A 226,680-nucleotide genomic window follows, 5' to 3' on the forward strand; every position below is an offset into this window, starting at 1 on the left:
AAATGTGTGAATGGGAGTGAGTGAATGAGTGAGAACGGATGAGTGTGAGCGTGTAAATGTGTGAATGGGAGTGAGTGAATGAGTGAGAACGGATGAGTGTGAGCGTGTAAATGTGTGAATGGGAGTGAGTGAATGAGTGAGAACGGAGGAGTTGTGAGCGTGTAAATGTGTGAATGGGAGTGAGTGAATGAGTGAGAACGGATGAGTGTGAGCGTGTAAATGTGTGAATGGGTGTGAGTGAATGAGTGAGAACGGAGGAGTGTGAGCGTGTAAATGTGTGAATGGGAGTGAGTGAATGAGTGAGAACGGATGAGTGTGAGCGTGTAAATGTGTGAATGGGAGTGAGTGAATGAGTGAGAACGGAGGAGTGTGAGCGTGTAAATGTGTGAATGGGTGTGAGTGAATGAGTGAGAACGGAGGAGTGTGAGCGTGTAAATGTGTGAATGGGTGTGAGTGAATGAACGGGAGTGAATGAGTGAGAACGGATGAGTGTGAGCGTGTAAATGTGTGAATGGGTGTGAGTGAATGAGTGAGAACGGATGAGTGTGAGCGTGTAAATGTGTGAATGGGAGTGAGTGAATGAGTGAGAACGGATGAGTGTGAGCGTGTAAATGTGTGAATGGGAGTGAGTGAATGAGTGAGAACGGATGAGTGTGAGCGTGTAAATGTGTGAATGGGAGTGAGTGAATGAGTGAGAACGGATGAGTTGTGAGCGTGTAAATGTGTGAATGGGTGTGAGTGAATGAGTGAGAACGGAGGAGTGTGAGCGTGTAAATGTGTGAATGGGAGTGAGTGAATGAGTGAGAACGGATGAGTGTGAGCGTGTAAATGTGTGAATGGGTGTGAGTGGATGAGTGAGAACGGAGGAGTTGTGAGCGTGTAAATGTGTGAATGGGTGTAAGTGAATGAGTGAGAATGGATGAGTGTGAGCGTGTAAATGTGTGAATGGGAGTGAGTGAATGAGTGAGAACGGATGAGTGTGAGCGTGTAAATGTGTGAATGGGTGTGAGTGGATGAGTGAGAACGGAGGAGTGTGAGCGTGTAAATGTGTGAATGGGAGTGAGCGAGAGTGAATGAGTGAGAACGGATGAGTGTGAGCGTGTAAATGTGTGAATGGGTGTGAGTGGATGAGTGAGAACGGAGGAGTGTGAGCGTGTAAATGTGTGAATGGGAGTGAGCGAGAGTGAATGAGTGAGAACGGATGAGTGTGAGCGTGTAAATGTGTGAATGGGTGTGAGTGAATGAGTGAGAACGGAGGAGTGTGAGCGTGTAAATGTGTGAATGGGTGTGAGTGAATGAACGGGAGTGAATGAGTGAGAACGGATGAGTGTGAGCGTGTAAATGTGTGAATGGGTGTGAGTGAATGAGTGAGAATGGAGGAGTGTGAGCGTGTCAGTTAATGTGAGAGTGAATGGATGTGAGAGTGTGTGAGTGGCTGTGTGTGCATGAATGTGAGTGTGAGCATGTAAGTGAGTGTGCACATGAATGAATGAATGTGAGTGTGAATGAGTGTGTGAGAATGTGAGTGAGCGTGAGTGAATATGTGAATGTGTGTGTGTGCGCACCTTGCAATGTGAGAGTGACTGTGAATGAATGTGTGGAGGACTGTGAGTGATGTGAGTGTGCCCTGGGCTCTGTGTGTGTGTGTGTGTGTGTGCACTGGGGTGTGGCCACCCATGCACTGCAGTTTGTGCCTGTGCCAGTGGTGTCAACCCCTCTGCCACAGACAGGGACAACTTCCACTGTCCCAGGTTCCTCCCAGCCTCGTCCAGCCTGGCCTTGGACACTGCCAGGGATCCAGGGGCAGCCACAGCTTCTCTGGGCACCCTGTGCCAGGACCTCACCACCCTCACAGGGAACAATTCCTTCCCAATATCCCATCTAACCCTGTTCTCTGGCACTGTGAAGCCATTCCCCTTGTCCAGGCACTCCAGGCCCTTGTCCTAAGTCCCTCTCTAGCTCTCTTGGATACCCTTTAGGCACTGGAAGGGGCTCTGAGGTCTCCACAGAGCCTTCTCTTCTCCAGGCTGAACATACCCAGCTCTCTCAGCCTTTCCCCTGTAAAGGCTACTGGGGGGGAAGTACTTCAGCAGAGGAAATAGGAAGCAGTGGCTGGGTGGTGATAGCAGTTTCTGGGAGTTCCATGATCCCCTGTGAACTTTGTGGGCAGATTCTGCTGATAAAGCCAAGGGAACACTGCAGCCTCCATGCCCCTGAGGGTTTTAAGAGGAAGAGGTTTTGGTGAGGGGTCTTCCCAGGCTGCAGAAGGGCTCTGAGCAGCCTGCTGAGCTCTGGGAGGGCTTCCCCTTTGACAGGAGCAATCTGGTCCATGCCTCAAGGGCTAAAGGCTGCAAGATTGCCTCAGCATCTCCACACCAGCAAGAAAAGGCTCCCTACCTAGAATCCTTTAGGTTGCAAAAGACCTCTAAGAACATCAAGACCATCCATTAACCCAGCACTGCCAAGGCCACAACTAAACCATGTCCCCAAATGTCACATCTACGTATCTTATAGACCCGTCCAGGGATTGTGACTCTACCACTTCCCTCAGCAGCCCGTTCCAGGGCTTGACAGCCCTTTTAGTGAAGAAATTTTCACTAATATCCAATCTAAACCTCCACTGGCACAACCCGTGGAGTTGTTTCCCCTTGTGGCCCCGTTTCCCTTTGTCCTATTGCTTGTTATGTGGGCAAAGAGACCGACCCGCACCTGACTACAACCTCCTGTCAGGTATTTGTAGAGAGTGAGAAGTTCCCACCTCAACTTCCTCCTGGTTGTGGTGTAAATCAGCATGCCTGCCCTGAAACCAGCTTGGCTGCAGAAAGCGACAGTGCCCAAATTCCCATTGGCAAGGGAAAATTCACCTCTTCATGCAAAACCACTTGCAAACAGCCATGTATGTTTAAGAGCTCAGGTTTTCTGCTCCCAGCCCATCACAAATGGACATCCATCCCTATGGATTTCATAGGAGTGGATGGATGAGTTGCCTGGCACTGGGCAGAAGAGTGAACATTCATAGCAGGAGCACCAGCATCCCAGGGGCAACACTCCATGGAGTATTCCAGTGTGGAGTGATGCTGCAGCAGCAGCTGGTGGCGGGGCTGTGGGTTTGTGCTGGAGCCCCAAGACTCCTTGTCTTTAAAGATCTGAGTTCTTACACTGCCAGAGCCCAGCTGGGCACCAGCAAGGGGCAGGACCTGCTTTCAGGGTGACACTCTACAATATACCCCTTAGCAGGTGGGAACCTGCTGTACAAACACAGCCACACACCGCAGGCAATGCTATCAGATTCTCGGTGTCACTGATAAAGCAGCGACACTGCACACAGAAGGTATTTAGTGGGTGCCAGAAAAATAGTTACCAGCAAAGCAGAAAAGAGCAAGGTGATCCACCTGTGTGCTCCAGGCTGGGGGTCCTTGGGGGTGCAGGGAGAGAAAGAGCAGGAGCAAACCCCTTGGGTGCCTGTGGGACCAGGGGTTGGGGGAGATGCCATTTCTGCACCAAGATCCTGATACACCTCACCCTCCACACGAGCAAATGCACTTGGATATAACATTTCCCACAGTCCTGGTTCCCAGGAGCTGCCAGCTGGCATCAGCATGAAAAAATGTCAGTCTGAGGCGACCAGTGGGTTTGGGAGCATGAGCCCACAGGAGCAATGCAGCCAAAGGAGTGAGTGGGATGAGTGGTCAGCACAGGGAGCCAGCCCACCCACAACCCCCAGCCCAGCCTCACCTTCCCTGCCCACCTCTCCCACACCCTGCCTGGTGGGTCTCTGGTCTGGACTACCCCACTTCAAGGGGGAGTTTTATTCCCAGCACCACTGCTGTATGGATGAGGACTCCAAGTGCAAAGGGATGACTTTATCTTCAATTCTCTCTGTGCCTCCACACAACCTCATCCTCTCTGACGTTGCTTCAAAGAAACACCCAAGTCTCGGAGAGCAGCAGCTCTGCTGTCGAGCCGGCTCCTGCCTGAGCAGAACACCAACCCCATGTCCTCTGGGCAAGTCCCCCTGGTGCTGCTGGCAGCAGGAACAGCCCGTGGGGCCGGGTGCTTGCTCATCTGCTGCACACAGTGCTGTAGAGCTCTTCACTGGCCCGTGGAGCTGATGGCACATTGGTGTAGATCTGCTCCTGCCGCGGCATGGGCTGCTGCACCCTGGCATATAACGCCTCTCTGTCCTCTTCCAAAGGCTGGGAAATGAGGGACATAAAAAACATCCTTTGTGAGGCAAACACATCCAGATAAACACTGTCTGCTGGAACTTCTCTGGGATGCTTAAGCACCCAGGAGCAGCCACAGGGACTGAAGAGGGAACCCACATTAGCCAGGGTCACTTGCACCCCAGTTTGGCACTTCCCTTTGCAGCCCTCTTCTTCCCCACCCAGCCCATCCTGCTGACTGTTCTGTCACCCACCCAGCCCAGCCTTCCTCCCACCGCCTCCAGCTTGGCAGTGCTTGGCATTCTCCTACCTGAGCACTCTGCCTGACCTCCATGTACTCTGTTGGGGGGGTTTCCAGGCGGCGGAAAGCCTCAGCATTGCTGTACTGGCTCTCAGCTGTGCCCGTGTCGTGGTTGATGTCCGCATAGTTCAAGGTATCTGCTTTCTGATGGAGAAGGATGAGCTCTTACCCTGCTGCCACTCCCTGCCTGCATCCACAGGGGTGGGAGTATCTCCCACCCTGCTGCCTGTCCTGATGGGTGCTGAGACGGCTGCAGGAGCACTGGGTGGAAATAAAAACTGAAGCAAGGGCTGGCTCAGCATTTCCCAGGGAAATTCTAGCGACACCAGCCCCTCCTCAAAAGCCGGCAGAAAATACTAGAAAATATATTCCGAGCAGTAAGCAAGGAGCAGCTACCCTGCAGCCACTTCAGGTGTGCTTTGCTGCAGGTTTCACCCAGAGAAGCAGCTCCCACCCTTGGAAAGGCTTGGAGAGAAACCTCTCAGTTCAATCCTAAATTCCTTTCCAGGGAATACTCAGCAATAGTCAGGATCCCTCCCAGCCTAAAGCGACATGAACCTGGCTGAAAGCAGCAGCTCTGGCAGCTCGGGGTGCAATGTTTCCCCTCTCCATGTGAACTTGGGGCACAGAATCCCAAGAACTTATGAGGTTTTCCTTACTGTAAGCGACAGACTGTGAGTCCTGTCCATCTCTATGGCTGCTCCGGAAAGGGCTGGATGAAGCAGGGATGCGGTTGGACATGAGTGAAAACAGAGGAAAAGAAATGTATTGAGAAACTGCACTGCCACTGCAAATCTTGCCATAAAGCAGGACAAGAACCTGACACTCCATGAGCCGTCTAAACTGGACCACTTCTTCAAATAAAGCCAGCTCCACCCGCCAGCTGGCAGTGTCCCCTCCCGTCCTTCCCCATCCTTCACACTGGCCTTAAACTTCACACCAAGCCTAGTGTAAGCCTGGCCCATGCAAGTGAGCCCATCTGGAGAAGCTGATGGTGCCCAGACAAATTCAAGAAGATTCTGTGCTGGGCAGCAGCCACACCAAAGGCTGTCATTCCCTGCTCCCAGGGAACAACACCCATGGGGTGGTCACACTGTTCCCTCGAGGGAAGGAGACCTCCTTGGTGGAGGTCGCAATGATGGACTGAGGAACTGGATGGATCAGGAAGGGAATGAGGGGAAAAAACGAAATACAGAGGGAAAAATAAGTGAAGCAGAGCAGGCTCTGGTACAGAAACAGGATGTGTGTGGCCATGACAACTTCACTCACCCTTCTTCTTCTTCCTGGAGAGTATTACCAGAACACCAGCAGCCACTGCAAGCAAAAAAAGAACCACGCCGATGGCTGGAGTGAGGATGTGCTCGACCACGTTCAAGCTGCAAGAAAAGAAAGTGTTTATGTTGTCACGCTTCTCAGGAGGAACCAGCCCGGAGGAGGGTTGCAGGAAGTGGCTGTGGGTGACACAGGGAGTAGCTGTGCATGGCAGGGCTTGCCCTGGGAGGGAGAACAGCAGGCATGGGCTGGTCAGGCTGCCAGCTGGGCATGGAGCAGAGCAAACCAAAAACTGCAGAAGCAAAACGACGCTCAGGTCTGAGAGCTGCTGCGTCTTCAGTGATTTAAGGATGGGTTCCTGCGTTTGCTCTGTTTTAACTCCACTCTTTGTTAGCCTTGTTGGTAATGGGTAAGCAGGAAAGGTCAGTGAGCCAGCATGCCCTTGAGTGTGCTGATGGGGAGTCTCAGCTTCATCTGCTGCTGGCATCACCTCCCACAGGCAGGAGAGAAGGGGAGAACATCTAACACTCGGGTTTCACACTTTGTTAACTATCTCTGTAGGGCTGTGTGTAACTACAAAGAAGAACAGGGCACTGGCAGCACTTGGCTTCCCACAAAAAGTCTCACTGAGTTTTGGGGAAGGAAATGGGGTCAGTGCTGCAGGCAGAAACCACTTCTCCCATGGCAATAACTCATGTCTTGCTTAAGCTGCAAGATGGACAGGGGACAAACAGGGCTTTGCCAGAGTCATGTGACTAGAGGCACTGGAATTACTGTCACAGAATTAAAGAATGGTTTGGATCAGAAAGGACCTTAAAGATCATCCAGCTCCAACCCTCTGCCATGGGAAGGGACACCTTCCACTACATTGCTCTGAGCCTCATCCAGCCTGGCCTTGAACATTTCCAGGGATGGGGCATCCACAACTTCTCTGGGCAACCTGTGCCAGGACCTCACCACTCTCACAGGGAAGAATTTTTCCATGTGGAGTGGTCTCTAAAGGCAAAAACAGGAGGTCTGGATCCTTAAGGGAAGTGTGAAGAGCCCGATGGTTGCAGGGCTCCAGCTGCACCAAAGAGCTGATGGAGGAAAGTGGCTGTTGTAGGCAGGAGCTGCTACTCACTGTTGAGGGGTGGAGGGATTTGATGTCGATGGCACACTTTCCTCCTGGGAAACTGTCCGTGTGCAGCCTGTTACAGAGGGAGAGAGATCAGGGGATGTGGTGGTGGTGGTGGAGGTTGATGACGGGAGTGTGGAAGAAGCTGTAACAAAAAGAGGAGAGGCTTGGTTGATCTCTTTGGGGAAAATGCTGTGGGTCTTGCAGTGAGTCAGAAGTGACCCATCTACCTTCACAGCAGGAGAAGCTGGGTCCCCTCTGCCACATCCAGAGGACACATCTTGGGGTCGGAGGGGTGTGAGACCTTTCACTTGCCCACAAGGCTTTTTAGTCTCAGTCCCCCCCAAAACATGCACAAAACAGATTCACGCTGCAGAAAGCGGGTCTGGGCACCCCATGCCCAGTTTAGTACTAACACAACAACCCCACGTATATATTGTGCTGCCATGCTGGCTGATCCCTGGCAAGGCAATGGAGAGGGATGTTCCCTAGGCCCAGGGCCTGGTGCCACAGGCACTGCCTGTCCCAAGAGGAAAATGGGGCAGCACAGTGGGATGAGGAACTCCCCAGTGTTATACAGTAAGGCAAGGAGGGCACAGACAAGGCCAGCAAGAGCTAATGAGGAAGAAAATGGGACACAGAGAGCACAGTGCACCTCAATAATGGAGGTGACTGATCCTGGGGTGCCAAGATGGGGCTCTGGAGAGAATTGGGAAAAGGGAATGAGTGGTGGTGGCACCTACTGCACTCTGGCGACAAATCCCGGGGCTGTCCCACCTGCATGGGCACCCACTAGCTCCAGGTTGCCCCCAGTGCAGCCCCTGCTGCAAGCACCTGGAGGGGGACACATCCATGCTGGACCAGGGGGACCCGCAACTCCCAAGTACTGACCTGAGACCACGATCACGTTCACATCAGCACTGGCATCAAACCGGAATGATCCCAGTCGCACCCCACAGCGGAAGGTGCCCTCGTCCCTCTTGGACAGACCATGCACGGTCACCGTGAATGCCCGGCGTGTGCGGTTGTCCCGGATGGAGAACCGGCCCCGCTGCACCTCGGGCTTCAACTCCGAGGTGATGACGATGTACTCATCACAGGTATAAATTACTCCTGGAGTGCACCAGAATTTCGGCTTCTTCTCCTGGCCCAGCGGGTACGTGCAGGTGACCGAGAGGGAACCGCCCTCGAATCCCTGCACGGTGCCGGGCCCCGTCACTGCCCCGCAGCCTGTGGACACACGCGGAGCCGCGGGAGTGCTGCCGCCGCTCCGACACCTGCCCCCGTCGGGGCCGCCCTCTCGGGGCCGCTGCGGCAGTCGGGAGCTCCGGCGCAGCCTTACCTGGCAGCAGCGCCCAGGCGAGCAGAGGCAGGAGCTGCATGGCCGCTCCGGGACTCAGCCGGGGCTCAGCGGGCTGCTGCCGCTCCCGGTTCCTCTCGGCGGAGCCCGGGCCCCTCCCGCGGCCGCCCCCGCGGCAACGCCCGCCCCGTTGGGGTGGAGCGCGGGGAACCTCGGAGCTTCCTGACCGTGGGGGCCGACCGAGAGAGGGGGGGACGAGGGGCGGTGTCGGGGAGCGTTTGTTGGAGCCGGGGGGGGGGAGAGGCAGGAAGGGCCCGGAGGGGCCCCGCTGCTGTCGCTCCCGCCCGCGCCGTCGGGACCGGGGCAATCCCGGGCTGAGCGGCACCGGCCGCGGCCGTGGGGTCCCGGCGGAAGCTCAGCGGTCCTGCAGGCTGACCCAGAGCACGGCCGCGCTCATGGCCAGCAGCGCCAGCAGCTGCAGCTCGGCCAGCACTGGGAAGTAGCGGAAAGTGCCGCGGGTCCCCTGCGGAGCATCCGACGAGAGCGTCGGGGTTGCAGATGCGGAGGAAGGAAGGATGGATGCAGCGGGTGCCAGACGGGCACCGTGTCTCTGTCACACTCAGGGTGACAACTCCTTCTGCAGTCTGTCCCCAGTCCCGCGACGTGGGGGTCACTCTTGCTGTGGGGGGAACATGCAGAGTCTGACACAAGAACACGATCCCCTTCAAAGCAGCACTCGCATCAAGCAGGTACATTCCCATTCACACCCCTCACCACAAGGTGCCCACATCCTGCTTGCTCAGACCCTCCACAGCCACTATGAACAACAGGGGTGTGTGTGGTTGCTTCGGCTGGAGAGCCGAGGTTGCAGATGGGAAGGACGGATGGATGCAGGGAGTGCCAGACGGGCACCTCGTTCCTCTCCACCCCCCACGCTCAGGGTGACACCTCCTGCCTTAGATTGGCCCCAGCCCCCCAACCCGGTGTCCACAGTTGCCATGGGGGAAACGTGCAGGGACTGACCTGAGAGCACGGTCACGTTCACAACAGCACTGGCATCAAACCGGAATGATCCCAGTCGCACCCCACAGCGGAAGGTGCCCTCGTCCCTCTTGGACAGACCATGCACGGTCACCGTGAATGCCCGGCGTGTGCGGTCGTCCCGGATGGAGAACCGGCCCCGCTGCACCTCAGGCTTCAACTCCGAGGTGATGACGATGTACTCATCACAGGTATAAAGTGTTCCTGGAGTGCACCAGAACTTCGGCTTCTTCTCCTGGCCCGGCTGGTACGTGCAGGTGACCGAGAGGGAACCTCCCTCGAATCCCTGCACGGTGCCGGGCCCCGTCACTGCCCCGCAGCCTGTGGACACACGCGGAGCCGCGGGAGTGCTGCCGCCGCTCCGACACCTGCCCCCGTCGGGGCCGCCCTCTCGGGGCCGCTGCGGCAGTCGGGAGCTCCGGCGCAGCCTTACCTGGCAGCAGCGCCCAGGCGAGCAGAGGCAGGAGCTGCATGGCCGCTCCGGGACTCAGCCGGGGCTCAGCGGGCTGCTGCCGCTCCCGGTTCCTCTCGGCGGAGCCCGGGCCCCTCCCGCGGCCGCCCCCGCGGCAACGCCCGCCCCGTTGGGGTGGAGCGCGGGGAACCCCCGGGGCTGCCGGAGAGTGGGGGCCGACGGAGAGAGGAGGCGGGGATAAAGGGCGGTGTCGGGGAGCGTTTGTTGGAGCCGGGGGGGGCGAGAGGCAGGAAGGGCCCGGAGGGGCCCCGCTGCTGTCGCTCCCGCCCGCGCCGTCGGGACCGGGGCAATCCCGGGCTGAGCGGCACCGGCCGCGGCCGTGGGGTCCCGGCGGAAGCTCAGCGGTCCCGCAGGCTGACCCAGAGCACGGCCGCACTGTTGCTGAGAGGGAGACGTGCAGAGTCTGACATAAGAACACGATCACCTCCAAAGAAATATTCTTATCCAGCAGCTACATTCCCGTTCACACCCTTCACCACAAGGTGCCCACATCCTGCTTGCTCAGACCCTCCACAGCCACTATGAACAACAGGTGTGTGTGCTTGTCTGGGTTGGAGATGATGAGGAGGGACAAATGCAGCGGGTGCCACATGGACACCTTGTCCCCCTCCATCCCCCACACTCAGGGTGACACCTCCTGCCTTAGTTGGGCCCCAGCCCCCCAACCCTGTGGTCATTGTTGCTGTGTGGGGAATGTGCAAGAACTGACCTGGGGATAAAATCACCTCCACATCAGCAATCTCATCAAACTGCAATAATCCCGTTCCCACCCCACAGTGGACGGTGTCTTTGTCCCTCTTGGCCAGACCCTCCGCCGTCACCCTGAATGCCCAGTGTGTGTGGTTGTTCCGAATGGAGAACCGGCCCTGCTGCACCTCAGGCTTCGACTCCGAGCTGATGACAAAGTCCTCAGCACAGGTAAGAGGAATACTTGTAGCAGGTTTGCACCAGAATTTTGACAATGTCTCCCGGCAGGTCTGGTACGTGCAGGTGACCGACAGGGTTTCCCCCTAGAATCCCAGCACCATGCCAGGCCCTGTCACTGCCCCGCAGCCTGGGGAGACACACGGACTCACAGGAGCGCTTCAGAACTGACACGTCCTGCTCCTTCTGGTGGATCCAGTGCAGGGCTCCAGCCCCGGCAGCCCACTCAGCCCTCCCTGGCAGCAGTGCCCAGGCAAACAGCAGCAGGAGCCCCATGGACAGGGTAGCCTGGGCCATGCATCGGGACAGCCCTGCTGCTCCTCTTCGTTTGGTGTCTCTGGGGCTTTGCTTCCTCTTTTGCCTCTGCTATGACCTCCGTTACCGCTGGAGATTCAGCAAGATCGTGGCGCTTCCTGATTCCTACAGTTGCAGCTTCTCCTGCTCACTGAGAGCACTTGCTGTGCACTGTCCCCTGTACCCTCCCTCCCTCAGGGGCTCCTCTTTCTTCCTCCAGCATGGCCCCCATGCCAGAACACAGCCTGCCTCTCACTGCCACACTGCCCAGCCCATCTGGACAGGCAGGGCACTCTGTGGGGGAGGTAGCTCAGTACGGCACAGGGAGCACCTGAACCCCAGACAATCCCTGAGGCTGGGCAGTGCTCCTGCATGGCCACCCTGTCCTTCCCATGGGAATGCAATGGGGAACCCCAGCCTCTTATCCCGCTGCAGCTGGACGTGAGCAGCCACTTCTCTTGCCAGCACATGCCCTCAGGCTGTTCCCAGCACAGCCCCTCTGTGGCTCAGGAGCCCCATGCTCTGATCAGGTCCCTCCAGGCCTCTCCCTGTGTCTGCAATGCCTGCAGCTGCTGCGTGAGGGGCACAGTTGTGGAAGGACACTCTTCCCTGGCTCTTGCTCAGCTGGAGATGGGCATTTGGTGGATCAGGCAGAGGTGGCAGGGCTGAGGCTCCTGGGGCTGAGGGCTCCTCTCCCCGTGACGAAGCTCAGCTGGGCCATGGTGGAGCAGGTGCCTGCTCGGCCCCTGTGACCCCATGCCCCCCCCAGCCACAATGCAGCATGTCCCCGCACAGGTGTGGGCATCAGCATCGGCTGCCACGGGCATCCCGGGCACTGCTGCAGCTGAAAGAAGGAGCAGATGGACAGACAGACAAGCAGACAAGGTCCTGCAGGATACCCAGCCTTCATTGCAAAATTGTCTTCAGCTGGCAGCCGCAGCTCAAGAGACACAGGCTCTCTGCACCCCAAACCCTTCCCTCTCCAGCGCAGGGGCTGCCAGGAGGGGCCGAGGCTTTCCAAGGGCAGGAGCACCCGGAGCCGAGCACCTCCCGGCACGGGCCGGCTGTGACGGGTGGCACGGCCCCAGCAGGGCGGGGCCCGGGGGCGCACGAGGGCATCCCTGGGGCTCCGAGGTGGTTGCGACGGGTGGGCAGCCCCGTGCCCTGGTGCTGCCACACACCTCCAAGAGCTGCGGGTTTTCCTGGCCACGGCTCCCACACCGGCTCCTCATCCAGGCTGCCCCACAAGCTACGGCCAGTGCCGTGGGCACCTTGATGCTGAGGAGCAGCAGCAGCAAGTGGATGACACTGAGCTGGGACCTGTGTAGGAGAAAGGTGGTTATGCTAGAGCTTTAGTAAGGTCTGGGGAATGAGGATGGGGGCAGTTGTATGTCTGCCAGCTGCCTGCCTTGACCCCAGAATGCTCTTTGGGGGCTCCACGCTGGGATATACATGCATGGGAAAAGAATGTTTTGGCCAGGGGATGCTGTTGGGGGCTTGCCCAGATCCCAAGCCCTGACTCACAGCACTGGAAGCTCCCCACAGTCCCTGGGCCACAGAGGGTTGGTTGTCACTGGGCTCGCATTGCTGTCCTCAGTTGTGTTTGAAACAGCTGTAAAGGAAACAGAATCAGAGCAATTTGGAGACCCCCACACCCCCTATTGTGCACCCTGCCCAGGGGTCTCTGCCCTGAGACTTCAACCATGAAGGTGCAGGGGGTGGAGATGGAGCTATCCAGGCAACACCCTGAGCACTGGGGAGGAGGAAGAGGAAAAAGGGGGAAGTTTACAGCCAGCTTTGCTCCCAGCCCTGTGTTACCTGCAGAGACCATCACCTTGGTGCTGTGCCACCGGTTGATCCCCAGTTTCCTCTTCACCCCGCAGGAGTACCGGCCTGCATCCTCCAGTGTGACACTGCTCAGTGTCACCGTGAATGCGTGTGCTGTGTGATTGTCCCTGATGGACACCCTGTCCCCCGTCACTGTCACCTCTGAGCCATCGGTTTGGATGTAGGTCAAACAGAACCGGAGGAAGTTTTTGCGGCACCAGTACTTGGAGTTGAGCTTGTAGCGCGGCTTGTAGCTGCAGGACACTGCCAGTGAGCTGCCCTGCTCAACTGTCACCTGCTTGGGGCCTGTCACTGCCTGGCCACCTGCAGGGGACAGAGAGAGGTGCTGTAAACCCATCCTGGCATTGCCTCAGAGAACCATGAAGGATCCCCCTTGTGTACCCCACAAGGTTTCTTGGGGGTACAGCCCGAGGGAGGCTCTGCCTGTGCACCCACTATGCTGGTGAGCAGTGGTGAGGTGAGATGTCCCCAGTCATTATAGAAGACCCCCCATCACGAGTGTATGTTATTAAGAGAGCGAAAAGCCTTATTCCCAGCGTTCACACGGCAGGGAACAAGCAGATCTCAGAGATCCCGCCCTGAAACTGCCAGAGGAAAAGTTTGGGCTTTTGCCATGACCACAGTGAGCTTCCTGGTCTGCCTCAGCCCCAGCCTCTCCACAGCTCTGCCAGAACCCCTGAGATGGATTTGCCTGACCTGTGCTTGTGGCTCTCACGAGGAAAAGGGTCCAAACCAAGAAAATCCTCATTTTCCAGCTTCTTGCTCCCAAGTTGGAATTTTCCCCGTGGTTTTTCACAAAGAATCCTTCAGGATGCAGCCAGGCCCACACGCGCATGGGCGTCCAAAGAGTTTTCCAAGCTGCTTTCTCCTGTCACTTTGGGCAGTGCTTACCCAGAGACCCTAGATACCCTCTTTTTAAGACAGTCACTTCCTTCCCTTCACCCAGGGATCGTGACTCACCCTGGGGTGTTCCATGACAGAGACTCTGTTTTTTCTCCAAAATAGTCACTGCGTTCCCAGGAAAATACCAAAACACAGCAGGTTCCTCCACTGTGATCCCCATCCCAGCAGGGAGCAAAGACAGAGGCCACAGGATTTTGGGAAGTTTTGAGAGGGGCCAGGCCACAGCAGGGATGCAGGGACTGGGGTGGAGTGAGTGCAGGTCAACCCCTGGGGATGGACTGGTTGGGATGCCAGGATGCTCTCCCAGTTCTGATGGACTGGGAAGATGGACAGCCATCCCACTCCCCTGCACTGCTGCTCCCTGGCTCCCGAGTGGGCTGCCAGCTTCAGCTGGGCTGCTTTTGTCTGTTTTCTCAAGAAGTGTCTTATTTCCTCCCCAAACCACCTTTTCTGGCACAGCTGTGGGGTTTTGAGTGACAATGCTGGTTTTCCCCAGAATTAAATGCTTCCACTAAAAGTTTCAGAAACACAAACACACAAAGCAAAGCCGCTTCCCTGGCAGCTGCCTTGTCAATGGCTTTCTTCCAATATGCCCCTTGGAAAGAGCAGAAAGCACAAACCTCCAGAATCTCCTTCCCTCTCAGTGCCTTGCCATGGCAAGAGGAAGCTCTGAGTTTTCCTTAGGGTCACCAAGTAACCCCTTCCTTCCCAGCTGACCGGTGTGAGCCAAATTGCTGCAAGTAACAGCAAGATCTAAATTCAAAAAGTGGCTGGAGATGGCAAATCTGCTTTGTGCTGAGAAGCTTCCCACTCCAGTCACCTCATCTTCCTCGGGGATGCATCCCTGCCATTGGCTGGAAAATCACAGTGCATCCTTCCCACCCTTCCCTTGGAGTGAGGGGACGATTGGGAGAAGTGGCTTGGAGGTAGAGGCTCTGGATGGAACGTGCACAGGGAAGGTGCCTACAAAGGTATTTGCTGCATGAGGATTTCGAGGGCAGCTCAGCTACCCGAAAGCAGACAGAAGGACATCTTCAAAGAGCCACTTTGGTCGAGTTGCTGGGGAATTTTTCAGGCCAAATCCATGCTGTGTCATTACTATCACATCACCATCACATAACCATCAGATGTGGGGTGTCATTTGCCTATTTCCCAGGTTTGGTTCCCGGGCAGGATGAGCAGCTGCCCAGTCCAGTGCAGGGGCTGGGACTCCCAGCACAGACTGAGGCCACTTCCTCCCCATCATGGCAGTCCCCAGAACCATGTTACACCCCAGAGAGCTCCTGACTCTGTGTGACCGAAGGTACATCTCCTTGCAGCCCCTGAGGATACAGCAGTGATTTGCAGTCACCCAACATCAGCACTGTGACTCCCACGTGGGGTTTTACTCTGATATTTCTCCTCCCACCTGCTGTGTGAAGGGGCCCTGGCTGAGTGGGACACTGACCAGGGGCTGTCAATGAGGGGTTTGCAAAGGGGATGGCTCCAGCTCAGCGCCTCAGCCCCAAAACAACAGCAGCGTGTGAACATCCTCCTGGAGGGGAAGGTCAAGATGAGAGCAGGCAGGAAAGAGGAACCCCAGAGTGCTGACACAGAAGCCTGTCGTGGGAGGAGTTGCGATGTTTATCCCAATTAAAGTGAGCGTCAGTAGGAAAGGCAAACCAGAAAGGGAGTAGAGCAATTCAGGCACAAACCAGTGCAAGAGAGTGTGATGAGGAATCACTCTGTCTAAAGTGGAGAGAGCCCTGCTGAGAGCCTCCCGACACCCTCCAGCCAGGGCACGGGTGCTGGGGTGCTCCAGAAGCCCGGGGGGGATGGATAAACACAGCCCCCTGCACAGGGCAGGGGAAGGTGCTCTGCTCTGCACCAGCATCTCTGAGGGGCTGTGGCAGGGTCCTGCAAGCCAAGACCTCTCTCTTTTGGCAGAAAGAGGCCCGGGAAGTGCAAGGCAAAGCTGCTCTGTGAGAGAAGAAGCGTTGCTGGAACGGTTCTCAGGAATGCCGCGGATGCACCCTGGCAGGAGCACATCAATTCGCCTTTTCATCTGCGCCACACGCGGGGCTGGAGCAAGGACCCGCGCGTGGCTCGGTGGCCACATCAGCGAGCAAAGTGTGTCAGAGCCCCGGCAGCGCCATCGTGATGTGATGTGGGCACGGCACAGGGAATGAGCTGAGACGAGCTGACACCTGTGCCCCTGCAGCCCCTGCCCCCTGCCTGCCCCTGGGCAGCGCTCCCAGTCCCTGCCCAGCAGCGACAGGACACTGCACGACACCATCAGACACTGCTTTTGCTCTGGTTCTGCAAGATTATGAATCTGGGTTTACTCTCTGGTGTTGATCCTAAGAAACAGCCTGAAAGCCTTCCTGAGACAGGCAGTAATTGAGTCAATTGGTGCATGCATTTCCTTGGTTCAAGGCCCATAAAGAACAGATCTTCCCCAGTTCTCATCTCACTGTATTACCCACCACCACAGCTGAGCCTTTCCAGAGTCCTGTCTGCTCTGGACTTCAATGATATTTCCAATCCCCAATTCTGTTATTTAATCTAGGGCCTTTGAAAAACAATCGAGCCCTTTCAGTCTGTTCTTCCTGGGCAGATTTAGCAAGTTTGGTGAAATTGTCCTTAGGAGATAAGGCTGAGTAAATAACGTAGCTCCTTTAGTGCTGGCTGATTGAGCAGGCACTGTCTGATCTCTCCTTTCCGCTGCCATCTCAGATAACCAAGATAAGTCCTGATCATTCCCAGATCTCCCAGTTTAGCAAAGGCAGTAAAAGTGGTAAAAAATACTTGCCGACTTTGTGGTGGTGGAGGATTTACTCTGGGCTCTGCCTGAGGCTGGACTGAGCCAGAAGGGCCTAAGGCAGGGGTTATTCAATGCAAAGAAATTAAGAATCTGTACTCAGTGGATTCAGAGGATGAAATTCTGATTCCTTCCTAGCTCACGGGGAAGGAATGACTCCAGGAAGGCTCCAGTTTCCCCCAAATGTGTTGTACAGTCAATCCAGGGAGATACTACAGCAGTTAATGGGGTTGGGCAGCAGAGAACAAGCAGGAGGACAGTGAAGCAGAAACTCCTGAGCTGGATTTAAATCTTCCACTGTTAGAGCTGTCCTTCTCAAGGCAAATACACAAGTAATTAAGCTACCACATATACAGTCTACCAGCAAACAGACCAAACAATGGATCTAAATTGCAGGTTCATTTGGAATCACTCCTGCTGTTTACAGGTCATTTCCTCTGATTTCATTGCTCTGCATTGATTTCAGCTGGTCAGCACTTGCTTGGGGCTATAAACTGCTCACTGGCTGCCAGAAACCACTGCTGGGTCTGGGGGAGGCTGGCAGACCAAGTGGTTTGCTCTGGATGGTGGGGAAATGCATTCCTTGGTGCGTGAGGGGATGCAGGGATGCAGGTACTGGGCTCTGATAAAGCTGCTGATATCACTTATCTGCGATGGGTTACGTCCTCCAGCATCATAAAGTGGGATAAAGCCCTTGGAGCAGGGCCAGGGTGTGCTGGTGCCGTGTTTTACCAGCAATCTGTGTTGTCTCATTAGACTGCATTACATTTGGAGATATACTGATAGACAGGAAAATTGTCTTCCTCCTGAATGTGGTTAAACCTGCAGGGCCAAGTGTGTCTCTGGTGCAACACTAGTGTCTGCACAGGGAATAGACCACTTGGCTCTGTGAGGCTCTTCCCAGTCAGCAGCAGCCCCTCCCTGCTCTCCTTTATGATTCAGGATAGTTAGCAAGTGTTGCTGGAGCTAAAAAGTCAGAGAATGCTCTCCAAGCCCCAGAGCTTCACCTGCAGCAGGGACCTGCCAGAAGTTCCCATCCAGGGATAAGCACACCTGGAGCCTCAGACTCAGTGGGCTGTGGGGGGCTTACTCTCCTCTTCATTCCCACCTTCCAAGAGAGGTTTGTCTGCGTACCTGGCCAGTTTGGGTGCCCAGGGCAGAGCCGTGCAGTCCCTGCAGCAGGTCTGGGTCTCCGTGGCCCAGCAGGCAGCTCAGGTCAGGCAGTGCCCCAACTCTGGGGAAGGAGAAGGCTGAGCGTGCACTCAGGATAGTGCCATGAAGTCTCCATCCTCAAGGGGCCTTGACAGCACTGGGGTATCCACGGAAAGGATTGTGCTGACATCGATGGGAGTTTGGGGACTTTGACAAGTTATTGGTGTGTTTAGGAGTTGCCCTGGCAAACCCCCTGAGGTTTGCTGCTCTCTTCTTCTTGGGCCTGCCTACTGTGGGATGTGTGCACTACGTTGAACCAGTTGTTAATTTTCTGATCCAGACACCAGGGCTCGTGATATCATTTCTTTTGGTGCTGTTGATTGTCTTCCAGTGCATGAGGCCATGGTCTGGCTGCAGGATGGTCTGGGCTGGGTTGGGCTTTTTGGCCTCAGGCAAGCATGAACCCCACCATCTCTACTGGTTTTTTAAATTTTTTCTGGCTGTTGTTTCTTAGTCCAATTGTCTGACCCAGCAGAACCATCTCTGCAGTCAGAGGAAATAATGGGCAGATATAATTAGTAATGTCAGGCCCAGGCAGTCAAACAGCAATCGGACGGGTGCAGATGGCTCTTGGAAGCATGGTCTGTTCCTCTGGCTTGGGGCCATCTGCTGATCTGGAACGAGGGAACTGGAGACTGAGGGAACTGGAGACTGAATTGAGTCTCTCTTAAATAAACTTCTGAGTAAAGATTAATTTATTTCCAGTGCAATCGAAAACACCTAGATTGCTCTAAAGGGAGTCATAAAGAAAAGGATCTCAATAAATATTGACTGTCACCTTTAGGTTTAGGCACAACTTCCTCCTGTTTCTAAAATTTTTTTTTCTACTCCAAGCAGGGTCCTAACTGGGCTCTGTAAATGCAGTGGGATCCCAAAGGGGACCTGTTGGGGTAAACCAGGCTCAGCACCAGTTTGGTAAAGAAGCTGAAATGGCCTGGCTAGCACGAGCTGCTGCCCCTCCCTGGGGTGACACGCCGGTGACCACGCAGCTCTGTGGGCTGGTGTCTGGAGGGGTGTCAGCCGGAGCAGCCTGAGTGCGGGCATGAGGCTCCTTAAGTGCCAACGAGTCTGCTGTGAATCCGGGCTGGAGCAGCGCAGCGGACCTGGCTCGGTGCTCTCAGCTCGGCACTGATCGCAGCTGGTACCGAAAACCTCTCTGCCCGAGCTGGCCGTGCCCCGTGGGCGGAGGGGAGAAACGAAGCGAGAAACCGGAGAAACCCCCGGGCTCTGCGAAGCCGGGGGCTCTATCACGGTGGACAGAGATGGGGAGGTGAGGAGGGACCAGCGGTTGTGCGGAGAGTCCGGCGGCGCGGGGGATGCTCCCACCGCCTCCCCGCCCCCGGGCGGGACCGGCCTCTCCCCGCTCCCCCCCCCCACCGCCTCCTCCGGGCGGGGGAACCCTGCGAGCGGCGGCGACGAGCACCGGGCACCGCTGTCCTGCGCTGAGCGAGCGGGCCGGGCTGTGCCGGGCCGGGCGGGGCCGAACCGGGCCGGGCCGGGCGGGCGCTGCCCGCGGTGCTGAGCGGGGCGGGCGCTGTCCGCGGTGCTGCAGGGGCGGCCCGGCCCGGGCACCCCAAACCCCCCCGGCCATGGGGGCCCGCGCCGCCGGCCCGGGGGGGGACGGCTACAACGAGGCGCTGCTGCACAAGGTACGGCTGGGGATGGGGATGGGGCACCGGGGAGGGGGCTGCAGAGGGGAGATACGGGACAGGGCTTCTGCTTGAACTTCCCGACAAATTCCGTCCCTCTGCCTTCCTCGTCTCCCGGTGGGGTCCGTCTGTCACCCCCATCCCGGTGCGGCGGCAGCTCTCTCCCCCTCGTGGGGATGGACAGCCCGCAGGGGTTGGCCCCGGTCCCAGCCCCATCCCGGCTAACGGTGGGCAGGGGGTGGCAGGATTCGGCGTGTTTGGGAAGCCAGGACTGCTGGAACGGGGCCAGCCCCGCGGCACAGCCCGCAGCCGCCCTTCAGCCGCTCCCGCTGCCCTGTGCAGGATCAGGGCGGGTCGGGGGCAGCTGGACCCCGGGGCTCTGTTTGCCAAAAGCAGGTTAATGAGCCGGGACTTCCCTGCCATGAAATAGCTGCGTCCCAGAGACGTCCATTCCTGACCTTCTTGCTTTGAAATTCTCTTTTGCGGTGCTCCTGGGGCTGTGGTTTTTTAACTCCTGGGACTGTGTTTTGTAACTCCAATTGCACGGAGGGTGGTTAGGGTTGGTGGTGTCCCTGTAGGACGTGGGGCGCTCAAGCTTTCCTGCGGGGACAGCAGCAGCAGAGCTTTTTGCTCTCTGCAGTCAGGCGCTGCCCTGCAACTCCTGGAGTCACGGAGGAGATGCTGATTTATGACAGATCCACCCATCACGCCTTCCTGCTGTCCTCACACTGCTTTCCTGCAGTCCCCAGTGACTGTGCAGGAACTGGCACCCTCGGGAAAAGCAGCGACGGGACGGGGGAAGGGCTGGGGTTCTGTGGATCCCTCTTCACAAATCCTAGTCTGTTCTGTATCCTGCTGTACTCAGGGTAAGGTGCCCAGCCCTTGATTAGCAGAAAAATATCAAGTACTAGCAGCTCTCATTTCTGTTGTACACGCAATACGTAGGACATGCCACCAGGGATGACTTGAGAAACTCTGATTCTTTGCAAAGCCTTAACTCTCTCTCCTCCAGGAATGAGCTGCTGCAGTTAAGGAATGACATTGGTGGAAATGAGGCTCTGGGCAGAAGACCTGCCCAGGCAAATAACCATCCCAGTCTCATGCTCCCTGCTGTTCCTCTTGGTATTTTTCTGCATCTCCTGGCTGGGCTGCTTGTCTTGCAGAAACAAGGCTGCTCTCACTCCAGGGAAGTGAGGCAGCAAATACCTCACTAGATCTTGTGTCTGAGCAAGCAATCACATTTCAGATGTGCTGAAAAACCCCAAGAGAGCTCTGCAGTCTGGAGACAAGGATTAAATGATTTCTGGTTGGTGGCTAAACCCAGGCCTGGGGAGGAAACTGGCCAGGAGCAAACCAAAGCACGAACAGTAGAGGTTTGTTCTGGGCTATTCCAGAAAAGTTTTGCTTGATACAAAATGATGAATTCTGCTTTCAGGTGGTTTGACCCACTGCCAGATCATTCTTCCTCCCGTGTGATTCCTGGATCCATTTAGCTGGAACAAGACCCAAAGGCAGAGGGATGTGTTCCTTGGCTGTGGTTGATCCAAGGTGTTAGCAGCGGGTTGCAAACAGGGGTCTATCTCCTGCATGATCTGAGCCAGGTTTTGTTTGATGCACAGCCTTAGAGCTCATGTCTGCAGGGCTGAGATACAGCCTCTGCAAGGACAAGGGCCCAGCCAGGCTGGCAGAGGGCTCCAGGCTCTCTCTCAAGCCAGTGTAAGGGTCTTGGCCGTGGTGAAATAGTGCCTGGGCAGGTGGGGACAGCTCTGAACTGTCCCTGTGGCACATAACAGCTTCTAGCAGCATCCAACTCCATCCCTGGAGCACTTCTTGGAGCAGGGGGGAGGCAGCACAATTTTGTATAAAGAACAGGTTAAAAATAAGTCTCAAGGACTGAGACTTGGCCTGAGAGGCCACGAGAGTAGGGTGGTGAGAGGCTGAAAGCAGCCATGTCTTCACCCTCAGACCTCTCCCAGTGCCATGTCCCAGCTGAGCTCTGCAGGCAGCTGTGCTGGGGGGCACATACACGTTTGCCACAATTTGTTGTGATAAATCCTGCTCACCTGGGCACAAACCTGTGGGTTTGGGGTTCCAGCAGCTCCCTGAGAGCAACACCAGAGCCCGTGGAGGGCACTTCTCCCTTCCCTGCATCCCTCTGACTGGGGTTTTACCCTGTCAGGCTTTCACTAGCTATGTTTAGCTCAGGTCCGGGTTCTGCATGTTAAATCTCGGAAATGAACTGGGAAGACAACCTCAACCCACACGCGCTGTCCCAGATCTCCTCCCGCTTTGCTGGCACCGGAATTGCAGCCATCGCCTCCCTGCACTGCCTTGACAGCCGTGCAAAACCTCTTTTCCCTCAGCAGGTTAGACCAAAATATCTCTTTTGGTCGCTGGCTGCCAGCCTGAGTACGGGAAGTTTGAATTGTTTTGCCTTGTCCCTGCAGCCCATGCCAAGCCAGCGATGATTTTGACTGAAAGTGATCCATGTACGTCTGAATTAGCCCCAAAACTTACTCAAGGTGTCGGGAGGGATATTTGCTCTTCCCCTAAGGCAGAACAGGCAGAAAAGCCTTTTTCAGGAGGGTGTAACAAGCTGTACCCACTTTTCTGTGGGGCTGTGGGGTGGTGGAGTAGTCAGGTTACCTCTGCCCACCTAGTGGAAATAATTTCCTTTAGCTGGAAACAAGGATTGCTTTGGCTGTGCTGGGGCTCAGCAGTGGTGATGTGGGACTGTCACCAAGTGAGTCTCCAGGTCTCAGGAAGGTTTCCCTCTGTGCCTTGCCCAGCCCTGGCAAAGCACTGCTCCATCTGCACACCACCAGGCAGAGAAGAACGACAACACCAAAAGGAATCTTGCAAAATTTTACCAAAGTTTCCCATGCAAAAAAAAAAAAAAAACAAACCTGGGAAAACCTGGGGGGATGAGAAGGTGCGGGGGAGGTCAGTCTGTGGCTGAGGATGGGGGAAGAGTCAGGACAGCTACGGAACTTTGTCGCTGGGAGGCTTTTTGCTATCATGACTCAGTCGTGTCCAGCCTGAGGTTTTAAGGGTGAACTAGCCACATCTTCCCCACAGTGGGTTTTTTGTTCTTGTTTTATGTTTATTTGGTAACCAGGAAGGCCACAGTGATTTCCACTCTGCTGTCCCTCCACAGAGCCCATGAGCTTTTCCTAAAGTCACTAGGAATACCTCTTGGCTGATCCAGGCCAACTTTTACTACTAAGTCATGAAGCGATTCATGAGTTGTCTCTATTATGAATCCCATTTAAATTATTAATAGAGGAATCTGCCTTTTATACATGTTCTCTGTAAACCCTGGGCTCTGGAGGCTTTCTGGTGCTCATTCCAACCAGCTCTTCTCCCTCCATAATTAATGATATTCTCTGCATTAACTGCTCCCAAAGACAGCACTGCAGGGTGCACCCTGTCTTGTTGAACATCCCAGAACCAGGATTTTGCCTGGAAATAGTGTGTAACACCAAAATATACAGCACTGAGGTGCAGGAGCCCCATGGTAATGAATTCTTGGATTGTTTTCCTATCCAGCTGCTCCTGGGCCTATCCTTCTCTCTGCACAGGGAAGGGTTCTGGGCCCTAGGGAAAAGCCAAGAGGGGTTTGGGCAGGGAAATTTCCCCCAGGAAAGGGGTGACCCAGATCCTCTGGCCCAGGGATTTCTGCCTCCCAACATCCGTCCAGATCCCGTGCAGGCTCCCAGCTCATGATGCTGCTCTGAATGTACAAGTGACCTACAAAGAGCCCAGTCGGGGAGGAAGGAGAAATCTCTGGCTGTGGATCTGGGCACAGGTTGCTGCCTCTCAGCACACAGGTCTGTGCCGCAGCCTGCATCTGGCAGAGGTGCAGGGCTCCCTCCTGCCAAGAGCTCTGCTCAGCAGGTCAGGCTTTTCCCAGGAGAGGTTCGGTGTTTGGGATGTTTTTTTCCGAGGAAAAGTGCTGATTCACTGAGGCAAGCAGTCACTGAAGTATATTGGCGCGAGCAGGCTCCAGGCAGGTTGTGGGGTGGTGCTTTTTGCAGGGCAGGATGCTGATTTCCTGCCACTCCACATCTCTGCATTGTTTATGGTCCTCAAGCTCCTCGGCTTTTGGTTTCAGCCCACTTCTGTGGGATCTGTGGGATGCAGGAACCACGGTGCCAGGTGCTGTGGATCCCACAGAGCCTCCCAGGTTGTGGAATCAGGCCTTGATCTGCTGGGGCTGTTCAGGCATTTGATTAAACACATTCCTTCACACTCATCCTGTTGTTTCACAAGGGCAAGTGCAGTGCCTGAAGTGGTGCCAGGGTTGGTCACACCCCAGGGCACTTTGGGACAGGAGAGGGATGGGACCGGATGTGCACAGAGGCCCCCCTGGGTATCGGGGAGGTACTGAAGCACCTTCAGGGTGGAGACAAAGGACTGAAGTGTCACAGGATGGAGCAAGGCTGCCGGAGCTGCACAAACACAAAGCAAGCAGGGGGCAAACAGATGCAGCAGAGGTGGATGCAGAGTGGGGAGGTTTAGCCCCAGCACCTCGCTGGCTCATCCCTGCAGCCTCAGGGGGGACAGGGGACCAGGGACAGAGGGGACACTCAGTGTTTGCCGGAACTGCAGCTTCAGAAACGCCCATGTCCCGAAAGACAAAGCCAAAACTACTTCTAAGCAAGAAGCCTGGTAGCAGAGTGTTTATTTTACCTCGTGTCCTGCGAAAGGGTTGAAAGTGCCTGGGTTTCCTGAAAGGATGGGAATGTTTGCACCGGTGGCTCTGCAAACAAAACCCAGATAGCAGCAGAGGGAAGGGAGGGGTCCTGTTTGCACTGCAGGTCTCTCTTAGGTCAGGGATTTTGAGGGATGTGGGCAGGAGCAGAAGGGAAGATGAGCTCCCCAGGGATGCAGTGTGGGTACTAGGGCCGTGGGCTGGCAGGGTGGGAGCTGCCCAAGAGGTGACAGCTCTGACACCTGCACTGCTCCCTTGTCCCTTCTGCTCAGGGATCTGGGGCTCCCCATGGAGGCTGGAGAGGCAGAGGGACTCTGGGACTTCAAACCCATCACTTTGCAGGAGGAGTGCTGTGGGTCCACAGCATTAGGGCAGCACAAAGACAGCTCAGTGACCTGGTGAGGCTGCGTGGCTGTGGCAGCAGCTGTGTGCAGCAGCTGCAGGAGATGCTCTCTTTACTAAACAGTTTTGGACTTAATCCAGTGACTCCAAAGTCCTCCCAAAGAGGTTTTCTAACAGGGCTGTGTGAGCCAAGGCTGCTTCTTCCCAGTAGCTTCCCGAGCTGGGGTAGGAGCGTCTGTCCTGCTCACTCTCCATGACAGGCTGTGCTTTGCTTTCCCTTCCATCTCTCCTCTCTTGGACAGGGCACAGTGGGGCTCAGGCCTGAAAGCTCATCCCAGACCACATTTCATTAATTACAGAGATGGACAAAGGGATGGAAATTCCTCTCTGGGCAAATAGCAGAACCAAAAGTGACAGATCCAGGGGCTGGGTGGGTCCTTCTTGATCCTGCTGCATTTTCTGCTGCATCCCTCCAGCATCCCTACCCAAATGTCTGCCCCCAGCTGCACTCTGTGCCTGCAGCTTCTTCATCACCTGCACTGATGCCTCTTTATCTGGTCCTTGCAGACAATCCTGGTTGGAGACAGCGGCGTGGGGAAGACGTCTCTGCTGGTCCAGTTTGACCAGGGCAAGTTCATTCCTGGCTCCTTCTCTGCCACCGTGGGCATTGGGTTTACGGTAAGAGCCCAGTCCCTTGCCCCTGGGCTGTGCACTCACCCTTAGGGAGCAGCTTTATTTGGGAAATCAGAATCTATGAATCCATGGCAAGCACAAAGAATTGGATGCTTTGCTTTGGTGCTGCTGGATGAGGGGTCTGGTTTGGCTGTGTTCTGCTTGGCATCCTTTGGGCTGCTGGGAGGGATGGAGGATGGGTAAAGCTCCATATTCCGAAACCCTTGGTGGGGCTGTGTCTGAGTGCAGCCTTTAGAGCAGCCCTGCTCTGCCAGGGAGATGCCAGCCTGTGTCCTGCCTGTGTCCAGCCCGGGGCCCTGGTGAAAAGTCAGGCAGATGGTGATGGTGCCTGGGAAAAGCACTCGGCTGCCATCCAGAGCTATTTGCAGAGATGCCGTGGGGTCTGAAGAGGTTCTGATGTGTGTCCCCTCTCCTGGGGGAGCTCGGGACCTTACTCCAGAGAGCCTGTCATCCCTTCAGCATCGTGACAAGGCTGGAACTCAGCAAAGGCTGGTACCCATGGGGATGTGATTACCCACAGGAATTTTCTTTTTAGTCCAGGCCAAGGAAACAGGGAAATGTGGCACCAGTGGGGGCTGTCTAGGGCCAAGCAGCCCAGGGACCAGCAGCCAAGGGTGCCCCTGCTGAGCCCTGGGCAGCCAGAGGAGGCTCAGCCACACCACTGCTCTCTGCCAGCTCCCGGCTGCCTCGTTTTTCCCACAGCAAAAGCCAGCTTGTGGGAGTGATGCTCAGCCAGGCATTTTTCCTGCCCAGGCAACTCCATGAGCTCCAGCACAGTTTGCCATATCCTTCCAACCCCCTCCCCATCTTGCTGCCGGGAAGCTCAGCCACTTCCAGGAGCTCCGAGTGCCTCCAGCCTCCAGCTCTGGGCACTTTCCTGGCCAAAGAGCATATATAAACTATAAATCCTCCGTGTGGGTCTGAATGCAGCTACAGGACTGGAAATACAGGTTCTATTTCCCGGGGGGCAGAGGAAGGCTTGGCTGGTGCAGGAGCTGGCAGCCCCAGGAGGCGCAGAGGTGGATGGTGGATGGTGGATGCCATTCCGGAGGGCATCTCTGCCACCGGACCTCCTGCAGCCACGCATGGCCTTCACCTGGAGGGCAGCAAGGGGCACAGCTCTGCACTGGAGCCCTGCACCCCTGGGTCCCAGTGGTGTGAGCAGGGATGGGGGTCGCCCTGAGATTAACCTTGATGTGGGAGAGATGGGATATTCCAGGGAAAATAGATCAGGGAAGGCTCGAGGCTCCTGTACATGAGGTGATGCCTGTAAGGCTGAAGACCTTGAGCAGCTGTAGTGCATGGACGTGGATGGGGTTTTACAGGGTGGGGTTTTGGGTAACACAACATCCCTCTCCAGGGATTTCTCCCGCATCCCCATGCTCGGGCTTTTCCCAAATGAAGTGCAGTATGAGCTGCGCTCCAATGGCTGGTGCAGGATGCAGGGGGCTGCGAGCAGCCGGGGGAGCGGGAGGCCGGGCAGCCATCCCGGATGAGACGGAGGCGCCGCGGAACCGCCTCGACACACTCGTGGCTTCCGGCTAGCGGCTCCTGCTCCGCTTCCCTCCCGCCTTCCCTGCGCCGCGGGGCTCACCCGGGGCGCAGCTGCAGCTGATGGGGCAAACCCCCCACCCTGGGCCGGGCTGGTGGGGTGGCAGTGGGAGCTGCCGTCCCCACTGTCCCGGCGTGGCAGGGTGGGATTTGGCAGCACCGGGGTCTCCATCCCCACACTCCGTGAGGGAGGGGGTGGCTGTTCATCTGTGGGGCGAGCAGTTCCTCCTCTCCCCACCCATGAGTCCGGAGGGATGTGCGGGGGGCTCTGCGCGCCGTGCCCCTGGCAAACCCAGGGTCCCCGGTGTGGGGGTGCAGTGGGGCAGGTTTCCACTCTTCAGCCTCTTCTTCCTCATCCCGTGCCCGGGCTGGGCAGGGAGGCGGCCGGCGCACGGCCTCGGGGGTGGCATCGGCCGGGGGGGGAGGAGGAGGAAGAGGAGGAGGAAGGCGGGTGGGGCCGCGTCTCCCGCTGGCCCCGCGGCGCCGGGGCTCGGCGGCTCCGCTCGGACGCACCATGGGCGGCCCCGATGGGGCGGCGGGGAGCGAGACCCTCCCGGCGGGGAGCGGGGAATCCCCGAAGGGCGGCAGGGACCCCGCGGCGCTGCCCCGGGACTACGAACTGTCCGGCAAGGTGGGAGGCGGCGCGGGGTGAGCAGGGATGGACCCTCCAAGCTCTACCAGAGGGGAAGGTTTGCGTTCGGCCCCCGGCTCGGGGGAGACAAGGAGGGGTTTAGAAGGGTCCCGGGGGCCGCCCGCTTCCTCCGCTGCTGCGATCGCGCCCAGGAAGCGGCCGCGAGACCGGGAAGGAGAAGGGGAAGGAGGCGGCAGCCCCAGCTGATCCCCCCAGCCCTTCTCTGCCCCGGGAGTTCCCCGGTGCAGCAGGTGCGGGGATTGGGGTCTTCCCTCCCCGGGAAGGGGGGGGGAAGTCTTTGCCCCGGGGGTGTCCCTGCCGGCAGTGGCGATGGGAGGGACCAGCTGCAGGAACAGGGCTTTGGGGGGCTCCCGGGGGAAGGGGGGGCATGGCCGAGCTCTGCCCCCTGAAAGCCCACCAGACCTTTGCCAGGGCAAGGGGCTCCTGCCAGCCCTGCAGCAGTGCCCCCCATGACACAGGGCAGGGGGAGCAGGACCCCATCCAGCCCATCACAGCACCACAAGGGCTCCGAGGAGGGAGCAGCATCTGAGCCCCGGATCCAGCCCGGGGCCCCCCTTCACCCCCACTGCAGCACGCTGCTTGTGAATGTCTCTGCATCCCTGCCAGGCCTCGGGGCAGGGGGGAGCCCTCCTTGCTGAGCGATCCCCTCTTCGCCATCCCAGCCCAGGCAAGGGTTGCCCCAGGAAGGACCTTCCTCAGCAGCTCAGAGGAGGCACAGGACTGATGAAACCTTTACCCCCAATATTTAATATGCAGCCCCAGGCTGAGCCCAGCACTGATGGGTGTCAGCCCCGACACCTCCTGCTGCCTCGCTGAGCCAGTTCCAAAGTGGTCCTGCATGCTTCCACCATCCCTAAACTGCTTTTATTCCTTTGCCTTTATCGTTCCCCCCTCTGACTCCTCTCAGTGGAGAGCAGTTTCTGAGTTTGAGGGAGAAAACCAGGTTTTAGCTTGGTCTAGATTGAGGTGGAGGCAGAACTGAGTGCTCCCAGTGTTCCCAGTGTTCCCAGCTCTCCACAAGTCCTGGGGAAGGATTTGATCAGCCAAGTGGTGGCAGAGCATTTCCAGCCACCAGCTCTGGCATTTGCTGTGCCATCCCTGTGGAACGTGGCCATGGCCCGCTGTGTTTGCCTGCCCCAGAGGATTTGCTTTGCAGGGATTTGCCTGCGGGGATTTGCTTTGCAAACTCCAGCATCCTGGCAAGGTGGGCATGCAGGCATGGAGCTTCCTGCTGAAGTCCTGCTCACTGCTGCTTTTCATCAGGAGCCAGACGCAGTCAGGTTAATGATTGCTGGGCAGGAACAGGTTGCTGCAGGTAGGCAGGAAGAGCACAGCATCAGGAAAGGCTGTGCTTATGGAATCCAGCACTGGTCCTGGCTGCTCCCTGCCTGGGTCTGGCAGTGCCAGAGCGGCCGGAGAGCCTGGGCTGATCCTGTTTGCTTAGCAGGAGGGGAAAGGCACCGTGTTTGCTTTGGTGTCTGCAGCAGGCACCGACAGGGAGAGAGTCCCGGACACGCAGGGTTTGCCCAAGCCATGCATCAGTCCTCGGGCTGGGCACACCCGGGTCAGAGGCAAAGCTTGGGTGGAGGTGGCTCCACGTATTTGGGAGCTGTGGTTGGTTCTCCAGGAGCCTCCTGGGCTGGGAGATGGCCAGGGGCTGGCCAGGAGATATCTTTTCTTGCTGCAGTACCTGCTTTCACATCAGCTCTCCTTCTCTTTCGTGGCTGGGGCCTGCTCTGCTGTTCTGGGGCACCACTTGGCTGCACCCTCGGGGGTCCCATCCCACACCCAGCTCCCACGGGGCTTCCCAGACCCATCAGGACCAGCCCTGGGGAAAGAAAGGAAGGGAGAGAAGGAACTAGGGAGGGCTCAGCACCAATCAGAGGTGCTGCTCCCTCCCCGTCCTGCTGACACCTCTCCCTGCGCCCATCTTGCAGGTGATGTTACTTGGAGACTCGGGCGTGGGGAAAACCTGCTTCCTGCTCCAGTTCAAAGACGGGGCCTTTCTCTCCGGGACGTTCATAGCCACCGTGGGCATAGATTTCCGGGTGAGACCACCACGGCTGCCAGCCCCTCGCCTCCCTCGACCCCCACCTTGGCCAGGATGGGGTGCTGGGGAGCGGGAACGGGGCGTTTCCAGCCTCTGTACCCCCAGTTATCTGCCAACCAGCCGCAGGTGCTTGCTGGAACCCTTCCACCCCTCCCTGGTGTGAAAGACAGAAGGGCCCACTGGTACTGTCACTTCTTGCCTTTAAATCAGCAAACAGCCTGGGTTTAGCCCATCCCAGCTGTGTTCATGGGCTGGGGGTGTGTGGTGGGCAGCCAGCACACTCCACCACGCAGTCCAAAGCCAACAGCTGGGGGGTTACAAACACTGGTTGCTGTAATTCCATGCCTTGAAAGGGCTGAAATGGGCTGCTGAGAAGTTGTTAGGGTTACCAGATCCTGTTTAAACCCCCATGCTGCTCTCTGCTCACCAAATTGCAGCTGCAGGGTGTCCAGGGAGGCACAGCTGTTCGCAACACAAGGCAGAGCAGGCAGGAAGTCACGGGAGTGTCCCCAGGCAGGGCTCTGCCCACAGCCACTGACACGTGTCAAGTGCGGTCAGTGCTTCCTCTGCCCCCACAGCTGCAGCTGCTCCAGTTTTCTGCCACTTTTGCTGCCCTGGCTGCGTTTGGCTTTTGGTGGAACTGGGGGCTTGGTGAGTGGGGGCTGGCGGAGAGAGAGAGAGCTTGGTTTGGTTTGAAGGGGCCCTGAGGCCTGTCCTTATGATAAAGTCATGAAAGAAGGAAAATCTGCTGTGTCCCACTGCTGGGCTCAGTGCCGGTGTCGCCAGAGGTGTTGCCAGCCCGTAGGTACCGGCTCTGCCTCGTGCAAGCATCCCCTGCAGCAGCTCATGGCTCACTGCTCTAGGTAATCTCCAGAGTCTCCTAGGGCACGTTTTTGTTTTATCCAGCCCATTTGCTCAAATGCTGTCATCTCCACATGGGCTGAATTTCCATTTCAAACAATTCCAGGCAACCAAATTATTTATAGGGGTCCTCTCTTTCCAGACTCTGAGTATGATTCTTTAAGAGTCTTAAAATAGCTTTTCTGTACTTTTTGCTTTTCTTTCTTCTGGCCTCTGGAGAGAAGCCCCTGCGCTTCCAAGATGAGAACAGCGATTGCTTAAGCCTCAACAGCTGCCTTCCCAGCTCAGTTGGAAATGCCTCCTTCCTTTCCTGGTTCCAGCCCAGCCTAGCTGCAAACCATCCTGACCCAGGAGATTTCCTCCTGCCATGCTGGATACGGCTGTGTGCTACATGCAACTCCCCCAGCTCAATGTTTACAGCCACCTTTAAGAACCAAACAAGGCTCCACCAGCAAGGAAACCCGAGTGGGACACCCAGCATAACCCAGTGCGTGTTGCCCAGGCAGTTTGTAGCATCCAAAGCCCTTAAAGTACTGCAAACAGGCTAAATTTTAGTGCAGCAGTGGTTCCTCAGCACATGGAGCTGAAGAGTCCCGTCAGAAAGATCAGAGCTTTTTGGAGAGCAAACATAAAAGTACACCAAGCTGTTATTAATATATGCAAATTTATGTGTGGTTCACCCAGACCTCCCTGCTTCCCCAGCTCTGCCAAACTTCCCAGGGGCTGCTGCAATCCCGGAGCTTCCCGGCAGGAGTCAGAGCAGGTCGGTGTTCCCGGGGTTCGCTGGACAGCCAGCATCATTAACTACCTTGTTAGGGGACTCGGGAGCCCCAGGACAGGGACACTGGCTGTAGGAGGTGAACGAGGCACCGGACACAAGGCAGGCTGGGATCTCGTCTCCGCTGATTCTGCTCTTCACCCTGACCCGAGGGCTTGCTGCTCTGGGATGTCCCTGTAGCTGCCAAGCAAGCAGGATCATGGTTTGAAGCAATGAGGCTTCAGTGTCCAGCCCCACGGGCAGCCTGGCTTCATCCCACTGGCCTGGGGAGAGGAGCTGAGGGGCTGTGGAATGCCAGCTCTGTGCCAGGGCTGGCTGGCACATGCACCAAGACATGCTTTGGGCTGATGAATGTGCTCTCCTTGTCTTCTGCAGAACAAAGTGGTGGCTGTGGATGGTGTGAAAGTGAAGTTGCAGGTGAGCTTTGGGAGGGGGGAAGAAACTTCCAGATGGAAACCCACCTCAGGCTGGGCGTGGTGGTCCAGCAGGGCTGGGAGCCACAGGAGCACACCCAGCTTGGGGAGGTTCCTCTCCCTGCTCTCACCAGGTGGTTTCTCGGCAGATCTGGGACACAGCAGGACAGGAACGTTTCCGCAGCGTCACTCACGCCTACTACCGGGATGCCCAAGGTGGGTTTGGGGTCCGGTGGGGATGGGGGGGCCATCCAGAGCACATCCCTGCAGTGTAGAAATGCCTCTGCCTCTTCCCTCTAGCCCTGCTCCTGCTCTACGATATCACCAGCAAGATGTCCTTTGACAACATCCGTGTGAGTCCCACTGTGGGTTGGGAGTGTTTCTCCCCAGGGACTGGGGTCGTGGGTGCCCTACTTGGCTGGCTGGGTGTTTGGGGCAGTTGGGAGCCTGTTTTACCTGTAAGCACTGGCTGTTCTGGCCAGACCCAGCCAGCTGGGAGCTCATCCCAGGGCGCCTGGCTGGGTGCTGCATGGCTGGGTGAGTTTTGTTTAAGAACACAGCGAATGCCTGAGGGAGAAAACGTGGTTTGGGAAGGATGTGAACTACGGCTTGGGCTGTAGCCAGGAGACAGGGCGTTTTTAGGGCTGCTTGTCTGTGATGCTGGAATAATTCCTGTGCCAAAAAAAAGTCATTATCTCTGTCCTCGTGGGGGAGAGATGGGGGGGCTGAGGGGGTGTGAAGGCTTAGAGGGAAGGGAGGGGGGTACTTAGGGGTTGAGGGCTGAGTTGGGAGGGACAGGAGTACCCCTCACCCCGACACTGTCCTGCTGCCCTACAGGCCTGGCTGACAGAGATCCATGAGTACGCCCAGAAGGACGTGGTCATCATGTTGCTGGGCAATAAGGTGCGTGCAGGGTCCCCCTCCACCCTGGGGTTTGCTGTGCTATGCCGTGCCCTTGCCATCCCCATGGCTGTGCAAGGATGGGGCTCTGCCTGCACCCTCGGCCGGGCTCTGCTGCTTTCTGGGCTCAGCCAAGGCCAGAGGTGATCCCAGGGGTTTGGGGGGTCGGGGAGGGCAGTATGCCCGGTAGCCAGCGGGTGGCAGCACGAGGCTGAGGCTTCAGGTCCGGGATGGTCCTCGTATGGGATGCTTCGGTATGGGATGCTACTGGCTCTCGGACGCCCACCCAAGCCTGGATGCACCCCTGGACCTCAGGTAACCCCAAGCCCTAGAGGCCCAACAGGGTCCCAGATTCTCTCCAGGGGTGCTAGATGCTGCTGGGTGCCCAGTGCCCAGCTGGATACTGGATTTTCCCCTGGGACTGGATGTCCCCTGGATCCTGGATGATGCTGCGTACTCGATGCCCAGCAGGGTACCAGAGCCTCCCTGAGTCCTGGATGCCCTCAGGTGCTGCCCCAGGTCCTCAGTGGCCGCAGATGCCCCCTGACATCCTCAATGCCACCAGGTCCCAGCTGCTCCACGCATCCCAGATTCTCTAGGCAGTGGATACCTCTGGATCCATGGTGCCTCTCATTCCTGTCAGCCCCCTGAGAATTCCACACTGCTGGCTTGCCAGATGCCCCCAGGTGCCAGCTGGCCTGGTGTGTGGTGACCTTTTCCTTCCCTTGGCAGGCTGATGTGAGCAGCGAGAGGGCTGTGAGGACGGAGGATGGAGCATCGCTGGCCAGGGTGAGTTGTGCCAGGGTCTAACCTGACTTTGGTATCCCCAGACAATTTCATGTCACTCAGGGTTCCCATGCAGCCGTGCCATCCCCTCTGGGTGCCCAGACCTGCCTGGCTCTTAAAGAGGCAGCATGGCAGTCACTTGCATGCAAAACCTGGGGCAAGGCAAGGAGATGACCCTCAAGCCTTGGCCAGGCTACAGGGATGATTCAGAGGGCCAGGAGGGCATTTTGGGGGTGGCCACTGATGGGGCCGTGCTGTCCTTGCAGGAGTACGGGGTGCCTTTCATGGAGACGAGTGCCAAGACAGGCATGAACGTGGAGCTGGCCTTCCTCGCCATTGCCAAGTGAGTACCTGGGGCCAGGAGACTGAGCAAGGGAGTGTCCCCTGCAGCCCCACCACCTCCCACACACCAGCACAGTGTGACAGGGGGTAACACAGCCCCACCACTCCAGGGAGCTGAAGCAGCGCGCGGTGCAGCCGCTGGATGAGCCCCGCTTCCAGATCCATGATTACATCGAGTCACAGAAGAAGAAATCCAGCTGCTGTGCCTTCTCCTGAGGGTGGCCCAGAGGAGCTGGCAGGCCTGGGGGCCCAGGCAGGAGGCAGAGTGGGGCCCAATCCTGCCCTCAAGCACTGGAGGGAACCAAGCTCTGACAAGCCAAGGTGGACGGGACAGTACAGTGGAGCAGAGTGCATGAGGAGGGCCCTTGTCCTGGTGCCAGGATTCAGATCCTGCTGGCCTGCAGAGCAATGACCTGTGGGAATCACTATGGTGTGGTGACTACCAGCCTGGCCAGCGAGCTGTGGTGATCCATCACTTCCATCACATGAGCAGGGTGCAGGACACAAACACCTCACTGAGGGACCCTTGGAGTGACTGGAGGGGCTGTGCCATGGATGAGCCCCTCTGCAGCCCCCAGTCCTGTCCTCCCCTGCAGCTATCCCTGCTCACAGCACTGCTGTTGTCCAACTGGAAGGGCCTGATCCAGCCCCTGTGTCCCTGGTGCTGCCAGGCTCTGGCTTCCCTCCAAGGAACCTCAGCTCTGCCCCTGGGCTGCCCCACACCCCGATGCCCACGCTCGGCTGTGGCTCCTCATTTCTGCAGTTGCTGCCATTGGCTTTTATCCTCCTGCCACCACGAAGGCAGTGATGTCCCCATTGTATCCCGTCTCTGCTCGAGGGAAGGGCTGGGATGGGGAAGGGTCCAGCCAAACCTGCTCCCTGCCCACACAGCTGGTGTGAGAAGTAAAATTCCTCTGGGAGCATCCGAGTGATGCTTGGGGCACTTCTGGTACACACAGCAATTTGGAAAAACTTTCCTTCCCCCACATTGTAGCCAGAGGAATTAGAGAATTTTTTTTTTTAACAAGAAAAGCCTTTTTCTTTTCAGTCCCTCCAGACTAAACCATCTCCAGGCTCGTGCAGGAGATGTCCATGGTGGCATCACCTGGGGTGATGCTCCAGCCCTGCCACCTCCCAGACCAGGCTGGGTTTGTCTCCTATCACTGCCCATGTAATACAACTCTGCCTTCCTGCTGCTGGCAAATAGCAGCTGGAACCCACTTTCTGGAGAGCAGATAGATGCCTGAGAGCCTTCAGTCAGCAAACACTGCTCCATTGGGCACTGGTGGGGCTCAGGGACATCCCTGGTGGTCAGCCCTGCTCTGTTGCTCCCTCCAGCACACTGTCCACTCCCCTGAGCGCTACCCAGAGCGGTTAGATGGTGAATATTTGGTTGTGTAGCTGAAGCACTGATGCAGAGAGCAGCTGTGGAGGGTATGGCACTGCTGCACGTAGGAGTCAGGGACTGTCCAGCACATCTGTCCCCATCAGCATCTTCCCTGGCCCTGCACCCGACTGCTCATCTCTCACCTGCCCCGGTGCCTCCTTCACCTCTGCTCTACTCCTGGGTCTCTCTTCGCAAGTTTACAGATTAAAGCTGGGTATTTTTGAAGCTTTGCATCTGTCTGATTGTTTATTGCGTGAGAAATCCCTGCCCTGGGTCTGCAACGTGGGAGGCTGCTGCACACAGGCACTGCAGAGCAGCCGGGCCAGGGGGCCCTGGGAGCAGCCGTGAGGAGGGGGAAGCGCCCACGGCCCCTTCCTCCCTGCCGGGGCTTTCGTTGCACATTTCAGACAGACCAAAGGTGAGAGGGGAAGAGTAAACGTGGCCTGTTAAATTAAAACCAACCTCCTCCCCTGCTGTTCTCATGGTGCAGAGTCCAGCATTCCCCAAATAACTCTGTCTTCCCACCAATGGCATTGCTGCTGCCGCTTGGCTGATGTCTGCAAAAAAATGCTGGATGGCTTCAACACAAACAGACGCTGGCTCTTTTCTCTTTTCCCCCTCCTGCCTGAGCTCCTTTAACGTGACTCCAAGATGCAAAGGGCAGGAGGAGGCAGCTGGGGTGTGACGGTCCTGCCTGTGCCCTGGCATCCCGCAGGCACTATTAGACCCAAAAGCAGCTCCAGCTGTTTCCTTTGCTGCTGCCTTTTTTCCTTATCACAGTCCCGTGCTCCAGTCAGCCCTGCTGGAGCTGGGTTTTGTTTCCTGACTTAGGGCAGGGTACCCAAAGCGTGCCCCCCATCTGTCCTTCCAACAAGCTCACTTGTGGGGCTGTGCTCCTCACAACCACCTCGCCAAGGGGACGGCTGTGACACGGGAGATAGATCCCCCCGTCCCGGGGCCGCACCACAGCACGCTTGCCCTGGTTTTCCTCTCCGCAGGCATCTGCCGCCGGCCGCCGTGGGATTCCTCTCCGCCGCTTTTCTCAGGGCCGAGCGGCCGCGGGCGAATGCTCAGCCGAGTGGAGGAAACAAATGAGCCCACCCTCGGCTCCCAGCTGGGTCCCACGGAGCTGGAGCACGGCCATGCCGAGGGTTCCTCGGCCGCTGGGGTCCCCGAGCAGGGTTTTGGGGCAGAGCGCCCTGTGAGCGACATGTCCCATGGCATGCAGCTGTCCTCTCCTTGCTTGCCTGTCCGCAGCAATGTTAAACGTGATCCTGCCTGCCCTGAGGACCTTTGCCCAGGTCCTTTGCCCAGGAACTTCATCCAGGCCCTGCACTGAGAGACACCGATGTTACCTCTGTGCCACCCTCTCTGGGACAATCCCAGGAGGCAGAAGGCAGCTCTGCCTGGCACCAGCAGCCCTACGGCATTGCCGGAGCAGCCCAGGCTTGTTGCTGCTTTGCTTTGCCCTGGCTGAACCCAAACCTCACGCTGCAGCCATTTCTGCTTCTCAGTCTATGGGCAGAGAACATGGAGCCAGGGCAGAGCAAATCCCCTGGGGTTCCCTCCATCTTCCCCCCTTCGGGCCCCCAGCAGCAGGGTGCTGAGCAGGGTTCACAGGCAGCTGGGGGAACAGGGCTCTCCCATTTCCACTGCAAGGCCCGCTCCCTGGCCCGCTGTCCCACGCAGTTTCGATTGGTGGCTTTTATTTTACTGTCGAAGATTCGAGCATCCCTCCAGCCCTCTACCTCGGAGCAGCGCTGGGACCGACTGGAGCCTTCGAGGACTGGGCGAGGGGATGGGATGGATGTTCCCAGAGACGCCAGCCGGGATGTGCCGCGGAGCGGGAACAGCGGGGAGCGTCCCGCCGATCTCCGGCCACGGTCGGGGCTGTCTCTGAGACGATGGAAGAGCCGAACCCCGGTGGGGGAAGTTCAGCGAGGATCGGGATGTGCCGCGGTGGGCTCGTGTGGCTGGCAGGGAGAGGCGGAGGTGGCTGCGGGGGAGTGGCCCGGCCCCACGGGGGAACGGTCGGACCCCGCGGGCCAGCGGTCGGACTCCATCGGGGGAGCGGCCCGGCCCCACGGGGGAGCGGTCGGACTCCATCGGGGGAGCGGCCCGGCCCCACGGGGGAGCGGTCGGACTCTCGAGGGAGCGGTCGGACCCCGCGGGCCAGCGGTCGGACTCCATCGGGGGAGCGGCCGGACCCCAGCGGGCGGCGGTCCAGTCCCGCCGCGGGCACCGGGACCCGGCGGCGGCGCGCCCGGGACGCCCCACCGGGGCGAGAACACGTTTGCATGCCCACCACGCAGATTTGCATAACCACACCCCAATATTTGCATAACCACGCCCCACCACTGTCCTTATTTGGCGAGCATCGTCCCGTGCCGCTCCCCCATTGGCGGCCGCCGGCCCCGCGCCCCGCCCCCCTATATAAGGCGTGCTGCGGGCCCAGCCCCGCGCAGTGCGCTGAGCGCGAGTGGCGGGACGGGCCCGCCGCTGCTCCCGCCGCTCCCCCCGCCATGAGCAGCGGCACGGGCCCCGCCGCCCGGCTCTGCCGCCTGGAGCGCGGCCCGGACGGGTATGGCTTCCACCTGCACGGCGAGAAGGGCAAGCTGGGCCAGTTCATCCGGCTGGTGGAGGCGGGCTCGCCGGCCGAGCGCTCTGGGCTGCGCGCTGGGGACCGGCTGCTGGAGGTGGACGGCGAGAACGTGGAGCGGGAGAGCCATCAGCAGGTGGTGGAGCGGATCCGCGCCGCCGCCGGCGCTGTCAGCCTCCTCGTCGTAGACTCGACGGCCGAGGATCAGCTGCCGAACCGGGGCGCGGCGGGTGCCGAGCCGCCGGTGGTCGGCGGGCAGGCGGCCCCGGTGCCGGCGGAACCCGCGGCGCGGGAGCCCAGCGGCGGCGACCAGCGGGTAAATGAGCGGCCGGGGGGGGACTGGGGCTCCGAAGTTTTCGGGGCAGAGGGTGTTGTCCGAGGAGGAGGGGTCGCGACCGGCCGCGGTCATCGCCTTCCAGGCAAGCGAGCGGGAGCCGCGGCCGCCGCGGCTGTCCCGGGCGTCCTGTGTGGTTTCGGTCTCTAGTCTTTCTTTCTTTCTTTCTTTTTTTGCCTTTGCTTTAAAGGCGGCTTCCCAGAAGCCCCGGGTCCTGCCGCGCCCGGCTGCTTTGCCTTTTTAATTTTATATAATTTTTCTTCCTTTTTTTTTTGCTTTTTTTTTTTGCTTTATGCTCCTGTCTCCCAGCCGTGTCAGCGACGGGCGGGGCAGGCGGGCACACCGGGCTGGTTGGACCCATAACTGGGCCCGTTGAGCCCGGGAGCCCTTCGGCCCATCCTTGTGCTGCAGGGCCGGTAAAACGGGGTGAGAAAAGCAACAGGGCGAGCTTTGACGTGCAGCTGAGCCCAGGGCTGGGCCAAGGGCGGCTGGCACTAACCCACCTCAAGGTACAACAAAAAATCCCTGGCGGAGGGTATTTTTTGGGGCTGAGACTGCAGGTATTGGTGGCAGGGGCACGCTCCTGCTTTGAGTATGTCCAGTCTCTGCTGTGGAGTGGAGATAGCAGAGCCCTTCCCGGGCTGGGGGCTTGATCCTGGCAGTCAGTCCCCACAGACCCTTCCTAACTCAGGAATGTCGGCCTTAGCACGCGTGGGAGTGAGCAGTTGCTCAAACAAAGTGATGTAGAAAGGTGAGGAATTGAGAAACAGCTGACCTTTTGTGTCCCAATTGGTTTCTAAGAGACGCTCTGGGCTCCGGGAGATAATACTGCTTTTTATTTACCCAGCAAAGACTTATTTGTTGTTACAACAGACATGTGGATGGCTTCCTGGGCAGCAGCCTCTTGGTGTCCCCAGTGTGAGGAACCTTCTGGGGAAATTTTATGACCTGTTCCCGGAGAGGTTGGTGCAGTGGAACTTTCCCAGTGTGGATGCTGAGGCCTAGGAAGACCTTGGTGCTCGACTGAGCTGTTGTCACATAGGGTTTTGCTGAGGATTAGGTGGTTTTGAGCTGTGCCTCCTGTTGGACTTTAGCCTTGTGCTTGTTCCCCTGGTTGGGCTGATGCACTGCAGGCACAGCTCTCATCCCTGCCTGACTAAAGCCTCACTCCAGCACCTCCTTGATGGGCTTATTTGGGTGGGAACAGCCAGGCTCTATCCCTCTGCTGTCTCTCTTGCTCACTGTTCCCTGTATTATCCCACATCCCTCGGGTTTGGCTCCATGCCGGGCTCTGGTGCTGCCCCACATAGGGAGAACATGCCTGCTCTCCCGTATGTCATGGTGCCAGCTCTCCCTCTGGGCTAGCGAGACCGTCTGTGCTCTGCTTTCTGCTCCCAGACCTCTCCATCGGCTGGGGAAAATAAAAGGCATGTCGTTAATTCAGCTCACCTGAGTCCCCGGCCAGGCTTGGGGGGTTGAGGACGTGCAGTCCCCAAAGAGGATGGAGCCCTCACATGCTGTGGGACAGCTGCCTGCTCGCTGCGATGGAAAGAGCTTAGGAAGATGAGAAGAGATGCCCTGCAAGATTTTGGGAGACAGCCCCAGATGAAGATACCTCATGGGGTTTGGGGGACAGTCTTAGCTGAAGATTCCCCACAGTCTTGGGGAGCAGGCTCAGGGCACAGTTACTCAGGCACAGTTACTACTGGCGGTTTCTCTCCTCACTAGAGCAGGAAGCAGGTGACATGGGGTGACATCGCCACAAGGCCCCAGACGGTTTCTCAACAGGTAGCAGCAGGAAATCTTGCGGTTAGGGGCAGGGCCCAGTGGAAAAGGCAAGTGGGTTTGGAGACATCGCCCCGGCCAGGCACCCACGAGCAGGGTGGGAAGATGCCGGGCGGGATGCCGAGCCAAGCCGGAGCAGGCAGAAAGGGATTTCTCTTCAGTGAGGCAGGAACATGCTAGTGGCCTGTTCTCTGGCCACTGGCAGGCAGCTGGTGCCGGCTGCCCCATCCCCCTGCAGCCCCATCCCATCACTTGGGATTCCCTGGGATCACAGGGGAAGCGGGAGATTTGTACACGTCAGAGTCCTGTTTGCTTTATTGGGCTGGACTTGCCTTTATTTGTTTAATGAGCCTGGAGATGCTTAAGAGCTGGGAGAGCTGCTTGTGGTGAGCAATGTTTAGCGTGTCCCACCTTCCAGCAGAATCCATTGTCTCTCCAAAGTCTGCTGGGTCCTGCATGATTGGGACTGCCAGGCCCTCGGACACCCCCACAGATCCCTGAGGCAGTTGTGGGAGACTCGTCATGGGCTCCTTTTTCATTCCTATCAAACCTGGAGTGTGAAAATCCCCCTGATGCTGCAGTGGAGGTTTTGAGCCTCCCCTGGGGAGCTGATCCGTGTCTGCGGTGCTGAGCCAGCATGGTGATAGTTTCACATCCCTGAGGTCAGCCCCATTTCCTGGGGCCTGTGCTGTGTCCCCCCACCAAGAGCTGTGATAGTTTGTCTCCTGTTTCCGGAGGCTTCAGCTGCTCGGGAGTGTCTTGAGAAAGTTTCATGCAAACCACACAGTGTTCCCGGGGCAGCACTGGGTGCTGCCAGTGCAGCACTCTGGTACCAGGGCAAGGCATTTGCTACCAGCCCCGGGCTTCCCTCTTGCAAATTTAGTGTTAAATTAGAGCCCTCCCTGCCAGCGAGGCTCATCCCTTCTTGTAAAACCTGGGTGAGCCTCCCAGGGCTGGGTTTCAGAGTGTAACAGGGAGCAGTTCCCCCGGCATTGGGAGCATTGCACAGCTACTGGGGTAGCTGGTGGTTAATTAGGAAATGAATTAAATTTCCTCTCAAGGCAGCTGCATGAAAAGCAGTTCCAGTCAAACAGGACGTGACAGGGATGCTGCAAGGAGGCTGCTTTGCATCCCCTTTGTATGAAGCCCGAATGTGTGCGCCAGATTTTGGGACCCGTGTGAATTTGCTGGCCCAGGCATCCTCAGAGTTGTTGTGTTTCTCTTTGAGTAACCGGGAATGTTGCTGCCGCCAGCGGGCTTGATGCTGCTTGTAGGGCTGCAGGGAATTTCCTGGGACTTGAGGCTTCAAAAGCTGTCCTGAAATTGCTGTTGGGGGGCTGGGAAATGGGGAGTGAGTCCTGACATATTTTGCAGTTGGGGTCCCCACAATCTTTGGATTGCTGGTCCTGCCAGGTGGCTGAAGGTGCTGCGGACGGAGAAACATCTGGATGTGCCCCAAATCCTGTTCCAGGGTAGGAATAGCAGTGTGATGCTGCAGAACTCCTCATCCCAAGTGGGCATCTCTGCAGACAGAGGCGCCTCTGCCTTCCCTGGGTGTAGAGGAGAGGGGTGGCATGGGATGCCTGTGCTGGGGGCTGGTTCCAGTTTCCCCCGCTGCCCTCCCTGACAGAGGCTGTAATTTCTTGTAACGGGGCTCTGCTGGCTAATCCCTGTCCCAGCGTGGTGGGAGAGCTGCCGGCCCTGCAGGAGAGGATGCAGCAGCTTAGAGAAATTAGGGGCATTTCTGTTGCCCAGCTCCGTAGCCATGGGTCTTCTTGCATCCCAGGTGTTGGCCCCAAACCCTCTTGCCTCGTGTTGCTCAGCCCAAAGGGGACTTTGGGGCTGGAAGGGTGCCATGCCATGGGGTGCTCGCCCCATGGATGGGCAAGATAAAGCTGCTGGAGGATCAGATGCATTTGTTTTCGTCTCTGGGAGACAGAATGGTGGCTGCCCGCAGAGTTTCTGCGGTTTGAGGAGGGTGCAGGCAGCCTGGAACACCGGGCTGGTGGGGGGATGCTAGAAGGCTGGGTCATGGCTCAGCCGGGCTGCCTTGGCACTGAGTGCTGCTGCCTTGGCCAGCTGCCTTGGCGGGATCAGTGCCTCCCTCACTGCCATGACCTGTCCCCGTGTCCTGAGACATCTGTCCACCCTGCAGGCCTTCCCATCCCCCTCAAAAATTCATGGCACCAGCATCTCAGGGAGCCCAGGCTGCCAGGGCTTTGTTGGTATGGGTGGGAGCGAAGCCCTCGCTCCTCCTCCTCCTCGCCTGGGAGCACTGCCAGCACCGCTCGCTGGGTGCTCCCTCTGGCTTTGTCCTGAGCTATCGGCATGGAGCAACCCCGCAGTGCTGCCAAGGGCACCGGGAACGTGGGTGCTCCAGAGCCTGAACCCTTTGCTCAGGGTCGAGCCAGGGCAGGGACCCGGGGAGGTGCTGCCTTCCTCCAGGCTCCAGCAGCTCCTGCCTTTTGTCCTTATTTTGGCTATTGTCTGTCCCCACCATTGCTTGGGATTGTTGCCTGGGTGGAAGATGCTGTCACACCCTGTGAACCTGCTGCCGCCTGGGCACAGGGGGAAATGCAGAGTAGATGGGGCGAAGTCGAGGGGGTCACAGTCCTCCACCCAGCCAGGGAATCCACAGCTGGGCTGTTGCACTGGGCATGTGAAGCTGAGACACGTGGGGAACGAGTCCTGCATGCCAGTGCTGAGGCATCTCGGGATCACCTTCACTCCTGGCAGATGTGCTGGGTGCTGCCTGCACCTCCCTTCCTGGGGTGTTGTCAAGTGGTGCTGGGGTGGCAGCCAGTCTTGACCATGAAGGAAGAGTTGTGCAATAGGATGGGGCTTTATCAGGGCTTATCAGGGCTTTATTGCAGCGTTGGGCTCAGCAATTGTAAATGCGTCACCCCGGCCTGTGTGGGACCCTGTGCCACATCAGTGTATCAGATGTGGGGTGTCAGCACCCCAGGACCCAGGTTTTCCTGGCACTGGACAAAGGGGATTTCATGGCAAGAAGCAAGAGTGCTGTGCAGGGGGTAACGAGCAGCCCAGTGCAGGTGTGGGAGGGCAAATTTCTGCAGTGCCTGTCCTCAGTGATGCTGTGGGTACAATCAGAGAAAAAATTATCTCGGATGAAAGACTCAGTACTAACCCCCTTGGTGAGGAATATTCCAGCAGCTTGAGCAAGGCTCAGCTGCTGGGAGAGCCCAACCAAAGCCCAGGTTCTGGTGGTCAAGGTGGGATTAAACCATTTTATATATAAATTGTAGAAGTGGTGTTGGGTGCTAGGGTCAGAGCAGTTCTGACAGTACCACATGCAGGTGTCTGGTTTGTGTCACCTGGTTCCCTCTGATGCCTCCTGGACATCCCACTCCCCACTGGGTGAGCAAAGGCAGTTCCTGTGTGCCAGGCTCCCAGGGATGCTCCTGCTTCTTCCTGCTGCTCACCATATGGGGAGCTTAAAGGGTGCCAGGTGGGCCAAGAGAGTGGCTGTGGCTGCCCCAGTGGGGTTCCCCAGCTCCGGGTACTGGTGGATCCACAGGTCAAGGTGAAACCAGGTGCAGATGAGCTGGGTGTTGCCTCCTGGAGAGGTGAATGTCCCAGTCGTGCCACTGCGGTGGAGCAGGTTTCTGTTTTGCAATCCTGGAAGGTCATGCCGGGGCATTGCAGCTGCTCCATGTGGATTCCAGCTGCCTGCCCGAGCCCTGTGTGCCCCTTCTGTGCTGAGAGTGGCTGTGGGGTGCTCTGGGTGGGGAAGCTCCCTGATCCCGTGGCTGGGTTTGCCAAGGAGAGGGGCTACAGTTGGCAAGGGGGTGGTGGAGGGGACTTGTGCCAGCACCTAAGACCTCTCCAGGAGCCAAAGCTTCCTGAGTGGGATGGGGTGGAGTGGGGGTGCTTCCCAGCAGCCTGGGCTGTGTTTCCTCCTCCACCTTCATGGCAGTTGCAATCCTGATCCCAAAAGGAAGAGCATGGTCTGGGAACACACACATGATAACATGTTTCTTCAATGCTTCACTGCAATTAGTGTGCCCTGCACCTAATTAATTAATTAGAGCCCAGGATCATAGCGTGTTTGGCACCCTGCATCCCATCTTGAGGTGTCAGTGCCCGCAGGTGGCCACCTGAGGATGGTGTCCTTGCCAGTCCAGCAGCTGTCTGGGGTTCCTGGTGCTGTCCCTGGGTGTTGGGGGGTCCGGGAGAAGTTCACCCACAGATTGTTCCCATTGCAGGAGGAGCTGAGACCTCGGCTGTGCCACATGAAGAAGGGCCCCGATGGCTACGGCTTCAACCTGCACAGCGACAAGAGCCGCCCAGGGCAGTACGTGCGCGCCGTCGACCCCGGCTCGCCGGCTGAGGCAGCAGGGCTGGCCCCCCACGACCGCATCATCGAGGTGTGCTGGGGTGGGGGCGGGTCTGAGGCGTCTCTCTGGAAAGCTTGGCACTCCCTCGCATCCTGGTGCCTGGGAGACAGCTGCCCTTGGCTGGGAAGGCGCAGTGTCCCTGCTGCCAGCGGTGACTCACGGCACAGCTGCCCGACCTGCAGCAGCCTGCTGGTCCCCACCCAGGGGTGCAGCACTGTGGAGGGCTGGGCGTTAATTAGCTAGCTGGGGGTTAATTAGCGGTAGCACTGTCCCCTGTCCCCAGGATGCCCCTGGGGTGGGGGAGGCTAGGGACAAGGTTCATGATGGTCACCAGTCTTGCTGTCAGGTGTGACCGGGGTGGGGATGAGCTCAGGTTTGTGCCAGGTGGGATGATGATCCATGAGGGCAAGGACCAAGTGAGCCCCAGCCTTGCTGCTCACCAGGGCGTGGGGCTGCTGCCTCTTCTGGGATGAAGCTTTTGATGTTTCTGGAGACCATGGCATGGCACAAGGGCTTTGTGTCTTGCCCATATCCCGTGCCAGCCCCGGGTCCATGCCCTGCTGGGAGTTCCCTGCCAGCTTTGCCCATTCCATCTCATGCTAATCACTCAGAGGAAAATCTGCTTTTAATGAGGTTTTCCTGGCTTCACTGCTAATCCCTTCAAGGCTGCAAATGCCTGTGGGGGCTGTGAGGTGGCTGTGCTGGGATTGTCACTGGTACCAAGGCTGGTACCTGACCCCTCCATGGTGCTTCTGAGGGATGGATGTCCCCTGGCTCCAGTGGTGATGTGGTGCCTGCAGGTGAACGGTGTGTGCATGGAGGGCAAGCAGCACAGTGACGTGGTGGCAGCCATCAAGGCGAGTGGCAACGAGACCAGGCTGCTGGTGGTGGACGTCCTCGCAGATGAGTTCTTCAAGAAGTGCAAGGTGGTGCCCTCGGAGCAGCACCTGACAGGTGGGCTGGGGGCTGTGCTGCTGGGAGGGGTTTGTGCCACCTCTGCTGGCTCTGTCACCTTCTCACCAAACCTAAGGGTGCTGAGCCCTGGGAGGGGGTCTTACCACCCTAGGGCCAAGCAGAGTCACCTGGCTTTGGCATCTCCCTGCCTGGCTGAGGGCCCCATGCTGGGCTGATGAGGCTGATGTGGGCAGGTTTATGGCCCTGGGTTGCACTTTGGCAGGGTTTATGGCTCGGGGAGCAAACAGGCATCAGCTGCCCTTTGCTCTCCTCTGTGGCCCCCTCCTTGCTGTCATGGTGGTCTCCAGGAGGATGGGGAGAGGGTCTCACTGGGCTCCATATCACATCTGCCATCATGGGGATGTGTCTGGCAGCATCTGCCTGTGCCACGGGGCTGGCTGCACCAGGTGGTTAAAAAATTCAGGACCTGGCCAGGAGCTGGGCAGCGTTGTGTGAGCATTGGCCATGTACAGCCTTGGCTTGCCCTCCGTTGGCAAGGTGACAAAGCAAACACATCCTCATTGGGTGCCTGTGTCCTCATCCCACAGGTCCCTTGCCAGAGCCAGTTGCCAATGGCGATATGGGGAAGGTAAGAGCGTCGTCTTGATTCTAATTCTATCTATGCCCATCTCCAGTCAGGGACCCTCCTGTTCATGTCCCCTCTGCCCATGGGTGGGTGATGCCACCAGACACTACAGTGGTCCTGGGCTGCCACAGAAGAGCTGGTGCCACTGGGAAGGGGACTGGGAACTGGTGCCCCCCAGGAGGGGGGATGCTCGTGGTGCTGAGTGTCACGGAGGTGGCTATGTTGCCTGTTTTCTTCCTCCCTTTTGCCTCCTGCTGCTCCAGGGCCAGGAGCCCTTGTGCTGCTGTAGGGAAGTAGCACCCAGCCCTGCAGCCACCCTCCTCCTCCTGCTCCCGCTAAAGCCAGGGCGGTCAGGCCGGGGTTTAATCCTTCCCTGCCCTGGATGGGCAGCGCTAGAGGTATTTATGTGTCTGGAGCTTGCAGGGGATTACGTGAGGAGGATGGATTTCATGGCCCCCTGGGTGGGACTTGCAACCCTGGAGGCTGTTCTCAAGCCCCAGGGCTGGAGCTCACACTCCCTCCCTGCTCCCCCCAGGAAAACGGTGGAGAGCTGCAGTCCAGCTCGGTGTCCGAGAGCCCGTCCAGCCCTGTGCCGCTGGCCGTGTCCCCCAACTCCAGCGAGACCCACAGCGAGGTAGGGCTGGGAATGCCGGGGGGAGGCAGTGGCTGGAAAGTAGGATCTGGGCTGAGCCCCCACTGTGGGGCTGTCCAAGGGACACACAGTGGGGCTGACACCGCCTCTCACCCCCAACCCCACGCACAGGAGGGTGACAAACGCCATTCAGCATCCGGCTCCCTCCTGGACCTTGACATCCCGCTGGCCGTGGCCAAGGAGCGGGCGCACCAGAAGCGCACCAGCAAGAGGGCACCCCAGATGGACTGGAGCAAGAAAAATGAACTGTTCAGCAACCTGTGAATGCCCTGAGGCGGGGTGAGGGTCTTCTAGCCCCCCCCAGCCTCATACCCGCCTCTCCTGTGCTCCTCTCCTCCCTGCCATGGGCTCCCGGTGGGGATGTGGGGCTGCTCCCCACCACCCTGACCCAAGTGCCGGGGTTTGGTGGCCAGTGAGCATCCCTGCAGAGGGGTCCTGGGCCGGGGGTGCTGGGGGTGCCCCCTCCCAAAAGCTCATCCCCAGGGTGCTTCTCCAGCCCTGTCTTGAAGCCCTGCACACCCTGGTAGGCACAAGCAGGGGTTTGGGAGGGATCAAGGATTTGGGGTGGCCTGATGCCCAACACTCCTGGTCCCCACTGTTCCCTGTTTTTTTCCCCACCACAAACACCATTTTCATTTGAGCCAGTCCCCCCAAATTACCCTTTAACTGCAAAACCTGAGGCTTTTAGTGTCTTCTACCAAACCCCACCTGCCAAGCCACTGGCCACAGCCGGGGTGTTTGACCCTGGCCTGGCAAGCTCCGTCCACGATGACCCTGTCCCTTTGCCTCTTCAGCTGCAAGGAGGGGTATGGGTGCCCAGCATTGGGGAGTGCCCAGCACCCTGCCCTGGGGCAATTTTGGGAGAGGAGAGGGTGTCTGGAGCCAGCACAGCAAGCAATAATAGTCTCCTTTGCTCCTGCACACTCCTGGAGACAGAGCTGATCAGGGTTTGAATCCAACACTGCTTAATTTAAAGGCTTCTCATAGACTTTTTTTTTTTTTTTTCCTGAAATAAGCGTTTTTCCAATCACACCATTTTTTTTAAACTGTATTTTGTGGAAATTCTTCCTGTGGATGTTTTGTTTCCATGTGCTGCAATCAGATGTTGTTGTACTGTTGAGCTCAAGAGAAATTCTGTTTACTGGAATAAACCTTTCTGACTTCACGAGTCTGGTTTAAGGCTAAATCCTTCCAGAGCCTGAGGGGGTGCAGAGGGCTTGCTGTGGCCAGGGGCTAGGGGTAAAGGCAGATAACTGGGTGACACTGGACCTGCTTTTGGTACCTCTCAGCACCTGATGAGGACAGGTTGAGGGGGTTGGGGAGGCACCGGCTGGTCCCAGTGGGGGTTAATGCCTCAGGGTGATTAACAGGCTTTAATCCCCTGGGGAGTGCAGGGGGGGTGAGGGGAGTGATGCAAAGCTCTAATCCGTGTCTGCCAGCCAGGTTGGAGGGCAGCAGCTCTGCTGGGGGCAGCCCAAATGTGCCCCCAGTCCCTCTGAGGGGATGGGGGTTGCACCTGGGTTGAGGGAAGGCAGGGGGGATTGGTGAGGAGGGCGGTGCTTGTCCCTCTAAATGAATGGATCTAGCCCTGGGTGGCTCAGTGGGGCCAGACTGGTGGCACAGTGGGACAGGGCAGGGCTGTGCCTGGCCTCTGTTTGGTACCTTTGCTTCCTCCCCTTCTGCACACTCTGGTTTTGTGCTCCAAATCTGCATAGAAGCTCCTCTACTTGAGCACAGGAATGGTCACAGATCTATGCACCTGCAAAGACACCAAGGTGACACAGTGCCACCAGATTTCTGGGGGATGTGCAGGCTGTCACTTCCCCCAGGAAGCTGGGGGAACCCATTCCAACCTGTCTCATCCTCCAAAGCCGTGTCCTCTGAGGGAAGGTGAGCCCTCATCCCCTGTTCTCCCATCCTCATCCCATTGGGGCAGCAGGACCACCCCTACCTAGGATGGATGCCTCAGGGTGGGGCAGCCCATGCAGGGCAGGAGTGGGGGCACCCACTGGGTCCCAGCAGCATCTTTTGCCTCTTGCCCTGGTCAGAGCAGCTGGGCACTGGTTCCCTGTGGGAACCCCATTTGAGCCCTGCTGGGACTCTCCCCCCAGCCTTTGGGGCAGGCTGAGCTCCGGGACAGACCCAACTTTGTTTTGGGTTGCCAGGGAAAGGCTGTTCCCAGCCGCCCGTGGAGCCGGGGCAGCGCCGGCGTTGCCGGGGACCGGGGATGCCAAGCAGGGCCCTCGCTGGCTCCAGAGCAACCAGCTGGCTGTGGGGAGCTGCGACAGGACATCACCCTGCCCCTTCTCCCTGACAGCAGAGGTTCAAAGAAATTATTTTTCCCACCTTGGTTGGGTTTTAGGGGAGCAAATCCCAGCCCAGCTCCGTCTCTCCTGCCAGTTTGGCCTTGTTTCTCTGGCAGAGGGATGAGGTGCTCCACGGAAGGAGCAACAGAGCCAGCAGTTCACCCAGCAGGTTCTGCAAATCTTGTTGTGGAGGACAGAATCCATTTCTGCCTGCAGAAGGTGATGAGGAGCAGGAGGATTAGTAGCCCTTGCCATGGTAATCCCAGTGGGAGATAGAGCTGCCCTTCACTTTATTACCACACAAAGCTTTTGCTACAACTAAATCCACGCTAAATAGTTGTTTAAAATGCCATGATATGCTGTTCCCACGCTTGGCTTTAATATTAGTCACAGGAATCATGTATTTAAATTAGCTAGAATTGGAAAACTAAAGCCCCCAGGCCCTAAAAATACAGGCACAGCAACACTAAAAATTCCACAAACTGCCAATCTCCAGAACATCCCTGGGCAAATCTGAAAGTTATTACCTGATCCTCCATCACTGACACAGATAATTTGTGATCTAGGATTAGCCACTCCAGCTGCTGTTACAGTAGGAAGACACACAGGAGCATCAGTTATCCTTCTGACCTTCTGTCCTCTCCTGTAGCAGCTTCCCTGCTGTGGACAGCATGTGTAGGGCAGGAGAGGTCAGGCTGAGTAACTGCACAGGGAAGTTTGTCCAGTGGGAGTCTGGCAAGTGCCTCTTTTTCATCCACAGACCTCACAACTACTGTAGCAGAGGCTGGATAACTCCTGCCCTAAACGCATCTGCCCCCCAGTAAGAGATATTTCCCCCCCATTCATCTCAGTGGAGAGCAGCAAATGGAGCCTCCAGGCTCAGCAGAGCAGTCCCGAGCTGCTGGAAGAAGGGAGCTTTCTCCTTTCAGTGTGTTCTCCTCCTTGCTTTCATCAAAGCAGCCAAGGAAAATTAAATGCAACATCACTGCTGGCCTGAGGTTTTCAGCTCTGGAGCACAGCCCTGAAGCTGAAGGGCCTTTGTCTCAGAAGCCTCCTGCAGCTCTCAGCCCCTCATCGTGGTGGGGCTCAGATCTAGTCTTGATCAGCCAATATCAGCAACTTCCATCATATTAATTTGCCCTTTGTTTGTGCTCACTCACACCTGGGCTTCTCCCTACCAGGACCCAGCAGTGCCCCCTGCAACCTAACAGACCCCAGGACATTTGGTTTAAAGAGTCTCTGCTGTCCTTTACAGCTTCTAAACCACTCTTTGAGCTGCCAAAGTGAGCAGCTGAGCCCCACATAGTGCTCAGACACCTCAGATCTTTGTGATTTTTTTTTATTCAAGAGTAAAAATGATTGAGCTGCCAGTATATGAAACTGCCTCGCTGATGACTCCTGATTTAAGAGCAGTGGGAAAAGTTTCTGCTTGTCCAGGAATCAACTGCTGGTGATTTTAGGCTCTGCTGGAACAGCACATCAAAGTCAGAGTCATTCCTAGCCAAACGTGTGAGTTAATGGCTGTTCCCCAGGCCCAAATTTCAGGCAGTAATCCTGGCTGGAGCAGCAAAGTGCAAAGTTGACAAGATGACAAAGCAGCTGAAGGAGACAGATGAAAACAGTTCCAGTGCTAGCTCAGTGGTGTCCTCCACACCCAGACCTTGAAACAACGTCCAACTTCTCCGTGGAAACCCAGCCGGTGTCTGGGTGTGTCTGTCAGGTGTCCAGCACCCCAGCTGCCTGCTTCAGCTCAGCGTAGCTCTTCTCCTCCATGTGGTTTGTCTGCTCCAGGAGCCACCGTCTCTCCTGGTCACTGACATCCAGCCTCAGCGTCACCTCCTGGAAAACGCTGTTCACAGCAACCTGCAGCACACAGAGGAAAGCAGCTCAATCCCAGCCACAGGGCAAATGCTGCTCGCATTCTCTGTGGAGAAGATGGGCGTTACTGCACCTCCTTAAAGTGAAGCTTTTTGAACATGCAGATACTGGCTTCATTTTCCTGACCAATCTTAGCCTCAAACTTGGTGATGCCCAGGTTTCTCACTCCTGCAGAAGAAGTCAGAGAGAGGTACTTCTATTACTTGCTACATCTGCAAAAGCACAGGACTCCACTTGTGAGGCAGATGCATCCCTTACCACCCTGCCTGTATCACTGGGAATTATGTGCTCCCAGATCCCAGCCCCACCACACTCCTGTTCCCTCACCATAGGCCATCATCAGCAGAGTTGCCTCCTTGCCAAACCCTCTGCCACGGTAGCTGGGCTCTGAAAGAGACAGCACAGAGTCAGCATCCAGTTAGGGGACACAAACCAGCCACACCAGACACTTCTCAGAAGAGGCTGTGACCTGGACACGCCGTGGACTGATCAGTGCTGAACAGCCATGGTAAAGCATGAAACTAAAAAGCTGATGCAGGAACATCAACAACTGCCTGCAGCATGCAGCCACAGTGACAGAGCCCCAAGCTATGAAGGAGAACTTGACCTGCAATCATGATTTCAATCTCGCCCAGAGTCGGGTCCTCGGTGTTGGTGAGGAAGAGATTCACATCCCCCACCATGGAGTTCTCCTCTGCCTGCCCAGGCCAGCACCCCGCATCCAGCACAATGAAGGTGCACTCTGGGGAAAACAAGAACGTGGCAGCACCTTCAGAGTGTGCTGATAATGATTCATAAATTACCAAAGAACGAAATTAAAGGTATATAATGGACAGAGGAACAACAGTTTCCACGTGTTAACAGCAAGGAAGAGTTAATAATTAGGCTTCCCACACCAGCTGTGCCTGTTCCCACCCGCAGAAATGTAAGAAATACTTTGAAAAACCCACTGTGAGGATGGCACAAACACCAAGACTAGAAACAGCCTGTGGAAGAAGTGTGAGAACTTCCTTCCCATGTCTGAGGTCTCCCTGCCTTGTCTTACTCAGCAGCAAGTTGGGGCAAAGAATTGTTTGGTGCACAAGAGACTGAGACTGAGTGATTCACCCGGTCCATGTTATTGCTGCTCTGAGTAAGGTTTTTAATGCCACCTAAGGCAAATGCTCCAGAATGAAGCCTTTGCCAGCTTCAGTATCTTCCAGCTGACTAAACTTCTACCAGGCTTTTATGGGCAGTGATTCATTACCTGTAGGAGAGTCAGGGAAGCAATTTAATCAACACACCTCAACCAGGCGATCATAAAATCATTCAATTTATCAAGGAGAAATACAACCTTCTATCCACCTTTATTGCAATGATCAGACCTGGGGAGTGTTGGCTGTGCGGGAGTGATGCTGAAAGATTTTTAGCTCAGCACAAAATGCTGTGGGAAATGAAGCACTACAGTCTCTGGAAAACTGCATAAAAAGGACACAAACAGCTCGAGGAAGTGGATATTCTCCACTTCCTTCAGTATATACCAGCTATAATGAGAAAACCAGTTCAAGCTGCTGTTGTAGAAAGTCTCACATCCCCTCTGATTTAGGGGAACCCACTCACAGGGTACTCCCAGATCACTGTGGGTCCTTCTCAGAATGGAAAGGACCTGCTCACCACTCCCACCCTCAATCAGAAAGCGTTCCAGATGCTCACTGTCAGTGTCATCCTGCCAGCTGCGCTGCATTTCGTACTCCTGCTCCAGGCTCAGGGGCTCCGAGGCCGTCAGGCGCTGCAGCTCCTCCGACTGCATCCACTCGTGGTACCTGGCAATGGATCCGGGCCCTCATCACTGCCCCAGCTGCAGCACTGCAGGAGGAGCCCCAACAGTGCTCTAGGGGTCAGGCCATCACAAAGCAGCTCTGGCAACACCAGCCTGGCTTTCATGGCAACTTAAAATGTATCTGCAAGCCTCTGTTCCTTAGCTAACACAGTGCTCTCTGTGGAAATTTAGGAAGCTTGCCGTCCTGGGGCTTTGTCTGGAGTGCCCAATGCAAACCTGGTGTTTTTAGAGTTCTGCTGCATTTCATCCCGAGTGACACTGACACAGCACCTCCTGGACACTGACAAAACACTAACGCTGGTACCTTTGTGCTGATTTACTTTACAAACTGCTGGCATGCCTAATTTGTCAAACATCCACCTGGCTTTACACGCTGAAGCTTTGCTCTTCCACTGTCACCAGGGAAAGGCCTCCATGAACAGAAGAACTGCTGCGTTCACCCACAGCCAGGTATTTCCCTTTCCCAGGGGCACAGGTGAAGTTCTCTCTGCCAGCAGGGCTGGCACAGACCACAGCCCTGGCAGGGACGGTGCTGCCGGGCACGGAGAGCATCTCACTGAGTTCCTAGGAGTCCTCTGACTGATTCCCAGGGGGGAGCGGGCCCTGCAGCTGCCACTCTGCCCTGACCTTCCTGACCCTAACATCGTCTTCAAAGGGAGAATGGAATCAGACCATGCAGGAGCGTCCGAGGAGGGCACGGGGCACGTACCGGAGCACGTGTGCAGCGGTGTAGGGCACCAGCATCACCTTCTTTCCTCGCAGCACCGTGTCCTGGTTAATCTTCATGGCCTCTGAACTGAGGGAGAGACCCAACGCCCCACTCCGTGTCTCCGCCAAGGCCAAGGGATGGGGCAGCGTTGGCCCGGGGCCTTTCGGGAGCGCCCGGCGGCTCTCAGTGTCCGGATCTCCCAGGTCGCACCAATACCCCTGCATTAAAACGCCCGAATCCCTGTTCCAACATCGCGGCGGGACCCCCGGGGCTGGGGGCGATCCGGGGGAACCGGGGGGACTCGGCACGGGCGGTCACGGGCGCCCGCCGTGCCCCCTTCCGCGCATGCGCGCAGACCCCCGCACCTCCCCGCCACGGGATGTGTGGCGTCATCGCCCCGCCCCGTCTGCCCCGCCCCTTATTGCCCCGCCCCTTATTGCCCCGCCCCCGGGCCCGCGAGGCCCCGCCTCTGCCTCCGCCCCGCGCCTGCCGTGACCCAATCGCGCTCGGCGTCCTCACCCTGTCCCCGCCCCTGCTCCGTCCCCGCCCCGCTCCTGCCCCCCGGCCCCGCCCCTTTCCTGCACGGCCCCGCCCCTCTCTGGCCACGCCCCTTTCCCGGGCCTCGCCCATTCGTGCCCCGCCCCCTGCAGGCCCCACCCCGTCCCCGGGCCCCGCCCCCTGCCCTCACCCAATCGCGCTCGGCCCCTTCGCCTCGCCCCGCCCCGCCCCGCCAGCCGGTCACGTGTGCGGAAGGCCCCGCTCGAGGGCAGCGCGTGCGCCGTGAGTGCCCCCGCGTGGCCGGGGGCGGGGCCGCGGGCGCGAGCTGCTGCCGCCGCCGCCGGTGAGGGGCCGGGGGTGCCGAGGGGTCCCGGGCGGGACGCGGCCCCTCAGAGGAGGTTCGGGGGCGGCCCTGTGTGGGGACAGCGTGGGATGAGGGCTGGGGAGGGGCTCGACGGGCGGAGAGAGGCCTGGGGAGGGTCCCGGTGTGGGGCGGTGGTTGCACCGGAGCGGCGGGACACGGGCGGGGGGAGAAGGCCGTGGGGTAGGGGAGGCGGCTGCCGGGGCTGTAGGCGCTCTGTGGGGCGGGGGGAGTTCCCCGGGGAGGGCAGCGGGGGCGAGCAGCGTTCCGTCTGTGGGACAGGCCCGGGGGGAGCCAGGCCGGGGTAGGGCCGGGGGGCTCTGGTGCCCTCGGTGGGCCCCGGGCCCTGGGGTCGGTTCCCCCGGCTCGGGTGGGGGCCCTGCACGGGGACACGCTGTCCCCGGCCGCGTCCCGCGGTGTTCGTTGTCTTGCTGCTTGCTCTGGCTTTGCCAAGCTTGGCTTCGGTGTTCTGAGCCGAGGTTTGTTCTAAAAGGTGGTGTTATGACCTGTTCTTCTGAGGCTGGTCCAGTTGTGACCTCAGTGAGCTGTGCTCCCTGATTCTTTTCTGTCATGCAGCGTAGGTGTACAAGCTTAGAACTGTTTGGGTTTTTTAGTGGAGCTCAGCTTGTGCTGATGGCTTGTCCCAGCTAGTGTGGCTGAGTAGGAGCACATGTAGAAGTGTGAGGCCCTTAAACAATTCAGTTATGGCTAATCATTGACACTGAAACCTTCCAGAAGGCTTCAGTTCCCCCCTACACCTCTAGTTTTGTTTTTAACAATGTAAAGCTTCTCCAGTGCTTCTGCTTTGGAAATGTTGGTGTGTGAAAAGCATCTTGGTGTGTTTAATTGGTCCAACATTTTCATTTGTCTACTTATTTCTGAATTTAGGAGGAGAGACTTTAGGCTGGTTTTTGCTGTTTGGTTTGCAGGAGGCATGTGTTTGTAAGGAGTAGTAGCTGCATGAGAAGCAGCAGTTTGAGATCATCCTCAAGGCAGTCATTTTTCCTGTTGAGGTTTTAGTTGTCTGAAACAGCCCCTCTGGCTGTTTGGAGAAGATGAAATTTGGTCATCACATGCTGTGAAAGGGCAGGGTCTTTTGGTTGCTTTTAAACCAGTTTAACAGGTATGAAAACTTCTCACAGAGCATTGAACCGAGTGGTGTTGGTGAGTGGGGTCTGTCTGAAGGACAAGGTCCTGCTGGAATGTGTTCAAGTACCAGAAAACTGGTGTGCAAAAGCTAACTTGTGAGTTCTTCCTTTTTCCAGCAAAGATAACACAGTGTTATGATGCTTCCCTAGGTTAAAGGCAACAGAAGTTGAAAACACCCTCCCAAAAATATCCTTCTGGCTTTGCTCTGGGGTTCCCCTCCACCTTCAGGATGGCAGGTGGCATCACTGACACCGGAGAGCTTTACTCTCCCTATGTAAGTTCCACTGCTTGTGGGTTTGGTCACAAGTTTTTTTTCAAAATCCTCTTGCCTCAGCGTTGTGTTTGCAAATCCTACTTCCTCATGGACACAACCTCAGCATTTCGGGAGATGATGGAGGTCAAAGGTGGTTAAAAATGCTTGATGTTTGTAGTTATTGGGGGTTTTTTTACATCACAGATCACTTTTCATAAAGTAAAGGGATGATGTCTGCTTAAAGTATAGATCTAAAAGTGCTAAAAAGAGTTTAATGTCCCATACCAGCTCTTCATCCTACTGGCCACTTTCTCACATTTTGTTAATGTTTTCATCTACCCAAATTGTCATTGGCATAAATGGGGGGACTGGGACATTGAAACTATCCCACTTTCTTCTCTTTTGTTGCTTTAAATAAACAATTTCTCCTGAATTTCTCAAAGTTTACTTAGCTGCAGCTGTTGCAGTAATTTGTTTTATACCACTTCATTAAAAGTGAGTAATTAAGAGGTTTCTTCCCTGTAATGTGGTGTCCTGTGCAACTGCAGAGCCAATTACTGCTTTCCTGTATTACCGGAAATACCGGTTTTCATAGCCACAAGTCTTCATAAAATGTCAGCTTTTAAAAACAACACTTTGTAAACAGTGTTTTTGTTTTTTTAAGTGAACTCAATAAATATAGAACCAGCCCTGAAGTCTGTGTGTTGGATTTTAAATGCTTTAAAATTTTCATCTCCATGTTAATGATTGAGTGTAGGAGAAGTGGATATTAGGCTGCAGAAATAGGTCACAACTGAGAAAATGGAGAAGTAAGACAATAACTGGGATGTCTGGACCTTCAAGGATTAGTGTCACCTGCTCTGATGTTATGCTGGTGCTGCATGAATTTCCTAGAGTAATCTCAGAGGCTGAGACTCTCCTCTTTCCCTGAAGATGTCTGACCAGGCTGAACATACAGGCACCCTCTAAACTCTGCTTGACCAAAGGAAAAGCCTCGTTCTGGGATGTTCAGCAAAAGATGAATTTGCTGTGCTTATGCCAGTGAAGTGCTCTCAGGGTCACTGGGGAATAGTTCTCCTGGTGTTAATTGCTCCACACCCAGAAAAGTCTGCTCATGCACAGCTCTTTACTGGCTTTCCTCTGGAGGGACTCTGACCTATATTAAAATAACCCCACCAAAGCACAACAACTTTGGCAGCTTTTGATCTTGAATTCAGCTAAATTCATAGCCTGGGGGGTCCTGTCCAAGTGCAGAGTTCTCTTTTGTCTCTGGACACTGAAAAAGCTCATTGCCAGGGAAGATAAAATCCTTTCCCTTCAGGAAGTAAAATCCCTTCTTCAGCATTTGCTCAGCTTCTTACTGGTGAAATGGCAAGCAGGCTTTGAATTAGAATTCTGTTTGGATATTTCCTGCTTGACTGAGAATAAAAGATCCTGAAAGGTGCATAGTCATAACTACTTGTGTTCAGGTCAGGAAAAAAAGGAGAGACCCCAACCCACTTCTGGTAGAAGGCAGTGATTTGAAAACAAACAAAAAAAAAAATCTCATGTACTTTATAACTTTACAGGCTAGAGAGGAAAAAATAATTTAAAATAATTAGAAAACTGGAGGGGAATGTCAGTGTCTCCAGAAATGTGCTGACACCCACATTGTTCTCTTTGGATGGCAGTCCCCTCCTCCAGTTATTTCTCACGTGGACTTGCTCCCACCCTGCTGGCTCAGGGATTGCCCTGTCCATTTAAATCAGGGTGTGTGTGAGGTGTTTTGGGTGATTCCTGGCACGCTCTGATGCTGGATCATGTGGCTGGTTGCAGGTTGGCCTGGTTTACATGTTCAACCTCATCGTCGGAACGGGAGCCCTGACCATGCCCAAGGCCTTTGCCACAGCAGGATGGCTCGTCAGCCTCATCCTCCTGCTGTTCCTGGGATTTATGAGGTAGGATGTGAGTGTGTGTCTTTAGGGGACTGGGAGGTTCAGCAGGGTGAGGACAGTGTGAAGACTTCTGCTGTTTTCCTGTGTGCTCTGTCCCTCTGCTCCTTGAGTGTTGGTTTCTGCAGTGGTGTTGCCTGTGGACCTGATTTGGGGGGGGATACACTTCCTGACTCTCTGCTACATCCCATTTCCTGACTGATGGGAAGGACTTTTTTTCCTCCAGTCCAGAGTCTTCTGGAACCTTTATCCCAGCTACCTTTTTGACATTGTCCTCGCTGTGGATACATTCCATGCTTGCCTCTGGCACGGATCAGTTCCCCAAACACCAACCAGGTCACAGGTGGCACAGGGTCAAGTCTTTGCTTTGTGGCTTGCAGATGTGTAAGCTTTCTCTTTCTCACAGCTGCAAGAGTGTCAGGAACACACATTCCTGTATATTCAGGCCTGTCTTAGCCCCTCCAGACCTGTGCTGCTCAAGACCTTGGAGGTGGTCTCCTGTTTGTCATGCTGGCTCACTGTGAGCCCCTGCCCAGGTGCCTCCCTGCTGGAGCAGCAGGTGGAGCTGAAGGCTGTGGATACAGCACTGATTTCTAAGGAGTTACTGATACAATTGCCATCTTCTGGTGGGCTGGGAATCGCTGCTTGCTCCTTGCTTGGTTTTAAAATAAAATAAAACAAAATCCCCTCCTGCCATTTGTATAAATGGACTTTTGAAGTCCCAGCCTTTTCAGTAACCAGCTCTGCCAGCCTGAATGTGCCTTTGGTTTGGAGGCAGAGCTTTTGGGATCTGTTCTGAGCTGCTGTGCAGGGGGACAGTATGGTCAGTACTGACTGTACAAATGCTTGTGAGTGCCTCACCTCAGAGCTGGGTGCTGCAAAGGTTTGATCAAATGCTATCTGTGGGGTTACCAGTAACTGGGAGCTTTAGAAGCAATTCCTTTTAGCTATGTTAGTTTAAAAGCATAAATTCAATATATGGAACTCAGCACCAGCAGACAATCCTTCAAGGTCAGCAGAAGAGCACAAACCTCCAAACCTGTGCACCCAAACTGCAGTGGATTAAGCTGAGAAGACACAGCTCAAAGTGCTGCATGCCTTGGGAGCTCTGTTGCTTTTGTCCTGGTACTTGTGACTTCCTTGTGCCCACTGGGCACCCTCACAAAAAGCCTGGGTGGAAATTGCTACACAGGCCTCAGCACTTCCTTATTCTTGCAAAACTGATCTCTTATTTGAGCTTGATAGGCAAGTCCAGTTCCTGAAGCAGTGAGAAACCACTTTAAAGCCTTAGATTGATTTGAGGGGGTTTTAAAATTTATTGATTCATATTATAGGACTGGTTTTAGCTGAGATAATGATATTCCTTCCATCAGTGGCTCTCCCTGTCTCCCTGGATGGCTTTTTCGCTGTCCTCCAGTATTTGCCTGCATGTGTGATCTGCTCCTTGTTCTTGTATTGATGCTTTGCTTCTGATGCCATGTGTAAGATTCTTTAAGGGACCAGAGTACCTTTGCCACAAGCTTCAGAATAGAACTGGGTTTGTCCTAGATTCTAAAAAGAGGAAGGAAACTTGCTTTCTAGCAAAGGTCAAAGTCCTCTTGCTGCCTTCAACCCACAGGAACACCAGGAACGTGCCTTCCAAATATCTAAAGTGTTATTATATCTGAAGGTGTGTTATATTTTACTGTATGTTGTGGTCTGCTTGAACACCTGAATCTCAAGAGCAGAAGGGAGCAATAAGCTGAGATGAAACACTGTCAAAACAGTGTGTGGGGAGCTGGCAAAAGGATTGTTTTGGTTTGTTTGTTTGCTTCAACAAACAGATGGGAATTATTCTCCATCTCTCTTCAGTGACAGTTCTTGACTATTACTGATGATATCAATTGAATTTTTCTCTCTGTAGCTATATGACTACGACCTTTGTGGTGGAAGCCATGGCTGCTGCAAATGCCCAGCTGAGATGGAAGAGAATGGAAAAACACAAGGTTTGTGTGGGGTTTAATTTTTCCTTTTTCTCCTGTTGTTTTATCACGTAGGATTTTCCTGGCATTCCCTTGCATCTTTGCCTTGCCTCGTTACTAACTCTAAAGAAATAAATTTCTACTGTACTTAACTTTGCCATATAAAATATAGCTGTTAGTTCCCTGTGGGGTTGCTCATTAAAGACAGGATTTTCTGTTCCTGCTTTGAAAAATCTCTTGTGCTGTTCACATTTCTTACTGATCACGCTCTCCTTGCCCAGAAGCGCTGCTCACTGAATGTGGAGAGGTGGCAGCCAATATATTGGTGCTATTTGGAGTGTGCTGAGGACTATAAATCCTTGTTGATCTCAGGTCATTTAACTGGGACAGGCTGGGATGTCCTTGCTGTTCCTCGGGCTGTATCCCAGGTTGTGGACAGTTCTGAATTATGTCCTTGCTGTAAAACTTGTGGCATTACTGGATCAGAGGGAGGCATAATTGTTTGCACTAATTTAGACCCCTGCCTTGGTATTAGTGGGATGGAGTTAGGAACTAGACCTGCCTGCTCTGGATAGATATGGTTGGATTTATTTTTTTCTACCAGTTCTGCAACACTGCAGATCTGCCGGAAGTTTCCAGCTTCCTTGTGCCACTTATCGCTGCATGAATTGGGCAGTGTTGCTGTGTGTGTGTTATGACCCGGGGCTGGGACAGCAGAGCCTGTCACTCACTTCAGCCTGCTTTGCTAGTGTCCTCTTCTGCCCTCCACAGCATCCCAAGGGCTCCCTGGTATTGCCTTTGCTTGCATGTCCTACCCTCCCTGTTTGGGACCTTCCTTTGAGTGTCTGGAACACTCAGTGTGACCGTGGCACTGGGGGTGGCACAGCCTGTACTGTGGGTAGCAGATATCTCAGCAGTGGTCTGGTCTTTTCATGCAGGAGGATGATGAAGATGAGGATTCTTCTTCTGGAGTGTCTGACAGTGATGTTCTCCTCCACGATGGCTACGAGCGAGCAGAGACGCGGCCTATCCTGTCAGTTCGTGAGTACCCAGTTCATGCTTTCACTGGTGTGAGGCCTCTTCTCTGCAGACAGTGTTCCAGTGGTCTCCTCTGTCCGTTTCACCCTTAATTCCACATGCTCTCATCCCAAAGTCCTCAGCACTTGCAAGATAAGACTCATTGAGAATTCAGTTTGCCTTCTGCTGCCTGATAAAGATCTTTTCCTTCTAGGTCACTAAGATGAGAGCATCTTATTTTCCAAACACTTCTAAACTAGCTTTAGCAGAGTAATTGGCCCAGTGACTCTGCAGCTGTGGGGTTGTACATACTGTCCTTCAAACTGCTGCTAGAGCCTCCCAAGCATCCTGGTAATCCGGCCTCAGGGCTTATTGGAGGGACTGGTTGAAGCACTTCTTGTTTTTAACTTGCAGAGAGACGTGGCTCAGCCAATATCTTTGAAATCACTGAGAGGGTGGAAATGGGCCAGATGGCTTCCATGTTCTTCAATAAAGGTAAGCGATGAACATTTTCAAGTCCCTGTGGGTCCTCCTGCACGTTGTGTGTATGGCTGTTCTGTAAGTTTGCATGCTTCTCAGTGTGGGTTTGCATCCTGAGTTTGTGATAATTCCACCCAAATGTGCTGTTCCTTCTCTCTGTGGACTGTATTCATCCTTCTTTGTGATATTTCTACAAAGTATTTATGGGCCAGCTGGGCCAGAACCTGCTGTGGTGAGCATGGAACCAGCAAAACACTGCAGGTTATGGGACCAGTTTCTTGATACAGACAAGTGTAAGTCAGTGCCTTTTCTGACTGCACTTCACCTACCTCTGAACTGCATCTGTCCTCTGTGACCTCCGCTGTCTGAAGCCCAGCTGTAGTGTTTTCCAGCTCCATCTTAGTTGTAGCATTTGAGAGTAAGACATTCAGGCTTCCTTGAGCCCTGTAAATAGCAGTCTGAAGGAGAGAGACTTCTGATAGGAGCTTCTAGGAATTGTCTGCATCTGGGGAATCATCAGGAGAGCTGGGACATGAGCTGCTGAAGAGGTCCCTGCTGAGGATATGATAGACAGCTGGCTTGTCTTTTTGCTTTTAAATGTCTTTTGTATGCCAGGGAACAAACTTGTAACCCTGCTGTAATAAAGCCCTATCCGTTCCTGTGTGTGATAGAAATGCAAACCACAGTGATGAGGATTCTGAAACTTGTAAAGCAGGACAATGAAATGCTGTGCAGAGCCAGAACATCATCAGACACCATGGCTGTGCAGTTTTGAGCCTGTCAGGCCCCATTTTTTGTGGAAAGTGATGTTTTTCCCTTGTTCACTGGCCACCTTGCAAAGAGGTGATGGAAGGCTGGGTTTTTTCCACTGCATTACATCAGTATTATGCCAGTGTAAAGCTGTTGCCTCTGAAGGACAGCTGGGCTTAAGGAGTGAATATTCTTTGAACTTTATTTTTTGATTTTAAAGTTAATTGAATAAAACCTTTTAATTTTCCTGCGTGCCTCTTCGGGGATTTTGTAGATTTGAATCCACTTAGGACTATCAAAATAATCCACCTTGGACTAGGCTGCCATGTTTTTAGTCAGAGAAGTGAAGTGTGTCAGAAACATCTTGTTCCTGGTCTTGCCTCTATAGCACTGAGTTGTTACAACCTTAGGCAAGTTTTCTTGCTTGTTTGCTTTGCTGTGTGTGAAATACGGTGAGCACATCCCTGTCTCCGATGTTCCTCTGAGGAGTAATACTTGAGAAGTGCTTTGAGAGCAATCATGTGAAAGGGTTCAGCAGTATTACTGAGCATTGGGCTGTGGAGGGCTGGTGATCACAGGAGTCAGTGTGTTCTCATCAAGTTTCGGGAGGCCCCTTCTTTGCATGTGCTTCACAGGGGAGCTGGAAAGGACCCCCAGAAGCCAGGCAGGTTCTGGGCCTCTCTGGTAGTAGAGGGTGCCTCAGCCAGTAGAGGGTGCTGGGAATATGTGTCCTCTCTCTGTCGGCGCTGATGTAGCTTCTGAGCAAAGTGAAATAAACTGCTTAGTACTCTTAAATCTTAATCCCTCTTCTTAATGTTGCTTTAGCCAGACTTATCTGATTTCTGTGTTAGGGATCCTCCCCAGGGTGTACTCAGCCCATTGCGAAGGGATGAATCCATCTGCAGGAAGGTGGCTGGAACAGCTGCAGACCATGGCCTGACCCCGCTTGTGACTTGCAGATGGGATGAGGTGCCCGCAGCAAAGGGCCTGGGGCAGCTGTAACTCATTTGCTGCTTTCCCTCTGTCTGAGCTCAGCAGTGAGGCTCCATCCCTGTCACTGAGTCCCGATTCAGAGACACCCTCTGGCCTGCAAGTGGCTGCAGAGACAGACAGGTGAAGGGCCTCCCTCTGCAGGTCCCTGCTGAGGTGCTCCCTTCCCACAGCTGCACAGAAAGGCCTTCAGCAAGGGCAGCTGATCAGTGACCACTTAGTGCAGAGAAACTGGGCCACACTGGGGAGTTCCCAGCTCCAAGCACCAGCCTGTGAGGTTTCACAGCTGGCAAATGTCTGGGTGTTTACTCATGATATACAAAGTATGGATCCAAACCCACGGTGATGGAGGGCTTCACAGCCTCCAGAGGAAAGGCTGATGAAAGCTGTGCAGTAGACCTCAAAACCCCTGATTTCTAGTGAGTTCTCTGCTCCTTTCCCTTGACTGATTTTTATTTTCAACAATCTGACAGGAGTTGAATCCGCAGTCCTAGGAGATAAGATGGGGATAAATCTCAATTTCAGATTGTCTGCTTTCTTAAAGGGAGCTGACTTAGGTTTAGGCTGTGAAGATCCTGTGTGCTCTTTTGAAAGAGCTGGCTCTGAAAAACTACTTTTTTTCTTGATTTAATATTTTTATTTTTTAGCATGCAATGTTGGGTGCTTTCTTCTGGGACTGAGCAGTCATTTATTGCAGCAATAGATTCTAGGCACATCTATCATGCTGTTTCCTCACAGGAAGTCATTGATTTTTTTTTTTCACCCTGTTTTGTGCCCAGTAATGAAAGTATTGATCAGGGAGGGTCAGCAGCAGTTTATAAAAGAGCTGATGCTAAATGTCTTGGAGAGGATGAGTTTGGGAGAGGAGTGTCACCTGTGCTTCCTGCAGACAGAGAGCTCTGCACTGGAATGGGGATGGAGTGTGTGCTGCTGGGTACTGGCTGGTGCTTCTGTGGCTTAGCTGGTCACATCAGCCTTATTTTGGGTGTGTGGGGCAGCTGAGTCCTGAGACCAGTCACAGATCCCAAAACAGAATATCTGTCTGAGTCAGTGTAGTCCTGAGCTTCATGTCTCTGCAGCTTCTGTCCTATGTCAGATATTTTTTAAAACCTTCAACCCTTCTTAATGGGAAATTGGAGAAGACTGGTAGGTAGTTTGTTGCTGTTTCCAAAACAATTCAGAGACTCCCTAACTGTGAAGATGTCTTTCACAGAGCAAGAAAACAAGGGAAGAGCTATATGGAATGATCTGACAATTTCTGTGATAGGTCCATTTGTCTCCAGGAGCAACTCCAGAGCACTGATTTAGTGTGCTACTGTACAGAAGCAGGGAAGTGCTCTCGGTGCTTTCCTGATACAGCCCCTTTTATGCTAAGCAGGTTCAGCATATGGAATAAGTTATTTAAACAAAGGAGAATGCCTATTAATGTTTCCTGACATCCAGGGATCCAGGGGCAGTGTGATGGCAAATCATCAAAATATACTTTGGGGTACCCAAGCACACTAGGAATGGGTCCTCATTCCTGCAGCAGTGTTATCCTTGTTTGATAGTTGTCACAGCTGTGAGTGTGAGGTTTGCTAAGCTGCACTGGGATTAAGCATCAGGTGGGCATCACAACTTGAAAGTATGAGCAGGTTTCTTAAGCTGTTTTCCTTCAATGTCAACTTCCTAAATTAAATAAATTTGAGGCTTTTATTCTGTAACTCATCTGACTCTGAAATAAAATATCTTCCAATTTGTTTTTCCTTGGTGAGATTTATACAGACGTGCTTGCAAGAAGAGAATCCTGGAGTCTCATCAAGCATTTCTTTATCCCTGTAGATTTTAGCCCTTCACAGCAGTGTCTTCTTGTGCCTCAATAAGGCTGTTCTATGCACCCAATTAATTTGTGTAAGGTTTTTTTTTAATCTCATAGGTGAAGGCAAGGCAAGATTTAAATTAAAAATAATTTTTAAAAGCTGAGGAAAAACCTATCCAAAAAAGCAAGTAGGGGCAGGAAGAGTGTATGTGGTGGCATCAGGGTAAGTAGGCTGCAGAAAGAGTTTTAAAGTTTGCAGGATTGGACCTTGGCTCAAGTTGCCAGTGGTAGGGAATCTCCCAAAGCAGCTCCATTTCAGCCCATTGGAATCTGAGCTCTGCAGGGCCAAATCCCTACAAATCCCTATTGTGAAGGTCCTGCAGGTTTGCAGTCAGAGGGTTTGGAATCAGCAGAGCCTAAAAACATTCTCTCTACATTTCACTTTGTCAGGCTGTGCTCACACTGAGTCTGAGAGCATCACCTGGATGTTTGCCTGTGGCTGTTCCGAGCTGACAGCTTCATCTGGCCAGTGACTTATGTGAGACCTGTTGGTCTTGACTGCAGGATGGGCTTGAACTAGAGGGTTTAGTGACAGTGCCAGCTATTGAAGGAGGCATAGTGGAGCTCTGAGACCCCTCATGCCTCATCAGTTCCTGTTCCATGGTTAAGTTCCCTGAGCTTGGGTGGAGTTTGCTGTAGAAACTATGGAGACAAATGGTGATTTAAGACCTTAAAAATTTGTATATTTGAAGCGCAGAGTACAAGAGTCTCCATGTACTCTGCTGAATCTGGACAATATTTTCTTTTTCTGCAGTGGGTGTCAACCTCTTCTATTTCTGCATAATTATCTACCTCTATGGAGATCTGGCAATCTATGCAGCAGCGGTGCCAGTCTCTCTCATGCAGGTGACCTGGTAAGTGTGCTTACTGCTGAGGGGCTGTGTGCTGCCAGGGGACAGGGCAGGCTTAGGGTTTGATGGGGTGATAAGTCTGACTAGGATCAGCTGTACTTTCCAAAACATGGGATGGAGAAATGACTCAAGGACAGCTCATCTCTTGTGGGTGGGAGGTGAAATTGTTTTGTATTCCCCACCTGAGTGCTTGCTGCCTGCCTGCAAAGTAGCTGACCTGATTCCAGACAAGTCCTCAGATGTGAAGTATTTCCAGCTTCAGCACTTGCAGACATGGGACTTGTTGCTCCACAGTTTGATTGCAATACTCTGCAATGTGTTCCCTTCTCTGTCTCTTTGGGTAAGAGCTGGGAGGTGTAATGCTTACTAAGCCTGAGGCCAGTGAGGGATGATGGTACATGGACTTAGCTCTGGACTGGGAGTGGTGCCTTTCTCAAAGAAACAGATAATGAAAAAGATTGGTTTGATCAAATCTGAGCTGGATTTGGACTTGTATCTCGAAAACGGAAAACCTCAGTGAACCATAAAAGACTTGAGCTCACCAGCTTGATGATCAAATGATCAAACTTGCAAATAACTGCAGGCAATTCAAGAATTTGCCTTCAAACCTCTGGTGCTCAGTGACTTGCTGTGTTACACCGTCCAGAAAATGTAAGAAAGTGAGTGTGATCAGGGACAGAGAGGAGGATTGGCCTCTGCTCATTCTTCTTTCTTGAATGCAGGAGAGGGGAAGACATCTGCTAGGAGTTAATTACTGTCTTCTGTTTCTCCCTCCTTTCCCAGCAGTGTCACTGGCAACCATTCTTGCAGTGTTGGAGATGGCACAAAGTACAACGACACGGACAAGTGCTGGGGGCCAATTCGAAGGATTGATGCTTACAGGCTGTATCTGGTGAGCTTCTTGAATTGGGATGACTATTGTTGCCATTTAAACTCTGCTTCTAGTGCATAGGGATTTTTATTTCTCATAGAAATAATGTAGTTCAAGTGAACAACAGAGTATGAAACTTCTGGTTCAGTCTGACTTTTTTGGCCAAATACCCCCTCCCTATTCTTGGGGACATGTCTGTGTTTGAACTTGTTGGGCATCAAAATGATCCTTACGGTTTTGAGTTTGAGTTCTGTCCATCTTGGTGTGTAGTTTTATATTGCTTAAGCAGGTGAGATGTTTTTGCCAAAGGCTGGGTTTTTCAGTGGCTGGCTAAGTAATATTCACTTGGGGGTAATTGTTGTCAAGATACTGAAGTCTATTAAACTCACTTGAGTGCTTTAGAATATAAAATAGCCAGAGTTGGAAGGGACCCGCAAGGATCATTGAGTCCATCCTTTATGTGAATAAAATTGTTAATGCTGCAGGAGAATCTGCTACTTGAAAGATGATGGAAACAACCAGCTTAGACAACATCCAGTGCTACTCACTGCCTTAGTAATAGCTTTGTCTAGTTCAGGATTGTCTATTGCATCTAATGCTGTGCTGGGGTTCTGCTCTGAACCCAGGGTTCTTCCCAAAGGATGATGAACATGGCTTCTCTAGAGCTTGGGGAGCGCTGAGTGCTTGTATTTGGAGACAGATGTCGGTAGGGCAAAATGGGAGGAGGGAAGGATGCCAGTGCTGCATAGTGTGGCTTCTGTTAAGGGTCTCAGTGAGAATTTTAAGTAAAAGGAATGAGGATGGCTGCGTGTGTGCAGAGAAATCCAGAGGTAATTTTGGAGTTAGTACATTTTGGACATGCAGTGGATCACATCCAGTGTTATTGCAAAAGTAAGAGATAGGCCTCAGAAATATTAGTGAATGTCAAAGTCTAGTTAATTATTTAAGAGAAATATTATTGCTTTATTAAATTCTGTCTTGGTCTGCTTCTTTAAAACTTCTAGAAGATTGAAGATTTCCTTCCTGAATTTCAATAACTCTCCCTGACCCAGCAGAAGGAGCTAGTCAGAAAAAGCAGACATGCATTAATTACTGCCTGCAACTCTCGGATATTATGTCTATAATTCATGAAGATAATTGTTGTTACATCTTGCAAAATTAAAAAAATTAAGACTCTGTAAGCATTAGACTTGCAGTCTGTGTACATAACTCTCAGAGGAGCTTTTCCCTCTGCTTGTCTTGTGGATTTGGAAAATAAATATCTGCAAAGTCTTTGCTAGTGGTTAATCCTTTCCTGCTCAGTTACTGGGATGAGGCTTCAATGTTGTTCTCTGTGCCCCCTTAGATGGAGGGTGGGATTGTTTGTGGGAGAGCAGACCAGTCTATACTGGTTTACTGGTGGGGTCACAATCACTGTTTTCAGGAGGCTGCTGGGTGTCAGCATTATCTCCAAGTCGTGCTTTTCTGTTAAGGTCTCTAATGCTTATTACTGGGTGAGGATGGGAGTAAACTGGGACTTGTTCTGCCTTCAGCTCTTCTGGTCCCACTCCCTGCTTGACCTGTGTGGTTTCATTCTCCAGAAAGCAGAGAGGATGGTGACCTCCTTAGAGAGGGATAAGAGATGTAATAATTTATAAAACACTCAGACCACAGTACTGACCCTGGCTCTGAGTTTGGGCTGCCTCTGAAGTGGCTGTGCTGGCTAATATTTTTCCCCTGCTGTCCTGGTTAATATTTTCCCCACTGTCCTGTTTGCAGTGTGGACAACCAGTGACCAGTTGAGTTCTTAAACTTTCTGAGAGAAACTGGGGGATGGGAGGGCAGGGGAAGGAAGTCACTTGACTTCAAGCAAACAATTCAGTAGTAAACCACTGTAATTATCTCTACACATTTTGTCCAAGCTTCTTGTGTATAGAAATAGAGTTTTGAACATGCCAGAAAAGCTGAAACCTGCCTGTCTGAAGGGGAAAACGCAATATGAAAGTGAGGAGGGGTGAGATGCATCAAAAGCACAGCTTCTCTTGGTCCCAGGGGATCATACCCATAGAGAACTATTCTGTTTTCTTAACTTTCTATTTTGAATTCTTGCCTGATGGAATAATTCAGGTTCCACGTTTCAGTGGACAAACAAGGTCTCTTTTTGCAGACAAGTTCCCCTGTGGCAAGGGGACAGATGGACACTGTGATCCCAAAAGAAAGCAGCTGAGTTTTTGGATCAGCCCATTTGTCCTAGATGCCTGCCTCTAGTTTTCCTACCTTATCTTAGTACTGTATTTAGGTTTAAGTGACTTTTAGGAGTAAGATGGGTGGATGTAGCTGAAACTTCTTGCCAGTTCCAATGAAGCAGTTCTCTGGAAGTAGTGTTGTATTTCATACTCTGTGCATGACCCTACAGAAAACCTATTTTGGACTACCAGGAGAATGATCTATTTGAGGTTTTCTGGACAAATGGTGCCAATGGGAGCTGCCTTGTGCCAAGTCCCACCAGTCTGCCAAAGACCTGTGCTGCCTTCCTCCTGTCAACTTTTTCTCTCCCAAAACTGTGTCTTCTTTTCAACAAAAACCATTTCAAACATTGACTCTTCAAGCTGGGGATGGAGAGAAGAATAATGACTGACGTAAAAATCCTTTTTCACGCCTTATTGTCTAAAAAGGCTTCTGGAAGCTGTCTGTGCTCTGATTACTGTGAATGGAAGCTGAAAACTATGTACATAATGAGAATATTTAGACAGATTAAATTCTTCTCTTGAGACTTGCTTGTCTGTGCAGCATCTTTATTGCTGCTCCAAGATTTCACACCTAAGTGTGTCTGCAGAGTCTTCAGAGACCGCTAGGCCCCTATTAACCTTTGTCTGAACAAATGGTTGTCTCACTTCTTGTTTATAAATTGCTTTGGAAAATAAAGACTTGCAAAACAAATAAGTGAAGGCAAGGGCAGGAAATATGTAAATAGACTTTTTCTCCTGTCCCATCACTTGCTGCTAATATTTGCCTCCTTTTTGGGACCATAAAAGACCTGAGAGGTTTGAAGGGTGAGCCTTGCTGTGCTGTTCCACTCCTGTGAGGGCAAGACCCTGCAGGACAAACGGGCTGGAAGAAAGGTGTGTGTTGGGCAGCCCAGCGACCTTGTTGAAGAAAAGCAGTGATCACAGTTAAAGCAGATCGATGGCTTTCTATCTTTGCTTCAGACCTGTCACCACCCTGCCATGTCCTCAACAGCTGGAGTGACTCCCAAGTCCCTTGGCTGTCTCTGGCAATGGGGAGGACAGGGTCACGTTCTCTCAGTGCTGAATTCACACTTCAGTGCAGTTGCTTTATCATGCTCTCTGTAGGGTCCACAGGGCTCTGCTGTGGAGGTCGTGGGGAAGGGGCAGCAGATTTAAGTTTCAGATCTTTCATCGTAACACTTCTTTGTCTTTCTGTCCAAGTCATGTACGAGTGTGACATGATAGTCCCTGTTTCTAGAAAGCAGATACCGAGATAAATAAGAGATTAAATCCTGGGGATCAGCAGCCATTCAGAGTGTCTGATCCAAACTGTGTTCATGACCTGGCAAACAACGCTTCTGTTCTGCACCAGGGCAGCCGTTGAGGCTGAAAGCTCTACTCTGTTCCCAGCCCTCCTCTTCTGGCAATCTGGGACATGGTGTCTTCCCATGATGGAAAGGAAATGGCTTAAATTCTCAAGGGGAGCCGTGTGCCTTTCAGAAGAGGCACTGGCACAGGTACTCCTGGTAGCCTGGCTCGGTAGCGCGTCAAAGCCACGAGGTGCATCTGTTCTGTCTGAGTCTCTGTTGGTTTTTTTAGCTGATTGGGAAGGGACGCGGCATCCGCTTGTGCCGGTTCACAGATGCTGCAGTATCGCAGGCAGCCCAGCGGGTGCGGGCCGGGCGAGGATGGGAGCGCAGATGGTTTAATGGAGATTATCCCAGTTGGAAACGTGCTTGTGCAGTGAAGAAAATGAGCGGGCTCGCAGGCGCTTACTGTCCCTCTTCAGGAGGGACAATGTCACCCCGGCCTGACGCTCTGATCGGTGGCCAGAGCAGGGCCGGGCTGCAGCTGCAGGAGGCTGTGCAGGGGGGTGAGGGGGTGGGCTGAGGACACACGTACCATTGTAGCATTGCTCAGTGCCGGCAGAACTTCATCAGCAAATGCCAAGGCTGAGCTGATAAGTGTTGATGTGGATCCCGTCGGCCTCGGCGCGGGGCTGCCTTCCTGGAGTGCTGGGCTTTGTGTGTCTGCTGCTGCATGTGCTCTGCTTCCCTCTATGGCATTTCTCCTTCCAGGCTCTGCCTGTGCCCTGCTCTGGGTAAAGGTGTCTCAGATTTTTATTGTCGAAACGGATCTTTCCAAATGCATTTACCTGCACTGGGGCAGTTTTATCAGCTTGTTTGGTACACGATGCTCTTGTGGCCTCTTGGTCCATTGTTGGCCTCTGTAGATTTTTATTTTTCGTTTTTTGATTTATATTTTGCCTCCCAACACTGATATGAGAGGAGCCCTCATGGCAGTACTTGAACATCTATGCTTGATCTAAACTGTCTGTGGCCATCTGGGATCTGGAGCAACAGAGCTGGAGCAGTGCTGCAAGCCAGAGTGCTTCTTCCAAGGGCACCTGGGTTTTCTCCATGGTTCCCTTTGCAGCAAGTGCTTTTCCTTTGCCCTGCCTTCCTCAGCTGTACCCTGCAGCAATATCCGGTAATAAATGGGTCACAGCTGCTGTCTCCTGGATATTTATTCTTACAGGTCTCAATGTCTAGAGACCTTGAGAGCCCATGGTGGGGAAGGAAGCTGCCTCAGTGGCAGGAGCTGGAGCAAGGAGGGCTGATTTCACAGTACATCAGTCAAAAAGGTTTGGGACACTTGTCCTGGGCTCCCAGAGTGAGCCAGTAAAAGGAAGGAAAGCTGATGGAAGTTTATCCTGATGGTGTGAAGTCATCATCTTGTTTAAATAAATTGCTTAAACTGTAGCATTGTTGTGTTCTAGGTTACCTCAGCTTGCAGTAAGGATGCAGCAGGACTGGGGCACTATTAGCTTGTCACCCTGCATATCCTATAAGAAGTTGTTCATGGGTAAGACCTTCTTGCCAAAAATATTGCATTATATTCCTTCCCACAAATGCTTTGATGTGGTTTATTATGGTACTGATATAGAAATAGAAACTAATGTACAAAAAAGTCAGCTGCTACTTCTGTGCATAAAGGCAGTTCTGAAAGACTTCAAAATAAGGAAAAGCTTTTCAAGAGTCCAGAATATTGTGCCATTTCTGTGTGTACAGGCCACCTGAGTTTTGAAGCATTGCTGTGCCACGAGAGGAATTAGTACTGCATTAATTATCAATATCAGTAGGGCAAATTGTTACAGGTGCCTCTGACATACAGCATTGCTTGGCTAAAAGCCCTGTCTCAGAGGCTGATTGGAGTCTTCTCATGCCTCTCATCTACTCGGCCTCCAAAAAGTAAGGTCAGTTAAGTTGTTGCTTTGGTCTGAAGTGGTTGAAGAGGGATAGGAGCCAAGTTCTGCTAAAATAAATGGTGTCTGGATGTGGGATGGGAAGGCAAGTCTCAGCTCTTTTTATTGCACAACTAATAGGTTGAAATTGGCACACAGCCTTGTTAATATGGCATAAATCCTGCCTCCTTCATCCTGGTCCATTCTTCTGTGGCCTCATCAATAAATCCTTTCAATTGCTTGCTCATCATATGCCTGTGACAGATAAACTGGCTCTACTGGAGGTTTCCAGACCCCTTGCGTTTCCTTATGCAAAGGGATCTGCAGATAATAACTGGCCTTGTGAAAAAGAGGTTCCTCCTGAGCCATCAGGAGGAGAGGCAGATGAGTGTGGTGAAATATGAACTTGTTGTACCAGTGACCTAAGAGCTGGAGCTCAGCTTCTGATGGGTGATTTTTCTTGCTTCCTTTTAACTGATAGCATTTTAAGTAAAAGAAACATCAGCCAGAAAGCAAACACTGGGTGGGAGAGTCAGCCTTTGGGACCAGACTGAAGCAACTGCAAGAACCACGCTTTGAAGCAACTAACATTAATGGATTAGCTTGTCTCTTTTCACTGGAAAATCAATAGTGCAGGGGACTGGAATGTGTTTTCTGTACAGAGCTGTCTGTTCACTTCACAATGAGAAGTGGGTTTTTCCTAAGTGGAGCTTGGGTTGTGCTTGTCACTTGGACGCTGAGCTTTTCCAAAGGACCAGTCCTGCCTCTCTGGCTCCTCCAGCAGGCTGGCAAGGGCTGTCTGGAACGGAAGGGTGTGGTGGTGCTGCTTGAAGGCATGGCCAGGTGTGCTGTAGGTGCTACCAGGCCTTCAGAGAAGCAAGGTGGCTGATGCAATGGGCAGAGGCCATCAGTGAGTTCAGACACTCTTGGCTTCCCCAAGGAGGACTGTCCTGCACACTTTAGTGCTTGGTTTAACTTACTTGGTGTTGGATGGTGAGCATGAACCTTGGAAGCTAACCAGCTAAACAAACTGGATGAAGCAGTGGCTCTAGATAGATCTCTGTTTGCTTTTCTGCACATCCTGCAGCTGGGAGCTCACCAGAGGTGATGCTGGGCTCAAACCACAGCCCTGCTGCCCAGCACAGCCACCCTGCCAAGGCTGAGAGGCCATGCTGCTGCTTTCCCTGAATAAAGCTGTCTTTTGGAGTCAGCTCACTTGGGCAGCAAGGCACCAAAGCTGACACTGTTCTCTCCTGATACTGGAGACCAATCTCTCCTGAATAGGGCAGGTGTCAGAACCAATATATGTGATCAGCCTCTGCCCACACCGAGTGGTAAACGTTTAAAAAGGGCCTTTTAAAATTCCTTTCTTGGACTAGGCTGTTCCAGCAGAGCCACAAATCTTTGGTTTTCAGAACATTTGTAGAAAATAAGTAATAAATACATTTCCCTTGTGCAGTGTTACTTTTTGGACAGCATCCTAGGAGCCAGAGTTGGAGAAGACCTGTTAAGTCAGCTAAACAGACCCCTGGGAAATGCAATATAAGCCTTTTTCTTAACAGCATATTTTCCAGTATTTTGTTTGGTGCTTTAGCACCAGCTTTGTTTTTAAACAGAGGTCTGACCTTGCTGCCTGCTTGATTCACATCAGCATTTTCATCGAGTAAGACAGCAGTCTTGATCTCTCATCCCCTGAAATTACCATTAATTCCTTAATATACAGGTAGAAAGCACCAGGGCTGCAGAACTGTGCAGTTCTGCTGCTCTGAACGTTATCAGAAGCTGTGGAGGAAAGCTCTGGACAGACCCATATCTCTTTTTACTCCTAAATAAGTCTGCAACTTAACGTCATCCTAAATAGCGCTGTATGACTGAGTGAGATCACTGGCGCTCTTGTCCAAAAATGTGGATTTTTGGACTACATCAGCAAATCCCACACGTAGCTCATGCCTCTGTAAGCAGGACTATAAATACAAATAATGCAGCTGGGATTTATCTTTTAAGTTGAAGGCAGTATAATGCTCTGGGGCAGAGCTGATCTCCCAAGCCTGTTGCACCAGTTTGGTGTGCACCTACAGGGAAGAAAGCTGGAAGTGAACAGACACCCCACTAGCCCCGGGCAACAAGGCTTAATCTCTTCTTTTGTGCTAAGTAGTTACAAAGTGAGGGACTTTCCTTCCTTTCAGGCAACTCCTGCATGACACAGTGAGCAGGGTGATGCTGCCCCTGAAGCTGCATCCTCCAGGCAGCTGGAGAATCCTGTGAAACTCAACTGAGAAGTTTGTAGGGGAAAAAAGTAAAGAGGAAAACTAACAGCTTAGTGGTGGAAGCGCTGTTGGTGTTGTGGCAGACAAGGGGTTAGTGGCCTTCAGGAACATTCATCCTTGCTGAACCCAAGTACCTCCTAACCCTGGCAGCTTGTAGCTTGACATGTTTGCAGGGCCCTCTGTGCATCCGTGTCACGCTGGTCCACGTCTCTCTTGCTTTGTGCTGTCTAACCCCGGGGCTTTTGTAGTCAATAAAAATGCTGTTGTAGTTGCCAATGCCCTGCCAGGAGAGGCAACAAATATGCAGGAATTTGGGGCAGTATCTGTGTATAAAGATGATGCCCTCACACTTTCTTGGGGGAAACTCATTAATCTCTCATACCACGCTAATGAATTGGGGAGGCAGAGAGCAACTCCTCAAGGTCACCCAGTGTCAGGAAGGAGGAAAGCTCCACTTTCATACGCTGTGGGAGATCAGAGCAAGCTGGTGGTGGGGGGTACAGCCAAACTTGGCTCTGCACCTTCTCTGCTGTCCTTCCAAGTATCACAACCCAAGCATTCAGCTCTCCTGCATCTATCCACTTTGCTGCTTCCCTCCTGCTTGTTCAGATGCAATTAGGAGATGCAGAATAAGGGGGAGCCAGGGGTCAAGGAGGCGGTAAAGTGATTACAAGATGCTGCAAACGGCTGTGCCATAAATACTCCAATGATGAAAAATTAGATGCCAGTCACCTCGGGGTTATTGCTGGCCTCTATCTCTCTCTTGTTGTGAAAAATGATAATGGAAGTGTATTTACCCCAGAGAGCGTAAGCTTGCCGCTGGCTGTGATCCTGCACACCCCAGGTATGCCAGGGACAGAATCCTTGCACCTAATGACTTTCTGAGAACACTTTGTGCCTGAATTCCTTCAATTTAAGTGGAGAAAGAACTGGTATTTCTGGGTATTCTTTCCAAAGTGGAATGTTCCCGGTGCTCAGAGATTGGCCAGTTCCAGAAACAGACTGTGGCCCTGAGTAAGGACAGGGAGAGGAGAGCAGCACCCTCAAGTACTGCCTTGCTGTCCTTGTGCTGCTTCTGCCTTGGCCTCCCAGAGCTGCATGTGGAGGCTGCCCAGTTCACAGCTGGTTTTTGGTGTGTTGGATGCCCAGCAAGATCAGAGCTTGTAAAGAGCTGGGGTGACTACACCTTTTTGCTGGGTGGGCAGTTAGAATCAAATGCTAGATGGGCTAGAGCCTTTGAAAATCTCTAGATAGTATTCAGATCCATTGAAGTTGGTATCTTTGGGGATACAAGCACTTCTTTTCATCCCTTGCAGAAAGTCTTCCATTTTGGAAGAGGCCTTGGGATCGCTGTGGCACAGGAACTGTGGGAGGCAGCATCCAGCTTAAAGGGTACTGTGGGTGAAAGGCCACTTTGCTTCGCTGGCACAAACCAGCCTGGCAGCAGCAGAGGTCTTAATTCCTGGAGGATACCTCCTCTCTGCCTGAAGGAACTGGGGAAAAAGGTGGGTGAGGGCTCCTCAGTGCCAGGAATATGCCTGGTGTGAGTTATGATTATAAAGCTCTGCCAGGTGTCCCGAGACCAGCACGTTAATTACCAGAGCTGCTGTGGCAGCTGCCTGCTGTACCCAAAGCATAACTGCCCTTGTTTCTTCAGCTATAAATATTCCTTGTGGGATGTCTGGTGGCTGCATCCTCCCTCCATTGTGACTTCTGACTCCACAGGGGATCTGGAGGTTAAAATCCCTCTTGCCTCTCAACTTCTTTGAGCAATCCTTGTTCTGTGGCTGGTTTATCTCTTTTCAACCAACTTTGAGCTTCATAACAGCTTGTCTGCTGATAACTTGCTGCCTATCAGCACGGCCCCTGCTGCAGCCCTGCCTCCAGCCTTGAGAGGCTGTGGATTTTCAGCTTTTTTTTTTTTTTTTTTCAGCTCTGTAAAAAGCTCCTTCCTGAACAATCAGACTCTTTCCATGTATTTATATTTGTACTGTCCACTGCAAGGGGTAAAGCTTTACCAAGGAAAGCTTGGATTGCTGCCCTTGCTGATAGGCCATCTGGCTCTGTAGCTTGAGATATGAGCTCATGTAGGACAGAAACATGGCCTTGTCACCCTAGTGAAGGGGATGAGAGATGGCAGAGGGGACACCATGCTCAAGACCCTTTTCCCTTAAGATGTTTCAGCTGAAAAGCCCTGAGGCCCTGGCAGGAGTAACTGGAGCCCACCATGGGGTAGCACTGCAGTAGCTACAACTTGAAATGGGTGCAGAAGAGCTTGCAGAGGCTGCAGGTGTGTGCTGGGGGAGCTGCAGGTAGGTCTGAAATGCCATGAAGCTGTTTTCTTTATCTAGGAGTCCCAAACAAGAGTGGGGAAAGCACCGTGCCTTTAGTATTTCTCTCCAAGTCAGCCCTAAAAATTCCCTGAGGATGTGAATAGAACACCAGTTCCTAAGGAATTACTGAAGGTGATAGGTCTGGTTCAGCCTTCCAACCAGGAATAAAACCTCTGACCTGTACCCATGCCAATAAATCCAGCTTTGCTTTTTGGACCTGTTTTTTTCCCTACATGTGACACACTCTAGTGGAAAGCACCTGAGGTGGGAACAGAGTATCCCAGTTCCCTGACATCTTCTTTGCTCTCTGTACTTGCGCAGTCTGGTTTTGTTGGATTGTTTCATCTGTCCCTTCCAGTGCTCATCTGGGTTGTGAAATAGCTCTGAGCTCAGGGACGTCTTGCAGAAGCAGAGTGAGTGTCAGAGTTGCACTTTTGGCAGCATGTAAGAAATGTCTGCTTTTTCCTGCCATGCTCAAGAAGACTTTCCTTGCATCTGAGCACAGAATCAAGCAAAGCTTCCTTTGGCAAGTGCTTGTCCAGTCGAGCCTGTGTCTTCTTGTTGGTGTCAGGCTTTGCTGTGGAAATGTTGTGTACCCACAGTCCAGTATCAAGCATTCAACCTTTGGCTCTCCTGCAAAAGTATCAAAGTCTACCAAGGAGAGTGATCCATTTTATTATAGCAGTGACTTTTTTAATGAGATCTTCTCTTACCCCTCTTTAGGGCAGGGTTATTTGCTGTGCTGTCTTCTGGGGCAGAGGTACCATTGCTCAACAGCTGTGAAATTTAAACATCAATATCTGCAGAGATGGAGTTGATACCATCCTAAGGTGAAGTTTGTCTGAGATGTTGTCACTTCTATCAAAAGGAAGCAAGAACTCCAAATAATTAAATGGTTTGGGGCAGGTTCTGGTTTTGAATGAGGGTGTGAAAGGCTGGGATGAGGAAAAGGAAAAGGCAGGGTGGCTGGGGGCCCAAATGGAGATGGATATCTAAGGAGTGAGCACTACAACACCTCTTCTCCATCTTCACATTAAAACTGAGGGATCATTGCTCTGTTTTCTGAAACTTAGTAACTTCTCATTGGTATGATAGCCCTGTGCTGCACAAATTATTTTATTCAAAAGCTCTTGAACTTTTTGCGCTGCTCTTGGCACATTTGCTGCATTTAACAATCATGGTCTCACTTTGCTCAGGTACCTACCCTGCTTCCACCCAATCTTTCTGAAAGTTTCAAGGCTCTGAATCAATAAGAAGCAATTGCTACTGGTTTTAATTCACTACTTGGCAAGCACCAAAGATAGATGTAATTCTTACAGATGAGTTTGTGTAGCATGAAAACAATCAAGTTCTGATGACAGTTATGAATGAGGCTGGTTTTTCAGATGGTCCTCTTGCAAATGGATGCAGGCACTAGCCATAATGCTGTAAGTACTGCATCTAATACATGAATCAGCCACGTTTTGGATGCTAATTGTGCTTCCTGAGCTGTATTGGCTGCTTCTGTAAAAGCCACATGCTGAGCAGCAGATGAAAGCTATTGAACTGTACTGGTTCAGAGTGATAGATGGACCCTTCAGGTCAATAAAGAACCTGTTTGGTCAAACAGCCCTCTGACTGGCTTAAAGCATGTTTGTATGGTCTGAAAGACTCCTGGCATTAGCTGGCCATCACTGAGTGGTTGAGAGCTCTCTTGGTGGTCCTCTTGGCTGCAACTAAGCTGATAAAAACCAACCAGATGTCCTATTAACGCTTGATCTTACTCTTGCTTTTATAAGATAATCCAATAAACAAGGTTATGTAACCAAGTTTTAACAGAAGAGCTTTAATAAAATATACTTTTAAAAATATATAAATATATATAAAAATATATTCCAGGCAACGGTAAGCCCTAGCTAGTTCCCCTGTGGCAAGAAGACTCGAGTTGACCAGCCTGCTTTTTCATTTTGAAATACTGAGAGCTGACAGGTGCAGAGGCTGGGAAAGTGGTGTCAGCTGAGTTGCCAGCTCAGGAAAGATCCCAAACCTTGGTGCCTGTACTGCTGTGGCTTGGCTTGGTGGGAGGAATGGATTTGAAGACCCTCCCAGCGGTTGAGGAAGCTGGTGTGCTGCTTGTGGCTCCTACTAGCCTGCAGGGAAGAGTATAATTCAGGGTGACAAGCTGCTGTTCTTTCTTATACCCTCGCTGGTTTCTCATTTTTTGACTGGGAACGTCAGTAAAAGCAACAAAAACACTGTCCTTTTTAGTCATCAGTGTGCTGGATTTTCATGCTGTTTTTCAGCATGAGAAAGGAAGGAAAAATAAAGAATTTTTCATTTATTTGCTGTGTGTGGGTTCCACACACCCTCCACTATGAGCCTGGTGATTTACCTGGCCTTTCCCGTTTAATGGAGGAGCTTGGAGGGAAATGAGGGAATCACTCTTAATAGCCAGCTCTGTGCAAAGGCACTGTAATGGCTTCTCTCTGACATCCTGTGAATTTAGACAGCATTTAATAGTTTCAGTTCTCTTCAGCTGAAGGAAGCATTCCTTTACCTTGTTTCAGTTTAGCAATAAGCCAGCCCCCTATGCCTGCTTGTTTCTGTTAAGAAACCACTTCACTAGCAGGAAAATCTTACTCAAAGTAGACTATGCCCATTCTGCCTTGGGTGGGTTTATTTGCTGAAGCTTAGGAAGAGAATGATAGACTCCTAGAAAATACCTCAACTGACTCAAGAGGTGAACTGGAAAACTTGGGAGGGTTTTTTTCATGTGCCAGGGCTCTGCATATTTGATATCTGACAGGGCTGATACAGTTTTCTGTGTAGGTTTTTAGATTGTTTGAATTATGTGTGTAATGAAGCACTTGGTAAATTATTTCCCTCTGGGAGAGACTTGAGCTTGGAAAACATCAGGTAGAAAGTTTGGGTATATGTCTGAGGTGCTTATTTGGTCTTATTTTTTTCCTTAGGGAGAAGTTATAAAACTAATTAACTTAATGGGTCAGAAGAGCATTGAGGTGTCTGGCACAGCGAGGTAGAGGAAGCAGACATCCTTCTGCTAAGAACTGTGATCTCATCCTTTTGGGGATGTGTTTTTAAATAGGGTTCCTGGCCTTGGGACTCTTCTGATGGTTGATGATGAGATTAGCTCTAATCCAGGGACTGAGTCTTTGTCCTCACATCCTGACTGTTGGTGAGAAACTGGCCCCTTTTTCCTGCCCTGTGCTCAATCCTGTTAAGCTGTACACAACTTCACTTCAAAATGATGTTAATCTGGCTGTTTAACATCCTGTTCTGCCTAGCCTTTCTCCTCCCAAGCAGTCCAGTGTGTTCTTTAGCTTTCCTTCCTAAAAGTGGTTGGCACAAATCCCTGCAGAGCAGGGCAACCTCAACTCATTGCAGGCTTTAGCATTGTTTGTATTGATCCATGGATATCCACCTTGGATCACTAATGGGTGTCAAGTGGAAAAGGTAATAAATTTCTGTTGCACTAGAATTAACCAGGATCTTGTTAAGAACAGAAGACACTGATCATCCTAAAGGATTGGGGGGGGCATTCAACCATTCAAGCACAACAACTTGTATCTCTTCCCCATGAGTTAAACAGTAAAGGCCAGAGAGGAAGAGAGTTGAAAACTTTGCTGAATGGATTTAGTTGTTTAAGGTACTCTGCAGACTGGAGAATAACTGCAAAAGGTGAAGGACACCCAGGTTCTTCCAGCACCTAAGGATGCTTTGTGATGCTTTTCAGCAACTGAGCCCCAAATCTACTTTAATATAGCCTCTTTCCTCAGTGGCTGAGGCAAATCTGTGTTTCAGACCCAGCTGCTTTGGTGCTTGGTGATTTTGTGTCAATCCTTGCTATGGTTTGAGGGGCTGTTTTGCCAATTGGATCTGGAGCATTCTCATTTGCAGCAGACACCTGGTCCTTAATTATCACCATCCTTAGCTGTGTCTCTGTGTTCAGCACTTTCTGATGCAGGAGCTATAAACTGATTTGAAGGGAGGCTATGTTGAGCAGTGTTGGGAGAGAAGGTTGAAAGAGATTAGTCACAAACCCAAGAATACTCTTCAGTAAGAGAGTTGGTGTCTACTTTTGTTTGTTTTGGGCCCTTGTCCTACGTCACATTTTAGTCAAAGGTTTATTTAGTCTGTTGAGGTTTGTGCACTGCTCTAGGGTGGAGTGGCAGTCCGTACTGGGCAGGAGAGTGGAGTTAAGCTGCCAATTAGAAGAAAGAAACAAGAGGGAGAAGAGTAAAAAAAGGCTTGTAACTGGCTGGTTTGCTTCTGTGTTAAAACCTCAAGTCCCATAACTGTTAAAGCTGGTTTGGCTCTCAGTCTTGCCAGTTATGCCTGTGGCATTGTGTTCTCTGTGATTTCGGTGTTTCCTCCAACAACCATCAACTGCTTCACAAATCTGAATTCTGTGCATGCTTCTTGTCCTTTTTTTAAATCTGAGCAGAAAAAGCAAGACTTGGTGTAAGCAATGGTCCTGGATCAGAATATATCCCTACCGAGCAACATGTCAAACCAAGGGTTCTCTCCCCTGCTCCCCTTCTGGGTTTACTTTCATCACCTGAGAATACTTGTGATGTGAGGCATTTCCAATTTGCCTTGCAGATATTCTGAAACTGTCTCAAAAAAGGTTTCTTGGGGTTGTGCTAGTCTTAAAATAGCTTGGATTCTGTTCTGTCCTGACTCTGTTGGGGTTGACAGAGACCTTGAGGCTCAGCAGACCTGCCCCTTTGAGTCCCAGTTCTTCACTTCTGGTGACACCTTTTCTTGAACTGCTTTAAGAAGTCATGGAAAAGAGCAATGTGTAAATATTAATGTTGAATATTTGTCTTTAAAAATCTCTTTGGGATGCTCTACAAACCTTTGCTGTGTATGCTGTGGCTTTCTAAGCACTGCCTGCTTACAGCGTTTGGACATGTTAGCGTATCACTAGCTGGTGCCATCCCATGGAGGACAGGCAGGGCTCTCTTCAGTAACACCCATTTTGTCTCCCTGTCACAAGTAGCTTCTCTCAGTCTATGTTCAGACTGCAGCCAAGGTCTGTTTCTTCCTGCAGTGAAGCCTTTTCTCTTCTCTCTGGGGTAAGTAAGGCTCGAGTGCTGCGTAGGACATGTCACCTCTGGGCATGGGCTGATAGCATGGTTGCCTTGTGTGCTCTAGGAGGTGCTAGAAGAAACTCTCATGGGCAGCTGTATAGTCCAGGTTTCTAGGATGGATCTTTGTTGGATGTATTTTGCAGCCCAGCTGGAAGAGATGCAGCAGATTGGTGCTGCAGTGTACCCCAGTTTAATTTGCCCCGTCCCTGGAAGTGTTCAAGGTCAAGTTGGACAGGGCTTTGAGCAACTTGGTCTAGAGCAAGGTCTCTGCCCATGGCAGGGGGTTGGAACGAGATCCCAAATCTCAATCAAACCAATCTGTGATTCTATGAAACACCAGTCTCTTAATAGACATCCAGGAGGGCAGTGAGGAAATTCTTCATTGAAGAACCTTTACTTTCCACACTGAATTAAGCTCTTTCTTATGAGTGTCTCTTTGATGACTTTTTTCCTGACTTTGAACAGGTTTTCAGCTTCCTGGAGCTGAACTGTTACACTGTAGCTTCCCACTATCTGATTTTACATATGAAAAAACCCCTCTGTGTTTTACACAAGCTACTTAAAGCGTGGGGGGAAAAAGCTCCAGGCAGACCTGGCTCCGTTGCCGTTGAGCCTGGGATACCCCGAAGCCACCCCATCAATGTTAATGGAAGCAGACTGGTCAGGGCTATTGCTATTCAGACCTAAACTGAGCCTGTACTTGGGCAAAGAGGCCACAGTTTAATATTTAATGTTCTGTAAGGCTACACTGAGAGCTTTTACTGAAATGTGTCAGTAAAGGAGTGCTGTAGCAGTGGTAGCAAATGGCTGAGAGCTAAGAGGATCCTGAGCTCCACTTCTGCCTGAGGCATGTTCTCTGATACCCAACAGCTTACTTGACCCCCTGTGTCTCAGCCAACTTAGCTGTAAAATTAAGCAACAAAGAAAGCTTCATGACAAACGGACATGTCTGGAGTGAACTTTCAGTGCAAGCTTTGTTCTACTGATAAATTCATCTTGCTGGCAGAATTTCTGATTTTTAACCTAATGTGTGATTTTGTTGTCCTTCCAGGCAGCATTCACGCTCCTCCTGGGTCCTTTCACCTTCTTCAATGTGCAGAAGACCAAGTATCTTCAAATCATGACGTCCCTCATGAGATGGATAGGTGAGTCTTGGCAGAGACTCGGCCACCTCTTTACCATTGATGGAACCTGAGTCACGCCACTGACACTTCTCTTTGGCAAGATCTTCTTGTTTGGAAGCAAGTGCTTGTCAAAACAACGTCTTTGAGGACAATTGTGCAGGCCTAATAAATCTTTGAGGAGAAAGTTTTTAGTCTAGGATGAAATTGTTCTCAGTCAGACATGGATGGTAAATGAAGTTTTAGTCTGGTTTGTGTGAGGGGCAGAAGAGGTTTGGCAGAGTCTCGTGTCTGGGTGCTGACTGTGATACCCACCAGTTGGAAGTTTCTCCTTCTCACAGCATATGCACAACAGACTTTAGACAATCTTTGTTTTGATCTGAAAACAAAAGGCATTTCTGTCAGACTTTCCACCCTTAGTTTTATCATCTGCTTGCATTTATTTTCCTGGGCCTTCCTTTATGGTAGGATGTGCTGCATTGGAAACCCCCAAACCAATGTGTGTTGTCCTTGGGAAGTCCTGCTCCTATGAGTTCTTTCCAAAATATTGCCAAGAACTTCTGGGAAGACAGATCATTCCCTTAAGGGAAGTAAGACATCACTCCTCTTTTTTTTCCCAATGCCTTCGTCATTCAAAGATGCAGCTGCCTCACGTCTGGCTTGTGTGTGTACCTGCCCTTAAAGGCTGAGAGGTGTGTGTGGGTTGTGAAGGTTTATGTTCAGGTTTGTCTATTTTTGTGTCACCTAGACAGAGTGACTGATACTCAGGGTTAATAAAGAGCATTTCTGCAGGTTAATGACCAGCATTTCTGCAGGTTAACAGTCTCCTGGTGTGTGAATCCAGACCATTCAAGCACAGAATTAGCTCTGTTTATATAAGAAGAAAAGCTGCTTCTCTAACTATTTCCCATTACACACATGCTCTTGACCTGACTGCAGTTGGATATTGTCCCTTCTCTGTGAATTCATCCTGTCTGGAAGTGGCTGACAGTCACTGCAGAGGAATAGACATCCTCTGTTCTAGAGAATTCCTGAGATGGGGTTAAGCAGTTGACACCCAGGAAAATTAAGTTGGATTTTAAGCTCTCAAGTCTCAGATGTTGAACAGTTTGAGTTAATAAATCCTGACTTTGGATGGTGTGAAAATCCTGAATACCTGTTTTTTCTCCTTTGTTGTCTGAGCACATGAAAGGTTTGAAAGCCCCCCAGTTCTTCAGAGAAAGAGTTTATCTCATTAAGGGGTACTAAAGGAAATGAGGAAGTTTTGCGTTCGGGTTTTTTTTTTTCTTTAATGAGAGTGATCTCTGCTCAGCTGACTGGCCTGATTCCAATCACCCTGCCTCCTCTTCCCTGGTAAAGACATCAGTCAGACCTCATCCTGTCTGTGTGACAGCCTGATGCCTGCCTCATCTGCCATTGGTTTCCCTTTAGCCAGCTCCTTCCAGTATGAGGATTGCTAAACCTTGGCACGATGGCAGAACTGTTCCTCTTTTTCATCACTTGATGGAGAGGGATAAAGGCAGTGTTTGGAGAAGTGTAGGGGAAATTCATGCTTTAGCCTGATTGATTCCTGCGTCAGCACGCTGGGGAACAGCTGCCCCAGATAATGATAGTTAATGACCCTGACAGCACCTCAGTGGCTACTTAGAAGAACGGATTCCATATGTGTACAATGAGGGATAGATTTATTGGGAAAGATAATTCATCAAAAAGCCATGTGATGCAGGGAGCAGAGAAAAGCTCTTGCTGCAGATCCTGGGGTAAGGATCAATCCCGTACTGCTGAGATTTGTCAAGCTGGCTTCTCCCATGTCCTCACATCACTGCTGTCCCCTCCTCCAAAAGCAGGGCTGTGAGTTAAACACAGGTTGGTACTTTTTGAGCTTAGATCCTAAAGAATAGTCTTGGGTAGTGTTTTGTGGTCTTCTGGACTTTTCCTGCCTGTATGCCAATGGCCAGATGTGAACTCCTTGTCCTGTATAAACTGTGCCTTTCCTTTACCTTCCTTGGGCTGGTTTTAGCCGTGTGGTGCTGAGGGTGGTTCTGCAAAGCACTCTGAGCAGCAGAGCAACACTGGAGCTTCCCTCCTGCCTGTTTGTTGTGCTGGGGAAAAAAACATTCCCATGTGGACAGTGGCTGATTCAGCTTACCTGTGCTCATGGTGTGGATGGGAATCTGACCCATGCTTTGCATCATGATTTGAAAAAAATCAAGCCTCCCTGAGCTGGGAGGTCAGTACAGACTTTGCAATGTGCCTGTCACAGGACCCACCACACACCCTTCTCTCCAGCCTGGTGGAAAGTTCCTGGATTTCAGAGCAGAAGGGGCTGATGTAAAGCAGCACTGCCCCAGGTGTACTGGTGATTCAAATGATAGCGGCTGAGAGGATGGTTCTTGGCAGCAGAGAGAGCTAGCTGTGTGTGAAGGTCATTTCTGCTGGTGTTTGTAACAGTGTCAGCCTTGCCTTTGAAAGTTGCTTTCCCTCTTTCTCCTGATCTAAGTGATAATCAAATGTCACCAAGCCTCTTCCGTAGCCTTGTGCTCATTACAAGCAGCACATCGGCTATCAAAGCCTACAGCAGTCTCTTTCCACACCTCACAGATTAAAAAAAAAAATCATTCTCTCTCTGAAAAATAGGCTTAAACACTGGGATCTGAGCTGGAAATTAAAAATGGGCCAGTTCAAAGAATGTGGAGATGTTCCAGGGATGTTCATCCCTTCATCTGGCATCCTCCCAGGATAAGGGACTAAGCCAGGACAAGCACCTCTGAAGCCTCTGAAAGGAGAAAGTTGAAGGAGGAGCTTGCAAGCCCAAGTGTTGTGCTGCTAGAGAGCCCAGACAGATGGGCTCTTCTTGTCTGGGCCTGTTGATCACAGACAGCTCATCTGGAAAGAAGACTGGCATGGCAAGGCACTTCCCTGCCAGGACTGATAGGAGCACAGAGGGTGGATCTGTGTCTCCAGGTGGAGTGGGGCTGGTGGCAGAGAGGGCTTCCAGAGGAATCGAGCTGTTGCCAGTCTTCTGAAGAGTAGCAGCTCACACACTTGGCTGCAGAACTGGCTGTCACTTGCCATGGGTGAGTGCCAATGGTTAAATTCAGTGCAGCAGTTGGTGCTTGAACTGCTGGCCTTATCCTTGCTTAGAGATCTCTGTTCTCCAGGAGCTGGCAGGTGTGTAAGGCTTTGCCTACCCAAGTTCTCATCCCTTTCCCAATGCAGAAGCTCCTCAGACTGCTTTGTCAGCCTTTTGCAGGTACCTAAAGCTGCCTTGGGAGATGGAGCACAGGCACCCTAAGGGGTTCAACAGGGAGCCTGCCTGCTGTGCTTCCCTGGAGAAAGGGCCAGTCATGAAAAATCATTTGGTTTAAATCCTGACAATGTGCTTACAGTGAAGCCTTGTTTTGATTTGTGGTTAGAACCTTGTTGGCTCACCCGGCTCTGGGGCCATGTGAGTACAGATTGTTCCTATGGGGTGGGGAGGTGTCAATCACCCCAAGACAGGAGGGTCCTTCCCCAAAGTGTAATTCCTTCCTTCCTTTCAGCTCCCTTCTAACTCAGCCTCGGGAAAGTGTAAAGCTGTTATTAGGTCAATTCCTTTACCAGTTTTGGAGCCTTTTTCCAGGTCTTGTACAAAGTTATTGGAGCAGGGCTTCCTGCTGAAGGCTAAACCAACTAAGCCATCAATAAATTAGAGCTGTTGATATTTTCAATTCTGCTGTTTGGACTTCTGGCACTTTTTTTTTTCCTGGAGGGTTTAAATCTATGGTGGCGATGGATTACTCTCTAAAGAGATTTGATTGTCTAGCTGGTTTTTTTTCCCTCTCATTTCTTCAGTCCTGATCAAGTGGATGCTGTTAGGGGAGAGCTGCTGAAGGTCACAGCCCAGCAAGAGGGACTGAGTCAGGCGAGTCCCATGCACCTCTCAAAACAGAGGGGACACAGCTCACTGGGGCACAGCCCTACCTCTTTATTATTGGATAATATTGGATAATAACTGTCTAGCAGCATCATGGGTTAGGATATGGATTAGGAAAGATAACAAAAGGACAGAGCTTGGTGGAGCTCAGCATCAAACATTGGGCTATTGTGTATTAAGCAGCTAACCCGATTAATTGCAGCCTGTTGCAGCCTGAGATGTGGAGCTCTATAGGTGAGGACTGCTGGCTTTAAAGACATTGGTAGAGTGATTATCACTGCTGTTATTAAATTGTCTCTGCCAAATGTTCCCAGACAGCTCCCATGTGGGGCCTGTGCTCTGAGTGCTGCTTGTGATGCTGTATTGTAGTTATTAGAAAGTATTGTATTTTAATGAAGAGATGGTTTATAGAGTAATAAACTTCTGGGTTTGGTTGAACAGGCTCAGTTCTCTCTCCCTGTTGGATCACACCACATCTATTCAAGTAAATGCAGCCCTTGAGACAAAGCCTTCCCAACCCTGCCCAAACAATGATCTCACAATTACATGCCCAGGAATAAAATCTCTCCTCTAGCTCTTTCCCCTGGCCAGTAAGATGGAGGGAAAGCAGACAAGAATTGCCAGGAAGTCTGTGTTAAACCCTTTTTTTTTCCATCCCATCCCCTTCCAGGATACTTGGTAGAAGGCTTCTGGGGAAGAAAGTAGGAAAGGGCTCTGCAGAGCGTGACAGTGGGGCTGACTTTCTGTATCTGCTGCTTTCTCTGGTAGTTCTGCTCTTTCCACCAGAGCCCTGCCCTTTACAGCACTGCTCTGCAGAGAACTGTTCTCAGACCATCTCACCTTGTGAGCAGTCTCAGGTAACTGTCACTGCCATCCTTAGCAGCAGAACTATCTGTGCTGGAGTTGATTTGGTGCAGAAACCTGGAGTCACTGTGCTACATCCCTTCCACTGCTGAGACTAAGAATTACAGAGGAGGCTGATTTAGGAGGGAGTGACAGTTATCTAAAGTCCTGCATTTCCAGTCTCCTGCCGAGAAATTATTCTGCCAATGCCCACAGTCCTCAAGGTGGGTGGTCTCTTTTCACATCAGAAATGGAGCTTTCTGCAAATAGCTTAAGGAGGGATCATTGTGATCTCTGCCCCTCTCCTTTCACACTGCAGGGCATACAGGAGGCTGAGGGGATTGGACTGTAAATCAGGACACTGTTGCATGTTCGTTCTGACAAGCTGCTTCAACAAAGTTACTTCATGTTCTTATATCTCTTTTGGAGCAGATGAAGCTGCTGCCAGAGCCCAGGGTAAATAATTCACTAAGAGAAGTGAATATATTTATGAAGAGTTAGTTAAAATGCTGTGCTTCTGTCATGCCTGCTTTTGGAATTGTCGACTGAGGAGCTCATTTCAGTACTGTTTATGGGGGGCAGTGGGGTGAAGCAGTGCCTGTGTGAGGGAAAGAGCCTTGTGAGCTTCAGATGCAGATGGAGAGTGATTTGCAGTGCTGGACGGGACCACTGAGATCCTGCCTGAGGAGATGATGCTCCTGAAAAGAGCACTTTATTCAGGCAGCAGGAGACACTGATGAGTCTGAGAGCTGAAGAAGGGGAGCTGGAAATGTAAGGACATGTTCAACCCTGCAGAAGGGTCTGGATGACTGTGCCCAGGCAGGTTTTCAGAATGGGGCTGTGGCATGAAAAGTTGCTCTCTGTTCAGAGTGGATGTTGGTTGAACAAGATGATAAAAAACTTTGCTGTGTAGGGCCCAAGGCAGGATGGGCAAGATGTGGCTAAGTCTGCAGAGCACCTGGATTTCAGGGGACATGGGTGCTCTGCAACTAGTGCTTTCCAAAGCATGCACAGCCATAGTTTGGGCTCACAGCGACACTGAAGTGTGTATTATTCCCTTCTCTCAGAAGAGTAAATTCTGACATGGACAGAGAAGTGACTGTCAGAGCTAATAGGCCAAGCCAGCAGCAGAGCTGAGAGCAGAGTCCTGGTTGCAGAGGCTTTATGGTTCTTGTGCCAAAGGTGACCGGCAGAGAGGGGACCATAAACTACACGGGTAATTTTCCACCAGAAGCAAACAAGCCTTGCTGGCTGCTCTTTCCTTCCCATGTGTTGAGAAAAAGCATCTGTGATAAATGCCCAAGTGCAGAGCCATTTTTCTCCCTGTGAACTGTTACTGGTGTGCAGATGTCTATGGGACCAGCTGATGTGGGCTGAGATGAGGCAGCTACACTGGTTTCATGGCAGGAGTTGTTACCACAATTGGGGAAGCTACTTGTAAATGTTGGTTATGGTATTGCAAGCCTGATGAAGAAAAGCAAGGGAATTATGCCCTTAGAGCAAAGAAGCTCCACTGAACTGCTTTTGACAGCCAAAAAGTCCTGGTAGTACTTTTTAAATGGAATTTCCCTTTGTGAAGGAAAGGTGCTCCACCTGGCCCAAGGCAGCAGGTACAAGCCAGGCCTGGGGGAGTGGAGGTGCTTTTTCTTGACTTCTTGGTAAGCTATGTCACACTTCTGTGTATGAGTAACAGTCCCCTGCCATGTGGACTCTGCCTTAGGCTTTGGGGCAGGGAGGGTAACACTGTCCCTGCAAGTCCCTGCTCTCCATTAGAGGAAGGAGCCACAGTGATGTTCCACAACTTTTGCTCATACCCTTCTTCTGGGAAGTAATTTCCCTCCTCTTTTCCTTCTGATGTCTCTCTCCAGAGAATTGCTGTCTTCTATGAATATATCCATCTTGCTTCCCCACAATCTCTGCACTCATAAATCCTTCATCTTCCTAGAGATGGTGTTTTAGGCTCTGTCATTGTCAAATCTGATCCTTAACTGCTGCAGCTCCCACATCTGATGAAGCAAACCTGGTTTTCATGTTACCTCTTTACTGTCAATTCATACAGAAACCCCCTCTAAGGTTGGAGAAATTAATCAGTTGCTGCTCTGGAATTTATGGAGAACCGGAGGTCATGAACAAATGGCAGGATATAGCTTCTGCAAAAGAAACTGGCTAAATGAGTTTTAAATTTAAAAATCAATGTCTTAATTTCAGATACTTTGTTCTGCCAGCATGTTGAACTCCAGCTGTGCTTTAATACTTCAAATGCCACAGGATCCAGAATGCCTGGTGGTTCCAGAGCTGCAGTGGGCTCTTCAGCTTGCCCACATCACTGCTGGAAGGCAGCTGGCTCTGAGAAGGGGCACCAACATCCTAGAAAGACATCAGCAGGGAAGTAGACAGCACAAGTGTCAGGTGGGGATGCAGAAGGTAGGACTGTCTCGATGTGCTCCTGGGCTGTTCAGTGCGTACAGAGCAGATGCTCCTATTTTTATGCCCTTTCTATGAAAGAGCTGCCTAATGTTAAATTAAATGAGATCTGTTCCTCTGTTTAAGAGTGGCCTGCTGTGTTTTGACTTGATAGGGGATTGAGGTGGGGAGAAATCTTCCCCTTTCTAAAGAGACTGGGTTTAGGAAGCTCCTGAAAACATCTTCCTCTTGGAATCCATCATGCTGCTTAATGTATGAAAAGGGAAGCAAGCGGCGTGCGTTGGGATAGGGTGATCCGTTATCATTATTTCCTGGCATATTGATTCTCTGCTTGGACAGGAAAGCTCTGTCACACCATCAGCCGGCAGTGACGGATGGCCCTGCCACAAACGTGTCATGGCAGCAGCTCAGACAAATGGCTGGGGGGTAGGGGAGCAGCCAGGCGTGGGGTGGCTGCACACCACTGCCTCTCTGGGTCCCTGGAAGGGATGGCAGGCAGGTGTGGTGATGTTCTCTCCAGGCTTTCCTTGTAGAAGGAGGAATGGGAGTAGGGACAGGGCTGGAGAAGATGTGAACATCTCACAAGTACCATGTCTTGCAGGGATGCAAGGGGGGGCTTAAGCCAGAAGCTTGTTCTGAGCATCAGTTCTTGCAGGAACCTACCATGACAGGGAAAAAATGTGTTTGAGGCTTGGACTTATTTTCTTTTCTGCAATAGCCTTTCTGCAGAGAGATGAAGCTCATGTACAAACACCATTTTTCATTTACAGAGGTGTTTTCTCTGCCTTTGTAAAATGATCCTTAAACTCAGAATGGCTAAATTATCTCCACTGCTTCTCTGCAGTTCTGTTATGTTTCTATCAAAATGCACAAAAATGTATTTCTTAATATCCCCAGACTCCCATATTTCCCAAACTGTACTAATTTGGATGTCTGCTCATCCGTATTCATCTTTACTTCACCTGCAAGAACCAGAGCAGAACTGCCCTGTCTCTGAATCAACATCTCCTGAGTCAAGCAGGAGAGGCAGCAGTAGCTGACTGCAGGGTCTGCTTTATCTGAGAAGAGCATTTGTTCCTCAAATAGTGAGGGGAACAAAGAAAGTCTGTAGGAGAGGCAGCTGGATGGTTGGGATGAGATTCATCACAAGTTTTCCTTTATGGCATAGCCCCTCTTTATTTTTTTCCTCAGGCTCACTCATATCCTTCACTAAAAATGATGCTCGAACACCTAGAGGAGACAAGATGAGACAAGAAGTGGCCTCTGTGCCTTGCTGACTGCCAAGCCTGTGGTGTGGGGGCTTGGAGTGGGTTTAACACTGTGGAAAAATCAGGACAAGCAAAACCCTTGATTGCTTTTTAAGCATTTATATAAAACAAGGCTCAAAGCAAATTTTTCATGTAACCAACTAACAATCCTTGGTGCCATCACTGTTGACCTTGCTTTGTGGCTCCAGGTGCTGTTGATCATAGTCTGAAGGTGTTTCATCCCTGGAACATGTTGCTTGTCCTCTGTTCTGTGTGGAGAGGATCACATCAAGGGGTTTCTGTGAATCCATGTCTTACTTCACCAGGATCCTTGTGGTGAAGGAACGCTGTTGGACAGCTGATGTGACAACAATAGGTGACATGAAATAGTGTCATGTGACTCTGCCTTCAGCCTGCTGTCCCGGGTAGGGGGTGTGAGTGGGAGCTTCGTGTGTGCCTGAGGATCCTGTGCTGCCTCTTTTCTGCTCAAAGCTGCCTGTCAGTCAGCCTGTCATCTTCTTTTCATTTTGACTTATCATCCAGATCATATCTAGGTTTCAGAGTTTCATTTTTGGGTTTGCCTCCTCTCAGGGACAGAGAGATAAATTTGACATGCAAGTGTTTTAGCTCTCCAGTTCCAGGAGTGAGAAACTCTTCTGCCACAGGGAGTGAGAGAAAACAACCGTGGGGCAGGGCTTTTGTTGTCCTCTCTGAGGCTGGAACTGTGCAAGGGAGGTGTCCAGTTTACCCAGCACCATTTCTCTCAAGGATCTTGCATCTGCAGAGCACCAGTGCTCAGGCAGGGGAAGCAGAGCTTATCTTGTTGGAAGCAAAACTAGTTTGGATCTTAGTATTGGATCCTCACTCCTTGTAATTTTAATAAATTTCTGAAACGCACATTTAATGAAAAACAAATGTATTAAATTCTAGTTGCTTAAGCCAAAGACCATCCATCATTTAGGGAATCCACAAGAACTCTGTTCCTTCAGTGTTCCCTGCCAAAAAAGCATGTGTTGGGGCAGAGGAGAGCCTGTGGGAGACACTTCAAGGATGGGGTGCCTGCCTGAAAGTGCCCCTGAACTGGTCCTGTTGGCACTGGTGCAGAAAGTGGGGCTTTGAGCCAATGGTAAGAGTGGGTTTGGGGGATGGAAATAGGTCACTCATTACTGTGTTGAGCAGAGCCTGAGGAGATTCGCTGTCTAGTGTGCAGGGGAAGAGGTGTGAGACTTCTGAGTCACGTCTAGCTCAGATACGGGACCAGCTCAAGATGGGGCTGCAGAGCCTGACTACCTCTCCCAGGCAAGCAGGAAAGGAACAGTCTCAGCACATTTCCAGAGCTGCCCAACCTGCTTTGTTTTATTACTCAGGGCATCTTCTCCTCTTCCTTGTAGCATGTGCAGCCCCAGGGAGTGCAGCCATGTCACATCACCTGGAACACAGCTCTCTCTGGCTCTCTTGCTGAGCAGATACGGCTGGCAAGCATCACCCCTCTGGGGAGCAGTGGGGGAGGCACAACAACTGTACCCATGTTCGCAGTGCCCCTCACTTGCTGGGCTTGAGTGAAGGCAAAGGGAATTGCACACCTCCAGAGCAATGAGCTGTTGCCTTCCATAGCTCTCTGTTGACTGCCCTTGGGGGAGGAAGTAGAACCTAGCACTCCCAAAACGACCTGGCCTTGTGGTACCGTGAAGGAATGGCTCTGCTGCCTTCAGTCCAGTGTTTGGGGAGGGCTGGTAGACGTGCCCTGTCACTGGAAAACAGTTGGAAGGGAGAGGTTTTCTGAGGCAGCACAGGATGAAATGCAGCATGTGGCTTGGGAAGGGTTCAGCATGGAGCTGGTGTTTGCTGCAGGAGAACGTGAATTTCTGAGAGAGGGTTTTGGAGAGTGCTGGGGGTGTGTGGGAGGCAACGTTCAGTGAGGTTAATCTGATCTTGCTGGGCACAAGAGAGGCAGCATTCACTAACTGGTCTGCAACTGTCTTCCCCAGTTGCATCCCTGGCAGGAGTTCCCATCTCCAGCCGCCTGTTGTGGGGAGCAGGACTGGGCACGGAGCAGGCCCATAATCTTGTCACCCCAAAGTGAGCCTGCCCAGCTCCTAGCACTGGTGCCAGCCTCCTATGGATTTGAACTGTGCACTGCTCTGTTTAATTCCTCTGGATTTATATTAATGGCATTCAAAGTTGTCTGTAGTAGTTGTCTCAGCATTTTGTTGATTTTTTTCATTACCTGATAATTCACGGCTCTGTTCCTGTGCCTCAGGCTGGTGCAAGGACAGCTCTGTGCAAGCCACAGTGGCCCACCCATTGCAGTGCCAGACTGTAAATCTCACTGCTTGCTGCCCTGCCAGGCAGGTCCTTTTCTCCCTGTTGCTTGTTAACTCCAGCAGCTGATGATCATCTTTCCCAGGTTGATGCAATTTTTGTGACACCAGAATTAGTTTTCTGCTGGTTTTATATGCCGTGCTGGGAATGAGTCTCACAGTAACTGCTCTGGCTCAAATTTCCACCCTCAGAGTAATAAGGGCATTAGCCCAATCTTCTCAATTCATTTTGTCCCTGGCATGTTGTTATTTGTAATAAGCTTTGTAAAATGTTGTTAGGCTTTTTCCTGACATAACTGAAGGGTAGACGACCAGACTTTGTGTCTAGAAACGATGAATTTTAATAGCAGTCCTTCAGTGCTGCTTTAGTCCCTTCCAGACTGGCTTCTCCACCCTGGGATTAGCTACAGACAGCCTGTTCCTCCTGCCCAGGAAATGCCTGGCTAGCTCTTGCTCTATCATGCTTGACAGATCCCAGGGACAGGAAAGCATGGTAGTAGCTGCTGCTCCTGTGCGCGTAGGGGAGGTCTTGAAAACATTAGTCCGGTTGGAAATGTGTAGGAATATTACTGGGGTTGACTGGAGCCAAGTCAGAGCTCAGACATCTCTAAGGCTTTTTTAAAAGGTGATATTTAACCCGTGTGTGTGTGTGGCAGAAGCATCCATGGACCAAAACCCTTGAGGGCTTAGGGTTCACCAGCCATGTCAGCCTTCTGCCTCCAAAGGGCTCAGGGCAGCCCTGTGCTCTTGGGGGTGGGAGGGTGAGTCCCTGTGGGAAGGAGACTGGAGGGAGATGCCTGAGCCCATTCCCTTATCTGCTGACTGGCACTGACAGCAAATCACAATTAATTCCTGTGCACCTCGCCTTTGATGTAGCACCCTCAGATAAGGTGGTACATCAAAGAGATAAGGAGATGCTCTTGCATAGCAGGAGAGAGTTGGTGCCAAGACTGCCAGTGCAATGGGAGGAGGGTCATGGGGAGTGCGGGCCTGGGCTTGACCTGAGACCTTCTCTCTCTCCAGCTTTCATCCTCATGATTATTCTGGCCCTCATCCGCATCGGCAGAGGCCAAGCTGAAGGTCACCCGTCCATGGCCCAGCTGTCGGGCATCCGCAATCTGTTTGGGGTGTGCGTCTACTCCTTCATGTGCCAGCACTCCCTGCCATCCCTCATCACTCCCATCTCCAAGAAGAAGCACATCAACAAGCTTGTGGTGCTCGATTACATCCTGATCCTGGCGTTCTACAGCCTCCTGTCCTTCACTGCCATTTACTGCTTCCGCAACGACACCCTCATGGACATGTACACGCTCAACTTCACCAACTGCGAGATCATCAGCGTGGCCTTCATTCGCTACTTCCTGGGCCTCTTCCCGGTCTTCACCATCAGCACCAACTTCCCCATCATTGCAGTGACCCTGCGCAACAACTGGAAGACCCTTTTCCACAGAGAAGGGGGCACCTACCCGTGGGTGGTGGATAGGATTGTCTTTCCTGCCATCACGCTGATTCCCCCAGTGCTGGTGGCTTTCTGCACTCACGATCTGGAGTCCTTGGTGGGGATCACAGGAGCCTATGCCGGGAATGGGATCCAGTATCTCATCCCAGCTTTCCTTGCGTACTGCAGTCGGAAAGACACTCAGCTGGTCTTTGGCAGCGGGACCGTGAACAAGCACCTCTCCCCTTTCCGGCACACCTTCTGGATTGTGTTTGTGCTTATTTGGGGCTTCTCTTGCTTCGTGTTTGTAACTGCGAACATCGTCCTGAGTGAGTCAAAGCTCTGATGAGGGGTAGCAGCACACTCCCTCTGGAGCTCCAGAGACTCCAGCATTTCAGCTCCCCCTCTGGAACTGTGCAGTGAGGGGGAGAGGCAGTGTGAAGGGAAGTTTCCAGGCCGTTGGCTTGGTGACACAGACTTTTCTTCACTCCACTTTGGGTGTGGATGGAGTGGACTCAGCCTTGTTACAGTTCTGGTTCTCAGACGAAGCCCTGGGGCTGAGCCCTCGGCAGCCTGCACCATTAAACAGTGTCCAGCCATTCCTGCCTTTGGCTCTGTCAGAGCAGCACATTCTCTGTCTGTCCCTCCCTGGCTCTCTGTGTGCTGCTGGTCTCAGCACACAGGAGACAGCCTTGGCTGCATCACTAAATGTCCCTTCTCCCAAAGGCAGGAATGTGCTGTGCAGAATCCAGCAGGAGTTTGGGAGAACTGAGTCTCTTCTTTCTGCTGAGACTCCTTCAGACCAACCTTCTGTGCCAGCGGAAGGAAAACATAAGGGTGGAAATAGACCTAATTCAGAAGGAAATAATTTTGTGCTGTTACACTTTCTTTTTGTAGAAGCATTATCATGTTTATGCACATTGCCTGGGATTGGGGATCTTTTGCTTAGAGCTGGATTTCTCCAGCCTGGGAGTTTACATTCACACTTCCATCCTGTTCTCCAGTGCTGTGGCAGCCCATTTGGGCAGAGCAGTGCCCCTCTGCATGCAGGGTACAGCTCTTTCCACTGGAAAGGAAATCAGCCTTGCTTCCCTCAGCACCGGTTTGCGACTCTGAGCTTTCCACCGGGCAGAGCCCTTCTCCCTTTCTCAGCTTTGCCCGGGGCTGGTACAAGCAGCCAGACCCTGACTCCAGCGGCCGGGATCGGTGTGGGCTGGGGAGATGCTAATTACCCAGTCCTGACACGCGAGAGGCTCCGGCTGTGCACACTGATGCGTTCCCGGCTCCCGCGCTGGGTAATTAGCCTTGAAACGAGGTGGGTGTTAACTCAGGGGAATGAGCCGGTGCCAGGAGGAAGTGCTGTGCCCTGGCTCAGCCCTGCCTGCAGCAGCAGAGCTCCCGAAACAAGGGAGCAAAACCTGAAACCCTGCTGGAACTGGGCTTGAATTCCCCCTCTTGTCTTTCTGCACAGGGTCAGGGTGGGCTTTGGGCTGCTCCTGCTCTGCTGCTCTCAGAATTGGGCTGCTCCTACCTTAGGCAGCTCTAGGTGAGTCTGCTTTTAGGATGAGTGTGGTCACTGTAACACCACACTCTGTCTTCGGGTCCTGTGTTCAGAAGCCCTTGGGCACAGATCATCCAGGGTTTCCTGACAGAAGGAAGAACTCTAAAAGTTTTCACCTGAACTATTTTAACCCCCCTGTTACCAAAGCAGGTTCAAAGCCAGGTGCATGTCAGATCCTCCTGCCCTCTGCACTTGCTGCAGTATTAAATGTCATCGCTCACTAAAGCAAGCTTTGAACTGCAGCTCTTTTTAATCAAGCTCTGTTTTCAAGTAGGACTTTCTGGTTTCCATATGACCTGAAGTGCTCCTCCTGGGGGAATATGCAAGTACCTGGAGCTGTATAAAACCACTTCATGGCTTTTAAAGCAAAACCCTGCACCTCTCAAGCCTGAGCACCGCCACTGTGTCCTTGCCGAGCTGCCTGGAGAGGATCTGGAGGGACTGTTCATCTTCTCTCCAGCTTGATCCCAAACAGGCATTGACAGCCCCTGCTAGTGAGTTTAAACATCCCCAAGTGCTCCTGCAAAGCTGATGTGGTATCTTCAGTACCAAATTAAGAAGGGGTTTTACAGGTAGCTGGTGCTGGTGTCTTGTTTAGGCAGCAGTAGTTTGGGGGGCAGATCCATGGGGCAGCTGAGCTGGGAGCCACCTACGTGGCAGCTGGGAGCTGGGCAGAGCTGGAGGGAGGAATTGAATGCTGATGAAATGAGCCTTTTGAAGCTGGAGAGGCTGAGGGGGCTGTTCCTCTGCACGAGTGTGCAGGTGTGGGTTCATGGAGAGGCTGAGGGCTGTCTGCCCTGGGCTGCCCATGCTTTGCAAGGTTCTTGGCTCAGCCCCTGCCCTCCACATGCCCATTTCAGTCTATTGCCTTCACGTTTCATTGCAGCCAGGGAACGGGGCTGTTCTCTGTTGTTTCATCTCCTCTCACCCTCCCCTTCTCAGGGTTGCCCCACTGAGGGGGAAGGGAGGGGGCCCAGCCTGGCACCCTCTTTCCTGCCATCTCTGACATTTAAAGATGTGCCTTCTCTTCCCTGGCCCATGTGTCCCCCTCAACACAGTGTGTGACAGTGACTTCTGAGGGGCTGCACCTCCAAGAGCTGCTGGAATCCAGGTTTTGGATGCAGTGGCATGCTGAGGGCTTGTGTTCCAGCCCCAGCCTTTGCCGTGGTTCCTTACTGGGAAGGGCTTTGCTCCCCAAGGAGCACGAGTGCTTCTCAGATAAAAAACCATGAATTCCTAGACACCTGCTGTCCTTGCACAGCAGCAAAACAAATTGGGAATTGGAATTGGGGTGATTAACAGTAAGAAGCTCTACGGAAGAGAACATTTTTCATATAAAACATGACATAGCAATGCCTTAAAAATTACTGGAGAAAGCAGGAAGGGGATGGTTCAGTGCAGCCAGCACTGGCTGAGGGGATGCTGGGTGACCCCATGGTGCAGGGCATGAGCTCTCTCCTCTCGCTCATCACGAATAAGTCTATTTTTATTTGGCCATTATCAGCACTAACAATTCATTATTACAGATTCACACGTGATGCTTTGTCCTGACTGTAATTAGTTTTACAAAAATGGGATTAAAACCAATAAAATGCACATTATACATCTGGTTTAGTCTGACTTCTTTTTCCATCTCTTTCTTCCTCGTGCTTAGGCACAGAGCAGCTATTCCTGGAGGGGATGGCCGTGATGGATGGGGGTGCAGGCCAAGGAGAAATGGCAAGTGGAGAGGCTAATGGAGACCCTCACCTCTTCTCTATTAGCCTCCTGCAACTCTGGGTGCTAGCTGCAAACTCAATTAAAACATCTGTACTTTCCCCTTCTCAATTATGGCTCTTTACACTTAAAGCCAAACAAATTGGATTGCTCTGCTGCCTCAGGCTGCAAAGGCAGTTTCTGCTAGCAAATTTATTATCACCATAAAGCGCAGCTTGATTTATGTTAAAATATTAAAGCAGATCTTTATGATGGAAATAAACACTTTCTGCTGTGATTCTCTCGAAGGACCTCACAAGCAGTGGCGGATTTTGGGGCTTGGGCTGTAAATCTGAGGCCAAACTGGCATCGGGGAGGAATTCAGTCTATTGCAGTGCTTGGAATAGCAATGGCCAGGGAAAGAAAAACTTTGAACCTGAGAAGAAGCTTTAGGCAAAGCTTGACCACCACCACGGAGCTGCGTGTCCCTGAGGGGATTCAGCTGTTTGAAGGTTTAGGGAAAGTGCTCACCAGCCTTTTTCCTGGATGGATTTGGGCAGCCCAGGAGCTGTCAGTGGCTCAGGGAAGGGCACCTGCTGCAGGGTCTCAGCTGGGGAAGGTTTTGTGCCATGGCTTTGGCCTGGCAGGAGGCAGTAACCAGGAGGTGGCTGCACCTGCTGCTCCCTCAGGCATCCTCAGGCACAGGCATGGCAGCTGTCCCCAGCACCTTCCTGGCCCCGTATCTGTCCTGGATTGTGATTTAACCAGTTCCCTCTGCCTTAACCTGAGTTACCATCTCCCATAGCAGCACCAGCATCTCCTTGCCGTTGGAACCCCTTCCCAGTGGCTGACCTGTGCTGATCTGCTTCATTCCCCCTCTCCTCATCAGGATGGATCTTATGATGCTGAGCAATGGGGCAGTGAAAATAGGACCTGCCATGGAGATGTCAGAGCTGGCAGAGGCAGGGGGTGGGTTTGGGGGGACACTGCCCACCCCCCGCAGTGGGGCTGAGCCCCAGAGGTGGGTGCCCAGCAGTGATCCAGCCATATTTCTCTCTGCACAGCAGCCCACAGCCTCCTGGGGTGTCCCGGGTGCCAGAGCAGGCTGAATTAAAAAGTGATTGATTAGACAATTTCACCAAAAAGAAATAATATCCCTCAACGTCTGTTAAACACTAAATTACCCAGCCCCTCTTTGGAAAGCTTTGCTACGCGGTGCTTCCAGACTACTGCTTCCCTGAAGCTTTGTTCCTTGTGCACCCAGGAGCAGGGAAATGCTGCAGGAGCAGCTCGGCCCTTCCTTGGTCCTTGGGGGTCACAGATCCCACCGGCTCTGGGCTGGTCATGCCCCAAACACCTCCTTTCCCACCAGTGCCCAGCACCTGGCACCAGGAATGGGAGAAAAACTGTGCTTTTCCATCCCAATTAGCATGTAAAGATGATTATGCAAATGCCACCATGATGGCCAGGGACGTGGGCATTCACATGGGGCACCCTGAATAGCCCTGGCCTTAGACCGGGTGCTGACACCCAATCCTGAGGCCACCTCCCCTGCGAGCACCCCCTGCACCCCATTTGCCCTGTTCCTCGCTGTCCTCAGCCTTCCACAGCGTACTCCTTCAATAAAACATGAAGCAGATCCATTTGGCTTCTGCTGAGTCACCAGGGACATCACTAATTAATTCAAAACGTGGGTTGGGGATTTTGGATACTTTTTTCCCTTTTCTGCTCCCCTTTGCTGTTACAGCCCCAACCCCAGCTGAGGATTGACTGCAGCTGTGTGTGCTGGCTTCCTCGAGCCAGAGAGCCGCAATTTGAGGGAAAGTTCCCAAGGCCACACTGGAGCTTCCCGGGGACCAGCGTGTCACCCGACGAGGCATCGGGGCACTCAACTGGGAAGAGCTGCCCCAGGTGAATGGGTGCCATCACCTGGGGCAACCTGGATGAATACCCTCCTCTTCCACCGGATTTATTTATTTATGGCCTTTATTTATACACCAGCACCTCCCACCCTCGCCAGGAGGCTTGGAGGGGCTGCCAAAACAATTAAGAGACAATTGCGATGATAAAGAAGTAAAGGGAATTAAAGCGCCGGCACCAGTGTGTGATGGCAGCCAGGCTGGGGGATGGGGGACTGGCTGGATTTAACCCCAGACAGATGGATGGACAGCCAGATACTGCCAATGCTTTTGAGCCTGGACCACGCGTGGCCGGGCCCTTCTGGACCTCCTCGGGGCTTTGCAGCCGTCCCTGCGGCAGGGTTGGGTGTCCCGGGGCAGTCCCTGCCATCGTCCCCTCGCTGTTACCGGCCCCGGCTGCTCGGTGGCTGCCAGCAACCCCCAACAACTGCGTTTTAATCGGGAAAGAAGAAAAAAGGAGGAAAAAAAAAAAAAAAAAAAGGAGCTCTAGAGCAGCTTCCTGAGATGTTCATGGAGGAAGGCGATGCCAAACCGGCTGGGAAGAGGGGCTGAGGGCTGGCATCTCCCTGGGACAGCCTGCCAGCCAGTCACGGGCAGCTCCGTGTAGTCCTGGTGCTGCTCTGGGATGGGGCTGGAATCTCCCGGCAAAGCCCTGGCTGCAGCCCGGAGCCCCGGAGCCTCAATTCCCATTTCCCAAAGACCCTCTCCCCTGCCTGTGAGTCACGGCCGCCTCTGCTCGCGCCCCAGCCCGGCAGGGAAAGGACTGTGTCAGACGTACTTGAAGAGAAGAATTAAACCCTGCTCATCTATCACACCTGATTTATGGCTCCATCAGCCTGGAAGGAATTTTTCCCTTTCTCATTCCCCACAGAACACCTCCCGGGGCTGCTGTGCCGAGCTGGAGATCCCTGCCAGGCTGCCGTGTGTAGCCGTGACCCGAGCCCAGGGCCATCAGTGCCCAGCACCCCAAAACCTGAGCAGGGGGCAGGAACCCCGGCTCCAGTGCTCGGCTCCAGCCTCTGCACAGGCTGACGGCTCCTAATTACCCCTCAGCGCAGTTGCCATTTGCCTTTTCCAGCTTTCCTTTGCCGGTGGGACGAGCCCGTGCCCCGGCTCAGCAGTAACGGGACACGGACGGGGAGGGGGTGCACAGCACCACGAATATTCATAGGAATCCATGATACCAAGGGCAGCCCCGGAGGATGGAAGAAGGGTCCCCAGACAGCTGAAAATGTCTTTTTAATGACCTGGACGTGGCGTTTCGAGTCCCTTTGAATGAAAACAAAACGTGACGGCAAAACGGCGGCGATGCGTTTGGCGTCCCCGATGCCAGCCCTGCCTGTGGGGAGAGCTCGACCCAGCATGTACCAGCCTTTGCCAGGCTACTCCGACTCCCCCAAAGAGCGCACCGGGACCCGCCGAGCCGCTTGGAGCATCCCGCTGCCGGCGGTGCAGGACCCCGGGAGGCCGGAGCCCGGCCGGGAGCCGCTGGCTGGCCCGTGGGGACACCCGGGCAAAGGGCAGGCAGAGGGGTGCGAACACCCCCCTGTCCCCCCATCACACCTCCGACTCCAGGCTGGAGACCCGCCGCCAGGACCCGCCGGCGCAGGGACTCGCCACCCCGCGGGCCACCAGCGGGTCCCTCCTCTCCGCCCCCAGCGCCCGCAGAAAGGCCAGCTCCCCGCGCCTCCCACAGTCTCTGCAGGCGCTGTCCCAGCGCCCGGACCCCCGGTCACAGGGGTGCACCCCGGGGTGCTCCCGGGGCGGCGGGGACCCCCGCGAGAGGTGTCCCGCGTAGAGGGGCAGGTTGGCGTAGGAGTTCATGCAGGCGTGGGGCGCGCACGCCGGCACGGTGGCGGTGGCACGGGGGTTTTGCCGGCAAGCCTCCCGGTAGGACGGCAGCCTGGTCACGGGCGAGCGCGGTGGGAGCCGGCCAGCGGCCTGTGGACAGCGGGAGCCGCAGCCGTAGCCGGCCTCGGCTTCGGGGAAGAGGTCGGGCACGTCGGTGCGGGCGGGCGGGCGAGCGGCCCCGCAGCGCCGCAGCCCCCCGGGACGCCGCTTCTCGCCGCGCCCCCCGGGCGCCCTGGCCGAGCTCGCCCACCGGTTCGGCTTCTCCCGCTCCATCACGGCCGCCTCCTGCCGCGCCGGCTCGCCTCTGGCTCTGCAAGTCCTGGTGACTTTCGGGAAGGCTCCGCGAGAGCAGGATGGAGGCAGGAAGGCGCTGCCCACCTCCCGCTTTTTCTCCGCTTCCGAGAGCAGCCGAGGCAGAGTCCCTGAGCTCCCGTGTGCCCCGTCCCTCTGGAGCAGGGGGTTGTTTTGGAGCCGGTCCCCCCGCCCCGATGGCCGCTTGTGCTCCCTGTAGATGTCCGGTGGTGGGAGGTCCCTGGGGGATGTGGGGGGCGGGAGGGGAGCCCCGACATGGTTCCCCACCAGCACCTGCTCCCCATAATCCCCTCCTGGGGAAGTCTTCACCAGGAGGTGGGGGAAACCTGTAAGGGCTTCATCCCCTACACAGCCACCCCGAAACTTCAAGGGGTGTAGCAGGTGGAGGTGCTCGTTTGCCCCTCTCCAGTTCTCCTCCCCGTGCAGACGGGAGTCCACAGGGATGGGCTGGGGCAGCGGCAGCCCCAGGGGAGCACCCTTGGGAGCGTAGGCTCTCCCCAGCCTCTCGGTGGGGTGCGGGCCAGAGGGGGGGCCCCGGTGTGCGCCGGTGCTGTTCTGCACCACAAGCTGGGGTGTCCTCAGGGAGAAGGTGGTCTGGAGGCGCTCGCTGTGGTTGCTCCAGTCCTCGATGGTGCGGGTGGCCTGCTCCAGCGAGCCGCCCACGCTGGCCGTTGTCACCATCTCCTTGGCAGCCTGCAGCATCTTCAGCACGTTGGCCTGGGCTGAGCTGGCAGTGACATCGGGTGTGGGCGCCCGCCCGGGGCTCGACAGGCTCTGAACCCCATTGAAGCAGCTGTAGATGCCCTGTGGGGAGAAATGGGCCCCCCCACCGTCAGCAAGGTCAGTGGGGTCCTGCCCCCTGAGCCCACCCTCCTGAGCTGAGTTCATGCTGCTGAGGTGAGGTGGCTTCAGAGCACTGATGCCCCCTCCCCAGCATTCCAAGAACTGTCAGGGTGGGTGACACCATCCTCTATCACCCCTTTCCCCAGGGATGCTAATAAGGATGTGGGGTCATTCCAGGAGTGAGCCCTTTCCTCAAAAGCTGGCTTTTCTCACCAAGAGCTCACATCAACACAAACATCTCCAATCCCTCCCATGAGGGTCAAAGGACAATGCCCACCAAGCCGTGTCCATCCCTGTGACACCGTGTGAAGACATTTGCGCCCCTCGAAAGCCCCTGTCAGCATCCCTCACCCTGCTGATGGCCAGGAGGAAGTCAAGCTTGTGGGACTTGGGGACGGAGTGACGCAGCTTCCAGTAGACGAGGTGCTCCCAGGCGAAGACCAGGAGGCTCAGCCCCATGGCCACCAGCAGCATGTAGAAAACCCCGGCCATGTTGTCGATGTCCAGCTTGCTGCTCATCACCTCATTCTTCTCATTCTGGCAGATCCCTGACAGCCAAACCGTCTCCAGCTTCTGGGTCTCGCCTGGGACACGCACAACGGTGCAGGGGGTGAAAATCCACCCTTGGGAATCACCTTCCCAAGCACGTCCTTGCCCCTCTCCACCCCACTGTGGGTAGAGGAGGAGAAGGAGACCCTTGAGCCTCTGGAGCTGTAATCACCTAATGCTTGCTGCTGCCCTTGGCCTGAGCATCCCACCGCCAGGGTCCTCTCCTGACTCTGTCCCCCACCCATGCGCCAGCCACCAGTGCCTACTGTCCTCTTCCCAGGCTTCTCCTCAGGACCCTCAAATCTTGTGCACAGCCATTTCCTGGATTTTACAACCCCAGAGGGAATGACGAGCACAACATCCAGAGGATTTAATATCCCCTGAAAGGAGCTGGTGAAGTCCCTCAGTGCCATCCTGCCATGAGGATGTGAGCCTGGGTTTGAGCACAGGGTTTGAGCCCTGTCCCCTGGGTTAATCTGCAGGGCAGGGGTGGGGTGAGGATGGGGACAGGGCTAACGAGGAGCTCACGCAAGCACCCACCGTCTCCCAGGAACTGGAGCAGGGCCAGGTCGATAGCCCGCTTCCAGTGCGAGTCCTTCTGCAGGGCGATGCCGTAGCCCGTGGTGGCAAACACCTTCCCACTGCCGATGGTCACCAGCTTGCAGCCCTCGTCCTTGCCCGCCATGTAGTTGAGCACCGCCGCGTCGTAGATGAAGGCATCCAGCTTCCTGCCCCACCAACAGGAGGAAGGGTGAGGGGGGGTCTGAAAGCCCATTTTTGGGGGAGGGCTGTGCCTATTTGGGGAAGCTCTATCCCTTTCAGAAAGCTGTAGCCCATCTGGAGGGGGTTCTATGTGCTCTTGGGGCCCCTGACCCATCCTGGAGAGCTGTAACCGCACTTGGAGGGGAAGTACCCAACCTTGGGGGGAGTTGTATCCCACTTGGGGGAGCCATGCCCCATCTGGGGTGAGCTGCATCCCTTTTGAGGGGAGCTGTATGAAGCTGCACCCCATCTGTAGCAGGTTATGTCCTGTCTGGGGGTCCTGTACTTCATCCAGGGAAGATGTACAGAGCCATACGCAGTCTGGGAGAGCTGTACCCAGCCTGGGGGGCCCACATCCAGTTTGTGGGGGGCTGTACCCCAGTTGAGAAATCCCTTCTCCATCTGGGAGGTCCTGTACCCCATTCCAGGGAGCCATAGTTATTTGGGGGTGCTGTATCCCTTTTGAAGGAGCTCTAAGAACCACACCCCATCTGGAGGAGCCGTACCCCATTTTGAGGCTGGTGAGGGCATCCTCCACAGAGCGCTGGTTGTACTTCACCATGTGGGTGTGCATGTCGGGGTAGTTGCTGCGGATGTTCCTCTCGGTGCTGCCGTTGGGGACAGTGCCAAAGCGGAAGGGTGGGTACTGCTCCTGCGGCCTCTGGAACTGCAATGGGGAGCCTCAGGGGTGGCATCACACAGTGCCCATGTCTTTCCATGTCCCCTCCCCACAGCCAGCCCTCCACTCATGCATTCATGCCCAGCCAACTGGCAGTGATGCGCAGCTTCACACACATCACTGCCAGTAACTTCAAAAAGGGGTTTTTTTAGGGATTTTTTTAGGGCTCCCACCCCAGTGATCAGCCCCACCTTCCTGTCACTCAGCCCCGACACAGTGTCAATGTACTGCTCCTGGATCATGAAGGCAGCCAGGTTGGCTGTGTAGCTGGCGAGGAAGATGACAGCGAAGAAGGCCCAGATGAGCACCATGATCTTGCTGGTGGTGCCCTTGGGATTCTCGATGGGCACTGAGTTGTTGAAGACCAGAGCCCACAGCAGCCACACGGACTTGCCGATGGTGAAGGTGGGACCTCCCGGCCCTGCAGGGACAGGGAACAGAGGGGACAGTTGTCAGCCCAGCCAGGGGTGTGTCCCCCCTCCCAGCTCCCAGCTCCCACCTGCCCAACTCACTCTTGCCACTGGTGAGGTTCTGGTTGTAGCCAACGGGGCTGAAATACTCGAACACGAAGACGGTGATGGCCACCACGGTGAGGCACATGACGAACATCATGACCCACACGGCTGGACTATAAGGTTCTGCAAAGCAAGTGGAACTCTGTGAGCCTCCTGGGACATCCCCTGGTCCTCTGAGGACTCCCAGGAGCCCTCCCTGGTGGATGGGGCTCATCCTGAATATTGCCCCTCCTTGGAGAGGAGTCAGAGCGTGGCAGCACCATGGCCAAGCAGCTCCACAGGGAATCAGGAGGGAAGGGGGTTGGTGCAGAGCTGGGGGATGCAGCCCTGCCTAGACCAAATCAGGTCCTCATCAACAGGGAGATGTTTACAAAATGCTGCCCATCTCCAGGGTCACTGCAGGAGAGTTTCCCATGGAATCACAAGTTCTCCCCCGTGATAACTCTGCCCAAAGGACTGTGCCTGCATCAGGCATGGAACCAGCCCCCCAGCCTGCTTAGCCCGTGAGTGGGGACAGGCAATGAGCCACTGCCTGCCCGGGATGATCTGGGATGGAGCAGCAGGAGCACTGGGGATGCATCCGAGCTGTCAGTGCGCGGCCGCCGAGGTCCATTTGTCAGCACGTCCTTCGCTGTCAGGGAGGAGAGGCCTCCCCTGATGGGGGTGTGGCTCATTAGCGCAGAGGCAGGAGACACGGGGACGTGGGGACCGCAGACCCCGGCCCTGCCAAAGCAGGGCAGGATGCTCCGTCTGTCCCCGGGGCTGGTGAAGGCGACCCTGCTTCCTTGGGAGGTTGGGCTCTGTGGTGTGGGGGGGACACGATGAGGAAGATGTGCCCAGGCTGGTGGTCCCACCTTCCATGGCATCCTTAGCAACCACCTGCACCCTCCCCACACAAGAGCCCAGCTCCAGCTGAGCTGGGACGTTGCTGCTGTGCCCTTGCCGAGAGCCTCAAGCCCTGCCCAAGCCGAATTTCCTGACGACCTTGGCCAGCCTCCTCCCCTTCCTAGGCTGCAGCTTTGCTGGTGTAAAACTCATTAAATAAAACTTTTAGCACTGGAGGTTTCCTGCACTTGGCTTAACCACTGGCTCTGGTGACGGTGGCAGAGACGGATCCCCAAAGCAGAGCTCCAAGCTGGCAAATCCCCCCACGTCCCCATCCTCCTCCTCCACACAAAAATGAAGGGGAGAAAACCACTGAGCCCAGCCTCAGTCTCCAGCCTCCATCTCCATAATAAAAGGATTATTCAGACAGGGAAGGAGGAAGCCCCAAAGCTGACAGCACAATCTCCTTCCCTTATGACTTAGGCTTTTTTTTCTTGAAAGTTATTAAAACTGAACAATATTTCCAATTTGCATTTGTAGGGAGCGTGGGATGAACCTGCAGAAAGACGGGGGGACACAGGGCTCACCCAGGAAAGCGGAGGGGGACACGGTGCCGTTGCTCCGGGCCACCATGACGCTGATGCCCGTCTCCACAAAGGGCACGGAGAAATCCACAATCTCAGAGCGCTCCTCGTTGATGGTGAGGGAGCCGATGGCCATGTCTGCACGCTTGTAGTACACCTGGAAAAGGGGAAGGTGGGCTTGGCATGGGCAGAGGGACAAGCAGAGGAACCCAGACCACTTTCCCCAGGCATTTCCTCATCTCCAGCATTTCCAGCCTTAATTTCTGCCTTTACTAAAAAAAAAAAAATTAACTTCTAAAGTTAGCAGTGGCACAGACACAACCTGCTGTGGGGTTGTAAATGTTCATCTGACTCCTCCTCCAAGGAGGAGCTCATGCCAAGCTGTCCCCTGCCCACAGTGCCACCACAGATCTCATCTCCACCAGGAAAGCCTCAGGTCAGGGGTGAGTGGTGCCCTCCAGGGAGTGTTGAAGCGGGGGTCTGAGCCATGCCCACCCCTACCTCACCAATCATGCCATTCCAGACCCCACGGACGATCTTGCCATGTTTGCCATTGGTCACCAGGTAGAGGTCGTAGGAGAACTTCACTGTCTTGGCCAGCTTCTTCAGGATGTCTATGCAGAAACCTTTGCAGCACAGCTTGGTGTAGGGATCCACGAGGCCATCGCCACTGGAAACACACCGGGAAAGATGGGTTGGACCAACCAGAGATGCTCTGAGCACCCTGGACACCACGTGCCAAGGGAGTGGTGGCCAGAATTGTTGAGCTCCATGTCCCTGCTCACCTCTGGGAGGAGTTGGTCTGCTTGCGGCAGGGCACGGTGTTGCGCACGCAGACCCCAGTGCTGGGGTCCGTGTTCTCCACGATGACGAAGGGTCTCTCCTCCAGGGTGGCCACTGTCAGGTGGCGGTTGTCGACCACGGGCTGCATGAAGGAGCCGTAGCGGGGCCACACCGGGTACTTCATGTGGATGATGCCTTTCTCCCACTTGCCCACCTGCCCCCAAGGGAGAGCACATGGTCACCCCAGCAAGGGGCTCTGGGGGATCACACGGGATCCCATATCCATCCTCCCACCTTTGGGGCTTATTCCTGGTGAGCCCCATCTCAGCATCCCTTTCCCCACACACCCCCGGACCACGGGGTGAGGTGTTTCCTCCTGAGCCCCAAGCTTCACACTTGGGTGAACACAAACCTGGCCAAACTTTACCCAAAATACTTTCAAACTAGCAAAAACCCCTTCGCACATCTTGTTTCAGGTCTAGGTGTTTGGCTGCTGTTCTCCAGAGGTGGGCATCTGCGTTTCTGACTGAACTTACCAGCCAAATTGCAGGGGAGAACCATTGCTGCAAACCCCCACCATGGCACCACGGGTACTTTTGGGACCAGCCACGGTACTTTTGGGTTTCACATGGTACAACCCACCCCAGGGTGGGACCCTAGCCTGTGCATGGCCCCAGGCTCACCCTGCCCAGCCACCCCTCAGTGTGCCCATCCCGGGGGGGGCCTGGGGGTCCTACCATCTCCCAGAGCCGGTGCTGGTTGAGCGTGATCACCACCATGGTGGGCCTGACCAGGTAGCCACCTTCATTGAAGGAGAAGTCCCTGTGCTCCCACGTCACATTGAGGAGGTGCCTGGTGGGACACAGAGCCTGTAAGCTCCTGGCTGTGTAGCCCTGCACTGTACAGCCCTCCTCCTCCTCCTTCTCCTCCACCTTCAGCCAGGCTGCCACAGGTCCCATGGAAACATGTGGGGCTGAGAGCTGGGGACCAGCTTTAGCCCCCATGCAAGGGGCAGAGAGGAGCTGGAGAAAGCTCTTCCAGCAAGGAGGCACTGAGGATGATGGTCCACTACAGGGCTGAGGATGCACAGACTGCCACAGCAGCCCCAAGGTGCCACAGAGCTATGAAAACCCCCCTGAGATCCCCAGAGGTCCTGAGTTGCCAAGAAACGTGGGAAAAGGCAAGGGCTGCTCTGGGGAGATGCTGCAGGAGAGTCCCAGCCAAGAGGCATGGACCACCAGCTGCAGCCCTCAGGGAGCATCATCCTTGCTGCCCACCAGCTCTGTACCCCTCCTCCCCTGCCCTTTCCCTCTCTTTTCCCCACTCCTCCCATTTCCCACCCATCCCAGGGGGACCCCAAGCCTCACCGGTAGAAGCTTGTGTTGGTGGCTGTGGCCCTGGTGGGGGTCCAGCAGTCCCGCCCCACCTCTGGGAGGTAGCCATGGGCACGGAAGAAGCTGGCTGCCCCCATGGCAATGATGGCCACCCCATCCCGCACCTTCTGCCTCAGGCTCAGCTTCCAGCTCTCTGTCACCACGCTGATGAGGCCGACAGGGAAGGAGGAGGGCGGCACCTCCATGTTGCCTACTGTCATGCTGGGCACGATCCAGACGTATCCTGGCCCCACAAGCCCAGCTTGTTCCGCCATGGAGAAGAGATACTCGGCCTCCTCTCGGGAGCAGTAAACAATGAGGACCTGGGCATCGATCTGGCGCAGGAGCCGCTGCATCCTGGAGCTGCTCTGCTCCTGGCTCATCTCGAAGGTGAGCACCTCCTGCAGCTCCCAGCCGAAGTAGCTGGCATCCGTGAAGGAGCGGATGACATCCAGGAAGATGTTGTAGCCTGGGTAGAGGCTGGTGATGACAGCAAAGGAGCCCCAGTCGTATTCCTCCAGCACCTTGAAGATCACCTGGATTTGCTGCTCGATGGAGACACCCAACTGCAGGAAAGCTGATCCGGGCTCCTGCGGGAGGAGAGGGGTCAGGGGCTGCTCTGGCGTCATGATCCAGGTCTCTTGCACCTATGCAAGCCTCCTTGAATTTGCCATCATGAAAAGTTTACAATTGCCATGAACCAGTACAGTCCATGGGCTGGAGACACCCAAAATCAGACTGATCCTCCTCCAAAGGACCTCACCCCATGCAAAGGGTCAACTCCTGCAGCCTCATATCCATTTCTGAGCTTATATACCAAAAATTCTTCCATCCTCCAAAGGAGATCAACAGTTTCTCCTTAAACCAGGAGAAAGAGGTGGGCAAGAGCTCTGCCAGGAGCATAAATCCCATCCCTGCTCCGTCTCACTACCTGCAGCCAGAGCCTGTGAAGCTCCTTCCCTCTCGCCCCACCTCCCCGGCCATCTGGCCTCTCATTAGCAAACCTTAATTGATCTGATTCTGTCTTAAATGATTCAGCGAATGGCATTTGCCGAAGGTCACATGCAGGCAGCAGGGTTTTGCCACCCAGACCCCCTCCACCTCCAGAGAAGTAGTCTGGGGTGAGCCCCAGGAAATCCCAGACAGGGAGGAGGAGACAAGATCCCTCCACTGACCCCAAAACATCCAGCCCCTGGAGAAAGATGCAGAAAATCACCTGGACCGCAGCAAAGCCATGGATTATTTTCCATTGCTCCAGGCTCCATCTGAGCCCTCTACACCCACATGAGTCCACTGCCCCCACCAGAGCCCACTGCACCCACTGCCACCCAGCCAAAATGAGCTTTAGGTGCTCCAGGAGCACCAGCGGGTACAGGCAGGGCTGGGGGGGTGCAATCCAGAGGGGTTGGACCCCAAACCACTATGCAAGAAAAGCACAAAATCTGTGCCCTGAAGAAGGGCAGGATCTCCAGCCACAGGAAAGAGCAAGCACTGAAACCCCTCCAGCACCCAGGCCGGGCAGGGTGGGATGAGCCACTATGAGGAGATAACCCAAATCCCCAATGCCCAGCACCCTCCAGCCTGGCTCCAGCTCTCCCTGCCACCAGCACTTCCCAGCAGGCAGGGGACAGTAACTGACAGTGTCTGGTGCCAGCGAGGAGCAGGGAAGACAGAAATCCTGTGTCAGCCATGGTCCACCTGAGATCGCCACCACAGCTGAGCAAGGCTCTTCACGCTGCCCACCCGGCCATTCCAGGGCTGCATCCAGCCCCAGCAGGGTGAGAGGAAGATGAGGTTGTGATCACCTTGCCACTGCCCCAGTAGCCCCAGTGCCACCAACCCAGCACCCCGTGGTGGGCACAGGAAGCAGCACACCAGGGAAGGTCCTTCCACAGGGCGTTAAGGTCCTCTCCCACATCCCATCAACGGGGCCCCTCCTTGAAGTCCCCACCACGTCCCATCACCCCAGCTGGCCACACTGCCACAGCCACTGCCTATTCCTGCCCCTGATCCCAAAGGCTGCAGCCCAGCAGCTCCTCTGCCCTCCAGCATTCCACATCCCTTACATACTCTCTCTAATAATTCCTCATTTCTCTCATCCCGCTTGGAAATACCAAGTGAGGGTCTCACCTTTGGGGTCAGGACCACTGCAGACCCGCCACTGATGCTGATGATGGGGACCTGGGTCTGGGAGGAGATGAAGTCAAGGATCTGGGCCACGGCCTCCGTGCCCACGTTGTCCTCAAAGACGATGCCGTGGATCTTGTGACTGGCGAGGATGTTGCAGATCTGGGTGAGGAGGGTGCTGGGGTTGGTGTTGTTGACGACGACAGTGATGGGGTGGATCTCCAGGGGCATGTCCAGGAAGCTCTGGGGGCTCAGGCGGGAGCGGATGTGCAGGGGGTAGGACGTGCCCCCGAACACCACGGCCACATTGACCACCGGCTCCTCAGGGCCCGGCAGCAGGATGTCCGTGAAGGCAGCCGAGCAGCCCAGCACCATCGACAGTAGCAGAGTGTGCGCCGGCGCTCTGCCCATGTCCACCAGCGCGTCCCTGCCAGCACAGGACACAGCCCCTCGCATCCAGCCGAACACCAGGACCACCAGCCCCACTCACCCCAGCCCTCCCCACTGCCCTGGGGCATCACCATTGCAGGTTGACCCCGGGGGAACAAGGGGACCCTCATCCCTTGGATACTGGATGTGGTGAAGGAATGGCCACAGGGCTGTATTCACCACCCACTGTACCCCTCAGTACTGTGTCACTTGTCTCCAGTCCTATCAAGCACTAACCCTTCACAGAGAGTCCCTGCTTCCCACCACCACCCTGCCCCCATCCCACCACCACCATCTCCCTCCCACTGCCCTCCCACCCCATCCAAAAGCCACCACTGCTACGCTGGTCTGTATTGTCCCTTCAGCTAGGGACAGGGACAGCTGCAAGAGGTGCCAGGAGGGGCTGGCAGCTCCTTGGTGCCTCTCTCTGCAGCAGACAGCCACCCTCAATATTCAAAGGCTTTGCCCTTGAGGAAGGGTTCAGCTCTGCACCCCTCTTACTGAGATTTTGCACATCACAGTCCCTGAAGCAGGTAGTCCCCTGCCTGTCCTGCTGCCTGTCTCCCGCCCATCACACTATCTCAGCCCCTTCTCTGCCACAAAATCCCAACCAATGCACCTGTCTGGCTCCATATCTCCAAGTTTTCCCTCTACACAGCGTCCTTCATCTTTCCTCCTTCTTGTCTTTACCCACAACGTGTGTCCCCTGCTGGTAGTGCCCGCCCAGATGGGACGCCCTTCACACCGTGTCTCTGCTGGCTGCACCCCAAATCCAGGCTCTCAGGGGCTGTTTGGGCACATCCTCCCTGCCAAGTCCGCAGTTCCCCACTGCCAGTGGGTGCTCATGCTGCAGCAGTTGGGGTGACAGTCCCCTGAAGGGGGACACATCCCTGCCCACAGTGATGCACCCCTGTGCAGGAGCTCACCCCTCAGAGCCCACCAACCTGTGGTCAGGGGCATCCAAGCCCCTCTGAGCCCCATTTCCCCCAGGGCTGTCACCCTCGTGCCAAGCTGGGCAGTGGGGAGGGGGACGAGCAGCCCTCCGTGGTGGCACCAGCCACGCGCTGGTGTTGCTTCATGCAGCAAGGTGCCAGCTGGTTCTCAGAAACGTCACTTGCAATTAAAAGCTGCTGTTGCTTAACGTGTTTACAGCACAGCCAGATGCTTCTCTCACTGAGTCCCAGCTGGTTTTGGGGTCTGGGCTGCCCCAGTGACCTGCACCCCAACACTCCTCCGTGCCGCAGTGACGGACACCCCTTCAGCACACTGCGAAAACGCTGCCGGCATGTTGGACTCAAAATGCGCGATTTAAACCCAATGGCTGCCAGGCTGGGCACCCTGCAAGAGCTGCGTGGTGCAGATTTGAGCACCAGGACTGTCACCTCCAGAAGACAAGGAACACAAACCTTACATTTCCCTCCTGTGCCCCATGGGTACCGGGAAGGCTCAGGCAGCTGTCCAGGCACTGATGCTCACCGGGCAGCATCTCTCTCAACCAGGTGAGTTTCATCAGGGAGTCATCAACCCCCAGCACCCACCATCACCCAGCGGGTTCACCCTACCTGACTGCATCCCCCACCCCACTCCCATCACAGCTGGTGGAGCTGCAGGAGCCACAACGCCACACCGATGGCCACGGCCAGGGCCCCTTGGCCAGAGAGGGCAGCAGGTGAGTCATGCCATGCTGGCAGCATCCCATGCTCTGGCACGGCCAGCTCAGTGGCCGGGCAGCCTGCGCTGCCTGCTCCTCACTGCGAATTCCCAAGTATTTTTAGTCCTGTGATAAATAATTCATCGGGAATCCGGCATCAGCTACCCGAGCAGAGAGGAAGGGGAGCAACACACCACCCAAAACAAACAGAACCGCCCTGCCAGCAGCACTGCCCGTCTGAGCCCTCCTCAAGGACGTTTAAATATACTCTGGGCCCTTGTGGTGGCTGATGGGGTTTGCTTGTGCCAGCCCTGGCACCTCACCTACTCCAGGGCCCTATCCTCCTCTTCCTCAACCCAGCTCTTGCCCAAGCTCAGGAGCCTCTTCCAGTACCGAGTAATCCAGGCACAGAGCAGCGGACGCCCCTTGCGATGCCAAGCTCTGTCACCCCCTGCTCCTGGCTGTGACTGGGGACAGGGTTCAGCAATCTGGTTTCCCATGGACCAAGCCACAGGTGGAAAATATCCCCATCCCTCACAGCCAGAACGCACTGGAGCGGCAGAGGGGAGGTGGGCACGGGCTCATCCCATCGTTCAGCCAGTGCTGAGGCAATCAGGGCAATGAACTTCCATCCTTCCCAGGAACCCAGTGCCACCATGCAGAGTCAGGCTGGCTCACCACAGCCTTTGGCAGACATGGAAGAGGATGGAGGGGTTTAAGGCCAGAGAGCCCATGGCTGGCAAGGGGTCCATGCACAGCTTGGAGACAGGGCCACTCCAAAATGGCCGAATTTGGGAGGCAAAGGGCAGCCAGCTCCTCCAGCCCAGCCAGCACCATGCGTTTCCAGCCCATTGTTTCTCGTACTGAGCTAGAGGGGTCCAGGAAAATTTGGGTTTTTGGCGGGGGATGACAGATTGCAGGAAAGTGGTGGAGGCTGAGGAGAAACTGAGAACATCCCTGAGCTACTGCCAGAGCTGGGGCTGCTCTTGGGCTCAGCACAACACAGCAAAGCCCTGCTGACTTCAAAGAAAACCCACATTTTCCAACCCCTCGTAGGAAGCACTGCAGAATCGGTCCCTTTGGAAAAGGCTTTCCCAAAAGGGAGGTTTTCCAGCCGGGTGAAGCGCCAGTGGCCAGTCTGGGTCAGGAAGAAGGTGGCCATGGCCAGGAGACTGGGCAAGGCAATGCCACCTCCTGGCAGCCTCCCCAGAGGACACCACAAAGCTGCTTGATGGCTTTGGCACTTGTTTTTGTTGCTTTGGGGTAGTTTTGAGCAGGTTAATCCCCTTCCTAGGCACAGCTTCCTCTGGTGCACCAAACTCACAGAAGCCTCACGCTAAAGGCACCGATAGAACCCCTACCTCCCACCAGACCCTGAGATGTCATTTTTAATGCAACAGGGAAAGTTTGCTCCTAATTTTAAACCTCCTTTTTTGCCCTCACTCCCTCCCCTGCTCCAAGAGAGGGAGAGCTCATGCAGATATTTTGACCTCAGGAAGAGGAGAAATAAAATTCCGACACGCAAAATATCATTCAGGAAAGAGAAACCTTATCCCCCAAAAAAAGCCTCCGAGCCTGAAATCAGAGGGAAAACGCAGCCTGCGCCAGGGGATGGGGAAGTGCTGCTGATGGACGGAAAGGACAGAGCGAAGCCAAACCTGGCAGGAGCCAGGTGGGGAAGAGAGGCGGCACAGAGGAGGGCACCAGGATGTGCCAGGGCTTGTCATTGCCCCGATGGGGACACCCCTGTGGAACAAGGAGACCACGATGAAGCCCCTCAGAAGGGGAAAAAGCAGCAAAACCTCCTCAAAGACAACTCATCACCATCCCTGTCCCCATGCAGGGGGGATGACTCGGGAGAGAGAAGCACTGGCAGCCCCCGGCAAGCACCGTCTCCTTTCAACCTTCATCCGTCACCACCCGGGATCACCCTCCTCTTCCTCATCACCCTCCCCTTCCTCGCCCGCACCTCCGACAGCAACAGTTGCGGGCCGGGGGCTGCGGGCCGGGGCGATGGTGAGGGCCCCACACACGCACGCACCTAAACGCAGCTTAAAAAGGTCGAATATGGATTAACCAAAAATAAACGCCAAGTGTCCTGCCTGCCGCTGGGTTACGCAAGGTGGCGGCGGGGGACACAGGGCTGGCGGCACCCAGGGAGGTCTCCTCAATTTTTCCTGCCTCCCACTCCCCCCAAAACCCCCCAGAACAGCGCCCAGGATGAAGGCTCATTTCTGTCCCGTGCCCGGGATGGGGAACGGCAGCTCTGGGGATGCGGGGGGATGCTGAGGTAGGGAGAGACGGACGGGGAAAGCCCCCACCCCAAAAAAACAACCGCCTCATCCCTAAAAGTTGCTGGCGGCGATGGCGGGGCGGCAGCGGAGCCCGTCGGGCCCCGGTTGCCCCCAGCCCGCCCGGTACTTACGGGACCGCCGCTGCTCGGTGCCTACATGCCCCGCGGCTCCGGCGGGGCTCGTCCCACCGGGGGCTCGGCTCTTCCAAAGCTTCTCCTCCTGCGGGGCAGCCCCCCGGGGCAGGGTCAGCCCCCGCCGCGGCTGGCGGGGTGCTCCGGCGGCCGCCGTCGGTCCCGGCTCGTCCTTGGCGGCGGCGGCGGCGGCGGCGGCTCTGCAGCGGCGGCTGGAGGCAGGGACGGGAGCGGAGGAAGGAGGGAGCGGGAGCGGAGCGGGTGTGCACGGGGGGGGGCCCGGTGGCAGCAGGTGTCTCGGCGACCTCCGAGCCCCGGCAGCCATCTCCCCCCGCCCCGGCACCGGCGGGGCTGCCCGGGCGGGACGGTCGGGAGGAGCGCGGAGGGATGCGGGGATGGAGGCTGGGGGGAGCCCGGGGGCGGTGGAAGGACAGGACGTGTGTCCTCCCGCCTCGCCGCAACTTCGGGGCTGGCCGCCAGCCCCGGTGGAAGGGGGGGGACGGGGGACGGACAGCCCTCCCTCCAGAAACCGGCCCGCCTCTCCTGGCACCGGGGCCGGCCCCAGTGCCGGAGAGAGAAGAGGGCAAGACCCCCTCCTTTCCTTCGCCCCTCTCCTCCATCTCCAGGAGGGAAAACCCATGGCAAAATGGCACAGACGCCGTCTCTGGGCACTGCCCGTCCCCAGTCCCAGGGAGGGCTGGAGGAATGCGGTTGGACTCCTTCCCTCCCGCCAGTATCTTCCATCCCTTTGGTGACTGAAGTGGTGGGCACTGGCCAGCTGCCCACCCTGGTGCCCCCCAGCCGGTGCAGGATAGCCTCAGGGTCCCCATCGGTCACAGGGAGGGGGGTGACTGAACAAAGCCCCCGCAGGCAGCAGCATCCTCCAGCTGTCGCCAGGGCCAGTATTAAAGCGTCAGCTGATCCCGGAGCACTGGTTTAGAGCAAGCCAGACTGGGGGACGGGAGGGGGGAGAGAAAAGGGGGGAGATACAGTAAAGGAAGGGGGGAGACAGGCAGGGGCCCTGCTGGGGCTCCCTTGTCCCTGGGTGGTGCCCACTCTGCCCCAAAACGAGCCACTGTCTGCGGGCAAAGGGACTACGGCTCTGGCAGGACCTGGCAGGAGTTAGAGCCCAACTCAGACCACACTGTGGGGGGCAGATTCTCCCAAACCTCCTCATGTCCCGGCTCAGAGCCACCAAAACACTGGGCATCACCCCGAGAGCAGCTGCCCTCTCAACAGAGCCCAGGCACTGCGCTTCTGCCTTCCCCAGGGACAGACGCCTGGCTCCAGGACAGGGTCACCCAAGTGGGCGGTTGGGTGTCTGCCACCCAGACTGGCACTGCAGCCACCTGCAACAGCGTCCTTGTGGCTGCTGGGCTTGGAGAGGCCGTTTCCAGAGAGGTTTCAACTTGCCTAAAAACCTTCTGTCTGTCCTCAGCCATGAGCTGCCTGATGCAGGACCTCCACACACACTCCTAGTCCCTGAGACAGCCTGGCCACCTTCTGCCCAGGTGCTGTGGGTGCCTTCAGGGCACCCTGGGGATGGAAGAGGTGCCAAAAAAAATTGAAGAGAAAAATGCATCTAAGGCTACATTTTAATCCCTGTAAAGCAGCACCCGCTCTCTCTGCAGGAGAGCTCAGCCAAATCTCTGAGGCTGCTGCAGTGTGGGGGCTCGGGGCAATGGGGGATGCAGGATCTATCCTGTCCTGGATCCCTGCTGGCCGTGTCCTGCTCCCCCAGCATCAGGCTGCCCACATCTGCCTGATTCTGGCAGCATTGTCCCTCTCTTGCCCTGAGAGAGATGTAAGGGTAGGCAACAGGTCCTCAATGCCTCAAATTCTTCTCCTAGGACTACAAAAGGGCCGATCTTGGGTTTAACATTGAAGGAGGCAGCGGCTGCATTTAACCCTTTCTGTTGCCTTCATGATCCAGTGTGACAGGGCCTGGGGGATCAGCTTCCCAGGGATCTGGTTCCTTGGGGCTGGCATAGAAGCACTGAGCTGTTCCCACACATTTATTGCTTCTCCAGCAGCTCAGGGTCTTCATCTATCTCTCCCAGGAGTGGCTGCTCCCTGGACTGGATCCCTCAGAGGGTCTTGGCTCACAAATATTTCCCAGCAGAGCTTCCAGGTGGATTGAGGGGGGCAACAGCAACCCCACACCTGGGATAATACGCAGCTCCACCATCACATCCATGACACCCCAGCATCCCCATCCCATGGGACATTTGATCCCCATCCGAGCCCAACCCCCACATGTGAGACAGAGACAACCCCAAGTCTGGTGCACACCTGGGCACAGCTGGAAGGTGTCTGCAGTGGGGACAAGCAGTGGAGGGCAAGGACTGGTGGTGACACTCTCATGCCAGGCCCCCCAGCCACATCTCCTCTCCACTGGGTCCAGTGGCTCAGAGTGAGCAGCTGCACCGAGAGCCCAACTCCAGGTTTGCAGCTTTCCTGGCCAAGTCCTTCAATGTCTTAAAAAACAAAAACCCCCAACATTTTTTTTTTGGGAAAATGCAGTGAATTCCCAAATCCAACCTGCTGCTGGGTCTGGGCCACCAGACACGATGCAGCCTGTGGGGGCTGTTCTGCATCATCAAAATAATTCATTTGTGCATTTAAACACCTAAAGTCCTTTTTATATTTTTTTAAAAGTGCCCTGATGGCTACAAAAGTCCAGGTTGAAACACAAGCACCAATAGCATCCCAAGATGAAGCCCACAGCCCCAGGAAATGCAACTGCACTTTTCCTCTTGCTTCCCCAGCCCCTTGGTGCCACTCTCTCAGGGGATGCTGTGCCCTCTTTGCCCAGCTTTCTGGGCTGGGTGGCGACAGCACGGGCACAAAGTGCCTGTCTCCACCTTCGTCCTCCCTCCCACTGCTGTGGTAGTGCCCCAGTGTGTGACCCTCGGCATCCCAGCTTGTCCCTTAACCACGGCACAGTCTCAGCAAAAGGGAGCTCAGCCAGCTTCTCCACTGCCTCGTTACCTTTCCCTGGCATCTCCTCTTGCAGGAGGCTCTGTAAGCAGTTTGATAAATGCAAGGCACTGTGCTCCGACAGCTCCTGGTGTGCAGCCACCTCCTGCAGGGAAGAGCTCGCTGGCAGCTGGGCCAGGGGAGCAAGAGGAATGTGGAAGGGTCGTGTTGGGACCCTGATGTTTGTCCAGCTTTGCACTGGCCCATCCAGGCCAGCACCAGAGTCAGAGAAGTGCCCTGGGCTCCATGCAGACTCCTCAGAACCCACGGCAACCCCACTGGCATCCCACATCCTAAACTGGGGAAAAGCCCCACAGCCTGGCCCAGCCCCCTCCATTCTGGTTCCCCCAGAACTCCAGCCTGGCAGAGCCTCTGGGAGCCCCCACCTCCAGCATAAACCTGCACCCCAGACCCTACTCAAAGCATCCACCCCAGGGCACATCCCCAGCCACGAGAGCAACACACCAAGGCTTTGGTCTCTCCAGCTCTGTGGGGCAAACCCCAGCATCACCCTCCTGTTCCTAGGAGAAAGTCAGCTGAAGGTTTCTAACCCATGTGCATCCTAAACCAGGACTTGGGGAAGGACCTGAGTCTGTGCACTGCCAGCACAAAGCCAGAGCTGTCCCTGGAAAGGCAGGGTGGCATCTGGGTGACACAGCCCTCTTGGGCTGTCCCCACAGGCATCTGCATCCCACTAATGGCATCTGACATCAGATGCCCACAGGTCCCTCTGCCAGAGCTGAGTCTTGCTGGTGACACTTGTGACACATGAGATTTGGCCATGGACCTACACCCATTCCCTGCCCTGCACTTGTCCCGGTCCTGCATCCATCCCAATCCTTCCTGTTGGCTGCCAACCTCCCCTTCCCAAGAAGTCTGGCCGAAAATTAAGAAGATCTGAGCCAAGCTGCTCCTATCCCTGGACCCACCTGACCCTGTCCTGCTGGGTCTCACTTAAGAAGTAAACATAGGTGTAGATCACCTTCTTCCACCCTGTGCCACCTTGAGCTGACAGGACCACCTCTCCTTCCCCACCTCCCCTATCTGCTCCATCCCCTAGAGAATTCAGGGCTTCAGTGTTTAAATAATCACACAGAGCTGGCCAGTGTCTTGGATCCCCAGCAGCCATAAAAACAATCAAGGCAGAGAGTGGAGCAAGGAGAAAGGTGGGACAGAAGTCACGAGGATGGTGCTGTGCACGATGCATGTCTGGCACGGATCCGGCGCAGCTCCGATCTGGCACAGCTCTGCTCTGCTGCCACCATGTCCTACCCTCACAGTAATTAAGGGAGCAAAAATAAACAGGGATGGTTTCATCCCTGCAGGGATAATTCCTCCCCCTGGGGTGTTGTGTGCCTGCAGGGCTGCCCCAGAGGTTGGGGATAAGGCAGACAAAGCTGCTGGAAATGGAAATTTCCCAGGAAGGGAGGAAATCGCTTCCTTCTGGGGCGTAACCAGCCATCACCCGCCAACAACTTTATTTGCCTCTGTCGTATCCCTAAATAACTCCTGGAAACAGCTGCTTGGAAACATCTCCTACACCTCTGCTCCTCTCTTGACCTTGGGAAATGGGCTCATGCAGTCCCAATTTCCAAAGTAATTCATCCCAAGCAGAGGGAAAACATCTGGGCTTACAGCACCTCTACCCGACCCTGCACAACCCTTCAACCACAAGCAAGACTTTGGCAAGTGCAGAACCCTGGCAAGGCTGGATCTGTAAGACTGAGAGTGGAAACCATGAGCCTCTGGTGGGTCTGGAGTCAAGGACATGCTTGGGGTCCTCTGGGAGAAGGGATGATGATGTCCCTGGCGTGAAGTGACTTCCTGGGCACAGTGGGGTTGGTATCCCGCTCAAACGACCCCGCAGCTTGGTATGCCAACATGTTCTCCACCCCTGCCCAGGGCTGGGGATGGATCTGGAGGAGAAAAGAACATGAGGGATGTGCCCGGGAGAGCAAGCAGTGAGGGTGGGTTGAGGCAGGGGCCGGTGCTGTGCTCAGCCAAGGCGCTGAAGTCAGCACTCTCCGGAGCCATCTGTTCCCGGCGAGGCCCCGGCGCAGACGGACTCGCCCGGGCTCCCGGCAGCGGGTGCCGCAATTCGGTGATTCACGGGGCGAGGGGCCGGCGTACAGCCGGACACGGCCTCTGCGCCACGCCAGCTCCGGGGATGGGGCTGGGAAATCGTGTATTAGCCACGCTGGGGAAAAGCCTTTTCAACCATTTTTCTGGTCGCGTGAGCTGGCTTTTAAAGAGCAACACACCACCTCAGTGCCAGGCCAGAGATCCAACTCAAGCTGGTTCTTCCCTTATTCCAGAGCGCAGGAAACCTCCTGCTTCATTGGCTCTAAATACTCGTTGGAAAAGGCCAACTTCAGCAGGCAGTCAACTAGCAAAGCCAGTGAGAGATCTGCACTTGTCTTCTGGGAGTGATTGGAAAATGCAGCATCAACAGGAGCTTCTGGGATGTGTCAGACTGGGATGTGCTACTCCAAGGCAGGAGCCCACGGGCAACGAAGAGCTTGCCTGGACAGTCTTTCAGACAGGGAAACTGAGGCACGGCAGTGCAAAGCAGCAAGAAGAAGTTGCAAAGACCCCAACGAAACCATGGCATCAGCCCACAGTGTGACAAGCTGTGCCCCACAGCCAGCCCGGAGAAGCACACAGACAGCAAGGAGAGCACGGAGCAGGGAGCCATGGCCTGCTCATCCAGGCTATCGCTCACCAGATGCTGACCTCCAGCAGCTTTGTGCAGCCTCATTAAAGCTAAGCTGAGCCATAACTCATCCGAGCGGGGCAATCCACATGCAGAGCTGGCAGCGAAGACTTTCAGGCCTCTTTCCAACAGCAGACGGGTGTCAGTCACAGCATCGCCTTCCCAGCTCCTCACCTGCGTCAGAAAATTGCCTTGGAGCTGCTCTTCTGGCAGCTCGGGAGAGCGGAGGGCGAGGGGACGGCTGCCCAGCGAGGCTGCCCTCTCTCACCTCCGCGGTGGGGACACACCTGGAGCAAACACAAGGTTATTCATGCCTAAAAGCAGAACCCGAATGCGAGCGGGAGCCTGCGAGAGCCCCCCAGGCTGCCCGGAGCCCCGGCGGGCAGCAGGAGCGCTGAGACCCCCCCGGCCCGGGGGTACCAGGTCACCCCCCTGCCCTCCCTGCCCCTCCGCTCCCCGGTACGGCCTCCCAGCGCCATCTAACGACACGGCGGCCGGGGACAGGGACCTTCCCTTCCCGGTGCTGGATGCATCCCGCTGCCCCCAGGAGGATGGAGAGCAGGGAGCGCGATGGGGAGGTTGGAAAAACCGGGACACGGGGCTGGGACTTGGGAGCGTAGGCGGCAGAGGAAGGGGAGCTGGAGGTGTTGAATAAGAATTTACACGATTGTAACCATCCTCCCTCTGCCCATGAGGCTCAGTCCCCTGTCCTTCACTGACCTTCATCATCCCATGGTTTTCCCACAGACCAGCATTAACCCCAGGGCCTTGGCCAAGTTCAGGGTTGAGCAAGGTCACTGAGCTCAGCAAGGACAGACACTCCCATTAATCTGTTATCACAGCCCAAAAACCACCCTGAAGCATCCTCAGCTTGGGAACAGCCGTGCGCCGGGCTCAGCGCGAGCACGGTGGCCTTTACCAAGGCTACAAAAGCACCCTGGCATCAACATTCAAGGCGATGTGGAAGAAAACCCTGGGGAGGAGCCGTCTTCTCTCTTCCCAAAACCTTCAGATTTGATGCAGCCACAACAACCCCTTTGCCATCACATTCCTGGCTGGGCTGTCAACCTGAACTGCTGCTCCCCATGATAGGTGCAGCCCCCCTCACCTCAACACCCCCCTTGCCAAAGCTCTGAATCACCTCAGAAACCAGCACTGATGTAATCTCCTGCTCAGGAGTTCAGCATTAGGACTGCATCAGCCGCGAGACGTAAGGAGAGCCACATCACACAAGCAGCTGTTCCACAAAAGCTTTATTGCACGTTTGAGTACGAGTTCCCATTATCACATTTCCTGAGTTTCTTAATGAGCTTGCAAATGAGATTTAAATAGGGAGAAGTCAGAGATCTCCCTTCCTTGAGTCGAGACAGAGATGAGGTGGGAGAACAGTGCCCTGTGGGCAAGTCCTCTGCCATGAGAGAGGGCTGGGCTGAGGTGGGTTTACCCTCTGCCTCCATCACAGAGCCACTGCCACCGTCACCATTTCCACAGGCCAGGGAGGAGGGGTTGCAATCCTGCAGTGCTCTGGCGGGGAGCACGGGGGGGGTCAGGGACAGCCAGGGAAGGGGCCCCGCTGACGCTGCCCCTGCGCCACGGATAAAGAAGAGATTACAGCTCACGGCTTGTAATCTGGCTTAAAACCTGACACCGTCACTGTAGGCAATCTGGGCTAAGAGAAGCATTTAATAAGCTTCAAAACACACAGGCCAGAAAAATAACCTCACCAGTGAAAGGAGACAAAGAGCTCAAGGCACTGCTTGCACCAGTCAGCACTGGCAGGTACTGATGGACACAGGACCCCTCCTGATCCAGAACAAAGCAATTACATGCTTGTTATCCCAACCTACCCCATAAGACAGAACCCAGGATTTAACTGTGGGAAGCAGAAAGCAAATTAATGCCCTTTTCTGCCTGTGTAGAGCTCACAAGTGGAGAGCACCCGGAGCTGCCTTGCCTTGGGATGTTGCAGGAGCTGCAGCACTTAGAGGCTGCTCCGAGGTTAAGGCAGTGGCAGACAAAGAAGCCAGACTCAAGTAGCAGGTCTGTTTTGGCTTCCCTGGAATGGTTTATTTAAAAATACAATCATTATTAAAAGATGCCTGCTCTGGCACAAATGACAAGGCAACAAAGCCATTTGGCTGGTGGCTAAAGGGGAGGCAGCAAGACACAGGGAAGCTTCTCCATGCGACTTGCCACGGGAAAGTGGCTGGCCAGGAGTCCCCCAGGTGCACACACACCTCCCCTCACCTGCAGTACATGATTCATTAATGCTCCAAGGACACGACAAGAATCACCCCCAGGAATGGCAGCTGGCTGCAGGGATGTGGGGCCAGCCAGCAGCCTCAGGTCTTGAGATTTTGGGAACCCAGAGTTCATCATTACCAGAGAGGCCTCAGTGTCACACACCCCTCTGGAGCCACCACCAGCCCCAGGCACAAGCCCTGGGCTCCCAGGCTCTGCTCATGACCCACTGGTGTTGCCCCAGGATGGAGCAGTGCCACGTTCCCACCACTGCTGCCTTAGTGGCCGATGATCCGCAGCATCTCCGCAGGATCCACGATCTTCTCCCGGGGTTTGCCAGCAGCTTTGCCTCTTGCCACCTCAGCAGCATCAATCTTCTCCCAGTCCGAGAAGGAAACAGGACGGACCCCTGGGGTGATGGTGAGAGACAGGAGAGAGAACTTAACCAGGTGAGAACAAGTTCAGCCTCACCTCCCCGTTGGCAGGGCCCTGATGTGGCAGCAGAGCTGCCCTTTTCCGACACGGTGTCAGAGCTCAGCCTCGCAAAGGAGAAATAATTTCTAACGCCACAAGGAGAGGGATGGCAGGTTCCAGTCGGCTCGGATCAGTCAGACCTTTGTGAGCCGTAACAACTGCAAGCACAAACCACCTCAGGGGACAAAATGCTTCCAGCTCACTGTTAAACCTCAGACAGTTTAAGAGGCAAAACACACACACACTTTAATTGAATGTCTTTAAACACGGCTACAAGAAATTACTCTCCTGGGCATTTTAATCTTTCCCCTAACTTGCTTGGAAGGATTACTAGGAAAACCACTCAAGAGCAATAGCTCACTGTCTCGGCAGCTGACAGTGACATTTTACCCAAGGTCTGTGCTGCTTTTAATGGCCCTTCCCAGAAAGTGGTCATTAACCTTAGCAATGACACAGATATTTGAGAAAATTCAAGTCCTGTTCTCCCTGGGTTTTGGAACATCGAAACAGCAGCAAAATCCATTCCCATGGTTCAGACTCTGCTCCCTCACAGATCCAGGAGGAGTCTGGCTGCATTGAACCCTCCTGCTGGCTGCTACCAAGCCTTGCACTGACCTCGGCTGCGCAGGATGCTCTCCACGACCCCAAAGCCTTCTCTGGAGGGGGATATATCCAGCACACCTCGCTGGAGATCCTCCAGCACAGACTGGGCAGTGTCAAAGCTGTCGTTCATGGTGGTGATGATCACGCCCGTGGGTCCTCTCTTCACCCACCCGCTGCAGTACAGACCTGCAGGGGCACATGGAGCAGCCAGGCTGGGGTCAGCACATGCCCTCAGACCCTTCTGGCTGCAAGTCCTTGCCCTGCTCCCCACCTTGGTGGTGTGAACAGACCCTTAGACAGTGCTGTGGCAGGAATCTGTGTGCCTGCAGATCAGCACTAAGCAGCTGCGTGGGCTGTGTCACTTCAGTTAACAGCATCCAGTAAAACCCCCCTGTGTTAAACCAGACAACCCTAAAAAGAGATGGAGAGTGGCCAGCTCTTAACCCCTGATGGAGGCAGCATTTCCCCAGCTTCCACCCTCTAAGGTGTGCAATATCCATCCCCTTGGTGAATGAACTTCCCACCCCAAAGCTCCCAACCCACCCGCTGTGCTCAGCATGTCCCATGCAAATCCCTGTGGATACAGACCTGGAACACCCTCCACTCTGCCCGAGCTGTTGGGGATGACCCCATGCTGGCTGTCAAAGGGGACAGCCGGGTCCAGTGGCAGGCTCCGGTAGCCGATGCTGCTGAGCACCAGCCCACACTCCAGCTCCTCCACATCTCCAGTGGGAATGGCTTTGGCAGAGTCACCCGAGCCCTGGGAGAGGGAGGAAAAGGCTGCTGACCACCCCAGTCACCACTGCAGAGCAGCAGCCCCCTCCAGTCCCCCTTGGCATCTTTGACCCCTGGGTATTTGCTAAAAGCAGCATCAGGGAAGGAGCTCCCTGTGGAAAAACTCCTGGTGGTACCAGAAGCTCTTGTTGGTACCAGATCCCCTGAGAGCCTGCCAGAGGCCACTCCAGCCACACAGGGAACACAGAGCTGTCCTTGGAGGGATTCCCAAGGGATGCAACAGTGTTCTGCTCCATCCCAGCTTCCCAGGGCCACACCAGCCCCCCTGGTACCTCCAAGCGGGTCAGGGCCATGCGGACGCCCCTCGCCCTCCTCCCATCAGCACTGGGCAGAACTTCCTGGGGGCTGCGCTGGAACTTCAGCCCCCACGCCCGAGGGGCTGCTGCCCCTTCCTGCACCTCCACTGGCTTATCCAGGGCTGTTTTGATCATCAGCTCAGTCAGTCTCTTCCTGGGCCTGGGAGAATCTAGGAAAAGAGAGAAATCGTCGCAACAGGAATCAGCAAAAGCCCCTCGGGACACAGCACAGGGCCAAGGCTGTGTCAGGGCAGTGTCAGTATGTGAGTCTGTCATGTTGGTGGGAGTCTGACACCTTTGAGATGACAAACTGCAAGGCAAAGTGACCAGGGGACCTCCTGAGGCTTGAGGCCAGTGGGACACACAAATCAAAGTCTGCAATTTCCTGTCTTGCTCGTGCTTGGAGGCAGCAGCCTGTGGAGAAGAGCAGGTCTCTGGACACCCTTGAACTCAGTGTTTTCTTTTTAGGTTTACAGGAAACTCTTAAATCAACAGCCTTGGGATCTCCCCTGCAAGGTTCCCTCAGCCCTCCTGAGTCTCCTGCCCTCATCACTCAGGTTGTAAGCACTGAGTGGCTGCACAAACAGAGATACACAATGTTCCCTTGTCTTGGTGCCTCCTGGCACTCTGAGGACGTGACACACCATGGTCACTGAGCCTGCACGAGCCAGGCATTAAGCAGAGGACAAGAGATTCTCTGATGTGCACTCTGAGCACCTCCAGATCGCTCCTGGATGCTCGCCTGCCAAGATGATTCCCTGTCTGGAGGAGCATGGCACACTTCCCTCACCTTTAACAGCATTTTCGAGGCCTGTGAAGTCGGCAGGGTCCAGGACAGCTCTGGCACCAGGCAGGTTTATCATCTCCCGCAGCTCCTGGGAATTGTGGGCAGGAAAATGTTACCTCCAGCAGAGAGGACATCCAACAGCCCCAGAGCCCCTCCCTCAGCAGTCCAGGCTAGGAGCCAGGAAATGGGTGCAGGAAGGAGGATGCCTGGGATCCACACCCACCCTCAAACCACCTCTCCCCACCAGAGACGAGCAGTTTGGGGCTCAACTTTGGGAAACAGCAGCACCTCCAGCCTCACCTTGATGGTGAAAGCGACTTGGAGAGGTCCCCTCCTCCCAACCAGCCAGACACGCTTCACCTTGCTGCAGGCAAGAGCTGCCAGGGAGCTGTCAGTGATGTCTGTCTTCTGCAAAACAGAGACGGCAGAGTGGGACGAGGGCAGATCTGGAGGGAGCTGGGGGGAAGGCACAGCCTCTGAAGGTGAAAAATCAGCAGAAAAGCTGGCTGTGCATGCAGAGAGCCCGGGGAGGACGGGAAACAAGTCATCTCCCTTTGCACAGAGCTATTTGCACAGCTGGTCCCTCATCACTGAATGTTCCTTCTGAGGCCATAATGCACCAGAGGTAACGAGCCAGCACTCCCTGACTGCCTCGGGGGATCCACCCAGCAGGTTCACCTTGGGGCTAACAGAGCAAAGCCCTCCAGTGAGCTCCATTCTGAGGTGCCTGCAGATGCTGTTAGGTGACTTCCCAGCTCAGGATATACAGGCTCTGCCTGAAACCAGCTGCAACCCACAGCTCAAATCACCACCTGCCTGCCCCAGGCAGCTCCAGCACAAGCACGGCCAGGCCTCAACCTGGCACTGGAACCTCACAGAAATCCTGTGCTCTGTTTCAGTCATGTGTGTTTATCTAGATTGCACGATCTTTTCCAGAGAAAACAAGATGGGAGGGACACCAGGTAACCAGGATAAACCATTCCTGCCCACCCTGGCACTCATTCCAGTGCCATGTCTTTTGCAGCACAGCTCCCAGCTGGCTTTAGTCACTGGTTGGCAGAACCTCCAAGTTTGGGGGTTTTTTTTAAATTAATTTAGATATTAATACAGGAAGTTGTTGCAAAGCTATAACAAACCTCGTGGCATTTCTCCCAGAGGGAGAGCCTTTGCTGCCAACATCTGGGGCAGCAGCTGGTGCACACCAGCTCCCAGCTGTCTGTAGGGATGAGGTGCCCCAGTCTGCCCAGTGCCACCAGCTGAAACCAGACTGCTGCCCTCAGCTCCAGTAGGAAAAGATAACCCCAGCAGAAGTTTCCAGTTTGGTGGCAGAAGAGGGAAAGCGGCTCCTCTTTTGCTTCTCATGGGAAAGCAAGGGATGATGCTCGATTTCCAACTTTTTGGATGCCAGAAGAGCAATCCAGAGGGTTCTGCAGCATCACCCAAGGCATGGCCACAGCCTTGGATCACTCCCTACAGACTGTGAATCCATGGGTGCACCCGAGAGGCAGCAGCCTTCCCTGGGGAAAGATCCCAAAGGCAGGGGAGTCTGTCTTTGACCAGGAGACGGGTGGGAGCCAGCAGCCACCCAGCAGGGAGGGAATTTGGGGCCTGGGCTGCCCTCATGGTGCAGAGGACCCATCACTCACCCTGAGGAGCTGCAGTGGAGACAGGAGGATCCGGGCAATGTCCAGTGCCACGTTGCCATGACCCAGAATCAGCGCCGTCTCACAGCTCAGGTCAGGCTTTAGCTGTGGGGAGACCCAGCTGTGACTGAATCCACATGGCCTCCATGATGTCCAGCCCTTTAGACCCGCTCCTACCACCCAAATTCCCTTCCACGCTGCTTTGCCTCAGAAAGAGGTGATGCAGATGGGGAAACTCCACACGAGCCTCCTCCCCAAGCAGACATAGCAACAGAGCCGCCCCAGGCACCCCACACGATCCCTCTTCCCACCTTGCCTGCTCTCCTGGGAGCAGGAGCTGTTTTGGCCAAAAAGCCTCCTCAGGAAGCAGAGCATCACCCCTACAGGTTCCCATCTGGCCCTGCCAAAATGTGCTGCCAACGTGCAGAGCCAGCTAATCCGCTCTCACTGATGTGCAAATTGTTCACATTTCTACCATCTAAGAAGGATTTAACATGGCTCCTGCTAATCTTTTCCAATTGCAGGCCTTTCAGGACTTAATCTGGAGCTGAATGCCTGCGTTGGGATGGGAAGAAGGATGGGAGGAAGGGCAGGGAAGCACAGGGCCGTACTCACGTCCCGGTTCTCGGGCAGCCCGTTGTACCAGCCCACGAAGGCTCGGGCTGAATAAACACCAGGGAGGTTCTCCCCTGGGATCCCCAGGACCCGGCTGTCTTCAGCACCGTAACTCTGAGGAGGGAGCAGACAGTCAGAGATGTCACCATGTGCAGGGTTGGACACCAAAACACAAATCTCCCCTTCCAGCTGCTGCCAGGGTCGCTGCATGGCTGTGATATCCCATGCCAAGGGCTGGGATACTCAATGGAAGGGCTAAACACAGCCCAAGCAGAGGGGCTTCATCCACCTCATCATCCTGGGCTCCAGAGCCAAATTTGACGTCCTTGGTCCAAGGCAGAGCATGACAAGCTGAGGACTGAGCAGCAAGGACAAATGCATGGCAGGCTGAAATAAGCACTGGCCAGCATAGGGAGAGGTTTCAGAGGCCTGCACTCGATGCCAAGCTCCAGCACACACTCCCCCTGCAAGGACTTCGGACAATCCCCGAGCTGTCCCAAGGCTGGGAAGAGTTTCCCATGATAACAGGGCACCCAGAAACACTTCACCCAAACACTCTTCCCAAGATCCTAGTGGGGAATAACCCTGCAGACCTTTCCCAGGACCCCTGGGGCACCAAGGTGGTGGGCACCCACCAGCACCACGGCGTGGTAGGCCTGCTGCAGCTCCGGCACCATCACGTCCCTCCCCACGGTGACGTTCCCGTAGTAGGCGCAGCGCTCCGAGCGCGCCGTCTGCGTGAAGGTGTTGATCACGTTCTGCAGAGAGCACAGACCTGGAGTTATGTCCCACAGGCAGGGACAAGGCCTACTGCCAGCAGGAGATCCCTGTCCCCATCCCCTCCAGCCTTGAGATGCTTCACCGTCTCATCCCAGTCAAGCTATTCTGAGACTCTTATCTACCAACAGCCAGAGATAACTCACAGGGAAGATAAGCACAGCTGTGACTCTCCACCACCCTTTGTGAAAGAAAAATCCATATGTTGCACCCACCTGAGGAGGACAAGACCTTACCAGTACATTCAGCCCCTCAAAATAAACCCCTCTGCAGGGGAGAACTTCCCAAAAGTGAGATGTGCAGCCCACCCGACCGCCTCTGCCAGCGTCTCATCTCAGCCCTTCCTGAAAGCCTCGAGAGAGGATGCAGGCCAGGATGGCATCCAGACCTTTTTCTGAGTGATCAGGGCTACACAGCAAAACCACCACTCCCACCCCTGCAGCTCCAGATGGACTCAGCCTGGGGACAGGACAGGACAGGACAGATACCACCGTAACAGCTGGGGCAGCATCTGCAGTATGTCCATTCCTCCTCTCTCAGCACAAAGGGATCCAGGCATTTTGGTCTTATGATCTCCAGGGATTAGAGGAAATTGCTGCAAGATATGGCTGTGTCTGGATCTCCTGTGTCCTACCCTTCTAACCTCCTCCACTCCAGCTCAGATACAGCAGATACCCCTGGGTACAACTCACTGCCAGGCAAAGGAAAATGGTCGGGAAATCTTTGGCTTAACTTTTCCTTGCCCAGGAGAGCACCTACAGCCCAACTCCACGGCCCCCATGAGGAGATCTGTGTGTTCCCAGAATGGGTACTGACTGAGGGGCAAACTGCAGCAGCAATGAGCAGGTGAGATCTTGCTGGTACAAAGTGCCCAGAGACAAAGAAACCCATCCATGCTCCTCGGCCTTGCTCTGGGCCAGGCTGACCAGCACCAGGAGCAGCACCTCCCATCACAAGCCCCTGGTTCTGACCCGCTGTCCAGAGCCCTAATACCAGGTGTCCCATGTCACCTGTCCGTGGCATGGACAAGGAGGAGATCTGGACCTCTCTGGTGTGACAGCTCCAGGTCACAGAGAGCCTGACGCACCAGGAAGGACAGTGACCACCTCAGCTGCACCCACCACTGTCACCACATTCACAGGCAAGGGCAGGGAGCCAGCACCAACCTTCACCTCAGGGTGGTCTGGGGCCACCCCAAAACGGACGAGCCCGAAGGGAACAGGCAGCTTCTCATAGATGTCCACCAGGGCCCCGCCATGGTGCTGTGGGAGAAGAAAGTCACAGTCAGGGGATGAGGACAGAAAGGTCACAGGAGCCTAGCAACAGTCATCTGCCACTGGGGGAAATGCAGGGCAGGAGGGGGGGCTGCAGCAAACGAGAAACAGCCTCGCCCAGAGTTTTCCATGAGCAGGATGATGCTGCACCTGTTACTGCCAGCTCAGACCACAAGGTCTAGCACAGAGTGACCCCCAACCACCATCAAGTCCACCTTGTGGGGCTCCATGTCCCTACCCAGTCCTGAGCTCCTTTTCCACACTAACCTGGTGGGATCCAATACCCGGGGGGCTGATCAGAGAGCCCCCAGGCCAGCTGGGAAGCTCCCAGTGCAGCACCCTGGGTGCTGGGGGGCCTGCCAGACATCTCCCAGTCCCCAGTAGAGAAGCCCATGCCCTGAGCTGAGTCACCTCAGGGTCAGAGCTGTAGACAGATGTTTGGCTTCAAGGCTTTTGTTATCTTGTATTTTGAGTCAGCCTCTTCCCAAGATTAAGCAGCTCTGAAATTCGTCCCTGAGGCTTAGTAACAGCTATTTTCCAACATATTCCAGAGACAACACAGCACAGTTTAATGATGGGGTTAAGCTGCTGTATCTCTGGAGGGTGCCAGCAGCCCAGTTCTGTGTTCAGGTCTCATTTCCCAACAGACCTGACTGCCTGGAGCACTGAAGTTTGCAGACACAAGGTAAAGCACCACCCATGTGCCTTAATTCTGGTGGGGAAGGAGGAGGGAGGAGAGCAGGTCCTACACACCCACTTTTAACACACAGGTAATGTCATTCCTGCTGGGTGACAACAGCTCTGAGAGAGGCAGATTCCTGGTGATTACTTGATTCTAGAAAAATCACCTGGAATGAACTCGCAGCAACCAACCTAAATCCTGAATGGACGGGCCAGGCACAGGGCAGGGATGAAAGCAGCGCTACCTACCCCAACCAAAGAGGCCCAGGAGGACCTTGTGGCGTCTGGGCTGTCCCAAGCAGCCCCACAAACAACACAGACCCGGCTGGAGCAGGGCCAGGAGCCCACTAAACCACCCCACAACCTGCCGAGAGCCAGGCAGCACAAGAGATGCCTCCCTCGGTGCCCAGGTCCCATCCCGGTACCTTGAGGATGTGCTGAGCCGTGTAGAAGCCGGCGGGGCCGCTGCCCACCACGCAGACCCGAGGCGCCGCGGCAGGCGAGGACAGCCACCGCCGCAGACCTGCAGGGCACAAGGACAGGCAGGGCGTGAAGCCACAGGAGCGGCCAGGGCCGGCACAGCCCCTCCCTGCAGCCCGGCACCCACCCGGCGGGGCTCGTCCCCTCGCGCCGGCCATGGCCGCAGCGGAGCACAGAGCGGCCGGGGTTGATGCACCGCACCCGGGCAGGCGGAAACACCCCTAGGCCAGGGGCCTTGGCGCTTACGGCCGGGCCGGGGCCGGCGGTACCGGGGTGCCCGGAGGGGTGTCAGCTGCTCCAGAGCGCCAGAACCGAGACCCCCGACCCCGCGCACCGGGGTCCCCGTGCGTCTCAGTCCCCCCTGGGCTGGCGCACGGGCCTGCGGGGCGCGGTTCTCGCAGCCCCCCGGGCCCACAGCCCCGGTTATCCCGGTTATCCCGGCCCGCTCTCCCCTCGCACATGCGGCCTCCCCAGACCCGGTTCCGCCGCCGCCGGGCCCCGCCCCCGCCCGTCCGGCCACGCCCCCTCCTCTCCGCCGACCAATCGTGAAGCCGGACAGCGCCTTGCTTAGCATAACCCCGCCCCCCGCCACCGCCTGGCCCCGCCCCCGCACCGACAGCCAATGGCGGCTCGCCGTTTCCATTGAGGCTGACCGGAAACGAGGCGATACCATAGAGAGCGGGGAAGGAGCGGCCGAGTGGCGGCCGTTCGCACCGCCGCTCTTTATGGTGAGCCGTCCGCGGTACCCGGTGCACTCTCGCAGCGTCATCATCGCTGATGCTGCTAATTGCCTATGCCCCTTTATCACCCAAAAAAGCGACCAGCTGCCGAGGTCAACCGAGGAAAAAAGAAGTTCAGAGTGATTTTAACCATGCGCTGCACAGCCGCCCTGCTCTTACCAGGAGAAACTCACAGCATCCTTCGATAGAGGGTCAAACATTAACGCCAGAGAGAGTGGAAAAATGACAGAGCTCCTGGCCCAGCGTCCCCATGGTCTCTGCCTTATTTCCTCCTTAATCCCCATCACTCAGCCCATTTCAAATGCTGGCGCTCACACCTCCCATGCAGGAGCACCACATCCCATCTTGGTTCAGCCTCTGCACAACACACCAGCCAGAAATATCAGCTCAGCGGGCCCAGCAGACGTTTAAAAGTTGGCCAGATGCCAGAGCACACAGGCGAGTGCTTCACGGGCCTTTTTAAATGCAATTAAGACCATGAGGAGTTTACAGCCAGGAGGCGGTTGTAATACGGGTCATAAAACCCACACGCTCTCTCCTGGTCCTGGAAATGAGTTGATGGCTTTCTGCAAAGACACGCTGAGAACGGCAGCTGGCTCTGTGCCTCCCTCTGCAGCTGCTCCTTCAGGGGGGTTGTGGTGAGGACCAGGAATTCCGACGGCTCCAACCCCTCATCCTCAGGTCAGCACAGCAATCATCGACCCCCTGCCCAGAGAGGCAAGGCTGAAGGCTCCAAGTATCACCATAGAGGTCATCCACGAACGCTTAAATTTGGAGGGTTCCAATCACAGGAGTCAGAATCCTCCTTTTTCCCAGAATTCTCCCTTTCCCCCATTAACTTCTGTATCCAGCAGTTCTGGCAGGGAATAATGCACCTGTTTCCCAAGTCACAGGCCGTCCCCCGCTGGCTGAAGGACCTGCAAACGCTCGCCTTTAGATGGCACTGCGTTAAACAACACCCATGAAATCCGGCCGGGAAAAGGGCTGTTGCTCGCACCAGTGCTTGGCACAATTTGGGGCTGATCTCTTTGCAGCAGGAGAGGGCAAAAGAGCATCTTGTGCCCTCAAACGGGAACACGTGAGGTTGAGATTACCCTGCCTGAACAAAAAGCACCTCTAATGACCCTCACCCCCTCACTGGAGCTGGGAATGCTGCTAATTCATCACATTTATCTTAATTTTTCTCTGATGCTCAACTGAGAGATGAATCAGGGAGGCAGTTCTGGGGAGGGTCTTTGACCCCCGGGACCATTCAGGCCATTTAGTTTGGTCAAACCCCTCCAGCTGCTCCCCTACCTACAGACCCAGCCTAACCCATGCTCAAAGGATGGGAATTTGCCCTTTGGATGTTTCATAATGTCCTGGATCGATGACCCACATGGGCCTGGAGAGAGGTGGCAATGCCACCAGATCAATGCATCAGCATTCCCTGGGCACCAGCCCAGGATAAATCAATAATTCAACATTTCTGATGCCAAAGGGGTCACACTGGATGGACCCAGGGCCACTCCTCCTTGTCCTGAGTCTGGATCGTCTACACAGGAATGCCATGGCCATCCCAGCTCCAGCCTCACATCACAGGGACACTTCCCCAGTGCATCTGAGGATGTTCCTGGTCTTGGCGGAGGAGAAGCGGGGTAAAGCACCATGGACTGCCTGCTGCAACAATCACCCTGCCACGGGCCAGGACCGGGCAGAGCCTCCCTGTGCCTTGGGACACATCTGTTTGTACAGCCTTATAAATCCACATTGTGGGACTGTGGGGGTCCAGCCCTGATGGGAGGAGAGCTCAAACCAGGGAATAAAACCCCAGGCTCAGAGCAAAGCCATGCTGATCCCAGTTTGGCCATCTGCCCTTTCTGCTGCCAGCTCCCCACCGTGACACTGGGGTGGACTTTGTCATCGGTCTTGTGGGTCAGGGACAGCAGAGGACCCTGGTAAAGCCAGACACAGCTTCCCAGAGGAGGTTGGAACTGGCCACAGGAGCATCCTGGCCCCTGGCAGCAGCACAGGGGGCAAAGTTAACCCTCCCTAAACAGGGAAAGTCTCCCAAGCCCTGGACACCTGCCTGCCTCTGGCAGATGATTGCCCTGATAAATCCTTGCCACAGCAATGACCAGGTCTGTGGTCACCTCTGGGAACCCAGTGCAGACACCACCCTTGGGGTGAGGGTCTTTCCCCCAGTCCTACCCTGGGTACCACAGGATACCAGTAAGACTTCCACCAGCAACAAAACCCAATGATAAAGGAAATCCACCCCACAGTGTTAAGGCTGAATTTGCCAAATCTCTGTTCCTAGAAGCAACTGATTTAGCCCAAAGTCAGGCAAAGCACAAGCAGCAGTGACACAATCCCCTCCCCACCATCCACCCCTCCCCTGAGACCCCGACCACACAGCTGCAGCTCCATCCTACAGATCCTGGTGCTTCTCAGTTCTGGATGTCCTGGATGTGGCGCCGCATCCCCCACGGATGGGGGAGGTTTCCTCTCCCCAGGTGTGAAAGCAGAGTGAATAAAACTAAGCCCTGGCTGGGAATAACTGTGGGGGGACCCCGATTTTTCCGTCCCTGGTGTTGCACCATGTGGCTCTCCCCCTGCAGTGGCTCCGTGCACCATTTTCTAGCCAAAAGCAAAATTTCAGGGAGGGCTGTTTCCTACGCCACGGCTTCGTGGAGGTGTTGGTCCTGTTAAAACCATCCCTGCTGCATGTCCCTGTGGGAAACAGCCCCCCGAGTGCTGTGGCCCCCACGGTCCTCACTGGATGCCCACCAGCTCCGTTATGGGGGGAGCGTGGACCATCAGCTCCTCGTATCTCTGGAGGAAGAGCCGGAGCCTGGAGCTGTAGGTGTCCTCGTTGTAGGGCAGCTTCTTCTGCTTCAGGTACTGGGAGACGATGGGTTTGATCTGCAAAGGCAAAGGCAGCATCACCTCTGTGCAGGACGCCCTGGTGTTTGTACACGGTGCCTGAAACGTGCCCAGAAAACCCATCCCCGATCCCCAAAGCTAGGCTGGAGCAGGCAGCACCAGCTGTAATATCTTTGCTGTGAATATTAAGAGGAAGGTGGTTTCCAGCTGCAGCATCACAGGGAGTTCACCCTGGCAAAACGCCTTTGTAGGGCTCTGAATTAGGAGAGATGCCCTAATGAGGCTTCTAATGAGAGCCAGCCACGAATGCTCATCGTTCACACCCATTGTTATCCCCACGTGCCCACACAGCCAGCTCGGTGATGGGACTGGGAAGTTCCCACAGACTTAATTACCCCCTTCCCTGCAACACCCCTTTGGGGGAGGTAGGTTCTGCCAGCCCTGTGAGCTTGAGCAAAGGGCACTGAAAATAAGGGCACAGCATTAAGTGAATGGCGATCCTGTGCTGAAGGGCGGTGTGTGGACCTGTCTTGGGATCCCCTCCAGCCAGGGCAGTGCTCAGAGCCCACGTTTTAAACACACCCCACACCTCAGAGCAGCAAGTAAGAGCATGACCAAAGTGATAGGAGGTTTGCTTGGATGTTGTCTGAACCAAAAACTGCACAGTGCTGGGGATGCTTTCCCAATGGAATAACTGGGAGGATCCTGGACTGCTGAAAGGCTGTTGCAGGCTGGAACTGCGACCAGGAGAAGGGGCAGGGAGCAGAAACCCAGGAGAAACAGGAATGGGATAGCAGGAGGTGGGTTACGGGCTGTGGCAAAGCAGCGAGTGCTTTCCAACACGGGAAGGAGCAGCACAGACAGGTCTGGCAGTGGGGACGGGAGGTGGTGGATGTCTCATCCCCATGTCACCTCCCAGCACTCTCAGCCACCCTGTGGGGTCGTCTCACCTTCAGGCACATGTTGTCAGAGAGGCTGGGGAAGAGGTGATGCTCCACGTGGCAGCTGATGAGCGAGTGGCCGAAGGACCAGTCAAGGAGGGCGTTGCGGGGCAGGTTGAGGACACCCAGGCTCATGAGGTGGATCCGCTTGGGTTTGCGGTCGGCCGCGAACATGGGGAGGCCGATGTGCTGTGGGAGAGGCAGGGTGGGCACCTTGTGGCACCTGTCACCTCCCCAGTCTCTTCCCAGCAGAGCCAATGGCAGCTCTGTCTGTGTGTGGGCATGAAGAGCCACATTTTGGGGTCTCTCTGCCAGCCCCGGAGCTGGGTTGATCCCTAAAGTCACTCCATCTTGTGTTTGTCTGTCCATGGAGCCACCAAGGAGCTCCCAGGCTCTGTTCCCCCAACTCATCCACACTTAGAGCCACCAGCCTCTCCCCATCCCAGGGCCTGTAACACCACCTGAAACCCACATCAGCCCTCCCAATCCTGCCAGCCACTGCAGAGGACATCATCCTCACGCCCTTTGCACTCATCTGCCCTGACATTTTCCAAGGACCACCACTTTCCACCCAGCACCACCAGCCTGATCCTCCCAGTGACAACATCAGCACAAGGCAGGTGACCCACTCGCCTTAAGATGACACAAGCTCCAGCCATCAGCATCAGGGCTTTGCCACCAGCCCTGGGTAGTGGCTGGCCTGTCTCCAGCACTGTTGGGATATCGTGAAGCTTCAGGTCTCTACCTGGAATATGTTGACATGGATGTAGGGATGGGCCAGGAGGGAGCGGGTGAGCAGCATGCAGAGCAGGGCGGACCACGGTGACTGGAAGCCTGAGATGTGGAGCAGGAGCCAGTAGTGGCAGTAAAACCCCAGAAACATGCAGCAGAGGGTCCGGAGAGCTGCTTTCCACTCCACATTCCTCAATAAATCTGCACAAGGAAGAGGAGGCAGCAGATGGGAGAGGTGTTGTTTCCTTACCACCACTGCTGCTCCAGCAGCCAGGCTGCCCAGTGTGCCAACAGCCCCACAGCCCAGCCCAGCCCATGAACTCACTTTCCTCATCCTCCAGGTTGGCCCAAACTCTATAGAACTGCTGGGGTTTGGGTCTGAGAGCCTCCCCAGAGCAGCAGATCCAGCCGTGCATCATCACTCAGGGGACTCGGATGCATCTTCATTTCTTACAATTTGCCAAGTCATTGTCCGTGCATTTGGCACTGCCCAGAGCTGGGTCATGCAGCCTGGAGGGCTTTGCTTCCCCAGCCTCTTACTGCTCTCTGGGCTCTTCTCCCTGATTGTTTTCTGGCACCATCACCTTTCCTGCCCAAGCTCTTTATGTCTGGCCCCTGCCCCCCACACCTCCACCCCATACACAGCCATAAAACACGCCGTGTGATGCTCTGATCAACCTGAGACCCACTTGTGACACCCATTATGGCCACAGATCTGAGTTAAAGGAGAATGGATTTGGGATGCTTCAGGCTCATGATGGCTTTTGCCAGAGATTTCGACATTCAACAGAGGAAATGGTGAAGGGTTTTCTCAGCATCAGCAGAAAGTAGATGCAGCACATGGGGTCCCCAGGGCAAGTGCAGCATCTCCTGCCTTTCCTGCAGCCCAGTGTCCCTCCAGGGGCTGGTGTAGTTAATGTGATGCCTCCAAACAAAGCAGGACCCTTGGGTGGGGTGGGCAGTACAAGCTCCCTGCACCCAGCACCCTGTCCCCAGGTGCCTGGGACACGTACCAAGTGCAACCAGAGGGGTTAGGATGGGCACTGCGAGAGGCGCGATGAACATGTAAACGTAGCGGTTCAGGAAAGGAAGTTTCCAGGTGCTGGAGTCCCCCAGGCCGATGACATTGGTGTAGCCGTGGTGGATCTTCACATGGTTGTAGGTGGCCTGCTCAACTGTGAAAGATGAGCAGAGCTGGGAGGGAAGAGAGAGAAGTTGTGGTGCCAGGGTTGGGCCCTGCCTGGCTTGGGCTTGTGTGGGAGGAACCCAGGGAGATGCTCTGGAACCATAACGAAGCACCATGGGGAGATGCTCTGCACCCCACAGACCCCAAACCAGTCTGGAAATGGACTTTTAAGAGTTAAGCATTAGAAACCATTCCCACCATTCCAAACATTCCCCACCACGGCAAGGAGCTGATGGGGTGTTTTTGGGGGCTGCCCCACTCACCTCAATGAAGAAGATAGCCCACACTTTGCCCCAGGACTTGGACTCAGTCAAGGCATTGTGGCTGGCCAGGTGGCTGCCCTTGACGGTGAGGGTGTGATGCACCACGCCAAGGGTGAGGACACCCACCAAGAAAGGGATGGCCTGGGCTGACCGCAGGCACAAGAATCCTGTGGAGAAACCAGCTGGGCAGGAGCTCGGCCATGCACGTCCTGCAGCCCTCTGAGCCAGGCTGGAGGTGTTGCTACACCCAAACACGCCAGCCACGGCTCTAAACCTGTTCTTCAGCCATAGTTACAGGTATTTAAACCACAGAAGTCAGAGTCTGCCTCCTCATCACCCTCATGACTGGGCCAGTCACACTCACCCTTGTGCTGAAGGTTTGGCCACTTCCAGCCTTGATGGCAACAGGTGCTGCAGGTGCCCGATCCCACCCCACAGCTCTGGGATGTGGGATCCCCCTGCTGTCATGACCCTGCCAGGATTTCAGCATCCCCAGGAGTTCAAAAGCAAGGGAAGGTCCCAGCTTTCCAGCCAGAGACCCATGCCCAACCGTTTTCCCCTGCACCCACCACAGCCAGGGCCACTGCCACCAAAACCACCACGGTTTCCCTGTCCTATGGTGGGACACATCACCCCCCGTCCTGCCCTGTGTACATCTGCCTGGGCACCATCCCCTCAGCCCAGGCTGTACCCCAGATACCACTGTCCCCACACCCCAGGCTGTCCCTCGGGTGTCACTGTCACCCGCTGTGGGGTCAGGGTGCACCAAGTCACGGGGTGAAGGAGTTACTGTGGCTTTGCTACAACCTCAATAGGTGCCAACAGGCTCCCAGCACAAAGCAGTCACGAGGAGGCAGTGGGACCCCTGGGGACTCCCCTGGCTGTGGTTTGGGGGGCACTGAGCCCGGTTACCTGCTGGGAGCAGGAGGAAGCTGCAGGCAAGGATGCTGATGTCCACACCGTGCCGTTCCCACCAGCTGCTGCTCTTCACCACCTTCTGCACCAGCTCCGAGAGCTCGGTCATCAGGGCTTCCTCGGGCTGCCCTGCTCGCTCTGGGGCTCCCCCGGGGGTCACGTCCCCGTCACCCAGTGCTGGCCCCCACTCCCAGCCCTCTGCCATCACCTCTGTCCTGCTGCCACCAGGTGCTGTCGTGCCGCGGAGCGAGGGGTCCCCCATCCCCCTGAGCCGGGGGGTACCGCCGACCTCACCGTTGACCTGCCGTCCCCTCGGCCTCGCCGGGTCCCCATCCTCCAGCGGCATCTCCCTGCTGAGCAGAGGCCACGCAGGGTGTCACCCCCAGACGATCAACCCCAGCACCCCGACCCACCGCGGACGGGCTTCCCGGCTCCTGCTGCCGCCGAAGGACACGGGAAGGGCAGGGATGGAAAAAAAAACAAACAATCCAAGGAGGACGCAGCCAGCGGAGACGGCCGGAGGAGCCACCCATCCTCCCACCACACGGACACCCCGGCCACCACAGCCCCCTACTCACGCCAGCCCTGGCTCGGTGGCTCTCCCGGCGCTGGCCATCCCAGGGTGGCCGGGCAGCCCGTGCGGCTCCGCGCACCAGGGCAGCTGCGATTTGGAGAAGGGAGGAGCGGGGGAGGACTGGGGGAGGGCGAATGCAGATTAGCGATGGCAATAATCCGCCTTGGTGGCCCATTTCGGGGAGCAGCCGTGGCAGCGGGGCCGCGGGGAGGACCCTCGGCGAGGCCACAGGGAAGCGACGGCAGCAGAGGAGGGAAGGAGTGGAAAAAAGATGGAGAGAGGCTGGAAATGCTGGAGGCGAAGAAGCCAAGCGCCAGGAATAGCCCTGAGAAACCCAAGCGGAGCACAGAGGACAGGGATAGGGTTTCGCTTCTGCCAGGGAGAGGGAGCAAACGTTGTCTGTCCCACGAGGGAGCCGTTTTGGGGAGAAAACCGACCTTTTCCACAGCAAGGAGCAGGCTGCGGGAAGGAGGGGCTGCCTGTGCCCGCCTGCCCAAACTGCTGCTGCTGAGAGCCGCCCAGCACCCTCCGCTCTGCCGGGGGCACATCGAGCCCGGGGGCACCCGCCAGGGGCCAGGCCACGCCAAATCTGTCCCTAGCAGCTCTGGCAACCAGCTCTGACCCCCGCAGGGTCTCTCTTCTCTTCTGACCTATTCCTGTGTGAATTTCCTCCATTTTCCATCACTGTTCTCCACCCACCCACAGGCATCCAAAAGCTTTGGGGATGCCCCTGCACAGACCAGGACCCCTAGAGCCCTATTTCTTTATGAAGGAAAGATAAAATCGCATTGTTCCTCGCTGTGGCACTGGATTTCTTCTTGCTTTGTTATTTTCTCCTTGCCAAACCTCAAATCAGCTCAACTGATTCACCAAAACCTTAATGAACATTGACATCCATCAAATCCCTATGGATTTGCTACAAACAAGGCTGGTTAGCTACACCCATCACTAGGGTATCCCAGCCCCAAACTGGGATGGGCTCAGCACCTCCAGTAACACTACATCACTGCCACAATTTGCAGGGAAGCAAACCCCACGCCCAAGTTACACCAAGCCCCAGGGAATTGCCATCATCCTCTGGGGAAAAAAAAAAAAAATTAATAACAATTAAAAAAAAATCCCAGCTGCTGCAAAAGGGGCAGAGCTGAGAGTCCATCAGAGACCTGCTGAGCTTTCATTTAGGAAAGACCATTTCTAGAGCCAGGGGCGCTGAGGAATCACGGCGGTGTGTGAAGCCCAGCCAGCGATTCATTCTGATGAGCAGAATGGCTTTTGTCACCTGCCCACGCTGGGAGAGCACCCATGGGTGCTGCCAGGCCGGGGGAGGAGGGTGTCAGACCCACAGGTGCATCGGGTGGGGCGGCTGAGGCTGCTCCTGGGAGACACAAACCTTCACTGTCACACCTCGGATGTCACCACAAAAGGGACAGCGGCAGGAGGGTGGCAGCCCTGCTCAGGGGGTGCTGTTTGGCAGGGCCAAGGGCGAGCAGTGCCCCATTGCACAGCAGGGCAGAACCGGTTACGTGGTGGCAGCTGAGGAGGAGCAGGGGGTGGGAATCAGCCACACATCCAAGACCAACACGATTGATGAGGATCCCACTGCAGCTGGCACAGGGAGAGGCAGCATGGCATCACTCAGTTCTGTGCTGCCACCAGGACCAGAGACCACCTGGGAGAAGAGAACAAATAGTGGGTTGAAAACCACACGGGAGAGGCTGAGTTTTGGCTCCTGAGGAAAAGTGCTGAACCCAAAAGAGTTTCTTCCATCAAGGTACAGCCAAGGTGTGATTCACAATGCTGACAACAGACCAGAAATTGTAGGAGTCTGCAGAGCCATCAGGACAGGCAGCAGGTTCAGGATTGTAACCCTAGATCTGCCACCTTACAGAGCTCCATTTCCAAAATAAACTTTTAAACCCCAATTTACGTCTGATTTCCCACCACACACCAACTCACACCATTGCCCTGACACAGTTGAGATCTTAGAGATCAAAGCAAATGCTGGCCTGGCCCTTGCACCGTGGACACAAAGACCTCCAATTTAGCAAGGAAAACACGTGTAAGGCTCAGAAATCCTTCAGCACACAGCAGGGCAGCTGGAGGGGATCAATGTAATCCCTGGAGCAGCAAGCTCTGGCCAGCAGCTGCTGACCCTGTGGCTGTCCCTTGTCCTGGGCAGCACGAGGGTCCCATAGGCAGCCCCCACTGCCTCCTCAGGCATCTGCCGGCCTGAGGGAGCCACGGGAATCAGAACCCTGCCACGGTCCTCATCTGACCCCCTCTGCCCCTAGAACTGAGCTCCTAGAAAGGCTACACCTGGCTCCCAAAAAGCTCCCCCCATGTCCCTGCTCCCAAAAGAGGGGAAAACAGGTCATTTTAGCCTGGCATAAGGACACACACGTCAGGCCATCAGGACCCAGCAGCTGCACATGCTTCCCTGCTGAGCCTTCCCAGGCTCCCCCCAGCCCGTGGGACAGCACCTGCTGCAGCCCCAGAAGTGCAGTTTCCAGCCCAAATCCAGGAGTTTGGAAAAGCTGCAGTATTTGCACCCCAGGGCCGTGGTGAGGGGGTAGAGCTCCCTCAGCAGCCCCTCCCTCCCTCCCTCCAATTGCCTACCTTGCACACCCTCATCCTCCTCCCTGGGGGAGGAAGGCTCAGGCTGCAGGGGCTGGCAGTGGGACACCACCAGATCCCCTGGTTGCCTCAGCCAGACACTCCCAAAACCACCACCTCCCCTTCCCCTGACGTGGCTGAGTCTGCAGAGATTCACTTTTATAATACCCAGGTTTGGGGCGGCACTTCCCCCCACCTCTTTTAGACCAAGCGCTTTTGGGTAATTAACTTAATGAGGGATTAATTACCACTATCCCCTGCCCAGCAGGGAGACCTTAAGCACCGCCTCTCTTTGTCTTTTGGGGTCTGGCTGAGCTGCGGGGTCCTCAAAAAGGAGAAAATCTCCGGATTCATCCCCTCACTCCTCCCTTTTCCCTGAGCCCGGAGGCCGAGCGAGGAGCTCCATCTGCAGGCAAAGCTCTGCCTCCATCACCCCCAAAACCAGCTCCCTCCTCCCGCATTCCGGCCCTGGCACACGGTGTTCGTCATATCCCGAGCTCCAGAGCCGAGCAGCTGCCGCAGCTGCTGCCAAGCTGGGAGATTAGCTCCGGTCCCCACTCACTCATCCACCCCAAGGCCAGCTGGGGCACCCCAAACCCTCCCTGCCTGGGGCTGTGGAATGAGGAAAGGGCGAAGGACGAGCTCGGGAGCCACCGGGCAGGCACCAGAGGGAGTCACAGCTCCGTGCAGCGGCTGCTAGCACTGTCGTTTGGCCAAAAGTGCAGGAAATTGAGCTGGTGGACTCCCAAGGGATGCTTAGCCCTGAGCTGCTGGGCTCCCAAAATGTGAGACCCAGCCTGATCTGTGTGTCAGGGCAACAAGCTCTCAGGGGACACCAGAGCTGGCACAGCCACCAAGCCCTCACCCAGAGGTTGCAAAGTCCCCTTCCAGGGACCAAAACCTTGGATGCTGGGGGGGACATAGACACTGAGCCCCATCCCATGGGTTGCAAACTCCCCTCTTAGGGATCAAGACCTTGGGTGCAGCCACAGCCTCTCTGAGAGCTCCAGTGGTGCTGGCAGGGGGGGGTGAGATGCCAGACCTATCAAGGGCTATTTTTTAGTCCACATCCTCCTTTGGCAAGGTCATGCTTTTAACCTTAAATAAAATAATCCTCCCCAGGATGTCTCACTGTTTGCAGGGCCCAAATGGCTACTTTGGGCCACAGAAAACTTCCTGCTCATGCTCAGCAGCTCCGGGAAAAAGCTGGATCCCGCTGCTGGCTAATCTGGCCGACCTGTTTGCATGGCACAGACCGGATGACGGCGAGACGGGGCGGGCAGAGCCCTGGGTCATGCACTGGCTGTGGGGGAGGAATTGTGGACAGAAGCCTGGTCTTATCCAGGCCTCATGTTGGTCCAGCTCTGCCCTGCGCTGCCCCAGCACCTCCGGCTGAATGGCAAAACCCCACAAAGGACATTGTCCAGCCAGAAAGGCATTGGAGGCCCCACACCCCCAGTGTCATTCACACCATCCTTTTCATTGCTGCTGTATTTTTCTCATCCATTTGACCCCAAGATGGATGCTGGAGGGGTTGTAGGTGGGGAATTGCTCTGCTAAACCTCAGTGATGTTCACCCCGGGGTGAGAACAGCTGGGATTTACCTGCCAGCAGCAGCCAGGTATGGAGACATCAACCTAACTCCTCACTCCTGTAAGATGTAGGGACTACATGGCATTGTAGAGCCTGAACCCTCCTGGCTCTGGGATTGGGACAATGGTCCTCCAGGCCCCAGCTAGGCCAGAGTGCTGCTGTGCTGCAGGGATAGACCACGAATATCCCCCCACTTGCAGGGTGGGGACAGACTCGTGAGACTGCCTGACAGAGTGGGAGATTCTTCCCTGCATAGAGTCAAACACGTGCCTGGTATCAGCTGTGCCATAGATCCAAACACAACCATCTCCCCTCTTCCCTTTCTAGTAGCCACGTGCAAACACAAGAATCCCAAAGCTCAGGGATCAGCACCACGTGTAATTTCTTTACTTCCCAAGGCTGTATGAGACTCGCAGCAGTGGTTCGTGAACAGAGGTTTATTCAAAGCACATGAAAACCAAACCCAACAAAAAGCCCTGCTCTGAGTCCTTGGACATCCCAGCCCAGGGCTCAAATCCACAGCACCAAAATCCACCTTTCCCCTTGAGCACCCCCAAAGCCCCTGGGGACTCACTGCATATCCACCATCAGCATATCCTGATACCGTGCCTAGGCTGTGTTTTCAGTTTTATATATCAGCAGTGAATAAAGCAGTTGTCATCCACCCCTGCTCCAGCCCAGCTTAATTTCCAAAGCCTGGCTGGAGGTGTCAACTAATCACAGACTTCCTCCACTTAGCAGCTCAGGGCCAAGGTAATCACTGGTTTGGATGCCTCTGCTCTTGCCCCGACCGAAACTGCTTGCCCCCACCCCTGTGTCCCTGGCGTCACAGCCTGGCCAGGTGTTACCCAACGCAGGTGCGCGGTGGAGATGCTGTGGGCTCCGTCCTTCTCCGCTGCCAAAATGCTGAGCCTGCCCCCAACAGTGCCACCAAGGGATGGCCGAGTCTTCTCTTCTGCCAGCCCAGCAGCTCTTTTGTAACCCTGAGGTTCTGTGGGGTCCTGTCCTGGCAAGGATCAGCCCTGAGGAGGGAACCAGCCATGGCTCCAGTGCCAGTCAGCAGCCAGCAGCTGGAACGATGCTCCTGGACACAACTCTACACTTCCAGTCCTCAAAAATTAAGTATGTTTCTCCTTGTAAACATGGCATTACCCAACCCCAGCCCTCCCAGCTCCCAGGTGCCCTCCTGGTCCCCAGCCAGAGCCACTGGGGCTGGCCACACACATGTCCCTGCAGGCAGGCACCCAGGCCGGCAGCTTCCTATCAGACGCCCACACAAAATTTTTACCACTCGGTGCAGGCAGTGTAACTCCAGGCTCCATCCTCTGCCCTCTCGAGGAAAGAGGGACATTTCCAACCTCCTCAGTGTGCAGAAGGAGGATGTGGACCCCAGGATGGCATTAGCCAGCACTTGCCACCTTGGGCCAATCTGTGACTGAGCAAGGACGGTTTGCTGGGGTGGTTGAGTGTCACTACCCAGAGCTGCTTTTGGGGGGCAGCTCTCCCTGCCAGCTTCCACTGCTGGCTTCACATGCCAGAAGGGAAAGGGCCTGGCAGGGAGTGCAGGGCTCAAGGCCGAGTGCCTCTTCCTTTCTTCCCCAGGAGTTTTTGAACAGGCTCTGCTGGGGCTGTTGTGTTTGCCCATTTTAAGAAACCAGAGCTAAGGTGGGCACCAACCAGTACCTGTCTTTTCTCTGTTCCTGTTCTTTGTGGTATCAGAATACCTTGAATTCATGGAAACCAGGAATTCCTGCGAGACAGAAAGCTCCCTGCTCATTAAGAAGCCCCAGTACAGCTTTAATTGGCAAGAGGAGAGATTGCACCGTGCAGCCCCTGCACCTGAGATGGGCACTGCCCTCCTCTGGGCATGTGTCCACACTTTTCCCTGGCATGGCAGGTTGGTGCCACCCTGGATGCAAACAGCAATTAGGTGCCACAGTCCGCGGGCAGGTGCCCGATCCCACGCTGCTCCGGCCGCAGGGTAGGTGAGGGCAGCCAGGGCCATGATGTAACTGGCTGTGCCCGGGAGGCAGTGCTGGAAGGGAGCGAGCCGCCCAGCCAGCCTGGGAATCCAGTGTGCTGTGTCACTCATTCGGGCTGGAAAGTTGGTTGGGAGCCAAAGGGCTGCCCAAATCCAGCTGGACTCCAAGAATGCATCCCCACCTCACTGGTCTCGCGTGGCTGTTACCTATTTTCCCACTCTCAGCTGCTGTGGAGAGATGATAGTTGAGCTGAGGGGATGGGGAGAGGGTCTGTCTCAGCTCCATCTTCCTGCCAGGCTTAGGGACACATCCAACCAGCACCCAGTGTGTCCACTTTGTCCATTACATCCTTCCCAGTGGGCACAGGCAGACCACCAGAGCCCTGCTGAACTGGGCACTCACCGAGGGCAGTTTTTGTTTCTTCTTCCAGGTGAGTGCCCAATGCTCCCTGCCATCCAGAGGGATAACTCACATGCTGCCTGGCAGCTATTTCATCAGCACAGCCAGACCCATACAACCAGTTAGCTCGGAAAAACATGATTCTTCTAATGACACCTTTGGAGAAGTGGTGCTCTGGTTCCCAGTCGACCGAGGGAATATCTGGACGAGCCCTGAGGAGGTTGTGGGTCAGCTCTGGCTGGCACATGGCTTCAAACCCAGCCCTGCCAGCAGCACTGGGTGAAGAAGCTGCCTTCCATCCCCAGCACCTTAAAAACGGCTTTTTTTGCAGCCCACTAAGAAAACACAAACACCGGAAAAGCTGTTAATCCTCCAAGTGGTTTTCCCATGAAAGAAAAGTCTCCCTGGCCCCATTCCTCCCGCTTTTCCCCTCCCACCATAAGCCATTGCAGGTAAATCCAATGTGCTGCTCCTTAATCCCAGCCTGGGGAAGCAGGAGCCACCCTGACCCAAGCAACCTCACCTCACCAGTGCATTTTATTACCGACTTCAGCAAGGTCCTGCTGGGATCGGGGTCAGTGGCAGCTGGACCTCACTGGCAGGAGGGCAAAGTGGGGCACAGCAAAAGAGGGAGGAGGCCCATGAAAAAAAAATAGGGCTTAGAATAGAAACCAGGTTAGGGCTAAACTGTGGGTGTAGAAGCTGTCGTGGCAGGTGGAGCTGGCTGCCCTGCCAGCCCAGGGGACCAGAGCGCCTCTGAGCCATCCTCTGCATCCTCACCAGGTTTCCAGGGTTTTCCATCCTCTGGTTCTGGGAGCTGCTGGGCTGGAGGCCACAGGGAGAGAGGGACTCCAGGGATGAGGCTGGGTGCAAAATGAACAAGAGCTCAGCCCTAAAGCCATTGCTTCATCCTGCAAGGGCTCTTCTGGTCCATCGGATGGCCACATGCCTCCAGAGGGTCCTTGCTGCCCCAGAAGTGTCACACCCAGAAGTGACACATCACAAATGGAGACTCAGAGAAGTTCTGCAGAAAAAGTAGGGTTTGTTTTTACCTTTCTTCCTAACTGGGAAGAGAACAATCAACAATGAGCCAAGCTGGGCACAAGGTGAGATAAGACTGGCCTCCTGCAGCACCAGTGGCACCATGAGAGTCATAGGGCCCTTGGCACAGCCCAGAGGGTTCCTGCGAAACACACAGAGCACTCACGAGGTGCCACCAGCACCACCCTGCCACCTGCCAGCCCAGGGAGCCCAAGGGCAGCTGGGTCTGCCAGAAAACACAGAAGGCATCTTGTGGCCACATCCCTGGCTGGACCACAGCCAGCTGGAGCCAGGCAGGGAGCTGATAGCAGAATTTGCCAAGAGAGGCCAGAGGCAGTTCTGGGAATAGCCCTTCTGCCCAGCCTGAGCCCGCTTCCAAGGTTGTTTCCTTCTGGCACGTGGCAAAGGTGATGCCCTCAGAAAACCGGGAAATTTGCTGGAAGGGAAGTGACTAAGACTCATGTTTTGTTGGAAAAAGGGGTGAAACCAGCCTCCTTGAAATTCATGGGAAATCTCATGTTGAGCCTGCACATGGATTGATGGCTTTTCCAAATCTGACGGGACAACTTGTCACCTAGGAACGCACTCCATCTGCTCTAGAGTGGGCGAAAACCTGCTGTCAGACAGCAAAAATATCCCCATAATCTCTGCTTTCCCCTAGCAGTAGGTTTCCCTTTCCTAAGAAGCCCTGTGGTGAACAAAATTACCTTTCCTGAAGACAAGTCCACAGTGATATCATGAGTGGGTTCCAGTGCCCATTCCCTGTCCCATGGAAGTGCAGGGCAGATTGCCCTCAGTCCCTTGGGAAGGCTCTGCTGGTGGCAGGTCTGGTGGGGATCCAGGGTGGGGAGGACATCTGAGGAGAGAGAGTCAGAGCTGCCAGATCCCACCCCTTCTTTACATACATAATAATTTTGGGAAGAAACAGTGTAAAAAGGTAATTCTTTCAGCCTTCAGTCCCTTCACAGCTTTATCCTGCTGTCAGGGCAGGCACAGTCCTTGGCATCACCTGTCCCTGGGGTGGTGAGAAAGCGAGCTTGCGGTCCCCTTCACAGAAGAAGACACCCATTCCATGTCACCTCCTTCAGGCCCTGGTGTCTGTGGGATGCCTGGGGAGGGCTGGGGACCTGCTCATCCCCCCTGGCATGGAAAGCCACCCAGGAGGCACTGGCTGATCCTCCCTTGGGAAAGGCAGTTTGAGCACGTGGCATCTCTGCCCGGTGGAGCCAAGCAGCCCCGGGCCAAGTGAGTAACACCTTCAGCCGCCTGCCTCGAATACCGGGGGCTGATCTCTCACCTGATGCCAGCAGGGAGGAGCCATGCTGCTCCGCTGGCACCGGGGAGCCTATCTTGGCACCTCCAAAATGCCTCCTGGGGAGGGTCAGGGAGCCCTCACTGCACCCCGGGTTTTCGTGAGGGATGCCCAGCACAGGGCAGGGCTGTCCCTATTCCTGTAGGTGTTACCCTGGAGCTGGAGCAGGGCTCTGGTCACAGACACGCCAGTGCTGCTCCCAGCACCCTGCCTGCACTGGATTGTATAACCCCTTACGTCAGGCAGCGCTGGGCCACGGCTGAGCCAGCTCCTCTCCCAACCCATCCTGGCCTGGCACTGCATCCAGTCCTGGGACACAGAGCTCCGAGGTCTCACTCCCTGGGGATCCCTGCATCTTCTGATTACCCTGGGGACCTCTCTGCCCTGTAGCCTTCCTGCAGGGATGCTGGCAGCTGCTGTCACCTGATCCCCACTGTGACCCAAGGATGCTCATCCTCCACCTCACGACCTTTTGGGGCACAGTCCTGCTTCTCACAGAGCAGCACTTGCCATTGCCTGTGAAAGCAACTGGGGGAAAAAAAAAAAAAAAAGAAGATGTTTTTATGCTTTTCCCAGGTGAGAAGAGAAGGGGCAGGATGTGGCCAGAGTTGCTCCCTGACCAGCAGTGGAGATGAGTCCAGCACATCCCATCGCAGTCTGACAAGTGCCCATAAAGCCTCCACCTCCCCAGCCATCCCTGGCCTGCTTTTCAAACCCGACTGGCTGGGTTTCGGGGTACTGGAGGGGTGCCAATGCACCAGGGCAGCGGGGTGAAGGCATTCCCTGGCACTAAAGCAGGCAGGACACCATGCCAAGAACAGCACCTGCTGCTCACCCTCCCTTCCCACCCCCTGAAATGCGAGCAAAGCCCCTGGGGAGATGCTGTCTGTGGGTGTCAGCGAGTGCCCTCGAGGGCTGTGCAGCACCCATGAAACCACAGCTGGGGTCCACTTCCCTGGGCACGGATGACCGAGCCCATACCCCGCCATCGAGCACCCACTGTGGCCCCTCGGGCATCCCTTGAGAGTGTCCCAGTGCCGCAGGGTTGGGTTTGGAGCCGGGTGCTCTTATGTAAAGCAGCAGGAGAGTGGCGGGGATGAGCCGCGCTTTGTAGGTCAGAAAATGGAAGTGCGGGGCAGTTCGGGGATTGGGCTGGGTCAGCTCGTGAGTCAGTGGCAAAGGAGGGACCGGCGCGGCGGAGGCTTTATTAGCGGATGAGGGGTGGAGCGAGGCTCCGCAGGCAGGCGAGGAGCCGCGCCGAGGTTCGGCATCGACGGAGCGGGGCTCATCCTCCCTCCCTCCCGCCCGGCGCGTCCCCCGCGCCCCGGCCCGCCGGCGATGCGGCCCCAGCCCCGCTCCTCCTCCTCCTCCTCCTCCTCCTCGCCGTGCCCCTGAGGGGCCGCCGAGCCGCTCGCCCCCCGCCGCAGCCCCAAACGCCCACGGCGCAGCCAGGAAGGCGGTGATGGAGCAAGGTCAGTGAAACAGGTTTCTCCTCCCGGATCCCTGGAGCAGGCGTCCTTCCTGCGCCGGCTGGGGAGCTGCGGACTTGTTGACAGCGGCTCTCGTTAGCTCGGTTATTGAGCCGGGGCCGAGGGCTGGGCTCCCTGCTCCTCCGGAGGTAGCGGCTCCGAGGGGGTCATGGATGCCCTGTGCAGCTTCCCATCCCTCTCCAGGTGGGCAGCTGTGCTGCTCAGCCTTCCCTGGCCTCGTGGGACCCCACGGCATCCCCCTGCCCTGGGAAGTCTGCTCCAAAACATTGGTGGGGTCGAGGTGCTGAAATAAGGGGCGTTGGTGTGGGAGGTGTGCAGTGCCAGGGATGTGGAAAGGTTTGGGGGTAGCATCCCCGTCTGACTCTGGTGCTGTGACACGCAGGCATCCCGGGTCAGCCGAGCCACAGTGCCACGCTCAGGGTTTGTTTGTGGCTGTGGAGAAGGGCCAGGCTGTGGGTTTATCACCGCAGACGTAAAAGGCAGCACCAGGCCTGCTTCCAGAATCCGCCTTCTGCCCTGTTCAGGCCTTTTGGCATTCTGGAATTCCCACACATCTCTCTACACTGGTCACCAGCGCTGCCCACAGCTGCTGGCACTGCACTCCACGTATGGGGACATGTGAAGCCCGGCCATCCCAGACATGGGTGCATTTCCAAAACGCAGCCAGAGAGCCCAGGGCAGTGTCCTGGGGGGATGAGCGTGGGTGAGGATCCCAGGCTTTGCTTGGACATGGTCATGCCTGCCGAGTTTTGCTGTTTCCTGGGGTAGAGATAATGGATGGGAACAAAGGGATGTTGTGGCAGACAGATCTGTCGCTGGCGCCTCCTGTGAGGGCAGAGCCCGTCCTTGGGCTGGAGCTGAGCCTGCTTCTACCTCTGCCCAGGCAGCGGTGGCTGCAGCCTCAACAGAGAGGAGATGGGAGCCTTGGGAAGTCCATCCATGCTTGCTTACTGTCTGGGTTTAGGTGGTGTTTGGACTGGATGCCACCCTGGCAGCCCTGCACTTGTTGCTCCAGCCAGTGCAGTTCCATGAGGGATTGGGTGGCCCAGCCTTCACCCAGGTGTCTCCTTTGGTGATGGCTGCTCCTGGTCCCACCAGGACTTTCTGGGCTGGGTGGGTCTGCTGGCTGTGTAGAGTGCCGATGTGTTAGAACAGGAAGATATAGTTGTTGTCAAAGTACAGACCAAAAGATTAAAGCTTAGACAGAGATCAGGAGCAGCAGGAAGGTTGTCTCTGTCACTCCAAGAAGGAGAGAGATAATGATGAAAGCTGGGATCACCACAGCCCTCAGAGGCACCCTGGAGCTCAGGCTCTGTGAACAGGGATCCCCGGTGCCACAGAGCAGGCGGTGCCACGGCACATGTAGTGACAGTCATTGGCCTGGCCCCACACCAGCCAAGGGTCCCACAACCCCCTCAGTGCCTTTGCCCCCCACTTTCTCCCGCCAAAGTGTCCAGAGCAGGATGTACAGGCCATCCAGAGCATCAATCCTGCAGTGCAAGTATTTGCCCCAGGCACAGCATGGTCACAGCTACCAGCACTGCCAAGGAGCCACTGTTGGTATTGTCCTGGCTACTGAGGGTTTCCCACCTGCCATCACCCCTGGGACCCAGGTGTCCCTGCTGAGCTGATTTGTTGTTCACACAGGGGATGTTGTGGTGCTGGGGCTGTTCCTGACTGCTCAGTGTTCTCACCCCAGCACGTGGAGGGCACAGAGCCAGCTCCATCACTGGGCTTGAGTCAAGTCCTCCTAAAATAGTTCCCCAGTTTCAGTTTCCTTGCAGCAGTGTTTCCAGGAGCCCATCCTCCCTGCAGGTTTCAGGGCTGTGCCAGGGCCTGGGTGTCATGGGGGACCAGGGATGTTCAGCAGCTGGGGATGATGATGTCCTGGGCAATGACCTGGGATGGTCAGGTGGTGCCTGTGCTCCAAGTACACTTTTTCCCAGCAGCACTGTCAGTGCCCAGTGGGATGAATCCTGAGTGGGCCCAGGACACTGGTGATGCCTCACACCTTTCTCTGCCCTGGCTCCCCCCTGGGATGCTCGGTGCCATCTGCAGATGTGTCCCTGTGCTCCTTCTTGGGAGCAAGCCAGGATGATGGGTACCAGGACAGTGGGTACCAGGGAGCTCACTCCAGCCTTGAGAAAACTGGTGTCAGAATCCATGGCATTGCTTGATATTTTGCTAATACTTACGAATGGGCATTAAGTGGAAAAATTTATGAGTTGTAAATGTAGAAAATTATTTGCCCTGTTAATATCTAAAGCCAGAATTTAAATAAAATGGCCCTCAACTTCTCCCACTTTCCTGGTCCACTCAGCGTATCACTGGGAAGACACACTGAACTGTGTCCATGCTTCTGCTTTTTGGGGCACTTCGGTTTTGGGAATAGCCATGGAGACTCCCAAAAGCAGTTGCAAGGTCCCTGTGAGGTGCTGCATCCAACCCATATCAGTATCCCCTGTGCTGGGCTGCCAGGGAACACCATGCAAGGCACAGCAAAGCCAGAGCATGCCAGGGGTGCTCTGCAACAATCCCCTTGCCCCTCGCCTCCATCCTGGCCATGCACCTTCCTGCAGCCATGCATTACTCAGCTGCTGGGCCAGGAAGTGAATCCCTGGTGGGATGGGCAGGAAATAGTTAAGCAAGTGGGGTGAAATGGCCCACGCTGGCCTGGCAGGTCCTGGACCCCAGAGTCACCCTCCGGTGTGGGCACCGTGGCTGTCACCAACTCCGGGCGAGCCTGGGGGAGAGGAGCACCAGGCAGGGCTGAGGACAAGGTGCTCCAGCCCAAGGAAGATGCCTTCTCCTGGTCCTCTCTACCTGTAGGACCTATCTAGTGTCCTGTAGGACCTACCCAGTGTCCTGTGGTCGATGTCCTTTCTCAGTTCCCATGTCAATCCCGCGTGGCAAGGCTGAGCACACGTGCCATCTGAAGGCAGCAGCCAATAACCTGGTGCTGCCAGCAGCCTGGGGAAGCAGCCACGTCCCCATGGGCGAGTGGTGGTACCCAGCAGCCAAGCAGGAATGCTTCAATGGTGCCTGCAAACCCACATCTCCAACACCACCACTGTAGGACCTCAGTCATCCCCAAAAACCTCTCTTGCTCTCTCCCAGCTCCAGACTGTGGTCTGGAGCACCTGAGTGCTAATGAGTGCCAGTACAGCCCCTCTTGCAGCAGCTGCCTGGGGATAAAGGCAGGGCCTGGGAATCAGCATCATGTGAGCAATGCTCCTTTAGCTGAGGAGCTGAGGATGTCCAGCTTAAGGATGGAGTGTCCATGCCATGGCTTGACCACTGGCATGGCCCATTGGCCTTTCTCCACTCCCTACAGACCACCTTCTACACCGTCAGGAGCAAGGAAACACGTGTCCAAGCTAAACCCAGGGGACGGGTTTTGCTGGGAAGCCCCATTTAACACAGGCACAGGGTGGTTTGGTGTTTGTGGCTTGGGGTGTTACAGGACAAGCATCCCCAGGGTCACTGGTTCCCTGACGGGCACATGCTGCCATCCACTGCAGGCCCTGCCTGCTCTGGTGCCACAGGCCGGGACAAGGGACTGTGTTTGCTGGTTGGCAGCAGTGGGACGGGGAAACCTGCTGCCTGGCTGGGTTTCTGTTTGGGAGGGTATTTAAGGGTGTTCTCCAGGGTGTGCCAGCCTTGGTCTCCACCCTGCTTTCACAAGTGCCCTCTCAGAAAGGAGCTTGTTGTTCTCGTTGTGGAGTGTAATGAGCACCGTGAGGTTTCCCCGTGGAAGCTCCGATGGGCAGAGCAGCCACAGGGCAAGCTGAGCTCTGAGAACCTGGGGACAGCCACATTTCCTCCTCATGCCCAGGGCAAGAGGAGCCTGGCTGCATCATGAGCCCAGTGGGATGCAGCAACTCAGCTGGACAGGGGGGATTGGAATGCAGGAAACACCTCTTTGGCCAGGGCTTTGGATGTTGTGTCCTGCAAGGACTGTGGCCCCACACTTTGTGAGACAAACCTGGCTGGAAACTGTGGACCAAACCTCAAGACAAGGAACACACATGAGATCCAAATGCAGGTGCTTGTTCTGGGGCTTTTGATGCCAGTGACAGCCACCCCATGCCCACAGACCACCCTCCTCATCCCACAGAGCCCATCTCTTTGGCTCTGCATTGATGCCACAGCTCAGTTTTGGCTCTCCCTGCATCACAGAGGTGACCACGTTGATCTCAGGGCTTGGTGATCCCAAATGGCATTTTTGGGCTTGGTCTTAGCTATGCACGACACGTCCCATGGCACTTGGGTACTGTCATGTCACCAAACATTTCACTGGCTCTTTGAAGGAAAGACAAGTTGGGAGAAAAGATCTCTGTCAGCATCAGCTCAGCATCAGCAACTGCCTGGGTGCTCCTAAGCAACAGTGCAAAAGTTAGGGAGTGTGCACACCCCAAGTGCCTAGAGCTCTGAAATACCCTCCACATCCCAGTGCCTGGCCTGCTAAGGTCTCCAGTGGGTGCCAAGCCAATAGATCCACTTCTCTTTGCCATCTGCTGGGATAAACTGGTCCCCATTGCACTGGAGTGGCACTGGAGTGAGCCATGGCAAGTCACTCCCCTCCTGTGCCCAGCACAGACCCAAAGGCACAATCCATCCCTGGGGATACTGGGGCTGGGGACTGGTTCGTGGTGGGCAGCTGGCACTCTGGCAGTTATCCAGAGAAGGGCCAGAGGGCTTGGATGAGGTTCACATGTGCATGAGGAAGAGGGTGAATTTAGTCATCACAGCCTCACCTGAAAACTGGCCTGAGGGTGCACGTCCTGCTGGCAGCAGTGGATCCCAGTGGGCTGTGGGTCCTATCCTGCTCTCCCAGACCCGGTCCCGGCAGAGGGAGCTGTGACATCAGCCAAACCACTGCTCTCCCTGCTGGGACACAGCCCTGGGCTTTGGAAAGGGACCAAAGAAAACAGTGCTGGGGCCGGGGTAGTGCAGCCTTCTTGGAGAACTCACTGACTCAGCACATCTGATCTCTCCCCCTTTTGCCTGGAAATTGAGCCAAGAGTTATGCAGAACTTGTAATTTCAAATATAAATGCACTGTTAGGTCTACAAAATGCTTAAAAAAACCAAATCAGTTTGCATCTGTGCAGAAAGATCTCGGATCCTCAGCGCAGTAGTGGTGTGTGGGGGATGCTGGAGCATCCCTGTGTGCAGTGGCACGAGGCTGGGACCCCACACCTCTCCTGGTGGGGATTCAGCCACTTGGGGAGCAGCAGGACACCTGAGTATTTCTAACTTGCAAAGAGTAATTTTCCTCCCCTACACCCACACACCCAGGGCAAGCACAGGCAGAGTAGCACAGCTGCTTCACACCAAACCAGTCCCTGTCTTCCAAACAGCATAACCACAGCCTCTGCAGCTCCAAAGGGACTAAGTGTGGTCCAGATGCCAGCCTGGCCTGGGACGAGCACAAACAGGTCATTCCTTATCATTTGCATCCCTGCAAAATAAAGTGGATAAGCAACGCCAGTAACAACGTGCAGCATTTTTCTGATCTGGCAGTCTGCATCACAGCCTGAACAGGCATTTTGCCAACACCCCATGGCATGGGCTGCTGACTCTCCCTCATTAGGATATGTCACTGCCCATCCTGCTGCTGCACCCCAGAAACTCCTGCCCCCCAGGAGCCATTCCCAGATCACCTGTAAAATGCTGCAGTGGAGCTGGGAGTGCAATGGTCAGTGGGACGGGTCTGTGGAAACACCTGACACTGCGGTTCAGAGCTGTGCTTTGAGCACTGATGCATCAGGGATGCTCAGAAGAGGCTCTGGGCTGCAGCTCGGTGCTGTGCTCAGTCCTGGGAAATTCCTGGATTTCAGAGACAAGGTCCTTTGCACACAACCTGCTGACACAGCTCAGTGCCCCGGAGAGATGGGACAGAAATGTTGCGTCTGTGAAACAGCCATTTGACCACTGGAAGGCAACTACCAACATGTTCAAAGCATCATCTTCATTCTAGATTTTGCCCTCAAGACAGCACAGACCGGACTCACAGACTTACTGGGCACCAGCTGGCCAAAGTCAGGGCTGGCACGTCTCAAACTGAGACCACGGTAATCAGAACTCCCTTCCAAAAACACAGCACCAGACAAGATGATCCTTCTCACCAGGAGAGAGAGCAAAATTCCCCAACCCTCCTCTCCTCAAGCCCAAACCCCAAAACAACCACTTGCTCAGGGAAGAATGGATTGTAATTATTTATTTTGGATCCCTTTGAAAATATCATGTTATCTCCTTCCGTTCATGGCTTGGTGTGGTCTCACAGCCTGTGACAGCAGCGTCCCAGCCAGCTGTGCAGCTCACTCCTTCCTCCAGTGAGTGGTCCCTTGAAGGTTGGCAGGTTGGAGCTGCCTGGTCCGATCTCTGTGCCAGGAACCACCCAGGAGCATCACACAGACAGGGAGCAGAGCAAGGGAGCAGTCCTGTAGGACTGGTGGCGATGGCTGTAGCTTTCAGCTGCCCCAGGAAGGGAGTCTCTGGCTTGTGTTTTCTGGCAACTTAGAACTGGGTTTGTTTCTCGAGCATAAAAAAAAAAAGATGCTGCTGCTATCTGCAAAGGGAGAGAGAAAAATCTATCAGCACCTCCAAGAACAAGCTGTACTGAAAGGCTGTAAAAGCAGCACACAGATATCTGAAGGCTGGGAAGCCCAAACAACCCAGTGAATTGGGGTGTCAGTGCACGTGGCCTTCCCTTCACCTCTCTGAAAGGCACACGGTCCTTTAACTCTACCAACCAAACCCTGGAAATACCATAAAACAGCAACAGCTCCAACCCAGATATGCAATCTCCAGAGGCCTGAGTAAGATCTCAAGCACTTGGGGAAGGATTCCCAATGCCACCGGGCACTGCCGTCAGCTGGCTCCCACCGGGAATTGCGGTTGATTTCCTAACGTCTTCAAAAGGTGAAGAGTCAAGACAAGCCCCAGCGTGGTTGAAAATCTCAGCTACAGGGACTGAGAAGCATCAGACCACAGAGCAGTCTGCATTCATATGGGTTATGAAACAAAACAAGGGCTTCACGTCCTGCCCAGTCACATTAGGGCTGTTGAGTAATGAACTAACACTACTGCCACCTCTCCAAACTCTCATCCTTTCCACACGAGCAGGAATTTGCCCACACACGGAAGTGCTGAGGTTACCTGGACTCCTACTCTTCCAAGCAGGTTGAAAACAAGACATTACATTATCCACATCTCCACCTGCTGAAGAGTTTAACCTCTCAGACACCCCATCTCCTACTTACAGTTCAGTGTCTACAATGACATCTGGCTTCTCCAGTGTTTGTCGTCTCCTCTGGATGGCATCCACAATCTTTTTCCTGGGGCCCAATGGGATATTGATGCTCTTCAGGTCATTGTCTGAGCACAGCATGAGGGCCTCCAAGTCAATCTTTTCTTTCTTCAGGATGGAGATGAACTCAAACATGTGCAGGGAAGCCAGAAAAGTTTCCAAGGGGCTGGTGTCTGGTTCGTCGTCATCGTCTAAGCCCAGCTCCACCTCATCCCAGGGCAGCTCCTCCGCGTTCCTCTCCTGCAGGCTGTTGGCACTGCCAATGCTGTCGTTGAGACTTGGCGAGCGCTGCAGGCGGCTCCGCAGTTTGACGCCCATCCCATCGGCGCTGTCCTCCCCCAGCGCGCCCCCGTCCTCCCGGCCGATCCCGAAGAGCCCGCTGCTGACGTAGTTGCGCCGGAACACCATGGTGCCCAGCCCGGGGCGGTTGAACAAGGAGTCGTGTCCGGAGTCGGTGCTGACCTCCGAGTGGGCAGAGTCCATGTGCAAACCCGGGTCGCTTATGGCACGGGAGACAGTGTCTTCATCCGTGAGGAACATGTCTCGGATATTGCGGCGAGTCCACTCCTTGGGGCTGGCGTATGTGCCCTGCTTCACAAACATGACGTCGTTGCCCAGCTGCAGACCGGACAGAGAGCGCACGCTTTTCCTCCCATCCTCGTAGATCTTGAATGTCCCGTCCACCTGCTTCTTCTTCTCTAATTTCTTTTGTATTTTCGTCTTTCCCTTGGCTGTGCCGTGGATGGTGGCTTGTGAATATGGCAGGGAAGTCACCATAGACATGTGCTGGAACTTCTTGCTTAAGGTGCTGCTTGAATAGCTGGAAAAGCTCATGGTATCCGAATTATCTGACATCTCCTTTCTGTACCGTTTCTCCATCCTTTCGTGGTGCTTCTTCTGCAGCTTCACACAGTCCTTAATCCTCCTCTCTGCATCTCGAAAGGCCTTGTCCTTCAGTTTGCTCACCAGCTTGGGGTTGAGGCTGCTCTGCTTGGCAGCAATCGAGTCCAGGTACCGCACACACTCCATGTGCCCCTTCATGGCTGCCATGTCCAGTGGGGTGTGGTAGTCATTGTCCAGGCACCAGATGTTGGCCCCAAAGGAGATGAGGAAGGAGAGGCAGTTCAGGTGGCCGTTGGCTGCTGCCAGGTGGAGGGGGGTGTTCCCCCAGATGTCACATTTGTCTGGATCTCCCCTAGGCAGCAAGAAAAACAACTGGTTAGCATGCAGGGATTGATGACAGACTCCACTGAGATATTCCCAGCTGTGCAGGGGCAAATCAGCACCATGAACTGTTGGCTCTTTGAAATATCAAGCTACATGCCTCTGGTTCCTGCAATTTAATTTTAAAGGGGTCTTCTGGAGGGGTGTACTACTGACATGGAATCATGTGCCCCACGTGCAAGTCTGTGGCAATGTCAGTTGAATTTAGGTCTCAAGACAAATGTATTCCTGCATCAAACCAACTTCTGGGGGAAGGCAAGCCAGGTTCTGAACAGCCCAGAGCTGAGGTATGCGTCTGATTCCAGCTTAGGCCTTAAGCTTGGTAGGAAATTTCAAATCTCAAATATCCCATTAAATTCTAGTCAGATTTTGTCTTCAGATCTTGGCTTCTTTCAGACTCTGTGGGGGGGCATGCCAAAATGCCTCTCTGTATGCCACATCCTGGGTGGGAGACCTTGGGATCCCACCATGAAACACCCATCCTCAGCAGTGGTTCTGAAACCCCCCAGCTGCTGTACCTTCCCACCCACCGGTTCCTTGGCACCTGGGGAAATCTGTGGCACAAAGGGGAATGCTGGCAGGAGAGAATAAGAGTGAATTGGCTGTCCTTGGCCTCGGCATTGGGGTTCTCTGGGGGATTTTGCCGTACTGTGCTTGGTCTTAACAGCACGGCTGGAAGCATGTTGGTATTAGCACATCCTGAGAATCCAGTTTCAGAGAAAGTGGAGATTAGGTTTCTGCACTCCTCAAGAGCTGGACACTGCCAGTAGCATCTGCAGCCCCTGCCCCAGCAAGCTGCTGGCAGGACACAACCACTTGCCCACATCTCCTGCCTCCTGTGCCGGGACGAACACAAACCTGGGATTCAAGGGAAGTCTGTCCTCCTGACATTCCTCTGTATTTGTGCTCAGGTGAAACAAGAGAAAGTTCACACCCCTGCTGGCACCAGCCCTCTCCTGAGCGTGTGTGCTAATGATATGCAGCCAGCAGCAGTATCTGTCAACAGGGCGCTCTCCCTCCATGCACATGGATATGGCAAAGCCTTTTATTAAGGCTGGGCAGCTCCACCACCCTCAGGAGCAACTCCTCGTGGGCAGCAGGGCCCTGGCAGAGCTCTGGTTTAGCACAGCTCCTGCCTGTTCCCACACCACCCTTTCAGTGAGCTCTGGAGGAACGCAGCAGACCTCATCTCCAATCCATGGTGACACCAGGAGTGCAGAAAGCAAATCATAGAATATGGAGAGTTGGAAGTGACCCATCAAGGATCATCAAGTCCAGCTCCTTAAATGCACACTTGAGACCTTCAGCAAGGGTTACTTAACTCCTTGCTGCTTTAAGTTCTGTGGTGACAAAAGCTGGGAGAAGCAGAGCCCAGAGCCCTCTCCCAAATCCCATGTGGTCTGAGCTATGGCTTGTCTGACTTCAAACAGTCCGAAAACTTCTCCAGGGAAAGAGCAGGAGATCACAGGAGCAGAGGGACCTCTTTGCCCTTCTGCTTTGCACCTTCATCACTTTGTGCCAATGCACAAACCCCAGAAACAGCCTCATCCAGCACATTCACCCCCACACAGGGACCCCACTGCCTGCTTGGAACGCTGTCCAAGGGGTAGCAGAGACAGAGAGGAGCTGCCCAGTCAGTGTAATGCCAAGTTTGCAATCCTCAGGTTTTACAGAAACAATAAAGCCTGTCCAGAGTTTAAGCTGGAGATTATTTGGACCCAGAGTATGAGCTTCCTAACTCCCTGAAAACTGCTATGAGGTGCACTCAGCTTTCTCTGTGGGAGCATGAGCTGTAACTCCATCATAAATGTGTTTTCAGTAAATTCACAGAAACGTAGTAAGTACAACCTTGAGCTCATTGGCAAATTCAGCAAGTTAGTCAAAAGGTTCAAAACTCTGTAAGGCAAAAAAACCCCACAAACCCTTCAGGACTTCTGAGCCAGAGCCTTTGACATCTCTCATAGAAGGAGAAAAAGGTTTCAAAGATGGGTGATAGGGAGGGGGAAGGCAGGAGATCACGGGGTTGAGAAGCCATGAAGCCAAGAAAAGGAGAGAAGGGAGCTGATAGTACTCTGGCAATGCTGAGTTCCCAGGAGCAGTAATTCCCCAGCCCTTGCCTCTACCCTCGTAGTGACATGTCCAGGCTGGGAAATGCATGGGGAGGATAAATATTTGATGAATTGCAAGAGAAGAGTAAATTATTGATGGAGCTGGATTTAAAGAGCCAGTGAAGCTGTTCCACATGGAACTGCTGGTGCTGGTGGAGAGACTCGGGTGTGTGAAGGGCTGTTGGTTTGTTTGGTGTGCTCTGAAAGGGCACTTGTGTGCCTGGCACATGTGGGCAGGTGAGCCAGGGCACCACGAGGGTCCCAGTGTGTACATGGACTCATGATGTGCACAGTGACTGAGCAGTGGACTCCCTGGAAACAGTCTTGCTCCCTAAACCAAGTGTGTGGATGCTCAATCCATAAAGTACCTTTTGGAGCCTATTCTCAGGTCTCTCTGGTTCAGGGCTAAGCCGGGGAGGTCTTGAGGGTTTCATATGTGCAGGTCTACTTTGCGCAGAGAGTGAGGGGAAAGAACATCCAAACCAGCTTTCCGTGGTCATTTCCACTGTCTAGAAGCAAGAGTATCAGAGGAAAATGAGATCTCTCAGGCCCTCTGCCCTATAAATGCCTGCCACAGGCGCTAAAAATGCATCAGAAGAAAAGAAGAACGGTGACTTGCAAAGTAGAGATGTTTGATTCAATTCAGATAATAAACATGAGGCCCTCCCTCTGGCAGGTGTCTGTCTGAGCAAAACTTCACCTCCGGGGTGCTGCACATGAGGAGATGCTGACTGCAGGGTCCACTAAGTGGGAACATATTTTAATAACAGGTGTAAAGTGCAGCACTTCTCAGCTTCAAAGCGTTTTCAAGCACTGAGTCAACTCCTGTAATAATCATTATTAAAACACTGTTAATTGGGCCCCTTAGGTGGACATGTGCATCTCCTGAGTCACTGCGTTTGCACCATGACATGCACACTCACTCCCTTCCTGCTGGTTTTTCCCCTGTGCTTCTCCCGTAGGATCCCAATTAGCCAGTGGGGAATCCAGTGGCACTTACATATGTTCTTCCCTGGCTGCATGTGTGAAGTTCCTCCAATAGCAAAGGGCTGGCTCACCCTTGGCTCTTGGCTGTGTGTGAGGAATCGGGCCTCAGAGCAGGAGCCGGCTGGGTGCAGAGTGTCTCTGGCTCCCATAAAATGGTTTTGAATAGAGGAAGAGTAAAAAAAATAATTTATGGCTTGAGGAACAATCCTCACTACCTTCAGCATAGTCAGTCAGGACAATGAGCCAAGTAAAGCCTAGAAAAGAACAGAAAATATGAGGTTTTGGGCCCACAGCAGAGCTTTGGGTCCTATATGCCAAGTTTTGCCCAGGTGGTGGTAGCCCAAGGATTCAGCTGTTCTCCAAATTCAAATCCCAAAAAATCCAGCAGAGACACTGTAGATGGGGTCGTGCCAGGGCTCTCTGCCTCTTGTCCCAGCAGAAAGCTGGGCTGGCAGTTCCTGAGCCGGGTGACTGTCCATGCTGGGGCAGTGCCCGGGGCCACGTCTCCTGGCTCAGCACCTCGCCATGCCCAGGGCTCACCCTCACTCCCAGCAGACAGCTCAGGTGCCGGAAGCCACGAAGCTGCAGCAGTGCCCCACCCTGCTCCTTCACCTTCCCAGCAGGGAATGTCCCCACCAGCACAGCCAGGCTGCCCTGGCTCCCACGTGGCCTCCGGCCCTGTGGCGTGCAGAGGATGCACATCACCTTCACGTGCCTTTGCTGCAACCTCCGCTGCAACCCTGCCCTGGCTGGGGTGATGTGATGCCCTTGAGCAGCCTGGCTGATGTCAGGAGCCACCGTCACCCCCAAACCATGGCTGAGCCACTTGTCTCCTCTGCCACTGACATTCAAAGTATCCCCACCCCCTGTTTTTGTAAGAAGGGAAACTGAGGACCAGCTCTGCTGGGTGACAAAGCTGAGTGAGGACCTGCAGACACATCCTCACCTCTCCTGCTGTCCACTCCAAGGAAGTCCTGGCTGATCCCAGCAAAGGCCCCCAGACCTGCCTATAACTAGAGCTGGACTGGTGCCCGCCACGGCCACCGTGGTTCCTAATGAACCCCACTGAAGAATTACTGTGTCTGAAAAGCTGCAATGCTAAATGCCAGCTCGCCTGCCTCTTCCCAGCCATCATGTTAATTGAGTTTGTTTTCCTCACTGGAGCCCAGCCAGGAGGAAGAAAAAGGCTTTTTGTGTGGCAAACAAGAAGGATGAGCCACTGCTGATCCCTCCATCCCAAACCCTCTCTCTGTCCGTTGCAAAGGGGGCACAGAGGCACAGACACATCAGCAGCTGGTAAGGGCACAGCAATAAGTCTGCTTCATTACCCCTTCCATGTGGGTTGGGGCAACAAGCTTCCCTCAAGGATCTACCAAAGGATTTCTTTCCCCCTCCCTGTTTCAGCCTGACACCACAACCTGCTGAGCACATATGGATGGTGCTCCTTCACTGAGGACAGAGCCTAGATGTGCCCACCTGCCTGGCATGACCATTAGAGCCATGATTTTGGCCCCCAGGAGCCCCCTCCCACAGTTTATCAGGGTTTCTCAGGGTTTCTCTGGCCACCCTCACTAGGACATTTCATAACAGCCTGGTCCCAGCACTCTATGCCTTGGCTTGTTTGGGCACTGGTACAGCTGCCCAGAACCGGCAAGGAGATTTTGGTGTTTCTTGCTGCCCCAGGACTCCCCCATCACCCTCTGTGCTTTGACATCCCCATGCAACCCAGCTGGAGGCTCACCAGCCTGCTCAGACCCTGAAGATGCCTCCCACCCCATCCCTGCATGGAGCCAGGCCAGCCCCAAAGCCCCCACTCCCCTAGACACTGCCCCGTGCCATAGTCCCACACTCCCCTGCCTTGTAGTGTGGGGCTCTCTGAACGAAAGGAGGAATATTTTGGCAGCAGAGGCCAGAGAGCAATTCCCTGACATTTTGGGATACTCAGAGCCCTCCCTCTTGCCTCACAGTTGTTACTGTGCAGGTGTAATAGTAACCTATATAACACAGCATTAAGTTTCATCTCTGAACAAGGCTTAAATACTGTGGCACATCATCCTGGGCACTGGCCGAAAATTACAAGGTCTGCCCTCAGGCTCTCCTGGGTCTTGCACAATTGCACCTCTCTGGTACCCTTGTCCCCAGGCTGGGGCTTTCCCTGCCTCTCACAGGCCCAAAGCCAGCTCCAAGGAGCAGGGATGTGCCTGCCTCCATGCCAAGCACTTTGCTGGTCCCTCTGTGGCCCTAGGCAAGGATCTGACACATGGAGATGAGTGCAAGAATGCAAACACATCCTGCAGTCGCACAGCCACGTACCTTGCTCCACCATCCATCATGTAAAGGGCACTGGGCTTTTGCCAGGCTGTTTTCCTTGTCAGGAACAAATGTATATTAGGTTGTTAATTAAACAGCAGCCAGGCTGCACTCGAACACAATTTAAGCCCACAAGGACCTTTTAAGCCAATGTGAGTTTATAAAAGCAGCCCTTGGGCTTTGTGGAGAGGCAGAAACTGCTGGCTTGGATGGGGGTTGGCAGGGCAGGCAGCGGTGCTGCAGGGTGCCCTGTGACGGAGATGAGCAGTATGAGGAGATACAGTGTTATAAAGAGATTATAAAGTCAGTCCAAAAGGCTTTGCCTTTCTGAAAGGGCATTCATCCTCTGCTTGAGCCTTCCAGATTGACTTCTTGGCCATCAAAGTCTTTGGAACCATTTTGAACTTCAGGGTCTCATCCCCTGAGCCTTCCTCCCATGTCTCTCTGGCCCTGGCTAGCAATTCCTGTCCTGACAGGAGCTCTGGGCAGGTTTTTGCTGGGTGCAGTCTTTCCTGGGAGGTACACAGGGAGTCACAGAGCCCCCACCCAGAGAAGCATCACAGGGTTCTCAGCCCAGGACCATCTCAGGATGCTCCACTCGGAGCACTGTCTTGCTCTCTCCCTTCCAGACTCTGAAACAATCTTTTCCTGAACACACTCCTGCTGCATCAGGTGCTCAAGGGCTTCTCAAAGCTACTCTGTACACAGCCTTTCTTCCCCCAGGATCTGAAAGGAAATGATTTACAATGAAAGGACAACAATGGATGGAGGAGCTCTGCCTGTGAGCACAGCTGGGGTACTGGCTGAAGGTTTTGCACAAGCAAGCCAGAGTATCAGGAGATGGCAAGAGCCCAGGAACAGGTACAGTGGAGATGTGGCTGGACAGGTACAAGAGCTGCTAACACAGCACAGGATGGACCAAAAATCCCTGCGTGGGAGCTGACAGCCCCACCAAGCCCAACATGGAGAAGCAAAGCCCTTCCAAGGAGGTGTGATGTCCATCCAGGCTGCTGACCTCAGTACCATCCCTCAATATTAGCAAGACATAAATCAAAATCAGCACCAGCAATCTCTCAACACAAGGCAGAAGCCACTCCAGCTTGGATGGCTTTAGATGAGATGCTCAGAAAAGCTACTGGAGCAGAAGGAAGCACTGGGATGTGTCCTTGGGGGGTTGGTAAGAACTGGAGAGTCACAGACTGTCCCAGAAGAACTAGGAATGGCAGATCTTGCTTTAGCACAGACCTCCCCCAACACCAAGGTGTAAATCCCTCCAGTCTAACAGGTCCCCTAAATCCCACTCCCACCTCTCCACCACATCCACATTTAGGCCAGAAACTCTAAGATTTGGCAGCCCAGGGTGAGGTACAGAGAGACAGACCAGTATGGAGCAGGCCCTGTGGGGGAGACTGGGCTTAAAGAAATCTGCTCTTGGAAAACCCGAATTTTCCAGGCTCCAAGTGTATGACGAGCTGCCCAGAGGTCACATACTGAGACCTTGCTTTGGGTAAAACAGACAAGTGCCACCCACTGCCAGCTGGCACTGCACACATCCCTCTGTGAGCATTCTTGGGACAGAGGGAGCAGTTATTCTCTCTGCCCCCTCACTTTAAAGGGCTTTTTTCAGTTCAGCAACAGAATGTGTTTGTCTTTACAGGAGCTGTAAAAGATTACAAAGCACTTGGAAAGGGCAACTCATCCCTACCCAGGGTGCTGCAAGCAGGGCTGGGGGCAGGAGCACTTACAGGGTCAGAGGAGCTGGGAAAACACAGAGCAGTTACCAGGAGTGTCGGATTAGATTCAAAGCACCACAAGCAGAGAAAAGTAACAGCAAGGAGGACAGGAGCAGGGGTCTTATGGACAGAAGCCATAATTTTGTGGGGTGCACTGACCTGCGAGCAGGGAAGGGGGAAGAAGGGGGTCTCAGCTACTCTGTTCCCCAGACCAGCACCGTGCCCTGGCCAACACTCACCCTCTGCTGACAATGAGGCGCAGGGCATCCAGGTTGCCGTGGTAGGCGGCCCATAGGGTCGGGGTCATGCCATCCTCATCCGGCGAGTTCAGGTCCTTCTTGGTGGCTTCCTTCAGCAGGTCCAGGTAGCCGTCCCGGGCGGCTCGGTGGTACTGGTCATTCATGGTGTGAAGGGGTCCCCGGGCCAGCACATGGGTGCTCAGGGGGTTCAGAGCATGGGCACGGACGTGGGGCAGGGGCAGCTGCCAGGAGGGCCCCGCTCGCCTCGCACAGCTCCGCGTACCAGGACACCTGAGAAGTCCTGGCCGGGGAGGCAGGAGCTGTTCCAAGCCCAGCCAGCCAGGCTCCACAGCGCTTCCCCTGGGTCCTAAGCATCCTCCGGCCCCGGCTCCTTGTAACACGCACCAGCTCCACGGCACATTAAAAGCTCCAATTAAGCAGCATCGCTCTGTCGGGCTCAGCACAGGGTCACACAGTGACAATTCGCCAGGTTTACGTGTCCCCAAAGCACAGCAGGCTGTCAGAAAGGCTCTCCTGGGCTGTGTCCTGCCCAATATGCCTGTATTTCATAGCGACCCCATCTCAAGGAAAGGGCAGCAGTAGCCAGAGGAGGAAGAGTGGGTCAGTGGAGCACGAGCCCCCACGGCCTCCACTCACAGCCCTGTGATAGATAATCCTGCTCTGTGCAGAGCTGGCTGAGAGCAGTTTGGTGACTGATTCCAAAGTAATACCAGGGGTGTTCACAGCTCAGCTTTTCCCATTGGAAAAAAAAAGAGAGAGAGAGAGAGATACATATATATTTATATTTATATTTAATTTCCCTAGTATCACTAGGAAGACAACAGCAGACCCAGTCACCATCCCTGTCCCCCATCTACCCTGCCTATACCCACAGAATTCTGCTTTCCAAGGAATTGCACAACAAACTGCACAACAGGAATCTGATAAACCAAGGAAACTCATAAAGGCTGGAAAAATTCCCTTCCTCACCTCTTTTCCCTCTCTGGAGACTAAAAAAAAAAACCCCAGACTCTGTGTGTAACTCGGTACTTCACTGCGATGTGCAGGGGGTGCAGTGTTCGGCCTCTGGTGTCTTTTATGCTGACACAGAATTCCCGGCTGGGTGAGACCCTCGGGAAGCTGCACGGCCCCAGGCAATGTCTCCAGCACCGCATTCCCGGGTCCCGGGCACCCTCTGCTGTCGGAAAACAGGGAGCCAAGCCTGGATGCTGACCGAAGCACGAAGCTGTCCCAATCCATTACACTCAAGGGTGAATCGGTGGATTGTATCCCCTGGGACATGCTGACGTGGAGGAGGAATTTCCTGCTACTCTCTTGTTCGTTTTACCTGTCATGTCCTGACTCTGGGAATGGATCCAGATCTCCAGGGCCGGATCCTGTGTGTGTCACCATGGCCCTAGGACAGGCACAGGGCTTGTAGGAGGTGAAGGCAGAGCCATCAGATGGTTGAGAAATGGGAGGAGAGTGGAAAAAATGGGGAAAGACTGTAAGACAGCATCAGGAAGTCTTGAAAGGCAATGAGCAGAGAGGAGCTTAAACAGTGAGAAAGGCAGCTTATTTTTGTAAGGAAAAAAAATGCCCCAAGACAGGAGGAGGGCGGCCCTAAAGCAGTGCCAGGTGCATCCATGCAAGATGCAGTGATTAATCCCCGGGTGACCGACACGGTGTCACCCTCCCGGCTGCCCGGGGACACCTGGAAGTGCATCAGAGCCAGGCTCTGCTCCCTGCGGGCTTTGCTCACCTCAACAGGTCGGTTTGCACCAGCTCAGCCTCCCTGGGCAAGTCCTGATGGGATGTAGTAGCCACGGAGGTATTTGTTGCTGGGATCCTTGCAGGTGAAAAGCAGCACAGTAACGCCTGCAATTCATTACCGGCGTTATTTAATGATTCTTGTATTGTTACTAATTAAGTTTGTTGCGCCGTACGGTGGCTGCCAGGGGGACTGGGAGCATTGCCCGAGGCAGTAACACTCTTTCCTCTGTTGCTGGCTGGTAAGGACGAAAGAGGGAGGAAAAACCAGTGCGTTTAGCCCGAGGGGCCTCTGAACCTCTGGCCTCTGCAAAAGCACGATTACCAACTCGGGTTTAGTTCAGGGAGGCCCGGGCTTCCTCGAGAAAGGCCGCAGGCTGAGAGGAGAGCAACCACTTAGCCCAGCAGGAATCCCTAAGGATCAGCAGAGGCCAGGCAGGGCAGAGCCGGTGCTGCTGGTGGCAGCACGGGAGGGACGCACGGAGCTCTCCCTGGGCTCTACAGTGGATCCTGAGCTCTCCTTCCCCATCCCACACAATTCAGTGCTGCAAGAGGGACACGGTGAGCAGGCAGGAACAGTACTGAGGAAACACACAGCAAATGGCCCCAGCTCCGTGCTTGCCCTGAAGGGGGAAAGCAGGAGAGACATCTCCAAAAGAGGCATTTCAAGGACTAAAACTTGTCCCCATCCTCCCAGAGCTGCCGTGGGACTCCTATAGCTCCCCCACAAAACATGCAGCTGGGTGAAAGGGACCTTGAGCAGAAACTGTCCCCTTACCAGACAAATGTTTGAATCGTATCTGCCCTGTGGTTTGTGACATGGTTACTCCCTTGGAAGGAGAGGAGTTAAGGTCCTGAGGTCCAGAGAACAGTAATCCCACCCTGAAAAGTTAAAGGCAGTGCGTCAGCAAAGGAGAACACAAATCCCAGTCTCTAAATCCTGCCCTTCTCTAGTGCTAAACCTTCCTCGTTGATGACATCATGGGTGGGACAGGATTGAGTTACCCTTGGCACTGAACAGGTACAAATGCAAATTTCTTCCTTTTCCTCAAGAACCTCCGAGGCATGGAGTGGACTGATTTGAATAGCACAGGGTGGGGCACAATGTTTATCGTTCTCCAGTAAGCAGAAAGCCAAGCACAAAATCATTGCCAAAGATAAGTTCATCACCTAAACAATCTCCTCTCAAGGGAAGAGACCTCATGCATGTAAGGAGATGGATTTGGTGGGGTGGTCTTGCTCTGTGGTGACCATGACCCTATGACCAAGCGGTCCGTGCCACGCTTAGCAGTGTTGTCAACTCCTGTTCTCGCTAGGCAAATAACCCTTATCTCCTCATCTCTCTCCAGCTTCCCCAAAATCAGCTATTGCACAAAATGGATCACATGAGATTCTCTGAGAAGCCCACAAAGCCCTGCTGTCAGCTCCAGACATGGTATAAATCACAGAGACGTCCCAACGGGTATAAATTCCTCAACTGACCAAGCTGCAGCAACAGGGAAACTTCTCAGCCTGGCAGGAGCAGAGATTTGGATCCCAGGCAGCAAAACAGGTTGGTGGAATGGCTTTGTTTTGTCAGGAAAATGAATCCACGAACACCAGAGGTTTATGTCCAAAGAGGAGACAGAGGAGCCCTGCTACTTTATTTGAATAAAGGGAGAGGCCACGGGGCAGTTCCCCTGGGGTCTCTCAAATTGTTAGAGGACGCAGCCTCCTTTTTATCTTTATTTCCTGGCTGCATTTCCCTCTGTCTTTCCCCATTGGCTGAGGTACTTAGGAGGTAGAGACTTCCCGAATCACCTAATACAGCCTGCCTTCTGATGTACACCCCCCTTTTTCTTTTCCTATGGAACTTACGGTTCTTCCCATTGCTTCTTTCATCTCTCAGTATCTATCTTTACCTATCAGCAGACCCACAGTTTGTTTGTAAAGACAAATCCATCGCATTCCTTTCAGTTTGGATGGTTAATTTGCTTTGTTTCAGGCTTTTCACAGAGAATCAATGAAATCCCAAACTTGGCAGAGGCAGGGGGGCTTTAGAGGACATGACAACTCAGGTAGTTCACACCCTTCCTGCAGGAACTGCTACAAACTATGATGGGATGGTCCAAAGATTCCCGGGGGTTTCTTACCTTGTGCTAGCCTGTTCTTCAGCAAGGAAGTATAACAATTTCTCAGAATGTTTACTGTTTGACATTTAGAATTCAAACCACACTGGCTGTTTGCCCCAGGATATTTGATCCTGCGAGTTCTTTTTGGTGCTTTTCCAAATCTTGCATCAATAAACACATAAATGTTGTGTGACCAATTAGACACACTTGATTAAACTGACCTGGGATCTCCCCGAGCAAGAGCATCTTAAGCAAAAAAACCTCCAGGGAACCAGGAAAGGAAAGTTCAAAAATGAGCTCATCCCTCTTCTTGCACTCCCTGTCTCAGCCTTCTCTGTTCCTGTGATACATCCTCTCCTCCTCGTCACGTGTCCTGCTTTGGCCCAGTCCTGGGCCGTTCCAAATGCACCTCTCAGTCATGGGCCTCTCTTCCCAACAGCACAGACCCTCAGGCAGAGCCTTGGTTGAACCATGACCGAGGAGCCTGGGCGGAAGGACAGCGAGCTCGGACACCCCCACTCCAGCATGGGCTGCGGACACAAGGACGACAAAGCCAGCCTGGCTTCGAGCCAGATAGCATCTTTCAGCCACCAGGCCCCCTCCACTCCTGCCTCCAAGGAAGTGTGGAAGAAGGGTGGCCGCATGTTCTCCATCCTGCTGGCCGTGCACTTGGCCCTGCTGGCCTGCACGCTGGTGAGCAGTGGGGCTTTCGAGAAGATCGCTGTGCACGACTACGATGTCTTCTTCCTGCTGACTGTCATGATGCTGATAGTCATCATCTGGATCATCTTCTACCTCGCCGGCACCTCCCGGTGCCCGGGTGCCATCCTCGGCAAGGACTCCCACGCCGGGCCCATCTGGCTGAGAGGTACGTGCTGGGGCTGGAGGGGAGATGCAGGATGGACAGGTCATGGGAGCATCAGTTATTACAAGGGAAGCAGCAAAGATCTGGGCAGAGCCTCTTCCTGCTGATGGACTGGGGCATGGCACCATGCCCTGCTTCAGGTCAGCTCCTGGTCCCTCCACGGGATTCACTGCCTGGTCTCCCTCTATCCACAAAGGCTCTCGGTAACTTACACCAGGATCCCTCCCACTGCCGTTGCAAGAGCTGTTAGCCCCAGCATACCAGGCTGTTTGAAAATCATTTCCAGCCAAAATTATTGTATTATTTTGTTGTTGCCAAGATAATTTGGGTGCTGAGAGAGGAAAAACAACAGTAGAAGCAAAGCCTCTTCATGACAACAGTTCCTCTTCTTCCTCTCACCCATCTGCATTAGCTCATGTATGCACATATGTGTCCAACCACAAGTATTTTTGTTCCCCAACAGGAGGCTTGATCCTATTTGCCATTTTCAGCCTTGTCATGGATGTGTTCAAAATAGGATATTACTTGAGCTTCTACAGCTGCCTGTCTGCAATCAAAATCATCTACCCCATTGTGCAGGCAATATTTGTGGTTGTCCAGGTGAGATGGTTGTGCTCTGTCTTGGGGAGGGGTAGAGAGACACAGGCACCAGTGGAAGGAGCTCTGATCTCTTGGATTTAATTCAACTGCCCCCACAGAAAATACAAGGGCTTAGCTCAGCCCCCACCCAGCCCACATCTTCTCCCTCCAACCACGACAGCTTCCATCTATGGCAACTCAACTCACTCTAAGGCATTGATTTAAACTTGTTCCCATCCCATGACATTTTTGTCACAAACTCTGAGAAGCCCCCAGCCAGCCAGGCCTCCTTTTCCATGAAGAACAAAGGAGGAGAAGGACAGTCAAGGCAGGGGCTTGCAGTTTGAGATCCCAAACAGAGGACCCCCTGCTCTGGGACAATGCCAAGGAGGGAAGAGGTCAGAGAGGGACAATTCAGACAGAACAAGGAGTGGCCATGGGCGGAGCAATGGCAGTGGAAGCAAAGAAAACATCCAGCAGAGGGCCAGCATTATGAACGAGGCTGGGCCCAAGTGGACCCAAGCAAAAGAGGCTCCAGCTTGCTCTCTGCTCTGCAGGGAAACCCCTCCTTTGGAAGGATGTGCTTTGCTTTCTTGTTTTGCTGGAAATAACAACTCTCTTTCTTTCCCCTGCAGACATATTTCCTGTGGGTCTCTGCCAAAGACTGCATCCACGTGCACCTGAATGTTACCAGGTGAGCGCTGCTGCTCCTTGAATCCCGCTGGCCAGCAGATCTGGGCCCCCACGAGCCCTCTGTACTCCCTCACACAGCTAAGATGTAACCAGGGGATAACCCCTTAATGCTGTCCAAAACTAAACCTGCTCAGTCTCCAGCTAAACTTAGATCCCAGCTCAAGCAGCTGTGGTTAATGACCTGTGCATCTATCAGGGCTGGGATTCAATTCAAGAATACAAGCATTACTCAAAGTAGACAGTATTAAATAAATAATTATCATTAAATAATGATTCATAGTTGACTTTTTCTTCCCTGGGGAAGATAACTATGCAGTGGGCAAGCCTCAGGCTAAAATATGATCTTGTCCACTTTTGCACTCCACTTTGGATCTCCTGGAGACCAATTTAGATCTACTAATTTATTCACTATTGAGAAGCTCTTTCAAAAGCAACTGTGGGAATCAGGCCTTGCTAATTCTCATGAGCATGGACAAAAAGTAGGAAGAGAGTGAGGGCAGCAAAGAAAGGATCAAGATTTCTAGCCTGGACCACTGGAATCCTCACACCACTTCAGGCAGATGCCACAGTCCCTCTGAGCACACCTAAACCACAGATGGGAGAAACATGGCCTAGAGCCACTGCTTTAATGTCACAAACCTTCTCCTCCTCCTGCAGGTGTGGCTTGATGCTAACGCTGACTACAAACCTGGCGGTGTGGATGTCAGCAGTGACAGACGAGTCTGTCCACAAGGCACATTCAAAGCTGAAGAAAAACATGACAGAGGAAATCTTCAGGTGGCTCCTGAAAGGTAGTCTGCCCCTTTGTGAAGCTATCTGGTCCAGGGGGGGATCCCATCAGGTAGAAACTGTTTAGCAAGTCGGGTTTTATCCCTTTTCAGAAGGTCTGTTTAGAGCTGGAGGTTCCTTTGGCAGGGCTGGTTTGTTAAAAGCCAAGTCTGGATGTTCATTTCTTGACCTCTATCAGAGAGGGGTCAGAGAGGTGGAAGACTCTGTACAAATGGGATGGGAATGAAGAAGGGAAGGAAAAAAAAAGATTTAACCTGACAGTTAACCTTTTAAGAAAGAGCCTGGGCACCAGAAAGCTGAGGGTGAAGCATGCTTGTTTTCAAAGTGGTCACGTATTCTTCTGTCCTTTGTCTTGATTTTCACTGACCCCAAGCATCCCGTTCTTCAGGGAGAAGTGTTGGCTCCTTGTTTTAATACCTCTGCATCTGTCTGGTTTTGTCCTGTTTCAGTGGGAATGAGAAGCAGCTCAGTTGAAGAATGCAATTGCAACAGCCAAATCTGCCAGATCTTCAAGAACGGCTACTTTTGGCTGTACCCCTTTAACATTGAGTACAGTCTCTTTGCCTCTGCCATGGTCTATGTCATGTGGAAGAATGTTGGACGCTTCATAGACCACCACTCCCACCACATACAGCGCCTGAAGTTCAGGCTCTTCCGAAGGACCTTCTTTGTAGGCATCATGTTGGGCCTCATCATCCTCGTGAGTGGTCTGGGAGTCCTCATCCTGTATGAGGTGCAGGTAAATTCCAGCACTGAATCCAGCAAGAAGAGCCAAGCACTCACCATGTACTACATCTTCAACATTGTTTGTCTGAGCCTGATGTCTCTTGTCTGCATCGGTGGCTCCGTTGTCTACCGGTTTGACAAGAGGGACATGGACCGGCACAAGAACCCCACCAGGACCCTGGACGTGGCCCTGCTGATGGGGGCAGCCTTGGGGCAATATGCCATTTCCTACTACTCCATTGTGGCCATCGTGGCCAGCACGCCAAGGGACACTATCAGCGCGCTCAACCTCACCTACGCCCTCCTAATGATCGCCCAGCACACCTTCCAGAACGTCTTCATCATCGAGGGCCTCCACCGGCAGCCCCCCAAGGAGGACTACAAGCACGAGTCTCACCAGAAGGACCTCTATGGGCTCACCTTTGTCAACATCAACGCCGTGTCCCTGCGGGTGCCCGACACGGGCAGCACCTTGGCCGCCGGTGCGGCATCTGGCACGGAAGCCATGCACGCTTCTGACCTCGTGAGGTCCCTCACCGCCCCCAAGAAGATGAACTGGAGGAGGAAGTTCTTGAGGGAGATCTCCATGTTCCTGCTGCTGAGCAATATCATAGTGAGTACATGCAGGGAGAAGAGTTTGTGGGAGAGGGAGAGGGGTACAAGCACAAGGGAGAAGGGTTTGTGAAGGAAAGGATGTGGCCTATGGAAAACAGTCCTTTCTGTGCCTCCCCTGTGCAGAAAGCGCATCAGTTATATTTATAAATGCAGAGCTGTGATTCCCTTGTTGCCTAAAAAGAAAAGAGCAACTGCCCTGAAGTTAAGACATTTCAGGCTACATCAATAGACCTGTCACTTATCACCAGAATATCAGACACAAGAGGTGGGGGCAAGAGAAGAATCAGTTTCAGTATTTTTATTGTGTATTAGTGGATGTGTAGGATAGCTTATTAAAAGCAATAAATTACATTAAACCATTCCCTTCACCCCCTAAAGAAAGAATGTAAAGTGGCAAATATCTGGGGTCAAGTCTGGGTTTTCTTGAGACATGGTAGCACATCTCTTCTCAAAATCCATGGCCTAGGAGGTTGCTCCTTTCCTGGGCAGGTCCCTGATGTACCACACACCTTTCTCACTGTGGTGCTGTTCTGTTTCCTCTCACAGCTCTGGATCATGCCAGCGTTCGGTGCCCGGCCCCAGTTTGACAATGACACAGAACTGAACTTCTATGGCGATTCCATGTGGCCGGCCATCGTGGACATTTGCCTGCCCTTTGGGATCTTCTACCGAATGCACGCTGTGGCCAGTTTGCTGGAGGTCTACATCATGTCCTAAAGAGCTCCCTTGCAAGGAAGATGAGATCCTCCTTAAGCAATCCACCTTCTTCCTACCCCAGGGCTGGGAGGCTGCCCAGAAGTCCCCAGGGGTCCCCAGCACTGCCTGAATCATGTCCCCTTGCAGTGTTGGGGCGTTTATGAACTGTCAGTGAAGATCATCCAAACATAGTTCAGATTTTATTTTTGCTACTTATGTGTGGGTGTGCCTGTGTGTGTCTGAAGTTCTTAAAGCTTAAAAGAGAACAGATTAAAAAAAAGGAACGTGTCTAGGGCGGGACATGGTGATTACCCTTGGTTCATGCAGAGACTCACCTTCCTGGTAAAGCCTGTTCACTCCGTGCCACCGATGGACTCTCCAGAGGGTCCTCAGCACCCTTGGGCAGTCGGAGCCTCCCTGCACGCAGAGAGCTGGAGAGTGCAAGGGGCTGACACAGGCCTGGAAGGACAGAAAGGGAAACCACTTCATCTCCTGGTACGGCCAGTCGGAAATCACTCCCCTGCAGAGATGTGAAAAACAAACTGGTAACCACCAAAGGCTTTGGGAACCGTTTTAATCTTTCCGCTCTGTATTGCCCGTGTGTATGGGCCCTCTCGACCCTTCCCTGTGCCAGCCCCTGCCTTCCTCTCCAAGGAGGCACCACTGCAGCCTCCTCTTCCCAAGGAGGGAGAGCTGTGCATGTGGTCCTGGGCTAGCCCTGATATGGGATTGCTCTAGCACACTTTTTTCTCAGCTTTCCTGAATCAGGGCTCAAGAATCATAAAGATGATGTGGGCAGTGGGCAATACAGTCTTTGGGATAATAAAGAGATTTTTCTTTTTTTTCTTTTTTCTTTTTTTTTTAATACATAATGATTTTTTTTTTAAATATATGAACATTTTTGTATGCAAAGTTATTTATTGATTTTCACTGTAACTGAACTCCTGAAGGGACCCTATGACACAGAAATCAATGCAATGCCATGGCCAATTTGATCTGCAGTGTCCTGAAGGATGCTGGTGCTGCACCCTCAAGCCTGTGTGTGCTTTGAGGCTTAGAGCACAGCCCTGCACCCAAGCCCTGGGGCCCTGACTCAGGTTTCTGGGTGCCTGCAGCTCTCCATGAACCACTGAATGATTGAGGGGGCTTTCAGAGCAGGAGTCCTGGGCTGCAGGAGGTAGAAATGGGCCCCTCTGCTGTACCCAGCATCCAAGCAGAGCCTCAGAAAGCCCTCGCTGCCAGGACAGGAGGGTGCATGTCAAACTGGCACAGCTGAGCTCTGTCTGCATCCTCAAGAAATCAGGGTTTAACCATTCCAATAAAGGGTTTATTGTTCCAATAACAAACACTGCAGAGGTGGCAGAAATCATCAAGCCTTTTCCTACGGACGTGTGCGCATCTGCCAAAGTAAAAATAATAAATGGAAATCATGGTACTTGAAATGGAGTGATGCAATTTTCCACCCCACAGCCAGGCTGACGCATTTCCAACCACCTTCCCCTCCAAGCCCAGATCACCAAACCAGCAGGGACCAGTGCCTCTGGCTGGTCTGACACCAGTGTTCCTGTCTGCCAGCCTTTCTCTGATCTGGGTAGAACATGGGGAAAACCCCAGATTCCCCTGCCCTCAGAGGGCTGCACTGATCCAGCATCTCTAGTTGGGTCAGTCCTTCCCCTCACCAGCCTGGGAGTCCTCCCCAGCCCCACCGACCCTGCAAAGGCCTGGATCTATTTTTACCATTGCTCTGGTAAAGATAAAATCTTTCTCTAGAAACCTTACCTTTCCTAAAACAAAAGCCTCATTATTCTGTGGCTCCTGCAGTTGAAATTAAGTCAGAAAAGAGACGCAAACAGTGCACAGACGTCAGTCCTACGTACAGCCCCACACATTGTTTGAGCCCAAGCTGCTGAGCACACGCAGGGGCAGAAAATACTTTCAATCACCCAGTCTGTTCCCAGGGGGTACACTAGGTTTCCTCCTCCATGCTCTTGCTGGTGGTGCCTGCTCCCAGGTTCCCAGCAATGGGTGCACTGGGTCAAGCAGGGCACATTTTGAACTGCTCTTTTCTCCAGGACAGCAACTGTAGGGGCACTTCTGGGGCCAAATAAACTCAGGGTGGGTGTCAGGAGAACCCCCCAACAGCTCAAGCAGCACTGATACAGGCAATAATCCCAAATCAACCACTCCAGGGTGGTAGGTCAGTTGGAACCACAACATCCAACCACAGTCCTGTTGGGATAAACCAAAATGCTCTGGGGATGGCAGAGGCTCCCTGGCTAACCTGAGGTATCTCCAGGCTGCAAGCACAGGAATGGCAGGGGCTTCCAACCAAGGGCTGAATTCTTCTTCTGCCCTCCAGCCACAAACCCCAGTGAACCTCAGCTATATACCAAGAAAGGGGTATATCCATAGAGGAGGGCATATGTATTGCCAGAGGGAAAGGGAGCACAAATCCAAAAAAGGAAAAAAATCCAAACCCTAAGAAAACTCCACTGTAAACCCTCTTGTGGGTTCAAGAATCATCTACTAGAAGGTATCAGCTCATGGTCAGTTACTGTGCAAAGGGGTGTGCTCCAAGGCTGATGGAGAATCACCCAAATGTCCCTGGGCAACTCCTTGGCACACCCAGTCTCCCAGGCGTGTCACCCAAACCCAGGCACACTCTGGAGTGGCACTGCCATCTCCTAAGTGCACAGATCCATGCCTTTCCCTGGGATTCCCCTCTGGCAGGTGATGCAGGTGCCTGCTGCTGGCTGCTCCATCAGTGCCCCTTCCCCCTCAGGTCTGGGACACAGCTCCTCAAGCCCGGTTAAAGAGTGGGATGCATCTTCCTGATGGTGGATTTGGTGGGAGGGGAGGACACCACAAACACAGAGTACCTGAGTTACATGAAGGGATCACACTTGGCCCTTTGTACACACATCTTTGTGACAGATCCCTGCAGAAAAACACTGCTGGTAGCTCCATCTTCCATGCCTGGAAGGAAGGAAACTGAGGCACGGGAGCTGGGTGAGCAGAGAGCCTGTGTCAGAGCAGAGGATGAGGTTGGGCCCCAAGGCCATCAGCAGCATCCTGCTGACTGCTCCTGCCAGAGCCTTACGGAGCAGAGATCCCATCCCCATTCAGGGATGGGGGACCAGGACAGAGATGTGCTTCAGGATGGCTGTTTAAATGGCAGTCACTGCAAATGAAGAGCTATAGGAAAGCAAAGGGCTGCCCTGGGCCTCACCATGTCTTGCCAGGGGCTTCCAGTTTTCCCCACTTTGGTATAAAATCCACCTTGGCCTCCCAGGGATCTGAGCATCTGCTGTGCTGCAGGGGTTTGGTGGAACTTGGATCCCCACAAATAGAAATCACTCCCCAGGGGATGGCAGGGTTAGGAGCTCAGCACTGGTTGAGCTCAGTGTTGGGGTTTTAGTTTAGTCTTAGGTTTTCCTGTTAAAGGAATTTTCTCCCATATGCATGTTGCTAGGGGACAAATAGCTGTACTTAAGAAAGACAAAAAGGGGAGTGGGGCGGGCCTGGCTACTCTTTTGTCTACACCTGGGTGTGGGGACAGTTCGCTCTGAGCGTCCGGAGAGAGAAGCTGCAGAGAAAGGAGCTGCTGCTGCTTTCTTTTTGGCCGTTCTTTCTTCCTGCTGGAAACAACGCCGGGACCCCAAAAGCCGCTTTCCCTGCCCTGCTGGAGACCGAGCTGTGGCTGTCCTGCTCCGCTGCTGCTTCGAGCTTTCGCTACGCTGTAGCCCTGCTCACCCTGCCTGCCTGGGCCTCCGTGGTTTTTTCCCATCTGGATACATCTCGTCTGCCACCCGGGATTTGCGTTCGTCCCTGCCATTCCAGCCTGCTGTTCCTGAGAGCCCGGGATCAGCTGCCCAGCGGTTTGTGAAGCCTTTGTTCCATCCCTTCCCGGGATCCCAGGGCACCAGAGCCGCGTGCTCCCCGAGCTCGCTCCGGAGCGCCCCCTGCAGCCGCGGGGGAACCATCGCACCTGCCCTGCTCACCGGGAGCCGCCAGCGCCCCTGCCGGCTGCGAGCGGAACTGCACCCGAGGGGAAAGGGCCTGACAGCCGAGAAGGCTGGCACTGGGTTTGTGATTGCTGTTACTGCCATAGTTGTTGTTGTTTTGTTGGACTGGTTATATACATATATATATATAGTAAAGAACTGTTATTCCTATTTCCCACATCTTTGCCTAAAGGCCCTTGATTTCAAAATATAATAACTTGGAGGGAAAAGGGGTTATATCTGCCACTTCAAGGGGGGCCTCTGCCTTCCTTAGCAGACACCTGTCTTTCAAAACCGAGACAGATCTTGGCGCCCAACGTGGGGCCTGAGGGCATTAAGAGATAGAGGTGAAAAAGGAATAACAGTTCCTCGATAACTTTATTTTGTGTGCTGGATATTGGAACCTTGTTAGGCAGCACTATGTGGTCTAGTTTACCCTGGTTTGGGTGGCATGTAGCCGTGGCTATATTCTTCCCCTTTGCAGCTCCTTACTTGAATATGGGTCCTCTGACTAAGGCTACCATTGCTGTTATCCAGCTTGCGTTATGGGTCGAGAAGGTGAGGAATTCATGGGTTTTTAACTTCCTCCGGAATGTGGGCACATGGATAAACAGCTATCACACACTGAGCACATGTTTTTGGGGTTATGTTAACAATGGTACCTTCTGTGAGGAAATGACACCAGGGGAAGTTTTCTCCCAACCCCTCAACCAGTTCTTTGGGCCCACCCCATCAATTTTCGAAGGGTTTAAATTCCCTCTGAATACTAACCATCTGCTGCTGATAGGCCTACTCTATTTAGCATTCAAGGATAAGTTGAGATTGGCTTGGATATCTACCCGGACACCAGCCCCAGAGACTAGAGATCCTGCCCCAGAACCTGACATGGCCCCAGAGAGTAGAGTTCCTACCCCAGAGCCTGATCCTGCTCCAGAGCCTGACACGGCCCCAGACACTAGAGATCCTACCCCAGAACCTGACACGGCCCCAGACACTAGAGATCCTACCCCAGAGCCAGAGCCTGCCACAGCCCCAGACACTAGAGATCCCGCCCCACAGACTGATACTGCCCAACAGTCCACCTCAGAAATGGACTACCCAAACTGGGTGGGGGTACTGGCAAAAGGGATGCAGGAGATGTGCCAAGAGATGGGTCAGGTGCGCCAGGGGATATGCCAGGAGATGGGCCAGGTGCGCCAGGAGATATGCCAATTGCTAAGGGAATACACCTCCTCAGCTAGTGAAAAACCCTCTCCCTGCCCCAAAGAGGGTGAGTCCGATGGTGCAGCAGTGGAACCCACGGATGTTACAACCGTCCAGGCTTCAGCTGAACCACAAGGACAACCACAGCCAGCAGCAGTCGCCCCTGTGCAAAGGAGGAAGTGTAAGACCAAATCAGTACGACCAGTTAATGATGATGGGCAACCAGGGCCCTCACAACCAGCAGGAGAGCCAGAGCCAGAAATCATTACTGAGTCCCTGTCGCACGACAGTCTCCGTGCTATGCGAAACGACATTGTGCGAAGGGGGCGTGAGCCTTATACCACCTGGCTGCTTCGGGTTTGGGACCTTATGGGCACAGGTGTGCAACTGGATAGTGGTGAGGCAAGGTATCTGGGATCGTTGACCCAGGACCCAGGTGTGGACCAGATATTTGTGAGGGAGCCAGGGCCTCTCTCTCTCTGGGAGCGGCTCTTAACGAGTGTGAGAGAAAGGTTCATTCACAAAGAAAGAATGCAGGAGTATCATCATAGAATGCAGTGGAAGACACTCGAGCAAGGGATCCAACAGCTAAGAGAGGTGGCAATATTAGAGGTACTCTTTGGGAAGGATGGCCAGCATGATAATGACCCCGATAAGGTCAGGTGCACAGGACAGATGATGTGGAACCTGGCAAGGCTAGGGCCATCGCAATACACCACCTTCATTGCAACGATTGATGCTGACAATACCCGAGAAACAGTGGGCTCTGTTGCCAACAGGCTCAGGCATTATGACAGCATGATCAATGGCCCGCTGAAAGCTCATGTCTCTGCTGTGGTCCAGGACCTCAAAGAGGAGATGAAGGAGAAGATGGAGGAGATGAGGGAGGAGATGAGGAGGGTCAGTGTGGCACCAGTGCGAGTCACAGGCCCCCAAGTCAGAGCCCGTCGTCCCCCTGCTAGAGAGAGAGGGTACACCCCACGAGCTGAGCTGTGGTTTTTCCTGTGTGAGCATGGGGAAGACATGAGAAGGTGGGATGGGAAACCCACCTCTGCCCTGGCAGCGCGGGTGCGTGAACTCAAGGAGGGAGGCACTAACCGAGGGGGTTCCGCTAAGGTGAAGGTAGCCTCAGCCTCCCGTGACCGAGCTGCCAGGCATTACAGAAGGGAGGATGATATGTCAGATCCCCTTGAAGGTACCTCGAGCATGTACGCCCAGGGAAAGAATGATAACCAGGGCTAGAGGGGCCCTGCCTCTAGCCAGGAAGAGGCACGGGAGAACCGAGTTTTCTGGACGGTGTGGATCCGATGGCCTGGCACATCAGAGCCACAAAAATATGATGCATTGGTTGATACTGGGGCACAGTGTACTTTAATGCCATCGGGACATGTGGGGGCAGAACCTGTATCCATCGCTGGGGTGACCGGGGGATCACAGCAGTTGACCCTTTTGGAAGCTGAGGTGAGCCTGACTGGGAAGGAGTGGCAAAAGCATCCGATTGTGACCGGCCCAGAGGCCCCGTGTATTCTGGGCATAGACTTCCTCCGGAATGGCTACTACAAAGACCCAAAAGGACTCAGGTGGGCATTTGGGATTGCTGCTGTGGAGGCAGAGGGCATTAGGCAATTGAACACCCTGCCTGGACTATCTGAGAATCCTTCTGCAGTTGGGCTCCTGAAAGTGGAAGAGCAACGAGTGCCAATTGCCACCTCGACAGTGCACCGCCGGCAGTATCGGACAAATCGAGATGCTGTGATCCCCATCCACAAGATGATCCGCGAGCTGGAGAGTCAAGGGGTGGTCAGCAAGACCCACTCACCCTTCAACAGCCCCATCTGGCCTGTGCGCAAGTCTGACGGGGAATGGAGATTGACTGTGGACTATCGTGCCCTGAATGAAGTGACTCCACCGCTGAGCGCTGCCGTGCCAGACATGTTGGAGCTCCAGTACGAGCTGGAGTCCAAAGCAGCAAAGTGGTACGCCACTATTGACATTGCCAATGCATTCTTCTCCATTCCTCTGGCAGCAGAGTGCAGGCCTCAGTTTGCCTTCACCTGGAGGGGTGTGCAGTACACCTGGAACCGACTGCCCCAGGGGTGGAAGCACAGTCCCACCATCTGTCATGGACTGATCCAGACTGCACTAGAAAAGAGTGAGGCTCCAGAACATCTGCAGTACATTGATGACATCATTGTGTGGGGGAACACTGCAACCGAAGTGTTTGAGAAAGGAGAGAGAATAATTCAAATTCTCCTGCAAGCTGGTTTTGCCATCAAGAAGAGCAAGGTCAAGGGACCTGCCCGAGAGATCCAGTTCCTGGGAGTAAAGTGGCAAGATGGACGACGTCAGATTCCCACTGAGGTCATCAATAAGATCACAGCAATGTCTCCGCCGACCAACAAGAAGGAAACACAAGCTTTCCTAGGTGCTATAGGTTTCTGGAGGATGCACATTCCCGAGTACAGCCAGATCGTGAGTCCTCTCTACCTGGTTACCCGCAAGAAGAATGATTTCCACTGGGGCCCTGAACAGCAGCAAGCCTTCGCCCAGATCAAACAGGAAATTGCTCACGCCGTAGCCCTTGGCCCAGTCAGGACAGGACCAGAGGTGAAGAACGTGCTCTACTCTGCAGCCGGGAACAATGGTCTGTCCTGGAGCCTCTGGCAGAAGGTGCCTGGTGAGACTCGGGGCCGACCACTGGGATTCTGGAGCCGAAGCTACAGAGGATCTGAAGCCAACTACACTCCCACCGAGAAGGAAATCCTGGCAGCTTATGAAGGAGTCCAGGCTGCCTCAGAAGTAATCGGCACTGAGGCACAACTCCTCCTGGCACCCCGACTACCGGTGCTGGGGTGGATGTTCAAAGGAAAGGTTCCCTCCACGCATCACGCCACCGACGCTACTTGGAGCAAATGGATTGCCCTCATCACGCAGCGCGCCCGAATTGGAAACCCAAGTCGCCCTGGGATCTTGGAAATAATTACAAACTGGCCAGAAGGTGAGACTTTTGGGTTATCTTCTGAAGAAGAGGAGCAGGTGACACGTGCCGAAGAAGCCCCACCATATAACGAGCTACCAGAGAGTGAAAGACAATACGCCCTCTTCACTGATGGTTCCTGCCGAATTGTAGGCGCTAGCCGGAAATGGAAAGCCGCTGTATGGAGCCCCACACGACAAGTTGCACAGGCCACTGAAGGAGAAGGTGGATCGAGCCAATTTGCTGAGCTCAAAGCTGTCCAATTAGCTCTGGACATAGCTGAAAGAGAGAAGTGGCCAAAGCTCTACCTCTACACCGATTCATGGATGGTAGCCAATGCTCTGTGGGGTTGGCTGGAAAGGTGGAAGGCGGCAAACTGGCAGCGCAGAGGAAAACCAATCTGGGCTGCTGAAGAGTGGAAAGACATTGCCACTCGGGTAGAGAAGCTATCCGTGAAGGTCCGTCATGTAGATGCTCACATCCCCAAAAGCCGGGCTAATGAAGAACATCGTAACAACAAACAGGTAGATCAGGCTGCGAAAATAGAGGTGTCCCAGATAGACTTGGATTGGCAACATAAAGGAGAACTGTTCCTAGCTCGATGGGCCCATGATGCCTCAGGTCATCAGGGCAGAGATGCCACCTATAAGTGGGCACGAGACCGAGGGGTGGATCTAACCATGGACAGTATCTCCCAGGTTATCCATGACTGTGAGACATGCGCTGCGATCAAGCAGGCCAAGCGGGTGAAGCCTCTGTGGTATGGCGGGCGATGGTCCAAATACAAGTATGGGGAGGCCTGGCAGATTGATTACATCACACTGCCTCAAACCCGCCAAGGCAAGCGCTATGTGCTCACAATGGTAGAAGCCACCACTGGGTGGCTGGAGACCTACCCTGTGCCTCATGCTACTGCCCGGAACACCATCCTGGGCCTGGAAAAGCAAGTCCTTTGGAGGCATGGCACCCCTGAGAGAATCGAGTCTGACAATGGGACTCATTTCAAGAACAGCCTTATAAACACCTGGGCTAGAGAACATGGCATTGAGTGGGTGTACCACATCCCTTACCATGCACCAGCAGCTGGGAAGGTTGAGCGGTGTAATGGACTGCTTAAAACCACCTTGAAGGCACTGGGTGGGGGGACTTTCAAAAACTGGGAGGTGCATTTAGCAAGAGCCACCTGGTTAGTTAACACTCGAGGTTCCACCAGCCGAGCAGGCCCTGCCCAATCCGAACCCCTACAAACAACAGATGGAGATAAGGTTCCAGTGGTGCACATGAGAGGTATGCTTGGAAAAACTGTTTGGGTAAAGTCTGCCTTGAGCAAAGACAAACCCATCCGTGGGGTTGTTTTTGCTCAGGGACCAGGTTGCACCTGGTGGGTGATGCAAAAGGATGGAGAGACCCGATGCTTACCTCAAGAGGGCCTTGTTTTAGGGTGAACTACCCATGGCTCTGTACTTGTATCAGTATCAGCATGTATATTTGTATATAATTTGGGTAATGCATAGATTTATATGGTTAAAAAAAAAAAAAAAAAAAAAAAAAAAGTTAAGTTTCATGTAACATGTTAGTATGGGAAAAAATTCGGGGTGGATAATGTTGGGGTTTTAGTTTAGTCTTAGGTTTTCCTGTTAAAGGAATTTTCTCCCATATGCATGTTGCTAGGGGACAAATAGCTGTACTTAAGAAAGACAAAAAGGGGAGTGGGGCGGGCCTGGCTACTCTTTTGTCTACACCTGGGTGTGGGGACAGTTCGCTCTGAGCGTCCGGAGAGAGAAGCTGCAGAGAAAGGAGCTGCTGCTGCTTTCTTTTTGGCCGTTCTTTCTTCCTGCTGGAAACAACGCCGGGACCCCAAAAGCCGCTTTCCCTGCCCTGCTGGAGACCGAGCTGTGGCTGTCCTGCTCCGCTGCTGCTTCGAGCTTTCGCTACGCTGTAGCCCTGCTCACCCTGCCTGCCTGGGCCTCCGTGGTTTTTTCCCATCTGGATACATCTCGTCTGCCACCCGGGATTTGCGTTCGTCCCTGCCATTCCAGCCTGCTGTTCCTGAGAGCCCGGGATCAGCTGCCCAGCGGTTTGTGAAGCCTTTGTTCCATCCCTTCCCGGGATCCCAGGGCACCAGAGCCGCGTGCTCCCCGAGCTCGCTCCGGAGCGCCCCCTGCAGCCGCGGGGGAACCATCGCACCTGCCCTGCTCACCGGGAGCCGCCAGCGCCCCTGCCGGCTGCGAGCGGAACTGCACCCGAGGGGAAAGGGCCTGACAGCCGAGAAGGCTGGGACTGGGTTTGTGATTGCTGTTACTGCCATAGTTGTTGTTGTTTTGTTGGACTGGTTATATACATATATATATATAGTAAAGAACTGTTATTCCTATTTCCCACATCTTTGCCTAAAGGCCCTTGATTTCAAAATATAATAACTTGGAGGGAAAAGGGGTTATATCTGCCACTTCAAGGGGGGCCTCTGCCTTCCTTAGCAGACACCTGTCTTTCAAAACCGAGACACTCAGGAGCTCCAGTCCCAGGACTTGGGACAATGTGTGAGTGTTAAAAAGGTCTCAGTTCAGACCCTGGCCTGAGGGACATGGTGCCAGAGCCAGCAAGGGAGAGCAGCAAGAGAAGGAAGAGATGAAGAGCAGGAGACAGAAATCACTGCTCAGAAAAGAGCAGGGAAGACCATAGCCAGGGTCAGGCCTGAAGTACCACCCCACCCCTACCTGGGTTTTGCGTCCCCTCCTCTGCTTCTTAATCATCTGTTATTTGAGGGTGAGATTTGTTTTATTAGGGGAAAAAAAAACCCAAAACAAACCACCATTTATCTGGGTGATTTGCTCTGAGGTGTGCCTGAGATGGGAGAAATCCAAGTTAATTATTATCTGTCAGTGCAGCAGATGGAAAGTGGATGGATTGAGAAGGTCACACGGCTGGCGATGAGGGATGGGATTGCAGCACAAGGTGCCTGTGAGCAGGATCGGCTCCAGTGGTGTGCTGAGAACCAGGTCAGGAGGTGGTGGCAGCAGAGGCACTTCCCAGTGGTCCTTAGCAGTGAGGAGCAACTCAGTGCTGGCAGGAGGTCAGAAGGTACCAAGAGGCAGCAGGGAAGATAGAGACACACTCGTAAGTGGAGCCAGGTCATACCCCCAGAGCCCATCAGAGGGGAAGAGGGAGGCAGCGAGGCAGTGCAGCACAGCTCACCCTCACCCACATTGGACGAAGCTGCTCTTTGCAGTCACCCCAGAAGCCTCTCGCTCCCAGCCCCAAGGAGATGTCACCGCCTCGGTTATCAGTGCCAAAGGAAGGGCGTGGGCAGGCCGGGGAGATGTGAGGAGCCCGGCATTCCTCAGGTGGCCTTTGGACAAACACAGCGGCTGGGCACGGACCACCTTCCTCCCAGGCCCTGTTTACAGAGCTGCTGGGCCTGGCCTGGCTGTTATTACAGCTAAGTGCACAGATAGCACCATTAATAAGCAGTCTGCTGATAGCAGAGGGGTAAACATGGCTCCTGACATTTACCAGCTTTCTCCCAACCTCTGAGTAAAGGCAGCTTCTCCAGGGCAATGAGTTCTGTGATGGAACCAGTGAGCTGGACTCACCTCTTTTCCCGCCCCTCTCCTGCACACTTGCTTACTTAATGACTTAGTTAAACTTGTGTCAATACATGCCAGTAAAACACCTGTTCTTCTTCAAATCAAGGACCAAATAAGGAGGATTAACCAGTTTCCCAGGGTTTTACAACTCCTCTGGGTTCAATTTCAGCTCCAAAGCCAAGATAGGGCAAGTCAGATTAGAAAGGAGGCCTCATCTTTGCAACACAGATGCACAATCCCATTGACAAAACTAGTGGAGCACAGCAGGCACCGACATTTTATTTCAGGTCCATCTTTGAAGGAGAAATCCCCAGTTTCAGCCAAACTTTAGGATACATTCTGACTCATGGCCTCCATTTCCCACTTCTGTATGGCCACTCCAATTTAGGATCATAGCACTGAAAAACAACAGGTTTGTTAATGCCTTGCACAGAAATAGCTGGCTTTGGCCAACAAAGAGGCCACCAAATGGCTCTTGGAATATTCCAGTTCCCTGCTGATCTCTGGAACAGAGTCTGGAAAAGAATGAGGCCCCTGAAAGAGCTCAATTGCACTCAGGGGATCTCAAAACATGAAAGAAAGGAGCAAGGACATCCAAGCAGGTTGTCCAGACAGGCTGGAGATGCTGATGCTTTGGGGGAAGGCAGAACAAATCCAGCCATGGGTATTCTTGAGCACCGGCCCAGACTGGAGCACCTGGGCTCCACCACAGCAGTGCAAGGGGTTGGTCAGACATTAAACATGACCCTTTTGCTGGCAGACATCAAACAATGGCTGCACCAGCACACACCTGGTGCTCTCACCCAGGAGAAATGGGCCCCTTTCGCTCTTGTTTTCCATCCCTTTCGTCACAGCCCCACACACGATAACCTCTGCTCCCCCACCCACTCCTACCCCTAATCAGTTTCTTGGGAATTATTTCATGGCTCTGAACTCCCAGCTCACATGTTTGCCAGCTGTAAGGACCTTGGGGCTTGGGAGTTCATCCTGGGACACGCAAGTAAGTCCTCTCGTTCCAAGGAGAGGTCGGTCCATCCTCTCCTGATGGACCCCCTAAACTCACCAACTCAGAAATGCTGAATCCCTGCTGCCAGCCACAAAACCTGGGCCATTATCTCACCACAGAGTCCCAAGGCAGAATCAGTTTGCCCTGCAAAAGGAGAGGGGTCAAGAACAGCACAGCTTGGACCTAAAGCATCCCTGACCCCTGTGGGGTTGGCACATGTGGGTCTCACTCTGAGGTCAGCATTAGTAGGTTGTAGTTATCACCCCCAAAACCAGCACCTTTCTGCCAAAAAGGCATCAAACTGGTGTCATTCCTGCACCAGTGCAGGGGTGGACTGCAAGCTTTACCTTTTGGGTCAGATTTGTGCCCTGGATAAAAGCACAAAGAAGTGATACATGTGAGAAAAAAAATCTTAGGATCTACCTAAAAACAAGGGAGTGGGGAACTCAAGTGGATTTGGCCAAGGCAATGTGGGTAAGCACTCCCAGCACAAGCCTGTGCCAGGAGATTAGCTCTACACCTGCCTGAGCCATGGCACAAATTAGTCACCACCGCTTGTGGTTTTACCAGTTGGCACATCCTGCGCTGAGCCCATTGGCGTGGGGCAACCCAGCAGGTGCATAAAGGAGCAGCTCCCCATTGGCTGCCCACGGCAGATCTGAGAGCTTCCCACTGAGTAATTAATGTAATGGCAATAATAGACACAAAGTAAACAAGGTGGAAAGAAAATAAATCAATGGGCTGGGAGCAGAGGCTGCATTTAGTGAGGAGCGGCCCTGACGGCTCCTGTCTGCACCTTGGGCTGTCAGGATCTCCCGTGCATCCTGGTGGCATTCCAACCACTGGTTTAAGATCGGCCATATCCGAGGCTGTGCCAGCTCCTCAGGCAGCAGGAGGCTGCAGACAGGTAAGGGCTGTGGTCCTCACAGCACAGCTACGGGGTCAAAGGCTTGGGTGCCTCTGTGTGCAGCCCTGGCTGGGCACTTGGGTACCTCCTGGTGCAGCCTGAATGGGCTTCCTGCTGATTTTATGGTCTCTAAGCCCACTTTGGAGCAGAGGAATTATGGCCCTAGAAGAGGGGAGGGAGTTTGCTCCTCTGCTATTAAGTTAGGAGCATTTTGGAGACAAATGGGGAAGATTCTAGGATCAATCTCCAGTAAGAGAAGTGCCAAGAAATTCAGGGCTTGGGAGCTCATCCTGGGACACACGAATTAATCTTCTCCTTCCATGGAGAGGTCCATCCTCTCCTAATGGACCCTCTAAACTCACCAACTCAGAGAGAAATGCTGAATCCCTGCTGCCAGCCACAAAACCCAGAGGATCAGCTCACCTCAGAGTCCCAGGGGCAAGGGCAGACTGAGCACCTCTGTGCACATGCAAAAGAAAAGGGAAACACTAAATTTCCATCCCTCCTCAAACAATTTCTCCCCAAGACTACCTATCACAGAATGTTTAAGGTTCCCCCCCACCCCAAGCACATCTCAGGGGGCTTTTTTTTCACTCCAGCCACCCTTCACTACAGCCAGAGCCACTCACTGGAATGAAAGCATCTTTCCATGTACCAAATCTATAGAGAGGCTGATCTTGCCTGATTGCTTTATGTGAGCAGTATTTCACTCTCAAGAGCAATATAGTCCTACCAAAATTTTACCAAAAGCTGGATGGAAGCACTCCCAGGCTCTGAATATCTACCTGGGCCCATCCCTCTCCAGCTCCTCTGTGTCAGTGTCCTCACAGCCTTGTGCTACAAGAAGAAAAAGAAAGAAAACAGGTATTAATTGTGTCCCAGTCTCAGCCCACCTGGGTGGTGGGCAGCTTATTCCAAACTTTACAGACCCTTTGTTTATTCTCTCCAGCTCTCCCACAATTTGTGTGACCATTCAAGGAACCTGCAACTTTCAGAGCCCAAAAACAAAAGGAAGAGGTTGGACCCATCAACTGAAAATCAAACAGCTCTGAATTTCAGAGCAGGTCTGAGCTTGCTCTTCATTTCCACCTAATCCTTACGGCAACAAAGGGAAAGGAGAAAACCTGAACCCAGGGCTGGAGAAGCTGTGAAAGGTGAGGGTGGGAACTGTTTGAGCACCTCTGGTTCCAGCAGCTCCAAGTACTGGTGGGGCAGGGCAGAGACATCAAACACCCACTTTAATGCTGGTGTCTCTGGACAGGTTTTGGCAGAAGGGCCTTTCCCCAGTGCCCTGCAATGACTCTGTCCACTGGGAAATTTTTAATGCCTAACCTGGGCTAAAAACCAATCTCCTTTTCCCCTTCATCCAGCTTCTGGAGAAGGAAGGGGAAGCTGCAAAGCAAGGAAGGGAGGTCACCACATAAGTGGCCTTCACAGCAGAGCACACAGCCTCCCATCTCAGCACATCCCCCTTTTAAACCTCCCCTCTTTTCAGTGCAGCAAGTGACTCCCAGGCAGATGAGCCATGTCTGACAAGAAAGTCTCCAGGCCCTGCCATCACTGCAAGAGCAGGTCAGCATCAGCCCCAACAGACACCTCCAAGATCCACTATGAGAAGTTCTGGCTGTACCGTCACTGCTCTTCGGTGCAGCAGAGGGACCGGCAAGCTCAGAAGGCTGGGCAGCTCTTCTCGGGGCTGCTGGCCATGAACGTGGTGTTTCTGGGCAGTGCCTTCATCAGCAGCATGATCTTCAACCAGGTGGCCATCACTCTGGCAGACGTCTGGATCCTGCTTTCCATCCTCAAGGTCTTGTGCCTGTTCTGGATTATTTACTACCTGCTGGGCACCAGCCGGCAGCCACACGCAGTGCTCTACCGGGACTCCCACGCCGGAGCCATCTGGATTAGGGGTAAGTTCTGCTTTTATTTCTTCTCTCATGCCTTCTTCCAAAGGCTTGGAAGGCAAAGAAATTCTTCCCCTGTTACTAGAAGAGCTAGAAGCCATAGGATATGCAGCTAGGGCACGGGAATCTCCCAGTTCCTGTCAGGCTGATGGGCACAGTGGGTACCACAGAGAGGAACCAGAGCAGCCAGGAGAGCCTGAAACTCGGCTTCCCGTCAGCCTCCAGTCCAACTTCACTCTCTGGTCCCTTCACAAAGAGCAATCCAGGCATAACCCACTTCCAGGCCAGCAACTGAGCACCGTGGGAAAGACATAGGAAATGTTTTAGGCAGGAGCACCTTGAAAAGTGAGAGGAGAATCACTGTGTTTACTCTCCAAGAGCACCAGTGGTCCTATGTCACCGTCATCCTTGTTTAACATCACTGCAGCCTCGTTGCCAGGGAAGGATTCTTACCCAGTGAGTCACATCCCAGTGACACCCAGGCTTTCCGGGGAGATTTTCCCTTCAGTATTTGCCCCACTTTGAGAAATTACCCTTCTCCCAGCAGCCCTGCCTCTGGTCTATTATGGAGTTTTTAATTAGGCACTGTCATGTTAACTAAGCAGGGAGAATCAATTGAAGGAAGCTGCAAGGTACCTGAGAGCTGTAGAGACATGTCCAAGGCAAAAGGGAGAAACAATCAAAGGGTCCCAGCTCCTGCAGATGGGGCTGCTACAAGCCTTAGCTGACCTGTGTTCATCTCAGGTTTCTTCCACAAGGCAGAAAGCATCTCCCACCCTTAACTTACTCCTGTCATTCCACATTGCACAGAAAAGCCCAAAAACCCCATCCCCACCTTGTATCCAAGCACAAGAAAATATCCTGCGTTTTCTTAACACCTTTAACCAGTCAAAGCACACAATCAGGTTCAGGAATAAAGCTCTTCTTTGTCCTCTTCTCCTAAAATTATGAGAATTCCAGGAGAAAGACTGCCAGATCCACACAAATCCAAGAAGCACAACACCTCCTGTCCCCAGCCAAGCTCGGATGCTCCACAGACGTGTCTGTGTTTATTTACTGGTGCTTTGCTGTTTGTCCAGGGTCAGTGCTGCTGTTTGGCACGTGCAGCATCCTCCTGAATGTGTTTCACATTGGCTACAGCACAATCCTCGTCCAGTGCAAATCCAGGGTGGAAATTGTGTTCCCCAGCATTGGAATCCTTTTTATTTGCACCCAGGTACTGCACGTTACCCTTCTGGAAGCTTTTTTATTCTCTCTATCCCATTCCTGGGAGCTCCAGGGTTGGGGGGAAGCTGGGAGATGTGGGAAAGTAAGTGAACATGGGGCATTCTCCTGAGCATTGAAGGCATTAAAACATCACACGCCACTTCAAATGCTGCTTGCACTCCCTGTGTGCCACGTTGAGAGACAGGGGAGAAAGATTAAAAAATTACCCTAGAAATCAGGCTTATTTTCTGTGGCATCACTGTAAGGACTGCATTCAAGTCCAGCACAGGTAAAAAAAAGAGGAGAAAAGGTGCCTTCTACTGGTCTAAAGAAACTTCTCCTTTCTGCCTGTGATGTCCGCTAAGATTCCTGCTAGGACTGTGTTCATATGACATACCACAGGATCCAGAGGAATTTGATTTGAAGCAAAGTAAGGAGAGAGGAGAAGAAATTTTCAGGTTTTGCCAGAGATGTCTTTGCACCAGTCTGAGCCTCAGCCCCTCTTTGTATTTGCCAATCCATCCGCCCAACAAAATCCTTCGTACACAAAGATATCTCACACCATTTTTACCTTGTAATTCAACACCAGCCCTCTTCTTTACAGACCCAAAGCCATATTTGAAAAGTAAACTAATTCCCACCTCAGCAGCAAATGCCCACATGGACAGGACAGAGGAACACAGAGCTCCAGGATGTGCATTCAGTGCAGTCACACATAAAAGCTGCCCTTACCCAAGGATGCCAGCACCTGCCTCAGCAGGTGCACACATGTCCTTGCACCCTTGCACAGAGGCAGTCCTGCTCCTGCTTTGGACCTGTACCTTCTTGTCTACCTGTCCCTTTCCACCACGTGTGCAGCCAGCTGCCAACTTCACCCTGCTCACGCTGTTATTGTTCTCCACTTGCAGGCTTACTTTCTGTGGCATCACTCTAAGGACTGCATTCAAGTCCAGCACAACTTCACCAGGTAAAAAAAAGAGGAGATTGCTCTACTGGTGCCTTTTACTGGTCTAAAGACACTTTTCCTTTCTGTCTGTGATGTCAGTTATGATTCCTGCTAGAACTGTGGTTATCTGCTCCTACACAGACCCTGTATTCTGGGTCACACAAGAACCAAGCTATGCCTTGTTCAGACCCATCCTCCCTCCACTGACCTGGGCTCACCAGCTCCCTTCAGTTTTCCTTTGTGCCTTGGACTGCTGCAAAGCTTGTTCCTTCCCCCCAAACATCTTCCTGCTGCCTGTGTCAGGGACCAGCTCACAGACTGGAGGATGAGAGAGGGTGGTCTCCCCATTCCTATTTCTGGGAGATGTCTCAGCTTAGGTCAGTCTCACCAGGCACTGCCTGTCCTGCTCCTTTGCAAATGGCAAGTGGGAATGTGCTCAGCTGTGTTTGTGCAAAGCCACGCCCCATGGGCCTCAGGCAGAGCAGGCACAAACACCCCGTGTGTGCTCAAATCTGTGCGTGGGCCAGCAAGAGGGGAAGGACACACTGGCCATGAACCATCTCCACACATTGTACAAGTCCTGTGTCTCCTCCCAGGTGTGGGCTGATGCTGACCATAGCCACCAACCTGCTCCTCTGGCTCCTGGCCGTGACCAATGATACCCTGCACGTGGAGATTGAGTCTCAGCTGCGCGAGGTGGAGCGGCGATTTTCAGGCAAGGCTCCTTCTTCACATCCCCATTGGTGTTAGGCTGACACAGGTGACTTCTAGGGAAACAGCATTTCACAGAATCACAGGATATGCTGAGTTGGAAGGGACCCACAAGGATCATTAAGTCCAGTTCTTGGCCCTGTACAAGACCATCCCCAAGAATTCTACCATGTGCCCCAGAGTATTGTCCAAACCCTTTCTGAACTCTGTAGGGCTTGGGGCTGGTGCACTTCTCTGAGGAGCCTCTGGGTCTCAGTGATTCAGATATCTGCAGTTCCCCCAAATGCTGCAACTTTCCTATTATTGGAGGCTGTCTCGAGGAAATGGGCTGCAAGGGGAGAACATCTTCACCTGGAGGGAGGGGATCTGCTATGAAACCCTGAAACTGAGGGCTAGGAAAGGAAAAGCCCACCATAAATTAGCATTTTTGCTCATTTTTACCTATTAACTGCAAGCACAAGATTGCCAGACTAGAAGAGGCTCGTGTAATTGCTGTGCTCTTCTTTCTGAGGATATAGAGGAAGAAAAGGGGAATCTAATATTCCAGGGGTAGAGATAGAGAAGGCTTTGCTGTGAAGGAAGAGGTGTCTCTCATCCATGCTGACCATGGATGGGAAAAGACATTTGCTAAATTGTGTTATTCTGAATCCTCACATCCTCTAGGACTGAGCAGTAGCCATTTAACTTCCTGCTGATCCCTGTTTCCAATACATGACACACATGTTGTGCCTGCACACAAGAAACTCCCAAAGACAGCCGTGAAATCCAGGCCATCTCCCTCTTAATTGTCACCTTCCTCTTCTCCTGCTCCAGGCAACGAGACTACCTTGTGCACATGCCCAAACACAACCATCTGCAAAGTCTTCCAGAAGGGCTACATCCTGCTCTACCCCTTCAACACCGAGTACTGCCTAGTCTGCTGCTCCGTGCTCTACGTCATGTGGAAGAATGTGGGGAGACGCATCAGCCACCACCATGTCCTGCACACCAAGCCCAGATTCAAGCTCCAGGGGGTGGTCTTTGGGCCACTGCTGGGCACCGCTGCTGTAATCATCGGGGCCTGTGTCTTCATGATATATCAGATCCAGGCCACCAGCTTGGCCCCCAGCCGACAGGTTTTTGTGATCTATTATTCCTACTACATTGTGCTCCTGCCCCTGATGAGTGTGGGCGCTGTGATCGGGACAATCATCCACGCCTTGGAAAAAAAAGAGCTGGACACGCTGAAGAACCCAACCCGCAGCCTGGACGTGGTCCTGTTGATGGGGGCAGCCCTCGGCCAAATCGGCATGTCCTACTTCTCCATTGTGGCCCTGGTGGCCACTGACCCCAGGGACCTGCTGAACAGTCTCATCCTGTCCTACTCTATCCTCCTCATCTTTCAGAACATCAGCCAAAATGTTTTTGTCATTGACGGGCTCCATCGGCGGCACGTTGTAGCAGCGACTGAGGCCAAACACATCAGACACGCCGGGCAGCACACGGTGGCTGCAGAGCTGCCTGGGGAAGAGGAGACCACACTGAGCAGCAAACAGGAGCACAGCCAGACACCTCCTGGCAAAGAGGAAGACACTAAAGAGCAGAATCGTGAAGCCTACAGCCAGAGACGAGTGAGCGTGCTGGAGATGGGACAGGAGATCCGGAAAGCTTCCCTGTCCTATATCCATACCTACTCTCACCTGAGCTGGAAGAGAAGAGTATTGAGGGAGATCTCGTTCTTCTTGGTTTTGTGCAACATCATAGTAAGTATTGTGCTCTCTGCTCCATCACAGGTCGGCTGTGCCACAGTGACCTGTGACACAGATGTGATCTCCTTGTCTTTCTCTTGCATTCCAGACAAAAAACCTTTGCCCACCAAGTTTCAACCTACTGGTGAGGCAAGTCAAGACCGGTTTTGCTGTTAATACCCCACTCTCATAATTAGGAAGTCTCTCTTTCACCCTCAGAGTCAAATATTACTGGGTTTCATGGGTGCAGACAGCTGATAAATCCTTACTTGCCAAGATTTTAGCCTCTGAAAAAACCCCCATTAGGCTCATTAAGGGTGTTTCATGAGAAAGGTGGAGAAATGTGAGGCACCAGCATTAAGCCTCTGTAAATATGAGTCTCCAGGTTTGAAACTCACCCAATAAAGTACACTGTGGTCTGGGATCTTGAGTCAACCCTGCAGCCTTAATCCAGTGAAAACACATTGCCCAAGGAAACAGTGAAAGCCCGTACAAAGATGAAGCAAGCTGGGGCAGAATGGGGCTGTCATTAGGTTTCCAAGGTTTCTACATGATTTGAATTATAGCAAGGAGTCAACAGCATAACTATGGGATTTTCCTTCTCCTTCCTGGCAAGGAGACTACTATGATACTCCTGAAATATTCCTACAACCACTTGAGCCAGTGCTGAGATTAGGGTGCAGGTAGAGGACAGTTTGTCATCCTCTCACTTGTGTTTCTTTCCCTCACATCTCTCCAGCTGTGGGTCATGCCCACATTTGGGGCTCACCCTGTCTTCGAGAATGGAATGGAAAGGTCATTTTACGGCTACTCCACCTGGTTTGTGATCGTGAACTTCGGGCTCCCCTTGGGTGTGTTCTACCGCATGCACTCAGTCGGGGGGCTCCTGGAGGTCTATGTCACAGCCTGAGCCAAGCTGGACCCCCACCCCAGGGGCTGGGGAGAACCAGTGATGCTGAACAAAGATGCAGTAAGCAGCAGATATGCACGTGGAAGCTTCTAAGATATTTCCCCTCCGGCTTCTGCTTGGACTTCTCCTTGTACATTACCGTGAGTTTCGGAAGAGGTTGTTTCATATTATCCTTTTCCACCATAGAGAATAGACTCAAAGCCCATAAACAAACTCTCACTGCTCTCAGGAACCATGCATACAGTCACAAGTCTGCCAGTGGATGCTGTTTGGCAGCAAGTGGGACTTTACCCACACCTGTTGAGATCTTCCAGATAAAAGAATGCAAGAGCAGCCTTTAGCAAAAGCAACAAAGACTGGCCTGCACCAGTTCAGAAAATCAAAAGCAATCAAAAAATAAAAGCTATAACATGACCTTGCCTTACTGAGAATAAACACTACTTCTCCCTACAGGCACTCCCAGAGCCTCAAGTGGGAATCACTAGGGAAGCACTGTGGGTGATCTTTACTCACCACAGATGATGTTATCACTGGTGTGGACTAGCCAAGGTCCCATCCTTGCACACAGGGCTAGTTCAAGAGCAAGCCACTGCCACATCCACTGTGAATCCCTCCCCACCCCAACACTTTGGCCCTTGCTGCTGCCTTGCACATCCACAAACCTTTCTCGAGGTCACCATGCACAAAGGAAGGCAGCTGCAGAGCGAGGTGCCTGCATCAAAGACCTGCTAGGATGTGCTCCATAGGCATGCCTGCTTTGAAGGCACGTGGGAGAGCAAGGGGCTTTGTGACTGTGGTCCCAAATCCAGAGCCTGATGAATGGAAATAAAGAGATTGAATTTTCACCTGTGTCTTGTGAAATCTCTGGGTCTGCTCTGCACTCAACGGGCTCAAAGTCAACTCACTTAAACCGCTCTTGCATTCCGAGGTTGGATGGGGCTCTCAGCAACCTGGCCTAGGGGAAGGAATTCCTGCCCATGGCAGATGAGCTTTATGGTCCCTTCCAATCCAAACCATTCTGGGATTCTGTGAGATTTAAGAGCAGGCCTGCTCTACAATCAATCAAAATCTGTCATGACCCTTACCCAAGCATGGTACAAAAGGCATTCTCATTATTGCTTCTGTTCCTCTGTAAATCAACCCCAGGATCAGTGTGGGTTTAGGATTAGAGCCTATTTCTGGGGGTTTTTTTGTGATTCCATAGAAAAGCAAACTCTCCCACGACAGTAACAGTGAGGATTCAGCATTCAGGCAGTGATAGCACCTTTCTGTGAAACTCTAAGTGAGACTGATTTCATGAGCATGAACTTTGCCCAATCAGTGTTTGTATTTGGGCCCATGTCAACAGAAATATGTAATGAGAAATAACAGCTGGATAAATTAGGCTCCAATAAAGTTAATTATTATTCTCATGTCAGTGTTTGTACCACAGGATCCACAGGACATACATGCTAAGGTCTGACCTCAAACCTTCTTCCCAGTGATTGACAGCCTGGGGACAAGGAAGGATGACACTTCATGGGCAAACCATGACCTGGATTTTATCCAGTTTAATGGATAAAACACTGGTTTAAGTTACTGAGCTTTCACAGAGCAGGTGACTTTGGAATGAACACTAAATACATGACTGAAGACATGATCAGCATGGACAGGAATGAAGCCCACCAGCTCCAACTCTCACCTACAGCCACACAGATCAGATAAACAGTCAAGGCCCTCCATGCCCTTTCCTAACAGCCCCCAGGGCCAGGGTGCCTGTTTTACAGGTCTCAACTGCACAAAGGTTTTAGCACATGGTTCACTAACTCAGGAGACTTGATCCTGTTTGATCTTTGATGATGCTATAAACATAGAAACAGCCAAACCCACACAATTCAGGCTCATTTTCCAGAGTCAAATCTTAATTTCTGATTATAAATAAAATTACCACTGCAGAGAAAGCCAGCCTGTGGTCCCCTAGTGGCACAAATCACCTCAATGTAAGACAAACAAGATTATAAACTTCTCTCTGGGGAAGAAAAAAAAAAAAGGACCCAAGTGCATGTTTCAGTTAATCTTTATCTTTCTCTCCGTAAGTAAGCAAAGAGTTTACAGTGCAAGTTGATTTCCACAGAACAAGGATCAGACTCCAAACACCAAGAAACAAACAAAAAGGCTTCCAGAGGAACTCACAAAGAAACAAAGCAGAAAAGAGAGGACGGAAGAGATTGTGAGAACCAGCAGATCCATGGGAGGGAAGAGGCAAAGCACATGGGACACGGGAGGCCCCGTTCCAGCTGTGAGGTGCGAGTGCCATACAATCAGAGTCTGGCCCCACCAAATCACATTCTTATACATGAGAGATTCTCCAGGTGAAACAGAGCCCTCACCCTGTTTACACCAACAGAGGTGGGGTCAGGATGGGAGTAGTGCTGGGTGGCAAAGTGGGTTAGAGATGGGAGGCAGGTGGGGGAATAACCTCTCTCTATTTCACGCATTTCTTATCCTTCAGAAAACCATTCCAGTTTTATTTCACTTTCTACTGGCCTGGGACTCTATCCTCTTTCAGTGCCCAGAGAAGGAAACCACCTGACTACAGGCCAGTGGGAGCCAGCAGCACACTGGAGCAGCTCTCTGGGAGAGGATGGTCATGCTGTTATCACTGCAGCTGCAAAGCTTAGGCCAGGGTTACAAGTCACAGACTTGTGTCACACTGTCCCTGTACTTTAATGTGACAGACCTGTGGTCTAACCTGTGGCAAACAGCTCATGGCCAGCAATCCTCCCAAGAGCCTGAATAAAAGAGCACCAAGGACTATGCTTTGCTGGAGAGGGAAAGGTCTCAGTTCATGACAGGACCCCTCACATTTCATTGTCTAAAGACCACGTGGGTCTAAGACAACAGCCCCTCCCAGCAGAACATAAAATTTGACTCAAACCCCAGGGCGTCTCCACTTACCAATGTGTAACCCCACGATGCTGAACCAAGCCAGCAACAGCGGATCTCCCACCAGTTCCCATTCTGGCTTCCCAGATTTTACACGTGCTTGGGACCCAATACATTCAAGACTCAATAACTTGGTCAATAGCAAAATGCCCTGAAGAATTAAACTTTGCCTCAGCAGTCTCCACTCCCTACTGACATGGAGATGCTTTTCCTCCTACAACTTCCAAATTCCTCCTACAACTTCCCTGAGTGCCTCCCTCAAACCCTTGCCTTAACGGTAGTGTGCAAAAGACCCTTTTGCTCCCTGCATTGCATCAGCCTGCCAGGCAAAGATGGAAGGATGTGGTTCCTTTCAAACCCAGGTGACTGTGTCCTTTCAGCCAGTGGGAGAAGACTTAAAAGAATTTAACAGTCAGGTCTCTTCTCCTTGCTCTCACTGAGCCAATCCCTTCCTCCTTGTGTGCTCACACAGATTAAACAGGGCTTTCAAAAGTGAGACAGGCTCCTTTGCAACAGCCCACCATGAAGGACAGGCTGCTGGGCCTGGAAGCCAAGGAAAAACTTCTGAGCCACACCAACAAAACTTCTCAAGCATCTTTCCAGGAAAGGACTAGAGAGATTCAGAACTGAGACACAAAGTTTTCCTTCAACATCTTCTCCTTTCATTTAGGTGGGAAAGACTTCCCTATATGCAACTGAGACACTAGAGAGACACCTGCAGCCAGAAGGGATGCCCTGGAAACTTTATGGAGCTACACGGAAGTAACTGCAGTTTCCAAACCCTGTCTCCTGCAGGAATAGCAGCTTCTCCCTTGCACCCAATGTACAGCTAGTCTTTTTCAATTAAATGCTGACTCTGACCAGGGCAAGGACAGGGTCATATTGGTTATCAAACCACATCCAGAAGCAAAAGAGTAACAGAGGAGCTAAGAACAGTCTGATTTCTAGTGCAACCACAACAATGGACAATCCCTTAGATATCTTTAACTCAAGGTTCATGGTGAAGGGTGAGGGAAGAGACATGAACTGGGGGGAGGGATGTCCAAGCAGGTCCCGATTAAAGCTTTAAATGACAGGGAGGTAAATGAAATGATTGTCCTTTTGGTCTCTCAGCTGGACGTGAAATGCAGGAATAGTTGTGATGAAGCAGCACACCGCAGTCCTTAGATCCAGTGTATTCCTCTCAGTAGAGGTAAGTGCTCTCTTTAGACCCGTTGAATTTCAAACAGCTTCACATCTGTGTCATACCAGATCGGGGGATCCACATTCCTGAGACAGAAAGACAAGAGACACTTTACTCCCTGTGGCCAGGTACATGGAATTCCAATCTCACAGCCAAGGTTACAGGAGCTGGCTGCACAGTGTGCCTTCAACTTTGCATAAAAGGAGATCACTGGCTGAGAGACAATGCACCTTACAGGGATGACAGTATCTACAAGATCCCACAAAGCCAGAGCTTTGCATGAAATCTCTGCACCAGACCCTCTGGGCAGCTTTTCTATTCCCTGCTGCTGCCAGTTCCCAAACAAGCAGCACTCCCAGAACAACCCCCTTCATGTCACCCACTCAAAGTTTTGGAGCAGCTGATTCACCCCAGTCTCTTCCAAGGGAACAACATCTTTCTATCCTGTAAATATGAGATAACCCAGGGCTGGCTGAGCACACGCAATTCTCTCTATAGGCCTCCCAAAACTTTGGAAAAGACCTAGTCAGGCTGCAGCCAGCTGGTTTACCTTAAATAAATAACTCCCCACATGTAGGTGCGGAACCACATGGCAGTGCCCGAGTTTGCCTGGTACTTGCGGATGAGGATGGGGTGAGGCACCGGGAGCAGCCCCACCAAGGTGCCATGCTGCAGGAACCTGAGGATCTCTGACTCATCTGTGAGACCCCTGCCAAGACACAGACCAGGAACATCCTTAGCATGTCCCACAAACATCTCCAAAACTGCTGCAGCACAAAGGGTCAGCCTAAACAAACGCAGACACTGAGCCATAGCCAAAGTGAACACTCCTGCTCCCCTCTGTAAACAGAGTGGAGAAGGGATCAGACAAACAAGATGTTTGGCAAGGAAAGTAACAACTCTGCTGAGCCCAGCATGCTTTCAATTAAACTTTACAAGGTTTCTCTTACGAGCCCTCCAAATTCAAACTCTGCCAACATCATATTGCTCCTTAAAACACCACACAGCCCTTCCTCTCCAAAAATCTCCTTACTTGTCAATGCAGATCTTCTCCACCTGAGGGACCAGCACCTGTAAGAGCCGCATGATTGTCTGCAGGGGAAGCTTTGACTTCCAAGACATCACCTGTAGGTAGGAAAGCAACAGGGACATCAGCGCACTACATTAGCAGGCTTTTACAGCTGTCTCCACAATCTCTGCAACAAATGAAGTTTACAAAGATCACAAAGCTGGTGGGTGAACTGAATGCACAGGAGCAGTACAGTAAATCTTGGAGCACTAGAATTATGAGGCACCCAATGAGACCAGTGGGGCATTGGTTTGAAAGAGGTAAAACAAATCATTTCTTTGCAGATGTCAGTAAATTAAAGTTCTGGAGCTTTGACCTCAAGCACCTGTGAGGAAATGCTGCTTGAGTCTCTGATGGCAGGGGAAGGGGTAGGGGTTGTGAGGCATTTCTGCCACAACCCTTCCTCATTATTGATTTCCTCTGTTCAGATGCCCTTACCCAGTCAGGAGTTGGAGTCCACTGTCCACTGGAGGATGCACTAGAGAGACGCCTTCGATCCCGCCGGGAATGTGATGCCTCCTATCAATAAACATTATTTTTAACAAATAAAAAAAAAACCAAATGTAAATCACACTTAAGAGTAAGAAATACAATCCATTTTCTGCTGATATTCTCCCCAGATTTTCTAGACCGCTACTGGGAAAGACAGCTCAGCCTGTCCCTAGAACATGTCAAACCACCAGACCTTCTTTTACCAAACCCATGTGCTCTGACCCAGTGAGTGGCAATATTTGATGAAGTTGGAGGGCCCTGTGGAAGGTCACAGGTCCAGTCACCACTGTTGACACTCTGCTGGAACAATCCACAGTGGCAGAGTTAAAACAGGACTGACAAGAGACTGTTCAGGCATACTTATTTCTTTTGGCACAGAGATTAAATAGCTGAAGGCCACAGATTTTCCAGCCTCTGTCTACTGAGTATCTCTGGGATTTTTGGTGTCCATCCTAGAATATCCTGAAGAGCATTTTTCCAAGGGTAGGCTCTCAGCAATTCTTATCTAACAGCTCTTGCTCCTTGAGGAATGACACACTCAACCTGGCTTTCCACACTCATGGTGGGAAGGAAGGAAATAACCCTCTAAAATCACTGTTGATCTCTGCACAAGGTGAAGAGAGGCTTTTTCCTTTAGCAATGCACCCTGACCACGCACTGCTACAGCCTAGAGCTGACTTTTCTACAAAACAAATGGGCACAGCACTTCCTTCCAACAGCCATCCTACACCTCCTCCACATGCACAGACTCATTCACTCATCACCTTTACAACCAGAAACAGCCAGCCTGGGGTAGAGCTGTGCCAGTGCTTTTCCAGCTGGGGAACAGCTCTAGCCAGCTGCTGGACACAGATGGAATGACCCATGATTATGTTTCATGTGCTGCTAGAAGAAGAAAACCTTTCTTCTGCAAGTTCTCAGTCAAGATCTCATTAAATGACAACATAATTAATTGCGTGCTTAAGATGTCTCATTGGCCATGGGCCTTGGTATCAGGCAAGGCCAGGAAGGGTAAATAAAATTGGTCCGGGGGTATTTGGGAATTCTGTACATTCCAATTTATTCAAAGCCACTCTGAGGGCAGCACCTCAGCCCAGCCTTCATGGGAACACATTGCTCACAGCACCAGCTAGACAGAAGATTCTGGTAGAGTTCTCCATCCCAAGGGAGAGGAAAAAGAAGCAGCAGTAAGAACCTGAGTTGAAAACCTCAGGATCAGGAGGTTTCATGGCCTCCCCAGGCAATTTTACACTCACTGCTCTGTCAGAGTCTTCATGTTGGAGAAAGTTCACTCAAGTGCCCCAGCTCTTGTGTCGTAGCACAAACATGAAACACCCAAGATGATGCAACAGCCCTTCTGAACCACGTTGTGTTCCAGCACCCTGCACATGTGCACACTGCCTTTAGTGCAATGCCTTTCTTCAATGGGGCCAACAGACCTCTTCTTCTAACCCCTCATTTTTGTTCACACCTAGACCTTCCCTGCACACCAGTGTCTGACCTTACCCCACTCCAGGGCTCCCCATCACTCAGGGCTGTGGGTGGATTTCCCTCTGGTGACAGCTGGGAAGCCTCGGGCTCCAATGAACGCATGGTCCCATCCTCCGACACCTGGGACTTCTCCGTGAGCTTGTCAATCCCTGTGTTCAAAAGAGGAAAAGCTCAGAAACACAGGTTAATTAAGTATGTTTAAAAGCAAAGGGTTCTTCTCTGCCCCACTATGCATTGACACCCTGTGTCTCTGCTGATACCGGAAAAGCGCTCCTTTCAACAGGAGAAGGAAGATTTAGCCTTGATTTCACAACCCCAAAGGAGTTTTTCTCTAGAAAAATGCTCCCTGAGGAGTAACACAGGTTCACATGGATTGAGTTAACCTAAGGCAATAGGTCAAGATTAGGACAAATGGTCATGGCCACACTAAGTCTGAGAGGACAGAAACTGAAGGCAGTTTGTTTGTGATCAGCTTGGGCCAACTGATCTGAAACTCAAGACTGAAAGGCAGTTAAGTTATTCACAAATGTAAACTCTTAATCTCTCCACACCCAGTGAAAAGGTGAGCCCACACCATATCTCACAGAGAAAACAAACCTCTCTCCTGTTCCAAAGGTAAACTAAAGCTCACCTGGAGTAGCCACCAGACTGGTCTTCAGCGTCCCTGGTTCAGCAGGGGCAGCAGGACGTGACCCTTCCATGGAGACCCCGTCCTGGGAGTTGGTGCGAGAAATGGGTTCGGGGGTTTTCTTCTTGCGCTGCAGCCCCTTCTGGATGGACTGGGAGTCCGTGGGCAGGTTGGCCAGCTGGTGAAAGACATTCCGCTTGCGGATAACAGCATAGACCAAATTGGAGTTCCCTGGGAATCACAGCAACAGAACGAGCAGAGAAGTAAGGCTCAAAGAGCTCTGCCAGCCCAGCCCAGCTTGCTGCGTACACAAAGCATGGTTGCTCCCACCCACAAAGGCAGTGGCACAGGGAAGAAAGAGCAGAGATCAATATCCTCCTATCTGTTACTAAGCAGTACAGAAAATTCAGAGAAATCCTTCCTAGGCTGGAAAGCTGACAAGAAATGGCTTGGTGAGGGATATTCAAACAGCTGAGAAGAAAAAGGACAGTTTAAACTACATATTAGCATCTATTTTGGAAGAAAAGGTTACTAGCCAAGGTTCAAGATTCTTCCATCTTCAAAAGAACTCACAAAACAAAACAGGGCATTTAATTTAAGGAGACACAGGCTTGAAATAGCAAAGCCAAAAAGCCAGAATTCTCACTGCCTGCAAGATGGCACAGAACAGAATGAAATCATCCTCTAATATAAAACACAAATTACACCCACAAAGGTTGGTTTTGGATTTGGCAATTGCCACATGCAAGATTCCCATCAGGGAAGCAGAACGGCTGTTCTTGATTTGCAAGTTTAAAGCAAAACACTAAATTTTGACCAGGTTTAGGGACTTGACTTTATTATTTCTTTGAGGTAGAAGACTATCATTCTATTAAGAGGGAAAGCATAAGGCAGTTCCTGGAAAGTAGCACATGGCAGAACTTTCTTTGCATGAGGCAGTTTGGTCTTCAGCCCCCAGTAACCTGCCAAAGGAGAACTGAGAGGCACTTGAAAGTTGTTTTGTCCCATCAAATACATTGCTGAGCAACATGAGCAGTTTCACAGCAACATCCAGCCAGTCACAACTTACGTGTTACACACTCACTTTGTGTCTCTTTTCCTCTCTATGCATCTCACCTTCTGCAGGAGGGCTGAGGTTATGCTGATAATTAGCTGCCATCTCATTTTGCTCTAAGCAAATTTGCCTGGGCCAGGACCCAATGCCGATTATCTACTAACTCAACTTCTCAGTCCTATGTAGCTGATTTCTACACTTCTCATCTCCTCAGACTTCCTCTGAACCTCCATCTCACATTCTCTTGGACTAAACTAGTGCAAATCCACTAAATAAAGCAGTCTCTTACCATCAAACTGGTACTGAATGATGTTGTTGAAAACTTCCAGCAAGAAGAAAACAAGATGGTGGTTCTGGACAGCAGAGAATAGGAACCAGGTGGTGGAAAAAGCCTCCAAGAGATGCAGTAACTTGTTAGCAGCCACCATGGAGAGAGACTTCAGGTATGGAGACACTGTGGAAGGCAAACAAATGAAAACTAGAGAAAGAACCAAGGTGTATTTATTCTCAAAAACACACCACTAAAAATGTTGCTTTCATGACCTTCCCACCCTTGCACTTCTGAGAAAGCCTCATGGAATAGCTGAGCCAAACAGGGTTCCACAGAAGTATTTCCAAATACAGAGGAAATGAAACAAGAGATATTGCCTAGTAAAAGGAGGCATTGCTGCTTTCAGAGGGTTTTGTTTAGTCTTACACTAATAATAACAGCACCTCTGATGCGCCTCCTGAAAAGCTTCACAACTGGAGCCACGTGGGCATTCACTAAGCCCAAGGGAAGCACCGCCACCGTGAGGAGGTGGCACTCCCTGCTGGAAAGGGACAGCACTGCTAACCACCCTCACCAGGCCTGCTGACAAATGTCCTGCTGATAAATGTCCTGCTGCCACCCCAGGGGAGCTCCAGGACTCTGCAGTCCCCCCCCCTCTGCCCCATCTGACCATGCAGGCAGATCTGATCTGCACTGGCCCCTCCAGCACAGGCTGGAAGAGATGAGTTTCCAGCAGCAGGCACTGGCCAGCGTTAGGGGACACAGGCAGGGGCAAAGGGAGAGGGGAGTGAGAGCACTGTGGGCTGTGGTTTCACCCCACACAGCGCTCACCGTTCACAACGATGGTGAGCAGGCAGTCGAAGAGGGGCTGCAGCCGCTGGTGCCCGCTGGTGATGATCTTGTGAAAGACCTGTGGAAGGAAGGAGCTCTTGAGCAAGGCAGCACCTTACTGAAAGCACCCTCTCAACCAAAACCAGTGCCACCCCCACACTAATCGCTTCCTGACACCATTCCTTCCTAGGCAGGGCCCTGCACACTCCACAATTACACAGGTGGGGAAGGCTGCTCTCACTGCAGACTCGCGCTCCAGGAGTACAAGCTTTCATTTACAAGGAATCCTTTGGGAACATGATGAGGGCCCTACAACACCGCAAACAGAAACTGACTGTCAGCTGTTCCACAATGTTCAGGCAGCCTGGGACAAAACTAAACCACCAGGAAGTAAGAGACACCTTCATCTCCAATGGACTTTGAACCCTTACGATAGCTGCTTGAAATGCCACAGAATGAGTCATTTTACATTTGATTTTAGTGCAAACTTCTAACTCAAATGTTTGTCCTATTTTTAACTATATCCTCAGACGTGAAAAGATTCAAGTGCCTTGTAATCAGTTCAGACATTCACAATCTTGGCCTTCCCACCTTTATCTGGCATGTCTGTGGAGAAGTCCTGAGCATAATTAAAACAAAGAGATGATCTGAGATTAATGGAATGCAAGAGCAAAACACTTAGCATCAAGAGCAGTTACAGTGGGCAGGTTTCTTCCTACTCCTTCTAATGGGAATCTCCTTTCGGAGATTTATCAGAAGCTGCTGAGAGACTCTTCTCTGGCAAATGAGAACACGACAGAAGGGAAGCACCTGAGGCTGGTGTCACAAAGCACGCAGCTGCTCATAGGCAGCATTGTGGGCAGACTGAAAGGTCAATGAAACTTGCAGCAACCCAAAGCTGTAGGGCTGAGCTTGGTATCACTGTTGTCCCCATTGACAGATGTGATCCACACACCTCTGGTTACCTGGGACAGAGCCAGATCTCCTGCCTTCCCTACCTACAATCAAGTCTGGTAGAGGGCATGCATCCACCCCCCTCATGCCAGTCCCAGAGTCCTCTGAACAGCAGTCCAGCACCATCAGGAGTCCTGATTTTTGGGATATCATGCAGATGGAATTGCACCTCATACATATGCACCCTGCCAGACACATCACCTCAGGTTAAAAGTGTGCATCCCACACAATTCCTAGCTATTCAGTGGGCTTCCAGTCTAGGGAGGGCGAGCACATTGAAGGAGGACAATTCTTTGTGGAGGTAGGAGGGTTCAAGAAGTGCTGGAGCTGTACTCACGATGATGAGCAGATCTGCATGTGTCCCTGTGAAGACAGGGATGTCCATAGGCACTCGTACAGAATACGGCTTGTTCAGTCGCACCCCAAAGTTACGCTCCCCACTGAGGAGCAGGAGGATAAAGACCCCAATGTGCATCAAGCCCACTCGTGCTGCAAGGAGAGAAAAAAAACAACAGAAAAACATGTCACAGTGAGGTCAGTGGAATTCTGAAAACAGAGGGGCAGTGAGGAGAGAGGAGAAACACTATGGGACTGATAAAAAACTGCACAGACTAAACCACCCTGATAAGGGGCACACAGAGCTCCCTCCATTGTCAGTACCAGTGTCCTTCCCAAGCACATCTGTGTTAAAGTCTTATCAGTGTTAAGTCTTGGATGCTTTTCTTCATTATGCCCTTAATGTAAACCCATCCTCATAGTAAGGATGATCTATTTCACTACACAATGATGGAGTTATGCCTGATTTATTCCCATGGCAAGAGCAGATTGCTCATTTTTCCCTCTTCACTGGATCAGGGACACCATTTTCAACATGAGGACTCAAAATGTTAACACATGCTAAGGAAGGATCTCCCTTCCCTGTGTTTTGGGATAGATCATGTCCTACTTCTAGCCTCTTGCAAACATTAAAACCCAATTAACTGGACAACTCCACTCCATGTCTGTAGAAGCTCAGGAACATGCACTCAAGACGCTGTCAAGTGGTAGGGAGGAAGCATCTCAAAAACATTCTAGCTCGAATGTCAGGCACAAATCATCTCAAATATTGAAAATAACCAACTTACACTGGTCTGCTCTGGCATCATTGAGAAAATACAAGATTGGGACAAGAATGTCCAGAACATCACTGCTCTTCAGCACAAAGAAGAGGAATTTCTGGAAGAAAGGGGAGGATTTCAGACAATCATAAGCATATACCCTGCACCATCCACAGGATTCAGAACAGGCAGTCTCAAGATAATCATGCTCTCAAGAACATTAGAAAGGCTGGTGTATGCACTACCTCATCAACTCCAGTGTTACTTGTAGAGTTTTTATAATACCTGCTGCAGAACTTGCTTCCAGCACAAACCTTTGGAGCTGCAGCCCCTCTCACAGGCTGGCCCTACAGCCAGACCCCCAGCCCCTACATCAGGGAGCAGTGCTGCTGACCACAGCACCCCAGAGCCACTGCCAACTACCCACCACAGCCCTTCACCAGGGCTTGGTCCAGCCAGAGCCACAATATCCAAGCTGGGGTGAAGCTCAGCAAGAAGCAGATCCACACCTTGTTGAAGTCACAGAGTTTCCAGAAGAGGACAAGGAGCTCCTGATGGAATTGTATCTTCTTGGCAGAGTTTGGCAGGTAGGTCTGGACCAGCGGGTTTGATAACAAGCGAGCCACTCCTTTCAGGATGAACTGGAAATCCTGCCAATAGCCCAGGAAAGAGACTGTGGTGGGCCCAGGGCTAATGCAATCAGCATGAAATCGGACAGGGAACAGTGCAGGATGGGAGCATGTTACCTCCTCTCGGTGTATCCTTGAGAGGTAATTCACAAACAGATTGTCTGGTCCAGGAGGCTGCGTTCAAAGAAAAGGAGGGAAATGCTCAGCGGCAACAAGGTGAATTCAAGAAGTCAAAATGTAACCATCAAGGTCTCTCGCTTCAGCCTTCTGCTCTGAATGACCCAGCTTTAAATGCAAGGAGACAGAGCACTGCACAGAATAGTAAAGTCAGGGGCTTTTCACTTACAAGCTCCTGATTCAAGTCAGTGACCAAAATCTAGTATTTTGTGACTACAGGACTGAAGCAGGATTGGACCAGAGAGAGCAGATTGTGAAGGGAGGAGCAGTGCTGAGTCCTACAGCCTAACATTCAGTACAAGCTGGTGTGAGAGGACCCCAGTGAGTTCAGGAGAGCAGCAAATACAGATTCTAGTATCACTCACATCCACATCATCCATAGCTGTGCCAGTGGTTGTGCCATCCACAGTGGGGCTTGAACTGGTGGAGCTGTCATAGTCCAAGGTGACGATCAGCACCTGGGCCGCCTCCTCCACCAGCGGCTCACGGTAGTCAGAAAACAGCAGGTGATTGTAAGGGATCCCATAACCCACGGGGTCGTAGGCACAGACGACATTCAGGAGCGAGGTGAAGAGTGGGAGTGCATGTCTGAGGAGGAGAAAATGCTCTCAGAAGGCAGCAGCAGGAAAAAAAAGGCACTGACTTGGAGAGGGACAGGCATATCTCTCCCCAAGAGTCTGGGGCCACGACAAAACACAATCCTCTTCTCTAACCTGTGACGGCAGTCCATGACTGAGCAGCCCAGACCCAAGAGCCAACACTCCCAGCTGGGCTCCTGGACTACAGCTGAGAGGGAAGGGGAGATGAAAAAGGCCACGTGGCCTCCCAGAGGAATCTTGTGCAAAATGTGAAAACGGGAAAGGACTTCAAAGCTCTCTAGCCTCTGGAAAGACAAAACTGTATGTCTTCAGCCTCCAGCCAGGTTTGTGCTCCCCTACGGAGAGCGAGTGTCACCGGCAGAGCTGAGAGTCCCAGAGGTACAATGTCACCAGAGGGCGGCATTCATTCGCCACCAGCACCACACCCTCTTCCCAAGGGTCTACAGCAGAGAACGGGATCTGCCATTTCCCACAGCGCAGGGATCACTCCTGCAGCACACTCCACTGGGCACCGTGCTCAGACTCTCCTTTTGCTGCTGGGGAACACTTCTCACTACGCAGAAATACTAATGGGGTGTACATGAGACAGGGACAAAGTAAAAGAACAGCCCCTGGATGTCGGAGGTAACAAATCCTATGGTTCCCCATTACCAACACACTCCATGGAAGAGATTTGAAAGTATTTCTCCCCCTGGCACCCAGGCCCCCATCCCTCATCCTCACCTGTTCTCCGTAGAGCAGAAAAACTGTACCCAGGGGTTGGTGTTGCTGCTGTCTGAGGAGGGAGGGAGGTACATGGCCTCGGAGAAACAGGTCAGCAGCAGCTTCAGCAGCTCTGTCCTGGAAGGAGAAGTAAAGGCCTGGAGCCATTCAGGAGCAGGGACTGGGCACAGGAGGCACAATCAACACAACACATAAGGAAGGCTCAGTCCCACCTAGAATGTCCTTCCCAGAGAGAGCTAAGCCCATTTCATTTCCTAAGCCATACTGCTGTCACTGGCACAAAGCTCAGCAGAATTGCTACCTTACAAAAAAGAAATCCAGTACAGAGCTCCTTGGCATTTCCAGAACAGCAGTGTTTACCCACTTCCTGCTGCAGACAGTCTGACTCCCATACAAGAAGCTATTCAAAAGGTCAGCTGGGTTTTTTTCTGTGTTGCCAGTCTTGTTAGCTCAGAAAGGAGCAAGCAGAAAGCTCTTTGGGAATCATGGATAGTCGAGGAGGCAAAGAGAGCTCATCTTCCCCAGATCTCCTTCTCCTGAGCCCAGTTTCTTTCCATTCTGCCTTTGCAGAAGCTCTTACCTATTCAAGTCATGGATGTAGTTGGGCTGTGGAGAATGAGCAAAGCCCACTCCTGCCTCCCAGATGTACTCACAGCTGTCAATGGAGTGGATATCTTCTGCTGTGTCCTGTGGGAGAAATAAGAGGTTGAATCACAGAAGGCAGGAGCCAGAATTGGCAGCACTGGTGGTATCCAAGGTAGTTCAGCCCCTCTCTCTAGAAGAAACCAGCAGAGGAGCATCCAGACAGTTGAACTGTACAGAAGCTCCCCAGGCCTGAAAAAGCAGGTGCTGATATCTTCAAAGTGCTCAGCCTTTGCAGGTAAGGGATAAAACACAGAGATACAAGCACTGTGCACAATGGAGGGGGACCACGTTTCTAGCCATAATTTTAGGGCTGACTTCAGTGGGAATATGGGTGAGTCCTGTGTCTCCTTTGCCCATTCTCTCACAGTTCTTCCTCTTTACTCAGTGGTACTTCAGCAAACATCCACCATAACCTGTATCTCTGGGGCCTCATGCTGCTCTGCCATGAACATGAGGTGGTGGTACCCATCTCCCTGCTCTTAAGCTGCAGTCAGACCAAGCCCAGAGAGGGAAAGTCAGCTCAGCAAAGACTACAGAGGTTGCAGACAGCAGACGAGCAGCCAGCAGCAAGGAACATAAATCATTCACAATCTCAGTGTCAAATTCTAGTTGCCCAGAACCCTGAAAAACCAGTCTGGCTGCTGCCAAGGGAAAAATCACAGGTGCAGGTGGTGGAGGGAGGCTCTCCCAGGAAAACCCATTGTTACCCTGACTTGCGCAATCCATCCCAAGTGACAGCACTAGACAGCAAGTCCATCTGTTTCAGCCCCACTTACTCATAGTACACGAGTAGCTCTGATCCAGCCTTGCCCCTTCAGCCCCAGGTAACAGATTTCAATTCTCTTTCTGCTACTCAGAAACCCCAAGCAAGCAATTTAGTACTCAGATTTGTCAAGGAATTTTGCAGCCATCAAATACACCACGGTTTAGCATGCTCATTTTTAGTTGATGTCAGATCTACCCCAAAAAGGAGGGCTGTTTTTTTGTTTATAGACTGAACCTACAAAAAACATGAGAGTCACTGGCAGGGAGAGAGAAGGAGGGAGATGCACCAAAATCTGTCCTCTGTTCTTAGCACACCTGGTAGGAGATCCCTGCTTCAGGAAACTCCTCTGAAGTACAGACACTCACCATAAGGATCAGAACATATTTAAATGCCTTTGCTGCCATGATACAAAGAGGGAGAAGAGGTGGAAAGACACCACAGAGACCATCTACTCATTCAGATCACAGCACACATGAGCAGGCAAACAGCTGCTTCCTGCCCCAGACTCCACCAAACCGCCAGAGAAAGGAACAAGGTGCTAAAGGTCTCTGCTCTGCTGGCAATAACAGAAGAGCAAATGTTTGCCAGCACAACCACCTTTTCCTGAGGGGTGAGCTGTAGTGTGGGGGTAGTTGCCAGCCACTCCATTTGAGACTCATCCTCAGAATATCTGTTTTAGAAGGCACAAACATCGTACAATGAACCCAAAATGATGATCAATATTAGTCACTGTGGGCTCAAGCTCAGCAACTCCAGATTTTCCTGCCTGCAGGCTTGCAGGAAGCTGCTGGGGTTTCCTAGGGTCCCCCCCACTGTGCAACTAATCTGCCTCTATGCAGACAATCTCATGATTCAACTTTCAACTCACCACCGTGCTCCTCCGGTGGCTCTGCACAGTGAAGTCGGGACAGAAGAGCAGATCCGTGACAGCGAGGAGCAACGACTCGGCCAGTGGCCGGGCATTTTCATCATCTTCATCTCCCTGAAGGGACAAACAGAAGAGCATCGTCAGCTCAGGGTGAGCAAAGAGAACACAGTAACACCAGTATGACACAGCACAAGAATATACCCTGTCCAAAAACACACAAGGAGGCAAGACATTACACAGGAACAGGAGGGAACAGGAGGGAACAAAAGGAACAAAGGAACAAAAAACCCAGACAGTACAGGAAAGAAATTTCTCCCCGGATGGTGATGACTAAACAGGAACTAAACAGTCTCTTTAATGACAGCAAACTGAGCAGACAAAAGCCTGGAGATGTCAGAAGAGTAGCAATGGGTACACCTTGCCACGTGGCTTGGCTTCTTGAAGACAAAAAGGAAAGGGAAGCATTGACAGAGAAGAGGGTTTTACATTCATGAAAGAGGTGATTTGGAAGGTGCAGAGAGACAGCAATGGGGAGAAGCCAACCAGCAGCAATAAGGTGTAAAACCCCTCAAAATTCTGCATGGGCTGCCCAAAACTGGAGGTGACAGAACAGGGAGAGGCATCAGGCAAGGGGCTGCCCCAGCCTGCCACAGCAGACTGAGCACAACAGCAGAGAGGATTGTGCCATCTCCAGCGTTCAGAGCAATCTCTCCAAGCACGCATGGCTACTCCTCTGCAGCTGTTGCCACGGGAAACCTTGCCAGATCCTGCCTGTCAAAGAGCATCCTGCTTGGGAGGCCTTCCCACCACACACTGGTGCTTGAGGAAAAGGCAGAGAGCAGGAATGGCAGGAGCTTATCTACCTCAGCCAGGCCTCTGTCAGCCTGAGCACAACACATGGCTCTTCAATCACAGCAGGCAGCTATGGAGATAATGGTCTGTGTGGCTCTGAATCTGTCTCGGTGACAGCAGGGAGGATACCCCAAACAACCTGGATGTAAGGACAGGCACAGAGAGGATGGATGGAGCCAGCGAAGATGCCTTGACTTGTGCTCACAGTCAGAGGCCAAATGACAAGCATTAGGGTCCAAGGGGATTTACTTTCCAAGAATGATCTTTGCTAAGAGTATTTCGGCTGCCAGAAAAAATGCCCCTGCAGGCTCTAGGTATCACCACATCCAAAATGGTGACACACAACAAACCAGTAGATCTCAACATGATACAGACTCCCATAGAGGAGGAAGGATCCATGGCTCCATGGACCTCTGCCATCCATCACTCCATTGTGAAGCAGGTGGAGGATAATCACAGAGATATTTACTAAGAGTCCAGGCATACCACCATCTTCAGTTCCCAGACAGAAATCAGCCACCAGACAGCAAAGCTATTGCCCCTAGATTAGATGTGATCCCAGCTTCCCTAACATCTGGGACTGTATTTGTTTTCCCAGCCTTACAGGTTAAATGCACATGGTTAAATGACTGAGCACACTGAATCACAACAGCTCCACCCACATTCAGGAGGGTTCCCCAACACAGCACACATGGACTGGGCTGGATCACCTTGGGGTGACCCCACCACTCTGAGGCTGAGATACTCTCTTCTAGGTGCTGAACAAAGTGGAAAAACAGGAGTAACAGCAGCCTGGCTGGATCAGAACACCAGGCACCCCTGCACGTTCCTTTCCAAAACAACTTCCTCCATTGTTAAGCCTCTCCAGCACTCCCCGGCCCCTGCAGGGATGAACGGATGGACAATCACCACACTCCCAACATACAAATCACAAAGTAGGACTAGCTAAGACTTCCCTTTTCACCACCCAGAACTTCCTTTTGACATGCCCTCAGGCAAAGCAGATTAGAGGTGACAGGCAGAGACAGAACAAGGTGCCAGTTTATCCTGTACCAACCACTGCCAACCCTTCTTAACTGTCCCCAAAGACACTGCAGTGCACTTAGACTCAGGAGAACCACATTCTTCAGTACAGCCACACTGACCTGCAGATCAGAAACTCAAAGGAGAGGGCTCTCACAGAGCAGCTGCTGAGGGAGCAAGCAGGCAAATACCTACTCCTGGTATAACTCAGCTGTGTTCTCAGTGCTGCTATCCCTCCTATTTGCAGAAGATCCTAAAGTACTTTCACCCCGTTCTTCTGAGAGATGCAAAAGAGCACTCTTGTGCTTGTTCTCCAGACAGAGAAATGTGGGGAGGCTGAGATACTCCCCGGGGTTATGCACGTCACTTACAGAGCCAGAAACAGAACCGCTCTTTAACTGCTCTTGCTCAGTTGTGGGCTTCATCTCCCAGTTTAGGCCCCTGGCTAAAACTGTATCACTCAGCTCATAAGCAGGGTATTGCATCATGATGCCAAGAGCTTCTCTGGCACTGTTCACTTTAAATGTGACATTGTAAAATCAGTGGAAACAACACGCTGTTGCTTTGACTTGAAACTTAAATCAACTGTAATTAATGGAACAAGGACATTTCAGTCAAAGAAAGTCATACAGCCTTCAGTACAGCTCTCATATTCATTAAGATTCACACCTCCGGTTGTACTGGAGAAGCATTCCCTCACATATCAGTGCTCTCCTACAGCTACACACACAAGTGAAACATTCAGAAGATGCAGCAAGAACCAAAGGAAGGGAAAGAAATTACAAAGTGCCACCTAACTTCTGACCACATAGAAATAACTGGAATAAAGTTGCCCCCAAATATTCAGTGTCTCCTCACTGCAGCTGCCCCCTCATCCTCCAGAAAGAAGAATAAGTGACAAGAGACAGACCCCTCCTCGGCCAGCCCCAGGGACAGTTGACCAGAAGAAACCTCTCCAGTCGGGGTCCTCGAAGATGTAAGGCAGGATACGGGTGAGGAGCCGACAGCAGTTCAAGACAATTTGTCTCTCCTTCTCCGTGTGGCAGCCACTCTCTGCTCCCTGCACCAGCTTCTCCACAGCCTGAAGGAAACAAAACCAAGGAAGGCAGCACAAGTTAGCAAGAGTTAGGCAGGTCTGTCCTGCTAGTGACACCCTCACACAGAGTTGTAAGCAGTTCTTGGGAGTTAATTTTCTCTCAGTTTAATGGCACTGTTGCTGTCTGAAACTCTGCAAAAAACAGGGTTAATGATTTTAAACAGACCTTCTTGAATTTCTGCTGTTCCACTGCAAGAGACCTCAAATGCCAGGGCTAATCCATGCAGCACACGTGTGGTGCCACGTGAGACAGACAGCCAAAGCACCAGAAGGTGCTTCCTTCCAACACTGCTCCATCACACCACACACTGAAAAGGGCAGATGAGATTAATCAGCTGCAGCAAGTACTCGAGATGCAGGCAGGAAAGACCAAGGCAGCAGCACTGTGCCGCACCGTGTGAGGCGCTGGCAGGGGATGATCACACAGAAACACACAGTCTGACAGTTCTGTCTGTGCTGGTGTGATTACAGCAGGGACCTCTCCTGACTCAGGAAGTGGGAGCTAAGCTGCTGCCTGTGTTAAGCGTAGGGATACAGCCTCCAGCAGCATCTGTAAAGGTCCTGCTGCAGAAGAGGGTGGTAGCCTGGGTTTCCCCACTGCCCCTGTGAACAGGACTGCTGCTCTGGAAAGAGCTTCTGGGCTGAGACTCTGCAGCCCATCCAGTGGCTGCTGCAACTGCCGGTGGAGGGTCACTGGGCTTTTCAGAATAGATGTGGGTCTCACCAGGAGGAAGTGACAGGAGGTTTTACCCATAGACAGAAAAAAGCAGTTTCTTCCCCCCACAGCTGCACCCACTTGCTCTTACTCCCTGATCCCAAGGGGAAACAGAGGGGAAATGAAAGCTAAAACATTTAACAAGGATTCACCTTGCTGCTTTTTAATTCATGAGGTCATGTGCCCCTGCTTATTTTCATGGCAGACTGCCTGGGTCACTGACTCTGCCAGCCTGCGTCACTGCATTAATGGGTGTTTAAGTGCTGTTTGTCCTGGCCTGTCACACACTAACTGAGCTGAACCACTTCTTCAGGCACATTTATGACTGTATAGCCTGAGTCTCCAGCCATGACTGTAAATTACATTTCTCCACGATCACACAGCATTGTTAAGTCCAGTGGCACACTGCACATGGCACAGGTTGGGGCCCTCAGACTGGCAAAAGCACTGCTGGAGTCTTGCAGGCCCCTAAAGACACTGATATCCCAAGACCTACGGCTCATGGATAAACAGTCCCGCAGTCATGACATCTCCCAACACACCTGCTTCCAGTAGGGAGAAGAGACAATATTTCAGTCTTGGTTTTGGGAGAAAGAAGACACAGAGACAAAGGGGTTACAGGTCTCCTAAGCCCTTCTCAACTCCCAATATGCTAACTGCCAGAAGCCAATACCAGGGAAAAAACATTGCATTTTCCCTCATGTTTGTATTTTTTCTCAAGTATCCACTACACACATCTGTCTACAATTCACAGTCGGAGGTACCTTCACTATGATTCAGTAAGTCTCATTCATATATTGTGGAGGAGGAAAGAAAAACAGGATGGCAGCAACTATTTAAAACTGGAAAAATGCCATTCCAAATGTTTTCAACTACAAATTCAAGGCTACTCTTGGCACGGCTCAAATCAGGAGCATTATTAACACCTGCACTTTCCCAGGCAGAATAAGTCTCAGGCTGTTGCTCACCAGCTTGCAAATTGGCAAACCTGGCAGGGCAGGAAATGCTGTTCAATATCCCTGTGCTCCATACAAGGATGTGACAACACCAGAAGCAGCATTAGGAATGTTCTGTTGTCACAGCAGAAGGAAGAAAAGTTTCAAGATCCTCCTTGAACTTCATCCAGACACTTGTGCAGTGACAGTCTGCACATCCCTCTGGGATCTCTCAGCTTGAAGCCAGACTGGTGCATGGTGAGGTACAATTAGGTGCAGAGAAGGAACGGGATGTTCCAGACTCACTGCAAACGTGCAGCCTTGCTACAAAGTCCCCTGAGCAAGAAATAATTTATAGAGCAGGCAAGACCCAAGAGGACAGAGTGAAACACAGGAAGGGGACAAGAGGAAAAAGGCTCCAAACTGATCAAATGCCAGCTGTGGTCTGTGCTAACCCAAGAGAGGAAGGGTTGAGAATTACCCTCAGGAGGAGATAGGGACAAGCGAGCACATTGTGTGGTAAGAGGTACCTGTTACCCCTTGGAAACCACGGTGCTATTGATCCAGGGACACACCTGTTAGCACAGCTCCAGGGAATAAAACAGCACCAAACTTACCTTGTAACACAAAGTTGCCAAATTTGAAGGTGATTCTTCTCTCACCGCTCGGATCTCTGCAGCTGGTACAAGGGCAAAGACATCCTGCACTGAAGTGGCTGTGTCTGCCCAGAACTGGTCCCAAAACGCATCATCCGTGGCCTCCACAGGCTGTGGAGAGACAAATGTGGTTACAGATGCAGAACTACCATTCCATAAGATCCAGTCATCAGCAATTATGCCTGGCTTGGGGATGGGATGAAGCAAGAAGAGGTTCAATAAAACATATTAGCACTGGTTTTATACCTCAGCCTCTGTTTCCAGGGCTTTGGATGATTTATCTCCCAAACTAAACATTCCCTCAGACATACAGGAGGCTTCGTGTTTGTCTGCAACTACTGCAAGTAATCCAAGATCTTCATGACTGCATGTGGGCCGGGCCTTCCTTGTGCACTCTGCCACCTTCAGAGCAAGCCAAGGAAGCCCTGAGTGTGCACTGGAATTACTTCTGCTGTAACCAAAGTCTCGAGGAAGCAATCAGGAACATCTCACATTAGGGCACGAACAGACCCACGGAACTGACAGACCCACCTCAAAGCACTTACAGATAAAATGCAATTGATCTTTCTGAATCAAATATTTATAGAGAACTGGACTCGGTGCAGCCAGTCGCTGCCAAGGCTTTGTTCTTAAAAAGCACTAAGTGTGCCATTCAAAGAGGAGATGGAAGAAAGAGACCAAAGAAAACAATCCATTTCAAACCTGTGGTCTCAGAAGCCCAGCCCCGGCCCTGGGGAACACGCCTCTTTCCATTACATTTTCTGCTAATACTTGCCAAGAGATAGGCACTGCCCAAACACAGCTGGGAGTGCTCATCCTGCCCAAGGGTCCAGCTACAGAGGTGGGATAAATATGTGCCTGTTTATGACAAGCAGTGTGAAAGACATGGATCCACGATTTCAGTCAGAAGAAAATGTGAGCTTTCACAGGAGTTTCACCAGCCACGGTGTGGACACGCTTGGAAGATCAGAAGAACTGCTCACCTGAGCACTCCCAGCCCTTGGCGTGGGGCAAGGAGGAGCCTCCTGCCTTCAACCAGCACCGGCTCCAAAGCAAACAGCAGCGCTCACTAAGGGCAGTAATCAGCACCGTGGGCAGGTCTTCCATGTCAGATAGGAAAGGGGCAAAAATATGACTGTGTGTTTAATTTAAACAACTCCTGCCCACTCCCAGATATGCTGTAGAAGGCAGAAAACTTGCCCAGCTCTATGCTGTGTCTAAATGCAGCTCAGATGCTGCTTGTGGGAGAACAGGTCATTCAGAGCTCACACAGAGAAGTGCTGCATTGCCCCCTTGCCTGTCACCTCCTGGAGTAACAGCCCCAGCCCATGGGCACGTGATGTGTCACCACCACCAAAGGCCAAAAAGTGAGAGGGGCCGGCTACCCCAGACCCTAATAACCGGTACAGCAGGTTATTGCCTTGCAGCTTTTTGCCTTAATGCTTCAGTGCTGCTGGTCCTGGTCCTTCCAGTCATGCAATGAACCAGCCCAAGCAACTCTCCAGTCTTTAAAAACAAAACCAGAAAAAAAACCCCATGTGTGTTCAGACATCTTATTAAACTCAGCCCTGGTGTTGAAAGCCTAATTTTATCACCTGGACACTAATGCAAGATCCCACCAAATCTCTTCCCAAGGGAAGAGCAACTTTTCCCAAATGGTTCAAGATCACAGCTCCTCAGAGGGGATCTGTAGGAACAATACAATCCAATATTCACAGCCTGACTTTCAGCTGAGCACATGAAGGAGCTGTGCTCTTTGTAACCTGGGCATGAAACACTTAAGTGGAAGGAAAGTTATTTTGGACATCTTATCTCTAATTGTACTCCTCTAAAAGAGCCAAGTATTTGGAAATCTGATGTATGTAATGCATGAAATACCCTTCAGTTCCTACACCCCATTTCAAACCACACACCACAACCTCATGTAGAACTACCACATGTACATCCTGGCCGCCTGCCACAGCCACTCCCACTGACAACAGCAAGCAGCAATTGCTGCTAATTGGGCATCATGCATAAATAATGCCTTCACTCTCATCTAGAGGGGAAGCAGAAAACCATTTCCCTCCAGTAGACACCGATCCCTTTACCTCCCACTAGCCTGAGGCCTCCTCAGAGGTTGAACACAGGCGCTGTTTTACAGATGGCAGCACAACACGGATTGAGGAACACGGCCTCCAACTGCAGTCCCTTGGAGTAGGGAAGCACAGGCGTGATTCCCTGAACTGCAATGTTGGATGTGCAGCACCATTTATGTCTCAGCTGCCATCTTGGCAACCAGACTACGCTAAAACACTGGTACCTTGCATTTTTAATAGCTGCAGCAAGTCAGCTCCTCATCAACAGATGGTATCCCATGTACAATGCTGGGACATGGATGCAGTACTGAGTCACTCACATCCCCACTGCCCCCCTGTTTTAATTACCAGCCTGGCATCATGAAGCTACTCGATCCACGTAATATTCATCTCCTTGATAGAACATTACTGGCTGGTTTTAAGCTGATTGTATTCTGCACGCAGCATCTCTGGGGATCTAAATATCCATTTCCTCACGCTGAACTCACCCAACAGACTGTATCCAGCCTCACAGAGGAGAGAAATACAGAGACCTAGAATAGCCTTGTTCACCAGCCAGGGATATCTTCATTTGGATATGTCAAGATTTAGGTACAAGTGTTGGTACAGCACACGCTGTACTCATAAATCCCAGAGCACCCCTAGCCTTGACAGTGCTTTAGCCAGAGAGCTCACAAGGAGCTGAATCCTCGGCACAGGTAACAAAAAGCCTAGTGTTCCTCCAGCACAGTGCAGACAACCAGCTCTGCACTAGCAGAGGAATGAGAATATGAATTGAGGGATCAGTAGCTCAACTCTACTCTGGAAACACAGCTGGCACATCTGGAGAGCAAAGGAAGTTCCTGACCCATACACATCTCATGGCAGAGGCTGCTGAAGGTACAGAGCCAAGAGAGACTCTGAGGCCCAAACCAAGCTCCATACCAAAGGGGTGAGGTAACTGTAGCGCAGTGTTGCTGCAGACACAGTGGGCAGATCCAAGGTGATCTGACATCTCAGAGTGGGCAAAGTGGGAGACTTTTCCCTTCAGTAAAGACCTCCCACCTGCACCCTGGCCAAACAAAGGTAAAACCAGTCCTTCTAGACACCTCCATTCTCTGTTTTCTACTAGCTGTAAATGTTATGTTTCAGGTTCTTTGAAGCACACCACACACACGCTGCAGGACTTGGAAGACTCAGTTTGCAAGCCCTGTGCCACTTACTGAGCAGAGAATCACAGCCTGAGCAGGCAATCCCCAGGCAAACAGGATACCTCACAGGAAACAGGAAAACAGAGAGGGGCTGACCATGTCCTAAAAACAGGAAAAGCTCCCAAGGCACAGTCTCCCCTATTCATTACTGTCCTCAGCCTGACACCAACACCACCTTTACTTTCTCTTTCAGACACAGTTCCTCACAAACTCCAGCTGTGTGTGTGTGTATGTGTGTGTGTGTTTGTACCTCCTCCCAACAAAGAGCTCTCTGCACTTATAACTTAAATCAAATGTCCATTCCTAACAATTCCTCCAACAGGCCCCCACCAGAGGACTGTCCTGAAATTAATTCTAAGGTTGCTGCAAACCATCAGCAGAGAACAAAGGAACAAGCAGCCACTAGCCTTGCTCAGCGTGTTCTCTTTTTGCTTCTTGCCAACACGCCAACTGAGCATCCCACCAGCCAAGGCAGCAATCCTTTGGAGCAGGGGCTCTCGTTTTTCTGGAGCCCAAGAGCAGAGCAAGTTCCTCATCCCTGCCCAGGGTTTCCAGCCAGTACTGCACAAGCTCAGGTGGTATGTTACAGCAGTTGCTCCTTTCCACCCCAAATGTGGCAGAACTGCAGTGTGTAATGACCATTCATGGAGCACCTGATTGAGCTTTAGATCAGGTAACCCTGGAGGGCTAGGGATGAGTTTGAGGCAATTCCCACATCTTTGTACTGCCTGTTTGTGAGCCACTGTGCAAAAGGAATGCCTCAAGACAGACTTATTCAAAATATAAATAACTAGCAAGATTTCACCCCTGCTGCCAAGGACAGCACCTCCACACAGGCTTCAGAGCAATAATAATTTTTTCTATAGGATCTTTGCAGTCAGCAGTGCAGAATCAATGAGAGACTTCAAGTCTGCCACCAGTTCTCTGCTCTCACAGCAGAGACAGTGTTGCAAAGCAAACTGGAAAATGGGATTTGTAGAAGTCTGGCAGGGAAAGCCCAGGACAAAAGTCAGCTGTGTGAAGTGTTAGTTACAGCTTTGCTTTTAAGACAACTTTGCTTTTGATCAACCTGAGACTCCTGGACAACTGAGTCAAGCTTGAACACTGAAGAAATGGGCTGCCAGACACCAGCCTTTCTCCAAGCACAAGATGTGCATTTATCAAACTCAAGCTACATTGAACTCCTGCATTTCCACACCAGGGAAAAGGAAAGGACTGGGGTTTGTCCCACATGTTTGATCCTACCTGTCTCTTTAAAAGCAGAGGCATAGCTCCCACTAAAATCTAACAAGCTGGTACACAAGATTGAAATTTCTTCTCTTCCGGCTGGTTGCTGGCAGGAACCCTGACTGACTGGGAAAAGAAAAGGTGGTTCCCCAGCAGTTAAAGCTCCCAGACCAGTTCCCTGCAGTTGACCAGCCCTGACAAGCTGTCATATTCACAGTCCATGTTTCCCTTCATCTGTTAAATAGACAGCACTTTTATGGGCAATTTGGGAGGGCTCACACATTCTCTATTATGAAGCACATCTGTTTTATTATCAAAGGGATGGGCCCTACCAGTATAAATGTGTGCAGTGTAATGTAGTATATACATATCATATAAAAATCCTAAAGACCATTTCTCCATGTGTGATTATAAATATACATCTGTAGCGTAAGTTAATTTCTTCCTTCTGGTATCACTGCCCTTTTTAATCACTGAAATAATTCTGAAGTGATTTTTCTTTTTTAATACTCTTACACCTTTAGAGTTTCTCTTTGGCAGTTAAAAAAATCAATTAAGTCAATTCCATTTGCATCCAGACTTGGTTCCACTTTCAAGTTCTGGGCTCCACGTGTGCTGTAAACATTCAAGTGTTATGTTCCTTACAAATTTATTTAATTTTTTTTTTTAATGCTCACATGGGATCACTCATTTTTTAATTAATAAAAGCCTGGAGATTATAAAAACTTACTTTTAAGAAAAAAGTAACTTCTGTGCCAACTCTAAACCTTCACCAATGAGTGAACAGTGACTTCTGCTCAACCACTTCTTCCCACCAGAGCCTTAGGAACACCTCACAGTGCATTCTGAGCTCAGAGTTTCACGTTACTGATGATTTGATGAAAATCTCTTTGTCCAGCTCCCTAATGTTAGAAGAGAAGGCTGCAAAACAAGAGGCAGGCTGCTGAGGAAGCAAAGTGTGTTGTGAGCCAATAGCTTAGAAGGATTTGTCTCTGTCCATTATTGCAGCCTGGTTTTGGATCCAGGATCTCATGGACCAGGAGGTTTTGCTGCTGGTCAGAGATCAGAAGGGTTCAGGAGAGCCCAGTCACGCGTTCTGCACAAGCAAACACCGGTGCCCTTCTACAGAATGTAAATATGGGAGCGCCAACACCCCACCCTTTTCCACATGCAGTCAGTTTCACCTAGACCACAGAGACGTGAAATGAATCCAGCCAAGAATGAAGCTTTTGCTCTTTCCTTTTTATTCCGGGCCCCAGTGAACCTTCTTCCCTTACACAGGTCGATAAACCACAGGAGGGGAGGGCTCTCGCCTGGGCTGACGATCCAAGGGATTGCCTCATACAGGATTTTCTTTGTGAACAGTAGACTGGGCAGAGCCCTATAGGCTTGATTTACTCCCCAATCTCACTTTATAAGCACATTTCCCAAGGAAGAACAGCCCAAATCTGAGGGCACTCTGAACTATTTAGCATGCAGAAGAGACTTTGGAAGAATCCCTTAAAACATCAATTCACCCACTTCTCTCTTTACCTACATCCACAACTAGTGGTTTTTAAGAATATATTCACAAAAGACATTCTTTAGCAATGCAGATAAACGTGATACTGCTTTAGAAAGTATAAACATGTTTTTTCCAGGCTCTTCCACAGCTTTACCCATCTATAATTCAACTCCCAGTAGTAGCCTGTCTCTTGAGTTTTCACAGATTTTCTCCTATCACCCTTTACCCCTTTGCATCCATACCCTCTTCTTGAATTCATTCCCCATCATTAGCTTTCTGCCATCATCCCCATGTTTTCTTAGCAGTTGTTACTGCCTCACTACTAAACGTGGATCATAACAGCTGTTCTCCATTGTAGCTCAGAAGAACCTGGGATGTGACTTCTCAATAGAGCAAAATCCCTCTGCTCCTTAGACAGAAGGACAGGCTACTAATTTTCTGCCAGTGTGCTGCCGCTACTGGGCACTCCACTTAAAGCAAAAATTAAGCAAGCTCCCAGGACAGGCACAACATATGTTAGACCTCTAGGCAGCCACCCTCCCTTCCCACAGCCCTGACTTTCACTTAACCCCTTCTCCTCCTCAGCCTGCAGAAATAAAGCATTATTTCACAGGTCACAGATGGAAACCTCTGCTGCCAACAGCACAGCTGCCCAACAGCCTTTTGCATCAGCTATTACCTAAAAACAGGGCAAGGTTCTCCACCCATTATGCGCGGGGGTGTGGGGAAAGGATACAGAAAAGGGAGCAGTGGCAAACCGTGTGATGTAAACCCGCAAGCTGAATACATTAGGAGCTGTGGACATCCCTTATGACAGCAGAGTCTGCTCAGTTAGCACGAGACGTTGTTCAGCAAGGCACAAGATGTCACCAGAGGCGGTGACAGGGCCCGACCAGCTCTGGCGGCTGCCCCGGGGACCGGCTGGTGCCCCTCCACAGACCGGTGACACGGGGATGGGCGCAGCCTGCCCTGAGCCCCACCGGCCCCCAGCCTTCGGGCACGGCCTCGCCGGGGGATCCTGGCCAGGGCCGCCCGTGACTGCAGCCCCGGCCTCGCCGGGAGATCCTGGCCAGGGCCGCCCGTGACTGCAGCCCCGGCCCCGCCGGGGGATCCTGGCCAGGGCCGCCCGTGACTGCAGCCCCGGCCCCACACGCAGGGACCCGCTCGGGGACCGCGCACAGGAGCGCCGGGGGTGTCTCGGGCAGGGCCGGGTGTGAGGGGACCCTGAGGGCGGCGGCTCCCGAGATGGCGCGGCCCCCTCGCCCCCCACCCGAGATGGCGGCCCTCACCTGAGTCTTGGTGGTGAGCTGGATCACCGCCTTCCTGAAGTTGAGCTTGGAGTCGGCGCTGCCCATGGTGCGGCCCGGCTGCGGGCAGGGCCGGGCAGGGCTGTCCCCTCACGCCGCCGCTCCTGGGGCCGCCGCTGACGCCATCCCCGTCCCCGCGCCGGCGGCTCCCGCTGCCTCCCTCCCTTCTCCTGTCAAACCGGGGCTCGCCGGTCCCGGCCCTCCCTCCCCTCCGCCCGAATCCCTCCCTCCCCTCCGCCCGCGGCTCCTCCTCCGCCAGCTCTCCATCCTTACATCCCGCCCCGCCGCCTCCCCTCTTTTCCCACCTCCGCCTGCCATCCGTCCGCCGTTTCACTCTTTCCTTCTCGCCCTCCTCCTCGCAGTCCTTTTCCTCCGTTCCTTTTCTTCCCACACTTTTCTCCCCAGGCCGTGGTCCCCACAGACCCTCCCTCATCTCCGCTCACGGCAGAGCACAGCTTTTCTCATTTCTTCTTCCTCGCTATCCCCTCCTGCCTACGCTCCCCCCGCCTTCTCTGCCCTTCGCTTTCCTTTACAGCCCTTCTCTTCTGCTCCATCCTTTGCCTTATCCTGCATCAAGGTCCTCTCCCCTCATGTCATCCCTTCTCCCCTTTTCTTGCCCCTTTTCCCACTCCTCTGCCCACAGCCTTTGTCCCCTGAAGCTCCTGTGCCAGGCTGCTCTCGGGCACAAGCCCAGTGACAGCTCTGTCAAGCCACTACCGCCGACTCTCAGAGCCTGCTCCCAAGCCTGGATGGTTCCGAGGCGCAAGCACGATGCCAGGACAACAGCCAGCTCCAGCCTGTCCCTAGTCCTGGGTTGAAAGGAGACAAAAACAAGCAGGCTTGTACCACAGACCCTGTTTGAGCACCTTATGAGGAGCTCATTCCATGTGGTGGCCCATTAACCCTAATGAAATTCCACCCACTCAGAAGGAGAGGATGTTTTATAACCCTGGGTGCTGGGAATTCAGGATTTGGCACTCACTGAACACCTCAAAGCAGCTGTTTGAGGGCATTCAGTGTTGCCTTTGAAGCCATCGTCGCAGTTTTCTGCTCCGAGCAGCTCTGTGAACTGCAAGCAGGTCTTTTTGGTGTCCCTGAGTTACATTTCACATGCTCAGCTCTGCGAACCTCTTTTCTTCAGAGGAAATGAGGTAATTCCAATCGTTCTGCAAAAGAAAGCAATGTGCTGACTCTCCAGCTGGGGCAGACTGTGGGAATTCTCATTTGTTGGCATATAACCTGTACAGGAGTGGTTTTTTGTTCGATTGAGTGACATATCAGATCTGAGACATTCTCGTAAAACCTACAGGAAAAAAATATTTTCACAAAATCGTGTAATCTGGCTTTTGCTGCCCAACAGCCTAGGACTTTGCATCCAAGCACTCAATATGGCTACAATATACAGATAAATTATATGAATTTATTGTTAGGAACAGAATACTTTCCAAAAGCAATTATTTCTCACAAATAATAGAAGAACTCTAGTCCAACTGCCTGACCACGTCAGGGCTGACCAAAAGTTGAAGCATGTCATTAAGGGCATTGTCCACATGACTCTTCAATAGGTGTGAGAAAGTTAAGATTTTCCCATTTCTGTATTAAAATTGCTTAGAAAAAGATCTAGTACCTAGAGATGGCCTTCTCCCAGATGCACCAGAAATGCTTGATTATGTTTGCTGAGTTACAAATGCCAAGTTAAAGAGAATCCTTGATTCTGGTCTGTGACTGTATTAAGGCAGATGAATTTCCAGGCAGCCACTGAATTTTCAGAATGTGTATGTGTCATGGA

At 53.3% G+C, this 226,680-nt stretch overlaps 14 protein-coding genes across 25 annotated transcripts; 5 read left to right on the forward strand and 9 right to left on the reverse strand.

Moving 5' to 3' along the window:
- Positions 1–3,848: 3,848 nt before the first annotated feature.
- On the reverse strand, positions 3,849–8,332 carry LOC125335991 (CMRF35-like molecule 5). 2 transcript variants are annotated; one of them, XM_048324061.1, is made up of 7 exons: positions 8,199–8,332; positions 7,748–8,086; positions 6,863–6,929; positions 5,737–5,843; positions 5,127–5,179; positions 4,477–4,611; positions 3,849–4,196 (listed from the first exon to the last, which is right to left on the reverse strand). In XM_048324061.1, exons 1-7 carry the CDS (start codon positions 8,236–8,238, stop codon positions 4,062–4,064), a joined length of 876 nt encoding a protein of 291 aa, XP_048180018.1. In that variant the 5' UTR covers positions 8,239–8,332; the 3' UTR covers positions 3,849–4,061. The 2 variants fall into 2 exon arrangements, with proteins under 2 accessions (XP_048180018.1, XP_048180019.1); XM_048324062.1 differs by lacking the exon at positions 4,477–4,611 and having other exon boundaries at positions 6,863–7,001.
- LOC125336045 (polymeric immunoglobulin receptor-like) lies at positions 8,264–10,049 on the reverse strand. Its single transcript, XM_048324152.1, has 3 exons — positions 9,631–10,049; positions 9,180–9,518; positions 8,264–8,835 (listed from the first exon to the last, which is right to left on the reverse strand). Exons 1-3 carry the CDS (start codon positions 9,668–9,670, stop codon positions 8,264–8,266), a joined length of 951 nt encoding a protein of 316 aa, XP_048180109.1. The 5' UTR covers positions 9,671–10,049.
- A 1,727-nt stretch (positions 10,050–11,776) lies between these two features.
- LOC125335816 (protein CD300H-like) lies at positions 11,777–13,602 on the reverse strand. Its single transcript, XM_048323724.1, has 4 exons — positions 13,432–13,602; positions 12,706–13,038; positions 12,412–12,499; positions 11,777–12,207 (listed from the first exon to the last, which is right to left on the reverse strand). The coding sequence occupies exons 1-4, from the start codon at positions 13,568–13,570 to the stop codon at positions 11,829–11,831; spliced, it is 939 nt and encodes a 312-aa protein (XP_048179681.1). The 5' UTR covers positions 13,571–13,602; the 3' UTR covers positions 11,777–11,828.
- Positions 13,603–19,170: 5,568 nt separating this feature from the next.
- Positions 19,171–34,993, forward strand: RAB37 (RAB37, member RAS oncogene family). Of its 3 annotated transcripts, XM_048323946.1 has the most exons (10): positions 19,171–19,299; positions 24,923–25,033; positions 29,189–29,299; positions 31,316–31,357; positions 31,503–31,569; positions 31,654–31,706; positions 32,191–32,256; positions 32,986–33,042; positions 33,306–33,382; positions 33,492–34,993. In XM_048323946.1, the coding sequence occupies exons 1-10, from the start codon at positions 19,240–19,242 to the stop codon at positions 33,595–33,597; spliced, it is 750 nt and encodes a 249-aa protein (XP_048179903.1). In that variant the 5' UTR covers positions 19,171–19,239; the 3' UTR covers positions 33,598–34,993. The 3 variants fall into 3 exon arrangements, with proteins under 3 accessions (XP_048179903.1, XP_048179904.1, XP_048179905.1); XM_048323947.1 differs by lacking the exon at positions 29,189–29,299 and having other exon boundaries at positions 19,173–19,299; XM_048323948.1 differs by lacking the exons at positions 19,171–19,299; positions 24,923–25,033 and adding an exon at positions 27,052–27,230.
- A 2,238-nt stretch (positions 34,994–37,231) lies between these two features.
- SLC9A3R1 (SLC9A3 regulator 1) lies at positions 37,232–47,202 on the forward strand. The gene is made up of 6 exons (XM_048323918.1): positions 37,232–37,683; positions 43,713–43,874; positions 44,645–44,798; positions 45,347–45,387; positions 45,920–46,018; positions 46,148–47,202. The coding sequence occupies exons 1-6, from the start codon at positions 37,291–37,293 to the stop codon at positions 46,298–46,300; spliced, it is 1,002 nt and encodes a 333-aa protein (XP_048179875.1). The 5' UTR covers positions 37,232–37,290; the 3' UTR covers positions 46,301–47,202.
- Positions 47,203–49,665: 2,463 nt separating this feature from the next.
- On the reverse strand, positions 49,666–53,114 carry NAT9 (N-acetyltransferase 9 (putative)). Of its 4 annotated transcripts, none has more exons than XM_048323976.1 (6): positions 52,749–53,112; positions 51,913–52,022; positions 50,828–51,001; positions 50,548–50,607; positions 50,294–50,388; positions 49,666–50,205 (listed from the first exon to the last, which is right to left on the reverse strand). In XM_048323976.1, the coding sequence occupies exons 1-6, from the start codon at positions 52,970–52,972 to the stop codon at positions 50,059–50,061; spliced, it is 810 nt and encodes a 269-aa protein (XP_048179933.1). In that variant the 5' UTR covers positions 52,973–53,112; the 3' UTR covers positions 49,666–50,058. The 4 variants fall into 4 exon arrangements, with proteins under 4 accessions (XP_048179933.1, XP_048179934.1, XP_048179936.1 ...); XM_048323977.1 differs by having other exon boundaries at positions 50,828–50,962; positions 52,749–53,111; XM_048323979.1 differs by lacking the exon at positions 50,828–51,001.
- Positions 53,115–53,507: 393 nt separating this feature from the next.
- TMEM104 (transmembrane protein 104) lies at positions 53,508–97,338 on the forward strand. 3 transcript variants are annotated; one of them, XM_048323677.1, is made up of 10 exons: positions 53,508–53,589; positions 54,906–55,030; positions 56,825–56,946; positions 58,844–58,925; positions 59,840–59,942; positions 60,333–60,413; positions 64,751–64,850; positions 65,631–65,739; positions 81,914–82,007; positions 93,758–97,338. In XM_048323677.1, exons 2-10 carry the CDS (start codon positions 54,986–54,988, stop codon positions 94,516–94,518), a joined length of 1,497 nt encoding a protein of 498 aa, XP_048179634.1. In that variant the 5' UTR covers positions 53,508–53,589; positions 54,906–54,985; the 3' UTR covers positions 94,519–97,338. The 3 variants fall into 3 exon arrangements, with proteins under 3 accessions (XP_048179634.1, XP_048179636.1, XP_048179635.1); XM_048323679.1 differs by having other exon boundaries at positions 65,634–65,739; XM_048323678.1 differs by having other exon boundaries at positions 53,562–53,644.
- Positions 97,339–100,568: 3,230 nt separating this feature from the next.
- Positions 100,569–115,871, reverse strand: GRIN2C (glutamate ionotropic receptor NMDA type subunit 2C). The gene is made up of 13 exons (XM_048323676.1): positions 115,056–115,871; positions 110,554–110,977; positions 108,418–109,013; positions 107,788–107,902; positions 107,053–107,264; positions 106,769–106,937; positions 106,271–106,424; positions 104,856–104,981; positions 104,535–104,764; positions 104,171–104,331; positions 103,443–103,630; positions 102,705–102,937; positions 100,569–102,314 (listed from the first exon to the last, which is right to left on the reverse strand). The coding sequence occupies exons 1-13, from the start codon at positions 115,673–115,675 to the stop codon at positions 100,905–100,907; spliced, it is 4,638 nt and encodes a 1,545-aa protein (XP_048179633.1). The 5' UTR covers positions 115,676–115,871; the 3' UTR covers positions 100,569–100,904.
- A 6,114-nt stretch (positions 115,872–121,985) lies between these two features.
- FDXR (ferredoxin reductase) lies at positions 121,986–131,863 on the reverse strand. The gene is made up of 12 exons (XM_048323955.1): positions 131,541–131,863; positions 131,359–131,456; positions 130,145–130,240; positions 128,837–128,959; positions 128,202–128,315; positions 127,590–127,691; positions 126,244–126,351; positions 125,947–126,031; positions 125,133–125,326; positions 124,654–124,825; positions 124,078–124,251; positions 121,986–123,397 (listed from the first exon to the last, which is right to left on the reverse strand). Exons 1-12 carry the CDS (start codon positions 131,569–131,571, stop codon positions 123,267–123,269), a joined length of 1,428 nt encoding a protein of 475 aa, XP_048179912.1. The 5' UTR covers positions 131,572–131,863; the 3' UTR covers positions 121,986–123,266.
- Positions 131,864–134,419: 2,556 nt separating this feature from the next.
- On the reverse strand, positions 134,420–139,850 carry FADS6 (fatty acid desaturase 6). Of its 2 annotated transcripts, none has more exons than XM_048324010.1 (7): positions 139,634–139,850; positions 139,053–139,405; positions 138,141–138,307; positions 137,705–137,885; positions 136,705–136,892; positions 135,969–136,148; positions 134,420–135,057 (listed from the first exon to the last, which is right to left on the reverse strand). In XM_048324010.1, exons 1-7 carry the CDS (start codon positions 139,669–139,671, stop codon positions 134,908–134,910), a joined length of 1,257 nt encoding a protein of 418 aa, XP_048179967.1. In that variant the 5' UTR covers positions 139,672–139,850; the 3' UTR covers positions 134,420–134,907. The 2 variants fall into 2 exon arrangements, with proteins under 2 accessions (XP_048179967.1, XP_048179966.1); XM_048324009.1 differs by having other exon boundaries at positions 139,053–139,408; positions 139,634–139,840.
- Positions 139,851–149,870: 10,020 nt separating this feature from the next.
- Positions 149,871–176,260, forward strand: OTOP2 (otopetrin 2). Its single transcript, XM_048324027.1, has 8 exons — positions 149,871–150,041; positions 169,094–169,296; positions 170,295–170,723; positions 171,184–171,320; positions 171,935–171,993; positions 172,650–172,783; positions 173,231–174,120; positions 174,669–176,260. The coding sequence occupies exons 3-8, from the start codon at positions 170,327–170,329 to the stop codon at positions 174,837–174,839; spliced, it is 1,788 nt and encodes a 595-aa protein (XP_048179984.1). The 5' UTR covers positions 149,871–150,041; positions 169,094–169,296; positions 170,295–170,326; the 3' UTR covers positions 174,840–176,260.
- On the reverse strand, positions 156,267–166,714 carry USH1G (USH1 protein network component sans). 2 transcript variants are annotated; one of them, XM_048324028.1, is made up of 3 exons: positions 165,975–166,712; positions 157,327–158,568; positions 156,267–156,632 (listed from the first exon to the last, which is right to left on the reverse strand). In XM_048324028.1, the coding sequence occupies exons 1-3, from the start codon at positions 166,136–166,138 to the stop codon at positions 156,629–156,631; spliced, it is 1,410 nt and encodes a 469-aa protein (XP_048179985.1). In that variant the 5' UTR covers positions 166,139–166,712; the 3' UTR covers positions 156,267–156,628. The 2 variants fall into 2 exon arrangements, with proteins under 2 accessions (XP_048179985.1, XP_048179986.1); XM_048324029.1 differs by lacking the exon at positions 156,267–156,632 and having other exon boundaries at positions 157,323–158,568; positions 165,975–166,714.
- Positions 176,261–188,327: 12,067 nt separating the features above from the next.
- Positions 188,328–196,751, forward strand: OTOP3 (otopetrin 3). Of its 2 annotated transcripts, none has more exons than XM_048324170.1 (8): positions 188,328–188,502; positions 189,452–189,656; positions 189,998–190,412; positions 191,486–191,622; positions 192,521–192,579; positions 193,155–193,273; positions 194,083–195,011; positions 195,736–196,751. In XM_048324170.1, exons 3-8 carry the CDS (start codon positions 190,028–190,030, stop codon positions 195,904–195,906), a joined length of 1,800 nt encoding a protein of 599 aa, XP_048180127.1. In that variant the 5' UTR covers positions 188,328–188,502; positions 189,452–189,656; positions 189,998–190,027; the 3' UTR covers positions 195,907–196,751. The 2 variants fall into 2 exon arrangements, with proteins under 2 accessions (XP_048180127.1, XP_048180128.1); XM_048324171.1 differs by having other exon boundaries at positions 190,003–190,412.
- A 1,195-nt stretch (positions 196,752–197,946) lies between these two features.
- HID1 (HID1 domain containing) lies at positions 197,947–225,069 on the reverse strand. The gene is made up of 19 exons (XM_048323717.1): positions 224,874–225,069; positions 217,547–217,696; positions 215,094–215,264; positions 212,309–212,422; positions 210,610–210,716; positions 210,030–210,146; positions 209,073–209,295; positions 208,648–208,704; positions 208,411–208,551; positions 207,929–208,019; positions 207,142–207,293; positions 205,851–205,929; positions 205,038–205,202; positions 203,698–203,925; positions 203,082–203,215; positions 201,522–201,602; positions 201,048–201,139; positions 200,565–200,723; positions 197,947–200,100 (listed from the first exon to the last, which is right to left on the reverse strand). The coding sequence occupies exons 1-19, from the start codon at positions 224,937–224,939 to the stop codon at positions 200,037–200,039; spliced, it is 2,391 nt and encodes a 796-aa protein (XP_048179674.1). The 5' UTR covers positions 224,940–225,069; the 3' UTR covers positions 197,947–200,036.
- Between the last annotated feature and the right edge of the window lie 1,611 nt (positions 225,070–226,680).

The sequence above is a fragment of the Corvus hawaiiensis genome, chromosome 19 (assembly GCF_020740725.1).
Source record: "Corvus hawaiiensis isolate bCorHaw1 chromosome 19, bCorHaw1.pri.cur, whole genome shotgun sequence".
In the NCBI taxonomy this organism is placed as follows: domain Eukaryota; kingdom Metazoa; phylum Chordata; class Aves; order Passeriformes; family Corvidae; genus Corvus; species Corvus hawaiiensis.

Bases quoted from the DNA above. Each gene is read 5' to 3' on its own strand.
- LOC125335991 (XM_048324061.1), bottom strand. From the start codon at position 8,238: ATGCAGCTCCTGCCTCTGCTCGCCTGGGCGCTGCTGCCAG. The intron at 6,930-7,747 runs GTCAGTACTTGG...CCTCTGTAACAG, and splicing joins GAACGTGATCGTGGTCTCAG to GCTGCACACGGACAGTTTCC. The intron at 5,844-6,862 runs GTGAGTAGCAGC...CTTTTCTTGCAG, and splicing joins AATCCCTCCACCCCTCAACA to CTTGAACGTGGTCGAGCACA.
- LOC125336045 (XM_048324152.1), bottom strand. From the start codon at position 9,670: ATGCAGCTCCTGCCTCTGCTCGCCTGGGCGCTGCTGCCAG. The intron at 9,519-9,630 runs GTAAGGCTGCGC...GTGTGTCCACAG, and splicing joins CGCCTGGGCGCTGCTGCCAG to GCTGCGGGGCAGTGACGGGG. The intron at 8,836-9,179 runs GTCAGTCCCTGC...TTCCCCCCACAG, and splicing joins GAACGTGACCGTGCTCTCAG to CAAGAGTGACCCCCACGTCG.
- LOC125335816 (XM_048323724.1), bottom strand. From the start codon at position 13,570: ATGCGCGTGTGGGCCTGGCTGCATCCTGAAGGATTCTTTGTGAAAAAC. The intron at 12,500-12,705 runs GTAACACAGGGC...TTTCCTTTACAG, and splicing joins CAAGGTGATGGTCTCTGCAG to CTGTTTCAAACACAACTGAG. The intron at 12,208-12,411 runs GTGAGTCAGGGC...TCTCCTACACAG, and splicing joins TGTGGGGAGCTTCCAGTGCT to GTCCCAGCTCAGTGTCATCC.
- RAB37 (XM_048323946.1), top strand. From the start codon at position 19,240: ATGGGGGCCCGCGCCGCCGGCCCGGGGGGGGACGGCTACAACGAGGCG. The intron at 32,257-32,985 runs GTGCGTGCAGGG...TTCCCTTGGCAG, and splicing joins TCATGTTGCTGGGCAATAAG to GCTGATGTGAGCAGCGAGAG. The intron at 33,383-33,491 runs GTGAGTACCTGG...CCACCACTCCAG, and splicing joins GCCTTCCTCGCCATTGCCAA to GGAGCTGAAGCAGCGCGCGG.
- SLC9A3R1 (XM_048323918.1), top strand. From the start codon at position 37,291: ATGAGCAGCGGCACGGGCCCCGCCGCCCGGCTCTGCCGCCTGGAGCGC. The intron at 43,875-44,644 runs GTGTGCTGGGGT...TGGTGCCTGCAG, and splicing joins CCCACGACCGCATCATCGAG to GTGAACGGTGTGTGCATGGA. The intron at 45,388-45,919 runs GTAAGAGCGTCG...TGCTCCCCCCAG, and splicing joins CCAATGGCGATATGGGGAAG to GAAAACGGTGGAGAGCTGCA.
- NAT9 (XM_048323976.1), bottom strand. From the start codon at position 52,972: ATGCAGGGGTATTGGTGCGACCTGGGAGATCCGGACACTGAGAGCCGC. The intron at 51,002-51,912 runs GTGAGCATCTGG...AATCATTATCAG, and splicing joins CTGGCAGGATGACACTGACA to CACACTCTGAAGGTGCTGCC. The intron at 50,389-50,547 runs GTGAGGGAACAG...CTTCTTCTGCAG, and splicing joins TCTGCTGATGATGGCCTATG to GAGTGAGAAACCTGGGCATC.
- TMEM104 (XM_048323677.1), top strand. From the start codon at position 54,986: ATGGCAGGTGGCATCACTGACACCGGAGAGCTTTACTCTCCCTAT. The intron at 58,926-59,839 runs GTTTGTGTGGGG...CTTTTCATGCAG, and splicing joins AGAGAATGGAAAAACACAAG to GAGGATGATGAAGATGAGGA. The intron at 82,008-93,757 runs GTGAGTCTTGGC...CTCTCTCTCCAG, and splicing joins GTCCCTCATGAGATGGATAG to CTTTCATCCTCATGATTATT.
- GRIN2C (XM_048323676.1), bottom strand. From the start codon at position 115,675: ATGGAGGAGAGGGGCGAAGGAAAGGAGGGGGTCTTGCCCTCTTCTCTC. The intron at 104,982-106,270 runs GTGAGCCCTGTG...CTTGCTTTGCAG, and splicing joins GTCCCCCTCCGCTTTCCTGG to AACCTTATAGTCCAGCCGTG. The intron at 104,765-104,855 runs GTGAGTTGGGCA...CTGTCCCTGCAG, and splicing joins GAACCTCACCAGTGGCAAGA to GGCCGGGAGGTCCCACCTTC.
- FDXR (XM_048323955.1), bottom strand. From the start codon at position 131,571: ATGGCCGGCGCGAGGGGACGAGCCCCGCCGG. The intron at 128,316-128,836 runs GTGGGTGCCCAC...CTCCCTCCTCAG, and splicing joins CCTACCACGCCGTGGTGCTG to AGTTACGGTGCTGAAGACAG. The intron at 127,692-128,201 runs GTGAGTACGGCC...GTCTCCCCACAG, and splicing joins GGCTGCCCGAGAACCGGGAC to CTAAAGCCTGACCTGAGCTG.
- FADS6 (XM_048324009.1), bottom strand. From the start codon at position 139,671: ATGGCCAGCGCCGGGAGAGCCACCGAGCCAGGGCTGGC. The intron at 138,308-139,052 runs GTAACCGGGCTC...GTTTCTCCACAG, and splicing joins CTTCCTCCTGCTCCCAGCAG to GATTCTTGTGCCTGCGGTCA. The intron at 136,149-136,704 runs GTAGAGACCTGA...CCTCTCCCACAG, and splicing joins TCCATGTCAACATATTCCAG to CACATCGGCCTCCCCATGTT.
- USH1G (XM_048324028.1), bottom strand. From the start codon at position 166,138: ATGAATGACCAGTACCACCGAGCCGCCCGGGACGGCTACCTGGACCTG. The intron at 158,569-165,974 runs GTGAGTGTTGGC...CTTGCTGCCTAG, and splicing joins CGCCTCATTGTCAGCAGAGG to GGGAGATCCAGACAAATGTG.
- OTOP2 (XM_048324027.1), top strand. From the start codon at position 170,327: ATGACCGAGGAGCCTGGGCGGAAGGACAGCGAGCTCGGACACCCCCAC. The intron at 170,724-171,183 runs GTACGTGCTGGG...GTTCCCCAACAG, and splicing joins CGGGCCCATCTGGCTGAGAG to GAGGCTTGATCCTATTTGCC. The intron at 174,121-174,668 runs GTGAGTACATGC...TTCCTCTCACAG, and splicing joins TGCTGCTGAGCAATATCATA to CTCTGGATCATGCCAGCGTT.
- OTOP3 (XM_048324170.1), top strand. From the start codon at position 190,028: ATGTCTGACAAGAAAGTCTCCAGGCCCTGCCATCACTGCAAGAGCAGG. The intron at 191,623-192,520 runs GTACTGCACGTT...CTCCACTTGCAG, and splicing joins TCCTTTTTATTTGCACCCAG to GCTTACTTTCTGTGGCATCA. The intron at 192,580-193,154 runs GTAAAAAAAAGA...GTCTCCTCCCAG, and splicing joins GTCCAGCACAACTTCACCAG to GTGTGGGCTGATGCTGACCA.
- HID1 (XM_048323717.1), bottom strand. From the start codon at position 224,939: ATGGGCAGCGCCGACTCCAAGCTCAACTTCAGGAAGGCGGTGATCCAG. The intron at 210,717-212,308 runs GTGAGTTGAAAG...TTTCTCCCACAG, and splicing joins GCCACCGGAGGAGCACGGTG to GACACAGCAGAAGATATCCA. The intron at 200,724-201,047 runs GTAAGGAGATTT...GTGTCTTGGCAG, and splicing joins GAGAAGATCTGCATTGACAA to GGGTCTCACAGATGAGTCAG.